At 54.8% G+C, this 257,500-nt stretch overlaps 5 protein-coding genes and 1 long non-coding RNA gene across 15 annotated transcripts in view; 4 read left to right on the top strand and 2 right to left on the bottom strand.

Annotated features, from left to right (window-relative positions):
• Sgsm1 (small G protein signaling modulator 1) overlaps nt 1-41,833 on the top strand; it is a 73,833-nt gene extending 32,000 nt beyond the window's left edge. Inside the window, exons 9-26 of one of the 2 annotated variants that reach the window (XM_042267636.2) lie at nt 598-722; nt 2,870-2,937; nt 3,665-3,828; nt 3,981-4,113; nt 5,578-5,742; nt 7,409-7,547; nt 9,219-9,283; nt 9,883-10,028; nt 15,701-15,829; nt 17,595-17,777; nt 18,524-18,592; nt 20,109-20,699; nt 24,611-24,735; nt 26,054-26,136; nt 29,009-29,118; nt 30,876-30,972; nt 33,377-33,544; nt 39,853-41,832. In XM_042267636.2, the coding sequence (XP_042123570.2) occupies nt 598-722; nt 2,870-2,937; nt 3,665-3,828; nt 3,981-4,113; nt 5,578-5,742; nt 7,409-7,547; nt 9,219-9,283; nt 9,883-10,028; nt 15,701-15,829; nt 17,595-17,777; nt 18,524-18,592; nt 20,109-20,699; nt 24,611-24,735; nt 26,054-26,136; nt 29,009-29,118; nt 30,876-30,972; nt 33,377-33,544; nt 39,853-39,941 (2,649 nt within the window). In that variant the 3' untranslated portion in view covers nt 39,942-41,832. Of the gene's footprint in view, nt 1-597; nt 723-2,869; nt 2,938-3,664; nt 3,829-3,980; nt 4,114-5,577; nt 5,743-7,408; nt 7,548-9,218; nt 9,284-9,882; nt 10,029-15,700; nt 15,830-17,594; nt 17,778-18,523; nt 18,593-20,108; nt 20,700-24,610; nt 24,736-26,053; nt 26,137-29,008; nt 29,119-30,875; nt 30,973-33,376; nt 33,545-39,852 lie in introns of both variants that reach the window. The other variant, XM_076561187.1, reaches the window with a different exon arrangement.
• Nucleotides 41,834-44,916: 3,083 nt separating this feature from the next.
• Nucleotides 44,917-54,601, bottom strand: Lhfpl7 (LHFPL tetraspan subfamily member 7). The gene is made up of 7 exons (XM_042268429.2): nt 54,435-54,601; nt 51,894-52,232; nt 51,548-51,627; nt 49,584-49,712; nt 49,225-49,441; nt 48,303-48,441; nt 44,917-46,472 (listed from the first exon to the last, which is right to left on the bottom strand). Exons 5-7 carry the CDS (start codon nt 49,423-49,425, stop codon nt 46,219-46,221), a joined length of 594 nt encoding a protein of 197 aa, XP_042124363.2. The 5' UTR covers nt 49,426-49,441; nt 49,584-49,712; nt 51,548-51,627; nt 51,894-52,232; nt 54,435-54,601; the 3' UTR covers nt 44,917-46,218.
• Nucleotides 54,602-62,486: 7,885 nt separating this feature from the next.
• On the top strand, nt 62,487-211,418 carry Kiaa1671 (KIAA1671 ortholog). Of its 8 annotated transcripts, none has more exons than XM_076560282.1 (13): nt 62,487-62,577; nt 94,839-94,985; nt 96,671-98,263; nt 101,149-101,236; nt 103,862-106,522; nt 113,986-114,120; nt 195,166-195,284; nt 198,360-198,606; nt 200,696-200,870; nt 202,391-202,512; nt 203,123-203,265; nt 204,764-204,867; nt 206,728-211,418. In XM_076560282.1, the coding sequence occupies exons 3-12, from the start codon at nt 96,723-96,725 to the stop codon at nt 204,861-204,863; spliced, it is 5,331 nt and encodes a 1,776-aa protein (XP_076416397.1). In that variant the 5' UTR covers nt 62,487-62,577; nt 94,839-94,985; nt 96,671-96,722; the 3' UTR covers nt 204,864-204,867; nt 206,728-211,418. The 8 variants fall into 8 exon arrangements, with proteins under 8 accessions (XP_076416397.1, XP_076416400.1, XP_076416401.1 ...); XM_076560285.1 differs by having other exon boundaries at nt 96,668-98,263; XM_076560283.1 differs by having other exon boundaries at nt 62,539-62,581.
• On the bottom strand, nt 153,813-157,208 carry LOC107402116 (uncharacterized). 2 transcript variants are annotated; one of them, XR_013047573.1, is made up of 3 exons: nt 156,360-157,208; nt 155,172-155,834; nt 153,813-154,084 (listed from the first exon to the last, which is right to left on the bottom strand). It is a non-coding gene; the product is annotated as an uncharacterized LOC107402116 (long non-coding RNA). The 2 variants fall into 2 exon arrangements; XR_013047574.1 differs by lacking the exon at nt 156,360-157,208 and adding an exon at nt 156,145-156,353.
• Nucleotides 211,419-216,983: 5,565 nt separating the features above from the next.
• Crybb3 (crystallin beta B3) lies at nt 216,984-222,163 on the top strand. The gene is made up of 5 exons (XM_042268067.2): nt 216,984-217,134; nt 217,637-217,755; nt 219,319-219,451; nt 220,340-220,482; nt 221,938-222,163. The coding sequence occupies exons 1-5, from the start codon at nt 217,060-217,062 to the stop codon at nt 222,101-222,103; spliced, it is 636 nt and encodes a 211-aa protein (XP_042124001.1). The 5' UTR covers nt 216,984-217,059; the 3' UTR covers nt 222,104-222,163.
• Nucleotides 222,164-233,418: 11,255 nt separating this feature from the next.
• Nucleotides 233,419-242,875, top strand: Crybb2 (crystallin beta B2). Its single transcript, XM_076561295.1, has 6 exons — nt 233,419-233,638; nt 234,237-234,325; nt 236,197-236,315; nt 238,977-239,109; nt 239,967-240,109; nt 242,620-242,875. The coding sequence occupies exons 1-6, from the start codon at nt 233,419-233,421 to the stop codon at nt 242,786-242,788; spliced, it is 873 nt and encodes a 290-aa protein (XP_076417410.1). The 3' UTR covers nt 242,789-242,875.
• Nucleotides 242,876-257,500: the final 14,625 nt, after the last annotated feature.

Raw genomic sequence — 257,500 nt, 5'->3', positions numbered from 1 at the left:
TGCTGCGGGCGGTCAGACGTGCCCCGATTCAGGGATGGATAAGACTGCAACTCGGGAGTGGGCAGGGTCTTCTTCCCAGAGGAGAGATGCGAGCATTTTCTTGCCCACCCACTAACTTAGAATGATGAGAAGTGGGTGAGAGGTCCCATAGCAGATTCTGGGCAGGATAGAAGCACAGTGGGGGTGCTTGGAGAGAGGTTTTCTGGGTAACATCTATGGGATGGGGTGCAGGGGCACCTGCCCTCTCTTTACCCCCTAAGATTGGCCTAGTTTTGAAAGGGGTGATGTTAGGGTGGCAGGCTTGGTCCAAAGGAAAGTTGAGGTAGAGACAGCCTCCAGAGGGAGAGATGGGGGTGCTGGTGCTGGGGTGAGCAGCGTTCACAGCTGGACTCTGCCAAGTTCACCCTGGACGGCGGGCTGCAGGTGGCTCTTCTCAACACGGCACCGGGAAGGATGCTGAGAGGCTCTCCCAGGTGGTTGCTGCAAACAGCCCAGCCCTTTGGTTCTGCTTCTGCGTCCCTGAGTCAGGCAGGCCTCAGGCCCCTGTCCACTGGAGTCCAGCAACGTGGCCAGGCCTGAGTTCTCCTCTCTCTGCAGAGGGATGATATGGAGGCTGTGCCCGGGTACCTGTCACTGCACCAGACAGCTGATGTCATGACTTTGAAGTGGACACCCAACCAGCTGATGAACGGGTCTGTTGGAGACCTGGACTACGAGAAGAGGTAAGAGAACTTCAACTGAGTCCCCCTTCTCTCCTAGACACGAGGATGCTCTTTTCTCAGGGGCGGATGGTCCCACATGCCATTCTACCCGGTTGTTATGGTTACCTAGCCCAGCCTCCCTGCTGCTGAGGCCTCAGAAGGAACAGCAGCCTTGGGAACACCTGGAGACAGTGGCAGAGCCCCAGGGGTAGGCCATGGCCAGCCACTCACATCCATAATCTGCTCTCCAGGGCCAGCGAGATGGCTCAGCAGCCAGCAAAGGCACCTTCCACCGAGCCTGACAACCTGAGTTCTATCCCTGAGACCCATCTGATGGGAGAAGAGAAGTGACCTCTGACCTTCACTCATTCATCATGGCGTGCACTCGCCCACATTAATTGATTGATTGATTCTCAAAGATGCAATTTATAAATGTGCTCCCCAGACCTATCCAAGTGTAAGGCGAGCAAATATAGAGACCACAGATGACAGACACCTCAGCCAAGCTGTGAGGGCACATCAGACTGAATCGGGAACGGCCCACCGCACCCCTCCCCGCCCCAAGCCAGGTGACCTTGAGCAGCCACCCTCCCCACCCCCCAGCCTCAGTCTCCTCATCTGTACTGAAGAGTGGGCACACATAGGCAGGGAGGACCGACACACAGAACGGGCACCGTGGTTGCCGACCACCGTCGAGGATGTCCACTGCCCTGGCCCACTGGTGGCCCAGGGCAGGAGGGCATGTAATGATACTCTGCCCTGACGCCAGCTGAGAGCAGAGAGAGTGGAGAGAGACGGTCCACGGGCGGCGTCAGCTGTCACCTGTGCTAGTCTGGGTCCTCCCGAGACCAGGGGCCGTGAGAGGATCTGTGAAAAAGAGATTTCTCTGGGGAAGGACCTGGGGTGGGGGTGGGGAGTTGAGAGAAGAAGCAGGAGTTGGAACAAAAGGACTCAGACGGCCGTGTGTGGCGACAAAGGAGAGGAAAATGTCACATGGGAGGCGTGTCCGCCAACCATCTGGGGATCCTGGCCTAGAGGGGGCCTTCGGGGGCCTCTTCCTTCCCAGGGATGGGCCTGGACTGTTTCCGGGAGCCCAGTTCTGGCCAGCATCATGGCAGCGTGGTAGAACCGTGATGGATCTGGCAGTGGCTTGCAGTACCACTGAACTCTGCCCCCTGGTACGGAGTTTCTGAGTGGTTGCATTCCTAGGCTACCGCAAACCCCACACTCCCAGGTGCCCCCCCCACCGGGTGTTCTGATGGGGAAAATAACTGGTTTTAGAACGGAGGTGGGTTCTGAGCCAGAAGTATATAAGTCATACTCAGAGTGACCATGCCCCAAGCACTGTGTTCTGAGCTGACTGTGAGGGCCTCTGGGTTGGGTCCTTCAAATGAAGATTCTCAGAGAAACACTACAATGGGGATCTTATTAGAGCTTCCATTTTATAGATGGGGAAACTGAGGCTCAGATAAACCCTCAAGTCACCCTACTGGCCCGTGTAAGGTCAGAGCTGGGAGTGGCCGTTCTAACTCCTGCCCCTGGTCACATGGTGGTCTGAAAGGAGGGTTCTGGGCCAGTATAGTTGCTTAACTTCCAGGAATGAAAACATCAACTCGAAGCTAACTGGAGCATTTGGTACAATGCTCCAGAGAACCCAGGGGCAGGAGACCTCAGGCTGGACCCAGGGACTTGAACAGCCATGCCCGAATTCATCCTGTCTCTGGCCTTTGCCTCATGTCTACAGACCCTATGCTCAGACAGACCTTCCTTGCAGGGTTCTGAGTGTCCCTGGGCATCAGGGAGTTCTTCCTGGACTGTCTAAGCATGAATGTGACCATCTCCTCACACTAATTATGCTTGAGTAATAGTGCCAATCATGCATTAATCACTGTGACCTCTCAGTGCTGATTGGCCGGCCTGGGTCAGGTGACCATCCCAGAGTCCTGGGGTGGAGATGTGGCAGAGTTGGGTTCAAATAACCACATAGATAGGGAGAAGCGGGGGGTGGGGAGGTGTCGTTCTTCAGAAAGTTGAGGTGCTGAGACCAAAAGGAGGGGAGGATGGATGGATGGTCTGGGCTGGGGACACATGGGTCTGGGTGAGAAGGCAGAGGTGCCCCTGGGCTGGTCTTCTGGCTTCCTGCAGTCTCCCCGCCTTCCCCTTTCCAGCGTCTACTGGGACTACGCTGTGACCATCCGCTTAGAGGAAATTGTTTACCTGCACTGTCACCAGCAAGGTAGGGACCACAGGGACATCAGGCGGCTGGGCGTCCATTGTGGATCCCCGTCCCTACTCACCACCTCACCGGTTCATTCATTTAGCATCCCAAGACACTCCTGTGTGCCTCCTCAAGCAAATGGCACTACCCCTCTGAGTGTGGTTGCTCTGAATCATTGTAACCATTTAGTGAAAGGGTGGCGTCCTGATACAAAGTAACACAGACTGTTGGCGCTAGAGACAGGGCTTAAACCCATATCTTTGTGAGTCCAAAATCAGTAGTGTGGAGACCTGAGATCAGTAACTACTATATTCCATTAAAGCCAGAAGAGGGTGCATTTAGAATAAGCAGGGTACACTGTGCCTCATCTAGGTATGGAACTCAATGGTTTAATCCCCTTTACTAAGGCAGACCTTGGTTCTGATCCAGGCTTTGCAACTTACCAGCTGTGTGACTTTGGGGATAATACAAAACCTCTCTTTGGTTTTGTCCCTTGTAAAATAGACAATAATAGCTAAGCCTCACAGGGATGTTCTGGGGGTTACAGTAAGACAACTTTTAACACACAGTGTTGGTATGCATCAGGCATCTAATACATGCTCTTAGGAGTCACCTACCACCCAGAGCCTCAGAGCGGCTCCCCTGCGTCTGCCTGGTCCTGGGGGTGGAGGCATGTGTCTTCAGAGTGGGGACTACGTCAGGCAAGTGACACCTGCCATTCTTTCTTGTCCTGTGGTGGTGGCAGTGGACAGTGGTGGGACTGTCGTGCTGGTGAGCCAGGACGGGATCCAGAGGCCGCCCTTCCGCTTCCCCAAGGGTGGGCACCTGTTACAATTCCTCTCCTGCCTGGAGAATGGGCTGCTTCCGCACGGGCAGCTGGACCCACCGCTTTGGTCACAGCGAGGAAAGGTGAGGGGTCAGCTGTGGGGGCCTCGAGGAGGCTGGGGCGCTGCCAGCTGTGGGGTATCACTGGGCCCTGCATTCCCCTCTGAGACCCTCGGTGTTGCCAGGCTTGGGGACAGATGGCTCTCTGAAGTCTGCCCTGGGATATGTTCCTGCAGGGGAAGGTATTTCCTAAGCTGCGCAAGCGGAGCCCACAAGGATCCTCGGAGTCCACCTCTTCAGATAAAGAGGACGACGAAGCCACCGATTACGTGTTCCGCATCATCTACCCCGGCATGCAGTCTGAATTCGGTGAGCAACCCCGGGCCCTGCACTCACCGGCTCCTCCCGAGAACTGTTCCAAAAGTTACAGTAGGTCTGTGGCCAGCAGAGGGGACTCAGAGCCATGAGTGTCCCCAGTGCCTTCCACCTCCTCCGCAATGAGAACCAACAGCCACCTCTTATTCAGATAGTAAAGGTGCCACGGGGCAGGAGGTGGCACTAACAGTGACAGTGGTGTGGTGTGGGCTCTGGAACCCTGGCTCGACCTGGGCAGACTTCTTCTCCCCCCCTCCCTGGCATTCCGTTCCCTCATCTGTGAAGTGGACTGTCCGCTGCAGACCTTCAGCACACACAGAACAGGCGCGCGCCAGCTACCGCGTGATCCCTCCTGTCAGTATAACCTGGAGTTATGAGGAGTCAGTGCAGGCACAGAGATCTGAACTCAAACATCTAATAAAAAGCCAAGCTTGACTGTACATGCCCATGACCCCAGCCCTGGGGGACGGAGATAGGCAAACCCCACACGTTCCCTGGCTAATCAGCACAGTCAGCATGGCGAGCCTTGGATCTGTAAGAGACCCTCAAGGGAATAAAGTGATTAGGGACAAAAGGAAACACCCCAGATCTTGCTCTGGCTTCTGCATGCAAGCATACTTGTGCATGCAATGCTTACGAGCACACAGCAGTGTACACGTGCGTGAATACACACACACACACACACACACACACACACACACACATACACACACATCACACACACAAAGCTGGGTGTGGTATAATGGCAGGCACGTGTTACCCTGGTGCTGGGGAATCAGAATCAGGCAATCCCCCCGGGTCTCACTAGCCAGCCAGCTTCTCCTACTTGCCAGGTTCCAGGACAGTGAGAGACTCTGTCTCAAAAGCCAAACTACACGGTATTGGAGGACAACACTTGAGACTGACCTTTGACCTCCACAAGCGTGTGCACAAACATGCAGACATCCACATAGACATGTACACCTGAACAAACACACATGTGCACGCGCGCGCGCGCACGCGCGCGCGCACACACACACACACACACACACACGACTGGGTTGAGCCAGGTGTGATGGAGCACGCTGTAATCCAACACTCAGGAGGCTGAAGCAGGAAGAATGTGAGTTCGAGGCTGGCCAGGGCAAGTCCGTGTCTTAAAGAGAAACGGGCCCTAGCTCTCCCTATTACTGCTACTATTGCCACTGTTATGAGTCCCTGTTATTTCTGCAAAATGAGGGGAAACTGCCTTTTTACAGGTCACCAAAGATAAATAGCAAACCTGGCCTGGTAGCTGGCAGAGTGGGCAATTTTTAAATGCCCGGGCTTTTTCCCCCTCTAATCAGCACAACGTATGTGGGAGCCATGTGGAGCGGGGCGGGGAGGGTTAGAACCCTGGGGAACCGGTCTCTCTGGTGGTCTCTGTCCCACCCCCTTAGCCCTCCCTCCTCACCGATTGTTTTTGTTTTCTGTCTTAAGCTGCCCTTGATCTCTTGGGCAGCCCTCGACCCGTGTCCGCTGGCCCTGCCTGGATGATGCTTGCTGCTGGCCAGTCCGTTCTGGTGGTGGCCAGGGGGATCCATTGGGCACAAACCAGAGGGTACCTCACCGTCCCCACTCGGAGTGTGAAGGAGCAGCCCCCCAGTAACGTCTGGTTCCCCTCCCCCGGGGGCTGGGTACCACTTCAACCATGCCATCATTTGAGAGTCTCGTTCCCAAGGAAAACGGACAAAGGAAGCGAATGAACAGTCTCGTGCCCCTCGGTCCCCACCCCGCAGAAGGCAGCCGTTAGGTTCTGTGACTCACTGGCGCTGTCTGTATGGTACAAGTGCTGGAGGTGTGATTGCCGCCCCATGTGCCTCCCTGAGCCAGGCTGAGGGCCGGGCTACTTTCTGGCCAGCTCAGTGGGGGGTCTGTGAGAGGAGGGTGAGCGGAGCCAGACCCTGTGGGTGGTGCAGGAGCCCCCTTCTGTAGCCAGCATGCTTCTCTGTGTCGTGGGTCAGGATGACCCAGTCGGCCACTGGCCTCTGACGACAAGGAGAGGGGACAAGAGTGTTAAGTCTCTCTCCCTCTCGGGGGTTCAGGAGAAGAGCCTAGGTGAGAGCAATTGTCCCTGGGTGGTGGTGGCGCACGCCTTCAATCCCAGCTAATGGGAGGCAGATACAGAGGGATCTCTGAGTCTCAGGCCAGCCTAGTCTACAGAGTGAGTTCCAGGACAGCCAGGGCTACACAGAGAATCTCTGCCTTGAAAAACCAAGAGAGAGTGTGTGGGGGGACAGAGAGACAGAGATAGAGACAGACACACACACAGAGAGAGAGAGAGAGAGAGAGACAGACAGACAGACAGACAGACAGCGATTGTCCTAAGAGGCCATAGCAGGTGAGAGGATGAGCACCCGTCGTGTGTTCTAGAACAGGGATCAGCAAATCCCTGCCCAGGGACCAAATCCAGCCCCATTCTGTACGGCCCAGGAGCTGGGCATGGTTTTATGTCCTTGACTATAAAACAGCAAAAGAAAGCCAGGCCTTGAGCCAGCAAGGCAGCCCAGTGAGTAAAGGCGCCCCAGCCGGTAAAGGCACTTGCCGCCATGCCTGACAGCCTGAGTCCAATCCCCGGAATCTACGTCATGGAAGGAGAGAGCCTAAAATCACAAATTGGGCGCATCTGAGGGCTTTGTCTCCAGGACACCAGGGACACTAGATGGGCATATGGCTTTCTAAGGAGCCCCCCACCTGAGTCACCTGTTGAAGATGATTTCTAGTTCAGGAGTGTGAACAGCGTTCATGCCCCCCAACACACTCAGGCCCCGGGGACTCCGCCTGGGTGTTGAGATGGGTTCCTTCCCTTCTTACCACACAAGCTCCTGTAGAGACGCAGGAGCTCAGGTCCTCCCACACACACACACACACACCCCAGCCTTTCCCCGGAAGTGCCCAGTAGGTTCCCCTTCCCCAGGGTCACCTTCCTGTGAGCAGAACCGAATGAGGGCATGGCGAGGTGAGGCTATCTATCTGCAGTCTTCCCAGCTCCGCGCTGCTTCCTCTCTTCTTCGCCCTTCGGCTGGGCTGCCGTCCACCCCGCCCCGCGGCCAGAGCCTCTGAATCTTGGTGGTGGTTTTCACTGGATCAGGCGGGCTGGGGACTCCGTCAGATTGTGGTTGGGCACATTTGGGACTGTCACCCTCAGATCCTCCCGGTCCCTGAGCCAGCTTTGAGGGAGCTGCTTGCTTTGGGGTCAGGCTTCTGTAATCCACATTGGTTTAACCAAGATTGTTGCTGGGGCCCCTTTCCCACCCACTGTCCACCGCAGTGCCCCAGGACCTGATGGATGTCTCCGTGAACAACCTTCCATCCCTATGGCAACCCAGTCCTCGGAAGTCCTCCTGCTCCTCCTGTTCACAGAGCGCCTCAGCCGAGGGCGGCTCGAGCAATGGCTGCAACCACGAGAGGTAGGTGGGGCGTGGGCTACACCTGGATGATCTTGCAGCACTGGCCAAAGACTGTGGCTGTCTATCGCTTGCCTTGCCCTAAATTTCGGGAGGTGTGAACATGGCCTACGGATCCCCAAGAGCTAGGTTTAAATCATAGCCTCGTGTGGTCTTAGCCCCTGGAATTCCCTCCCATGTGTCAGTCAGGGTAAGGTTCTGCTGCAGTAACAAACAGTCCCGAAACACTAACGGCTTTTTGCAGTGAATGCCAAAGTGTCCTGGATGCTGTGAGTCCACCATAGCTCTGCTTTCTAATGAACGTCGACTCAGATGTCACTAATCACGGTATCAGAGACCATGATATTCCTGCTTTCACCTCAGTGGCCCCACTCCCAGGGAGGCCAAGAAATACAGGCCCAGCCAGACATATTATTTGACCACCACCATTATGCTCTGTGTGCTCCTCCAGGAAGCGTTCACTTAGTAGGGCTCTGAGAAGGGACCATTGAGAAATGATACTTTGCCCAGCGTGTGCTCTCGGAGCCTAGACTTACATACCTGTATCAATGAGGAGCTCCCCTCCCTGCAGAGTGCCAAGCCCCACCCCCACCCCCGACCGAGCCTCCCATCCTGAGGGCACGAAGAGGGACTCCCTCCATGTGCATACCCGGGACTTCCACCATGCTCCCTTGCCAGCAGGCTTCCTGGGTTTGTCTGGTGTCCCTGGGATATCCTCAGGATTGATGCACAAAGGTTCCTCCATTCTGTCCTCTGTAAGAGCTCACAGCCCTCCTCCGTCCCCTTCTCCCCAGGCATGCTAGGCTTTCCTCTTCTCTTCACTCAAAGCAGCCCCAGGAGCACTGTGCAAGGAGCAACGGCTCCGAGCCCTGTCTACTGTGCAGTCCACTGGGCCAAACCCATGGGCCACTTTACAGCAGATCACTTCAAACTGGTTCAAGAAAAAGAAAAAAAAAAATGAGTGTGCGTGTTGGAATAAGCCTGCAATCCCAGCACCCAGGAGGCTGAGGCAGGAGGATTGTGGGTCCCAGGCCAGCCTGGGTTAGATCATGAAACCCTGTCTCAAAAAAAAAAAAATCAATAAAAGAAAATAGGAAAGGAAAAAAAAATGTGCTGGCCATGATTGAGAGGTTCAGGGGCACAGCGGCTTCAGGCTTGGCTGGATCCAGATGCTCAGGATGGGAACGACTCTCTGGGTCTTCAGATATGGGAAGGGTGTGCCTTTATGGTGGCCTGTTCTTGGGTTGGCCCTCCCTGGCGATGGCCAAGAAGGCTTCCAGCAGCCACTGCTGTGTATCCCACCGGCTCAGGACCTCAGGCAAAAGAAAGAGGTAGACGAAGCAAAAATCCCAGGGCTGATTCTCATTGGCCCAGGTTGGGTCACATGACCACTTCTCAGCCAGGTTCATGTACTGGGTGATCATCCACCTGCATCCAAGCCACAGAGGCACAATGGAGGGACAGTTCCCCCCCAGGGAAACCTGGGGTGTGACGGAGAAGGGGCATGTGGGTGGGAGCCACAGCGGCCTCCCTCCGCCCTCACGGCCGACTTTGATCTGCTGTGTGCAGCATGGTTGGTTCCTCTGCCGAACAGCTAAGCAGCGTGTGACCCTCTGCTCCCCCTCTCCCTCCTCCTCCTCCTCCTCCCTTCCCCTCCCCCTCCCCCTCCTGCAGGGCTCCACTGAAACTGCTCTGTGATAACATGAAGTACCAGATCCTCTCCAGAGCCTTCTATGGATGTGAGTACAGGTCTCTATCACTGCTGTGATCTTCAAGAGGCATTTACTGAGCACCTCATGTGCCAGGCATGAGTTCCTGGTGCCCAAGGCAGAGTGGATGAGGGTGCCCTGGCAGGTATTCATGGCAGGCAGGGTGGTCCTGAGGGGACATGACCATCTTGGAAAGCAGGCAGAGCACTTGGCATCTCCCAGTCCCTCCCTTCTCCATCCAGCAGTGATTCTGTTCCTATCTGGCCTTTGTTCTTTCTCTATGAATGGGAGGCAGGCCCAGAGTGAGACCAAAAGTCCTTGGTTTCCCTGCCTTCCTATCCCTTCCCTGCCCACTGCACATCTGTTCATTGCTTTGGCTTCCAGCAGAAGGGAATGGTGTCCAACTAAAAACAAAACATCATCCCCAGGGTTTAGTGGTCAAGCCACCCAGTGAGAGCATCCTCAACTTGCTTTTTTTTTTTTTTCTAGAAAGGCTACAGTGAGAATTTTCCAGGTTGAGGGCCCCTGAAGATGGGGATGGGTAACAGGACAGCCCCGTGGAGCACCCAGAAGAGACTGGGTGAAGTGTGTTGGGTAGAAGATGATGTCTGCCTTCCCTCCTGGTCCAGGGCTCGCATACTGTAGACACCTGTCCACCGTGAGGACCCACCTGTCAGCCCTGGTCAATCACATGATCGTGTCTCCAGACCTGCCCTGTGATGCTGGGCAAGGGTTGACGGCCAGCATCTGGGAGCAGTACATCCGGGACAGCACGGTGAGCTGGGCGGGGCTTGCACGCCAGAGGGCAGAGTGGAGGGAGGCCATCTTGTCAGGTCAGACTCACAGGGACCCAGGGCGACATGCCTGTCTGAACAGGGACCATCAAGTCTCAAGACCCACCGCTAACGTGAGCCCCAACCATATGTAACTGTGAGGGGGTCAGGAAACATTCATAGGTACAGCATCCCAACCCCAAGCCACAAATCCAAAATGTTGTGAAATGGAAACTCTGAGTACTGACAGGAAACCACATAGAAAATCCCACACCTGAGCTCACATGACAGGTTGCAGACATGCCACACACTAAAAATACTGTGAAAACAATATACAGGTCATGAGTATATAGGTATGTTAATCATAGGGGTTTTGTATTTAGACGTGCCCATCCCTATAAATATCTATATATCTATACGTATATAGATACATATTTCTCTGTATATGGCAAATATGCAAACATGCAGGAAGATCTGAAATGTGAAACCCTTCGGGGCCCAAACATTAGGGACAAGGGCTGTTCAACCTGGAAGGGAAGAGAAAGGAACCGCTGGGCTGGGCAGGGTGGTCCATGACTGTCACCACAGGACTCATAAAGCTGAGGCAGAGGGATTGTGAGTTTGAGACCGGCCTAAGACACTTTGTGAGTTCCGGGTTTGTCTGAGTTACATAGCATAACGTTCTGAGTAAGTTTGCGGTTACGTTTTGGGCTGAATTTGTAGCTACTTTGCGGCACATGTGGGCCTTGGGAAGTGACCTGGGCATCTGCTCCAACCCTGTCCATCTGTCTCAGGCTACAGCCTAGGCACCTGCTCCAACCCTGTCCACCTGTCCCAGGCTACAGCCTGGGCACCTGCTCCAACCTTGTCCACCTGTCCCAGGCTACAGCCTGGGTACCTGCTCCAACCCTGTCCATCTGTCTCAGGCTACAGCCTGGGCACCTGCTCCAACCCTGTCCATCTGTCCCAGGCTACAGCCTGGGCACCTGCTCCAACCCTGTCCACCTGCCTCAGGCTACAGCCTGGGCACCTGCTCCAACCCTGTCCACCTGCCTCAGGCTACAGCCTGGGCACCTGCTCCAACCCTGTCCACCTGTCTCAGGCTACAGCCTGGGCACCTGCTCCAACCCTGTCCACCTGCCTCAGGCTACAGCCTGGGCATCTGCTCAGTGCTGTCTGTCTGTACCCTTGTCTTTGTTTCTGTCCCTACAGTTACAAAGCTGTGTGGGTACGTAGCAGCTCTCTGGCTTTCTCTTCCCGTTGCTGTCATAAAATACCCTGGCACAAGCAACTTAAAGGTGCAAGGGTTTATTCTCAATCACAGTTCCACATATGTCCCACCGTAGTGGGGAAGTCGAGGCTACAGGTTCATGAGGCAGCTGGTCCCATCTCATCCACGGTCAAGAAACAGAGGAGGATGACTGCAAGCTGCTGCTCACCTCACCTGCTCCATTTGCACCATCCAGGATCCCCAGCCTAGGGAATGGCACTGCCCACCATTAAAATAGGTCTCCCCACACTAATTAACATGATTGAGCTAATCCCCCAGAGGCGTGACCAGAGCTGGGAGGGGCTTCTCTCCTAGACTCTCTCAATCAAAACCAGCCACAGCACCCACGGCGATCCTAGAGTTTACCCATAGAACCTGTAGATGTACACACAGATCTGACCCACAGAACACTTTAAGACATACAAGTCAAAGCCAGGCATGGTGGCACACACTTTTAATCCCAGAAGCAGGCAGATCTCTGTGAGTTCAAGTCCAGCCTGGTCTACAAAGCGAACTCTAGCACAGCCAGGGCTGCATAGTGAGACCCTGTCTCAAACAAACAAACAAACAAACAAACAAACAAACACATATAAATCATCAAGATTTTTTAATCTACACATCTACTGATATATAAAGATACATTTATGCCTAACTGCATATTATATAGGTCTTATTATCTTTGATCTCATCTGTAACTATAGTCATTGAAATATATATATATATGATATTGTAATATTCAGATAGCCATAGCTTAGTATTTGTATTTACCTTAGCTATATATTTTTTAATTTTTTAAATATTTATTTTTTATGTGTGTTGGGGGTCTGCAAAGGCTACAGTGTGCACATGGGGGTCAGAAGACAACGGCTTGCAGATGTCAGTTTTCCCCTTCTACCGTGTGGAAACCAGGTTGCCAGGCTTCGCAGCAAGCGCCTTTACCAGCTGAATCATCTCTTAGCCTCTAGGTTGATTTCTTTTATACTGTGCTAACATCCTGTTTGCATTTTCAATGAGCAGCTTTATTTCCTGACCCATCTTTCAGATCTCAAAGAAATAGTCAGAATTCAACACTTTGTGAGTGGCCCACAGTTGATTTAAATTCCCACTGACAGGAATTCTCTCTCTCTCTCTCTCTCTCTCTCTCTCTCTCTCTCTCTCTCTCTCTCTCTCTCTCTCTCTCCCTCTCCCCCTCCCCCTCCTCCTCTCCCTCTCTCTCTTCCTGCTAATTTGTTGTTGCCTGAGATGGGGGGGGAGGGGGGCACGAATCTCACTAGATAGCAAGTCTGGTCTTGAACTCACAACGCCCCTCTGTCAGCCTCCATAGTGTCGGGGTTGGGTTTGCAGACCTGCACCAGGCCTGGCTTCCTTCTCGATCTTTTTAGACTCATTTCCAGTAGTACATAGAGGAACAGCAGCACCCTGGCACATGCATGCCCTCCCATACTGCTGGCATTTTGATTTAGAGAATGGTTTCCTAGAAGCTGATTGCTGTGTATTAGAACTTGAAATTAGATAAGCCAGAGTACTCTCGAAACCTCCCACGGCCACAGTGTGAGCCTGCTGGTTCCTGGGGAGCTGCGGGACTGACTGGTTTCTCCACTCAGCTCCAGCTCTGCATCTCCCGGAGAGGAGCCCACGCCTACGTTCCTAAAGTCCCGGGAGTGCTTCCGTGATCCAATTTGGGAGACATCAGTTTAAGGTCAAATTGGGTGAAACAATTGATGAGCCAAAGAGACTTCAGTGAACAACCCTCCTACGGTCTGGCCCCTTTCTCAGGGCTTAGCCACCTTCCTGTGCTGGGTACACCGAGTCCCAGGAACAAACAGTCCCCGCAACCTTGTTGCCAGGCAACACGGGGCTCCTTTCTCACGGAACAGTCCTGGGAGCCCTGTCAGTGAGTGTGCATCGCCCTTCACCTGAGGACTTGTGAACCTGCCAATCCCTGGCATCCAGTCTCCAGAGAAGCCTGTGAGGACCCACCGACTTCCTCCCCTGTCCTGCCCTGCCCATAGTTCCTTTCACATCCATTGGCCCGAAACTGTCACATGACCACACCTAACTGCAAAGGGGGCTGGGAAATGGAGTCTAGTGGATCCAGGAGCCCAGGAACAGGATTTCCTGTTTGCTTTATCATCTCATCTCTTTCTATGGCAGCAAATAATTGCAGTTGTGGCGTTTGCAGGGGACAGGAGCCGAGACCGTAGATCAAACAATAAATGTTGACGTGTAGCATAGCATCGTACTGCAGCGGTCCAGGGGCTGGAGAGATGGCTCTGTGGTTAAGAGCGCGGAGAGGGACCAAGTTTGGTTCCCAGCACCCACAGCAGACAGCTCACAATGGCCTGTGGCTCCAGTCCCAGAGGACCTGCCACTCACTGTCTCTGAGGTACTCACACGTATACATAAGATACGTACATACAAAGGACCAGGTTGTTTTTTGTTTTTTGTTTTTTAACCTATAAAGTAAAATGAAAAAAGATGTCAAATCAATAACCTTCCATCTTAAGGTTGGGGGGGGGGCAGCAAACTGAACCTGAATGAACAGAGGACAGGAGGGGGATGGAGAGGGGTCAAACGCAGAATTAGGTCAGAGAAGCATAGAGATAAAAAAATGGAAATGAAGCTGGCTCCCAGGAAAGACCAGGGAAGCTGGGAAATGCCTTCCTAATCAGAACCACAAGTGTGTGAGGAGGGCACGTTAGATGACCGCAGTCGGAAGTCAAAGAGGAGACGTCACCACAGACCCCGCAGGCAGAGGCATGGAAGATAGCGTGCAATTACTACGAACGCGTGTCTACCAACCAACGAACAGCGGAACTCACAAACTCCTAGAGCGTCCCAGCTACTGCGATTTCCTCAACAAGAAACGAGAAGCCTGGGGATGAGTCGTTTTATAACTCCTATAAAGAAAAGCCATGGGGCCAGAGAGATGGCTGAACCATTGAAAGCACCGGGTGCTCTTCCAGAGGACCTGGGTTCGATTCCCAGCACCTGCATGGCAGCTCACAACTGTCTATAACTCCAGCTCCAGGGATCCCACGCCCTCTTCTGGACTCTGCAGGCATTGCATGCACACCGTGCACTTCTATTCAGGCAAAACACCCATGCACATAAAGTAAAAACAAAGGAAATAAAGAAGTCAAGGTACAGATGGCACTCCTGGGAGCCTCCCCCGACACACACACACCTTAAAGAAAGGAAGTCATTTCTGAAGACTTTGCATTCTTGCCGCAACCCATTTTCTGATTTCTAACCGCTCTGGCAGTATCTACCTGGGTGGTCAGAGTTCCCTGGGCAGCCCAAGGCTACACTGTATCTGCAAAGCTTGCGGTGATTTTTCTTGAAGTAACAGAGCCAAGCCGGCACTACAGGAAGCCTCACAAGCCCCTCCTGTGCAGAAAGCTGTTGGTGTGAGCAGAGGCGGCTGGAAATGTTCACTTTGCATTATTTCCCTTTAGAGTAATTTTCTTCAAGCTGACTCGAGATGAGATTGCGTCTGAGCATCAAATGGAAACACTAGTTCATTAGGTGCTGCCTTGGGCGCATGCCCCCTCCTCCTGCCCCCTTTCTTCCTTCTCTCCCTCCCTCTTCCTTCTCTTGTTGGTTTATGGGTTCTTTATTTATTTTAATTGATTTTAGATGAGGTCTCATGTTGGTTGGTCTAAACTCTCTATGTAGCTGGAGACGACCTTGACCACCTGACTTGACCTTCTGCTCTGAGTGCTGGGGTCCCAGTGCACAGCTTCACCTGTCATCCCATAAAAACAGGCTCGGCCTGGACACAGCCACGTCTTTGTTTTCCATTGCACCTCACACTCTGGCCTCCCCTCCCCCCAGTCCTCGTACCTGTACCGGCTGTCCTGACAACTCCCCGTGTGGGCCCCCACACCCATGCCCCCATGGGTGGGTAATTTAAGTGGTCCAGCTTAGCTCCCCCTGTGATAGTCAGAGCTAATTACACAGTCCTGTGCCATATCATCTGTGTTACTGTAGCAAGTTCCCAGACTGGGCAGCTCATAAAGAAAAACAGTTTATCTTGGCTCACAGTTGTAGAGATTTAAGTCTGATGGGCCCTGCTGCCATGGGCCCCAGTCAGCACAGGACACATGGCAGCACAGGACACATGGCAGGAGCAGAAGAGAAAGGCTTACTGTGGGGCTCAGTTACCATTCCTCCACTGTGACCTAAGACCTACACCGGGCTCCAGCTCTTCAAGGCCACACCAGCTCCCACCAGCTAGGGTCCAGGTCATTATCACAGGCATTCTGGGGGCTGCTCCAGACACAGAAGACATGGCTTTGCTCATTCACCCAGGATCTCACCCCAGAAACAAGACTAGAGGGCTGCGGGTCACCCTGGCTTCTCCATTGACCAGACTTTCTGCCCTCCAACCCTCCCCAACAGACTTACCCGGAGCAGGAGCTGCTGCGGCTCATCTACTTCGGGGGTGTCCAGCCCGAGATCCGCAGGGCGGTCTGGCCCTTCCTCCTCGGTCACTACCAGTTCGGGATGACGGAGATGGAGAGGAAGGAGGTCAGTCACCCAAGGGCGATGAAAGGATCGGGGTGCTGTGGAGTGGGGTACTGTGGAGTTGGGTGCTGTGCACCTGGGCACTGTGCAGCTGGGCACTGCACCTGGGAACTGTGCAGCTGGGAACTGTGCACCTGGGTACTGTGTACCTGGCCACTACAGAGTCCTGGTTTCCTGTTGCAGTGTTGGTGGGAGACACAGGGAAGAGACAGGACCACTGAGGAAAGAGCCGTGTGGTGGAAATATGACACGAGGGAATCTTCAAATAAGTCAGCCTCCTGTTTTGAGGCCATATAGACTCCTGTACATATTTGTAGGAAGCACTGCAGGGACCTATGTGACCTTGACTCAGTTTCTCCCTTGGTGACCCCAGCAGATCTGTGATGTCACAGAATGCTGATGCTGGTATAGTACCTACCTCACTCAGGCCTCGCCATCCTCCTGTAATTGCCTGTGTGTGTGTGTGTGTGTGTGTGTGTGTGTGTGTGTGTGTGTGTGCATATGTGCACTTATTTCCCCGTGTGTGCAGACTTGTACATTTCTGGTGCCCTAAGAATCCTCACCTTGTCCTTCTGTAGCCACACCCACCTCCATCCCACCTTAATCCCTGGCTCCTACTCACCGGTCTTCCATTTCCAGAATTTTCTCTCATCCAGGTGGTTGTATAAACAGAATCATGTAGTATGGAAATTTTGAGGGATTGACTTTTCATTCAGTATACATCTCTAGATCCACGTTCTATTATTACCCGTTTCCTTTTTGTGGCTGAATTTGCCTGTGTACATCTACCACAGCTTCACTCTGAGCTGGCTGATTGGTAGCTGGGCAATGCCACGAATCTTTATTTACATTTTTTGGCAGTAATAGCTAACTACAACTGACATCCAGTGTAGGCTTTGTGTGTTGGGGAAATGCCTGGTAGTGACATCACTGTGACGGAAGCATGTTCAGTCTTGAAGAAAATGAGAAACGCCAGCAGAGACTGTTCCATCTGATATTGCCACCAGCTGTCTATGAGTGGCCCTTACCTGATGGAGGGGTGGGTGGATAGACGGGAGGAGAGTGGATGAGACGGACCCATGGAAGGATGGGTGGATGGATGGGAGAGAGTGGATGAGATGGACCCATGGATGGGTGGATGCTTGGATGGGAGAGAGTGGATGAGATGGACCTATGGATGGATGGGTGGATGGACAGGTGAGTGGGTGAGATGGATCCGTGGAAGGATGGGTGGGTGGATGGATGGGAGAGAGTGGATGAGATGGACCCATGGATGGGTGGATGAATGGACAGGAGAGAGTGGATGAGATGGATCTGTGGAAGGATGGGTGGATGGATGGATGGGAGAGAATGGATGAGATGGACCCATGGATGGGTGGGTGGATGGGTACATGGGTTGGTGGGTGAATTTGTGGATGAGAGGATGGTGGGTGGACAGATAGCAAAATCTTGCTCATCTTGTAATCTATAGGCCTGACTTGGTGCCTGGCACACTGTGGGTACTTATCAAAGAAACTAATGAGCAAATGGATTAAGTAATTAATAAATGAGGGAAGAGAGACAGCACGCAAACATTTGAATGGTTGTGTGAGTGGATGCGTCAGTAAAGGGAGAGACGGAGAGCGGAGATGAGGTAGGCTGCTCTATAGTACTCCTCAGCACAGGACCTCACCCAGCTCATACCTGTTGGGTGCTGACTACGCAAATGTAGACAGGTCCCAGCCCGGGGAACTCAGCACCTCGTGGGGCCTTATGCATCTCCTGACAGGTGGATGAGCAGATCCACGCCTGCTACGCACAAACCATGTCGGAGTGGCTGGGCTGCGAGGCGATCGTGAGACAGAGAGAGCGGGAGTCCCATGCTGCTGCCCTGGCCAAGTGCTCCTCAGGGGCTAGCCTGGACAGTCACCTTCACCGGATGCTGCACCGGGACTCCACCATCAGCAACGAGGTAACGGACCGCTGGCCTGGGAGCCTGCCGGTGGGAGGGGGACCGAGCCTTGGGACATCCTTGCCCTTAGCTCTCTTTTGGGGGGGGGTCGAAGGGGGAACTTCAGAATCAGATCTAGGTTCCAAGCCCGCCCAGAGTTTCTTGCCAGCACATTTCCTTGGGGCTCGGTTCCTGCGTACGTACAGTGGGAATGGTGGAGGTGTGGGTACGCCCCTAAGAAGACAGTGCGTGTCAAGATTCCAGTGCAGCGTCTGCCCTCCGTATATTCAACTAATGTTTTCTGTATCCCTACTATGTGCAAGTACTTTCAAGAATGCTCAGAATGTTCTGGTAGCTAAGGCCGACCTCTGCTCTCGCACAGACTTTAGCTGAACAGCCTAACTGGCTGAAGCAGACTGCATGGCAGAGCTTAGCATCAGAGTAGGGAGGGCCAGGGAGGTTACAGGACAGAAAAACCGAGCCCCGAATCCCACCTGTTACTCTGGAAGGACGTAAATCCTAGCCAGAGCTCTCAAGTTCAACAGAGAAGTTAAAGGTGGGGTGCTCTGACGTGGAAGTTGGAGGGTGGGACCCAGAGGCCGAGGTCACCTCTGAGGAGGCTCCAGGGGACAGGTAGGGAGCTGAGGCTCTGGGAGGGGGCTTGTCCCAGTCTGGAGAAAGGATGGAAACAGGCTTCCTGGCTCCCAACCCAGCAGCACCCCCGTGTGACCTTCCATCTTGGTTTCTCTGGTTCTTGTCCCTCCCAGTCCTCCCAAAGCTGCAGCTCAGGCCGCCAGAACCTCCGACTGCAGAGCGACTCCAGCAGCAGCACCCAGGTGACTTTCAGAGGCCCCGCCCCCTCGTGCCCCGCCCCATCACCAAGCCCCGCCCTCCCACCTGGGGTTGAAGGGACTGGATGTCCGTCATTTTCCAGCCACTTTGACATTTTGGGCTTTTTATGGCTAGTCTTGGACGTGGACTCTCTTAAGTAGCACAAGCAATCGCAGCCTCCTTGAAATCCACAGTGATAGGATGCAGCCTCGGCAGACGTCAGCATGCCAGGATCCACGTTCTTTGTGTAAAGTGACAAATGTGTGCACATGACACTGCATTCTTCAGGTCGTTCACAAGAGCAGTGCAAAGTGCATGGAAATAGCCATCAGGCTGTGCCATTAGGAAGGACGGATGGACAAGTGCTTGAGCCCAGTCTGTGCAGGTGCAGTGGCTTGGGGGGGGAGGGTTCACTCAGCATTGGTTGAATCTTGGACCCAGCCTCTGTGAATTCAAAGGCTGAACACAAGGCTGCTCTCCTGTAAAACATCACACCCCACGCCTACACTTTGTTTCTGTCTCCTTCAACTCTGTCCTCCCTTGAAGCAGTGCTATAAATCCGTCCCCTGCATGGCCTTCCCGAACCTTCTGAATACCTTTACATACACAGAAATACCTAATGTACAGTAAGACTTGTAGTTCTTAAAACCCCACATAAATGCCAGCAGGTGTATTTTTCAACAGCTTTTGGTGTCACTCATAAAGGTTTGCTCCATCTGGAGCCTCATCAAACAAAAAGAAAAGCACAAAGCAGGCTGGAGAGACAGCTCAGTGGTGAAGAGCGTGAACTGTTCTTGCAGAGGACCCAGGTTCAGTTCCCAGCACCTATGTGAGATGTCTCACAACCAGGTGTAACCCCAGGAGATCTGGCGCCCTCTTCTGGACTCCAAGGGCACCTGCACTCATGTGGGCATATACACATAGACACATAAATAAAAAAAATAAAATGGCTATTTTCAAGTGAAAAGTATAAAAACATGCACAAAATGTCACCTTTTGGGTAGAAAAGTGTGTGTGTGTGTGTGTGTGTGTGTGTGTGTGTGTGTGTGTGTGTGTGTGTTTGTACCTAGCCTATGAGAGGTCGAGAGGTTCCAGCACTGCACACAAAAAAGCAGAACTGGACCCAGTGAACTGAAGCTGACGGTGGCGACACAGAGAAACAGTGTGAGGCTTTGGAACCTGATCTTTACTGTGACCTTGAGGGCTACAGCTGAAGGACACAGAGAGCCACAAATGAATCTCAGTGTTAGAAATCTGTATGGTGAAAAACCACTTTCTCCCCAAACTTCATGTCCCTCATTGCCCTCCTCAGAGGTAGCTGTGGCCAGCCGAATTGCCGATATAATCTCAGCACTTGGACTCTACTTGTCATCAAGAAGAACAAACTGCCTTTTTCCTGACTGCGTGCTATTCCACTACATGCAAACTCCATACTGAAATATGCCCTGTGGCTGGGTATTAAGTTGCTGCTGTAAACTGTGCTGCCGTGCACATCCTGACCTGTGTGTCCCTTTCCCTCAGGTATTTGAGTCTGTGGATGAGGTGGAGCAGACAGAGGTGGAAGGCAGGTCAGAGGAGAAACAACCCAAAGTCCCCAACGGGAACCCGGCAAATGGCACTTGCTCCCCAGACTCTGGACACCCTTCTTCCCACAACTTCTCCTCCGGCCTCTCCGAGCACTCGGAGCCCAGTCTCAGCACCGAAGACAGTGTTCTGGATGCCCAGCGCAGCCTCCCCGCTGCGTTCCGACCTGGGGACAGCAGTGTGGAAGACGGCCAGAGCAGCGAAGCCACCACGTCCCGGGACGAGGCCCCTCGGGAGGAGCTGGCCGTGCAAGACAGTCTCGAGAGCGACCTCCTCGCCAACGAGAGCATGGAGGAGTTCATGTCCATCCCGGGCAGCCTGGACGTGGCCCTGCCTGAGAAGGACGGGGCCATGACCGCGGAGGGCTGGCCCAGCGAGACGGACAAGCACGGCCGGGCTGACAGCGAGGACAACCTCTCGGAGGAGCCTGAGATGGAGAGCCTCTTCCCGGCCCTGGCTTCTCTGGCCGTGACCTCCTCTGCCAACAACGAGGCGTCACCCGTGTCTTCCAGCGGCGTCACCTACTCTGTAAGTCGCAGGGGGTCTTTCCCCGAGGAGGGTGAGACTGGCCCTGGCTTGTTTCCTTCTCCCCGTCATAGAGAGTCAGTGTGGAAACAGGCAGGGCCGCTGAGCTGGGGGCCGGGAAGTCTGGTTCCGTCCCTTCTCCTGGCTGTGGGACAAGTCCCCTCCCAGAGCCTCAGCTCCTTAGCTGCTCCCAGAGCCTCCTGAGATGACCTTGGCCCAGGCCGACCTCTGCCCTCACAGACCTTAGCTCAGAAGCAAACCCACACTTCCACCATGATGTATCAGTCATCAGCTTTCCTCATCCACGCTGTGTAACAACCAGTTACCCAAAGCCAACCAACTTTCGCCAACCAACGCTGGGCCCTACCTTGGCCTCCGAGTCTGTGGGTCAGCTGGGAAGCTCTGCCCCCAAGCTGGGCAGGGTGTGGCTCGTTAGGATGTTGGCTGTCAGGGGCTGGTCTGTGTTTCCTCCTCTGGCAGGCTAACCTGGGCTAACCTGGGCCAGCCTGGGCTAGCGCTCATGGCCAAGGCAGATGCTAAGCAGAGAGAGCCGACAGGCCGACGTCTATTTTTAAGCCTCTGCTCTGTCCGGCTCACTGACATCACTGGCTGAAGCCAGCTGTGTGGCAGAGTGGGCAAGGGCAGGGAGGTCACAGGACAGAGTGAGTGTGGAGAGAAGGAAAACCGAGCCACGAGTCACACCTGTTGCTCTGGATGGACACGCATCACTAGTGTGGAAGCTGGGAGAAGGGTGGGACACAAAGGGTCCCAGTACCTTCTCTCCTATGGGTCTTTTCTTCGTTCTTCGTTTACAACCTTGTTTTGTCGGAGTGCACGCTATGGTGACTTCCACGTGTTTTACTTTTCATCCCATCTGATGTCACTGGTTGCAGGGCTGGGACCTTGCCTATTCTGCGAAGTTCCTTCTTTGTTTGTGTTTTTTGGTATCGAGTGTGGGGACCTTGGGTGCAGTTCATCAGGAACCATCCTTTTATGTTGAGTGTGTCTCCCCCTGGGCTGTAGTTCACCCATTCGGCCAGGCTGGCCCTCCAGTGATCCTCCTGGCTCCTCTTCTTCAGCTTTGGGGTAGCAAGTGTAAGCCCCAGGCCTGGCTTTTTTTTTTTTTTCTTTGATACGAGGTTTCTCTGTGTAGTTTTGGTGCCTGTCCTGATTCTCGCTCTGTAGACGAGGCTGGCCTCGAACTCACAGAGATCTGCCTGCCTCTGCCTCCCAAGTGCTGGGATTAAAGGCGTGCGCCACCACCACCCAGCTCTGGCCTGGCTTTCTTCATGGGTGCTGGGGGTCTGAACTTGGGTTCTCACGCTTGCCAGACAAGCCCTTTACAGCCACCTCACCAGCAGCTGAGGAATCTTTTAGGAAGATCCCCCATGCATGTTCATCCTGAGTGACTTTCCTTCCCTCAGTCTGACACATATCCCTTTCCTGAGTCCAGGGCCACGCGGCCGCCATGGCTGCTCAGCACATATGGTCCCTGGTGTACAATGGTTCAACTCATGGTTTTCAACTTCACAATGGTGTGAATGGATTCTATAGAAATCCGACTTTAAACTTGACATTCAGATCTGTATGTATGCATGCTAGCGTATGCAGTATGATTGCTGCCTGCAGTGTGGGGCGGTGGCTGTAGCTCCCTTGTCGCCCATTTAAAGATGGTTTTTCTCTCTTTCAGCAGTTTCTAAGATTCTCTTTTAGGGGCTGAGGGCATAGCCCAGCCAGTAAATTCTGTAGGCAAGGGACCCAGATTCCATTCCAAGGACTCATCATCATCACCACCAAAACCATCATCATCATCATCATCACCACCACCATCACCACCACCACCATCATCATCATCACCATCATCATCATCACCATTGTCACCATCATTACCATCACCACCATCTGTAGCTAGTGTTTTTCTCTCTGGGTCCCGCAGTCACGTAGCCCACTTATAAAATAAATACACCAACTCTTATATTATTTAAACTGCTCAGCCATTAGCTCAGGCCTACCATTGTCTAGCTGTTATACTCAGTCCATTTCTGTTAATCTGTATGTCGCCACATGTTCCATGGCTTTACCTGCTGCCTTTACATGCTGCTACCTGGATGGCAGGCTGGCATCTCCTCCCCTCTGCCTTCCTGTTCTCTCACTTCTCCTCTCTGCTAGTCCCACCTATACTTCCTGCCTAGCTACTGCCAATCAGTGTTTATCAATCAATCATCCACAGCAACCATCATCATCACCATCATCATCACCATCACCACCACCATCATCACCATCACCACCATCATCATCACCATCATCATCATCATCACCACCATCATCATCACCATCATCACCATCATCATCATCATCATCATCACCACAGCCATCATCACCATCATCATCATCATCATCATCATCACCATCATTGTCACCATCATTATCAAAGCTAGATGGACCAGGCACAGTGGCACACATTTAATTCCAGCACTCAGGAGGCAGAGGCAGGAGAATCTGTGAGTTCAAGACTAGCCTGGTCTACAGAGTGATTCCAGGTCAGCCAGGGCTACACAGACCCCATCTTAGAACAAACAGTAACAAAATCAACAAACAAGTAAAAACCAGGATGGAGGATGTAGCTCAGTGGCAGAGCACTCGCCTACCATGCACAAGGCCCTGGGTTCGATTCCCAGTTAAACACACACTCATACTTACTGCATACACACAGACACACACAGATACACACAGACACACACTCATGCCACACACACACACAGACAAACACACTCATACACACACAGACATAGACATACACATTCACACTACAGACATACACACACATACAGACAGACACATGTACACACACATAGGCACACACAGACACAGAAACACAAACACACACAGACGGGCACAATCACACAAAGACATACACATATAGACACACACACAGGCACATAACACATACACACACAGAGAGAGACACAGAGACACACCCACACGTGCCTGTGTGTGTAAGGGTCTCACTTTGTCACTGTGAGCCCCTGTTTCTGGTGGAAGCCTCTCTTTATTTTGTTGGACCTTGTGACTGTAAAAGTTGTGTCCTCAGTCAGTTCTGGAAGATTCCACCTACTCCTCAAGCTGTGGTTGCTGCTTCTCCATATCTGCTCTCCACCTCTGGCTGGATCTTTGTCAGGGACACCTCACAAGCTCCTCACTTTCATCTTAGAGGCTCGCCTTCCTCAGGGTCTCCTATTGGAGCTGGAAATGGAGCTCATGACCTGCCTGGCATGTGCAGGGTTTGGGGTTTGATCTTCAGTGCAACCAAAAATGTCTAATTTTGATCTGTGTGCCTGATGTGAGTCGAATGCATTTTTAATGTCACTTACTTTTTTCCCAAACGTGCTGTGAGGTCACCGCTGGACTCTGAGAACTCTGGCTCCTGTCTCTAGTCTCTGTGTTTTCATTTTATTTCATTTCTTAGACAGAGGCTCATGATGCAGCCCAGGCTGGGCTTGAGTTCACTCTGTAACTCGGCTTCTAACTTACAGCCATCCTCCTGCCTCAGCCTCCTGAGCACCAAGGTGACAGCTTTGTGTCACTTTTAAATGTATGAAAAATATTTAATATTCTGTCTCTGCTGCAGCTGTGTGTGAACTCGCGTGCAAATGTACATGTGCTCACAAGAGCACATATGTCTGCCTGCAATCCCAGCACTCTAGGCACTGAGGCAGGAGGACTATGAGTTCAAGGCCAGCCTGGGCTACATCACGAGACCCCAGTCTCACAAGAGTACTTCTTCGTCATGCGAAGTGAAAATAGCTTTCCCAGAAAACAAAGAAAGAAATCAAACTCTGGAGTGAGCTGTGGGAGGTGGGGGCTGGGGGCAGTTCTTGGGGTCAGCGTCCCCTTCTTCCTCCTCCCGCCCACAGCCGGAGCTACTGGACCTGTACACGGTGAACCTGCACCGCATTGAGAAAGACGTGCAGAGGTGTGACCGCAGCTACTGGTACTTCACAGCCACCAACCTGGAGAAGCTGAGGAACATCATGTGCAGGTGGGGGGGGGGGAAGGGGAGAGAGAGGAAAGGGGGAGGAGGAGGGAGGTCAGCCCAGGAATGGAGATGAGATTGGGAGATAGGCGAGGCAAGATATAGGGAAAGGGAAGGAGGGCTGATGGAGGGAATGGGGATGAGAAGAAGGAGGGATGGGAGGATGAGAGGGATGTGTGAGAGATGGGGTGATGGGTGTGATGGAGGATGGGGGATGAGAAGACAGAAGAGAAGGGGGATAAGGGTGGATGATGTGGGGAAAGTGGGGGCTGTAGAAATCCAGCTGAAGCTTTGCCTCCTGTGGCTGATACTGATCTGGAGTTTTATTTTAGTCATAGTACCAGTAATAATATAGGACAAATCCAAAGTCAGGATCAGAGAGGGAACAGAAGCACTCATGCTTCTTGGTGCCCAGCTCCTTCTACACTAACAGGGTCCAGGATCCCCTGCCTGAGGAATGGCACCACCTACAGTGGGCTGGGTCTTCCTGTATCGATTAATGTATAACCAAGACAGTTGCCTGCCCTCCACTAGACAGGTCCACAGCCACCATGATGTAGACGACCCTCTACTAAGACTCCTTTCCCAACGTGACAGAACTATCGCACTGACTTTGGATGTGTCCTTTGACACTCTGTGCCTTGGTCTCCTCACCTGAGACTCACTTCACGTGGTCATTTTAAGATGTAAAGATTCAAGGTGCATACAAGGCTGAGGAGGTTTGTCCAGGCCCAACCGGTCAAAGCTATTATTCGCAGGGACTGATCCAAATTCCTGGCACCAGAGGGAACCGGTAGGGCAAATCCCTAGAGACTTTAATGAGTCAGTTATTTGTGCAAAGTGAATACCTCCACGTAGCCAGAGAAGAGGCGCTGGAAGGGGATGTGTGAGGCTGGAGGAGGAGTTGAAGATACTGAACTCATGCACCCATGCGGCACCCCGGGGTGGCGGGGCACTTGCAGAGCCCTGTGCTCTGCGAGGCCCTCGTGGACAGGGTTACCCTGTGGGCTGCACCTAGGGTGTGTGGTAACACTGAGGGTGGGCATCAGGCTGAGGGATGGAGGACCAGATGGGAGAAAGGACAGGGAGGGTTTGGAAAAGCAGGCTGTGAGGGGGCAGGCTGTGTGGGGATGCATGCTGCGTGAGGATGCATGCTGTGTGGGGATGCAGGCTATGTGGGGATGCATGCTGTGTGGGGATGCATGCTGCGTGGGGGTGCAGGCTGCGTGGGGATGCAGTCTGGGAGGGGGCAGGCTGCGTGGGGATGCAGGCTGCGTGGGGATGCAGGCTGTGGTGACCTCCTTGTGCCCTGTTTCTCCTGCAGCTACATCTGGCAGCACATTGAGATTGGCTATGTCCAGGGCATGTGTGACCTTCTGGCCCCGCTGCTGGTCATCCTGGATGATGGTGAGTGTATCCCTCCTGCCCTACAGGAGAGGAAGGTTCAGCCTCCCCTGTGTCTCCGTGGACTGGGTCAGGACAGGTGCACAGCCTGGTGAACGCATCCCAAACCCAGTAGTAGCACGAGACATCCTTGTGTCCCACAGTGCACCACACTGAGGCCCAGCTGGCTGTTCTCAGGCAATGCTTGACCGTGAATAAGCACAAAGAAAAGCCTGGCCCAGATGGCTAGGGTCCCTGGTATGAGCTCTACCAAACAGTGTAAGATCACAAGCTCTGAGGAGGAGGAGGAGGAGGGGGGGGGAGGAGGAGGAGGAGGAGGAGGAGGAAGATAATCAACAAACTCAGTTCAACAAGATACAAAGATTTATACAGCATGCCCAAGCAGGGTTTATCCCAGAACCGCAAGGGCAGTTCAGTGTCTAAGCATCCATCCGTATAAGCTAGCACCTGACCATAAAAGCCGGGCAGGGTGTGGTAGCCATGCCTGTGGTCCCAGCCCTCGGGAGGTAGAGGCAAGAGGATGAGAGACTCAAACTCATCCTTGACCGAGGTGAATTTAAGACAAGCATGGGCTACATGAGGCCTTGTCTCAAAATTTAAAAGGAAAAAAAAAAAAAGGGAAGAACTGGAACGTAATTAAAATTATCCACGATGGGTCCTGGTCCTGGATGATTTAGGATGAAAATCCAAAGAATAAGAAAACAGAACACGTGGGTCCGTTGGGGCTGTAGAATGTAAGCAGAAATACTGTTTCTACACAGCTGAGCTGAACAATCCCAAGGTGAAGTTAAGATGAGTCCATGTGTCACGCCTCCTGAAGAAGTGTCTCCAATGCCTCTGAAGGGCGTGGCTTATATATCTTACAATATCGAACACCACAAAACATTGTTGGTCAAAGGGGAGGAAACATAAAGGGTGGAGGACATCTCCCATCACAGCTGGAAGGCTTCGTGTTGGCGTTGGTGAGGAGCATTGTCCTCTGTACCGTGTACGGACTCAGGAAAGCCCTGTCAAAATGCCCGACTGCAGTGGCAGGATGGCTCAGTGGGTAAAGGCATTGACCTGAGTTTGATCCCTGGGGACTCACAGGGTGAAAGGAGAGAACACACACACTCACATACACACACACACACACACACACACACACACACACACACACAGAGACAGAGAGAGAGAGAGAGAGAGAGAGAGAGAGAGAGAGAGCGCTTTGGTGCCTCCACCAAGACCTGCAAGCCCGGAGTCCAGAAAGGAGCGTTCGCAGTCGACACTGCTGACTGAGTAGATTTCAGAGTCAGTTCAACTCCACGAGCTCAGTCCTTTCAAGGTACCAGCTGCTGCCGTGACAGGAAACACACGTGCAAAAGACGGAAGACCCCTGCCTCACGCGCCACACACGAGAAACTCACTTGAACTTGATCCCAGAAAGAACCAAAGTGGTAAAAAACTCCTAGAAGAAAACTTTCAGCTTGTGACTTTGCTGGGACAGTCGATGCCAAGAAATGAGACCAGCATCACTGATGTGAAATCTTCTGGAGACCGTTTACTTGTGGTCAGTAAGCAAAAACTGGTCCATGGGGGACCAAGGCTGGCAGCCAAACTTGTTAAGCTTACAAGTCTCCCAGGTCGTCCTGGTGTTGAAGGTGTAAAGGAGTCAGAGCAGTGGAGGCGTGGCACTGTGAGAGACGGAAGTCAGCAATACGTCAGGGTGACCGTAATCCTGACAGGTGGACCAGGCGATGTGCTGGCACCAGGGGTGATGGGCTGCCGGACTATAAAGACGTCCACAGTTTCTGTAATCTGTCCTGACCCTTTTTAAACCTGCGTGGGACCCATTGTCCATTGCCCTCAAGGAGCTTCCCAGTAACACCATTCTCCCCAGAGTTAGTAAGAGAAACTAGAAAAAACGAACCAAGTGTTTCAAGTGCAGCCTAGTATGACTGAAGTTTCTACACTGCAGGACTTCTCAGAGCCTTTGATGTCTGAGGTTCTGTTTATTTTTATTTTGCTGTATGAGTGGTTTGCCTGCATATGTGTCTGTGAGCCACGTGCCTACAGAGGAGGCCAGAAGAGGATGACTGAGCCCTCGGGACTGGAGTTACAGATGATTGTGAGCTGCCATGTGGGTGCTGGGAATCAAACCCGGGTCCTCTGGAGGAGCAGCCAGTGCTCTTAACCACCGAGCCATCTCTCTGGCCCCTACTGTCTTAATAAATGTAAATAGATATTCTAAGCAGCATCTGCCAGAGGCGTTTGTTCTTCTTTACCTAGCACCAACCAAAGCCTTTGCTGTGTCCATGGTTGTTGTTGTTGTTTTTAAGTATTTATTTTTATTGTATATACATGGGTGTTTTGCCTGCATGTATGTCTGTGTGACGGTGTTGGGTTCCCTGGAACTAGAGTGACAGACAGTTGTGAGCCACCGTGTGAGTGCTGGGAATTGAACCTGGGACCTCAGAATTGAACCTGGGTCCTCTGGGAGAGCAGTCAGTGCCCTTAACCACTGAGCCATCTCCTCAGCCGCTCCCCCCCCGTCCCCAACAGTTGCTTTTGAGCACAGTGACTTCCAGACTTGAGAATTCCATCAACTGGGTAGAATTTCTGAAGGAAAGGATTATGGAGACCAGCAAGGCAGTGTGGGCTTCGTGTCACAACCAGTGGGGACCCTATCAGAGGAGTGTCTGTGTCTGAATAGAGGCTGTGCCTCCCCAGCGCCTCGGAGGCGAGATCTGTGACGCCCTGAGGGCGGTTGAGCATCCGAGAGAGTGGCCTCCACTGCGTCCTCTCTGCTCACCTCTGCTCCACACGGTGGTCTCTTCAGGAGCTCCAGTGCCTGAGGCCGTGGCCCCACTAACCCTCTGTCTTACACTGTCCCCAGAGGCCCTGGCCTTCAGCTGCTTCACGGAGCTCATGAAGAGGATGAACCAAAACTTCCCCCATGGAGGCGCCATGGACACGCACTTTGCCAACATGAGGTCCCTGATCCAGGTAGGACCCGGAGGCTTCCTGCTCTGGCTTTAGGGGAGACAGCGCGTGCAGCCGAATAATTTAAGATTGAGCCGTGTGCAGGCTGAGGGTGCGGTGCAGCGGATAGAGTGCTTGCACGCTCAAACTCCTAGCTAATAGTGTGATTCCTCACGACTTCTTCAGGCATCCTTCCTTTGATTTTTATCCTCCTCCTTCTGTGTTTATCTCCCCCACCACCGTCCTTCCCGAATTGGAGGCCTCCATCTTCCCTACCCCCCTTCAGATCACGTGGACCCCTCTGTTCCCCTCTCTGTCGCTCCCTGACCCGCCCCCCCCCCCCAGCAGTGATCCCCTTTTTACCTTTCCTGTTCTGCAATGACTCGACACCGTGGACTCGCATCTGGAGATTCGGAGCTAAGAGAGTCCGATGAGAGAGAGCACACCTTGTTTGTCTTTTTGAGTCTGGGTTACCTCACTCAATACAATCTTTTTCTAGTTCCATCCACTTAACCTTTGAAACTCATGGTTCCCTTTTCCTTTAGAGCCGAATCCTATTCCCCTGTGTGGATTAGCACTTTCTCACCCTCCGTTTGTCCGTTGAAGGACGTTAGGTTGCTTCCATCTCCTGGCCATTGTGAATAGAGGAACAGTGAGCTCTGGAGGAGGATGCTGAGGGCTTCATGCGTGTGCCAAGGAGTGCTAGAGCTGGGTCATACAGTTAGATGTGGTTTTAGCTGGTTGAGAGCTCTCCACACTGATTCCCGCAGTGGCTGCACCCGTTTGCATCTCAAACCACCAACAGTGAGTGTGCCCCTCGCTACCCCGGCCAGCATTGGTTGTGGGTTATTCTGTCAATCTTGGCCACTTGGACTGGGGTCAGGTGAAATCTCAAAGTTGTTTTGATTTGCATGGCTTTAGCTGCCAATCAGAATCTACAAGAGGCAAGCCCAGCGGCCAGCTACGGGCTGAGCTCTGCAGGTAAATCCACGCAGGCTGGTACTCTTAAGTGCCGTAGGGAGAGCTCAAGCCCAAGGTGGCTCTTGCTGCTTTGGTGGGATTCAAAAAAAGGCACCAAATATTTTGGATACAAAAGGTTGGAGAAACAAGGTGACTTAGTGATTGCTGGACTATAGTTTGATCAGTTGAGCCCACAAGGTACAAGGAGATAGTTTGACACATTGTCCTCTGACCTACACACACACACACACACACACACACACACACACACACACACACACACACACACGAGAGAGAGAGAGAGAGAGAGAGAGAGAGAGAGAGAGAGAGACAGACAGACAGACAGACAGACAGACAGACAGACAGACTACTAGAGATGTGGCCCAGCACAAGGGAAAGGACCAGAGTTCAGATCCCAGCACCGTGTAAAAGCCGAGCATGGTGGTGTGCTTTGTCGGCCGTCACTGGGAAAGCAGAGGCAGCAATTCTGCGTTCCCAGCAGCCCTGCGTGAGGGTGCTGATTACTCCCAATCCTTGCCGACACTTGTTGCTGTCTGTCACTTTGATCTTAGCCGTCCCAGTGTGTGTGAGCCTGTCGACTTGTTCTAACTGGCTTTCCCCGATCGATCGTGAGCCAGCCCCATGCTGGCCGCTGTCAGTCCTCTTTGGAGAGAAGTCTATATGCACCGTTTTGTTCACTGTTGACCCGACCTGAGAGCTGACGGGTGTGCAGAGTGGGCGTGCAGCACATTGGATTCTGCAGTGTCCTCTGGCCCAGCCCTTTCCCAGGGGGGGCTGACGGTCTGCTCTCCCTCCATCAGATCCTGGACTCGGAGCTCTTCGAGCTGATGCATCAGAATGGGGACTACACCCACTTCTATTTCTGCTACCGTTGGTTCCTGCTGGATTTCAAACGAGGTACGGACCGCCACCCACGGGCTCGTCCCCGGAGTCCTTACAGTAGGATTTCTGGGGTGGCTATGATGGGAAGTGGAGGCTGAAGAGGACACGGGAATGAAGGGCACCGGGGTAAAGGCGGCAGAAGAGAGAACATCGTGGGGATGTATTGTGTACCCCAATAAAGTTTACCTGGGGATCAGAGGACAGAGCCAGCCACTAGCTTGCCTCTACGAAATCCTCAGCCTCAAGAAAGCGAGTCCCTGTTTCCTTGTGTCTTATATATATATTGGAGTACACAATATATCACCACAGAACATTTGCACAGTCCATTTTGGCACATGCCTTACCACAAAATGGCTATGCAGTAGGAGCCATAAAATCCCTGTTTCAGGGCCTTGGGAGATATCCCAGGCAATAAAGTACCTGAACAAGCATAAGGTCCTGAGTTCAGATCCCAGCATGCAAATAAAAAGCCAGGCATGCCGGCTGTTGGGACGGTAAAGGCACTTGCCACCGAGCCGGATGACCTGAGTTTGATCCTTGGAACCTATTTGGTTAAAAGAGAGAACCTACTCCTGCAAGTTGCCCTCTGACCCCCACACATGCGCTGTGCTGTGTGTCCCCCTAACTTAATAATTTAAAAAATTTGGAAAGCCAAGTGCAGCCATGCATGTGGCATGTCTGTGATTCAGTGCTGGGGAGGCAGATGCAAGGTGGCCACAAGAGCTTGCTGGCCAGCCAGCCCAGCCAGCCCAGCCAAACCGGTGAGCTCTGGGCTCCGTGAGGTGGAGGTCAATAGAGAAGGACATTGACATCAACATCTCACCTCCACAGACATGCACATGCAGTTGCACATGAACACACACACACACACACACACACACACACACACACACACTCATAGATGAGGAAATTTAAGAAGTCAAATATGGAGCTAGGAATAGGGGAGCCAGGGCCCAAGCTTGGTTCCGCCCCTCCCTGGGGCCGAGTCCCTCCCACCTGTCTTCCTGTTCAGCAGAGACCAAGAACAATTCAGTTGAGGGGACTTCAAGCATATTTCATGATGGACCTAGGAGGGATGTCCCCTCTGAATGCATGCCATCATGCAAACCTGGGATGGGGCTGGGAACACTTGATCTGTGTGGCGGTGTTAGCCACCTGCCCCGCGCTGTGCAGTACCACTGACCACGGCATCTCTGCTCCTTTGCTGTGACCAGCAGGTAGGTCCCATGCAAAGGTGAGGTGTGGAGAGGCTGGAAAGGGACAGCACCAGCCCGCAGCCCCTGGCTGGTTAGTGAAGGGTTGGGACCCAATGCCAGCCTACTGGACTTGGTAGTCTTGCTCTTAAGGCAGGGGCTCTCGACATGTGGGTTGTGACCCCTATGGGGTTGATCGACCCTTTTACAGGGGTTGCCTAAAACATCTGAAAACATATTTCCAATGGTTTTAGGAACTGGAGAAGCAATCTCAATCTTGGCACTGATGCTGATTTTTTTTTTTTTTTGTGCATACTGTTGCAAAATGTAGCCATGTAGGTTTACTGTTGTTACATTAACACTGCTACCCATGCTACACTGTGCTTCAAGATAAAATTTCATCTATTTGTAGTTAGAAACAAGTATTTCACAAAATATAATTACATACTGTTTTGTGATTAATCACTATGCTTTAATTATGTTCAATTTGCATGTTCAATACACATCCTGTATATCAGGTATTTACATCACAACTTTTTTTTTTTTAAGATTTATTTATTTATTATGTGTACAGCATGTATGACTGCAGGCCAGAAGAGGGCACCAGATCTCGTTACAGATGGTTGTGAGCCACCATGTGGTTGCTGGGAATTGAACTCAGGACCTCTGGAGGAGCAGTCAGTGCTCTTAACCTCTGAGCCATCTCTCCAGTCCTACATCACAACTTATAACAATAGCAAAATTACAGTTATGAAGTAGCAACAAAAATAATGGACAGGTGTCACCACACCACGAGGAACTGTATTAGAAGGTTGCAGCATTAGGAAGGTTGAGAACCACTGTCTTCACGGCTCTTCCATCGCCCTGAGGCAGCAGCCAGCCTGCCTGTGTACTCGGCCACTGAGAGCCACACATGAACACGGCTGAAGGAGAGGAAAGACAGCAGTGTGGGCAGGTCAGAGACAGGTCCCTGGCAGTCAAACCCACACCTCCTCAGATTCCTCACACAGGCACCTTAGACCAAGTCCATAAATGGGGAAACTCGGGCTTTGAGGGTCGGGTGGCAGGGTCTGAGTGTCTTGCCACCCAGCCTGAAGTCTACCTGCTGCATGAGCGCAGGGCTGGTCTGGGACTGTCACCTAGGGAAGTGGGACACTTGCAGGGAGGACAGGTCCTGCACCCTGTCCTGGACCAGATCCTAAGCTCATGTGTGTCGTGTCCCACAGAGCTGGTCTATGATGACGTTTTCTCCGTGTGGGAGACTATCTGGGCAGCTAAGCACGTGTCCTCTGCCCACTATGTGCTGTTCATCGCACTGGCCCTGGTGGAAGTCTACCGAGACATCATCCTGGAGAACAACATGGACTTCACAGACATCATCAAGTTCTTCAACGGTACCAAGGGGCGGGACTGGGCACGGGACTGGGAGGTGGGGCTCCCCAGGTACGGGGCTCCAGATGCCAGCAGCTTGACAGGCCCCAGTCATTCCCCTGCCTCCACCCTGCTGCCTCCACAGCTCACCAGGGCATGCACATAACACTTGAGTGCTGGGGCCTGAACCTATGTTCTCCGCTTGCACAGCAAGTGCCCTTACTCACTGAGCCTCTCCCCAGTCCTCTGTGCCCCCTTAGTGCCATATCAAGGGACCTGCTGGGATCTCAACATGCTCCAGTCCAGGTGCTTTTCTCCATGCTGAGGTTCGGGGGCAGCACCTGGCTCTGCCACTGGTTAGCTGTGCCCAGTGACAAGGTACTACCCTACCTCTGAATATCTACTTCATCTATGAAATATCAAGGTCTGCCCCATAGGAGATCGTGGGTAGGGAAAGTGGGCAGAGGGATGCTCTTGGAGTGGCAAGGAATAGGTGTTTAGAGTTTGGTCCCAGCGGGCCACCGGGTGTGGCCTTGTCTAAATGACGTCATGTTCTGGGCCTCAGTTCTTCAGGGGAAAAATGCTGCAAACACGTCTTCCCTCAAGGGAAGTCCCGAGAATTAATGATGAGATATGGAAAAGCCCTTCACGGGTACCTATCCCCGGGAGGGGCCCAATAAGCAAGGCAGTTGCTGGCGTTATTGCCACTTAAAGGGTAATTAAATGCTAAAAAACGAGGGCTGATTTGCAGCTCCATCACAGAGCACAGGCAAACACTAGGCTCTGGGCTTCACCCCTGGCATCTCACCCCAAAACTTAAAGACCAAAGGAGGTTCCAGAAGGAGAAGAAAACCACCCGCGACCTACCTCAGCCACATTGCTAGATCTCTTTCAAGTCAGCTTTTTCTCTTGGAGTAAGTTTGGATTTTAGTCATCTACTAAAATTTTAAATTTAGGACTTTTTTTTAATCTATTAGGAAAGTTATAGATATGGAACCAAGTGGTGTCATTTCTTAGTGTCCTTCATTTCTGTTGCTGATTTACGTGTTTCTGGAATGTTCGACACCAAAACTAAGAAATTAACATTGGCAGACTTTGTGAGTTTCACCAGCACCAGAAACCAACCAGGAAGCCACAGAGATTGAGTGCAGTTGTTAAACAAACAAACAAAAGCAGTCCCTGGGCTGGGGATGTGACTCAGTTGATTGTTTGCAGTGTGTGAGAAGCCCAGCACCACCACACCCAAACAAACCGGGTGTGGCAGTGCAGCCGGGAAACAAACACAAGAAGGTCTGAAGTATTGTATTTTCATTATCTGTGTAGCTTTGTTGCCTTTCCTGGAACTCTCTCTGTAGACCAGGCTGGCCTCGAACTCACAGAGATCCACCTGGCTCTGCCTCCCGAGTGCTGGGATTAAAGGTGTGCACCACCAATGCCTGGCAAGCCATTTTTATTTCTCCTCCAGAGAACTCTCTGTGCAGGTCTCAGCCCCCTTTTTTAATTAATCAGATGAATTAGTGGCGAAGACTCCCTCCTACTCTGCGGGCTGCTTCTTCACTCAGTGGTTGTTTTCTTGGCTGTACAGAAGCTTTTCAGTTTCAGGAGGTCCCACCTGTCAATTGTTGACCTTAATTCTTAAGCAAATGGAGTCCTGTTCAGGAAGTCCTTTCTTTCTTTCTTTTTTTTTTTTGGAGCTGAGGATTGAACCCAGGGCCTTGTGCTTGCTAGGCAAGGGCTCTGCCACTGAGCTAAATCCCCAACCCCAGGAAGTCCTTTCATATACCTATATTCTGTAGAGGACTGACTATGCTTTCTTCTAGCAGTTTTGGTATTTCAAGCTTTACACTGAAGTTTGTCTTAGTTAGGGTTTCTTTTGCTGTGATGAAACACCAAGACCAAAGCAACTTGGGGAGGAAAGGGCAGGGACCTGGAGGCAGGAGCTGATGCAGAGGACATGGAGGGGAGCTGCTTCTCATGGTTTGCTCCTCATGGCTTGCTCAGCCTGGTTTCTTATGGAACCCAGGACCAGCAGCCCAGGGATGGCACCACCCACAGTGGGCTGGGCCCTCCCCCATTGTGGTGATTTAAAAGAAAACGGTCCCCAAAGGGAGTGGCACTATTAGACGTGGCTTTGTTGGAGTAGGTGTGGCCTTGTTGGGGGAAGTGTGTCAGGGTGGGGGTGGGCTTTGAGGTCTCCTTTGCTCAAGCTGCTCCCAGTGTCACAGTCCACTTCCTGTTGCCTTCTGATGAAGAGGCAGCCAGCACCATGTCTGCCTGCACACTGCCACACTCCCCACCATGATGATAATGGACTGAACCTCTGAACTGTAAGCTACCACCCCAATTACATGTTTTCCTTCATGGCCACGGTGTCTCTTCACAGCAATAGAAACCCTAAGACACCCATCCATCACTAATTAAGAAAATGCCTTATAGGCTTGCCTACATACTGATCTTATGGAGGCACTTTCTCAGTCGAGGATGCCTGTAGCTTGGGTCAAGTTGACATAAAAGTATCCAGCACAAGGTCTTTGATCCATTTGAAGTTAGTTTTGTGCAGGGTGATTGATATGGTTCTAATTTCGTTCTTCTGCATGTGGACACCCAGTTCTCCCAGGGACATGGATTGAAGACACTCTTTTCCCCGATGTATGCTTTTGGGTCTTTGTCAGTTATTTTACATGGCTGGAGATATTTGCTGTCATGCCTGGGTCTTCTGTTTTGTTCCATTTTTTTCAAGACAGGACCAAGCTGTTTTTATTACTGTGGCTCTGTAATATATTCTGAAACCTGAATGTTAATCCACCCCCCCCCCAGCATTGTTCCTTCTGATCTGGGTCGCTTTGGCTATCCAGGGACTTTGTGGTTCCTTGTGGGTTTTAGAATGTTTCTTTCCACTTTTGTGAAGAATGGGATGGGGGTTTGGATTGGGATTTCACCGAATCTGTAAACTGCTCTTGTTAAAGGTGTCATTTTTCACAGTGTTGATTCTACTAATCCAAGAGCATGGGGGAGAGGTCTTTCTGTTTTCTGGGGTCTTTCTCAGCCTTTCTTCAGAAGTTTAAAGAGCTTTGTTGTAGAGGTCCTTCACCTGTTTGGTTAGGTTTATTCCCGGATATTTGACTTTCTTTGAAGCTGTTGTCAGGGGGAGTGTGTCCATGATCTCTTTCAGCTCTCAGCGTATTTGCTGTAGGAAGGCTGCTGATGCTGTAAGTTCATTAGGTGTCCTGCCACATTGCTGAAAGTGTTGATCATCTCTAGAAGTTTTGTGGTAGGATGTTTAGCATGTCTTATATACAGTGCGGCGTCATCTGCAAATAAGAATAGTTGGATTTCTTTTTTTGTTTGTTTTTTGAGACAGGGTTTCTCTGTGTAGCCCTGGCTGTCCTGGATGTCACTCTATAGATCAGGCTGGCCTCAAACTCACAGAGATCCACCTGCCTCTGCCTCCCGAGTTCTGGGATTCAAGACATGTGCCACCACTGCCTGGCTTAGTTTGGCTTCTTTAGTTTGTGTCCATTTACTTTCCTTCTCTGGACTCTTACCCCAGCTAGTGCTTAAAGTACACATCGAAAAAGAGTGGGGAAGCCAGGCGGTGGTGGTGGTGGTGGTGGTGGCGCACACCTTTAATCCCAGCACTCGGGAGGCAGAGGCAGGCAGATCTCTGTGAGTTTGAGGCCAGCCTGGGCTACAGAGTGAGTTCTAGGACAGCCAGGGCTACACAGAGAAACCCTGTCTCAAAAAATCAAGAAAAGAAAAAGGGAGAAGAAGGAGGAGGAGGAGGAGGAGGAGGAGGAGGAGGAGGAGGAGGAGGAGAAGAAGAAGAAGAAGAAGAAGAAGAAGAAGAAGAAGAAGAAGAAGAAGATGAAGAAGAAAAGAAGAAGAAGAAAAGAAGAAAAAGAAAAGGAGTAGGAACAGTGGACAGTGCTCTCCTTCCTGATTTCAGTGGGGTGGCTTTGAGTTCTTCTCCACTTAGGATGAGGTTGGCTGTGGGTATCTCCTGTAGAGCCTTTATCACGGAGAGACGTGTCCTCTGAGTCCTACTCTCTCTAGGACTTTTATCATGAAGACGTTTTGGGTTCTGTGAAAGGCTATTTCTGAGGACCAGAATGTCTGCTGTGAGATCGTGTCTTCTGTATATGATAGGGGAGCTGCACCCCTGAAATCTAAAAGGATTGGTCACCTACACAAGACCAGAGCAGTGACAGCTGGTTGACAAGCCAGCAAGGACCGGTGAAAACTCGCAAGGCGGCCACCTCTAGATGAAGAGCTACAGGCAATTAACGGAGACTGAGAGAGTATCCGTCTTCCCCAGGAATGAACCCCCCTATTAGGTTACCCAGTCTCAAATGATCAGCCCTAAACACATGCATATAAATGGACTCAGCAGGAAGTACTTATATGCACACCCATAGGCACACACATATGTAACAATAATAATTATTCTTGGCCAGGAATTTGAAAGGAATTGGGGGGTGAGAGCAAGAGGTAGAAATTATGTAAATATAGTACTCATGAATGAAATCCTCAAAAAACTCAATTAAATTTGAAAAAAGAACCTCAACTGATCGGAAGTTCAAGGTCCTCGCCAGCTACACAGTGGATTCAAGGCCGGCCTGGGTCACGAAGGACTGTCCTAACCCTCCACTTATCGATCCGTTCTTTCTCATGGCTGTTTATTTTCTGTAGTTACCATTCACAGAACCCAGTTGTATCTACTGTTTCAAAAATTACCGCATGTAATTCTTTTCCGGGGCTGCAGTATACACCCGCGTGAATATCCTGTAATTGACTAAGCATCCTTTGCTGTTGCACATCTTGCTTGTTTCAGTTTGAAAGTGTGATTAAGAACCTGACACATTCCACACCTCAGCCCAATCCTTCTGCCTCAACACCCCCAAGTTCCCAAACCTCCTCAGTCCGGGGCACCCCTAACTTTTCTACAATATGCACCCCATGCAAGCCAAAGTCCCCAGTGGTAAGGAGTGAGGTCCAAACCATGTGACACCTTTGTCCTGTGCTCAACACTCAGAAGCTGTTTGCTGAAGGAAACCCCATTTCCCTTCGTCCCTCACTTCATGAAATCACCGGTTTGTTGCTGGAGGGCTTCTCTCCAGGTTCCCCAAGCACCGCAGTCCCACAATCCACGTATAAAATAATCACTCAGACGCTTATATCACTTATAAACTGTATGGCCATGGCAGGCTTCTTGCTAACTGTTCTTTTATCTTAAATTAACCCATTTTTATAAATCTATACCTTGCCACGTGGCTGGTGGCTTACCAAAGTCTTTACATGCTGCTTGTCCTGGCGGTGGCTGCAGAGTCTCCCCCCTCAGCCTTCCGCTTCCCAGAATTCTCCTCTCTCCTTGTCCCACCTACTTCCTGCCTGGCAACCTACTTCTTGCCTGGTCACTGGCCATCAGTGTTTTATTTATATAGAGCAATATCCACAGCACTGGTTGTAGACTATACACACCTGTCAGGCCGTGCACGGCTTTGCACACCTCATGATGGGGTTACACAACAGCACCCCCTCATTTCCTGCTTCCTTGAGACTTTCACATAGCCCTTGCTTTTTCATCCCAGCCATGTGTGTGGAGCTGACAGCTGCTGAGTGTTGCCGAGGTCCCCTCCAAATGCTCCACAGCCCACAGTGTCCCCGAGTTGACTAGGAACCCTAGAGGTACCTCAGCAGCTGATTTAGGAACTGTGGTCTTAGCTTTCTTTCTCTTTTGGAAATAGTTTCTCTGTGATAAAGTCAAGCTTCCAATTATCCCGCTGTGTGCAAAGCCTTGAAGAGCTCAGCATTTTGTGTGGCCCTTGATGTTTCTTCCTCTCTCATCTCCACGGTCCATGGCTTTCCTCATCCCCACAGACTCTTGAAGAATCTGCCACAGGCTTTATACTACCTTTTATTTTTGAGACAAAGTCTTGCTCTGTATCCCAGGCTGACCTCCAACTCTCAATCCTCCTGTCTCAGCTGCCCCAGCTGGGATTACAGGTGGGCCCTGCTGTGCCTGGCCTGACACAGACCTTGTGAGGTATTCACAGACATTCTACCTTTGGGGAAGGGTGGAAGACACAGCCTTCTCCTAGCACACACTCTGGGCCAGCATCACTTCTTTATGTTTCCATGGTAACGTGCCGCGGCTTCCTGTAGCGACCCTCATTTTTTACAGCTGGGGAAGCTAAGGTCTGGAGGTGCATGCCTCCTCTCAGAGTCACTCTTTGGGGTGGGAACACCCTAGGGTCCACACCAGGAGCCGCAGGGATCTCCCTCCCCGGGGCTGACCCACAAGGCCGCTCACCAGTGCTGTCTTCTCTTGCAGAAATGGCTGAGCGGCACAATGCGAAGCAGATCCTGCAGCTGGCGCGGGACCTGGTGCACAAAGTGCAGATTCTGATCGAGAACAAGTGAGGGGCCGCAGCGGCCAGGCATCCCTGCTGTCCACCCCTTCCCCTCCTGCAGCCCGGCATGAGGTCCTGCGTCTCTTGGACCAGTGCGGACTTCTGTACAGAGAGCCAGACTCTTGACCTGGGCCGTTGGGCGGTGGGGTAGAGAAGAGCCCGGCTCAGCCTTACGTTTTCCTGTTTGACCAAAGATTGCCCAAGACTGGGATTTCCCCCCTCTTGGGAGTTGGGGTTGTGGGTATGTGGAGGTGGCCTCTGGGCCTGTTGTTCCTCTTCTGTCCCCTGTTCCTCCCTCATCTGTACAGGAGGCCTCTGGGGCTTCCTCTGCATCTGGCAAGGAAGGGCCTCTGAAGGTGTTCCAGAACATTCCTGCCAGGCTGGCTTGGAGCAGGGTCTCCCTTAGGTGTTACTCACATTTGAAGTCCCCGATGTCTTTGAGCATCATCCCTGACTTCGAACCACCGGATGTCACCCTTACCGTCTCCCAAGGTGACCCAAATGTCCCTGCACAGCAGATGTGCCCCACCAGAGAACCACTGGCTTGGGGGAGGGGCTACCAGCTATCCCGTCCATTCTCTTCATGCTGAGGTCTGTTCCATGACCCTGTCAGAAGCACACGGCTTCCTACAGCCCTGCTGGAGTCAGATCTCACACTCTGTGTTTTCTGACTTTTCTCTGCCCACTGCCAGGAGACTCTTTTTTTTTTTTTTTAGGAAGGCATCCTGTGAGTGCCCTGGGGATCCAAGCAGTGTTTGTAGGCGGGAGGTAGGAACTCCTGAGAGCCCGACCCTTCCTACCCTCCCCTAAGGGAGACCTCACAGCCATCACCTGTGGGCCTGGGCTCAGAAGCCTGCAGATGTGTGTGTCTGTGGAAGTCTGCATATGTGTGTGTTTGTGGAAGCCCTGCTCAGGTACACTAGTCTTCTCTAAGCACTTTGTTCTCTCGGGGCAGAGGAGGGATGAGCCAGGGGTTGGCCCGTGGCGGGATTGGTCTGTGTTCCATGATGGTGAGCTGGGACTGAGGCTCATGAAGTGGGGCTGAGAATGGTTCCTCTACACCTTCCTACCAAGACCCACTGATCCACACACCGACCCCGAATGAGCTTTTGGACCTGCCCACTGTCCCTCAGTAGAGCGGTCTGTGGGTACAGCAGAAATCAAGAGTCATAACGGAATCTCATCCCCAGGACCTACATACATCCTCTGGGGCAATCAAGGAATAGCAAGTAGGAATTCATAGAGAGGAGACATGAGTCGTTTGGAACATCCCCAGGGGGTGCCTTGAACCCCAACTCTGCAGGCTTGTGATGTCCTCTCTCGTCAGCCCTCCTGAGTCAAAACCTTTGCCCTCCACCCAGCGGGTAGGGTGGACAGAGAGAGAGCCCTGAATGGATCTCCATGGACAGCCCCACGTGTGCCCAGGGCAGCAGGAAGGGAGGCCACCTGGTGACCACGGTCGCCTCCCAGCCAGATCCCCCCCCCCCCCCCCCCCCCCGGCTTCCCATGATGGGAGGAGAAAGGGTCGTCCGATAAACGTTGATTTTGCCACGGGGCCGCTGGCACAAGGGGGTGGTATTTTAGCACAGCTGGGTCCGGACCTCCTGACCCTGATTTATTTTTGTAACCGGCCAGTGTGGAGTAGAGCACAAGGATCTCCCTCCGACCCGCGTCGTGCCTCCCGAGCGCGTGTGCTTGTGGTTCTGAGTGCCTCGTATTTATTCCACTTACCAGCTGATGTCTGTGTGTTGTGTTTTCTCCTGTCCTGGAGCTGGGCCTCGGGGGAGTGTCCCCCCACCCCTGCCCAGGGAGTTCTCTTCTTAGTGTTGCCCAAGTGTCTTGTAAGTGTTTTCTGAAGAGGTGGCTCTATTCAGAGCAAATATAGCCGAGTGGAAAAACCTAAGTGTGGGTCTAGTTATTTTGCTGTTTCTTTGAGTTTTTTTTTTTTGTTTTTGTTTTTGTTTTGACAAGGTCTCACTGTGCAGCCCTAGCTGGCCTGGAACTTGCTCTCTAGAGCAGACTGACCATGAACACAAGAGATTCCTTTGCCTTTGCTTCCCAAGTGCTGGGATTAACGGTGTGTGCCACCACGTCCAGCATTTGTGTAGGGGTGTGTGTGTGGGGGGGGGGTGGACAGGGTTTCATGTACCCCAGGCTAGCCTTGGCCTTCCTTTCCAGCAGAGGCTGGCTGAGGCTGGGTTTGAACTTCTGATCCCCCTAAGTGCTGTGATTATAGGCAGGCCCTATCTCATCTGGGAGGCCCTCACCTTCTCATGTCAGCGTGGTGGGACCAGTCACCTTCCCTCCCCCTCCCCCTCCTCTCCCAGGGGAGGCCCCAGTAGAAGGGGGGTTGGCCAAAGCGGGGCAGCGGGAGGGGGTGCTGTCCATTTCTGACCTTGGCAGACACTCTTTTCTCCAGTCCGATGACCAAGGAGGTTCTCCCTGACCCTGAACCTACATCGTCATCCCTCATGTCCAAGTCTCTCACTGGGTGTGATTCTGCACACTGCCCAAGGCATAGTGTCCTGCTTACCACCCAAGGCACAGTGTCCCGCTCACCTGCAGAGGCACAGTGTCCTACTCAACTCCAGAGGCACAGTGTCCCACTCACCTCCAGAGGCACAGTGTCCCGCTCACCTCCAGAGGCACAGTGTCACGCTCACCACCAGAGGCACAGTGTCCCGCTCACCTCCAGAGTTACAGTGTCCTTACACCAACTTACTTTTAAAAGCACAAAGAGGAAGCCAGAACTTTTGGCACAGGCAGCAGGAAACTGTGAGAATGATTGTTTGAAATGCTCTCTCTCCGCAGAGACTCTGAGCCCAGAGCCCTCTGCCCTTTCCTTCATAAAGCAAAGCCACTCAACTGCCAGCCACAGGACGGACTCCCACAGTTACCCTCAAGGACACGCCCCCAGTGTCCCCCCCCCCCCCCCAGTGATCCAAACACCTCCCTCTCAGCCCTGTCTTTTTAAGGGTCCATTGCCTCCTCCTCACACTAAGCTGGCAGCATTTAAGATTCAAACTAGGATGTTGAGGAAGAGAGTCCAGTGTGGGCAGCTTAGTGGGCAAAATACTTAATAACCCAAGGACCTGAGTTTGGTCTCCAGGACCCACATAAAAAAGCTAGGTGTGGCCCTACACATCTGGAATGCCAGTGCCAGAGAAATGGGAGATGGAGGAATCCAGTGGCTCCCTGGCCAACCAGCCCTGCCATTGAGATTCACTGTCTCAAAACAGGTGGATGGTGTGTGAACGGACTACGCGACCACTCCGTGGTATGGGAAGGGTGTATTGTTAGATGTGAGGGAGAGATCAGTCGGAGGCATCAGGAAGGGTCCAGAGCAGAGGAAGAAGTAGGCTGAACATAGCCAACCGACTGGACGTGGCTGGGGCTGTCTGCAAGAGACGGGGAAATAACAGGGGTAGAGGACAGAGAAAACACAGTGAGATTAGCAGGGGCATAGTGGGTAGTTAGAATAGCTACGCTATAAGAAGGGTGAGTAGCTAGGGGAGGGGAGGGCCAGGAGACTGTTGTCGGAGCTTTGAGGTATATAACAAGTGCTTGTGAGTGTGGACTGAGGGAGCCTGGAGGCCGGCACAGACCTTGATTATGCTGATAGGCACCACGGTTAATAATATACTAACTGGAGAGCCATATGTCCTTTTTGTCAGAGGTAAGGAAAATGACTAATTTTGGTAAAGGGGAACCAGCTTCCCAGGTCCCTGAGGAATTCTGGCTTTGATCTAACCACCAGGAAGCCGCCTGTAGCCCAGGTTGAGCTCATTTCTGGATATTTGGACTGCCCTTTGGAGTTCAGGGACTTGGAGTTTCCTTTGGACCTGACAGATGGTACCCAAGGAACAGCACTCCAGGCTGACCTCTGGCCTCACACGTTCGTGCTCCACACTAGAACACACACACACACACACACACACACACACACACACACACACAGAGAGAGAGAGAGAGAGAGAGAGAGAGAGAGAGAGAGAGAGTTAATGGAGAGAAAGGATGTGAGAAGCATTGAAGATACACCACAGCCCAGTGAGGATCGTGTCCCAAGCTGTAAAGGAGGAATGGAAATAGGGGTCACTTTCTCACAGTGCCAAATGAACTGGGGTCGTCTGTCCCTGTCTGCCCTCTGGGGACTTCGGACCCCAGCTCTACAGGACGACCCTCCAAGCCATCTGCCCCCATCTCTGTCAGGCCAGCTGTGTCCATCTGCAAAGATCGTCCCAGCGGGGCTTGTGGACGGCTGACCTGAAAGCTCAGGCTCACCCCGTATCCCCAGTAAAGAAAAGAGAGCAAAGAGTGCTGGTGCTCGGCCCCCCCTCCTTTTTACACACTCCAGGATCCCAGCCCAGGGAGTGGTACCAACCATTGTGGGCAGCTGGGCCCTCATTTCCTGCAGACAAGGCAGTCCCCCACAGGCCTGTCCAGAGGTCTGTCTTCCAGGTGATTCTAGAGCCTGTCAAATGGATGACAGATTAGTGGTCTCAGGGGGTTTGGTTGTTGGTTGGTTTTACTCTTTGGGGGGGCCGTCACCCAGCTCCCAAATAAACACACACGTGGAGGTTTATATATTTAACTATAAATGTCCGGTCTTAGCTTGGCTTATTTCTTGCCAGCTTTTCTTAACTTTAAATTAATCCCATCTAGCTTTTGATTTGGGCTTTTACCTTTCTTTATTTCTGTATACCTTTTGTTATTTCTTATTCCGTGGCTTGCTGTGTAGCTGGGTGGCTGTCCTCTGATGTCCTCCTCCTTCTCTGGCTACTTCTTTTTTTTTTCTACCAGATTTCTCCTTCTATGTATTCTGTCTACCTGCCAACCCCACCTATCCTTCCTTCTGCCTTGCTGTTGGCTGTTCAGCTCTTTATTAGACCAACCAGGTGTTTTAGACAGGCACAGTAACACAGCTTGACGGAGCTAAACAAATGCAACATAAACAAAATAACACACCTTAAAATGATATTCTACAGCAGGTTTATTCTGGTCCACGGTGCCCATCGTGGTGGGGAAGGTATGGCGGCCAGAGTGAGAAGCAGCTGGTCACTCTGCATGCACAGGCAGGAAGCAGAGGGAGATGAACGCTGGTGCTCAGCTCACCTTCTCATTTTTGTGCAGTTCGGGAGCCCAGCCCCCGGCATGGTGCTGCACGTTCAAGTGCATCTTCCCAGCCTGCTCAACCTCATTACGAAAGTCTCTCACTGGCATGCCCGAGGCTGCTTCCTGACGTGATTCCTGGTCCTGTCAACTGGACAATCAACATAAAACATCACAGACAAGAAGTCTAGAGACAGGGCTGGAGAGATGAGTCAGAGGTTAGGAGCATTGGCTGCTCTTCCAGAGGTCCTGAGTTCAATTCCCAGCAACCACATGGTGGCTCACAACCATCTGTAATGAGATCTGGTGCCCTCTTCTGGCCTGCAGGGATACATGCAGACAGAACACTGTATACATAATAAATAAATAAATTGTTTTTTAAAAAAGTCTAGAGACAGACAGGCAGGCAGACATCAGAAACAGATGGAAGGCCTCTGAGCCCCCAGAAATAGCAGGGTTTCCTCATCAGTGTTCTACTCATGTGGAGGGTGGGATGGGTTCTGAGCCCCTCCCAGCAGGGGACAGCATCCTGCACACAACAGATTCACTAAACAGCTCCTGGGAAATAAAGACACTCAAATTCCGAAGGAGAGGAGGAATTATAAGGGACGAGAGAAAAAAAGAATTTGCCCACACAAGAGGGTGTCAGATTAGATGGGTGTGGTGGTGCACACCTTTGATCCCAGCATGTGAAAAGCAGAGGTAGACAGATCTCTGTGAGTTTGAGGCCAGCCTGGTCTACATCAAGAGTTCCAGGACAATCAGGGCTACATCATGAGACCCTGTCTCAAAACAAATCAAAACAAAAACAAAAAGCGTTTTGGATTAGACAGCCATCTTTCCAGGGTTGCTCTCTGTGCTTTCTGCCCATATATTTAATTCTCACCTAGTCCCCTTAGTGCTGTGAGCCAGGGACACCGTGACAGACATGGCACAACATGTTCCATTTACATGTGGCAAATCAAAGTCCTTCATAACAACTCCACTAAGTAGGCATCAGGCCAACCTCCAATTTACCAAAGAATAAATGAGTCCAGAAAGGGAAAGTGATTTGCCTGAGGTCACACAGCAGGGAAGCAGAGGAGGTGGGATGTGAACATGTATGTAACAATTTCATATGACTGTAGAGTAGCTTGTTCTTGTTTGTCTTTTGCTTTTCCTGAGTGATGCTCCTTTGCTTATTCTGACACGAGAGTGATTCCCCGAGTGTCACTAGAGGAGGGGGTGGCTGTCCTCTGGATCGCGGTCACTCGAGGCCATCTGATGACAACAAGCAGGCTGGTGAGGACCGTGTTGAACATGGCCGTGGCGTAGCCCCAGCTCAGCTGGCATGTTCTGCCGTAGTATGTGCGGGAGCCTTCACAGACTTCTTTGGCTAATGGGGAAGCCAGAGTGGCTGGAAAAACCAGTAGACCTACAAGGGTGGAGGCCGCTGGGGGCAGCAGAAAAGGAAAGTCAGTGTTTGGGCAAAGGCTTCTGGGATGACCTACCGTTCCAGGACTCACCCAATACCCTGCCACGCCCTACCACCACTACATATCCATCCATCTATCCACCAATCATCCAACTATCAATTCATCCATCCTTCCATGCACCTACCTACCCACTCACCCACCCATCCATCTACCCACCCACCTACCCACCCACACATTCATCCACCCACCCATCCATGCACCTACCCATCTATCCACCCATCCATCCACCATCTACCCACTCACCCATCCATCCATCCATCCATCCACCCACCCATCCATCCACCCACCCATCCATCCACCCACCCATCCATCTACCCATCCACCCATCCACCCATCCATCCATCCATCCACCCACCCATCCATCTACCCACTCATCCATCATTCACCCACCCATACATACATACATACACCCATCCATCTACTCTCCCACCTACCCACGCATACATTCACCCACCTACTCATCCATCATCCATCCATCCATCCATCAAATACATCCAACTATCAATTCATCCATCCTTCCAACCACCTACCCACCCATCTACCCATCTTACTCATCTACCCACCTTCCTGCTCACCTACCCATCTACCCATCTCTCTGTGCATGCACCCACTCATCCATCCATCGACCCATCTCTCCATCCACCCACTAGAGACTGAGGCACACACACATCATGCCCAAGGTCCTAGGTTCCCTCTCTATACCATGCATACAGGAAATTATGTTTCAGAGTTTCTGCGATGTGCTTTGCGAATGTTTAAGTGAAAATCGACCCCCAGGAAAGAGCTCTGCCAGAGAGTGATACTTTGTTTCTGCCCAGCTTGTCACCCTCCTCACTCCCCCACCCCCACCCCCAGAGCATCAGGGTAGATCCTGGGGTGTCAAATTGCAGATTCCTGGGGAGCTTCCATACTATGTATCGAGATGTATTCTTCCCAAGAATCCATTGCAAAATAGAGGCAAAAGAAACTCCCGTGGGGACAGTAAGGCTAGAAATAAAATGAACAGACAGCTGGGCGGGGCTGGGGGTGGGGGGTTCCTCCCACTGAGAAGGAGAAAGCAGCTCCCTGCTCGGAAGGTCCAAGCAGATTCCTGCAGAGATGGGAGAGGACCGTGGCATGAGTGTGGGATTACAGCATCAGAGAGAAGCCGGCAGCTGGAAAGGTGAGGCCAGGACGGGGAGGGCTGAGGCAGGAGAGAGAGAGACACTTGGGTTTCCCTCTGCCTGCCATGGGAAGCCCTTGGAAGGTGGATAAGCCAGTCGGCTGCTTGGGTCTGGTTTCCCTCAGCTGGGCTTGTCTGTGGGGCAGGAGGGCAGGGGGAGGACACGTTGGCCAGTGCAGGAGAGGAAGCGGGAACCCCAGCCTGTGGGGCCTTGTTATTCTGGCCTGGGTGGGAGGGGTAGAGGGTGAGTTAGATGAGAGCCACCGTGGGGCTCAGGCCACCCCACCCAGAGGCTCCCAGCGACCTAGAGAAGAGCCACCCTTCTCCACTGAAGCCGAAGGGAAGCGAGGACTGGACCCCAGCACCTTCTCGGCTCTTGATTGGGCATCCTTGGGTGGCGCACCGCCTATCCAACCGTGCAGTGGTAGCTCTGGTAAACAAGGTACAGAACGGATGGACCACAGAGAAACACAGGAGTGGACAGGACGAGGTCAGCTAAGGCCAGGTGTGGGTGGCTTCAACACTGTGTGTCCTCCTGTCCCCAAGTCCTGAATTGCTGAAGGACGGGGGCAGTTCACTGATGGGGTTCACCTCCAAGATCTCAGCACTGTGTGCAGGAGTCTACCTGCTGCTGCCTGCACCATGGGTGTTGGACCAGGGCCCCTCCCAGGATACAACCTTCTCGGGGCCAGTGCCCAGGCCAGAAGGAGAAGAGCGCTAAAGGCCAGCAGGACCCAGCCTCCCAGGAGCATTGCAGCCGAGACCTTCGGGAGAGAGGAGAGGGAGGTGGGATGGGGCACGTGGCAATCACTCTGCCTATTGCCCAGTGAGTCCCTGAAATGATCCCAACAGCTATGTGTTATTATAACCCCATTTCCCCTATAAATAGAGATTGTAAGCCCTTTGCCTTAAGACACACAGCTAATCAAATAAACAGAAGCAGAATCCGGGTCAGTGAACCACTACATCCTGCCCTTATTAAGCACTTGCTAGCATCGCCAGGAGGAGCCCCTAATCTGCAATGTCAGCTTTGTGATCCATTTTGAAGGCTGTATAATATTCCTCCTAGGTGCTGGATTAAGTACCTGCTCATCACCCTCCCCACTGTTGATTGCCATGACATGCGTAACCATAACGACTTGAACACCTCATCTTTCATTTATTAACCCCCCGCAGTGCTTAGAGTGGAGTCATGTCGGGGGATGCAGGTTGTATATTGCAGAGCCGCCCCAGATTTGCTTGTGGATGGCAGCGATTTCCTAGCAGGTGGCAGTATGGTGTCTTGAAGAAGGTGATTTTTCCTGGCTTGCACAAAGGTTCTCAAGGGCTAAGAGCTGCCTCTAGACAGAGTCCACCCTACCCGATGCCTGCAGAGCCCAAAGCTCAGAGTTGTAGCCCAGAACCCTATGGAAGGTTCTTTGGGTGTTTCTGACAGTTTCTGGGCTTGAGAAACCATGTGCTCACACACTGGGACAGCTGGTGGTAAGCTACGGACGCTCGGAGCCCACTCCTCAGGAGCCAGCAGCCCTGGGAGAACTGTGTCTCACCTTCCAGGCCAAGCCAGGCATGTCCTTCGGGGACCCAAAGGTCACACAGCTCTGGTTCCAGCGGTCACCCTGTGGCCAGGAGCAGTACACAAAGACACCATAGGAGAAGGAAGAGCTCTGGAACCAGGCAGGGGAGACCAGGCTGAGGCCAGACATGCCTGTGAGGGAGAGTCCTAGGGCAGCCCACACGCCGACCTCCATCAGGAACGTGGCTGGTCTAGGGGTCAAGACAAGATGAGAGGTGAAGAGGGTACAATGAGGTGACCCAGCCCGGGGACACACCAGTCCCCGTTCATTTGCTCACTCACACACACACACACACACACACACACACACACACACACAACACACAGGCATACCTTTTTCCGTCTCCTGCGACTGGTTAATCTCGACTGTCGGTTTGACAAGTTCTACAACCAGCAAGCCTCCGTGAGAGGTCATCTAGAGGTCATCCTGAATGGTGGGTGATGTGAAGCTGGGGGCCTAGGCTGAATAAAAAGGAGAAAGTGAAGCCGGGCAGTGGTGGTGCACACACACCTTCAACCCCGGCACTTGGGAGGCAGAAGCAGGCAGATCTCTGAGTTCAAGGCCAGCGGGATCTATGGAGCAAGTTCGAGGACAACCAGGGCTACACAGAGAAACCCTGTCTCAAAAAACAAACAGAAAGGAAGAAAGGAAGGAAGGAAGGAAGGAAGGAAGGAAGGAAGGAAGGAAGAAAAAGAGAAAGAGAAAGAGAAAGAGAAAGAGAAAGAGAAAGAGAAAGAAAAAGAGAAAGAGAAAGTGATCTAAGCAGCATCCTTTGCCTCTGTCTGCTTCCTGCTGCAGATGTCATGGCTGCCCCTCCTGCCCCTCCTGCCCCTCCTGCCCCTCCTGTCCCTCCCTCCTGCCCCTCCTGCCCCCTCTTCCACCGTGGACACTGCATCCTCAGACTGTGAACCAGAATAAGCCTGTTCTTCAAGTTACCTCTAGTCAGGTAGTTGACCACAATAAGAAAATTCACGTCTTCCTTGTCCAAAAGGACAGCCCTGTCCAGCAGCGCGGCATCCCTGAAGCCCCATACCCCCAGGCTGGGTTTCTGTCCCGCCCACCAGCTAACTGCTCTCCATGGAGGGCCTGGGACTTGTCCATTGTTCAGGGTAGACTAGGCTCTGGCGGGGGTTTGGGCAGCTGGTGCAGCTGACGATTTTGGGAGTCTGTGAACTCCGTCTGCTCCTGTCCCGTGGGATGTCATTGTTCCCGGGTTCATTCTTATTGCCACCAAGATCCTGCCTCCTCACACCTGCCTAGTTCCATGCTGGGAACCATGGGGGAATAACAGAGATGTTCAGTCTCCTGCAGAATTGCTGTGAGCATTTGGGAATGTGGACCCATGATCCCTGGAGTCCTGATAGACTTTGGTATTATCTTAGTTCACTTTCTGTTGTTATAACACAATATTGCAGACTGCATCATTTATTTAAAAAAAAATCATTTGATTCATGATGTTGGGAAGACCAAAAGTACTGTGTGGCATCTACTCAGAGTCTGACAAAATGTCCAGAATCTCCCTTCCAGAATCTCCCCTTCCAGAATCTCCTCTTCCCCTCTCCTCCATCTCCTTCTTCTTGTTCATTGTTTTATGGTGTGCATGCCTGCCTGTATATGTATGTGTGGGCATGCATGAGCATGTAGTCACATGTATACAGAGGCCAGAGGTGTGATTCCTCAGGAGTATTCACTGTTTTTTTTTTTAGATTTATTTATTTATTATGTATACAGAAGAGAGTGCCAGATCTCATTACAGATGGTTGTGAGCCACCATGTGGTTGCTGAGAATTGAACTCAGGACCTCTGGAGGAGCAGTCGGTGCTCTTAACCTCCGAGCCATCTCTCCAGCCCCACTGTTTTCGTTTTTGAGGCAGGGTCTCTCCCTGGGACCTGGAGCTTGCTCATTAGCTTGCTGGCTGACCATGGAGCCCCAGGGTCCATCCACCGCCTTCTGCCTCCCTAGTGCTGGGTTTGCAAGCATGCACTCACTGCACCCGGCTTTTGTCTGTTTGTTTTTTTGAGAAAGGGTCTGGTTGTCCTGGACTCCATATGCAAATGGGGCTGGCCTCAACTCAGTGATGGGGCTGCCTCTGCCTCTCCTGGGCTCAAAAGCATGTGCCCACACTCAGCAACACCTGGGTGTTTTACATGGTTTTGGGGGGCGGGGCTTGCACAGGAGCACTGACTGCCTGATCAGCCCCCCTCTCTTCCTCCTCCTACAGAACCACTAACTAACCATCCTGGGGCCCCACCCTCCTGACCTCACTAGCCCATGTTGACCTCTCCATGGCCTCACCCCCAGACGCCATCGACACAGGAATTTGAAGTTTCCAGCAGGGGAGTTTTGAGGGGTACCTCCCAATCAAGACCCGTTTTCTTTTTTTTTTTTTTTTTCTTTTTTTTTTTTTTTTTTTCGAGACAGGGTTTCTCTGTGTAGCTTTGCGCCTTTCCTGGAGCTCACTTGGTAGCCCAGGCTGGCCTCGAACTCACAAAGATCCGCCTGCCTCTGCCTCCCAAGTGCTGGGATTAAAGGCGTGCGCCACCACGCCCGGCAAGACCCGTTTTCTAAAGAAAAGTAAAATTAAATTAAAAACAACAACAATAACAATAAAAAGCAAAGGGGGCTTAAAGTAGAGCCTTACCTAAGTAACACAGGCTGTCTTCTGGTCCAGGCTGGAAGGAGTCTTGCCCTGGTGCTGGTGGTGGTGGTGGCGCGCCCTGTTCAAGCTCCCTCAGGCCTAAGTCAGAAAGTGGGTCCCCACCAACGGCAAATGGCCTGGGATGCAGCTGTAGAACTTGGGGGTTCCCAGAGCCCAGTAGGGCTTAAACGTGACCGGGAATCCTAGCCTCTAACCTGAGATCCGGGCCAAGATGGCCACAGCTACAGGCCATAGTTTCTTCATGTGTCTAAGAAGCACACAGGTCCCAGCGTGTGTCGTACAGAGGAGCTGGACATCTGGGCTTGGGAGTGTGTCTCAATCCTGGTAAGTGGAAGGGGAGACTTCTGTGGGGATGGGGAGAGATCGGCCTGGGCGGAAGGGCACAGTCAGGTTGCGAGAGCTTTTCGCTCTGGGATTAGTTAGCAATCTCTCTGAGGCTGCTAGCCAGCACATGAGGACTCATCCCTTGGGTGACAAAGGACTTATTTTTCCCCTTTCCCCCACACCTCCCATGGGTCAGCTGATCTCAGGGGTGTAATTTCAGGCCAAAGAGACTGGGGAGCGGAGCCCGGCAGCCCGTCCTCCACCGTCCCAGGGTGCCCTGGTGTCTCTGGGTCCTTGAAAAGACTCGATAAGCCTCAGCATCACCTTGGAAAATCACAGCCACTGAACAGGTGCCCAGGAAGCTAAGCGAGGCTCTACAACCCCAAAGCACATTCCACCAGGCTCCAGTTACTGGTATCCACCTACAGGGAGCCTGAATGAGACAGAGTGGATGCTTTCTCCTTTGTCTAGATCTGACTTTTCAATTTCATTTAAAAAAAGATTATGCCTATGGGGAGTGGGTGTCGGTGTGCACGTGGAGGTCAGAGAACAACTTAAGGGAGGTCATTTCCTCCTGCAACCAAGCTCAGGTTAACAGCTTTGGCTGGTAAGCACCTTTACATGCTGAGTCATCCTGCTGGCCCCTAGGGCTGAAGGAATCCCGGGCTAGCAACCGGTGAGTGATGCGATTCTACCCACAGGTGTTGGTAAAGTTGAGGCTCAGACTCAAACTCATAGAGCAGGCCTTCTGCCTTTCATCTTAAAGTTCTTGGAGACACTAAGGATTTAAATCAGAGGCCGGCACTCCAGTATCCTCCAGATTTTGCCAAGGCTAGGGCATCGGCCACTGTCCCACCAGCTCCAGCCAGGACACAAAGATGGTCCAAGAGAAAGACCTGTCCCCAACAGTCTCAGGAGAGAAGAGGGACACAGAGGTGGCCGCTGGGAACTTCCTTTGTGAAGCTAAGTCCTATTCTTCTCTGGACTTGGATGTCCTTGTTTATAGAAGGAAGGCATTTGGAACCCGGTCCTTTAACTGTTAAGTCCTGAGCCCGCAGTGACCCCCACCCCCACCCCGCAACCAACCTCAATACGACATAGTGGGGAACATGACGTCATCTGTTTCTTCATGGAGCTTAGGGTCATGTAAGCAAGACAGGGCCATAGACATAATACTATGGCCTCTATATCCATCCATCCATCCATCCATCCATCCATCCATCCATCCATCCATCCAACTATCCATCCATCCAACTATCCATCCATCCATCCATCCAACTATCCATCCATCCAAATATCCATCCATCCAACTATCCATCCATCCAACTATCCATCCATCCAACTATCCATCCATCCATCCATTCATCCAACTATCCATCCATCCATTCATGCATCCATCCATCCATCCATCCATCCATCCATCCATCCATCTACCCATCCATCCATCCACCCACCCATCCATCCATCCATCCATCCATCCATCCATCCATCCATCCATCCATCCATCCATCCATCCATCCACTCATGTACCTATCCAATGCAGCAAACCACCCACTCATGCCTGCAGCTATCCTTCCATCCATCCCATTAATCATTAGGTGTCTAGTACATCCCAGAGTCCTAGGTGCTAGGAACTGAACATCGAACAAGTTAGCCACAGTCTCTCTCTCCAGTGGACCCTGCCCCTGACTGGGGAAGAGAGGAAATAAGTCCAAATATAAAGCAGATGCTTGGACTCGGCGTATGAGAGGAAGCGGTGGGGGTGGCGGTGGGGGGGGGGGGGGACCTGGGATGGTTGTGTGGCATTAGGGGAGTCTGAACCCGGCCCCAGATGAGGAATGGCTGCATCAGAGGAAGCAGTGGCTGAACAGGAGCCTGGGGCAGTTGAACCGTATGCATGGCAGAGCTGCATGGGACAAGGCACCAAGGAAGGGCACCAGGCTGCCAGGAGAGACCCGAGGACAGGGTCCTTCAAGACATGGACTCTTTCAGTTACCAGTCTTAGCGTTGGGAGGTATGGGTTCCTTTGAAAATATGATTTAAACCCGTGGCTGTGTTCCACATTCAGGCTCCATACCCCATAGAGAACCAAGCACACAAGAGTGTACTAGTTCAGGGTTCCTCTTACAGCCCCCTGAAAACCTGTTGGGGCCCCTAAGCGATGCCTGGGGTCAGCCCAGCTCCTCCCCCTCTCCTCACCTCAGATGGCCCTTCTGTCCAGGGTCCCCACACCTCGGGTCAGGCCTCTCCAAGGTTACCTTCTCCACGTGACCTCCCCTTGCTCCAGCTCTGTCCTTAAACATAAATCTGTGAGCTTTTAAAAGGTCCCTTTTCCTTTAAGGGTCACATTCAGGCTGGTAAGCAGAGCAGGGTCACGTGAGGAACTGGTCTGAGAAGGGTGTGTAAACACAGGCGTGTTTTCCTTCCTGGTTCCCAAAATCAATACTTTTCACTCTGTGCGGACTGAGGGGCGGCTGAGAGTGGAACTCCAGACCCAAATAGGATGGGGGGAGGGGCTTTCCTGGGTAGGAGGAGGCACAGATAAGGCTACCTGAGCAATTGTTAAATAAAGGGAGCTTACTCCTCTTTGTTCTAAATGATGAAAACGCAACCAAAAAAAAAAATATGGAATACACCTCCAAGAGGCTCAGGTAGAAAGGAGAAATGGATAGACGCACACAACTGAGAATTCTACGGTGCAGCTTCGGGCACAGTTCAATCCAGGTAAATAAACAATGTCAATCACTCAGTCTCTCACAAGGTGCCACACTCATGCCTAGGAAAAGCTCATAGAGTGGACGGGATGGGAGTGCACACCCGCTGACATCATCAAAAGCGGTGTTTCCTCCCCAAATTAAGGACAGAAGACCTCAGCTCGATCCAGTGTGCAGCCTTGACCAGGCTCCTCCAGCGGCGGGATGTGGGGCTACTGAGGTGAATCAATCCCTCGTCTCCTCATTCATACATCCACTTCCTTTCTTTAAATCGGTGTTTGCTAGAGAGCCCTGGAAACTTGTGGGTCCCAGATCTGCTGTTACCAGCTGTAACTGGCCTGACTGGGCTCTGTCCTGCCCAGCCTCTGCTGGCCTCTCCTTGCAGGGAGGGTAAATGCCCTGGCACCCCAACCTGTCTGGCTCAGTCAGCAGTGACATGGCCTGATGGTGACCCTGTCTCAAAAAACAAAACAAAACAAAACAAAACAAAAAAAAAACAATTGAATAATAACAATAACAGCAGCAGCAGCAACAACAATAATAAATAATAATAGAGAGATTCCAGCAGTTCTAACAACTTACAGGATGAGACTGAAGCCCACACATGGACGCGTCAATGGTGAGTGTGGGTGGGTATGGCTGGGACTGCTTAGATGTGCATATCTGTAGTCATTATATAAAGTTAATTTGCAGGGCTGGAGAGATGGCTCAGAGGTTAAGAGCACTGGCTGCTCTTCCAGAGGTCCTGAGTTCAATTCCCAGCAACCACATGGTGGCTCACAACCATCTGTAATGAGATCTGGCGCCCTCTTCTGGCCTGCAGTCATACATGCTGTATACATAATAAGTAAATAAATCTTAAACAAACAAAAACAAAGTTAATTTGCACTCCAGCACCCCCCCAATGGTGTTAATTCCTGGGAAATTTTCTTTCCGGGGGGGAGACATAAACAGCATCTACCCTCCTCCTGAGGTCCCAATGACAAACCAAAGGAGCAATTATTCTACCAAAGTTCACTCTGGGACACCAGCGAGTTGATTGGACTTCCTTACAGAACCTAGTTGATTAGGTACCTACAGGGGTGCGAGTGCTCCCCTAAAAGGTTGCATCCCCAGCATCCCCATCAGGGATGAGGGCTTCCCTGGAGCTGTGTAGATGGAGCGGTCTCCCTAGTCCTACCGGACCTATCTACCCTGGCCCCTCCCAGAATCCACGTGCAGTTAGGGCAGGGTTGGAGCCGCAGGATACTCAGACGAGGGTCCTATTACCCCCACCCCACCCCCTCCCCCGCAACCTCCATGAAAGGGTGTAACAGTCAACAAGCCCAGCTGGGTTAATCATTTTGCAAGGGGGATGGACTTGGGTAGGTCGCGCCTCTTTTTATTCCTTTTCCTAATGAGGCCACTGAATAAATCTCTCGGTTTTGGGTTTTGGTTTGGTTTTTTTTTTTCTATGAAGTTGGTTCTTCTAATTGGCTAACTGAAGATGGGTGGCCAGACCTAGCTTGGGGCCCAGGCTGTGACCCCCGAGTTCGCCGGGCTCCACCGGAAGCCAGCGACTGCGGGCGCCAGCAGAGGGCGCCCTCGCCCCACCTCCCTGCCATGGGCTGATTCCCGGGGCTTCTCTGGACTCCCGCCAGTGATCGGAGCTTCCTAGCTGAGGTTTGGCCAACCTCGCGAGGCATTTCCTGTGTTTGCTCCCATCCCTTCGGTCTCTCCAAGTCTCTCTTCCCTCTCTCTTGTCGGGCTGGCATCAAATCCCCAGTAAATCCCGCGCATGTCCACAAGTTTGCCTTGTGCTCTGCGTCGTCGGACTGATTCCTGCAGATTCCTGCTGTGTTGAGATGCTGTGTGACTTTGAGCCAGTTTCTTGATTTCTCTGTTCTTCAGCTCCCTCGCCTGCCTGCAGCTGCTGAAGATACATCACTTCTTCCAGGGTTGTGGCACTGACGCAGGCAGAATCGCCTGGCCTGGTACCCGGCTAATTTCAGCAGTATCATCCTTACCTCATCCTTACCGGAGAACTCGGGGTCCCCGTTGTCGGTTTTTAGTCCCACAGATTAAAAACAATCCAAAGTGGACTTAGAAGGAAACTTGAAGACAGTTTTATAGGAGTTTGGGAGAAAAGAACAGGGCAGGTGGGCTGCCTGTAGGTGGGAATGGAGAGGGAGAGAGTCAGGGTCTGTCAGTCAGAACTCAGGGAAGTAGGTACGGAGGGGGGGTCTTGAGAGAGATGGGGGATGCCTGGAGCATCGATCTGGGGAGACAGGCTTCCAGGTAGGAAGGCAGACAGTGGACAGGTTCATCGGTAAGGGTCTGTGAGCCTCCGCATGGTGGGTTAGATGAGCGTGTATCTCATTAAAGGCAGCTATTCTTCGAGGCTCGGTTTAGTTTTATTTTGAGCATAGTCTCACCTAGGCCAGGCTCGCCTTGAATTCTCTTTGAAGCTGAGGATAACTTTGAATTTCTGACCCCACTGCCTCCATCCAGAGTCCTACAATTACAGCCCTGAAGCATCCTCCCAGTTTTATGCTGGGGGTCAAACCCAGGGCTTGCAAACGCTGCCCACTGAGCCACATGCCCACCCCCTCCATCTTTTTAACACGTCTTGGGATTCCAGCTCTGGGGTGATTGAACAAGTGAGATTAATTGTTAAGATTGCAATGGTAGCCAGGTGGTGGAGGCACATGCCTTTAACCCCAGCACTCAGGAAGCAGAAGCAGGTGAATCTCTGTGAGTTCCAGGCCAGCCTGTTCTACAGAGTGAGTTCCAGGACAGCCAGGGCTCTGTTACACAGAGAAACCCTGTCTCAGAAAACCAAAGTAAACAAACAAACAAACAAATAGTAAACAAATGAAAAAGAGCAGTGTGTCCCTGCTGTCTCAGAATCCTGAGCAGTTCAGATTATGTCTCCACACAGGCCAGAGGTATGATTCAGGTCCCTTTTCTTTTGACCAAAAACTCTAAGAATAGATTTAAACAAAGAAGAAGAAAATCCGCAGAGTCACCTTATCAGTGAGAGGCTTTTCCTGGGCCTCAGCAGAGAACTTAGGGAAATTAAATCTTCAGGAGGGGCACCTGGGACACTCTTCCCTTTCTTAGGCACCAGTGTGTTACCAGGGAAACGGGAGGCCTCATCCAAAGATGGTTATGAGGGGGAGGGTCTGTGATAAACAGCCCAGGGAAAGAGACTTAAGGGGAAAGTTTTATTCTGGCTCCACCTCTCCTGAGGGACGCAGCCCATCATGGTGGCGGGGAAGCGGCTGGTCACACTGCCCTCAGGAAGCAGCAGTGAACAGGAAGAGGGGAAGGCTATAGAACCCCAGGGGCCACCTGCAGTGACCCCCCCACACACACACACACCTCCTAAAGGTTCCCCAGCCTCCCCAGACAACGTCACCAGCTAGGGGTCAGATATTCAAACATATGAACTCACGGCGGGGACATTTCACATTTAAGCCACAGTAGGACCCCATCCTTCGCGAACCCCAAGCCAGCTAATGTCTGGCTGTCGACTGGGCCCTGGATTGTGCCCTGTGAAAATGCTGGGTGGCTCCGCGTTGAGGGTCAGCTCTGCTTCAGATGCTGTGACAGACTGTGGGCTCCGACAGAATGACAGAGAGAAGAAACTGGCCATTATGTTGCTGTGGTTGGCATTCTAGTGGGTGGGCACATGGTTCAGACATTTCATGTCTGAGTGTGGAATCCATCTCTATCCCATGATCTGGAGGGCTTCTGGGTGAACTAGTTTGGAGGGATGATTGTAAAGCCGAGGGTGGACCAGCCAAGAGCAAGGTCCTCCTAGGAGGGCAAATGTTTGGCGTCAAGAGAAAACATTTCAGGGAGTGTATTGGCTCTTACCATCAAAAAACAAAACAAAACAAACAAAAACAAAAACCAGGGAGGACTGGGGTGTGGCTCCGTGGGTAGGGCACTTGCCTAGTGAGCAAGAAGTGCTGAGTCTGATCCTCAGCGTCGAAGAAACAGGGCATCACAACACAGGACGGTAATCCTAGCGCTTGGGGGGTTGAGGCAGGGGGATTGACACAAGTTCCAGGCCAGCCTGAGCTTTGTAGTAAAACCCTTGAAATAAAAATAAAGCAATAAATAAATAAATAAGTAAATAAATAAATAAATAAATATAAAAATAAAAAATGGATGAAGCCTGTCAGGCAGCTGTGGGTTCCAGGGCTACCCAGTCCGTGGGGCAGGAAGAACCACATCACCCCACAGGACAGTGTAGCACAGCATGTGTAGCCCCGCTGACCATCTGGGTGCCCCAGGTCTTCTGCACGGAGGTTGGACAGTGCCACTGGGGAATCTCCATTGTTAAAACATTGTTAATGTTGGCCAGAGCTATCCCCACAGGCTTCCTGGAGGAGGCAGATGATGTCAGATAAATGATTCTGGGACGAACCAGAATCGACAAGCCAGGGCCTGGGGTGCTGGCCCTGGGTAGAATGGGGAACCTGACACTCCCTGCTCAGGGTGCAATCTCTGGGCATGTGTGGCTGGCAGTCTCCCACCTGGCCTCAGTACAAGAGAATGTGGAGGAGTCTCCCAGGAAGTCTGGCCCCATGAGGACCCAGGTGCCTCTGGGAGTTGTAGTTTTTTTTTCCAGTCTTCCCTCTGCTTGGCTGGAGTTGACAGACTGCAGAATGGGGATGGGGTAGTCACGGGGGACATGTCTGGGTTTGGGGTCTGTGGAGGTGCCGGGAAAGACACCATTGGTTCCCTTCCCTGCTTATATTCTGAGCTAGGCTGGCAATGTCAGGTGGCAGGACTCCCTTGGCACGGGAGCCGAGAACCACAAACGTCCGGCTACTCAGAAGCACTCTGACACGTATCTTGTCACTAGTGATTTGCACAAGAGAGACAGGAACTTTCTCGAAGGTTCTGGAACAGACACAGCACATGGTGGCCCTGCATATCTGGTCATTGAGTTCCCACTGTGTACCCGTCCCGAGGTAGGCACTGTGAATCAGGTGGCCGCCCGAGGAGCTTTCTGAAGTATCTCTAGAGAGAAGACTTTTGTTTTAAATTTATTTTATATTTTTTATCTGTAACATAAATCTTAAAAGATCTTATTAATAAAAAGCAGGGGAGCCAGATATTGGGGTGAATGCTGAAAGATCAAAGAAACAGAACATGCCACAGCCAACCTCACCTCGCCAATTCCTCAGCTGATCCTGTCTCCTCAGACTGGAAGTTTCTGTGTCCTCATCCGAATGGATCCCAGCTGAACTGTGCTGCTAAAACCCTAAAAGCTTAACAAACTTAGTTCCTGGTCCTCATGCTTTATATATCTTTCTGCTTTCTGCCATCAGTTCCTGGGATTAAAGGCGTGAGTCACCATGCCTGGCGGTTTCCAGTGTGGTCTTGAACTCACAGAGATCTGGATAGAGCTCTGCCTCCAGAATGCTAGGATTAAAGGTGTGAGTGCCACCATTTTCTGGCCTCTATGTCTGTCTAGTGACTGTTCTGTTCTCTGACCCCAGATAAGTTTATTAGGGTGCACAGTATATTAGGGAACACATATCACCACATTTCCCCTTTTTTGTCTAAAATAATAAAAGAAGCTTATAACTATATCCAATAAGTGTATACAATATATACAGTCAAGAACTACATTAACAATGTCTAGTCCATTAAGACTTGACAGATTCAGACAAAAAAACTTCCATTATATATATTAACAATGTCCGGTCCATTAACATTTGACAAATTCAAACAAAAAATTTCATTATTTATCCTATTTTGGTGAGTCCAGTACAAAATTTGTACACAATATAGAAAAATCCAATCCAATGTAAAAAATTTAAAACAAGTAGTACCTTTATAAAAGTAGATTCAATAATCTACCTTTTTATCTTATCCTATCCATTTATCTTTTTTGGTTTTCCAAGACAGGGTTTCTTTGTGTAGTACTGGCTGTCCTGGAACTTGTTCTGTAGACCAGGCTAGCCTCGAACTCAGGCATCCACCTGCCTCTGAGTGCTGAGATTAAAGGTGTGCACCACCATACCCAGCACACAAACCATTTTTTTTATAATAACATATAAACTTTATAAAAGGCCTGCTTTTAGGTGGAATTTCATCTTGCAAACCAACCATTCAAACTGCCTCAAAGACCTCTCCCTGGGGGTGGCAGTCATATTTGACATTCACTGAGATGGGTCCAGTTGATAACTGTGCCCATGGCATCCAGATGATCCATACCACTGCTGGCCTCTGTTGCTATGGACAGACCCCTGGGGAGCCTCAGGTGGATCCTGAGTATCATAGGTGTCAGTCCTTACTTCAAAAGGGTGAAACTCATAGGATTGGGTGAGCTGTACACACAGACACACACAGAGACACACAGACACACATTCACACAACAGACACACACACAGACACACATTCACACAACACACACACACACACACACACACACACACACACATACACACACACACACACATACACACACACACACACATACACACCATCAACAGTTTGAGGCAAAGAGGAGGGGAGAGTAGCAGACCGCTCTCCTGAAGCCACACTGCTGCTTGGGTCCCTGTCTCTCTTTTCTTGAGGTTGGGCTGGCTTACAATAAAGGCATAAACCACGTCCCATTACTCAGGCTGGCAGTTTCCCCTGGGAGCACATGTCATACATAAGATTCAATTTTCTCATGCAATGTTTCTCCCTAATGCTGATGAAGCCCCATGAGAACCTGGATCCTGCCAGCCGCCTCAGAGTTGAGTCCCCAGAGCCCAGCATACAAAAGGTACTTAGTAAAAAGGCAGTGCTGGCTGGCTGGGGAAGGGGGGGGCGGTGTCCGGGGATGGAGTCCCTGCTCCTTGGGGGAAGGGAACTGAGGAGAGAGAATGGATGGAGCCCAGGAGCTCAGACCAGAGCAACATAGTGATACCCTGAAAAAGGAGAAGAAAGGGAGGGAGGAATGGAGGGAGGGAGGGAGGGAGGGAGGTAGGGAGGGAGAAACAGAGACAGAGACAGAGAAAGAGAGAGCTCTGGCTTGCGGTGGAGTACACCACTTTTGCAGAAAACTTGAGTGCGGTTCCCAACACTCTTCCAGGAGCGGCAGCCTACCTCCTGCAACTCCAGTTCCCGGGGATCTGTCGCCCTCTCTGGCCTCTGCCGGCACCTGCACTTACATGAGCGTACACACATAATGAATAATAAATCTGTTTTGTTTTGTTTTTTAAGAGAAAGTAAAAAGCAAACGGGTAGATACGATTAATGAAATGAACAAGGCAGCCAACCAAGGAAGCCTCACTAGCAAGACCTCTCTGGTGGGGCCGTGCTCTGCCACCCCAGGACAGCCAGTAGGGCTCCATCCAGGTGGTGTGGCGCACAGTAGGTGGCCGGGGTGGAACCCGGGAACCCTGGCGCAATGCCGCGTCGATCCAGCAGGGGGCGCGCCTCGTACAGGCTCGCGGCTCCGGGGCACGGGAGGAGGGGGAGCCCTCGCTCCGCCCCTCGCTGCTCCGCGCAGGCGCCGCCGGGCGCGGTTGCCACGGCGACGGGGCGCTTCCCGCCCGAGCCCCGCCCCCAGTGGCGAGGCTGCGCGCGCCGCGGCAGGTGCGGGCCCGGCAGGTGCGGCGCGGCGGGGCCCTGCGGTAGGTGCGCGGAGGGCGCGGGGGCGCGCGGGCGGGGACGCGCAGGGGGGCACGCGGGCGGGGACGCGCGGGCAGGGGGCGCGCGCAGGGGGGCGCCCACTCCTGCCCGCGCGCGCGGGGCCGCGTGGAAAGTTGGCAAAGTTGGCGGAGGGCGAAGCCGGGGAGCGGGGAGGCGCCGCGTGCGGAGTCCCGCTGCGGACTTTTTTGGGGGTGGGGGTGGAGGGGGGGATCCCGTTGCATCTGCGGCCGGGGAATGACGGCGGCGGAGGACGCCTTAGAGCTGGCCCCGCTCTCTCCCCTCCCACCACCACCACGCGCGTCCGCGGCGCGCGCGTGGCGCGGCATCGCTCCGTCCCGGGGCACCGTGCAGGCCAGGGCTGCCCTTCCTCTCGGGCCGGGAAGCCGTGGCCTTTTGCTTTCGGAGGGAGGGACGCGCGGCGCCTGTTGCAGAGAGCTGTCCCCTGGAGGCCCTGGCGACTGGCGCTGGGCCTGAGCCCTGGGTCCCCGGGGTCGCGCCCTCCCGGGCTGGCGCGCGCACCGCCCCGGTCCGCGGTGACAAAGATGTGTGTAACTTGGACTTTTTTCCTTCCACGGAGGCGAGTCGCGGCTGCAGGCCGCGCGCGCAGAGAAGCGCTGGGGCTGGTTAATCAGTAACCGGGACTTCGGTGGAGGCTGCGGGCGGCCAACTTTCTCCCTGCTACTCCGCGGGGCGTGCGTGCGGCCAGGCTGGCCTCTACGGACACCCGTGTCTGGGTGGGTTCCGGGGAGTCCCTTTAAAGGGATCGAGGCTCCGCAGACACCCCGTTTGGGTGGGTCCCGGGGGCGGGGAGGAGTCCCTTTAAAGGTTTTAGGACTTAGCAGGAGTGCACTTAGGCCCCGAGAAGTGCTGAGCCTGGACGCACGCATGCATGTTCGGCTTGGCTCCCCGGTGTGTGTGTGTGTGTGTGTGTGTGTGTGTGTGTGTGTGTGTGTGTGTGTGTGTGTGTGTGTGTGTGTGTGTGTGTGTGTGTGTGTGTGTGTGTGTGTGTGTGTGTGTGTGTGTGTGTGTGTGGCCACCGGGGCCCATGGGAGTCCTAGGGAGTCAGTGTGCACCTGCCCAGAGCAGTTGGGAATCTGCCCCTCAGGGATGACTCTCTGGCCACAGTCAGCCTGCCCTGCGTCTTTGTGGATTTGTGATGTTGGGGGTGCAGCCCTCACCCCAGACTCTGAGCTAGACAACCCTCCCTCCCCGCAGGGACTCCTGGTGGCTTTTAGTACTTATGCTCACCTGAGCAGGGGTGTGTGTGAGGGGGTTGGGGGTTGCAGGGGCCAGTGGTCCATCCCTGGTCACGTGACCCCTCTCAGCATCGCCACGTTTTACCCACACACAGAAAGAGCTCCGGATGTTGCCTACGTCCGTTCATCGGAACTAATGGTCGTTCATTCACTGAACGAATGGTTCCAGACTCCGTGTCACAAGGACTGGGCTGGAAGTCTCATCCTGAAGGGGTGAATCCTTGGTCTGTCTGGGAAGACAGAGTTGGGGGATGGTGGAGGAGGGGCCAATGGCCTGGGGCAAGAGGGGGATCAGGGTCTGGGGCAGAGAAGGGTGCCAAGGAATCGAACTCAACTCCTGGGGCTTGGTGGCAAGTCCCTTTACCCACTGAGTCATCTCACGGCCTGTGGTGCTTTGAGCTGGCAGTGGTTCTTCATGTGTATAATGGTCCCTTCGCTCCTTCACGGGGGAGGGGGGGTGCGGGCGGGGGGGGGGGGGAGATAAGGCAGGGTGTGGGGAGTGTCAGGGATGGTTCTGATTGTGTGAGCTCAGGGTGTGAGCCTAGGAGGGTTGTCATGATAGCCTGTCATCACACACGTTCCAGGTGGATGGTGCCTTGCCGAACCTGGCTCATGTATGTATGTGCCTGTGCCTGTGCCTGTGCCTGCCGGAGGGTGTGTGTGTGTGTGTGTGTGTGTGTGTGTGTGTGTGAGATGTGGTCAAAGGTGACATTTGGGCTGAGCCTTGAAGGCTGAGTAGGAGGTAGGACAGAGGCAAGGGTGGGTGAGGCCTCACTCCTGGTCCTGCCCAGAGTGTAGGGCGTGTGGAATGAATAAAAGACCTTTAGACCCCAGCTCTGCATTGGAAGGCTTGGCACCAAGGGGGCCAGATCCCTGCCTGGAGGTGCACGCTCCTGCCCCGACCCACTTCAGATTGCGGGAGGGTGGATTCAGAGCCGCCAACTTCTCTCAGAACCTTGGATGGATGTTCGGAGACAGTGAGGTAAAATTGCCGAGAGGGACCAGAGGTCATCCAAGGGGGAGGGACTCTTGGGACATGGTGGGAGAGAGACCAGCCGGGCAACGTGGGAGGGACGAGAATATAGGAAGAGCCAGAGGTACCGGTGTATGTGAGGACCTGGGCTGAGTCCTTATGTTCTCTCTCCGTTCTTCATGACGGTCGGTCCCAGGCGGTGCTGGCCTTGGAGACCCCCCCAACCCCCCACCCACCCACAAGCAGTTAGTGAAATGGACGCTTTGACTGATGTACAGCTTGGGGTGGAGGCGCTGAGTTCTGAACGTAGAACTGGCTGCCCGACGCCACGCTCCTCCCAATTCCTGTGTCCCCGTGTGGCTAGGTGTGGCTGCCCACTGTCCACACCCTGGCTGCTGGCCTGGCTAAGGGGTCACACTGTTGGGGTGGAGGGCTGGACACACGGATCCTTTTTCTCCCACGAGACGAGTATTTCGCGGAGATTCTTGTGGGGAAGAGGGTCCCTGGGCTTGAGAACTCTGAGGTTGCCTGCCTGTCCCCAGGAATCCTCTAGTCAGCTGTGTGGGAGAAAGGTCACATGAGCCAAATCAGGAAGCAGTTACAGGGACTTGACTTTGGGGCCTGAGTTATCGTTGCTCTTCTTGGTATTTGCGCAGTTAGGCGGCCTTTGAAATGTTTACAGCCGGGTCTCCACTGGGAATAGAAACGTTGTCAGACTGTGGTCGTGGACTGTTTCCACCCGAGTCAACCACAGCGCATGTGCATCCGAGCTTAGGATGCCGCGTGCATTGTGAAAATCCTGCATCAGGTGAAAGTGAGTCGGCCTCAGATGCCCCGGGGGACGACGTTTCAGAGAGCCCTCGTGGTCCTCCCAAGGCTTTATGTACACACAGACTCTAATTCCTCCTTGGCCTCTGTCACACCTTGCTGGTCATGAAACCTGCTTTCACATCTGCTCTGGAGCCAGAGGAGGAGGAGGATTAAGTCATGGCTTTGCTGCTCTCTCTGCTGTGTGACCACAGTCGGGTGTCTTAACCTCTCTGAGCCCATTTCCTCCTTTATATGAGGCAAATGATGGGACTTACCTGTGAGGGCAGCTGTGGGGACTGGGAAGGGTTTGGCAGGTGTTTGTTGGTCCTAATTGATGGAGAAGGTGCTCGGTAAATAGCTGGGGGGGAAACTGATAAAAACCAGCAACAACATAAAAGAACCTCACCTAGAAATTAAAAACACATCTGGCGATTTCCCGATTGGGGACCTGTGCTCGGGAGTGTGTTGGTTACCAGCTCCTGCTGTTGGACGCAGGAAGTATGGGCCGAAGAGAGCTTGGAGTGGTGGCCCCGCCTGCCCAGGTCCCCTGGACACGCCTGTGGGAGCGAGTGGTCTGTGGTCACAGAGGGGGAGCTGGTGGCTTTGCCTGGTCAGTGGCCCCAGGCTCCACAGCCCACCATAGGGAGCCCAGAGCCTCTGCAGGTTGTGTGGGTTTGAGTCCAGCCTGCCAGAGGCTGTGTCTTGGAAGACATCTGCCTGTGAACACGCTAGTCTTTCTGGAAGTGTGTGGCTCCTGTATCGGTTCACTTTTCCTGCGATCGCGCTGCGTAACAAACGTCTTCCAAATCACAGTGGCTTTTAAACACAGGCCTGTTTTGCACTCGGGTCAGTGAGTGGCCTGGCTGATCTGTCTTCAGACAGACAGATCCCCCGGTTGACAGCAGTAGCCAGTGGGGTGTGTTCTTCCAGGGGTGGGGGTGGACGGCAGGTGTGCAGGAGGGAGGGACTGCAGGTGTGCAGGGGGGAGGGACTGCAGGTGTGCAGGGGGAGGGACTGCAGGTGTGCAATGGTGGACTGCAGGTGTGCAGGGGGAGGGACTGCAGGTGTGCAGGGGGGAGGGACTGCAGGTGTGCAGGGGAGGGACTGCAGGTGTGCAGGGGGTGGGACTGCAGGTGTGTAGGGGTGGACTGCAGGTGTGCAGGGGGGGACTGCAGGTGTGCAGGGCATGGACAGCAGATGTGCAGGGGAGGGACTGCAGGTGTGCAGGGGGAGGGACTGCAGGTGTGCAGGGGGTGGATAGCAGGTGTGCAGGGGGTGGACTGCAGGTGTGCAGGGGTGGACAGCAGGTGTGCAGGGGTGGACTGCAGGTGTGCAGAGGGGAGGGACTGCAGGTGTGCAGGGGTGAGGCAGCAGGTGTGCAGGGGGGAGGGCAGCAGGTGTGCAGGGGGTGGACTGCAGGTGTGCAGGGGTGGACAGCAGGTGTGCAGGGGTGGACTGCAGGTGTGCAGAGGGGAGGGACTGCAGGTGTGCAGGGGTGAGGCAGCAGGTGTGCAGGGGGGAGGGCAGCAGGTGTGCAGGGGGTGGACTGCAGGTGTGCAGGGGTGGACTGCAGGTGTGCAGGGGTGGACAGCAGGTGTGCAGGGGTGGACTGCAGGTGTGCAGGGGTGGACTGCAGGTGTGCAGGGGTGGACTGCAGGTGTGCAGGGGGAGGGACTGCAGGTGTGCAGGGGGAGGGACTGCAGGTGTGCAGGGCCTCAGGCGGGAACCTCAGGAGGAGGTGAGATGGCCTTACCTCTGTCCTTGTTCCGTAAGTCACCACAAGTCACAGGAACCCCCCCTCCGAGTCAGTGGGGCCGTTGTGCTCCCTGGAGGAGGCTGAGCAGGTCTTAGCTGACAGACAGCAGTACATCCCGCTGCGGTCACGCTTCTGAGGGCGGCAGGGGGCCTTCCTGGAGCAGAGGCGCTGCAGAGAGGGTAGAAATCAGCCCATGATCTGTGTGGGACCAGTGGACTCAGAACAGGGATGTGGGGAAGGCAGGACCCGAATTATGGACCAGAAACAGCCTCAGTTTCCTTGTCTGGAAAGCGGGACTGTGGCTCTCTGGCTGTGGCTGTGCTGCTGTGAGCTGGTGGCCCCAGTTATGGCCCGTTTGGTTATTTACCTTCTGAGATGGTTTCTCTAAGTAGTCAAGGCTGGTCCTGAACCCCTAACCCTCTTGCCTCAGCCTCCCAAATGCTGGGGTCACAATCGTTGAGTAGCCTGCCTGTCTCGCCTCAGTTTGCTGAGGGACGCGGGGACCTGTGGTTCGTTACAGTAAAGACCCGTGGTGTGCTTGGCAGGAAGCAGGTGGCCGTGAGCGTCTCCGGGGTTAGCACAGGATGAGAGTACAGGAGGGGTTCTGGAGAGACTGCCCAGGTTCAAATCCCAGCTCCGCCACTCGATGTCTGTGTGGCTCTGGGCTGGCCACTGAACCTCTCTGGACGTCTGTTTCCCCACCTGTGGAACGGTAGTCACGGCAGAGCCTGGCTCAGGAGGTCTGTGAGCATCGTTGTGTTGACGGAGAGCATCTTCAAGGACTCTGCCTGACCGCTGACTTGGAGTAGTTTTGTGACGCTGCATCTCCAGTCTTTTACTTAAAAAGTTATTTTGAGACAGGGTCTCCCTAAATGACTCCCAGGCTGCCCTTGAACTCATCCTTCTGGTGTCTCCGCCCCCCACCCCACCCCAGGTATCTGGAATTACAGGCTGTGACAGCCGGCCAAGCAGGGTGGTTATTGTTGGCTGTGGTACTCTTAGTCTGGGGAGGCCCAGAGAGGTTGCTTGCCTTCCAGGAAGCCACCAGCACCTTGAGGACAGAAGTGAAGTGAGAGATGTGCTCCGGGCTCCTGGCCCTGCTGCGGCTGGCCGCCTGCCTGTTTGTGGGTGGCGAGATTTTTCTGTAGCCAATGTCGGACATCTTTGGAGGGACAAAGCCTCATCACCGACCACTCAGCCTCCTGGGGCAACAGTCCTGATCCGTCAGGGAATTGCAATGAGAAGTCGCCATGTTGTCCCATCCAGGGAGCAGGCAGGTTTCTGGGGACCCCATTGGGGGCTGTGCTGAGAGTCTGGGTGAGCTGGGAGGATGCTTCTATCTATCATGGGCTCGCTGTGTGACCCGAGGCAGCTGGCTTCGCTCTCTGTGGGTCCTTGCAGCCTGCCTCCGGCTCCTGCCTCCACCTCTGGTCTCCTCTGCTGCCTCCTGGCAGCCAGGCAGGCTGGGCTGAACTGGATGCCTGGCTCCGCACAGTGCTGTGTGACTTCAGACAAGTGCATCAGCCTCCCTGAGCCTCAGCTCATTTGCAGAAGGACAAAACACCACAGCGGTGGAGAACAGGATCTGGAGGTGGCCCAGAGGGTAAGGGCTCTTGCTGCCAGGCCCCCGAGTTTAGTCCCTGTAGCCCACACAGTGGAAGGAGACAACTGACTCCTACAAGTTGTCCTCTGACCTCCACCTGTGTGCTGTGGCCCCATCAATCAATCAATCCATCAATCAATCTAATAAAAAAAAAATGTTTAAAGACAAATAACCAAAGATTTCCCTCGTGATGGTCTTGTAGGACCGTGTGACTTACGTAATAATTACATAAGGCCTTTGTGTGTGTGTGTGTGTGTGTGTGTGTGTGTGTGTGTGTGTGTGTGTGTGTGCAGTGAGCACTAAGGTCGGCCTGGAGTTTATTCCTTTAATGTGTGTAACTGATAGCGAGCTATAACTTTAAATCTCCCTTGTCTGCGCGAGCAGCAGAAACAGGGACATCAGCAGCAATAAAATAATTAATAATTAACACAGATTGAGGAGCGGTGGCCCTATGCCCGTAATCCCAGCACACAAGGGCTGTCCATGAACCTGAGGCCAGCCTGGGATACACTGTGGTTGCTGCCGCCTCTGTGCCCTGTCTCGGGTGCGGTATTTGATGCGGTGCCCACGGAGTCTGTGTCGCTTTTGTTACAAAGGTGAGGGTGGCCAGACTCCCAGGGGCACCAGAGGCCCTGCCCAGAGCCTCCGGCCAGGGGTGGCAGGCCGGGAGACAGGCTCCTGTTGCCTGGCCCTGCCCACTGGAGAAGCCGAAATACTTGTAGAGGTCCCAAGTCAGGGCTACAGCCTCACCCTGCCCGGTCTGTTGGCTTTTGTTTGTTTACTTGGTTGTTTATTTTGTCCCTCCTGTGGCTAAAGGCCTTCCTGAGGACTGATCTGTCTGTCCCAAGAGTGGGTGTGAAGGACATCCCAGCAAGAGAGGCCAGTGGCGCTGGGTACCCCAGGGTCACCCTGTGAACTGCACAGCCTGGCTTGTTGGGACATGAAGCCCAGGCCTTGGCAGGCCCTGCCCGCTGAGACCGTTCAGGACATTGGGCGGGCTGGAAAGGGACCGGGGAGGGAACTCCCAGGGACCTTTGGCTTGGGACGACGCCCAGGCTGTTCATCTCCTTTCGCTTCAGGCCGGCGAGCACAGCTGATGGTTAGTGTGTCAGGGACCATGCGTGGCACCCCAGCTCGGGCTTCCCCGCACTTGCCTCGGCCAGCTCTTCCCCTGCCTGCCGGGTGCAAGCAGAAGTAGATTCAAGTGAAGCATCTAAGCCAGCCCTTTAAAAGGCCGGGCCTGGAGGAGCCACACCGTGCCCAGGATGTGCCAAGTCCCTTGCCTGGGAGGTGTTGTGTTCCGCATCTTCTTGTCATCCTCAGAGTGACTCAGGCAGTTGGCATTGTTAACCTCAGCTACGGGAGAGATGTCTGCTCACTGCAGCGTAGGCAGGCAGGCAGGCATCCGAACTCATCTCTCCAGGGAGGTCCCTCGTCCCCGCCCAGGGCTCTGCCTTCTCCAGGGAGAGTGGTTCCTTTTCATATTTGTCATTTATTGAGCACCTGCTGTGTACTCAGGCCCCGGACTAGGCCTCTGCCACCACCATGAAGGAGAGAGACATGGAGGCGGAGAGCTGCTTCTCAGGGCTGTGATGAGGCATCCAGAGGCCAGCCTGGGTCCTGTCTCCCAGTGAGCCTGGAGCCCAGACTGTGTACCATTAGGACTCGGACTGTGCGGGCAACGGGGACCCCTTCCCTCCTGGAGGGGTGAGACAGACGGCCTGGATATTCTCAGATTAAACCTCAGAGTGAGTGACGGTGCCTTGTGAGTCCCGCTCTCCTCCACGGCCCATCTGTCTTGCCTTCCCTTAGTTCACTCAGAAGTGGGTGGGTGAGTGGATGGGAGGGAGGCGGCCAAAAGCCGGAAGAATTTTCGGAATGCCCAGAATGCTGGCTGACCCAGCCGGCAGGTGTGAGCCATCTTCCCCCAGCTTGGGTGGGGGGTCAGCCGGGCCTCGGCAAGGCTTGCCGAGTGTGCTGCCCAGTTCCCAGCCCGAGGCCTGAGTCACCCCTGGGAGGTGGCTCTTCCGGGGATGACCCCACCCGATTTGGAGCCACACAGCCTGGGGTCATGAGTGTGCACGTTAGTTAGGGTTTGTGGAGAATGGATACCTGCTGTGGTTGTTACCCTGGGTGGTGATGGGTAAAGCTCCTACTGTATGCACGGGAGGCCTCCTTCATTGTATGGCTATGTGACCCCCGAGGGCCTTTCCACCTTGCTTTCTTACCGCCTCTCTCCCTCCATCTGAGGGTGCCACGAGGGTGCCTTCCAGTGCACCGATGTGCGATTGGTCGTCTCTAGGCTCTTCTGTTCTGAAGTGCAGCCAGCCATCCCTTACCTGGGTGAGCAGCGTCCAGAAACAGGTTGAGAGAGAGGAGCGAAGCCCCGTAACCACATGTTCCAAAGACGCTGTGCGATAGCATGCATATTCACTGAGAGGTGTCTGTACCACAGAACGTGGACATTCTCTGGAACCTCCTAGCTGTGTGACTTTGGGCAAGTCACGCCAGAGCCTCAGCCTCTCTTCTGCGAGATAAGGTCCCGAGAATCCAGTGTGTTAATGCCCTCTGTTCTTTTATTTATTTATTTTTTTAACGAGTTACTATTTTTATTTTCTGTGCTTTGCTTGCATGTATGTCTGTGTGAGGATGTCGGATCCCCTGGAACTGGAGTCACAGAAGTTGTGAGCTGCCATGTGGGTGTTAGGAGTCGAACCTGGGTCCTCTGGAAGAGCAGTCTGTGTATGCCCTTAACCGCTGAGCCATCTCTCCAGCATCCGGCACCCCCCATCCTTACGGGTTGTCATTTTGTATGGCTGCATACTTTCCCTTATTTTGAGCGGACCGGCTCCTTCTAGAATTCTGCAAACTATAGCTAGTAGATGGAGTGAGGGTAGGATGGGGACCACAGCACCTCTCCCGGGCACAGCTCCCTTGGTGCTGTTTGAGCTCACGGCGTGGGGGCTGTGTTGACTGGGACTGGTCCAAGTGTCTTCATCCCATCCTGGCCGGCACACTAGGCTCCTTCATAAGCCCGTCCTGATCTCCGTCGCTGGGGATGCTTCCTGTCCCTGCTGAGGCCTGGCCAGCATCCAAGTCCTAGCCGCTGGCCCGTTGGGAGGTGGCCGGTGTAAGACGAACCCTCTATCTCCTCCCCTGGCTGCAGAGTAGCTTCCGGAAGACCGGCTCGGCTGTTGGGAAGAGGGCCGCACATGCCATGGAGACCTGGCATGAGGGCAGAGAGAGGAGAGGGTGTGGGGAGCCACAGGGCAGGGCGGGTGATGGAGCCAGGTTCCCAGAGGTGAGTTGGGGGCCGGGGTATCTGCAGGGGAGTGATGCTGCTCTTTCGTGACCTTGGATGGGGGGGACATTGCATAGCCCGGTCCATCCATCGTTCCCTGTGAGGCATGGGGCCGAGGTAGGGTCTCAGCCTGGTTGGGTCACATAGTATGCAGATTCCTGCCCTGCCAGGCACGTTGGGCCCTGCCCCTTCCCTCCCTTCCCCTCCCCCAGCCTGCCCATCTGTACCAGCTCTGGTGCTGACTCAGCCGGCTCTGCCCGGCGCTTGCTCCTCTCACCGACTCCCTCCAATAAATCTGGGTCACCATCGTCAGTACCGGTGGCCAGCTCTGACTGCAAGTGGCTTAGCCTTATTTATTAGTTCATTCGTTTACTTATATATATTTGGTGTGTGTGTGTGTGTGTGTGTGTGTGTGTTGGGGTGGTGTGTGTGTACGTGTGCACATGACTGTGCTGGCCCGAGAGTGAGCATGTGGAGGCCAGAGGTCGACACTGAGTGTCCTCCTCTATCTCGGTCTCTCGCTGAACCTTGGGCTCACCATTTTTGACGAGGCCAGCCGGCCACTGAGCCATCCGACCTCCCGGCGCTGCCGTAGTAAAGGCCACACACTGCCGTGGTGGCTTTTATGTGGGCGCTGGGATCCCAACTCAGGGTCTCATGGCTGTGCAGCAACGTTTCTCCTCAAGCGTCTCCCCAGCCCTGCCGGTGGGTCTTGGTATGCTCAGCACATGGACGATGTCCGCTGGTAGCCACTGTGGTCGCCGCTGCCTTTGCTGGTGAGGTCTGGGGTTCATGCTGCGGACCCCTGCACCTCATCTGCCTCTCGGGGGCCTGTTGCCCGGCTGGCCCTCAACAAGGCCCTGGCTGGTCTCTAGGGACTCAAAGCTGGTTTGGGGGCCTCTCTGCAAGGAAGCAGGATTTCTGTGCCCTTGAGAGCTGAAGTTCAGACTCCAGCCTGTGACCTGTGGTAGCGTAAGGGGCCCCCCAAAGCGAAGCAGAGACCTGCTAGGCAGCAGAACATTGGTATGGCTCCGTGGATGCTCCAGGCCCGAAGCCACTGTCTTATGATCTCCTGTTTTTTGAACATCAAACACCCCGATTAACACAACTTGAGGGAGAAAGGCCGTAGTCAAAGGTGGTCGGTCCATCGAGGTCGGGACACTGAGGCATCAGGCGCTCAGACAGCCAGGCACATCGCATCTGCAGTCAGAAACCCGAGAGATGGGTGTAGAATGCTCAGGCTCAGCTCCCCATCTCCAGTGTATGCAGCCCGGGATTCCTGCCCAGGGACTGCTCACAGTTAAGATGGGTCTTCATCAGTTCCCATAGTCAAGGGAATCCCTTCCAGCATAGAAGACCATCTCCCAGGTAACAGTAAACACTGCCTCTCACATCTGAGATCTCACGGGGACACCCAAGTTGAGACCTGTTCTTGTTCCCATTTTTCAGATGAAGGGACTGAGCTCATTGTTAAGTTCATGTAGCCCAGGCTGGCTTTGAACTTGTGTAGCTGAGGATAACCTTGAACTCCCAAGTGCCAGCAGGAGAGGCCTGGGCTACCATGCTGGATATTGAACTCAGAGTTTCTCACATCTGAGTCCCGTCTCCAGCTCTTTTCAGGGCAGGGTCTCACAGTGTAAACCAGGCTGGCCTTGAACTTGACATCCTCCTGCTCCAGCGCTGAACCCATGCAAAGATAAAGCTCGAATTTAGTGTCTCCCAGACTCATCGGTCTGTCCCACTGGTTCAGGTTCATCTTGGACCGTGGTTTCTGAAGCTTGTGTCTTATGTGGCCGTGGCTCCTGTTATCTTCGTGGATCAACTTTAGGGCAGTTTGGTCATCCCAGAATAAAGGCCCACCCCTGTAGCAGTACCCTCCCCCCATACACACACACACACACACACACACACACACACACACTCACACACTTCCCCACCTCTGGCCTACTTTTGTCTGCATGGACTTGTCTGTTTTGGGGCATGTTCTCTAAGTCTGGTCATATACTGCGTGGTCTTTTGTGAACTTCCTCTAGTATCATGTTTTCAAGGTTCATCCACTTTGTGATATTTTTCGGTGTTTCATGCCTTTTTGATGCCTTAGTACTGTTCCTTTGGTAGATAGACCATTTTGTTGTAGTTCTTTGAGGCAGGGTCACATAGACTGAGCTGGCCTTGAACTTGCTAAGTCCCCGAGGATGACCTTGAACTGCTGATCTTCTTACCCGACTTCCCATGAGCAGGGATCACGGGTGGTGCTCCACACACACACCCGATTCTCGGCAAGCGCTGTGCCCTTGAACTATGGCCACAGCTCCACGATCTATTTTTCAAAATTTAAATAAAAACATTTTCACCGGCTGGTGGTGGCAGTGCACACTTTTAATCCCAGCACTCAGGAGGCAGAGGCAGGCGGATCTCTGTGAGTTCGAGGCCAGCCTGGGCTACAGAGTGAGTTCCAGGACAGTCAAGGCTACATAGAGAAACCCTGTCTCGAAAAAACAAAAACAAAACAAAACAAAACAAAACAAAACAAAAAAATTTTTCAAAAGATGTTCAGGGCTGGGAGACGGCTCAGTGGGAAAGAGCAGCTGCTATTGTCACTGTGGAGGTCTGAGTTCAAATCTCCACATAAGAAGCTGGGCACGGCTGTGTGCACACCTGTAATCTCAGTGCTGTGGGTGGGTGGAGGCAGGAGGATTGGTGGAGTTTGCAGGCCACCAGCCTAGCTCCAGGCTCAGTAGGAGACCCCGTCTTGAGGGACTAGGCAGAAAGCGGGGTTCCTGATGTCCGCCTCTGACTTTCAAGTGCATGTGTATGCACACACAGTCACACGTGTTCAGTGAGCTAGTTCAGTTTTATCTGGCACACTTGGAAATCTGTCACCTAACACACATTGCCATGACACTTCTCCCTACCCCCCCCCCCCGCCCCCGTGCCCTGCCACTTAGTCCCCATCTTGCAAGCTATAATGGGCTGCCCATAAGTGAGCTATTTTGTCATAGAGCTGAGCAGTTGTTAGACTTGGGGGTGTGCAAGCAGGGTATTCACGTCTTTTTCTCATGAATGAAAGAGGCACGTTGGGGAACAGAGTAGGCATCTAGATCCTCCCTGGTGTCTTTGCAGCTTCTGTGAAGCAATGAATTTGCCACTGTGTGCAGCTTTGGCTGCACTCGTGGCTCCCGGAGTGTGGGGATCCCGCCACAGTTGAGATGGAAGCTTGTGAAATTGCTGTTTACTGAGTCAATAACGGGAACAATGTGAACTTCCGCGTGACCTAACCAGCTGCGGCATCATTGGCCCCTTTTTCCAGACAAGCAACCTGGGAAATATCTATAGTGCTTTCTCCAATAGCTGTACCATACCCTGCCCATAGTACAGGGGATGGAATGCGTGTTTTCTGCCCTTGCCAGCCCTGGTATTTTGGGGGCCTTGATCGGAGCTAGATGTAAGGATGTGGCAGGCACCGATTTTTGAGGGAATGTTTTGGAATTACGTTGCCAGCTGCTGTATCTCTTTGATGGGAGTTGCTGGCTGTGGCTTCTTCACAGTGTGGTGTGTTTTCTGGAAGTATTTTGTCTTCCCCACTCTGGGCTGTGAACCATTTGAGGATCTTCCATGATGCAGGAAAGTACCCCAGTGGCTGGGTGTGCTGGTTCAAGGCCCATCATCTCAGCTACCCAGAAGGCTGAGGCAGGAAGATCCCAAGTCCTAGGCTGCCTGTGCCACAGAGCCAACTCAAGCCAGTTCAGCCGGGGCAACTTAGTGAGACTTTGGCCCAAAATGAAAAGGGCAAAGGGCTTGGTGTCATAGCTCAGGGTTGGGCACTTGTCTAGCACATGCAGGGTTTGGGGAGAAGCCACAGCATCCGCTTCTCACTGGCCCAGGGCTCCCATGGCTGTGCCCCATCTGCTTCTCACTGGCCCAGGGCACCCATGGCTGTGCCCCATCCGCTTCTCACTGGCCCGGGGCACCCATGGCTGTGCCCCATCCGCTTCTCACTGACCTAGGCCACCCATGGCTGTGCTCCATCCGCTTCTCACTGACCTAGGCCACCCATGGCTATGCCCCATTAGGGAAGAGCCCTATGATAGTTCTCTTCCGGGGCCTTCTGGAAGTGTGAAGACTCTCCCCAGTCACTTGGGAAGAGCTTCCTGAGAGTTGAGGGTGTGGTCCTTCACACTGTGAGCTCAGAAGACACCCTCCCCCTCCCACACACCACACACACACACACACACACACACACACACACACACACACACACACGTCCTGGGGAGAGCTTTGCACAAATAAGAGGACTCCAAGCCAGGCTTGGTGGCCGACTCCTATAATCCCAGCATTGGGAGCACTGAGGCTCCAGCATGTGTTTGAGGTCCGCCTGGACTACAGAGCGTTTGCATGCAGCACTGTTGGTCTCGGAACAAACCACGAGAGGTGCTGAGATGAGCGCCTGGGTCCGAATGTCCGTATGAAGGAAGGAAATTCCTCAAGTTCCTGTAGCACCAAGATCTGAGTGAGCCGAGGAGGTTCGTGAGTAGGTGTCTGTCCGAGCTGGGGCAAGTGAGTGGATGCATTCGTGCCGAGGCCCCTGGCTCTGCCACTCACCCAACCTTTGATTTACCTAAGACTCGGTCGCTCCATCGGGTTGTATCTGAACTCGTCCTTGTGATACGCGTGACCCGCAGTGAAAACAGCCAGCCGTGGCTTCCGAGCAGAAGGTGACTTTGAAAACACAAACACAGGAAAGCAAACAGCACCTGCCAGTCCCCGAGTGCTGCTGTCACCGTGAGCTCTATGCCCGAGGAGGCCTGGCACTCTCTGTTCTGATGGCCAGCTGGGGCGGGGTGCCTTCCGCCAACGTAGACATGGGGTTCTGAAGGCATGGGGTGAGAGAGAGGAGGCCCCGGCAGGGAGAGGGTTCAGAGTGGCCGTGCTGGTGGCTGGCACGTGTCCTGTGGGTGTTGGGGTGACCCACCTCCAGGGCATCCCCTGCCCTAAGAGCAGAACCTTAGAAGGGAGGAAGGAACTTTTATCTGTAGGATCCCTGAGCTGGGACATGCCCCTGCCAAGCTTGGGCACTGAGCCTCGGGACATAGGTCAGGCAGCTGGAAGAGAGATCACAGAAAAGGCTTCTGTGTCCTCACTGTGGGTCACTGGTCTAATTACTGATTCCGCTCACCGCTTCTTCCTGCTGCGTGACCTTGTGTGAGCTGCTTGACCTCTCTGAGCGTCTATCAAGTACTCACTGGGCACCTATGTGGCTGGCTGCTGCAGGGAGCTCACAACGGAGCTGCTGTTTAGGGGCGGGAGGGAGAGGGCAGGACTTGGAGGAGAAAGTGCGCCCTGCCGGAGGGCTGCTGGGCTGCTGGCTGGCTTTCTTGGTTCCTAGCTGTGTGTACAGCTTCTTTGCTGGTAAGGACCGCAGTCATGGGCAGTGGTCACCTGACCTCATTAAGAACAGTTCAGAAAGTGCTTACCAGGCAAGAAGGAGGAGACGACTGCAGGACACAGTGGTGTGTTCTTGTAATCCCAGCGATGGGGATGTGGAAAGTGGATCCCTGGAGCTTGCTGCCTGGCCAGCCTCACCTAATTGGTGAGTCCCAGGCCCCAAGGAGAGACCCTGCCTCGAAAATCAAAGTGAGAAATTGATGAGCCAACCCAGCAGGCAATATGGAGGTTGCCCTTTGCCCTCCACATACATAGACCCCCCACACCCTCACTCTCACCCCAATACACATGCTCACTGGCTTCATTGGGTGTTTGTTACTTAGGAGACAGGGCCTCATGTAGCCCAGGCTAGGCCTTCAACTTGTTTATAGCTGAGGATGCCCCTGACCTGATCCTCTTGCCCCACCTCCTGAGCGCTGAGACTGCAGCCCTAAGCCACTGTTCCCCGTTTACTCATGGCTGGGGTTGGAACTCGGGGCGTCATGTAGACGAGGCTAGCTCTCTACCCTGAGCTGCACCCCGGCCCTGTACTCATGGCTGGGGTTGGAATTCGGGGTGTCATGCAGGCCAGGCTAGCTCTCTACCCTGAGCTGCACCCCGGCCCTGTACTCATGGCTGGGGTTGGAACTCGGGGCGTCATGCAGGCCAGGCTAGCTCTCTACCCTGAGCTGCACCCCAGCCCTGTACTCATGGCTGGGGTTGGAACTCGGGGCGTCATGCAGGCCAGGCCAGCTCTCTACCCTGAGCTGCCCTCCGGCCCTGTACTCATGGCTGGGGTTGGAACTCGGGGCGTCATGCAGGCCAGGCTAGCTCTCTACTCTGAGCTGCACCCCGGCCCTGTACTCATGGCTGGGGTTGGAACTCGGGGCGTCATGCAGGCCAGGCTAGCTCTCTACCCTGAGCTGCACTCAGGCCCTGCCCCAGTGTTTTCATTCTCAACCAACCCCGTGGTGGGAGGCCCAGCATCCCCGCTATCACGGGAAGAGATGGCCGCCCAGAGAGAGTGAGAGTTTTCCCAGGCTCACACAGCAGGGAGCTGAAGGCTGTGGCCAGTCTGTCTGTCCTGTCCACAGGCCTGAAGGTGAAGGTCACCTCAGACACAGCTGGATTCTGGCGAAGGCCCCGGACCTTGAGTCCTGGTTTACACAGCCTTTCCTGCTGGGAGGCCAGGGATGCAGTTCTCACCATCAGTGTGGTTTGCGCCCTGGCGTGGAGCTGCTGCTGCTGCTGCTGCTGCTGCTGCTGCTGCTGCTGTTGTTTACCCCGGACTCAGAATGCATTTGCAGAGCAGCAGGGGGCCCAGCCACGTGTCACCTACCCTTGAGTGTCTGGAAGGACTGAGTAAAGTCTTGAGACTTACAGAACTAAAGACCAGGCCCGGAGGATCTGACTTCCTGGGACGTGGGAACTGCTTCCCGGACACTGAGTGTGTGCGTGCCCACCGCCGTTTGCACACCAGGGCCTAACTAACACAGCCCAGGCACTTCTCCCAGGTGCCTGTTTCTTCCTGACCCAAACCTGTTCACAGGGTCAGAAATTCCCAGGGTAGCAAGAGGCCCTGGCTTCCTGCACCGTCCGGTCTCTCAACTCCTTTGTTTCTGTCTAGTGAGGAGGGACAGAGGGACGGGGATTGGGACAGACAAACTGCCCCTGTGCCAGCTGCCTGTCCCACAGGAGTGCCCCTCCCCCTTTCCCTCAGGTTTCCTCTCTGCTTGCTGAGGGGAGAAAGCTGAGCCCTGAGCCGCGGCTTCCGGGAGGTGGGGGCTCCCTGCGCGCATGCCCTGCCCTCCTGTGTTCCTGGCTACAGAAATGCGCGGAGAAAAGTTAAATTTGGTTGCCCAATCTGATCTCAGTTTCCTTCCTCCTTGAGGAAGGCCTGTGTAGATGGATGAATCACGTCCTGCCTTTAATTCTTAGCCTACAAATGTCACGGCCTCGCTGGCACTTTCGGACGGAGGCCTGCTCGGCGGATGTCACACAGGAAAGGACTCTGGCTGCCCTGAGGGGTGGCACCTTATTCTGTGTATTCCTAGCATTCGCCCGCCGCCCACCGGCATGGCCATTGCGGACCTCGGGACTCACAGTCGGTCCTGGGGCAGCCCCCCCTCCCCCCTCAGGCAGCTGTCACCTGAGAACCTGCCCAGGGCCAGGTGCTCTCAGGAGCCAGGAACTACCCTGGAGGGGAAGTCTCGCAAGGCCTTGCTCTCTGGAATTCACAGGCTAGGGGGAGAGGCTTGGGGATGCACTGGCCCTTTGTTGATGTCCCAGAGGGAGGCACAGTGCAGAGCCACAGTCCTGCTGAAGACTGGGGGGTGGGGGTGCTTTCTGGGCCCCCGCTGGGGTCTCCCCACTCTTTCTGCATGGACTCTGACTGATGGGGTGCCCTTCCCATCCACCTTGTCCCACCTTTTATTTTCCCAGGGGCCCTGCTTCCGGGAGTCCAGTGTCTGGGAAGCCCCTCCCTCGGCAGGCTTCTCTTCCTCACGGAGTTCTGAGCCGGGGTCCAATGTCCTTTTCCCAGGAGGCCTCCTAGTGTAGAGTGCCTGCCTGGACCCCGACCCTTGATCTCTAACCCTTCCACATCGCGTACCCCCCCACCCCCCCCCATTAGCACCTTCGGTGGACCTCTTAGCTCCTCACCCACAGCACCTGTGGCATCAGCACACGTTGAAGGCACCCCTTTGTCCAGTGTTTGCAGAGCGACCCGCCCCTCGGGCTCACGGGTGCCCCCCCCACTCTCCCCCCCCCTCCCGTCCCCGTCCCCTCCGCTGCAGCCGCCGCTTCCACCACTGAGCTTGGGTGTCTGATGTGGAACCCTGTGGATTCTGGGCCCCAGGAATTCAGGGCTGGTCAGAGCTCTTGGGGAAGCAAGCACCAGGCCCGTGAGCATGAGCGTGAGTGAGAGGAAGGGCTGACCCCTGGCTGTAGGAAAGGGAGGGTCCCGGGTGGGGAAGCTTGTCCTTGGGTGAGTTCCCATGTCCAGCCCTGGTCCTTCACTGCCTCTCAGAAAACACAGCTATTGTCTGGGCTCCAGCGCTGGAGGGGAGGGAGGGGGGGCAGGGGGGGGCGGACCTCTGCCAAAGGGGCGCTTGTTTATTTGAGAGTCGCATGAGGGTGGCTGGCCTCCTAAAACCCTTGGCTCAGGGAGCCTCGGCGGCGCGGCGGCGGCGGCGGGGTTTTGTGGACGGGGCAGATGGCAGCAAGCTACGCTGTGCCTCTGCCTAGCACTAAACAAACAAAAACAGGATTCTTGCTAGAATCGGGGGGGGGGGGCAGCAAACGGCAGGACTACCCCCAGAGGCTTCCCCTCCATCAGACAAGCATGCCGCCGCTCTGCCAGGGAGGGGAGGCGCTTTGCTGACTCTTTTTTTTTCCCTGCGGCTGTTCTTTTCAAGTTTGCAGGTCCCCAGATGTGTCCGGCTCTGGTGGGGACGGACGCCCTTCCCGCTCCGCGTCAGGCCATTGGCTGCTCTGTGAACTTCCACTGGGAGAGCCTCATCCCAAGCCAGGGTGCCCGGGCCTGTTTAGCTACTCACTCTTCAGTCACTGGGCAGTCACATCCCTTTAGTCCTGTGCCCCAGTGCCCGTCCTCCGCTTTCTGCCCACCCCCCCACCCCCCCAAGTACTGAGCAAGGGTCCCTTCCACTGACGGGCTTTCTACCACAGGACCTTTGCACAATGATTCCCTCTGTTGTTTCTGTCTTTGCCTTAGTGTGTGTGTGTTGCATGCATGTGTTTGTGTGTGCGTGTTGGCACATGTGGTTAGGGTTAGGTCGATGCCCCGATGTCCCTCCTCCTCCTCTTCCTCCCTTTCTTCCTCCTCCTCCTCTTTGGTGGTTGACCTAGTCTCTCACTGATAAGCCGGGCTGGCGAGCTAGTGGTGACCGAGGCGGCCTGACTTCAGGAATGGGTGGGCTTGAAGGACTGTCTGTTGTTTGGCCTCCGGCCGTGGGCTGGATCCCGGTGTACTTCCTTAGCGACATGGGTCGTCAGACACTGAGTCGGCTCTCCCGGCCCAGCTGGGGAAACCGAGGCTCCAGTTACACAGCCGAGGCCATGAGCCAGAACTCGAGGCTCACTCACACACAGCCACACTGTGTCCAGGAAGCCCGTCTCGCAGGCTCCTGACTTTGAAGGACCGTCCCCGTTTGTTCTGGCTAGTTCGCTGCTGAGCAGTTAGGACTTTGGGACTCTGGAGTTTTGCGGCTCAGGCAGGTATCTCTCTAGACTTCGCTTCCTCCTCCCCAGTGGGTCCCTGGTGTCTCGGTCAGGGTTACTATTGCTGCAACAAAACACCATGACCAAAGCAACTTGGCGAGGAAAGGGTTTATTTGGCTTACACACTTCCACATCACTGTTCATCACTGAAGGAAGTCAGGGCAGGAACCTGGAGGCAGGAGCTGATGCAGAGGCCATGGAGGGGTGCTGCTTACTGGCTTGTTCCCCATGGCTTGCTTAGCTTAATTTCTTATAGAACCCAAGACCACCAGCCCAGGGATGGCTCCACCCACAATGGGCTGGACCCTCCAATATCCATCATTAATCAAGAAAATGCCCTACAGGCTTGCCTACAGCTCGAACTTACGGGTCATTTTCTCAGTTGAGGCTCCCTTTTCTCTGGTGACTCTAGCTTGTGTCAAGGTGACAGAAAACTATTCCACACAACTGGTCACCGAGAATCCAGGTGTCACCTTTGAGCAGCTCTCTTAGAGGGGGCAGGGCGTAGCTGGTGCCATTTCCTGGTGTCAGTCAGTGACAGGCAGCCCCTGGCCCTCCTGTCCCCTCCTGGGCATGGCTGCAGCAGCATTTGGGGGCCTAATTGTGAAGGACTGTCTTCTGCAGCAGCAGACCCAGACCCACCCACCATCTCTGCCGTGCCTGGAGCTGCACTTCTTGTTGGGAACTTGGGCCTTGCCTTGGGGAATGGAGTGGGGCCCCGCAGTAGCCCAGCGGCCCTGGGGAGCCAGATTATTTTGCTTGGAAGATGCATGTCTGCTGCAAGATGGCGTCTTCACTTGTGAAGCTGCTGTCTGTGGTCAGTGGGCTCTGGGCTTTTTACTGGGGGGCAAGGTCTTGGATTGAAGGAACACACTGCTGTGTGCCGACGTGGTCTCTTGTCTCTGTCCATCGTTACCGACCTTCCTGTGCTGGCCCACACGCCGGCCAGGTTTGTTCACACCCGTGTCCCTGGCTCCTGGCACACGGGAGGAGACCCACCCATAAACAGTGCCAAGCTTCTTCCCATCTATCGTGACTCATAAGCCATTTGACAGATGAGGAAACTGAGGCTGGGGAAGACCTTCATGGTGCGCCGCCACCCTTAGCCCTCCCAGCGCAGCCCCCCCCAACCCCACCCCCCACTTCTACCTGCCCAGAGACACACAGCCCTGGAGCAGGTTGGACCCGCCGCTCTGGCAAGTGGGTAACTCCATTCTCTCCTGCCCTGGAAGGCGTTCTGACAGAGCCCCACGTGTGGCCTCAGCCTGTGGGAGCTGCCTGATGTTCCCCTACAAACTCCCCTCCCCCCACCACAGCCCCAGCCTCTTCTCCTCCTGGGACCCTGCTCTTAGCCGACTCTCAACATCATGATCCTCCCTTGTCTCCAATCTCCCCGGCTGTGACCTCACCCCCTCCACGGAGCCTCCCTGGATCACTTTACCAGCCAGGGAGGGACCTTACTCTCTCCCCATTGTCACGCGAGGACACTTTCATCTCGGTGTGCCCCGAGTCCATCACTTATCTGTGCCACACCCCACTTCCTGAGCTCCACCTGAACCTTGACCTTTGGGTTCATTACCAAGGGTGGATTCAATAAATGTCGGTGAACTCGGGCAAAAATGCAGCCAGGGTACTGGCACGTGTCACCCACACCGTTTGGCCAGCCGGCATGTGATGCTCCGTTCAGCCGCAGCTGCCTCTTACTACTGTGTTGTGACCCCTTAGGGAGACAGGGGTTTTAAACTCATTTCCTGGTGAGTCTGTGGTTCTAGGAAATGGGGTGTCATAGGTCAGGCTGCCCCAGAGGCCTGACTGGGTACCAGCCAGGTTGAGTTGGTTTATCGGGGTGGTGCAGTGCCGCTAGGGTGCGCCATCGAGCAGCTTGCCCCTAGGGTTCCCTGCGGTTTCCCTGTGCTGGGGACATTGTGGAGGACCTTTGGACATGACCCTGCCTTGTGCTCCAACACCAGGGGATCTCGCGTTCTGATGCTCAGTAGCCGAGAGGACACTGTCCTCGGTGTCCGAGCGTGTGGGGTGGAGCTGGCAGCCTCTGCCAGGCCTGGGCTGGCACTTGTTGGCTGGTGCTGGCTGGTGGGGTCTGGTGAGCTGGCTCACCTCTCCTGGTGACACCGAGGCTCAGGTGTGGCTTTTCCTGGGCTGTGGGCACCGTGACGGGGGCAGGTCTTCCGGCAGCTTTCTGAGCCAGTACTGGGTTTGCCATCTGAGGATACATTTTATATACATTTTGTGAGTGCCTGATGTATGCACTCCAGGATGCCTGTCTTCCTTTGGGACTCGCTGAGGGTAGAGGAACGTTCTGAACCTCTCTAGGCTTTTCTGCACACGCGCAGAGGTGGAGGGCCTGTTTGCCCCAGCCTCTCTAAATGGTCAGTGCTGAGGACCGTGGCGGTGCCCTCCAGACGGCCTCAACTCTGTCCTTCACTTCTGATCTTGGTCAGCATCAGGACCTTCCCCACGGTCCCCATGCTGCCCAGCTTGATCACAGCTGTGTCCCTGCTCCTGACCCATAGTCCACCAGTGAAAATAGGGTCTGTATCTGGCCTCAGGCTCGGAGACCCGCCTGCCTCTGCCTCCCTAGTGCTGGGATTAACTGGCCAGCTAGTACCTGAATGTGTAAAGAATTGATTTGGGGCTAGAAGATGGCTGAGTGGATAAAATGCTTGCTCTGCAAGTATAAGGCTCCGAGTTAGGACCCCAGCACCCGTCCAAGAGCCGGGTGGGCGTGGCAGCTCCATCTGGAATCCTGGTACCTTGGGAACTGGAGACAGGGACCCTGGACCACCTATGCTAGCCACATGGGTGGGCTCTGGGTTCAGTGAGGCCCTGCCTTAATATATGAGTGGAGAGAGACTGAAGGAGACACTTGATATGAACCTCAGGCCTGCACACGTGTGCACCCCCCCACACGAGCATGCTAATCAGAACATATATGTGCAGAAGAAGAAAAAAATCGATTGTCACGTGTCTGGGTGGCACAGTCACAAGGTTCGAGATGGAACATGTCCACAGCACAGGCCAGGCCCCTCCCACCTCACCTGCCACACAGCCTACCCCAGCAGAAAAACTGGAAACTTAGTTTTAATTATATTTTATCACTTTTCTCTGAGGTGCTTTGTGGCTCCCTCCAGCTAAAGTGTAAAGGGCTCCATTACGCTCATTATGACTCATTATCTGTCGATTAGTGAGTCCCTGGGAGGGAATCCCTTGGAGGTGGATGAGGCAGTTCCTGCTGGTGAGTTGATGGGGTGATTCCAGCCCCTCTGTGAGCCAGTTGGTGAAGACGATGGGCCTGGGAGCTGAGGGGACAGTGCCTCGTGCCAGACTGAGCCACATACTGTCCCTGTGATGTCCCTCAGGCCTTGGAGCCTTGCTTGGGCCCCAGCTGCAGACTTTTCTTTTGCCCTTCACCTCATGTCCTGGATAGTTTTATGTCAACTTGACACAGGCTAGAGTCATCTGAGAGGAGGGAACCTCAATTAAGAAAATACCTCCATAAGATCTGACTGCAGGCAAGCCTGTAGGGCCTTTTCTTAATTAGTAATTGATGGGGGAGGGCCCAGCCCATGGTGGGTGGTGCCATCCCTGAGCTGGAGGTCCTGGGTTCTATAAGAAAGCAGGCTGAGCAAGCCATGGGGAACAAGCCAGTAAGCAGCACCCCTCCATGGCCTCTGCATCAGCTCCTGCCTCCAGGTTCCTGCCCTGCTTGAGTTCTTGTCCTGACTTCCTTCAGTGATTAACTGTGATGTGGAAGTGTGAGCCGAATAAACCCTTTGCTCCCCAGGTTGCTTTGGTCATGGTGTGTCATCACAGCAATAGTAATTGTTACTAAGACAGATTGGTACCAGGAGTACCAATTTTTACAGCCTGGGACTCTTAAAATGGATATTAATGCATGATCTTGGGGAAGAGCAAGAAAGGAAGGGCTGTGTCTTAACAGTGGTGTGTCTGTGTGTCAAGTTGACAAGGGCAGAGACGTCCCCAGAACTCAGGCTCCTCCTTGGGCTTCCTCTCTACCAGTCCCTCTGGCCACCCTAGGTTGTGTGCTGGCGGGGGAGACTGGATTGTTGCCCTGTCCCAGGCTGGTGTGCCTGGCCAGGGGGACTTGTGTCACTGTAGGCTAGCTGGTGTCACTGTGCAGCAGCTGGAGACCGACCAGATGTTCACAGGATGGGCAGCGGCAGGAGGTGGGTCTCAGCACCGAGTTGAGTCCTTGGGTTGGCAGTTTGCCCCTCACCCTTTTGGTTTATCGGCCCCTTTTAGTCCAGGCCTGTGCAGAGGGTGAGTCGGAGGTGGATACATTAGAAAGCCGTTCCTTCAGCTCTTGACACGTTAAATCTCCCCCCCACCTGCGCCCACCCACAGGTAGTCACTTCCTGAGTACCACTGCCAGGTCTGCTCCCAGGCCATCACCTCTAATCATGGAGTCCTTTCCTATTGAACTGAATGGCTCTCCAAGCCCCGCCCCGCGCCTCCTCCCCTCCGCCCCCTCCTCCCCCAGTGTCCACATTCACTTGGCAGAGACTCGGTCTACTTAGCTAATGTGTGCCAAACTTCCTGAGTCTGTTGGTGGTGTTTACCTGTGTAACAAGCCCTAAGCGACAATGGCCTAAACAGATACATTTCCCCATACAAAAGCCAAAGGATTCATGTTGTTATCTGTAACATGTATAGCCTTTGTGGCCTCTGGATTCCAAGAGGGTTGCCAGTGAGTCCAGGTGCCACAGCTTTGTTTTGGTAGACCACAGCGCTGGTTGCATTTTGTCTGTTTTACACACGAAGTGAAAGTCTCCCTCCCCTTGGTTGTGGAATGTTAGTTACTATGTGAAGATGTGTTGCGTTTGTTTTTGTTGCAGAGCATTACTTTTAACTGTGCGAAGGTGTGCTACATTTGTTTAGGCTGCATTTGTTTAATTATGCAAAGATGTGTTGCTTTGCCGGCCTGAGGCACCTGATTGGTCTAATAAAAAGCTGAACAGCCAATAGGCAGGAGAGGGATAGGCAGGGCTGGCGGGCAGAGAGGATGAGGAGGAGGAGGAGGAATCTAGGCTGGAGAAGAGAGAACCGGGGAGAAAGAGAGGGAGACACCAGGGGCCAGGCAGACACAGAGTAGAACATACAGAATGAAAGAAAGGTTAAAACAAACAAACAAAACAAAACAAAACAAAACCAAAAACAAAACCCTGAGGCAAAACATAATAGAGGAAGAAAAACAGGTTAAAATAAGTTACAAGAGCCAGTGGGACAAGCCTAAGATAAGGCCGAGCATTCATAATTGATAAGAAGTCTCCGTGTCTTGATTTGGGAGCTGGTTGGCAGCCCACGAAAGCCTGCTACACACACTTCTCTGTCCCTGGTCTTGAGTCAACACAGGGTCACATGCAGCTCCTGATGGAGAGAGCTCAGCCCCTGACCTGATAGCCTGTGTCTGCCCCGATGTCTCCTCTCTTTACACTCTCTTGGTAATTTCCCTTTGCACCTTAAAGAGTGAGCTTTGACCATTCCCACTTACCTCTTAAGTGATTATCTTTTTATTTTTTAACTTTTCATGTTTTCAAAAGTTCAGTGTGAGTATTTTATAAGAAACGCTTGGAAAAAAGCTTTATTGTAACTACAAAAGCTGCCCAACTTTTCTTGGTTCAAGAGGAAACGCAATAAAATTAGGTGCAGTGGAAACCCCGGAGTATTTTACAGCCTGCAGCCAAGGCAGCATGTGGAGGGGCGGGAAGCGAGAGGTCAGAGTGAGGGCTGATTTCTCTGTGCTCATTTGGTGATTGAGAGCCAGTGATGGAGAGGTGGGTGTCAGGGCCATCTGGGCAAAAGGTCCTCAGGCTTCCGGTGACCCTGGAAAGAGTCTGTGACTGGGGTGGGCTATGATAGGGATGCAGCCTGGGCCTTGTTCCTACGCCGGCTGTGATTGGAGACATTGAGAACTGGGAGTCACGTGGGCTCCCTGGAGGGAGGTGTGCTCTAATTAAATCTCTGTAAAGGCATTCTGGGGTTCAGGCATGTGGAAATTGTGTAGGGCAAAGGGCTCTCACTGGAAAGGACATTGCATTTAGGGGTACCCCATTTGTGGATCTGGCTGCTCAGTTCTCCACCTCTCCTCCCTCAGGGGACTTGAACACCTTCCAAGGGGATGGATGGACAGTGGAGCTGTTGGTGCTCTGTGAGATGAGGACTTGGTTGAACCGCGCTGTGTGTGGGCGGTTCTTGTGCCAATATCAGCGGAAGCCTTCAGACTGCATGCTTGCGAAGGAATCACCGAATTACGGTTTTCTCTGCCTTTGTGAAATGCGTCCCCGACTTCCTGCTGAGCGCACAGAATGCCGCCCACATTCTTCTCTGGAGTCAGTTGGGTTGTGTATTGTTGAGCTGGCCCAGGGGTGGAATCCTGCTCTCACGTCCTTCACGCCAGCCCTGCACAGCCTCTGGGCTGGTCTCAGCCACCTCCCTTCTCTGCATGCACAGCCCTGGCCCTTGGAAGCCCTCTAGTTCTGATAATAGCCTTTAAGTAGAGCAGGGGAAGATTCCTGGGAGTTGAGGCCGGCCAGGCTCCAATGCCCACCCGCTGTGTTGGCTGGGTCCACTTCAGGGGAGCGGCTGCAAACCCTGACCTCCAGCTGGGAACAGAGTCAGCGTGGAGAGTGGTTCCCTGGGAATCACTGCTCAAACGGGCAAGGCTGGGAGAGAGATGCACACCCTCTGGCCCAGCCCGCACTCTTCTGGGCACGATTCCCCGGGAAAATAGATACCTGCGGGTATTCACTGCACTGTTGGTGGTTGTTTGTGGATTGCTCGATGGCCACGAACTCCTCAAGTGGGCAGCGCTGCTGGCTGGTCCAGAGTATCAACTGTACTCCAGCAGTCCAGTGTTTTTTGTTTTTTTTTGTTGTTGTTGTTGTTCTAGGGTTCAAACTCAGGTCCTCATGCGGACAAGGGCTTTACTGACTGAGTCCCACCCGAATGGAGTGTCAGTTCTAATGTTTTGTTTCTTGAAGGGCCGAGGGCGGGCCAGGGCTCGGATTATCAACTGAGGGGCTGTCCCTAGACAGGCATTTGGAGCACCAGGGGATGCTGTGGAAGGTGTTGCCGCCGCTGAACACACGGGTGACACACTGTGACATTAACAAGAAAAACGAGACTCTGCCATGTGTGTGGCATAAACCTGTCCTCTCAGCCCTCGAGAGACGGAGGCAGGAGGATTGCCTTGAGTTGGAGCCTAACTTGGGCTATCTCATGCTGTGGGATGTTCTGTATGTCCTGTGGGAGCCCTTCTTGGGTTCTTTGTGGCGTTACCCAGCAGGTCCGCATAGAGGATGATTAGGACCATGGGCCTGAGTGCAGGTGTCTGAGATGGTCTGCACTTGGCTGTGCTGGGGGATGGTCTGTATATCAAGTTGTTCTGATTGATCAATAAATAAAACCTGATCGGCTGTGGCTAGGCAGGAAGGATAGGCGGGACTAACAGAGAGGAGAAATAAAAGGACAGGAAGGCAGAAGGACTGACTGCAGCCGCCGCCATGACCAGCAGCATGTGAAGACACCAGTAAGCCACTAGCCACGTGGCAAGGTATAGATTTGTGGAAATGGATTAATTTAAGCTATAAGAACAGTTAGCAAGAAGCCTGCCACGGCCATACAGTTTGTGAGCAATATAAGTCTCTGTGTTTACTTGGTTGGGTTTGAGCAGCTGTGGGACTGGCGGGTGACAGAGATTTGTCCTGACTGTGGGCAAGGCAGGAAAACTCTAGCAACAATCTCAGAAAATCAAAACCAGCCCAGCCACTGACCAATGGGTCCTGAGGCAGCAGTGTGAACTGGCACTCTCTAGCACGTACCAGGCTTCTGTTCACACCGGGAATGGCCACTGGTTCTGGCTGTGTGGCAGAATGCCATGTGGCCTTCAGGTCTCCGTGGTAGGGTTTGAGACGGTTAATTTTCCCCTGTGGGCCGGTGAGGACTTGCCACACAAGCCTGACAACCCGAGTCCGATCTATCCCATGGTCGGAGGAAAGAACTAAGCTCGGGAAGCTGCCCTCTGACCTCCGTGCAAATGCTGTGGCACACGAGTGTGCACACTCCCATCCACGAATAATTTAAAAACCAAACCAAACTTGCTGGGCTGGGGTATGGGGCTCAGCTGGTAGAGTGTGCCTGCCTAACATGCTCAAGGCCCCGGGTTTGATTTGTAGCACTGAGTGTGGTCACAGTGTAACGAGGGACATCAGGAGCCCACGGTCATCCTTGATTACATGGTGAATCTGAGGTCAGCCATGTGAGACCCTGTCTCAAAAAGCAAGCAGAAATCCCAAATGTTCGGCTGGTTGGAATAGCATGTTTCACAGTCCTCAGGTGGACCTGGAAGGAGCCAGCAATATTACCAGAGCCATCCGAGTAGGCTTGGCCCTGGGGACCCAGTGTCTGAGGGGACCCCAGCACACACCTCGGAGTCATTTGTTCTGTAGAAGATGACGGTAAATGTCTCATTTTCTTCCCTGGTGAGCTGTCACCCAGAGCCACAGACGGTGGCTCCCAAAAGAGGCTTCGGTGTCTGGCCTCAATAAAACTTTATTTGCAAAGCCAGGCAGAGGGCCGGCTTAGCTTCCACACTGTAGTTTGCCAGCCCCAATCTAGAGAAAAGCAAGAGGGGTCGAAGGCTGCTTGATGACTGGGTTCTCGGGTGGCTGTGGTGTCCCAAAATAGCACAAATTATAGGAAGGAACTGGCCGTGGAGCTTGAAAAGGCGGATGTTTACTGACAGGGGGTAGGGATGGATTGTAACACTTCAGATGCACAGCTGGCCGGGGGATCTCACGGTTTGCTTCGATCTTTGAGGGGCTGTGGAGAATAGTCCTGTCCTGTACGTCACTGAGGGCTACTTGTGAACTCTTCAGACCCTTTATATAGCTGTCCCTGTCATTCTTTTGTGGGTAGGACTGTAGGGCTGAGGGCCCGGGGGAGCCAGGGATGGGGCCCTTGGGATAGTGAAACCCTGTGGCTGTCTGCAGAGGGACACAGGACATGCTGCCTGGAAACTCCACTTCCCCAGCATCTAGGCAGCTGCTGAGCACGATTTTCGTCTGGCTCCCGTAAGTGAGCACCTATTCTGTCAGGGAGATTCAGAACCGCGCCTGGGATCCAGGAAGCTGGCCTGTGCTGGGTGGGACATGCCTGCCGCAGTGAGCCGAGTCTGAGTGGCAGAACTCATCAAGGGTCCCGGACCTTACCTCTCAGGTCAGAGACTAGAGGCAGGAGGGGCTGGCCTGGGCCACAGAGAAGAGCCTGGGGGCCAGGTCCTGTCTGGAGAGAAGCTGACAGAAAGATATGGGGCAGGGGGACCCAGGCCCCACTGATATCAAATGTCCAGTGAGGGACGACACAACGGGGGGGGGGGGTGCAGCGTAGGGGCACTGGGCAGCCATTGCTTGCAGGAGTGTGGCTCTAACAGACAGTCCCTACTCAGGACAGACGGACCTGCGATTCCTTGGCTGCCTCACGGTGCAGGAGCTGCACTCTGTCAGAAGCTATGCTTCACATTTTGAATTCTGCTCTACCCTGGGGCGGGTGGCATGTGGACCATACTCTTCCCAGCAGCTTCTGCAGACCACAGGACGAGAGGAGCCAGGCACAGTCCATAAAATAAGCCTGCATTCAATACGCGACCCGAACTGATTGCTACTTGAAACAAGCTCAGGAGGCAGGACCAGGGAAGCTCGGCTGTGGGGTGTGTGTGTGTGTGTGTGTGTGTGTGTGTGTGTGTGTGTGTGTGTGTAACCATCAGCCCGTGTCCTAGAGTAGGTGCTTACTACCTGCACAGGGGCGGGTGGCATGAGGCTGCCATTGTGGGGACCCGGGAAAGAATGGACGCACTCCAGTGACATCTGACCCAATGACTCTGCGCCGCTGCCGGCGACCTGGGGTCTGTGGTGGACAGATCTGTGTGCCCTGCAGCCCTGCTCCATGGAGAGGACACTAGCCAGTCCCTTCGTGGCTCTTCCCACAGTGATGGGGTTTGCTCAGGGTGGCTTTGCAGATTCCGGGGTTGGGGTCATGTGGTGGGAGATGCCGAAAAGGTGTCAGTCCTAGCCCACATCCCTTGCCAGATGGTGGCATTCCCAGGACTCGGGCACGGAGACGGCGCAGCAAATGCCTGGTGAGCATCCAGACCCATTTGAAGGCTGCGTGACGCAGAACGGCAGCAGCTGCGGCGATGAATCAAGGCCCCTAGTCTGGGAGCTGAGCCTCTCTGTGCTAAGCTCTGGTTCTGAACGGGGAGCTTGAGCAGCCCCAGCCCAGGCCACAGAGTGCTGGGCTCTGCAGGGAGGGTCCCAAGGATGTCCCCCCCGAGCACTTCCCAGTGACTTTTGTCTCATTTCCTGCACTGGGGGTGGCTGGACTGTTCCTCCCACCGGTGGTTCCCCCACGCGTAGCAGCAGGGAGTGGGATGTGAAGTTGGCCAGGGGCTTCAGAGAGACCAAAGCCTGTGTCTCCCAGGTTCAGCAACAGCTGAGGGACCGCCGCTAGTCTCTGCTACAGCTACGCTTTGGGGCTGCCTTGATCTCTGTCCTCCTCCTGCAGCCAGCCTCCCGACTCCCAGAGGAGCCCTGTCATCTGCCTGTGTCCCATGATTTCCATGATCATGTATGAACCAGCGACTGGGAGAGCCCTTACTTAGCATGCAGAAGACCCTGAATGCAATCCTCTGTCCTGTGAAATCAACCAGCCAGTCAATTAGTGCACGTGTGCGCGCGCGCACACACACACACACACACACACGACCAGACCAGACCTGTTTAGACTCAGCCTCCTCCCTTTTTCTAAGGACCTCTTAGCTACCTGGCTTTACTCATGGCGTGTGTCAATTCTGCGCTTCCACAGAGTGAGCGAGGCCACCCCAGGAATAGATAGCAGCTGGTTCTGTGCGAGTGGGCCCACTTCGGTTGCGTTCTGGGAGAGACTGCCATCTCAAATTGGGCGTAGCATATGCGCTGCGTTTGGAGCTGGGTTTAAAAGCATCTCAATGGGCTCCTTGCCATTGACAACAGGTCCAGTGAAAAACCAGAGAATCCCGGGCTTCTAGGGTTGGGCATGATGATTTAGGCACCCCCCTTCCATGGTTTCAAAGGTTCTTTGGCTCATGGATCTGTTCACCAAGTCATTGATTCCTTGGTGCAAGTGTGTGTGTGTGTGCGTGTGTGTGTGTGTGTGTGTGTGTGTGTGTGTGTGTGTGTGTGTGTGTGTGTGAACTGGAGACTGTGACGACATCGTGGCCTCCGGGGCTGGCTTAGGGCTCCCCCAGTGGCTGACATTTGTGTGCTGTTGGCTGCCCTGGTGACACTCTTCCTCTTAAAACCATGAAGAGGCACATTGTGTCCACGTGAGCCTTGTCATGCTGCCACGGCTATGAGAGGGCTGTGGTCACTGTAGGTGTATGCAGTGTCCACCCTAGGGAGAGCACCCACGGGCTCTTGATGAGTTGGTGAGTGTTCAGTGAGCACTGGGACTCCAAGGCCCCGACTGCTGCAAGCACCCGGATTGGGACTTAGCTGTCCGCTTAGAATAGTGGGGATCCGGGTCAGAAGACTATCTCCTTTCCTTTATTCACTCAGCAACTATTTATGCATCCAGTGGCTATCCACTACATGCTGTTTTGTGACCAATCATTGTGCAGGGGATGGGGTGCCCTGGGAGCTTGCTACTGAATGTAGAGCGAGGATCATGTCCTAGTCAATGTGGCTGTCCAGCAGCAAGTCCCGTGGACTTCCCGGTGTCTGTAGTGCTTTGCAAGCACACACGTGGGGCCAGGCATGTCTGAAATACAGCCCAAGGGGTGGCCTCAAGGTTTGCATCTGTGTGAGAGCGAGAGGCATATCCCAGAGATACGGCCCAGCATGTGCAAAGGCCCTGAGGCGGTTTCTGAGAGCCTCCAGGGGCTTCAGTGTGTAGATGCTAAGAAAGGGTCTCTGCTGTAGCCTGGCTGGCTGTACATTCCTGATCCTTTTGTCTCCACCTCCCCAAATACTGGGATGGCAGGCGGGTGCGGCCATGCATGGCTGTAGACACCTTGAGTGTTTAGCAGCTACCTCCTGCAGGTTGAGAACATTGGCACCAGTCTTTGGGTTAGTGGGACCCCATCCCCCCCCTCCCCCGTCATCGGCTCCCCATCCCAATATAGACCTCTGCTCTTCCTATGCAGCATTACAGCTGCTTGTGTGTGCATGAGTGTGTGAGTGTTCATGCATGAGTGTGTGCATGAATGTGTGTGTATGAGTGTGTCAGTGTGGGAGGGTATGAGTACGTGAATGAATGTATGTGTTCATTAATGAGTGTGTGCATGAGGGTGCCAGTGTGTGTGCATGACTGTATGAGTATGCGTTCATGCATGAGTGTGTATTCATGAATGTGTGTGCATGAGTGTCTCAGTGTGTGTGTGGGTGTATGAGTATATGTGTTCATTAATGAGTGTGTATATGAGTGTGTCGGTGTGTGGGTGCGTGTATGAGTAGGTGAATGAATATATGAGTATGTGTTCATGCATGAATGTGTGTTCATGAATGTGTGTGCGTGAGTGTGTCACACACAAAACTATGAGTTCCATGGTTGTAGGGGGTCTCTAGTTCATATTAGTGCACACAGTAGGTGCTTAAGTAAACATGTGTCTGAGGAGCAGGGGAGGTATTTACTGAGCTCCTGCGTGGACCCAGCACTCTGTGCACACTGTGCGTGAATATATAAAGCGGGAAGCAGTGTGAGTCTCAGAGCTGGAGGAGACGCCAGCGGATGCAGTTGGAACCCGAACGCTTTTGCACCGTCTGTGCGGAAGGAACTCCGGAACCAAGCTGTCTTTCTGTCTCCCCAGCCCTGCAGAGACAGCCTGTGGGCACAGCCTTCTTCTCCCTGCCGCTTCCGCCATGGGCGCGAGTGGACAGCCACTTCACCATGAACTGTGACCCTGCTGGCACTCCCCGGTGGACCTGTGTCCCTCGCCCGGGACCTGACAGCCTGGGTGAGTGGGTGCTGAGCTGGGGGCTGGGTGTTGGGAAGGTGAGGTTGCCGGGGCGTTTTCTGTCTGTCCTTTGTACGCTGTCAGTGACCCAGGTCCTGGCTGGGTGTGAGCTGTGGATTGAGAGACCACCGTGACTCTGAAGTGAGCATCCCTGGGTTGGGGTGGGAATGGGGACTGTAGAGCTCTGTCTGGGGACTGTTCAGATGGAAAACGTCAGGCTCCTGGGTCTCCCAAATCTCCACACGGCCCCCAGCTGAGTGGAGACAAGGTTCACCGTTTGGGAGCTAGACTATGTTAGCCCATGGGGTGTGTGACAAAGAGAAAAATACCAAAATCCGTCCGTCTGCCTTCACCTCTTGCCATGAGGAGCTACACAAGGCCTGGGAGGTCCCTGGTTCATTGGGACACTGTCTCCCTTGCCAGCACCTGGAGGGCTGGGCCATCTCTGGGGCACTTGGGAAGGGACGGCTGTCATAGCCGAAGCAGGGTGAGCCAAGAGCAGAGAGACTCACAGGATGCTTTTTAGGATTGGGAAGAAATAAAAAGCTGGGTTTTTAAAGAGGCAGGGCTGAAGCCCAATGGGGCGTCACACACCTGTAATCACAGCACCTGGTGGGTGGAGGCGGGAGGCGCAGGAGCCCAAGGTTGTTCTGGGCTAGGTAGGGAATTCCAGGTCAGCCTTGGCTACCTGAGACCCTGTCTCAACAAACAAACAAACAAACAAAAGGCTGGGCATAATGGGTCAGGATGGGAGGTCTGGTTTTAGCTGAGTGGAACCACCTGGGGACTTCTCTGGGCCCATTTTCTTCCACTCCAGGAAGCCCAAGGTCCATCATTCCCACCTCTGAGCTGCTGGAGGATTCGGTGGCTCCTGCTTTTGAGAGCAGATCTCAGAGCTGAGCAAGTCAGGCCGGGGCATCCTGGCCAGTGGGAAGTGAGACCGGCCTGCAGGGTGGACGGGAACATGGGGAGTCCCGGATGCACTGGGCGTAGCTAGGCCTCTCACAATGAGCCCTCATCCCAGCCATCCCAGAACCCCTCTTGCTAAGACTGTAAGGGGCTGGGCCTGGCTCAGCGTGGAGCTTGGGCAGCATGTAGGAAGCCCGGGGTTCCCTTCTCACCTCTGCAGAACCAAAACAAACAAGGAAGCCGGCACAAACAGCTGTCCAACAGCCAAACCAACAGCCAACAGACACCAGTGGGTCTAGGGAACATAAAACGAGACAAAATAAAACCCGAGGCTTGCCTTTTGTTGGCATGCAGCCAGGGAGATGGGGGAAGGGCAGCTGGCAGGGTTCCATGGCCACTTCCCAAGGTGTGATTACAGGGCCTCCTGCTTTGGGTGGCTGTGTGAGCTGAGGGTGGTTACTTACCCTCTCTGTGCCGGGTGGGTGCTCAGCCCAGGATCGTGCTGGGTCCACACTGGAGCTGGCCCCGAGACCGGCTAAGCCAGGCAATGCCTCAGACTGCAGGGCTCTGCCTGACCCCTCTGAACAGGAGGTTGCAGTCCGCGCCTTTCCAGGACCCAGCAAGATGGCAGTGCATCTGGAGCTTGCCCAGTGAGCTCAGGATCTGGGGCTCTGGGACCAAGGTCTCTCAGTCTCCTCCCCCCAGACCCTCCCCCTGAGTCCCACAAATACTCTTTACTAAATTTACTGTTTTAAAATTTTTTTTTTTTTAAGCAGTCGCTTCTTCATTTCTGATGTGCTTAATCCTCATGGAGCTACATCCGTAACCATGGTGACGCGGGTCGAAGTTGGCTCCATCGCATCCCTGAGGGCGGGGCCGGGCCTCGGTGACATCAGCAGGGAGGAAGCCCTGAAGAGGACCTACTTTTGCCAGACTGGGGACGCCTCCGGGGCTCCCTCCACTAGGATCCTAAGAGCGAAAAGCCCCCTAGGGACCCACCTGTTCTCTCTGCCCCTTGCTCCCAAGCCTTTCCTTAAGGAGCAGGTCCCAGAGAAGAAGGCTCCTGCCACATCTTCGTGGCCTGGTGCCACCCAGTCCTGTCCTTCAACTGAGGCTGACAAGAAGGACGCTAAAGAGGACGTGGTTAAAAGGATGCCGAGCTTAGCCGGCCAGGAGGCAGACAGAGGGGAGACCCTGCCGAATGGCCCTTCTGTACCTAACAAGGCCACGTTCCTGAGGGCTGGCCCCAGCACCATGGGCATCTTTGAAACAACCAAAGCCGGACCCAGCCTGGGCAAAGGAACCAGTGAGGGGAGCCGGGAGGCCAGCTCCCGGGCAGCCCAGGCATCTCCCTTAAGTGCCAGGCCTGAGGTGGCCACCAAGCCTGCCCTTCCCGCCCGAAAGCCTCCAGTGACTCTACCCCGACCAACCTCCCTGTCACAGGACGCTGGGCCTACTGTGTCCCAGGAGGAGGCAGGCCGAGCCCAACCTTTGCCAAAGGCCCACAGTGTGGAGGACCCCGCTGGCCAGGCCCCAGAGGCCAAGCCTCACCTGAAGAGACGGCCCATGTCAGCAGTATTCAGCGAGTACCTGCAGCCCCCGAAGCCAGGCCCAGGTGGAGTGGCAGTCACGGGCAAAGTCCCCCCTGCACCTCCGGAGAAGACGTGGGTGAGGAAACCCAGGCCTCTGTCTGTGGACCTGACTGCTGTGTTCGAGAACAGAGAGATGTTGCTGAGGAAGGTGGGCAGTGAGCAGAATGCAGCAGAGAACCAGGGCCCGGAGAGGACCAGGACCAGCATGGAACCCAAGGGTGATGCAGAGGGCCCTGCCCGCATGGATGCCACCCCTCAGGACCCTGACTCAGACTTCCAGGAGGTGGCCAAGAAGCTCCATGCACGGAGGGAGAAGACCGTCCTTAAGCAGGCAGATGCAGACAGTCCCAGGACTCCCAGGGCCAGGGCCAACCCTGGAGATGATCCGAGTCCCCAGGAAGAGGAAAGGCCAGACCAGCAGTCAGAGAAGGTGCCAGAGTCCCCTTTGCCCAGGCCAGGAAGAGGCCTGGGGCTGGCCGAGGTCAAGGCTGGAGGATCTGACCAGGAGGCTCCTGCAGGGACAGAGAGGAAGTCTGTAGGGAGCATCAGGAAGCGCCTCAGTCTGTTTGAGGAAGAGAGCGCGGTGGCCTTGGCAGTGGTGTCTGAGCCCTCCCCTATGACCCCTGAGTCCCCATCCACAGTGCCAGAGCCGGAGAGAGCTGGCGTGAATGTTCAGGCTCGGATCAAAGGCTGGACTGTGGAAAGCGCAGGGGCGAAGCCAGAGGTCAGGAGAAGGGCGTCCCAGGCGCGGCCATTGTCCATGGATCTGACCAAACCGTAAGTGGACACATCCCAGAACCTCGTCAACCTCAGGCTTCCTCAACACCCACTGGAGAGCTCAAGGCTAGCCCAACACCTACACACAAGCCCAAGGCTAGCCCAACACCTACACACAAGCCCAAGGCTAGCCCAACACCTACACACACAAGCCCAAGGCTAGCCCAACACCTACACACAAGCCCAAGACTAGCCCAACACCTATATACAAGTCCAAGGCTAGCCCAACACCTACATACAAGCCCAAGGCTAGCCCAACACCTACACACACAAGCCCAAGGCTAGCCCAACACCTACACACACAAACCCAAGGCTAGCCCAACATCTACACACACAAACCCAATGCTAGCCCAACATCTACACACACAAATCCAAGGCTAGCCCAACACCTACACACAAGCCCAAAGCTAGCCCAACACCTACACACACAAGCCCAAGGCTAGCCCAACACCTACACACAAGCCCAAGGCTAGCCCAACACCTACACACACACAAACCCAAGGCTAGCCCAACACCTACACACACAAGCCCAAGGCTAGCCCAACACCTACACACACAAACCCAAGGCTAGCCCAACACCTACACACACAAACAAACCCAAGGCTAGCCCGACACCTACACACACAAACCCAAGGCTAGCCCAACACCTACACACACAAACAAACCCAAGGCTAGCCCAACACCTACACACACAAACCCAAGGCTAGCCCAACACCTATACACACAAACCCAAGGCTAGCCCAACACCTACACACACACACACACACACACACACACACACACACACACACACACGCACACACACCACCCATTGCCCTGAGGGGAGGTGACGGTAAGGATGCCTCTCAGACAAGGCACATAGATGAGAAGGGGGTGGGACATCCCTAGCTGGGCTCAGTTGGTACTCACCCTGGGAGCGCGTGGGAAATGAGGTTCCTGTTTCACAGGTCAGGTGTGTGAGAAGGCGAGACGCTGTGGTGAAGCCAGAGCTGGGGAGTCCCGGTCAGTTCCAGCGCAGCCTGGTTCTGAGGCTCAGCTGCCCCCAGGGTCAGACTGCCCTCGTAGACTAGAGCAGGGATGGCTTGTGCCTCAGTGGCAGAGTTCACACTCAGCACATGCAAGGGCCGGGGTTCTGTCCCCAGCATCTCAGCCTGTCTGTCTGTCTGTCTGTCTCTCTGTGTCTCTTTCTCTCTTTCTCTCTTTGTCTCTCTCTCTGTCTCTCTCTCTCTCTCACACACACACACACACACACAGAGAGAGAGAGAGAGAGAGAGAGAGAGAGAGAGAGAGAGAGAGAGAGAGAGAGAGAGAGAGATATTAGGCCTCTGCCTCCATGGATGTATTGAAAAATAAAACCAACAGCGCCCAGATGACCAGAGCCACTGTCTAATGTAGCCCAGGCTACCTCAGATTCTCTAAGTAGCTTAGGATGGCCCTGAACTCCCTGTCCTCTCGATTCTACCTCCATAGAGCTGAAATTAGAACCAGAGTCCCACCAGGACCATCCTCAAAGAACGTGGGCAGCGTCCTCCATGGAGGAGCCCTCGGCATGGGAGCCCTCGGAGCACCGAGTCCGCAGCTCAGTGAGGCCGACACTTGGTGCGCCACACCTCCCAGGCCTCCAGCCTTGCTGTTTTCCGCTGTGGCCGGGGCAGGGAGATGCCACCAGGCACGGTCCACCCCCGCTCCGCAGTGCCCTGCTCACTGCCCACGTGCTTCCACCAGGGTGGACTCCAGGCCCCGGGAGCTGGTGCGGCCAGGGGCCGGCGTTAATTCTAAGGGCCCAGAGAACCAAACCCAGGTGGTCAGACTCACTCTGAGCCGTCTCACACCCGGCCCCGGGGATGCCGGTTCACTGAGAGGGATTGAGGGATCAAGGGATTGTATGTTTGGAGATTGTGGGAAAGATATTCCCAAGTTAAAACAGCAGAGACGCCCAGGGTCTCACTGTGCTGTCCGGGTGCCTGGGAGGAGCCATGTGATTATGTGACAGATGGGGAAACTGAGTCTCTGAGATTAGGAACACTCATGGCCTCCCAGCAGTATGGATTGTCCGGTGGGGATCAAGTTTCAAACGTTTTGGAAAACCGCCCCCCCCCATTCTCTCTTTTTTTCCTTTCTTCTTTCTCTTTATTCCCAAACCCCCAGCCCTGAACCCTAAACGCTGTATAGACACTTTGTGCCTCATGTGCAGGCGTGTGCTATAAAAGCATGACAGGGATGGAGAGATTCGAATCCCCTCCTCCTTCCCCTTTGTAAGTAGGGAAACTGAGGCCCAGAGAGGGAGATTGACTAGGCATACCGAGAGGCAGAAGCAAGCCTGTGTCTCTACTTAACATGACGACCCACCGCCCCCGGGTCTTGGGTCTCAGGTCTCGTGGCTGCTCCTGAGCGGTGGGTGAGTGTTGTGCCCACGGTCGCTAAGGAGAACCAGTAATTATCCCGCCCGGGGCTCCTTCAGTCTTCCCTACACGCCTTCACAGAGTTATTAGGGTCATGGCTTGCCTCTTATGTCTGCCCTGTAAAAGAGGGTGGGAGGCGTTAATTATCCCCGCTTTATAGACGAGGAAATGGAGGCCCAGGTGAGGCCACAGGCCACCCGGGCTCCCACAAGGAGTGGAGCTGAGAGCAGCACCCAGGCACCTGCTTCTTCTCCCGGGTGGCGGGTTCTTTCTGCGCAGACATGCTCTGCTTAAGGTACGGCACCCCTCCCTCCCGCCAGGTCACTGTGCCTTCTGTGACTAAATGACATGTCCTCTCTCAGAGGACGTTGGGCAGGTGGCCAGGCTTCTGCCTTCCGGGCTCCAAGCCGAGGATGGTGTGGGCTTCGGGGAGTCAAGACATGTCACCCTGGTCTGTGTGAGTGACTTTCATCCTTGTCCCAGGTTCTCACGGTCGCCCTCGAGCAGTGAGGTCGGGTACGAGAAGTGTGCTCTGCTGGGTGCTGAGCTCCCCGGAGAAAGGAGAGAAAAGGTAAGCATGCCATTCACCATCTCGGCTAGGAGAAGCTTGTGACGCGCCGGGTCCAGGGAAAGAACGTCAGAATCCTGTCAGCCCCGCCCCTGGCACGTTCAAGTCCAAGTCCCTGACCTGACGGCTTGTGACTCCCTGGGGGTCAAAGGTTATGCATGGAAGTGACTGTCAGGCATTTTTTAATTTTTTTTTTATTTTTTCTGGGCAAAAAGTTAGAGGGAGCATCGTCTTAAATAGCTTTCTCGGAGCCCTCGGGAGGCAGAGGGCGGTGGATCTCTGCGTGTTTGAGGCCAGCCAGGGTGACACAGTGAGATCTTGTCTCAAAAAACACAAAAACTTGGGAGAAACTTCTCGAGTTCCCTCCTCACAGTCTTTCCCTTCCCCTTGGCTCGGTACCCAGTCACAGAAGCGGTCCGGGTGCCAAAAACCAGTTCTCTTCGCTCTGGCTCGGAGGAAAGCGCTCCCAGTCACATGCTCATGTAACTGGTTTGTGGTTGACGCTCTCTCTGGCCTTACATATATTTTTTTTTTTTTTTTGACACATCTTTACGGAAGTACGGTTGACAGACAGACATAAAGAATGTGGATTTAAGGTGCCCGAGTGGACAAGCTTCCAGCTGTGCCCTCCCAGGCAGCCGTTGCCATACAGGGTTGGCCAACATCTGCACCACACCCAGACCCCACCCCTGCCTCTCCGACGCCTCCGGCCTGCGCTTCTCCAAGCAGCTTCCTTCCATCAGCTTTCTCTCCATAGAGACTGGTTTCTGTGTCTCAGACTTTCAGACCCATTGGGCAGGTTATAGTCACGTGCTTGCGTACTCGGGACTGACCTCTTCACTCAGGGTCATCGCTCCGGGAGTGGCCAGGTCCTTGTTAGCCCAGTGCCCAGGAGGCTGAGGCAGGAGGGTTGTGAGTTCCAGGCCAGCTTGAAAACACACACACACACACACACACACACACACACACACACACACACACACCCCAAAACAAACAAAAAGAAATGAAGTGGCTGTGAACATTAATGAACATGTCTGTAAGTTTCTCCCTCTCCTTCCCCGCCCCCTCTGAGATGTGGTCTCATGTAGCTCAGGCTGACCTCAAACTGGCTGTAGCTGAGACCTTGTATTTCTTGAGAACTCCCAGCTCTCAAGGGCTAGGATCACAGGTGTGTGTCACCACACCCAGATGTGTGCCTTCCTGGACACGGAGCCCAGGGCTTTGTGGATCTTGGCAAGGACTCTCCTAACTGATCCGCATCCCTAGCCCAATTTGGTTTTTTTTTTTCTCGGGTCAATGGCCAGGAGTGGCCTGGCTGGGCCATGCAGCTGGGTCAAAGGGACCTCTGCTGTCTCTGAATAATAGACCGAGAGCTTCTCCGAGGCTCTCTGTGTCCCTTTCAGTGAGTCCCCAAGGAAAGAAGCTGGCTTGGAAGGGCAGTGATGACCGCCTTGATGGGACCACAGAGGCCACAACAGTACAGTAAGGATCTCAGTGGCTGGGACTCATACGGACTGTCCTTAAATCCCAGGACTTGGCTTGAGGGATGCTCAGTTTCTCTGTGAATGTTGACTATTCAAAAACACTCAAGAGCTGGGCGGTGGTGGCGCACACCTTTGATCCCAGCACTCGGGAGGCAGAGTCAGAGGGATCTCTGTGAGTTCGAGGTCAGCCTGGTCTACAGAGCGAGATCCAGGACAGCCAGGACTACACAGAGAAACCTTGTCTCGGAAAAAAAACCCCAAAAAACCAATCAACCAACCAACCAAACAAACAAACAAACAAAACCTCAAGAAAGAAAAAGCTAATAAGCCTACATACAACCAGGGATCATACTGTTTGATGATTTATTTTTTAAAAAAAATTGCATTAGAATAACAAAATGGGAAGCATGATGGTGCAGCCTGGGATACTTAGCAAAACCCAAATCAGTCAGTGACAGTAATCCGGCAGCATCATCTCAGTCACCCCCTCCATTGTCCCCGCAGTGTCTGAGACACCCGTTTGTCTACCCCACCCACACTCTTCGGCCTTTAGTATCTTAAGGTTGGGAGATGGCTCAGCGGATGCAGTGTTTGCTGTGCGTGCCTGGGGACCCGAGTTCGAATCCCACACCCGTGAAAAAGCCGAGTGCAGCAGTACACCCCGCAATTCTAGAGCTGAGGCTGTGGAGACAGAGAGATCCCTGGGGCTTGTCGGCCAGCCAGCCTGGCTGAGTCGGTGAGCCCCGGGTTCAGTGAGGGAGCCTGTTAAACGAGGTGGCCAGCTGGGGAAGACACTGCCCTTGACCTTTGGTCTCCGTGCGTGTGTGCACCTGTGAATGTGTCCCCACAACATACACATTTTATAGTGTCTTGCTGTCTCTTAATGAAACCAAATTTGACTTGTTTTTATTACGGTGTGGAGGGGGTACTCAAACCACTGCACATGGTCAGATGCTCCTTTGCGGAGTCCACCTTCCCAGCTTTGGCTCTAGGGACAGAACTCAGGTCCCCAGGCCTGGTGGCGGGTCTCTCCGGGTTGAGCCGTCTGAAAGGCACCTTGCTCCTTTAACAGGGCAGTCACTTCCTTCGCCTCTCCACTTCCTGTCCGTTTCAAATCCTCATGCTGTCTTCGGTTATTTTTCAGCCTAAGGAAGGGCGCGGTTTGGATGGAGCCCCCGCCACAAAAAGTCCCTGGAAGCCTGGGGTGCCCCAGAAGTCTAGGCAGACAGAACCCAAAGATGCTTCTGACCAGGACCCTGACAGGTGTCGGCGTGCACACTCAACAGGAGATCCGGGTCCTTCTGAAGTCAGTCCAGAGGATGATGGAAGCTTCCAGAAGGTGTGGGCCACAGTGTTTGAGCATCACGTGGAGAGACACACAGTGGTTGACCAGGCAGGCCATTGTCTCTCGCCTGCGCCCTCTCATGATGTGGCTGACATCCCAGATCCCAAACCCAGGCCTGAGAAAGCCTATTGGCTGGGGAAGGACCCTCCAGGGGTTATAAACAAAAGAGACAGCTCCCGGTGGTCCGACCATGCTGACCCGGGGATGCTGGGACGAGCTGTCCTTGTGGATGTGGAGCCGAGACAGCATCCCACCTCTGTCCCTGAGACACCACACCCCGTGGGAGAAGGGCACAGCAGTCACTCTGTCCTGAGGCATCTAGAAAGCCCCCCTCTGTCCCAGAGGATCCAGCCCAAGTATGACATTGTGCATACCTCCGGGGAGCGGGCACACAGCGAAGCTGTTTCCAGGGTGCCCGAGGAGAAGGCAGTCACGCTGCGCAGTGGCAGACCCCGGCTCTCACTACAGGGCCGGCAGCTGTCCCAGGAGGTCGACCCTACTCACGTGGAGTGTGCTCTGCAGGCTCATGGGGGTGCCGTGCAGAGGGCAAGTTCAATCTGGGAAGCTCGGGGTCAGGAGGCCAGTGGGCCAAAGCTTGACGGTCAACAGCCAAGGGATGGGTTTGGGAGCAGCTGCCCATCATCCAAGTGGACCGGAGGAGTGGTGGCCAGCTGGCAGAGCACCTCTGTGGCCGGCAAAGATCTCAGTGCTCCCCAAAGGGGTCCATCCTGGGATGGCTCTTCACATCCTCCATCCAGGGCCACCGTGGAGCCCGGTGACTCCCAAGTACAGGCAAGGCCCAACTCATTGCCTCTGCAGAAAGGCCCCCTCCCAGTGGGCGGTGAGGATAGCCCAAGGCTGGCCCAGGCATTCCAGCCTGAAGTCAGAATGCGGAGGTCCAACCCTTCGGAGCCGAGGATGGACAGGTGGAGACGGCGGACTCTGCCCCACGATGTGAAGTTTGATGCCTTCAGCCTGCTCACGCCAGAGAGCACTTCCAGAAGGCAGCAGAGACCTGCGGATGATGTGACCTCCCCAACCTGTGCCTTAGCGAGACCTCCATCGTCCCACCTCCAGGCACAAACGCGGGAGGTGACTCCAGGTGCCTCGCACAGCAGGGCTTCTCCGGTGGAGCGGCCGGGGCCGTTGGCTGAACCCAGTGCAACTTTCTTTGCGGTGACCTATCAGATTCCTGACATTCAGAAGGCCAAGAGTGTTGTTAAGCCAGGGCCTGAAAACGTGTCGGAACCTTCTAGAAGAGCGGCCCCCCCTCTGTCACCTCGCTCTTTTGTGTCTACTCTGGCTTCTCCTAGCCACGAAGAGCCACGGGCTCCGGCCAGCAGCAAGGGCTGGACTAAGGGGAGAGAATGCGAGGAAGTCAAGAGCCTTTCAAAGCACCCGAAGGCCACGGATCAGCCGTCGTCTGCCCAGGACAGGATGCTGGATCCCCCCAGGGACAGAGTCGTTGATGTGGACGCTCTGCGGATTCATCGAGGGTCAGCAGAAGGCACTTGGAAGGACAGCAGGATCAGGGCATCCTCAGGCATGGACGCCCCACAGACTTCCCCGGTCCTGAGGCGCCCCAAAAGTCTCCTGGTCAGAAGGAGGACAGAAGTGATCAGCGAGACGTTCCCAGGGAAGATGAGAGATGGCTACAGGTCTGGCGTCCTTGACATTGATGCCCTGATGGCCGAGTACAAAGAACAGTCAAACAGAGTCCCCAGCAAGGCCCAGGAGCAGAGGGACCGTCCTGCCGAGCCCAGTGGCTCCCCTCAGGAGAGATCAGGTTGGCCCAAGGAGGCGGAGTGGGGGCGGAGGAGCCTGAAGGAAGCTTCCCGGTTAGACAGTGCTGGGAAACAATCAGGGGCCCCTGTGAAAACTCCCCAGTCCCCTGGCCCCAGCAAACAGCCAGCAGAGCCCCTAGGGGCAGCGATGACCACCCCCAAGTCGGGCCTGCCCCTGTGGGCACCACCACACTCGGCTCCTGTGGAAAACTCCCCCTCCCCTGCCCCTGCTGGCTCCAGGAGAAAGTCCTCGGGCATCATCGCTGAGTTTGAGAGCAAGCCCTCCTCCAGTGAGCACCAGGAGGCCAAGTCTAGACAAGGCCCAGCCAAGTCCCAGGAACCGGGCATCGCCACCGGGGACAGACTCTCCCCCAGGTCACCTCCCTCTGACCGGAAGAAAGGGACGCCGAAGAGGTCCACTGGTCAGGGAGTGGAGGGCAGTGGGGTGCAGTGGGGGACCCCCCCACGTGACTGTACTTGGTCACCCCTGGACATCAAGAGGGCCTGCTCCGAGAAGGGCCCACCAGCCAGGGTCCGGGAGGGCCTGTCTGCCATGCAGGACGCCAGGCAGCGGAGACAAGAACAGCTCAGGGAGAAGCCGGGTCTCCCCACTCAGACTCCCAAGGCCACGGCAGGACCCTGCCAGAAGGAGGCAAGGAAGCCGGATGGTCCTAAGGTGAGTCCGCGGGCGCTTTTTAAATTTTGGCTTTTTTTTTTTTTTAAAGATTTATTTATTATGTATACAGTGTTCTGCCTGCATGTGCGCCAGATCTCATTACAGATGGTTGTGAGCCACCATGTGGTTGCTGGGAATTGAACTCAGGACCCCTGGAAGAGCAGTCAGCGCTCTTAACCTCTGAGCCATCTCTCCAGCCCCCCGTCATTTTAATTTTTAATGTTGTTTAAGCATCTGTATCTAGGGTCTCAAGCTCAGATTCTATGTGTAGTTGTGTGACGGGGTGGAGGCAGCCTGGGGCACCACTCTAGGGAGTGGTGGAGACTGTGGGAACAGAACACTCAGGCAAAACCACGAGGACAGGAAGGTGTGCTTGCCTCCAGACTCCTCAGATTTTCTGTTTTCTCTTTCTTTATCCTCTCTCCACTTCCCTTCTTTTGCTGGGCGGGGCTAGTACTTAGCCCACCCCGGCCCCAGCCCCTGGCCATCTTGTCCTGTGACCGTGTTGAGAAAGTGACATCATTTACTCAGAGAAATCCACGTTTCCAGGTGGATTTCCCTCAGAAACAAGATGGTTTGTTAGAAAACGTCATTCCCTCCCCGCCAAGCTAGTCCCCTGCTCCGTCTGCTTGGCCGCGGGTTGTGGGTTCAAAACTCTGCCTGGGAGGGGGATGAGAGTGAATGTTTTGTGTGAGCATCGTGGACCACCTGCTGGGTGCCAGCTTTCCCCATCATCTTCACCAGAGGCAGCAGCAACCGTGTGAGCTTCCGGGGAGACCTGTGGCGTGTGAGCGAACGGTTGTAAGAAGCCCACTGGGTCTTAGGAGACGGCTCACCCCAGCTTTGGTTCCCCCAGAGGCAGAGCCTGTCTTAGGTGGCGACCTGAGAGACTGGCTGGCTGGGGACTGGGAAGGTGGCGAGGAATTTGATGCCAGTGTGAACAACTGAGACTTGGTACCCTGGGAACCTCTGGGAAGCCCGTAACACAAGTGAGTTGACCTGGTCCAGGGTCAGAGGGCCAGAAGTGTGGACTTTCTGCTTCCTCCCATTGTCCTCTAAGCCTGTGTCTGGGGCTTTGAATGTGAGGCATCACCGTTCCGATTGGACGACAAGGCTTTCTCTGTGCACAGTAGGACAGCTTTGCACCAGTTCACATCCTGAGTCTCAGGGAGCTGTCCAGGTCTGCTACAGGTGTAAAGTAGGTAACATAATGCAAAACACGAAAACAGAAAGACTGAGTCACCTATTACAGGCCACACAGCAAAAGGCAAAGATGCTTGAGCCCAGATCTGGCTGGATGCCTGTGAGATGATGGCCACTGTGGTCAAAGCTGGGAGGATGTCTGGAGCCCAGCACAGCCCTTAGCTGGGTCATGGGGATCTGGAACCCAGGGCCAGGAAGTTACATGATGCTCAATGAGGTGCTGGAGGAGTGAGCCAGGAAGGCATCCTGGAGGAGGCAGGCATTGAATTCAGCCAGTCCCTGAGGAGACACTGATGGGTGAGCAGGGAAAGGGGGTGTGCTGAGATGGTCACAGCAGGGACAGAGGTCTGGAGGCTGGAGTGAGCCCCACACAGCATCGTTTCGTGATTCAGCAGGAGGCAGCAGCCTAGCCCATAACAGAACGTCCCAGGCTGGCACTCTCTGAAGAAGAGAGGCTCATTTCCTGTGACTGGCTCCCTCCTAGCATTTCCTTCCACATTATCCTGGAGTTTCAGGTCACGTTATTTTCAAAGTAGAGCACCGTTGAGGATCGCAGCAGACAGTTTCTCATCCCCACACCTGTGGGGGAGGAACCAGGGGTCTAGCCTGGCAGGGGTGCTGTGCAAAGGGGGGTGTAAGGCATGTCGGTGGGGGGGACCAGGACGTGAGGATCTTCCTGAGTTACGGTGAGGAGCGAGGTGGATATGGCTTCAAACCTGTGTCTCTCCCGAGAGCTCAGGCTTACTGAGTGCCACGTGTGGAACTTCCCATACTTGCCTCTGGGGCCCCCTGTGCCCACACCACTCAGGACTGATGAATGGCAGCTCCCTGCCTTGAAGCCCTGCTGTGGGGAGCTGAAGGCTGCGGCCGCATGCTCCTGTGAGGGGCTCACCCGGCTCACTCATCCTCTGTTACTGTGGGAGCAGCCTGAGGGTACCAGCTGTGGAATGTGACACATGCTCAGCTCTTCAGGTCCCACTGGCAACAGGAGAGCCAGGGCTGTGGAGGGGCCCTGGAAGCCGGCCCTGAGTGCCCAGGCCCCAGGAGAGCTGGTTGTCAGGGATCGGCTTTCTCAAGGCTGAGGGATGGAGAGGCCAGCTTCCTGCTTCTCCCTTCCTGATTTTCTCCTGCCGGAAGGCCTTTGTTTTGTTTTGTTTTTTGTTTCAGGGGTCAGGGTCTGTCCTTCAAGGCCTGCCCCTTACCTGTCACTCTGGTTCTTGATCATAAACAGCAGAATCAAGCAAATGAGTGAAGACAAAAAGCCACAGAGGTGCTCAAAACGTTAAAATTAACAAGCCTTACAGGGGCAGAGGGAGAGCGGGCGTTTCCTTCAGTGCAGCTGGTAAGGATGTTTGTGGCCTCGGGACTTCACTGTGTGTCTCAGGAGGAAGGAATATTCCATGGGTGTGTACACACACACACACACACACACACACCAAACACACACACACACACACACACACACACACACACACACACGCCCCACCCCACATACACACGTAACACAGACATACACGAAGGGGGCATAATTCTCTTGGGAGCTTAGGCAAAATTTCAGCCATTGGGGGAACGTGGGGTGTAGGAAGTGAGTCCCCCCACAGAACTTTCGCCTTCCAGGCTTTGAGGTATAGACCTATAACCCCAGTTACCCAGGAGGCTGAGGCAGGGGAATCAGAAGTTCAGGTCCAACTGGGCTACAGAAGGAGTTCAAAGTCAGCCTTGGCTACTTAACAAGACCTTGTTTCAAAAGGAAGAGTAGAAAAAGGCCTGGGGGTGGGCAGCGCTTGCCTGGCACATTCTTCACATTCGTGAGGCCCTGGGTTCTAGCCATGTATGCAGCAGGGTGGCCTCTCCCGGCCTGTGAGTCATGCCCCCAGGACACCTTTGGCCGTGGCTGCTAGGCAAGGGAGCCTACATCCCTAGTCCTTTGGGGACATTTTGTTGTCACTCTGGGGACGGGTTGTCACTGTCACTTAGGCAGAAGTCAGAGCTTCCATTTAGAGCCCTCCAGGGAGCAGGGTGGCCCCCTGCAGAGTGAGCCAGGTCCCATTTCACCCTGCTGTAGGTGAACTTCATCTACAGGGAACCAGGGAACGTGGCGCATACGCATACAGTTAGTCTGAACCATCCAGCGTTCCGGGGGACTCTCACACTTTGGGGGTGTTGGTAAAGATGTTTGACTGTGGGCCCAAGGACAGGGTTAAGAAAGGGTGCTCAGAGCAGAGCCACGGTCACTCCTCACAACGGCTGAAGTGGGTCAGCATGCCACTGCACAGGACTTCCGGTGTCCGTGCTCCGTGGGCCACTCAGACGCTGTTAGACGCTGTCACAGCGTGTCTGCTCTCGCACGGTGGGAGGGTCTTCCTGTGCAGCCCTGATGGACACCAAAGGATGGTGTAGAAGGACAGTGGTCCCCCTCCCTCCCTCTCCCTCCCTGTTTCTTCCTCTCCCTCCCTGTTTCTTCCTCTCCCTCCCTGGTGGTACTGGGGATTGAACCCAGGGCCTGCGGCCCTCTGTGCGCTGGGTGAGCATCGACCAGTGAGTTATTCTTTTTTATTTTGACACAGGATGAGTCTATTCCTTAGGCTGGCCTTTACTCATTCCTTTGCCAGCAAGTCTTGATATGCAATGCTCCTGCCTCAGGGCCCTCCCTCCCCCCTCCCCTCCCCTCCCCTCCCCTATTCCCCCTCCCCTCCCCTCCCCTCTCCCCTCTCCTCCCCCCTCCCCTCTCCCCTCTCCCCGCTCCCCTCCAGGAGCTGAGGTTGCTGGCCTGCACCATCAAGCCCAACTCTTTCTTTTTTACTTAACAGACATTTATGAAAATTCTGTCCTGGGCCAGGTGATAGTATTTCATTTACTTTAGTGGTTTGATTTGGCCCAGGAGATACCTGCTGAACCCCAGCTCCCCCCTCCCCAGCTCCCTCCCCCCCAGCTCCTCCCCCAGCTCCCTCCCCCCCAGCTCCCCCCTCCCCAGCTCCCCCCTCCCCAGCTCCCCCCTCCCCAGCTCCCCTCCTCCCCAGCTCCCCCCGCCCCAGCTCCCCCCTCCCCAGCAGCATCATTTCCCTCCACTCCCAGGAATGTCTTGGCTTCTTTTACAGGCCCACCCAGTTCGTGATTGCTTTCAGAAACCATAGCGATGATGATGATGCTTAGTCTGTGTGTCCCGTCCTCTCCACCCTGTCCCCATTCCCCCCTCACCCCCTCAGGTCCCTGCCCATGGGAGAGAGGGTTTTGACACTGGTGACAGCTGGCTACAAAGCAGAGAATCCAGAATGGGCACCCAGGCCCGGCCCCATCCCAGACCAGTTAGGCTGAGATCTCTAGGGTGGGGTTTGATTCCTCAGGTAACTTCGGAAGGTCCCTTGGGTGTGGGGTGGAGAACGCTGCTGGCCCCACAGCCACAGGGCGTGGGCAAGCCGGAGGACCCAAGTTCAATTCCCCTCGATAGAAGGTGAGGACGGACGGTCCAAAGCTCCGCTCTGACTTCCCCGTGCACCAGCCCAACCTGAAAATAAACATAAAAATAAAAAGGGGCTGGTGAGGTGACTCAGAGGGTAAAGGTGCTTCCTTACAAGCCTGGTGACCTGGGTTTGATCCTTGAGACCCTTGTAAAGATAGAAGGAGAGAAGGGACTCGTGACCTCCACCCGGGCCTGTGGTACACATGTTCCTACCCTCTCGTGTCACGCCCGCACAGTCATAATACATGCACATTAAAAAGTCATGTGATGCCTTTTAGAGCCTGGGCTTCTGTGCACGGTGTTCATGTCCTGCGCTCTGTTCATAGAGCACATGTGATAGACGTGCTGGCCAGGCATGATGACATGTGCCCGGTCATCATGTGCCAGAGTTCCAGCCTGGGCTGGGTGTGACCCCCGTCTCGGGAAAGGTCCTTGGGAAGATAAAATGTGGCATAGCCCTAGGGTGGAATATTATTCAGTTGTAAAAAAAAGGAATGTTCTAGCCAGGTGTGGTGAGGCATGCCTGTTGCACCAGTATTCTGGTGGCTGAGGCAGGGGGATGGCAGCAGAGGGAGAGAAGAACCCATATTTGAGGCTCCTCACCTCCCAGGTGGTGTGGGAGGTGCTGTTTGTGTGTTGTTTGGTTTAAATGAGATCAGATCTAATTCCTCTGTCGCCCTGGCCATGTTCAAGCTCGCGTGGCTGTGTTGGGCCCACAGAACATTCTGGTAGCTGAACAGGTACAAGCAGCCTGAAGCCAGTGAGCAAGAGAGCTAGCGAGGTCACCCAGAGCCTGGCAGGTCCTGGCAGATGGAAGGGGGCACCGGGAGGTTGGGGAACAGACTGGAAGGGAGCGACCTGAGAGCGCTAGGCCAGCCAGGAACTGGGAAGACCGTGGGAGCTACGGTGGAGACACCCGGCACAGGTGGGCTTGTCCTGGGGACTCAGGGCACCTCGGCGGCGGCCGAGGGTGTTTCATCAGGGTTCTTTCCACCTCAAGATGCAGCTGCATCACAATTTTGCCGTTCCAGGGCATAGTGCAGCAGCCTGCAGCACATGCAGACACAGTCCATGCCATCACCTGCAGGAAGTCCTGCTCCATGTAAGCCACCTTCATGGGCTCATCCTCTGGGCAAGCCGAGGACTTGGTGGCTGAGGACTTGGTGGCCACAGACTTGGTTGTTCGCAGCTCTCTGCTCCTGCAGCTCTGTGGCTCGCTCGGCTGTTGACATCATTCTGTGGAGTAATGACTGTTTGGCTCCTGCTCCATTTTCCATGGAGTCGCTTCCTTGTTGTTGAGTTGCTGTTGCTCTTTATATGTTGTGAGTACAAGACCGAGGATTTGCAGAATCTCTCTTCTTTCCCAGGAGTGGATGCTTCCCTCTCTTCATGCCGCCCTTTAAGCACGTATGTTTTTCAAAGTATGTTTTTCAGTGTGACTGGGTCCTTTTCTCTTTTGTTACTGTGTTTTCTGTGTGGTAGCCTGGAAACCAGGAGCTAATACAAGGCTGTGGAGATTGGTGTTTTTGTTTCCACCTACGTTTTCTACCTTCAGCTTCTCCTTTAAGATCTCTGTTCTCTTTTGGGTTAGTTTTGGACCAGGGTGTGAAGTTTGCTTTGTTGGTTTTTGTTTTCTTTTGTCTTTGTTTTTGTTTTTTTTGGTTTTTTTTTTTTTTTTTTTTTTTTTTTTTGGTGTACAGGAATTTAGTTGATTTTTATGTTAAATTAAGAGTCGGATGTGTGATCTCCCTCAGGGCTTCCTTCAGTAAGTCGCCTTCATGTCCACTGCTGCCCCGGGAGCCGGTCAGCTTCAGGACCAAGGCTCTGTTGGAAGATACAAATGTATCAGCCTGGAAATTCTTGGCCAGCTCCCCATCTCTGTTCAGTGCAGTTTACACTTCTCATCTGGTGCTGGACACCGTAGTCAAGATTGGCCGTCCAGACTGGGTCCCAGCACCGGCAGGCTGAACTGAAATGTGGGTGGGATTTTCCTAATACCACTGAGGCATGGAAAGGAACCCAGCAGAAAGGACGCCGAGGAGAAGGCTCAGGGCAGGACTAGGGTGTTCAGGGGATGCGAGAAGGTAGCCAGGAAGAGACAGCAAGCTAGAGGGGTGGCTGAAGAGTCAGGACCAGGGATGGGAGGAAAGGGGCTAGGAGCCAGCCTTGCCCTTCCTGATGCCGTGGGTCGTTAACCGGGTACCTGCCCTCTCTGGGCCGCCTGGCTTATCTGTGTAGAGTGTGCGGCGTGTAGCATCTTCTGGACTCCTGGGTTCGCCGGGCTGGGCTGGGTTCCCAGTGTGCAGCCGAGAAGAAAACATGGCAGGATCCAGACTCCGTGCCCTGGGGTTTTCCCTCTCTCTGCCGTTTCACAGGGCACGCGTTTGGATGTTCAAACTAGGACCACAGGATCACCCTGGGCCATGACGGGGTTGGCAAGCCGGAGGCCCAGGGGGCCAGGCACACGAGCCAGGCACACCTGCCCCCTGGTGGCTGGACCATGTTGCGCAGGTTCTGAGCAAGCGCTTCATTTCTGTCTCCCCCCCCCTCCCCCCAAGATGTTGATACTGTTTCTTCCCATATGGTTGAGGTCAGAGAGGTTAAGGAATTGCCGGAGGTCACACAGCTTCACGCGGGGCCACTTGGGCCCAAGACCTGCTGCCCGGATATTACCTATGACCATGATGGTGGGGGGGGGGTTCTGGTGATTTGGTGTTCATCCCCGGAAAGGGCTATGGCACACCTGTCCCGTCGATGAGAGGCTCCCACTAAGACTCCCTTCTTGTGCTCTCTATCTCAGGTGCCTCTGCAGAACCCGGAGCAGGGGGAAGGTCTGCAGGACAGCCAGCAGCCTCTCCGGAAGGTGGCCCCTGTGGCCCCTGTCCCCAGGCGAAGTCACAGCTTTTGCAAGGACAAGAGGAGCGGCCCCTTTGTGGTGAGTGGCTGGCGGGGAGCTCGCAGGCGTCGTCTGTGTTGGAAGATTCTGTGGATGCGTGCGGAGGGTTCAGGTGGATGGGCGCCTGGCGAATGGGTGACCGGCTGAGAGTTGGGTTCCCAGACCCTGTGTGCTGGGGAGACCCTCGCTGCGTTCGGGGTTTTGGCGCTAGGTGGGGCTGTAACTCAGCAGCTGGCCAGTGGAGGCTGATGAAAGCCTTGGGTTCGAGTCAACAGCCTTGAGATTTTTGAGTTTGGTGTCTTCGACCTTTGATTTCCGCCGTGGGGGAAAGCCGCGTCAGCGATCTCTGTGTCAGCGCTGGTTTGAGAATGGAGTTGAATCCTGAGGGAGCCAGGCAGAGAAAATGCACCCCATGAGGGACCTCAGGAGGCCATAGGAAGCCAGTTCCAGACTTGGGGGGCCACGATCACCTTACACATGTGTGCTCTGTCCATACAGCGGGGAGATGAGAACCCCCGCTTCACGTGGCCGGTGTGGGCTCTGGGAGGTGACCCAGGAGGGGCTTTGCCCTGTTCCGGGCACCCAGCAGACATGCCACCACGCTGCCCGACGGCAGCCTGTGTCCCTGTGACCGTCCCTTCCTCTCTCGGCCTTCACGCTGGCTTAGGAAGGACTTGAGGAAAGGACCATGTTTCTTGGGGAACTTCTGACCCTGGGAGTCACAGAGTACCCATGAGAGGCCGGACTCAGGCTCTTGTGGTGATTTTGTTGATTTCTGCGCTGTCTGTAAATGGACTGAGTTCTTTCTCTGCTTGGAAGGTCCCTTGTAGGTGCGGCCCAGGGTGGCTGTATGACGGGGTGATGTGAGTTCTGCCTCACATACCCTCCCACGCCTATGGTCTAGGGAGAGACTTCCCTTCTCAGAGCGCGGGTTTCCTCAGCTGTAAAATGGGGGTATTTGCTGTTATCGTAGAGGTGGAGTATCAGGGTCTGGGGGATGCCGGCCTCAGGCCTGCTGGGACGTCTGCAGAGTGGCCCTAGGAGTTTCCCTGGTGCACAGATGCCCGTGGCAGCTTACAGGCATGTGACACTTGACCTTCTCTGAAGGCTCCCTTCCTCGGGTACCCTTGTCTCTAGTCCCTCTCAGGCAGCGCCGCCTCCCTTATCTGATCCAGTGTGAACCTCTGTGTGTGCCCGTGAAGGCAAAGGTTACAGGGAGAAAAGGCCTGGAAGCTGGCTATAGTCCCTGGCCTGCAGGAGGCCTCCCTGGCTGCAGGCTCCTCCTCTTTCCTCTGTGTCTTTGGGGAGCCTTTGTCCCAGGAGGCCTGGGTGGCTTGCCTTGGCTCCTCTGTCTGGCTCTGAGGCACCTGTGCCCGGCGTGAGGCCTGTGGGACTTCCTCTCCTGCAGAGGAAGGAAGGGTGGGAAATCAGCCCTGGAGGACTGCCCCTGGGCTCTCTCGGGTCTCATGCCTGCAGTGTTAGGAAGCAGCCACAAGGGGGCAGCAGTGCCAAACCGGCTTCAGCCGCTGTGGACTCTGGGGACTCAGTTTCTCCTTCTGTGGGATGGGAGCTGTGACCTCTGGGGACTCAGTTTCTCCTTCTGTGGGATGGGAGCTGTGACCTCTGGAGACTCAGTTTCTCCTTCTGTGGGATGGAGTTGTGGCCTCTGGGGGCTCAGTTTCTCCTTCTGTGGGATGGAGCTGTGACCTCTGGGGACTCAGTTTCTCCTTCTGTGGGATGGGAACTGTGACCTCTGGGGACTCAGTTTGTCCTTTGGTGGGATGGACCTGTGACCTCTGGGGACTCAGTTTCTCCTTCTGTGGGACAGGAGCTGGTCCAGTCTCAGAGCAGACGATGACGTCTCTTCATGAATGCTTGGGCTGAGGAGGCCCCTTCCCCCCTCCCTCCCTCTCCTGGGTCTCCCCTCCTTTGTGTCTGTTCACTTCTGTAAAAATAGGGAAACTGAGGCCCACAGAGAGGATCCAGCTTGCTCAGGATGGCCTTCCACATGAGGCCTGGGGATTCAGTGACACCTGTGAGTTCGCTTGAGATGGTCAGGGAAGTCTGATGTACGTTGTCTGTCAGTCTGTCCTCGTTTGTTGCTTGCTCATCTGGGTTCACATATCTCCATTCTTTTAGGGTCTTTGTTTTTTATTTCATGTAGCCCAGGCTGGCCTCAAACTCTCTATGTAGCCAAGGATGACCTCAATCGCTGCCTCACCTGTCTCTGGCTCCCGAATTCTGGGTTGCAGGCGTGTGCCACCATGTACTGGGTATGGGTGGTAGGGCCTGGTAGATGCCAAGGCGAGCGCTGTGCCCACTGAGCTACACCCTAGCCCCCTGGTGTCTGTGTTCTGAGCCTGTCCCAGGCTTTGTCCACCCTTACTTGAGGGCTACCCACTTCCCCTGCCATTTGGGCAAACAAACCCCATCCTGCTGAAAAGACAGGCAAGGATCAGAGGGGCTCAGACACCTGCCTTAGGCCACACAGCATTAAGGATAGCTACAACAAGGACCCACGAGTGCTGCCTGGGACTCGGGCCCTTCCTTCCCCGGGACTGCGCTGGGCAGGCTGTCAGTCCTCACCCTGATCCCTCCCCAGCCCCTGCCAGCTCCCCAAGGAGACACCCGAGTCCTGGGACTCAGCTGGGGCTCAGCCAAGGCTGGCTGTGGGATGTTCTGTCCATCACACTCCACGCCAGCCTGGGACCCCCAGGGCTGATTGACTCCGTGAATCTGCATGGCCACACCCACTGCAGGTCACCCTGCTCCACCCACGCTGGGTGCTGACCCAGCCAGCTGCAGAACAGCTGCTGACTGCTGTCATCTGCCCCTGGGAGCTGTCCTACCGCGAAAGGAAAATGTCCCCCGTCTTAGGAGTTCCACTGAGGCCTGGGAGGGGAAAGGTCTTCTCCTGGTCCTGTGGTGCATCCTCCAATAGGTGTGGCCACCCTTCTGCCCATGGCTTATGGTCTCCTAGAGATTGTAGAACATGATGACTCAGTGTGGACCCTGACCTCAGGCACAGTTTACCCAGCAGCCCCTCCTGGGACCCTGAGGTCACAGGTCAGCAGTTATGGGGTTCTCACAGTGGCATGGACCTTGGGAAAGTCCAAGAGTGGCTTCCTCATGACCAAATGCAAGCCAACACTTCCTGGTTTATTTAGCCATGTGTTCATCTCTTCATGGCTCCACTGTGTGCCAAGCCTGTGTGATTTCAAAGTCCAGAAACTCCCGCTTGGGGTCTGTCGTGGGGGGGTGGGGGGTGCTGGGTGATGTCTGGGGATGAGTCAGCCTTTGAGGTCCAGTCTGCTGGGGGAGCAGGGCTCAGAGAGGTGTGGCCGGGCTGGAGTGGGAGGACTGGCAGTCAGGAGCCTGCAGTAACCTGCTGTGCCTGGGTGAGCCTGGGTGATGGACTGGACGCAGGGACGTGAGGGTGGACGCCGGTGGTAGCAGGGCTGAGCAGCCCTGGCTCGTGAGGTCAGCAGCCACCAGCATCGGCTGCCTCCTGTCCTTCTCGCTGCTGGGTGTGGAGGACTAGGGCCAGGGACGTGAACTGCAGCTGCTCACAGTTCATTTCTGGATTGAACCAGCCACGCCAAGATTTGTCTGCTAGAGGTGAACGTAGCTGCCAGCCGGGCCAGAGGTTATGTTCTGGGGCATTTGGTGTTCATCCGTGTTCCTAACGATCACCCACCCAGCCATGCATGCATCCACCCACCTGCCAGTTTATCTGTCCATCCATTTACCCACCCGTCCACCCATCCATCCATCCATCCGTCCATCCATCCATCGGTCCATCCATCCATCAGTCCATCACTGCCCACCCATATACCTTGCCTGATTTATTAATTGATGTGGAACTCCAAGGATGTGAAAGAGAATGTGTTAGTGTCTATCTTCAAGTTGCTTTCCTTTCTAGACTAGGAACAAATAGTTTCTCACTCGGGGTGATGGCGTGTCGTTTATGTTTGAATCCACTCATCTACCCATCGGAACTTGTTTGGGAGCCTTCATCCTCCAGATGTTTAGGGACAGTTGTGGACCAGGCAGATGTGCCACTTGTAGGGCTGATGCCCAGTGTGGGAACCAAATGTTTAACCGCTAGCCAGGCTCAGAAAAGGGACTTCTGGATCTTACCGAGGGCTGCAAAGAAAATAAATCGGTGTAGGGAACTGGGGGAGGGGGTGGAGTTGGGGAGAGGACTACGTTGGGGGTGCTGTTTCTTGCTGGGTGATCAGCAAGGGCTTCTTTGAGGAAGTGACTACGGGTGGAGCCTGTAGAAGACTCGGGAGGGTGTCAGGCAGGGGGCGAAGGTCTTGAGATTGACTTAGTGTGATGTTTATGATGGTGATGATGACTGATGAGTGAGGTGATATCATTGGGGCCGAAGTGGAGAGCCTGACACTTGATAGCAGGAGAGGGGCTGTATTGGTCAGGGTTCCCTAGAGGAACAGAATTTAAGGAATGGATATCTCATACGTACGTACGTACGTACGTATGTGTATGGGATTTATGTGAATGGCTCACAGGCTGTGGTCCAGCTTGTCCAACAGTGGCCGTCTCCTAGCGGAAAGTCTCAGAATCCAATAGCTGTTCAGTCCACGAGGCTGGATGTCCCTGCTGGTCTTTTACATGCTGGAATCCCAAAGAAGTGGACTCTAGCGCCAGCGAAGGAATGGACTTGTCAGCAAAAAGGAGAGCAGTCAGGCAAAGAGAGCAAGCGTCCTTCTCCCATGCCCTTCATATAGACAGGCCCAGCAGAAGGCGTGGCCCAGATTAAAGGCGGATCTCCCACCCCAAAAGACCAGATCGAACGAAAGTGGGTCTTCCCACTTCAAATTTTAATTAAGAGAAACCCCTCACAGATGTGCCCAGCGGCTTGGGTTTCAGTTAGTTCCAGATGTAGTCAAGGTGACAGCCAAGACAAGCCACCACAAGGTAGCTAAACAGAGTAGTTCACGGCGTGCGCTCACGCGCGTGTGCGCACGCGAGACACACACACACACACACACACACACACACACACACACACACACGAATGCAATGCACATATGGAAGCTAGAGGTCCTTGCCCCATGACACCTGCTCAGCGTGTGACCTTGCCCTTTTCCGAGGGATTTCCTCTATTGTAAGGTGCCAGGGAGGCCCCAGCTTAGAGATTCTAATCCTGAGGCTCAAGGGAGGGAGGTGGCTGGCATAAGGACACAGAATGTGGAAGCAGTGAAGCCTGGGTGCGCTCCCCCACCCCCCACCCCACTCCCCCTCCCCTTCACCCCAGCAGCAGGAAGGGGGACAGGGCTCCTCAGGTTTCAGAGGCACCAGCAATGCCCCCAGGGGTTCATGGGCTCCCAGGGGCCCCGAGCCCAGCCAGTGGCCACCTGCCCTCAGGAGTCTAGGTGCACCTGCTCTGCTTGGCAAGCTGCCCTGGTGGGGCCTTGAACACCTGGGGCACGCCTCCCTGGAGGCGGGGTTGCAGGCATGCCGGCCTCTGCTGGGAGGAGGTCCAGGCTTGTGGGTGCCGGTCACAGGTGATGTCACATGACCAGCGTGGGCTGTCCACCCAATCAGACCGTGTGGAGCTCATGGCAAGTGGGAGTTAGGGAGGGGTTGTGGTGAGACACACGCTTATGGAAAGCCTCCTCACTAGCCCGCCTAGAAACTTCCATGCCAGATTACACGTGAGAGATGACAGAAGGGCCCCAGAGTGTGTGCTCTTCACCAGATGACCCAGGATGCCAGGCCTACTGCGTCCCATTCTTTTAAAAAAGGTTTATGTTTTTTAAAATTATGTGTGTGTGGGGGGGCAGGGTATTTGCACATGAGTGCAGTGCCCGAAGAGGCCAGAAGAGGGCCCCAAAACCTTTTGAACTGGACTGGGGTGCTGGGGTCCAAACTCTAGTCCTTTGCAAGAACAATAAACACCCTTAACCACTCACTGAGCCCTCTCTCCAGCACTTCCGCCTCATCCCTGAGCCTTGGGGCCCAGGATTCCTCACTGATTGTGAGTTAGCCCAGCATGTCAACCTGGAGCTGCATCGCTTGCTTTCTTCCCATTGGCCAAACACTTTTATGTAGCATCTAGTCCCAGCCGACTGCTCTGCAGGTGTAGAGTGTGGCTGTGGTCCCCCTCATTGCTGACAAGTCCAAGAGCCTTCCATGTAGTGAACCCCATTTCCGTCTTGCCCCAAAAGTAGTGCATTGTTTGTGAGGTCTTCATACGTGCTGTGGTGGCCACAGTGAGGACTTGTCCCCTGCCTTCTGTTATGTGTTGTTCTGCTCCATTGGGAACCTGCATTTGGGTCTGTTCCAGTTTGGGGTAGTTCCTGATCTTGGTGCATTCGACTTCCTGCCTCTTGGTGGGTGGTGGTCATTGTACACTCAAGCTGTAGCATTGCTGGGGAGTCAGGCCACATAGGTGCACGACGTGGTTTCAGTGGCTGTACCTGGGCACATCCCCACCTGCAGTGTGTGGATTTCCAGGTGCCTCCCCACCTGCATGCAGTGTGTGGATTTCCAGGTGCCTCCCCACCTGCGGTGTGTGGATTTCCAGGTGCCTCTCCACCTGCGGTGTGTGGATTTCCAGCTGTCCCATCCTTTGATAATACTCAGTAGGATTGGGATTTTGGTGGGGTATAGTGGTCTCTCATGCCTCTATTAATGTTCCAATAGCTCCAAACACTGTCGGTATTTTGTGAAGAGCTTGAATTAAAGACATCAAAATGTCCTGGAAGATTCCAATTCCAGCTCCTGCTTCCTGCTTAGCCTGGGTAGAAAACAGCTTTATCCAAAGAGTCAATTCCAGTTAATGGACTATGCCTAAAGACTTTGGGACCATACATACTGGGCCATGGGAGATGATGCTGTAATCCATTAGTGATGTCTGCATGGGTCAGGGAAGGCCTAGCAGAGAATTTGGGGCCTGGCTTCCTCCACTTGGAATGCTTTCGAGTTTCATGCATGTAATATCATGAACAAGTGCTTTGTTCCTTTTTTATGGCTGAATAATATTCTGTTATGTAAACATCCTATTCAGCCATCTGTAGACTGATGGACCCATGGGTGGTTTCCACATTAGAGTCCTCATCAGCATCTCTACCATTTTTTTTTATCAGTCCATTTGTATTATTAATAGTGACTTTTTGTTGTTGTTACAATGAGCAAAATACCTGGTAGCAGCAGCTGTAGTCTGGAAGGTTTATTTTGGCTCGTGTCTTCTGGGAGAAAAGGCTTAGTAGTCAGAGTGGCTCCAAACATGGCAGTGGGAGCCGCTGGCCAGGGCTCGCTCTTCACAGCTGTAGACAGGAAATGGAACTAGAATGGAGCTAGAGACCGCTGTGAACTTCAAGGCCCGCTGGCCAGCTCAACCCACATCTCAAAGGTTCCACAACCTCGTAAAATAGCGCCATCATTTGGGGACCAGGTGTTCAAGCTCACAAGCACCTGGAGGCACCAGATGTTCAAGTGCACAAGCATCTGGAGAGACCAGATGTTCAAGCTCATAAGCACCTGGGGGCACCAGATGTTCAAGTGCACAAGCACACAGGAGACATTTTTCAGAGCAAATGGCAGTTCGTGGTTCTACCCCCTCTACAGCCTTCGATCTACCGACACTCACTGTTCGTGTGGCTGCAGACTCCCCATCAGTTGGTTGCCTCTTCCTACCCCCCTCAAGCCGGAATGGCCGGCCTCTGCAGCCCAGGCCCCACACATGTTTGTTTAGTGAACAGATGAGGGAGAGCCTGGGTCAAGAGCCAAAGAGGGGACACACACAGGTTTGCCCACCCCACGGATGGAGACCGGTTGGGTCCTTCCGTGGCTTGGTGGTCAGGGAGCCGACGGCACTATGGCTTCTGCTGGGCCCTGACAGGCAGTCCTAAGGAACCAGGTGGGGCGGGAAGGAAGGTCAAGAGAGGAAGGGCATCCAGACTAGGGTCAGGAGAATGGCCAGCGTGAATTGTCACGGCGGAGGCCCTTGGTGGAACAAAGTGTGTGGGGTGTTGAATGTGGTGGGTGGGTAGACTTCTGAAGACAGATCCCATCTCCCTTGAGTCATCCTGGCTACCTCAGGGTTCCCAAATCTAGCTTTGCAAGCCCTGGCCCTCTGGACTGTGCATTAAGAGTTAGCAGGAGGCCAGACCCAGCCAGGGCAGGAATTTTTAGTGACAGAAGGCTTGAACCCGTGCACTGTGGTGGTGCTGAGACCTCACAAATTTCCAGCAGGCCTGAGGCTTGGGGAAACTGAGGCAAGGGGTGAGTGAGGTGATTTGGACAGAGCCAAGACTGTGGGCATGTATGCTCTCCAGCTGGGACTCAGACCCATTGGAAGGGCTCTGTGCCCTGCAGGATCAGGTCTTACTCGGGTGCTGGGGGCTGTTTCTGACTGAGTGTTCTGTTCCTCCCTCAGCCTTTTCGTCAGATTAAAGTTAACCAGAAATGTCCACCAGAGGGCAGAGCGGAGGTGCTCTAACCAACTTTGTGGTTTTTGTTTTTACATTCATTTTTGTGTGTGTGTGTGTGTGTGTGTGTGTGTGTGTGTGTGTGTGTGTGTGTGTGTGTTGTGAGGACCATTCCTGGTCTCAATTCTCTCCTTCCTCCATTCCTCCATGTGGGTTCCTGGGGTCGAGCCCAGGCCCTCAAGCTTTGCATCAAGTGTCTACCTAGTAAGTAGATAATCCTCCCAGACCCAAGTTACTAGCTTTTTTTATTTTTTTGTCTATCTATTTTGTTCTCAGCCTCTGAGCTCTGAGACCAGGCTTTTCCGTGACCTGCTGACTCTCTGTCCACGAAGCTCACTAACCATGGCACGCGTGCCGTTCTGCCATGTTTCCCCTCGACCCTGGGGCAGTCTCTGGTGCTTGAGCCTGGGATCAGGGCTGCACTGGGGTCAAGATGCTGCTCCGCGGCCTCCCCGCGCTGATATTGGCCACGTTTATTTGCACAGTGATGCCTTTCTACCGAAAAGGGGGGAGGGGGGATCTGTTTTTATTTCTGAAAGGAATGTGTGCTGGTCAGAGGGGGTTCTGGCCAGCCCACAGTGAGAGCCTTGTGGCTTTGGAAATAGTGTTGCTGACTCGAGACACGGTTTGGAGATGCCACACCCTTGACTTGAAGTGGCTTACATCCCAGGCCTGTTTCTAACGCAGAGCCCTGCACCTAGTAGGGGACAGCGTCCAGTAGGACCCCAGGGGGAGTGATGAGTGGGTGATGCCCGGGTTCACATCCAGATGTAGGGAGTTCACATCCAGATGCAGGCTGCAGGGAGTGGGAAGTCAGCTGCCGAGTCAGTCCCCAGGCAGCACCTGCCCTGTCCCTGCACAGGAACGTGACTTGTGGGGCCGGCCGGCTGGCCACGTTTTAAGGAAGCTGCAAGCCTGCCATGTGGTTTGCATGTCTGCTCATACTTAAATATGTAGGTCACAGATGCAGGCCTTGGCCTGACCTAAAGCAGCACCCAGAGAAAAGGGGGTACAGAGGTGACCCATGCTTGCCTTTGGGAACCCTGGTGTCCATCGCTTAGAGTGGCAGTTCTCAACCTGTGGGTCTCGACCCCTTTGAGGGTCGTTGTAGTCAGGGTCACTATTGCTGCAACAAAACACCATGACCACAAAGCAAGTTGGGGAGGAAAGGGTTTATTCGACTTACACTTCCACATTGCTGTTCATCACCAAAGAAGTCAGGACAGGAACTCAAGCAAGGCAGGATCCTGGAGGCAGGAGCTGATGCAGAGGCCATGGAGGGGTGCTGCTTACTGGCTTGTTCCTCATGGCCTGCTCAGCCTGCTTTTTTTTTTTTTTTTTTTTCTGGAGCTGGGGACTGAACCCAGGGCCTTGTGCTTGCTAGGCAAGTGCTCTACCACTGAGCTAAATCCCCAACCCCATAGTAGGTCTTTTTTTTTTTTTTTTTTTTTGGTTTTTCAAGACAGGGTTTCTCTGTGTAGCTTTGCACTTTTCCTGGAACTCACTTGGTAGCACAGACTGGCCTCAAACTCACAGAGAGCTGCCTGGCTCTGCCTCCCAAGTGCTGGGATTAAAGGCGTGCGCCACCACCGCCCCAAAGCCTGCTTTCTTATAGAACCCAGAACCTAGGGATGGGACCACCCACCATGGGCTGGGCCCTCCCCCATTGATCACTAAATGAGAAAATGCCTTACAGCTGGATCTCACTGAGGCATTTCCTCAGCTGAGGCTCCTTCCTCTGATGACTCCAGCTTGTGTCAAGTTGACACACAAAACCACCCAGTGCAGGGGTTGCATATCAGATACTTACATTAAGATTCATAACAGGGGGGCTGGAGAGATGGCTCAGTGGTTAAGAGCACCGACTGCTCCTCCAGAGGACTCAGGTTCAATTCCCAGCACCCACATGGCAGCTCACAACTGTCTATAACTCCAGAATCTTCACACAGACGTACATGCAGGCAAAATGCCAATGCACATAAAATAAAAATATATAAAATTATTTTTTAAAAAAAGATTCATAACAGTAGCAAAATTACAGTCCTGAAGTGGCACCGGGATAATTTTATGGTTTGGGGGTCACCACAACACGAGGAACTGAATTAAAGGGGGGCAGTGTCAGGAAGGTTGAGAACCACTGCTCTGAAGGCATCGGGTTAGGTTTGCAGTTAAGAATCATGTCTGAGGACGGCTCCCGACCTACTGTGGCCAGGAATGGGCCTAAGGAGGAGCCAGAGGGAGCTGGCCTGCTGGGAGGGATGCGTGACTGTCCCTGTCAGGAGCCCAGGACACTGTGACTGGGCTTGCCTTGAGTCTGGGCTGCAGGCTGCAGGCCAAAGTGGCTGGGCTGTAGCTAGACCTTAGGCAGGACGGGAGCCGGCCAGGCGAAGGGAAGAGGTTAGCTGAGGCCCGGAGGGTCAGCACACATGTGTGGCTCCATAGGTCTCTTTGTACAACTTGAGAGGCCAGAGTCGGACGTCTCGGGGTCACCAGGATGACCTCCCTCCAAAACGTGTTGGGGAGAGCCCCCCGCTGATGCCTGCCAGCTCCTAGAGGCTGCTGACTTTCCCCCGCTCGTAGCCCCACTCCCTCCAAAGTCTGCCTGGCGGCTTTCCCCTCTGGGTTCAAGTCTTGGCAGTGCATGTTCAGCCTCCCTGGTGACTGCACCTTGGGGCTGATAGATGGTATCATTTATTCCTGGCGGCTGGAAACACAAGGTCAAGGAGTTAGAGGCTCCTATGTCCAGAGAGGACCTGCGGCTCCTGGTGACGGGGTGTCCTCGTATGACAGAAGGGATGGGAGGGACAGAAGCGTTGAACGTTCCCGGCAGCCCTTTCATAGTCCAGGAAGTGGGTCCCTTATGGCTGTCCCCCTGTGAGGATGCCATTAGGGGTACGTGCTAGTGTAAGGCAGCGCCCCCCCCCCCCATGATCCAGAATGATCTTGTGTCGACTCCCTATTCCCTCTGCTTGGCGGACCGGCTTCAAACATCGCCCCAGTTTCAGACTGCGGGTGAAAGCATAGTTTTGGGGGTCACCATTCAGCTCACCCAACAGAGGGTGTAGCGGTGAGAGGCGGATAGATAGGGCTCTGGGGTGGGGAGTGTGTGAGGGGCATGCGTGGAGGAGTGGCCTAGCCCGTCTACGCTGGCGGGTTCCCTGGCGGGTGGAGGAGTCCCGTGGGTCACATCGCTTCAACCTCCCACCTCAGTGTAGCCTGGCCACCCCGGGGTGGTGGGGCGAGGCGGGGGCTGGGCAGCTGCTCCTGAGAACTCTGAGCTGGGTGTCCCGGGCATCCCAGGCGTCCGCCATCCTCCCTCGGTGGGTTCTGCCTGGCCACAGACTTGCCAAGTCTGACCTTGGTTGTTTCTTTTTTATTATCCACCCCCGGGCCGCCTGCTCTCCCGAGAGCTCTCCAGCTGGGCCCCGTTCACGGTGTCCCTGGCTGCCTTGTGGGGCCATCTGTCTTTGGGGTTCATCTCTTTCCTGTCCATGTGGCTCTGCACCACGGCTCCCTGTCGCTCCCCATCCCGCGGCACCCCCCACCCCCAATCCTGTCACAGCCTCACCTCCTCACCTCCTGCCTCTCTCAACCTTTCTTTCCTCCCAGCAGCCTCCAGGCCACTCTGCCCCTTCAGCCAAGAGCCCTGAGGCAGGGGGATGTCTGCCGCCTCCGGGCTGTCCTCCAGTCTGCAGTCAGCCCGGAGGTCCTGTTCCTCTGCACTCTGTGAGCTGGGGGCCTTTTCTGTCAGTCAGTCAGCAATGAGCAGGGCCCATTGTTCATTCGTTCGTTCATTCATTCATTCATTCATTCATTCATTCGAGAGCAGGGCATGGTCTTGAACATCCGCCAGCTGGTCAGTTGGTCAGCCAGTTGATGAGCCGGGGGTGGGGGGGGGCAGCTTCCCAACTGTGGTCAGTCCAGTTAGTCAGGGAGTGAGTGAGCAGGGATGCCGCTTCCCCTGCCTCAGGCCCAGCCTCCTATTATTTCGTCAATCAGTTCATCAGCCCGAGAGCCTGGGCCTGGCTTTTGTCCTGCAAGTCAGTCAGGCAGCAAGTCCCAGTCTTCACAGTTCTCCAAGTCCGTCAGTCAGGGCGTGGGCCTGGCCTTCAGCGGTACCGCCTGTCCCGAGGCTGCCGGGCTGGGCCTAGCCCTGGACTAACTGATGAGCGGCGGCTAAGGCCTGGACTGCTGGGTGAGGGGCCCTGAGAGCCGATGAACCTCAGGCCTCTGTGGTTCTCCAGCAGCGACACCCAGCCGCCATGTGAGGGGTTTCCTCTTTGCTGCTGTGCCTCTCTGGGGGGGCTGTGTTGGGGGGGCACCACCCGCCGGTGACCCAGCTCCTGCCCTGTCTCCCCTCACTGTCCTCTCTCAGAACCAGGACCTGGGCCTGCCTGAAAGCCGGGCTGCCCTGTATTGGCATCCGGCTGGGTGCCAGTCTCTGGAAGGTGGCACTGAATAGGGGTCCTTGCTTTGGATCCCAGCTCCCACGGAAGGAGCGGTCACCCGGGGCCGCTGTCTCCCCGGGCTCCGGCTTCTCACTTGGACAGTGATCACAGCCTTGTGTTGCCGCTGTGAGAACGGTCTGAGTCCTGTTCTCTGCTCACCCCAGTAGGTCCTTAAACCCTGAAATGTGGACACGACTCTCCCCATTTTCCAGAAGGTAAAACTGAGGCTCAGAGATGCACGCGCAAGGCGAGGTCATCTGGGGGTTCTTTGCATGCTCAGTCTGCAGACCGGAAATGTTGTCCCCTGCCGCCACTCCCCCTACAGCTACAGGTGGTGTGGCTCTAGAGGCGGGAAGACCGTCCCTTCCACAGCCTCTTCCTTGCTCCGCCCAGGCTACCCACGGGGTGGGCAGAGCCCAGGACATGTGCCCGGGAGGCCCAGGTGCCGGCTGTACCTCAGCTACACACTGTGACGTTGGCCAAGCCCTAGCTTGCTGTGGGCCTCGACGTCCCTTTCTGTAAAATGGGGTCCCTGAGGGTGCACAGGTGTCAGGAGGGTGCACAGGTGTGAGCCTGTGCCCAGCTCTGTTTCTTCCCTCCCTGTAAGGTCCTGGGGGAAAAAGAACTGTGCAGGCTGGTGTGCCAGAAAACACACACACACACATGCACACACGCATGCACATACACACGCCCTTATCCCTCTTCCACAGACATACACACACAGACACACACACACACACACACACACACACACACACACACACACACACGCACGCACACACCCTTATCCCTCTTCCACAGACACACACAGGCTGGTAGGTACAGGCCCATTCTTATCCACTCTTACCCATTCGCACACAGGCACACACGCACACACACTCCTACCCTCCTATCCACACACACTCTCACTCCCACACTTGCCTAGCACGCCCACCCACACTACCACACAGACACACACTCACCCTTTCAACTACACACACTGTCCCCTGGATACCCCCAACCCCTGCTCACGGGTCTCCCTGGAGCACAAGGGCCGCGGTGAGGGGGCGTGGCCTGGCGCCGCCCCGCCTCCTGAGCCAGCCCCCCCTCCGCCCCCTATACGCCCCCTCCGCCGTGGCACCCAGCTCCCGGGACCCGGGTTGCAGCTTCACCCCAGAGGTGGTGGTGGTGGAGGTGGTGGCTGCTCACAGGGCCGTCCAGCCGCCTGGCTGTGAGCCCTGGCTTCTGAAAGATTCATGCCACCCCGAACTTGACTCTGGGGGCGGTGGAAGTGGTGGGGAGGGAGGAGCCACTCCCTCCCCTCCGGGGGAAAAGGTGGAAGCGCACGGCCGGCGGCGGCCCCACAGCCTGCTCCGGGATGGATTATTACTACTGCCCCAGCCTGCTGAAGCTGCTGCAGTACCTGTGGGTGAGTGTGGGCGCCCGCGTCTGCGGCTCTTCCGCCCCGACGCCCGCCGGCCGTCTGTGCCTTTCGCCTGGCTAACAGCGGCTGTGGGCGGAGGAGCATGGACGAGGTGGCCGGCCGGCTTGGGCGGGAGAGCAGGCTAGGAGGGACAGCCTGTGGTCCTGAGCTGGGACTGGAGCCTGCACAGTGGATTCTCCTCTCCTGGGCGAGCGACAAAACCAGGGGCAGAGCTCGTGGGTCCTTCCGAAAGCAGGCTTCCCTGGGCTCCTGGCGGCTGCCTTCCACAGCTCTGTTTTCCTCTCCCCCAAACTTGACAGAAGTGAAGCGGGAACCCCCTGTCCCCTCCCCCAACGTGGGGTACACTCAGAGTGGCGTGGGAACCTCAGTTGGGGTGCCCGCCTGGAAGGGCTCTGTGGAGTGTTTCCAAACCTTGTTTTGACTGAGACAGATGTGTGACCTGGACAGCTTGCTTGCCCTCTCTCTCTGGCTCGCTGTCTCTTCCTCGGTGGGACTAAGGACACACTGTGACCGGGCTTATGTGACACTTTCAGGGCTCTGTGAACAAGAAAAACTTACCAGAGAATCGTCCCAGTGTTTGAGGGTTTTCTAGATCTTTTGCTACTGAGGTCAGGATGCCCAGAAAAGAAAGTTTGGGGAAATGTTATTTTTTCCCTTCTGAATGTTTGCAAATACTTTAGATGCTTGCCAATGCAGAATTTTCCGGAGCTTCTAAAATACAGCTTTAGGAAACTTCATCCTCCTCGGCCTCTCCCAGCATCACGCTCTCCCAACCTCATCGCCCTCCAAAGACCCATGGAGCATCCAGAGAACATGAGACCTTCCCGGTCCCTGACCCCTCAGATCACTAGGAAACAAGCTCTCTCGTAATAAACCAAAGCATCATTTATTGGTTGATTTTCCACATTTTTAATTACAAAAGCAAGATATAGGTATGTTAGAATGTTCAGAGTGCCCCCAAATAACCTAAAGAGAAAGAGGGGGAGGCACTGTTGGCATCTGTGTTTTTTGGTTGGTTGTTTTTTAGACAGAGTCTCATTCTGTAGCCCAGGTTGGCCTGGAATTCTCAACTGTCTTCCTTCCTCAGCCTCCCAAACAATAGGGTTACAGGCATGTGCCACCAGGTCCTGCTTATTTATATTTTGAAGTCTTCAGCCCATAGGGTCCTGACAGCTTCCTGGTGCTCGGCTGTATGTGAGTGCCAGGATATTAATGTGGCTAAGATACGGTGCTCACTCCCCAGGGATGTGGGAGCGGATGCCAGGCACCTCGGCAGATAGCTGTGGACATGTGTTCATTCAATGCACCAGGCGGGAGTTTTGAGCCCAAGTTGGATACTGGGAACGCAGATTCACAGGGCCCTGGTCTGGAGAGCATTGGACTTAGGTCTATGTTGACGTGGGGTGGACCATGGTACTATGGCACACAATGGTCTTTTGGGATGTGGGGTCCAACAGAGTCTGCCAAGAAAGCTAAGCCCTGGAGGATCTAAGAACGGGCTAGGGGAGGGTGTTCTGAGCAGAAGGAACAGTGTGTGTCAAGACCCGAGTCTGTAGGCAAGGAGGTTTGAGAGTGCATGTCAGGTCCCACAGCAGGGGCGGGCATTGCCTCAGTCTGGCCTGTGTGAGACCGGTGGACAGAGCCTCAGCCCCTCACTGGGCTGCGCTCATTGTGACTGTGACCCCTGCTCCTCTCCTGGACCAGAACGAGGTGGGACAAGGCAGTCTAGGTCTTTCCTAGGTGTGGCATGGTGGAGCTCTACTCACTTGCTTCCTGTGGGCGACAGGGACCTCACAGCTGGCTCCTGGCCGTGAGAATCACCCCACAGTGTCTTTGTTCTACCAAGTTACTAGACATGGGCCAGTGCAGATGTCTGGGACCACGGCTTAGGATCAGCCCTCTGCCTGCAGAGTGAAGCTGGATGCTCTTAGCGTGGGCTCCGTGGGAAGCCTGGGAATGTAGAGACCCACAGGCTGCTGCAGCTGTGGCTGTGGCTTCCTCATCTGCAGAGCGGGGGGACACACCACCTTCCACACCTCCTCGTCACGATTCCTCCAGGCCCTCGCTTATTTCTGCAACTCAGGACCACTCAACAACTAAGGACTTCCTGTTCTTAGGAAGCCACTGTCAGGTTCAAAGTGACTGTCTACCTAGATTTCAGCGGGGAGCTAAGCGGTGTGGGGTCTCCTCCTGCCTTCCGTTGGGACCCTAGGCTGTTGTCTGCCTGTGGGCTCTTTGACTGAGGTCTCCCCATTTCTACACCCTGACTCATTCTCCTGGTCACCGCTGTCCCTTCTCCATGCTTCTGCATTTGACTTTTTTCTTTTTTTAGATTGCACCTATTAGTGAGATCATGCCATGTGTGCCTGCCTTTTATCTGGTTCAGCATCTTCCAGGTTCAACCATGATGTCCCTAAGTGGCAAAGGATGTGTGGTATTCTTTCACGCGTGTGTGCGTGAGTGTATAATGCAACTTGGTGGCCTTTCTGTCCTTCTGCTTGGATTTCTTCCCTGTCTCGGCTGTGGTGACTCCTGCTGTCATCAGCGAGGGGGTGGTTGTGGGTCCCTCGGTGGAGCATGGATGTCATTTTCTTCACGGACATGCCCGGCATGGGGATGACCGCTCTGTTTTCAGTTCTCAGTGTCGTGCTGGCCCTCGTCTGTGCTCACAGAAGAGACAGCTGAGGAAACACCTAGGTGCCCTTCTGGGTTCCCAGAAGCCCGCAGAGTACCGGAAGTTGGGGGCTGCTCTCACAGAAGCCCCACATGGCCGCTCACTACCATCTGTGACTCCAGTTCTAGGGGATCCAATGCCCTCTTCTGGCCTCCGTGGGAATGGCACACATGTGGTGCACAGACACATGCCGGTGAAACACTCATACACATAAAATAAATCAGTAGGCAGTAAGGAACAAGGCCTGGGAAGGTGGATCAGCTGGCTTGTCTAGCGTGTAGGTACCCTGGGTTCCATCACCAGCTCTGCACAAACTGGGCACGACACACTCCTGTGATCTCAGCACTCAGGAGGTGAGACAGGAGGATTAGGACTTCAAGGTCATCCTCAGGTACATGGCAGAGTTAGAGGCCAGCCTGGGCTACATGGCACAACGTCTTCTATCAAAAAAAGGACAGACAGAAAGCAGGGAATCTGTGTGAGCTCATTGCTGGGAACCCCAGACAGAATTCTGAGTTCTGAGGGGCCCGTCTTGCCCTCCTGGGGATGCTTGACAGCCTGTCTGGAGATATTTTTGGTTGTCTTAACCGGGGGTGGGGTGGGGACTGGTATGTTGTGGATAGAGGCCAAGAGTGCTGTTTGATGCCATAGAAGGCGGGCCGGCCTCCTGGAGCTCCCTTAGCACCGTCAAGAGCAGCCATGGCCAACAAATCCAGGGGGATAGGGGAGGACCATGGGGAGGGTGATTGGGCAGCCGAGGAGAGGACCATGGGGAGGACTGATGGGCAGCCGAGGGGAGGACTGCTCCATTCAAAGGCTCTGTCTCCCACGACGTCTTACTCTAGTAGGATCCGATCTCAGAGCCCAGTCTATACTTTACTGTCTACGTGGGATCTGAAACAGGGCCTCACAATTGACCACTAACCAAGTCAGTCCTGGTTGCTCACACTTGTGTGTGCTCACTGACGTGGGGGTGAGGGTGGGGGGCAGCTGCTCACATCTTTAAAATGCTTGTCAGATGGATCTGGAGGCGTGGGCCTGAACTCCCTGCCGCTCAGGAGCCTGAGGCAGGAGGCTCAAAAGTTCAAGGCCAGCCTTGGTAACTTGGTTTCTATCTCAAAAATAAAAAAAAGAGAGTTGGGGACTGAGCTCAGCACCCACGGGTCCCGGTTCCGTCCCCAGTCGGTCAGTGTGGCTTCTCATGCCTGTGTTCCCTTTTGTCATCGGCCTTGATTAATTAACCAGTCCCTCCTGCCTGAGCAGTAGTTTGTTCTCAGATGTTTGCAGTGCCCTTTGGCCTCAGCACGGGTCTCGGTCCTGAGCTATTCTCCATGTCGTTCGGTCTTCCTTAGGCCTGGGTCAAGGGTGGCTGCCACAGATCTCTGCAAAAGGGCCATCCGTGGGCCTGACGGGCTTCCGGGAGCTTCCGGTCTACAGCCTGGTCTTGCCTGCCGCTCTGGGGGTGAGCCCTCCACCCGCACCTCCCGGGCCTGCCCTGCATCAGCTGGGAAGTGGGAGGAGATTGAGTTTCTGTTAGGTGTCATTAGTAACCCGAGCTGGCGGCTTCCTCTGCTGGGGCTGTTCGGAGTCACTTAATCTTGCTGATGAGATAAGCTAAGCAGACAGACCCTCCCTCCCGGGGTCCAGGGGCCTGCCACCGGGCATCCAACTGGAAGCTGTCCCCAATGCCATTCTACGGAGCCCTTCCAAAGCCCCCTAGCGTGAACCGTGCGGGTCTTGGGGGCAGATCACCCCATCCTCACGCTACCCCCTGTGAGTAGATCTCAGCACCGCCTTCATTTTGTGGTGGAGAGACTGAAACTTGTGAGGTTTGGTATCTTCTTCAAGCCCCTCCCCCTGCCCCTAGCTGGGACATGTCAGAGTCAGTGAAGCCGGGTTACCCCTTGTCCCATTTTAACTACCGGGTCTGAATGGGAACACTGAGGCCACCAAGGTCGAGGTGACTTGGCCTCCCATGGCAAAGTCTACACACAAGGCTTAAGCTTTCAGGACGGTGTGGCACCAGGGATCCCTGGGGCTTTGGAAGGAGGGAGCCCTTGTCTGCAATGTGGCTCTAGCCCCTGCTGGCAGGGTGACATCGGGCAAGTCACGGGGCTGCTCTGAGCCTGTTTCCCCGTCTGTGGCTGGGGTTAGCCGTCCGTAGGACTGGTTGGGATAGGGGGCTGGGCTCTGGGGAGCGGCCATGTCCAGACGCTCTTTGGAAGGGATGAGATCGCTCTCCTCTCCTGTCCCTCACTGTCCCTGACCTCTCCAGCCCGTGCTGAGACCTGGGGATGGCTCCGTGGGTCTCTCCGCTTGCTCAGAGTGTGGTTAGGAAGCTTCAGGCCCACAGAGCCCTTACATGGTTGTTGCAGAGTGGGAGCCCCCCAGTAGGAACACAGCGCCTGGGAGGGAAACTGAGGCAGCCAGTGCCACTGGGCTGTGCCTGGCCCGGGGTCTCTGCCGCACAGGCTGCTCCTAGCAGGGTTGTGTCTGGGGGCCTTGCTGTCTGTGGAGGGCTGGGGCCGAGCTGCCCAGTTCGCACCGTGGTGGCCGAGCTTCGTCTGTCCACATTCCACTCCACCGGCAGAGGTTTGTGGGGGTTTTTTTGATGGAAAAAATGTCTAAATATGGCTGGCTTGGCTGCCTGCCTCTCAGGCATTCTTGCAGAGTGTTTGCTTAGCTGTACCCCTCGGCGGCCTATGGTCTCTCCCTGGTGACATCGGCAATAACAATCAGGAAAGGACACCCAAGCCTGTCCTGCCCCCCAGGGCCTCCCCATGTGGCTCCCATCAATGCTCATAGCAACCCTAAACATGGATAGATTTATTATTATTATTATTATTATTATTATTATTATTATTATTATTATTATTGGACAAGTGGGGAAACTGAGGCTCTGGAGACCCAGGAACTCCCTAATATTCACAGCCAGTCAGAGGCTGAGCTGGGATCGGAATGGGGGAGACGTAAAAGTGAGTCCTGTTGGGTGACTGTGTGCACTTCTACCGTTCAGGAAGGTCACGTGTGGAAGGTCACGTGCCCAGCGGGTGCTCAGTAGGTGTGGGCAGTGTCCAAAGCTGCTGGGTTTCTTTCCATGGCCAGGAGCTTGTGCTACAGATGGCCAAGGGCTGCCTGGCACCGGCGCTGGCTGCCCACCCCGGAAGCCGTTGCTGCTTCGGCTGTGGCTCTGGTCGAGGTCTGGGTCTCACATTCCGCCTCTCAGCTCCCACTGAGGTCCCGGGTTGGCTTCGCTCACTGAAGTCTGCGGCTGAAGTGGAAGCGCTGTCTGTTTCCAGCTGTGAACCTGGGCTGAGGTTTAGGCCACAGGACATGAGTCACTGGGGTTTCAGCCTGGCTAGAGCTGTGGGGGACTGTCAGGGGTTTTTGAGTCTGGGTCTCGGGCTTCTGCTCCTGGAGGGTTCACTTCCTAGTGGTGCACAGGGCCTTGGCTGACGTCTTCAGCTCTGGAAACCCAGTCTCGCCATCTGTAGAATGGGAGGGGCGCAGCAGCTTCCTCTTGGGGCATCCTGAGGAGCCGGTGAGGTGGGACAAACCCAGTCGGTAGTGGGTAAGTGTTAGCCGTCCATGCTGGTACAAGACAGTGAAGGGGCTGTCCATCCCACTCATTCCCGGAGGCCACCCTAGCGTGTGTGTGTGTGTGTGTGTGTGTGTGTGTGTATGTGTGTGTGTGTGTGGGGGGGGGCTCCATCAGTGAGCGAGACGGCCCACCTCAGCCAGTGGGGAGTTGAGCCAACACACAGTGACCAAGACCCAGAAGTTGAGGTAGTGTGTCAGGAGACGGGGTGTGTGCTGTGGAAAGGAAGGCAGGATGCACAGCAGGGGCTGACTGAGCGGGGCCAGGGAGCCCTGAGAAGGTACGAGGGGAAGACGAAGACGGAGCAAGGCTGGGAGGAAGCGAAGCCATACAAAGGGTCTGAGATCAGAGCCCGTTTAAAAAGAGAGAGTAGGGGCTGGAGAGACGGCTCAATGGTTAAGAGCACTGGCTGCTCTTCCAGAGGTCCTGAGTTCAGTTCCCAGCACCCACGCGGTGGCTCACAGCCATCTGTAATGAGATCTTCTGTAATGAGATCTGGCGCCCTCTTCTGGCATGTAGGCATACATGCAGACAGAACACTGTATGTGTAATAAATAAAATAAAAAAATAGAGTAATGCAGGGTGGGTAATGTAGAGGGGAGGGGTCAGCAGAGGCTAGTGAGGAGATGCTGGGCCTGAGGTCAGTCTGAGGACGTTGCCTTGTTGAACTGGATGGTCAGTCCAGTTTGGCCTTTGAGGGATCTCTGGCTGCCATGCGAGATTCATGCCATGTGATTCAGCAGCCTTGAAGTAAAAGCACTGGGCCCTGCCCTGGGGCTCTCCACCCCTCACCTCCGTCCCACTGGGCCCAGTCCTAGGACGAGGCACCCCGAGTCCTGTATCGGGGCAGGTCTGCCGGCTGCTGTAGCCCAGGTTCAGCCGTCCGTATCCCCCATTCCCTCTCCTCCACAGTCTCACATCCATTTTGCCTGCGTGATGGACATGCTGGGGTTCAGCTCTTCCGGTGTTCCGGCCCCCGCTGTACCCCGAGCCCACGTTCCAGACTCCGCCCCGACCATGGCGTGACCCCTCTCCTGCCTGTTGTCCCATCCTCACACTTGTCACACAGAGTCCTTACCTCATAGAAAGGTGGAAATAGACCCTGGGATGCCGATGGCCCCTCGAGCCTAGAAGGCCACCTCCTGGCCCTCAGAGGGACTCGGTGGTTCCCCATGACACTGAAGGCTTTGTGCTAATGCACCGTGGGAGCTCTGCTCTTGGATGAACTCTCCGGACTGAAGCCCCTGCTGTCTCATTGCTGGGCTCCAGACATTCCAGGCTTACAGAAGTTCAAAAGGACATGTCAGTCTTGGGGCCATCCAAGGTGGTCAGGGGGCCAGGATACTCCTGGGATGCTGGAGAAGGATACAGTTGCTGTGTGACCCAGAGCAATTGCTTGCCCTCTCTGGGCCTGAAAGGATTGGACTAAATTCCCCTCAGAGCCTCTTCCTGTGCACACCCTCCACGTTCCAGGGCTCCTGTAAAAGGGAGGGGAATTGTGGGCGCAGTGACCTGGGTTCAAGTCCATGTCTCCCTCCTCCTCGAAATCCCAAGCAAGTGGCTCTGTGTCTTTCAGCCTGGTTTCTCACCTGCAGATGAGAAATCTCCTCTCAGTATGGAGAGCAGCAGGGGGAAAGAGCTGGCAGCAGACAGTAGGTGCTCAATAAAATCTTTACATCCCCTAAACTTCACATTCCACAGTCCACGTGGCTGGAGTGGCTGCCGCTGCTCCTCTGGCTGAGTGATTCCCAGGTTGGTCAGTAGAGGGCGCCCCGGTCCCAACAAGCTGCCTCCCTGAAAGCAGGCGCTGGCTGCAGAGCCTTTCACAGCTGGCTAGTGTTGGCTCTCCATGGTTGCCTCTGCCTGTTCTACAGAGGAGGACGCAGAGCAATGCCTGACCGGTCCTCAGGCAACACGAGAGGCTGGCGTTTGAACTGGGTCTCTCTGTCTCTGTCTGTCTCTGTCTCTCCAGCAGTGTCATGACGGGAGGTGTCTGTATGCAGTTCACACCCATGTATGTGTTCAGCAAAGGCCAGTGAGAATACATGGGTGAAAAGCCGCCTTTGGGGTTGGGGATGTGGCTCAGCTGGAGGAGCACTTGCTTAGCATGCCCGAGGCCTGGGGTTCCGGTCCCACACTGTGTAAACCAGGTGTGGTGGAGGCAGGAGGGTCAGAAGTTCAGGGTCACCTGTGGCTACATAGTAAGTTCCGGGCCGGCCCCGGCCACCTTAGTCCCTGCCTCACACAAAAAGCCGCGCCTGTTCTGAGCATGTGGGGACCCCTCTGCTTGCTGTTAAGTCCAGCAATACCGAGTGATAGTTGCTCGTAGGGGCTGGCCGTCGTAGGGAGGGTGTGGGTGTGCGGGGCAAGCAGAACCGTTTTGTATCAGGGACTTGGAGACTCTCGGGGGAGACACACCACTGTCTGTGGGGTCCCAGGACACGCCCCTGGCTGACTTCGAGGTGTGGGGTGTAAGAGCCGGAGGCATTTTCAAATGTTGGGGTGCTGCCGAGAGAAACCGTACCACCGGCGCTGGGCCGGCCGAGCCGGCTTCTGACTGCCGCCAGGGAGGCTCGCTGCAGCCAGCGGCCATTCCGCCCCGTGCTGGCCTCTGGGAGCAAAGGGGCCTCCTAGAGCTGCAAAGGGAATTGTCACAGGGGTCCCAAGCTGAGAGGGTCAATGATGGTCACGTCCAGGAGCAAAGGAGACCTCGGCGAGTGGATGCTCGGGTCCTGCCCTGTCCCTGTGACCTTGTTCCACCTCTGCCTTCCCTGGCCCAGCGTCTCCTTTTCTGGGAGGCTATCTGCCCGCCATTCACTGGCCCAGCAGCTGGCTGACTGTGTGCGAGTATTGAGTGCCCTCTCAGGGCTGGGCCTCTGCTAGGTTTCCAAGCCTGGACAGGAAGGGAGAGAGAGAGAGAGAGAGAGAGAGAGAGAGAGAGAGAGAGAGAGAGAGAGAGAGAGAAATGGGAGAGAGGGACCATCGTGCATGGGGGCAAAACAGTTCCTGGGGGGCGTATGGGGAGGGTGTCTCTGTCATCGTCGTCGTGGTTGGCGCCCAGAGACTACAGTTTAAATGCGTCAGAGTAAATACTTGGCTATCTCAGGAGAGATGTGAAGGTGTCGAAAGTTTGATTTGAGTTACTTCTGTGAAGACTCTCGCAGAGGTAGGTGGAGGCTTCCTTCCAGAGCTGGGGGGCGATAGGGAAGGCTCCGGGTCCTGGGGTGCAGCTGCAGGGTGGAATTGCTTCCCGACAGGCAGTGTAGCAGGATCATGGTGACCGCCGTGGCCTGTGCGTTTCCAAATAGCTGGTAGAGGAGTTTGAACTCTCTGCACGAAGAGACGATGAATCTCAGGTGGTAGAGCATCCATTACCTGGGTGGGTCACTGTGCATTGTGTATTCATGCCGATAGGTCGTGCTGGACTCCGTCAATACCCACGACACGTGGCGGTCATGATAACGATAAGGACGGGCTAGATGGCTCAGCGGGGTGAAGGTGCTTGCTGCCAAACTAGGGTTCGGTCCCCGGAACGCACGCACGTGGTGGGAGGAGAGGCCGGGTCCTGCAGTCTGGCCTCCAGCGTCCACATGCTCACAGACAGATAAAGGCAGAAAAGAGATTTTAAGCAGAAACCTAGGAAGTGTTCTACAGGTGGACGAACTCGGTGTTTTCCACGGGTGTTTTCTCCGGAGCGGGGAGGCAGCCGCTGTGTGCTGCTGCTGATGGTTGCTGTTCCACAGCCGATGACTCTGTTAACACCGCACTGTCCGCCCCCCCCCCCCCCCCCCCCCCCCGTCCTGTGTACGCCGATGGAGCCGTCACCTCCGGGAAGTATCTTCATTCTCTCCATCCTGGAAGAGTTGCTGGGGTGTCACCCTGTCAGACTCCCTAGCCCGGAGAAGCTTCGGCCCAGGAGAGCCTCACCCACCCTGCGGCGGTTCTGGGGCTCAAGGGAAGATCCGAGGTGTTGGGAGGCTTTTGTCCTGGACTCACAGAGGCCTCCTCTCTCTGTGACCTCACAGAAACTTCTGTGTGTGGGCATCTGTGCCCGCCGGCCCGCCCGAGTCCTCCTTCCCTCAGCTCACGCAGGCCCTCCCCCACTCACGGGGGCCGTGGCCTGAGCGTGTGACCCAGGACTTGGGAGGTGGAGGCAGGGGGGTCAGTGAGACTGGAGGCCACGGAACTACCTGAGCCCCCACCCCCAGCCTAAGATACCACTTGGACTGGATTAGCTACCCTTGCTGGCCTCCCGTTAGCGTTACCACTCATTTTAAGGCTTTTCCAAAATTGAGTCAGTGTTCTGTGCTCTGCCACCAGGACGTCGGCCTGGGGCTTCATTGCGTCCTCTGAGCAGTCCTGGAGGGAGGTACCGCTGCCCTCTGCCCAGAGAGGTTAAGTCACCTCCAGAAGACCACCCAGCCCTCAGCAGAGGAGGGAGGTCTGACCCAGGCTGCCCAGCCTGGGAGCCTGCACTGTGCCCTGCCTGACTTGATCTTAAATAAAGCTCAAGGTGTCTCCTTAAGCTTTCCAGTTCTGGTGAATTCATCAGCATTTCCTCCAGGCCTCTCCGCCTTCTCACCCTGTGGAAGGTAGAGACTGGGAGGGACCCGGATGAGGGGGAGAGGGCCAGCCCTCCTCGATGCCCTGGCTTGTGGGGCCCCAGGCACTGCTAGGCTGTCTGGCCATCTTCCCAGAGGGGCCTGCCGGGGCTGCCCTCCCGGGCCCTGCCGCCTGCCCAGGCTTGCGTGAGTCGCCGGGCCCGGTGAAAGCGATCTTTGTCCTCCAGGCCAGGTGACCCAAGGCTCCTAGAGCAGAGCAGGAGCGGTGCATGTGAACCTAGGTCATCCTGTGACCCGCACAGCAGACTGGGCGGCCTCACGGGAGAGCATCTGGAGAGCCTGGGAGGCCAATGATGCCAGGGTTCCTGGGTGCATGGAGCTTTCTAGTTCCATGGGAGCCCTGTTTTCTGCCTTCTGTTTCTTAGACCCTCCCGAGGTCTGTAGGACCCAGGGACTTGTAGGGGTCCTGTCTGTAGCCCTAACTAGCCATGGTCACACTTATGGCTTCTGGGGGCAGGAAGTGTAGCAGGACACAGTGGGTACAGGTGCCCCTGGCTGGAGCTGGGTCAGCTGGGTGTCCTGGTGACTGAGAGCTAAATTTCTTCTGAAAACTTTGTCACTCATGAGCTGGGTGTTTGTGCCCATGGGCCTGGGCTATGAGAGCCAGTGCACCAACCACGCTGTTTATTTTGAGGGCACAGCCGCCACAGAAGGCCCAGGGCTTCCCTTCTGCTGGTCTTTGTGGATTCCAGTGGCCATGAGGGAGGAGCACACAGACCCACTTACTCAGCCCCTTGGGCAATGGGTACAAATCCTGCTTTTCTGTTTCCCTCCCCTTGGCCCAGGAGGGTGGAGACTCTGAGGGACCAGCCTGGCTGCTGTCTGCTGCTGGGCGCCTCCACGCTGTTGGAGATGTGGGTGGTTCTCCCAGTCCGTCCCTGAGCTTGGCTGTCCCTGAATTCTCATCTCCATCCCCAGATAGGATCCTGGGTACCGAGTGGCTCCTTCGTGGGCCCTTCGTCCCTGCCACGGTCAGGGCAGGGTGTGTGTGGCCTGCTTCGAGTCTCATGGCTTTGAAGAACTGAGAGGTCCTTGCTGTTCTGACAGAGGGACCAGGTGAGCATCCAGCCTCACTTCGTGGGTGAGCATGCGTCTCATGAGTGAGCAGGTCCTATGGGATCCAGCCCCGTGGGTGTGGAACTCATCCACTGACTCCTCAGGGCCCGGCACACAGTAGGGCCCGGCACACAGTAGGGCCCAGCACACAGTAGGGCCCAGTGTGTACTTCCGTGGAATGAGCCTGTCAGAGAGGGAGGAAGCTGGTCACATCTCCTGTGCACACAGTAGGCTGTGTTAAATGCCGACGGCATCTGAGCCCTGTGTGCTCACGCAGCCGGGATCCGGGTGTCCACGAACGATCAGATCTCTCCATCAGTAATGGCTGCACCACGACTCCGTCCACAGGGCTCGGCAGAGGGCGGGGTATACAGGAAGTGCTCAGTCACGGCTGATAGGGCTGGACAGAAGAATGGACGGCTGGCAAGAATAAGTGATGAGGGCCCCTGGCTCATTTCCCTCTGTTTCCCAGCACGAGGGCCTGCACACAGTAGGTGCTTGTTTGTATTGAACCAACGTCAAAGCGAGTGTTTTGAGGGTGGGGGTGTGTCTCGTTGATTCGTTTACTGTGGGTGAGCTGGGCTTGGTACACAGAGGTGCTCAATAAATAAATGCACACTGAGCCGAGCGAGTCACTGAGGGAGCTGAATGTATCCCTGGAGCTGGCCCGAATCCTGCTCTTTGTTTTGTTCCTTAGGCTCGGACACACACACACACACACACACACACACACACACACACACACACACACACACACACACACACGGCATACAGCCCTGTGTAGCTCACACGTCCTGGGCCCGCCCGGCCCCTCCGAGAGTCTGTCCGTGTAGAATGGATGGAGAAGAAAGCCGGGTGGGGCAGGCCTCTGTTCTTTCCTGTTGTTCAGGTCCACACAGGTGGACAGGAAACCGCACAGGCTGCTGGGAGCTGCTGCCCAGGCCGGGCCTGGAAGGACTGTGGCACCCTGCCAAGCCCCAGCACCGCCCTGCTGTGGAGCGGCACCCCCAGGACCCCTCTCCCCAGCCACGTTAGTCGTTCTAAATTTAGAGCAGGCTGTGCCAGCCCACACCAGCCATCCAGCCACGGAGTCTCAGGGCCGCCGACCCTGAGGCCCGACCCAGGCCCTGAGGCCCGACCCAGGCTTCCTCAGAGCCCGGCTCCACATCTGCCGTCAGGACAAACCCTCTGACCCCTGTCCACTTTCCCACCATAAAAGGGCATAAAGAGGTTCTTTCTCTTCAGGGTGGGGATCCTGTTCCCCAACACTGGCTGCATGTCTGGCCTCGTCAGACCCCTCCTTCTGAGGGACCGCACCCGAGAGGCAGCTTCAGCAAACCTCGGCTGCCATCTTGCTGTTCATGGGGAGAGGCCGTTTCCCCCAGGGCAGTGTGAGGGGCAGGGTGCAGGCTGCGACTCCAGGTGCAGAGTGTGAGATGGGGTTCACGTGGGGTGCTGGCCCCACATGCCGAGGCCACCTTTAGAGAGTGAGGGGGGGTGCTGTAGTGGGTAGCCATTCCAGCTTTGGTCTGGAAGTTCCGATCCCCATTGAGGACTGGGAAAGGACGCCCTGTGAGCCAGGAAGCCGAGCTCCGCACCCAGCGGCCTGGCTACCCAGCCAATGTCATGCTGCGGTGCTGACCGCTGTCAGCCAGGCTTCAGTTACTGACTCCGCTGATGAGGTCCTGAGCGTGATGGCTGGTGACAGTCACTGCTCTCAGGGTCTTGTCACCCGGTGAGAAGCTCCAATATGAGGATGGAGGCCAGGCCCGTGGTTACATCTGCCATCGCACCGAGAAGTCGGCCGCAAGAGGATCATGAGCTTGAAGTCCGTCTGGGCCACATAGCGAGAGACCCTGTCTGAGAGAAAAGATGGGTGCTGTGGAGATGGAATCCATGTAGAATTGAGGGGCAGCTGTGCACATCTGTAGCCCAGCACAGGCCAGGGGTGGGGGACCCTGAGGCTTGCTGGCTATCGGTCCAGCCAATCAGTGAGAGACCCCGTCTCAGAAGAGAAGGCAGGGATCGATAGAGGACACCTGGTTGTCATCTCCAGCCTCCACATGCTTGTGTACACACACACACACACACACACACACACACACACACACACACACACGATGGACATCTTGCTGTTCATGATTCCCCGAAGCATTTTCTGAAGGGCTTGTGGGTACCAAGCTTTACGGTGGGGTTCCTGCGTACCTCCTCACTCCCACCACCAGAAAGGGTGACAGGCACATGTTCGCATATTTGTAGAACAAGCACCTGCTGGTCTCTCTCCCTAGAGGGCACTTGGTCACCTTTTATGGGTGTCCTGTTTTGTTTTTTCCTACGGCTAGGATAAAATGCCTTGGCCAGAAGCAGCTTGGGGGAGAAAGGATTTGTTTTAGCTTACACTCTCACGTCAGCCCATTGTCGAGGGACACAGACAGACTTTCCTCTTGCCTCCAGTCTCTGAACAGCACAGCATTGACACCTCCTTCCACAGTGTCCCCACTGCCTTGGGCTGGGAGGAGAGGAGTTGGGGGCATGGGAGCTGTGTAATTCTGTGGTCTCCAGGTCATTTCCTATCGGGAACCTGGTTCTCTGTGGTCTCCAGGTCATTTCCTATCGGGAACCTGGTTCTCTGTGGTCTCCAGGTCATTTCCTATCGGGAACCTGGTTCTCTGTGGTCTCCAGGTCATTTCCTATCGGGAACCTGGTTCTCTGTGCTCTCCAGGTCATTTCCTACCGGGAACCTGGTTCTCTGTGGTCTCCAGGTCATTTCCTATCGGGAACCTGGTTCTCTGTGGTCTCCAGGTCATTTCCTATCGGGAACCTGGTTCTCTGTGGTCTCCAGGTCATTTCCTATCGGGAACCTGGTTCTCTGTGGTCTCCAGGTCATTTCCTATCAGGAACCTGGTTCTCTGTGGTCTCCAGGTCATTTCCTCTCGGGAACCTGGTTCTCTGTGGTCTCCAGGTCATTTCCTACCGGGAACCTGGTTCTCTGTGGTCTCCAGGTCATTTCCTATCGGGAACCTGGTTCTCTGTGGTCTCCAGGTCATTTCCTATCAGAAACCTGGTTCTCTGTGGTCTCCAGGTCATTTCCTATCAGAAACCTGGTTCTCTGTGGTCTCCAGGTCATTTCCTATCGGGAACCTGGTTCTCTGTGGTCTCCAGGTCATTTCCTACCGGGAACCTGGTTCTCTGTGGTCTCCAGGTCATTTCCTACCGGGAACCTGGTTCTCTGTGGTCTCCAGGTCATTTCCTACCGGGAACCTGGTTCTCTGTGGTCTCCAGGTCATTTCCTACCGGGAACCTGGTTCTCTGTGGTCTCCAGGTCATTTCCTACCGGGAACCTGGTTCTCTGTGGTCTCCAGGTCATTTCCTATCAGGAACCTGGTTCTCTGTGGTCTCCAGGTCATTTCCTCTCGGGAACCTGGTTCTCTGTGGTCTCCAGGTCATTTCCTATCGGGAACCTGGTTCTCTGTGGTCTCCAGGTCATTTCCTATCGGGAACCTGGTTCTCTGTGGTCTCCATGTCATTTCCTATCAGGAACCTGGGTTCCCTGTGGTCTCCAGGTCATTTCCTATCGGGAACCTGGTTCTCTGTGGTCTCCAGGTCATTTCCTATCAGGAACCTGGGCTCTTGGGGGCTGCAGGGGTCCTGGAAGGGAATGATATTTTAGTACATGGTGAACACTGTCTTGGCTTTTCCTGTGTGCCCTCGATGATGGTCCTGAGTCTTTACTGTTATTGTTTATTTTTGCTCTTTTGTGGGGCCCACCACCCAGCTCCCAAATAAATCACACACAGAGGCTTATTCTTGATTATAAATACTCGGCCTTAGCTTGGCTTGTTTCTGGCCAGCTTTCCTTAACTTTAAGTTATCCCATCTACCTTTTGCCTCTGGGCTTTTACTCTTACTCTGTGGCTTGCCATGTAGCTGGGTGGCTGGCCCCTGGCATCCTCTTCCTTCTCTGGCTCCTTCTCCCTCCTCCCAGATTTCTCCTATTTATTCTCTCTGCCTGCCAGCCCCGCCCCCTCTCTCCTGCCTTGCTATTGGCTGTTCAGCTCTTTATTAGACCAATCAGTGTTTTAGACAGGCAAAGTAACACAGCTTCACAGAGTTAAACAAATGCAGCATCAACAAAAGTAACACACCTTCAAATACTATTTTACAATGCTTCACCACCTTCAGACAGGTGCTTTCTTCGTGGTGAGGACACCCTGTGCGGTCCTATGACCGAGTGAGGTCTCTTCTGCATGCCTGTTGCCAGGAAACGGCATGAACATGCCCTTCCAGAGTTTCTGTGCTCAAAGTCGGAGGGAGACAAGTTGCACTTGGAGATTTCAGTTGTCATGGCTACCGGGACACAGCGAGCCGTGTTCTCAGCCTTAGACCCTCAGCCGACGTGTCTTGGTGCCACGATGTGGCATTTAGATACCTTTTTGAACAGGGTTTTGAGAAGAGATGCTGGCCACCAGTCCCGGGGGCTGCAGCTGACTGACGGGGGTGTCCCTGGCTGTCCCTGTCACCGTCCAGGGGATGCTGTGCTACCCCCCCCCCTCATTTGTCCGTCTGTTCGAGTAAAATTTAAATTAAATTTTACTCATTTATTTACTCTGTGTGTATGTGTCTGCGCCATGGTGTGCATGTGGAGGTCAAGCGAGAAGTTGTAGGAATCCAAGTCAGTGCTCTCGCTCGACCCTGTGGGTCCCAGGGGTTGAACTCAGGTCATGGGGCGTGGCAGCAGACACCTTTACCCTCTGAGCCATCTTGCCGGCCCTCCGCTAACTTTGGTGGCAAGGGGGACCCGGGCCCTCCCTTCCCCAGTGTGGGTTCTGGGGGAATAGACAGATCCCACGAATGTGGAGGAAACAGCCGTTCCCTGGGCTGGTCCGTGAGTGGAGAAGGCAGAACGTAGTGGAGGGAGGCTGCGTGGCTGGAAAGGCTTCTCAGAGGCGGGGAGCCGGACCTGCACCTGTGGGGGTCCAGGAGGAAGGGTTCGGGCATGTACGATCCTGGGTTGGGAACAGCTCAGGAGGCTGAGGCCTGGTGGTCCATACGGCCAGCCTAGAGGTGAGTGCGGGAGGAAGCAGTGGGGGGCTTGGGGGACAGGGCAGAGTGTCTGATTGTATTCTGGGTGTGGCCCGTCTGGGGTCTCGGTGGAGAGTGTGTGGTGGGATACACTAGTATAAAGCTCACGGGGGAGGGGTGGACCAGGAAGACCGGAAACCTGAGAATTGGTGTCCATTGCTTGCATGGGTGGGTAGCCAGGTTCAGATCGAGACGGGAGGTTTTGGGGAAGAGGAACCGGGGAGGATGCTACACTTCTGCCCAGACAGAGCTGGTGTCAGCCCCTGCAAAACACACACACGCACACGCACACTCACACACCCTGCAACCGCAGAGCTGGGGAGAGTGGAAGGGGGGCCAGGCCGGAACTTGCCTTGGGGTAGGTGGGACTGGGGTCCCTCTAATCTCTCACTGGTGGGTGAGCTTGGCTGATAGGGCGGGGTGACCGAGGAAGGTGGGTCCTGCGGGGGGCATAGGGGCCGCTGGGAGGTGATCTAGTGGTGTCTGAGAGGGAGGGAGGGGCAGACACCCCCCCCACCCCGTTTCCCCCCTTGGGAGGAGCAGGTAGGCTCCAGAGCCGGGGTCAAGGGTCATCGGCAGAGTGTGCTGCAGATTAACGGAAGGCAAATTTTCTAGCTTCAGGAGTAGCTTGGGCCTGGGTAGGTCCAGCTGTGGCGTCGTCGTCGTCGGTGGCCAGTTGTAAGTGGTGACATTCACCGCATGCTGGCTGCAAGCCAAGCCTTCCCCAGGCCTCGCCAGAACTCTCAGAGTCGATGGCTGGCTGGTTTTTCTCCCCCCATTCTCAGATTCATCTGGCCAAAGTCCCTCCCGGCCCTGACTCCCATTTTGCCAGAGGTTAAACATTAAATGACCTCATAGCTCTCAGCCAAACAATGAGGGTGCTGCCGGTAAATTACCTGGTGGGAACGTGGATAGGGGCGGTGTTGGCCGGAGAGGGCCCCGTGAAGTAAGAATGAGCTTTACATCTTTAAAAGGTTGTGAAAACACTACACGTGACTTGCAAAGCCAAAAATAGTCGCCATCTGGCATTTTCCAGAGATAATCTTAAGTCCCCGCGTGCGCTGCATCAGTGGATCAACCTGTGCTCTTCCTAGCTTCCTATTTCCCCGCGACAGAACGGACCCAACATGGCGGCCGAGGTTCCTGCCATCATAGGAAGACCTGGTGTACCTTGGGGGAGGCTTTTCCCCATTACCTGCCCATCAGGCTGCTCGGGTGCCAGGATCTGGGGAGCCAGGGGGTTATGGCAGGTTAACCCTCACAAGATGATTGCGAGAAAGCTGTGCTTTGGGAGTCCCAGGACTAAGTGCAGCTGTGGCAGGGTGGCCTTCTGGGTGGCAGGGGTGGGGTGTGGCGTTTTGCTACAAACAGATCCAGTCCCTCTCTCCCTTCCTCACTCCAGGCTTCATGCCTGTGTTTAGTCCACAAAACACCCCACACATCCCACCTGCCAGGGCCTCCCTTAGCGAGGCAGGGTGGGCCAGGGGAAACTACATCCTGGGTTGGCCAAGCCTGAGCGTAGGTGCCCTGAGCAGGTGGGTCTGGGCTCCTGTGTCATGCATGGGTTAGGGAATCTCAGACTCAGGAGCAAGATGCTTGCCGGCCTGTGGGGTGCTGCAGCAGATTGGGGGGACTACGGGGGGGGGGGTCCCACCATGGGGGAAATGACAGGTCACTTTGTCCTGAGGTATGGGGGCCTGTGGAAGGGCTTGCAGTTTGGGCTGCTAGGATTCTACTGGAATGTGATGGGATGTGGCCCAGCGTGGCGTTCTGGAACTCTGTGTGTGTGTGTGTGTGTGTGTGTGTGTGTGTTAGGACCCAGCGTGGTGTTCTGGAACTCTCGTGTGTGTGTGTGTGTGTGTGTGTGTGTGTGTGTGTGTGTGTGTGTGTGTTAGGGCCCAGCGTGGTGTTCTGGAACTCTCGTGTGTGTGTGTGTGTGTGTGTGTGTGTGTGTGTGTGTGTGTGTGTGTTAGGACCCAGCGTGGTGTTCTGGAACTCTCGTGTGTGTGTGTGTGTGTGTGTGTGTGTGTGTGTGTGTGTGTGTGTGTTAGGGCCCAGCGTGGTGTTCTGGAATTCGTGTGTGTGTGTGTGTGTGTGTGTGTGTGTGTGTGTGTAGGGGGGTGACTCAGAAGTGGAGCTCTGGAGAAACCTGACACAAGAGACCATCCTCCAGCAGCTGTGAGGAGGCATGGGCTTTCCTGCCGCCTCTGAGGAGATGAGGAGAGGGGCAGGGCCAGGGGAGCCGTGATAAAGTGATGGGGGTTGGGTGCGGGGCGTCAGAGTGGCCAGTCACCTCCTAATCATTTGAGCCGTGGCTACTAAGAGGGTGGGCAGAGCATGAGTCTCACGCTCAGACTGGCCACCAAGTGGGCATCCTCCAGCCTCCACCCCCTGCCTGTTTCTTCATCTGTGTGGCACACACGTGTGTTTGCCTCACATAAGGTGAGAGGGTCATTTTCATTCTGTTTACCAAACACAAGCAAGCAGAAGGCCACACAGCAAAGACCCAGAGAGGCCAGTGGTAGCTCTGGGAGCCAGGCCGGCCACTCGGGTTTGAGGATCTCTTGAGGCAGAGCCGAGTCTGTCCAGAACCAGTAACCAGGTGATGGGGTGGAGGTGGAGGTGCCCTGGGGTCCAGCCATTTCTCTTTACATTACAGGATGAGGGTCCTGTGGCTGCAGGCACCCACCATTGTGGGAGCCCATTTTCAGGTTCCTCGGGGCTTTACCCAGCAGGTCCGCATAGAGGATGATTAGGACCACCGGCCTGAGTGCAGGTGTCTGAGATGGTCTGCACTTGGCTGTGCTGGGGGAGGTCTTTTGCTTCAACCCTTGGCATTTCTATAAGTACTCTGGGGTGGAGCCAGTCAGGGCCTGTTGGAATAGGTTCCAGGCCCTCTCGAGGCTATCCTTTATTTTCTATCTGTTTATCTCTACAATCTCAGTCCTTTTATCTAATATTTCCTGCTGCTCGCACTCAAGAAAACTCTGTGGGGTTGGTGGGTAAACGTCCCACACACCATAAGCTGGTGTGGCTCCCTCACTATTTCATGCTTCCACTGGGCACCTCTGTTCACTCCCTGGCACTGTGCCGTGATTTCCCATAACTTGGGCAGAAAACAGTATGGGGCAGGGAAGAGGTGCCCCGCGCCCAATGGGAGCACAGTGTCCTTTCTTGAACCTCAGTCATCAGCGTCAGCCACCAGCAAAGACTCACCGGCTGCCAGTGCCTTGCTCTAGAGTGGTGAGCTGTGACCTCTCCTTCCCTATAATTCTCCCAGCCTCAGGTGTTGTGTTACAGCAAAGCAGACAGGCAGACCTGCCTGGAAGGCCGGTGAGAACCGAGGCTGGCCACACCCACCTCGGCGAGCTGCTGCCACAGCTCCGACGGTCCCTGCTCCTAGCCGGTGGGTTCTGCACCCAGCACCACCCCAGCTGCGTCCACCAGTCAAGCTCCTTCTAACCCCTCATCACCTTCACCGTGGCCCTCAGATCTTGGGGAGCTACTCTGGGGCAGCTAAGTGCAGCGGTCTCACATCTCGGAGATCAACACCCCTCCCAGGGGCCAGGCATCTCCCCCAGTCCTGCCTCTGGTTCCTTCTTCATTGATCCCAAATCCTGAAATGCAGTTGTGGGCGGAAAGAAGGCTGGTGGGCAGCTCCTTCGCTTGAGGGCAGGTGCAGTTCGCGGGGCAGGTGGGGTGCGTTTGAAGCCCTCCTCTGTGCTGGGCCCAGTCTCCCGGCTCCCCGGTGAGGGGCCACGGAGGACCCCAGACCAGCCTCCTCACAGCAGGGCCACATCCCAGTACTCCACAGTGGGGGAAATGTGGCTTCCCACCCGAGCCGGATGGCGCACGACGCCTCCGCCTGTTTCTCGAAAGCCCTCCTTTCTGGGTGATCCCCCTCCCTCGGCCAAGTTAACTAACAGCGTGCCCTGAAATGACGGCTGGAGAACGTGGATGAACGAACACAAGGAAATGGCGGCGTGCTCGGCGTGGTTATAAATAACCTGGGTGGACTGGAAGGTGGAGGCCAAGATGCTGTAGTTTCCTCCTTATCAGACTCCTTTCCTTGTTGCTATGGGAACTGGCCTAGGGATGCCGGGAGTTCTGTGAGTCGGTCCAGGCCTCAGTCGTTCATGTTTACATGGTGGGTGGGCGTGGGGAGTGTCTGTGAGGGTTCTGGGTGAGCCAGATGCAGCCCAACTGTGCCCGGGGGTCTCAGCAGATGGCCGGTAAACTGAGTCATGGGCCAGCATGCTCAGTGGTTTGAGGGAGGCTTCTCAGAGGAGGGGATGTCTGGACTGCACATCCTGATCTTGGACCAGGAGTGAAAGGCGTGGAAGGGCGTTCCAGCCAGAGGGGACAGCGTGGTGGACGTGTGGAGGAGAAAGGGCGTGGACGGTGTGGCGTGTTCCAGGATGTCCAGTGTGTCCAGAGCAAGTAGATGAGTGGGGGAGAGGAAGTCCTAGGTTATCAGAGTCTGGGCCACAGGCATCTGCCATGTGGAACCAGTCACCCGATGGATTTCCCATGGGGCCCAGGACAGCATATGTGGCCTGGAAGAGCTGTGCCCATGGGCCGGCCTCTGAGATGGTGTCTCGGGTCTCGGGAGGTGTTTGAACAAGATGACGAGCTAAGACAATTTCTTGGGGACGCACACCTCCAGGAGGGCTTGCCCTGAGCTGGACCAAACCTCCTGGGTTTGCTTAGCCCCACCACCTTAGGTCTCATGTAGCCCAGGTTGGCCTCAACCTCTCTGTACAGCCAAGGATGACTCTGAAGTCCTGATCCTCGTGCTTCTACGTCCTGGGTGCTGGGGGCCCCAGACCCTCCCCTTCATTGCTGGTTTATGTGGTGCTGCCTTGATTGATAAGCCCTTTCCCGACCTCTCTTGAGGGAACAGAGCCTCGGAGGAGACCCCCAGCTACGGGTCAGGCCTAGGGCCACAAAGCTCCGTCCAGGGAAGAAGACTGGATTTGCTCAGGCTTCATGACCCTTCCACTTTGTGTGGACCCGGGGATTCATCTCCAGGCTGTTAGGTGGAAGGGGGGTGCGGTGGGCATTGTGACCATTGGCAGCGTTGGCAGCGCCCAGCTTCCCAGGGAGCCCTAGGAACTCGGAGTCTCACAGAGAGTGGTGACCATAGTCATGAAAAGGCCTTGGGGGCAGATGGGGCCCTTGGGGGGGGGGGTCTGACGCGGTGTGTGACTTCTGACTCCCACCCTGAAAGGGAAAGAGGCAGTGAAGGTGTTAGAGCCAGCCAGAGGGGCCTGGAATCAAGTCACAAGTCCTGGCCCTGGAGCTGGCTCTCCTCACGGTACCGCCCTGCTGTGAAGCGAGGGAGGGTGGCCGTGATGGACTCACCCGCTCGCCCAATGGTGAAATGGGGTGAGAGGTGTGGGCAGCTCCCAGCTTGGGAACACCTTTGGGTAATGGTTTTATTACTGCTTTCTTATCAGCTCCCAGATACCCCACCTCCTCATCGCAACCTTTCCCCTTTGCTTAGCAGTGTTTCTCGGTTAGGTTCATCATCTCTGTCCGTCCCCTGGTTGTGCATCGGCCCCTGGCTCGTGGGTCACACACACACACACACACACACACACACACACACACACACACACACACACACACACACACAAGCCGGCTGTTCCTTTTGGTGGTTTCTCCCACTAAACCAGGAAATCTCGAGGGCATGTGCTTGAGACAGATTTGGGGAGGAGTGGTGGTGCCAGGCTTGAGGTGCCTGTGGGGTCCCCCTCCTCCTTGGCTACTTTAGATCCAGAGAGGCAGCTGAACTATGCAGGGACCGACCACAGCTCTATTCCATGTCAGACTGATGTATGTGGAGGAACTAGCTGTTCAGGGAGTGTTGGTTGGATGGATGGATGGATGGATGGATGGATGGATGGATGGATGGATGGATGAATGACAGAGTCTTCCCTTCTGAGACCCGAGGGCTGTCTGTCCCACCTCACACTGTGGTTGACATCCTCAGTTCCTCCTGGATCCCCACAGCTCCCCCAGTTTTGCAGATTCCTTGTGCAAGGGAGGTTTGCTTTCAGGATGCCTGCGGCGGTGTCCCCAGAGTTTCCTGGAGAGAATAGCGTTTGCAGAAACAGCCCTCTGGGGGCACTGCCGGTGCTGCCCCAGATTCAGGAGTGGCGCTTTTTATAGCCCCACTCCCAGAGCACGTGGTGCCCCTGGAAGCCAGCGCGAGCAGCCCGCATCTGGCTCCCCGCTTTCTCCTGCTCCTGTCTCTCTGAAGGAGGCTGAATGCCGGGATCCACTGCGATCCCTGCGCCGCAGCGCTGTCGACTCCACCACTTAACAGCGGTGTGGTGCTGGGCTGGTCATGTCCCTGCCCTGCACCGTCCATCTCTAAAATGGTAGCCTGTTGTGTGGTTGGCAGGAGCAGATGAGGCGTGACAGGGAGGCAGTCCAGTGACCGTGAGGCAACATGGTGGTGTGTGTGATGATGTAATGACAGCACTGTGAGGTCACACGGTATTGCATCACAGTGACACCATTACCCTGCTGGTGACATGATATGTATGATACACGGTACGGGACAGGGTGCCCTGGTGTTTGGCCATAGCTGGTGCTCAGGGGACAGTGAGGATGTTGGCAGAGAGCTCTTGGCCTGGTCTCCATATGCAGAAACAGGTGGGGATGTCTATGCTGGTGACTAACTGTCAGGTGAAGCGTAGAAGAGGCCTGGCCATAGGCTGGAGCAGGGACAGAGCTGAGGACACAGAGGTGTCCGCTGAGATCTGCCCCCAGCGTGGCTCATGGCTGGCTTAGACCATTTGCAAATAGGGAACCCGGGTTTTGAGTTCTTTGCTAGCTGGTCATTGGGGTGAGCCCCTGTGCATAGCTCTGATCCAGACAGTGTTCTAGGGTTGGTACAACCAGAATGGGCATGGGCAGAAGGTCAAATGTGCCCTCTAGAAGTAGGGACAGGAAGGAGTCGACCAGCCACGTCCATGACAAAGCATGTGCTTGGTGGCTTCCTCTGTGAAAGCAATCAGAGTTTTAGTTATTGCTCAGTAATAACTAACTGACTAAAACCAGTAGCCAATCACAGATGACTGGATGTAGCTAATCGGTGCGGAGGGGACAGGGTAAGACCAGTGAGGTCAGGAAACAACAAAACAATCAATAACCAAGATGAATAATATTTTAAATGAGTACATTAAAGAAAAATGAAAGCAAAATCCTATGAAGAACAGAGAATCTTTATAATAAATTTCGGTTTTACTCAATTATTGAAAAATAAATAAAGTTAATGTGAATACTTAAAAAAAAAAAAAAGAACAGAGAATCAATACTGGAAAAGTCAAGGTCAGTGTCATGGAGCCTTCCTCCACCCCTGGATCCGGACACTCGGGTAGCCCTAGCCTGTCCACCTCTCTTGGCTGAGCACTGGCTGCTTCTTTTCTTTCTTCCTTCCTTCCTTCCTTCCTTCCTTCCTTCCTTCCTTCCTTCCTTCCTTCCTTCCTTCCTTTCTTTCTTTTTCTTCTTCCTCCTCCTCCTCCTCTTCCTCCTCTTCTTCCTCTTCTTATTCCTCTTCTTCTTCTCTCTCTGCTGTGAGCCAACCTCTCTTCACCCACCCCACCCATCCCACCCTACCCCTTGCAGTTCCCTGTGTACCAGATCCCGGCTTGCCTCAGGACCTTTGTGATCAGGGCCGGGAGTCTGAGGGTAGCTTGGCCGAGTGGCCGAGCTTAGTGTCTCCATGAGATTCTAGTCAGGATATTTGCCACGGTTCTTGTTCTTAGGGTCTGACTGGGGACGGGCACCTGTCTCCATCCAGTGGTCAGCCATGGTGCTAACATGGAACCCTGGTCTCTTTCTTCCCTGTGGGCCTTTCTGTGACTCCACCTGAGCATCCAACATGGCTGCCACCTCATGCCCCAGCGCCACCCAGGAGAGCCGGCCTCACTGAGCTGGGCTTGGGGACCAACCCTGATACACTGTGGGAGGGGCACTCCCAGTGTAAGACTAAGCGGGCATCCTCAGGGGGCCTCGGGGAGGCAGCCCACCACACACAACCCTGTATGTGACTCGGCTCCCTGGGCCTTAGTCTTCCCTTTTAGCAAATGGGATCCTTGAAAGGTCCATCAGGCTTAGGAGATAGGATGTCAATCAGTAGCCATGATACGGCCCTATGACCCTCCATAATAACACGTGACCATGTACCTGGGCCCGAGGAGGTGCACTCAGTCTCACTATTAAATGAATAAGAGGTGCTGGACCCTAGAGGCTTGGCATTAGGAGCGGGAATCGGGGAGAAAGAGGACGTGGGGATCTCGACCTTCACCCTGCCCGCCGTCGGAGGGGCCTTCAAGATAAACTTACTTTGGCAAGGATGATGTCCAGAGAGCAAATATTTATTCGGGACAGAGTGAGGGGGTGGTGCAGAGATCGTACCAGGCGGTTGAGCCGATGTGGATTTCAACCTTGGGTTTGGCCTGGCATTGGAAGGAAAGTCAATATTTTTGAGCCCTCACAGTGGGCCAGGTCCAGGGTCCGACCTGCACACACAGTGGAGAGGGAGCTCTTCCAAGCAAACCTGGAGAACCTTCTTGCTGTGTGACCTTAGAGAAGTGAAGCTGCCTCTCAGAGCTGCCATTTCCCCGACCTGTAGAAGGGACAGAGAGGGGTGTAGATCCTCACCTGTAGAAGGGACAGAGAGGGGTGTAGATCGCAACAGGAGGGTCCGGAATCCCGCTGCACCGATGCCCCTCCCCGTCCAGTCCTCACCCTCTCCTGTCTTATCACTGCCTGCCCCCCCTCCATGCTCCAGCCGGTAAGGGTTAAACCCAGTGAGCTCATGTGATCCCCTGAACACATGAATCATCCCCGTGGCTCCTGTGCCCAGCGTGGGGAAGGGGCAGATGCTGTGCCCCCAGGTTGCCATGGCAACCCTGCCTGTACCAAAACTGCAGGCACCTCTCGGCCCCAGATCCACCCTCTTGGGGAACTCGGGACCAGTCCCTTGCATCCCCTCCGGGAGAGGCAGCAGGGGCGGCTGAGAGGGTAAGAGAGGGGAGGAGCTGGTGGAGGCAGCTTAGCCCGGAGCTGGGCAAGTGTAGTCAGAGGCAGGGAGAGGAAGCAGAAGACGCCGCCAGGAGAGGGAGACAGACCGACCGCCAGCCACAGGTCCTCAGACTCCACCTGAAGCCTCAGAGGCACAAGCCCGATCCGGCATCCCTCCACTTCCCCGGGGCAGCCGCGCCTCCCACGCACATGCCCCCACACGCGCGCACACTCGTTGGCACACACTCCGCACACCCAGCAGCAGCAGCAGCAGCATTTCTGCACAGTGCCGACTAGGGTGGGTAGGCAGTCTGGCACGTGAAGTCCCCGAGGGACAGTGAGCGAGCGAGTTGAGACTTGGGGGGGGGGGGAGAAAAAAAAAAAACTGGGGCTGACGCCAGCTCCCAGGCGGCCACCTCCCGAGGCCCCTCCTGCATTCCTGGGCCGTGCACCCCTCGCCAAGACAGGGGGCTGATGTCATTCCCGGCTGCCGCCCGCCGGGCCAGGGGACCCAGGCCGGGTGGCTGCCTCCCTCCGGAAGTGAGTGCGCTGCCTGCTGGCCGGCAGATTCAGCTTCGGGTCTAGAGTCTCCAGCTCCCGGTACTGGTTCAGGTGAGAAGAGCCTGCTGGGGACTGGCCGCCCTCTGTGGTGAGTGGCGGTCCCCCCCAGGTGTGCATGGGAGGTCTACCTGCATGGAGGGAAGTGAGTTTGGGGTGCCAGCCCCCACAGCCTGCTCCTCATAGCCACCTGCTCCTCCTCGAATACAGCAGCGCTGGCCCCGGGGACTAGAACTGGACGTCCTGGTTGGCTGACTTGATGCTCTTGCTGGTGACTAGCTACTGACCCGTCACTGTCCCCGTTTTGTGTGTGCGTGTGTGTGACCCGTGGACGCCTATTGGGCCATGTTTACTTTACTGGGACTGATGCGCCCTGCTGGGTTTCCCGTCGGAGCCCAGAACTTCTTCCCAAGGACAGCCACCGCGGACGGAGGGACCAGGACGCTGGCAGCGCTGGCCCCCTAACTGCCTCGCCCGCCCCCCCCTCCACTCCTCCAGGCTGGCCTCATGGATTACCTGGGCGACAAACTCTCGGTGGCCCAGACGCACATGACCCAGTGGGTAGGCACCGTGAGGCGGTCCTTCCAAGAGGCCCTGCACGTTGTGACAGCCACGGTGAGCACCGATCGGAGCGGGGAGACGGCCAGCCGCACCCCGTTCAAACGCACCTCCTCCTTCAGACACCTGGCCTCCCGGAGCCGGGAGTCCTTTCGACGCTTCTCCGCCCGCAGCCAGCAGAGGTTCTCATCCCTCAGGAAGAGGCAGCCGGACTCCGAGGCCCCCGATCTTGTAAGCTGGGGATGGATGCGTGTGGTTTAAAATAGCAAGGCCACCCTGGGGAGGTCCCCTCCCTCGGGCACCTGGGAGGGGGCCGATTTGCAGTGGCAGCCGGAGAAGGACTTTTCCCCTGCCCGTGAAAGAGTGTGGTCCTGGGACCCTGGTGGGAAGTGGAAGGCTGGGGCTGGCCGCCCTGGGGGTGCAGCACCCTCCTCCTGGACGCCAAGGGGGAACCAACTCAAGGCTCCTTGTCTGTGAGCAGGGCTGCTTCGGGACACTGCGGCCCCCACAACACATGCTCACACCTCTATTTTTAGGGACGCTTACTTGACACCTGCTCTGTCTCCCCTTGCCCGCCCAGGGTGACCAAGTGGTCTTGTCATACGCATGCTGAGTTAACGTTGTGGTCTGTTTGCCATTGAGCAACAGTGAGATCTCTGAGTGATTTCTGAGGGGAAGAGCCTTGGGGGGCCAGGGAGCAGGTGGTTTATCTCACTGGCCTGGGAGCTGAGACTTGGTGAGGGTGGAAGGCTCAGGCCCACCTATTGGGTTCCATGCCTGTCTCTCTTAAGGGCTGGGAGACCAAGGCGATAATAACCAGCCAGGAGAAAGCCGAGCAAGTGGCATCAGGCAGGCAGGTTTGGAGGAGGAAGGGTGTCTGCATGGGCACCCACAGCAAGGTGCGGGAAGTCTGGCTGGGAGACAGGCTTCTCTGATCTTTGATAACTCCGGGGACACTCATCACGTCACTAGCCAGGATTGAGCTTAGCGAGAGCGCCCTGTGTCTTCAGAGAGCTGGCCTCTGCCCTGGGCTGAGCTGGCCCAGTTCTCAGGAGCATTGGAGGCCAGGCACCGAGCTGAGCCAGCTCTTGTATCATCCAGAACCAGTGGCCATGATGGGACCAGTGTGGGGCGAGGGAACCCCGGGCAGGCCCTCTGCGCAGTGAGGTCTCCCGGGAGCTCACAACTGCCCCCAGAGCTGCAGGGACTTAGCTCTCCTCCGCCGGCCTGAGTCACAGAGCAGCCAGGCAGGGGCTCACCCAGGCCAGAAGCCATGCTTGGAGGCTCACATGGGTGAGGGTGTCTTCCTTGTGTTGGGGTCTTCGCTCCTTTGGGGCCCCATCCCTTCTCTGAAAGGTGCAGTTTGGCTGAAGGAAGATAATCTCTCTGTGTATGTCTCAGTTTCCCTGTCTGTGTCTCCTGGCCCTGTCCATTCTTCTTGTGCCCTGATCGCCAGGATTCTCTCCGGGGACACTGGCTCTGTTCCCTGCCCTCTGCCCCAATCCTTCAGGAGCTGTGTGACTTTGGACACTGTCCTACATCTCTAGGCCTCTGGAATGTGCTCATACGGCCACAGGCCAGCCTCCCTGGTGGCCACGCAAGTGCATGAGTGACTGACACAGAGTTCAGCCCCTCACTGTCACAGGGGACACCGGGCGGTGTGAATACTTAGTGTGGGCATCAGGTCCCTCCCACTTAGGCTTGGCCTCTGCTGTGTGACAGGCATGACTGGCTTGGGCTCAACCCATTCTCAAGTCTTCGGTTTCCCTCTGTCCAGTGAGGGGACCCTGCTCTTGTTCTGAGATGGAGTGTGCCGTCAGCGCCCTGCTGGCACGTAGTGGGTGAGCACTTGTCAATCTCTTGGGTACCGAGCTGTCCTACTGTGTGGGGTGGGGCTCTGTGTCCCCCTGCATGAGGTTGGATCCCAGTCCACCTCCTCCCAGATGGTGACTTCGGGCGAGCCAAGGTCCTCTGCCCTCCCTGGACCTTCTTTCTGCCCTTCGAGAAATGGGGTTCTGGGCGGATAAGGCAGTGGGTGTGACCCCTGTCTCGTGTGCGAGACAGCCAAGTCCTTTCTCTCTACATGCCTTCAGAGGTTTCCAACAAAGCGGAGAATCTGCACACACACACACACACACACCCCTTTCGCTCTGAACTTGACTTAAATATTTGTCTCATGGGTGGGAGCTTCCTGAAGCCTCAGAACGTGTGGGCAGGCGGGGGCGGGGCTTCGGGCATTGGTCCTCCTACAGGATTAATCTCCGTCATCTCCCTCAGCTCTGTTCATCCAGAAAAGGCCCTCGGGCTGTGTTTGCAGGAGGCTCTGTGGCTGCCTGGCTGGAAATCTCTCCCCAAGCCGGCCTTGAGTCCTTGGCTGGTGGCTGGCCTCTAGCTGTCCCAGATAAGAAAGGCAGAAGATAAAACAATGCTTTGCCCAGCCCCGGGAGGGAGGCAGGAAGGGTCACTGGGCAGGGAAGGAGGCTGGATGTCTTAGAGGCCCAGAGAACCCGAGGAGGGAGGGACAGAATGGGGGCCCGGGGGACACAGACGGACACAGTGGTGTCAGTCTCAGGAGGCCTGGACATGAGGAAGAACCAGAAGTGTGTGTGTGTGTGTGTGTGTGTGTGTGTGTGTGTGTGTGTGTGTGTGTATGTGTGTGGTGTGTGTGGTGTGTCTGTGATGGATGTGTGTGGTATTGTGGTGTGTGTGTGTTTTGTGTATGGTGTATGTGTATGTGTGTGGTATTGTGTGTGTGTATGTATATGTGTGTGTGTGTGTATGTGTGCGTGTGTGTATATGTGTGTGTGTGTGGTGTTGTGTGTGTGTGGTGTTGTGTGTGTGTGTGTGTGTGTATGTGTGTATATGCAGTGGAGGGGGCTGACTAGGAGAGCTCTGCATGCTGCACAAAGCTGGAGTGGACCCAGGCTGATGACCTTATCCAGGTCAAACCAACCCTTACTGCCTCACTCTTCCCATCTGTGAACTGGACTCCCCTGTTGACTTGTCTGGCCAGTGATTTGAGCCCGCCTCCTACCTTAAGAATCCCTGCTGTAGCGGCCACCCCTTCCCAGCTATGAGGACAGGTTCTGGAACCCTCATGGTACCCGAGTCTGAGATGCTCAAGTCCCCCATGTAAGCTGGTGCAGCGTTTGTGTGGTCTGTGCACAGCCTGGGGTACGCTCTGTCAGCTCCAGGTGCTCTCGGCACCCAGCACGCCACGGATGGCGTGGAGATGGCCCTGTCTGCATCCCCACATCTCAGTGCAGAGCCAGCCCCTACCTGAGTACTTTTCCAGGCAAGCCCCCGCACACACTTCTGGAGCCTGCCACCTTTGCCCAGGCTACCCTTAGCTGTGGTGGTAGCCCGTCAGTTAAGACACTCCCAGGCCACCTGGATAACCCGGGGTGACCCTGCCTCCAAGTCCCTAGCTTAACTGATCCGTGGAGACCTTTATTTCTGAGTGGAGCACACTTGCCTCCCTGGGGCCACTGTCCTAGCCACCACACCAGGCCCTTCCTGTCCGATACAGTCCGTCCAGCAGCCTGAGGGCCAGGTCATCCCCCTGCCTCACCTGGCCCGGGAAGCCATGACTTCTTGCCTTGTGGTCTGGCCCTACCTCCCTTCCACCCTGAGTCCTTGCCTCTGCCCTGGAGTAAACCAAGGATCTAGGAGAGTGGGCTTTGGAACATGGATAGTCTGGGGTCTGTCCCAGGAGAGGCAGGTGAGCATGCACTGGAGAAGAACTTACCCAGTCACCAGCCATCTCCTCCCAGTCAGGTGCCACCTGAGTGGCCTTTGCTTCTCCGGGCTACTAGAAACAGGAATAGGAAAGAAACCAGCTAGGGAGTGGGTGGCCTCCCTCATTGCTCTGGCCTCAGAAGAAGCGCAGAGGGGCTCCACGGGGCGGCGGGGGTGGGTAGGGAGTCATGAGGTGATGCTCAGTGTGCCAAGGAGGCCTGAGGCAGGAGCGTTGGACGGCAGGGCTGAGCCTGGCGTGCAGGGAGAGCTGCAGAAGGCCGGTGGTTGTGACACAGTGCGACAGGGTTGTGAGCGGGACAGGGAGGTGGACAGGGCCTGGCCACGCGGGGCTGGGACCGCTGGTGAGGCGTTGAGTCGCACTCTCCGGGGGTTTGCGACCAGAACGTGCCGTCATCAGTGTGGACCTGTGTGGAATGTTGGATGAGAACAGACTTAGTTATTTACTTATTAGGCACCTCCTGTGTTCCCAGCATGGGAGTCTCGTCTTCTATTGGGTGCCTTCTGTGTACCAGGGACAGACACGTTGCATTTCTTAAGCACCTACTACACGCCAGGCACGGTTTTTGCATCTCTCCTGGATCCTGGTCCCCGCAGAGGTATCAGTTCAGCCACGTAGCCCCTCCTCTCTCTCTCTCCTGCCACTGCCCACACAGAGCCCCCCCTGCCATGCATCCAGGCTTCCAGCTGCACCCCAGGACTGGCATGATGTCACTTGTCCATGGGACAGACAGTTTTCTTCTGGCTAGGCCCCTCCCAACCTCAGGTCTCTTTTCACCCGTCCTGGCGGCGGCGGAATGATGTCACTCGGTAGAGAACAATGGTCCCTTTGTGGACCCAGAGGGCCCCAAGGCTGGGCCCCAGAGCAGGTGCCTCTGGAGTTACATCGGGGTAGGACAAAGGACTTGGCTGCTCCCCTGGGAGCTGCTGGGCCCCTGCTGATCTCCCTGCCCCCAAAGTGGGGTGTGTTCACTTTCCATGTGGCAAATACAGGAACACATGAAAAAACAAAGTCCGCTCCCTCTCCCTCGGATGAAATCCACTTGGCATCCCAGCCTCTTCCTTCCTGTCTTTTTTTTTCCTTTCCTCTCCCAAGCTAACCCCTGGCCTCTGTCTCTTTGCCTTAAAGAAATGGACCGGTCCTCATGGCTCTAAGGAGCTGAGCTAGCTCCCCGGCGCCCTCCGGCCCTGGTGTCTGTGGGCTCCATTACCCACCGTCTGTCTGGACGCTTGGGTGTCTTCCCATTTGGGGCTGTGGGAAGGCCGCAGTGGGGTGGCCTGTGGCTGCTCTGGCCTCTCCGGCCTGTATCCGAGGCCCCCAGGGGCTCTCACTTCCTCCCTCCTTCAGCACCTCCACAGATGAGATGTTTTATTCAGACAAAGGCCTGTTGCTTCCTCTGCAGGAAGCTAGGCATATCAGGAAGGAAGTCTGGAATGTTCCGTGTCTCGGGGAGCGTGGTGTTTGGGCAGGGCGGAGAAACCAGGAGAGCGGCTCATACTGGGTTCATGTCAGCGCCTCCCTGTGCGCCTTGGTCTGCAGCCCTGCCCATTCCTACGCTGTAATCACTCCTGGAGTTCTAAGTCCTCCAGGCACAGCCGCTGAACCCCGGCTGGAAATGTTCTCTTCTGGAATGTCTTCACAGTACACTTGTGGATGTAAAGGATGACGAGGCGATCATAGATATCCAGTCATGGTGGCTCACACTTTTAATCCCGCTACTCAGGAGGTGGAGGCAGGAGGATCAGCCGTTTAGGTTTACCCTTGGCTATGTAAGGAATTCAAGGCGAACCTGGGATACATGAGACCCTGCTTCCAAAAGGTTAGGATTTTAGCAGTTGGTAGAATGCTGGCCGACTATGCCCAAAGCCCCGAGTTCAATCCCCAGCGCTCCACAATGAGGGTGTGGCGGTGCAGACCTGCCATCGGGGCTCTCGGGGGACAAAGCCTGAGCAGCAGAGTGAGCCCCTCAGGAGGAACAGCAAAAGCAAGTGATTATCTTCTCGAATAATTTAATTAAGTTTCTAATCTAATTTTTAGCAATGGTGCTGGTAGGGGTTGAGTCTGGACTCATATGTCTGAGTCCTTCCGTGGTCCCCAGCTGGTGACACAGTTTTGGGAGGTTGTGGTACCTTTAGGGGACATGAGCCGGCTGGCAGAGCCGTGTCCCGGGGAGCAGGTGATTGAAGGTGATATGACCCGGGCTCTCTGCCTCCTGGGTGTGAGGTGAGCTACTTTGTGCACAGAACCTCCCACCACGACAGTCTGAAACCATGAGCTGAGACAGACCCTCTCCGAGGTCCTTCTCTTAGGGGACAAACACACTGTCCAGTCGCCGGCTCCTAGGACCGTCCCATCTGCCTCAGGTGGAGCAGCCAGCTCTGAGGTGTCGGGGAACTGGGGGCCGGGCGTTGAATTCTGGTTCTGCCTCTTCGCCGAAGAGGTAGGTAGATAGCGTGGTTTCTTTCTGCCTCAGTTTCCACTCCTGCCAAGTAGGGTCCCTACCTCCCTCTGAAGCTGTGTCTGAGATGATTTACATCGAGGTTGTGCATGCTTGGCACTGTGTCCTACACGCATTAGGGCTTCCATAAAGGGTTGCTGCTGTTGTGGCTGTCACCTCACACTGGCCGGCAGCCACAGGGCAGCCCAGGGGTTCCAGCCATGCGGTACCTGGTACCCGTGTCCATGCTTATCGGCTAGGTCTGTAACACCCGCACCAAGTCTGAAATGTGCTTCTGCGCAGGCTCCAGCTCCCCCTCCCCATCCTCTGTCTTGGAGCAGTTAGTCTCAGAAGTATCTGGCATGCCCGGAGGATCCTGGCGCAACCTTACAGAGAGGCCCACAGGGCAGGGATTGGAAATGCGTCACCAGGGGACTGGCTCTTCCAAGGCTGGGAGAGGGCACCTGAGAGCCGGGTCCCAGGCTGCAGGTTGAGGCTTTACCTTGGCCAAAGCTGGGCTCCAGCCTCGAGAGGTAAACCCTGAAGTAGTCATTAAATGTCCTCCTTGATCCGTAGTTCTGGAAACAGCGTGAAGACGTGAACGGTTGATGAGGCGATTTGTCGGGTACTAGGTAACAGATACAGACTTCTCACTTAGACCCTCAGGAACGGTCAAGGGACCTACCCAGGGTCCATGTTAGTGGCTGCCTTCCTTAGCTCCAGGGTTCTCGCTCGTGAAGGGGGCTGTGCCTGCAGCCTGCATTCAGGGTCCCAGAGGCCTTAAAGCAAGCCATCCTTTTAGCAGTGAGCAGCGACCTGCTGCTCGGGCCGACCGAGTGCCTTGCTTGGCAAAGTGCTCATCCCCCTGTTTAGCTCATCCGTTCATCAGGTATGTGAGAGGCACCATGTACAGCTGTGGACTCACCACACGGGAGAGCCTTAGGGGAGTGGCTTGTCCCCAGCAGCAGTCTCCAGGCAAGGACTCCTGTCCCTGGAAAGGGAGATCCTGCAGCAGATGTTATAAGGAATTGGAAGTTGTGAAGTCTGGGCTGGGATATGGCTCAGTGGCTTGAGGGCTTGTCTAGACATGCCCCAGGCCCCGAGTTCAATTCCCAGCACTGCACAGACTGGGTGTGATGTCACACATCTGTTGTCCTGGCGTGGACACGGGAGAGAGACTTTGTCTGCCTCAGTGTCCCGGAGATGCACCTAGCACAGTGTGGAGGATGGCGGTGCCACCGGTGTCCCCACCATCCTCTTGTACCATGTGGAGCCGCAGGGACAGGCAGACTGAACACAGGGCGTGGCTTTCTTGGTCACACAGTTTTTCAGGAGGCCCAGTGGCTCTCCACAGTTAGCCCTACAGTTAGCCCTGAGGCTGGGCCGCCATGTGCTGTGTCTGAGGTGGAGCCGAGGCCGAGGCGATTTAACGGGTGGGGATATGTCCTAGCTCATGGTGTCTCGGGTGACTGTGACCTAAGGGGACAACTGTTGTACTCTTGAGATGGCCCCATGGGGCCGTGTCTTAGTCGCTGTTCTTAGAGCTGTGGCAAAACCCCTGACTTAAAAGGCAGGACGTGTTCCTTTTGGCTCACCGTTCCAGGGTGCAGCCTGTCGTGGCGGGAAGACACCATGGCGGGAACACGGGGCAGCCGCTCACTCTGGGGCTAGATGATCCCGACCTTAGGGTGTCCTGCACGTTGCATGCTCACTATGACTCTGGGTCTCTGTCCACCAGATGCCGGTGGCATATCTACCTAACCTTGGGGTATCTTATGCTCTCTGTAGCCCAAGCTGGCCTTGACCTCACGGTAATCCTTCTGCCTCAGCTTCCTGAGTCTTGGGATGACGGGTGTGTACCACTATGCCCAGCTCTCACCCCCAGTTTTGACAGCCACAGGTGTCCCCAAATCTGGAAGAGAAAAATGACCTTTCCTGAGAACCATCATTGTGGATCTACAGAGTCCCATGTAGGAGCTGGCAGATGAGGAGGGTTCCAGTCCCTGCTGGGCTCTGGCTGGTCACATAGCCTCAGTTTACTGACCCGGAGCCAAGCCACAGATTTTTTGCTCTGGGAGCATCCTGACTTTTAGCTTAGGAACCTGGCTCCTGCTATCATTTGGAGTGAGTCTCTTTGGAAAAGCAACTTCCTCCAGCAATAAGTGGAGCCATGATGAACCTGGTTCCAGAGCCTAGGAGACTTAGCCGAACGTCATACAGCAAAAGTGTGGCTTTCATCACGATTCCCTTGACCACGTGTTACCCCCATATCGCACAGGAGGCTGACGAGCCCAGCCCCCAGCCTTGCTAATGCCTTGAACAGTCTGTGAGACCCCACTCTGGGCTGTGAGGCTTCACATGCAAATATTTGCTTTATGCCAAAGCAAGTAACTCCCCGTCCCTCACCAGCTCTTCTGCAGGGCCTGGGCCACACCTGCAGTTCCACATCTGCGGCTGCTCGGTAGCAGGGAACCTCCTCTTTTCTTCGAGATATTTGCCTTTTACTGTGGAGGGAGAACTGGGAGGATTCGGGGGCCGTGTTGAGGCCGCTGCCATCTCCACCCTCAGCAGACATCTTGGCAGGAAGAGCCAGGAAAGTTCTGGAACCTCTGGTGCTGGGTTTGAAGAGCCGCCCACAGGGTAGTGAGTAAATGGTTTTATTATCCATAAAGGTTTTAAGCAAGCCCCAGGAGCCAGAGCAAATACTGCTCAAGGCAGGGGCTTGGGCAGGAGTTCTTCCTTGATGGACTCGGGGGCCTCCTCCACTGCCACGTGTGTATTTCAGCACAGAGGGCCTCTGGAGCTCCGGCTTGGACAGCCCTGTAGTCAGCTGTGTGGGGAGCTGAAGATGAAACACCCTTGCTGCCCTGGAGAAGCAGTGAGAAGCATTGCTCAGTGGGAACCATCTTGAATCCACCCCTCTCCCTGCCAGAGTGCTGGCTCTGGGCCTCTTTTTCTCGTCTGTTTGCGGGGCACTCTGGGGGGACCATTAGGGTGTCTTCAGTGAGCCAACTCAGGGTCCAGGTTCCTATTCTCCTGGTCTGCGATCTTGAACCAGATCCTGAGCCTCAGTTTCCCCATCTGTAAAGGGAACCTCTGTTCCGAGTGGAGAGTTTGAGCTGCCAGCACAGACCGGGTGTCGTTCCCACATGGCTTCACCTACCCCGTGCCCCTCTCCCAGACTCTGGCTTGGTAAATGTCTCCTCTCTAGGCATTTACAAGATTCCCCACCACAACACACCCCTTGACAACAGCACACAGGCCCCAGGCCCCACTGGCGTTTCAAGGCTCAACCTACTTAAAAAGTATTGTTTGGCCAGCAGAATGACACCACTCTGAGCGTTAGGGCCAGGAGAACCGTGAAGAGGGACCCGGGCAGCGGTGTCACGGGGCTCGTGCCACCTCCACCCCCGGCCAGGATCATCTGTTGACTCTGCCCCTCCCCGCCCTTCCTTGGTTGCCTGATCATCAGAGTGTGTTTATGGGGCTCTTCCAGCTGTGGGCTCTTCCAGCTGTGGTTAGTGAGGAAGGGCAGCAGGACACTTAAACCAGAGAATTTCTGTACCCAGCTGGGGCAGAGTGGTGGTAGCTGTGTCCCAGCCTGTGCTGGGGGTCTTTTCTGTGCTCAGGAGTAGCTATGAGCCCTTTGGGGAAGAGATGGGAACAGGCAGGGCCTCTTCGAGAGAGCCCCAGGGAACACAGAGTGAAGTGCCGGGTGGGTCTCAGAATACACCTGTGTAGCAAGACCTGCGGGTGAGGGTGGACACGTGCCCTTTAGTTGTTGGTGTCTGTTGAGCACTTGCTGTGTGCCACGAGGTTTGAGGCCATGCGGTTTGATGATGAGGCCACGCAGTTTGAGGCCCCGGAGCTCCATCAGGGAGGGGACTGGTCACAGCCCTCACAGAGGACGATGCTGCAGAAGGTGCTGCTGTCTCCACCACAAACAGCTCCTCACGAAGAGGTTGGAGCTGAATGAATGAATGAATGAATGAATGAATGAATGAATGAATGAATGCACAAATGGGGTGTGCCTTACTCCTGCTCTGCTCACGGAGGCTTCGGCACCTTCTCCCTGTTCTGCCTAGCGATTCTCTTGCTTATTTCTTTGAGATGATCTGCAACTCACTATGTAGACCAGGCTAGTCCCAGACTTGCGGCGATCCTCCTGCCTCTGCCTCCCGAGTGCTGAGATGAAGGGTGATCATCACCGTAACCGTGCCTGGCTTCCAGCTCTTCTCGTTGGGCCACAGAGCAGTTTTGAGATGTGTTGACCACTCCTGTGATTGTCACTTAGAAAACATTAGTGAATGAGTGAGTGAGTGAGTGAGTGAGTGAGTGAGTGAGTGAGTGAATGAATGAATGAAATCTCAGATTGTCCGGCGCAGGGCCCGGGCTCAGAGGAATTGTGCTTTCTTCCTAGGAATGTGGTTGGTGAGGCAGAGTCCAGGAAGATGCTGTGGCCAGCGTGACTGGATTAAGAACAGTTGGGGACTTTTGTGAGGCACACCCCAGGGGGTATCGGGGAGATGCTTCCACAGAGGGCTAACGGAGAAGAGAGTTCTGTCCTGACTGTGTGTGTGTGGGGGGACCCTCCCGGGGCCTGGGGCCATAGACTGGATAAAAGGAAGGAAGGAGAATGTGAACTGAGCTGTGGCGGTCCCAGCTGAGGTGTGAGCTGTCAGCAGCTCCCACCATGGGGCGGCCTTACCCTCCTCCGATGCACCGCGTCCCCTGAGCTGTGAGCCAAGATGGCCATGTCCTCCATTGGGCTTTTTCTCCTCCAATATTTGGGCACAGGAGAGAGTTAACCCATCCACTCACCCTGTTGCGGCCCAGCTGGCAGTTGCCCCCACCACTACCACGTGGGTTTTCCGTGGGTTCCTCTTCCCAAACCGATGAGTGTTGGTGTCCAGGGAAGGCTCTAGCCTTCTCGGAACTGATTTACATCCCAGCCTCTGTGGCTCGGGCAAGAAGCCCGTGCAGAGCCTCCGTGTGTGTGTGTGTGTGGGGGGGGTGCTGCTACTGTGTTACTAGAGCATGACCTTACCTTCCCGACCTCTGAGAGAACCAAAAGGGAGTGGGTGGGTCACCCTTAGTGGCCAGTGTCCTTGGGTTGGTGACTTTTTATTTTTACAGGACTGGGATGGAGCCCCTGGCCTCCAGTAGGCTAGGCAAGTGCTCTAAGCTGAGCCGCAGACTCGGGCCCTCTGATTTTTTTTTGTAGCTGGATTTCTGAGGACTATGTTCTGTACCCCCTAGACATGCATGGAAGACCTTTCCTTTACTGACAGTTGGTAAAAGCTGTCGAGTGACCCAGGCTCACTCTGGAGGCAGCACCCAGCTAAGCAGCCTCCAGTGTGACTTGGGCAGGACACGTCACAGTCCTGGGTCCCAGCCTGTTCCTTCTCTTATCCCTTTTCTTTTCACTACTTTTTTTCTCTTTGAAGTTCAAGGATAGTTTTACTAGCGTTTAAGAGAAAAACCATAGTGTGGATTAAGTGAAAATCCCAGCAGCCACCAGGAGGTAGAAAGTCACGCCCCTAAGCTAGGCACGGAATAGAAATGACTTTTTAAGAAAGGGGAAAGATGGAGAGACGGCTCAGCAGTCACCGGCCTTTGCTGGACTCAGATCTCAGCACCCACATGGCTCACAACCATCTGTAACTCCAGTTCCCGGGGATCGGATCCTCTTCTGTCTACACAGGTGCTGTACAGAGGAGGAACACACACACACACACACACACACACACACACACACACACACACACACACACTCACATCTTTAAAAAAAAATGAGTGACAGGAATTAAAGTGAACTCTGAAGAGTGGAAGAGGCCCATGAATGTAGCTAGAGTTTTCCTGCCTTGCCCACAGTCAGGACAAATCTCTCTCACCCGCCAGTCCCACAGCCGCTCAGACCCAACCAAGTAAACACAGAGACTTATATTGCTTACAAACTGTATGGCCGTGGCAGGCTTCTTGTTATCTAGTTCTTTTATCTTAAATTAGCCCATTTCTATTTATCTAGATGTTGCCACATGGCTTGTGGCTTACTGGTATCTTTTACATGTTGCTTGTCATGGCGGCGGCTGGCAGGGTCTCTCTGCCTCAGCCTTCCACTTCCCAGAATTCTCTTCTCTGCTTGTCCCGCCTGTACTTCCTGCCTGGCTACTGGCCATCAGTGTTTTATTTATTAACAAATCAGAGCAACACATTTAACATACAGAGCATCTCACAGCACCCAGGGGCTGAGGAGAGAGCCTGCCCCCTTTTTTCTTGGGGACAGTATGCCTTCCTTCATGGGCAGGCTACAGCTAAGCTTATAATTCATTGCCATGTATAATTGCCATGTGTAAGAATGTTATCAAGAGATGCATAGTATGTAAGTCAGTATTTTGAAGATACCGTTTACATGAGATAAAATGCGTAGATTTTTGAGGGGTGGGGAGAGTATCTCTATGTCCCTGTACATTTATCCTATGCAGCCCTGGCTTCTCTATGTAGACCAGGCTGGCCTCAAACTCACAGAGAGCCTCCTGCTTCTGCCTCCCGAGTGCTGGGATTAAAGGCCTGTGCCACCATGCCCAGATAGCTTAATGGATTTTGACAGATGTGTATACCTACGTGACCCACCTTCTAAAGATCCGGAGCATTCTTTTTTATTATTATTATTTTAAGTTGCAAAATATTTTTATTGTAAAAATAATCAATAGAGGTTGACAATGCAAATGTCATCTCAGGATGTTTCCCCTTGGTCCCTGAATTTGCTCAACTCCTGTGTACAGCAAGTTTCCATCCAAATTTCTCTGACTTAATGGTCCTTTTCAAATACGCTTATTGACTACATGTTTATGTTGCTTTGAAACAAATAAAAATCCATCTGATAGGAAAATCAACCAAGACGAAAACAGGAACAAACCCCCAAGCCCTAGTTCTATTGTGCTTTTCTTTCCCATTTCCTACAGGGAGACAGACCTATATAGCTCAGATGCTTCCAAAACTGAACAGCGATGTAAAATTAGTACTGCAACCACATAGTGAGCTACCAGTGAATCTTCCATCCACAAGTTACTGAATCAAACTCCAGGACATCTGCAGAATTATGCAGGCTTTTAAGTTTGGAAGAGAGAGAGAGGGAGAGAGAGAGAGAGAGAGAGAGAGAGAGAGAGAGAGAGAGAGAGAGAGAGAGAGAGAGCTTTTAGCCCTCTGGTTCCCCAGATCTGGAGCATTCTTCTCCCTCTGGAGGTTTGTCTCCAGTTTATCCCCCTGACCTGGCATGCTGTAAACATTGCTCTTGAGCGAATGAGCAAATTAATGAGTAAATGAATGAATGGGTGTGCACTCAGATGCCACCACATGTGACTTCAGAACTCCAAGTGTCATCCCAATGAGCTCTTGTCACCAACTCTGTCCCCTGATGTTTAAATGAACGAGCTGTGCTTCCATGCTGTGGTCATTCAGTTGATTACTTCAGGAGAACACCTTACAGGCAAATTGCTGAGGAAGAAGAATGGTCCTGTTGGGTAGACACAAGGCCATTGGCGAGGGGGGTGAGAAGTCACAGCTTCGTAGATATCTGTCCTCCTCCTGGGGAAACAGGTTCTGAGGCCCACAGTGCCTACCATGAAGGATGTGAGGAGTGTGGGGCTGAAGGGTTGGAAGAGAGAGGGAGCCTCCAGCCCCCAGCCCCACACCTTAAAGCATTCTTCTTGAGTGGAAAGAGGAAATGGGAAGTGGAAACTCCACAGCACACTGCCAGCCATCCCTCCATCAGACAGGGGATTGGAAGGCATGAGGGGTTTAAGCAGAGGGTCCTTGGCAGCTTTTTCCAGCCCTAGAGACCCAAGGCTTGGGACGGGCCCAGACATCTTTATTCTTCACTGCCCACTGGATGTCCTATAGAATCTTCTAGAAAACTCCCTACCAAACAAATACTAGTAGTAGGTTACAAAATCAATTAAAATAGTCAGTAGGCTTCAAACCCACCAACAATGTACTCTCAGAGAAAGAAATTTGGAAAAATACACTATTGAAAATAACTCCAGAAATACATTCTTTAGGAATATACCTAATCAAAGAAGAGAAAGGGCCCCCCTATGATGAAAAATTCACGACACCGAAAAGAGAAATCAAATATAATACTAAATGATAGAAAGACCTGGCATGCCTCTGGACCAGCAGAAGTGATACTGTAAAAATGGCCGCACTACTGAAAAGGGCCCACAGGTTTAGTGGAATGCCTGGCTGAATTCCACGTTCACAGATTTAGGAAAACCAACCCAAACCAACACAGGAACTCATGTGGAACCAGGGAAGCAGAGCGGCATCAATCCTCAGGAGGAAGGACATCGATGGAGGTGTGACAGTGTCCGACCTCAAGTTATGCCACAGAGCTGAAGTGACAAAGGCGGCTGGTACTGGCATCAGAATAGACAGGTAGACCAGTAGGACGGAGCACAGGACCCAGAAATGCACCGACAAAGCTCTACCCACATGATTTCATAAAAGAGGCAAGAACAAATGTTGGGGAACAAAGGGGGACTCGTTCAATCAGCGTGCTGGTAGAACTGGATATCCACCTGCAGGAGAGTGAAGTTAGATCTGTGATGTTGTACAGAAATGAACTCAAAGCGGATCAAAGACATTAATTGAAAACCTGACACGCGGAAACCTCTAGAAGGAAACACAGGGACACTCCTGAAGACACTGGGGTTGGTGGGGACTTTCTGAACAGAACATCAACAAAGCAGGAACCAAGTGTCAACAGATGGGACCTCATGAGAGGAAGGCTTCTACATGGCAAAGGGAACTGCCAACAGAGCGGACAGTCCATGGGACGAGAGGAAATTTCCACCAGTCATACTGCAGACAAGGGGTTATATCCAGATTACACAGAATCACAGAACGTCACTGCCAAGGAGATAAAACTGCCTCTCAGCAAATGGGCTACTGAATTGAAGAGGTGATTTTCAAAAGGAGGGGAAGGAGGAGGACCTATGGACAGGCAGACAGACAAATGGCCAGTAACGATTTTTAAGTGTTCAGTATCCCTAGTCATCAAGGAAATGCAAAGTGAAACTACTTTGAGGTACCACCTCACCCAGTCAGGCATAAAGAAACCCCAGGTTTGGGATTTAAGTTCACAGGGTGCCAGCACGCATGCCTGAGTTAGTTAGTGCCCACTCTCCTGGGCCCAGCGGGTCCCCACTGCTTCCAACTTGGTGTCAGATTTTCTTTCTCTGGGGCTGGGCAGCTGTCTCCAGGCTATTCATGCCCAAGGGACAGTTGATGAAGTCACCCTCCAGGCCCCTGGCTGGCTGGTTCTGTGGCCAGGCAGGTGAAGAATCCTTCACACCAGCCAGAGCTGATGTCACCCCAGGAAAACAGTCGGCACAGGGATGGGGTGAAGGAGGGTGGGGTGGGGTGGGGTGGGGTGGGGTGGGGTGGGGTGGGGTGGGCCCTTCCTCTCCATGGTCCCAGGGCCTGCCTTGCTTGTCCTTGCGAAGGGCTAGGGACGGGGAGGAGAAGTGGAACAGGACCTTCTCCCTGATGGCTGAGGATCTACTTGACGCCCTCACCTCACATCTCAGACGGTGAACACGCGTCCATGTTCAAGCTGTGTCTCTGTGACCTTCAGCAGGTCACGTTGGCCCTCTGTGCCGCCTCTTCCTCGCTGAAGAGAGTGGTAGCAGAACCCCACAGGGCTGTCCTGAAGATGATGATACCAGGTGTCTGGAAAGCTATTTAGTGCCCCAGGGAACTCCCCACCACCCCGTTACTATGGCGATGTATGATGGCGGGGAGGAAGGCGGTTGTGATTTTCCTTTGTGAAGGAAATGGACACACCAGCTCCCTCCTGCATCCCATCACTGACATCAGTGTAACCCAGTAAGACACAGGGCCTCGGAAACTGTGCTCAGGGGAAGCTCTGCTCTCTCCATTTGCGAGTCATTGAGAGTGGCCCTGGGATCCCGGGCAGTGTAGGTGAGGGTCAGGGTCACTGTTCAAACTGCCCAGGCTAGCCTGGGACCAGGGCAGGTGGCTGCTGCTTTAAAAGGTCCTGGTTCTCAGGTGCGGGCTGCGGCCTGAACCCCCTGGGGTGGCAAAGCAGGTTGAACACACTCCCCAGAGTAAACACTGATCCAGGATCAAATCCCACATAGGCAGCTTGACACCCTGGTGCCCGTGGGCAGGTCCTGTCCTTCATCTCCTCATCCGCAAGATGCCTCTGGAGACACAGGAGTCTCCAGACACAGGGTGTGACGGGACCTCCTAGCGGGAGTGAGGATCCAAGGTAGATTTTTTCTAGTTTTCCCTCAGGGTATCAGGGCTAGGAAGGGACGCTGCCTCCCCTGAGTCTCAATTGAGCATTGCCATTACAGTTTCCCCCCTTCATTTTTCTGATCTGGAACTTTCCCGTAAGTCTTTGCTGGAACCCTTGGTCTTATTGAGAGCTGTTCCTCAAAAAAGAATAGCAGAGAGGGTCCCTTTAAGAACCACTTGGTCAAGCCTTAATCTTAACGCAGGAAGGACATCTCAGAGCCTCTGAGGGTGCAGCTATCTCCAGAGATTGCCCGAGGCTCTCTGTGCTCCTGAGACCTTAGTGGAGGAAGCCGCTGTGGGTGGCTTCACTGACCTGAGTGGGCATGTCCCACGGCAGTGAGCACATACATCAGCTGTGAGGTGTCCTTTCTCAAGGTTGCTGATGTGAGTAGGCAGTCGCTTGCAGGATGCAGGATTCAGTAGTCTGCATGGACTGTAGGACTCGGTGCCCCAAGCGTGGTGACACTCACCTGCGCTCCCAGCACCTGGGACGCTGATGCGGGAGGATCCTGAGTGTGGGTCCAGCCTGGGTCGGATAGCAAGACATGTCTCAAAAGCAAACTCAAGTGAAACAAAACCAGAGGGTGTGAATGTGTCCGGCTGGGCGGGCTGTCTTGTGTAACACTGTAGGAAATGCCCCTGGCTGCCTTTCCCATTCAGAGCCTGCTCACTGGATGCATCAAAAGCCTGTTCTGCGAGCTGTATAAAGTCAACCATATACATGCCCTCCCCGGGTTTCACTGGGCAGAGGGAGATGTCCATGCAGTCATGGGTTTCACGATTCCCTGAACAGGCAAGGTGGGCAGGCCCGAAAGGACCCCGAGACTCCAGAGGAGAAAACTTCCGCCATCTCCCTTTGTCCCTAGGGGCAAGTTGAGGCCCGGAGAACGGGGTGACTCAGCCAGAGTCACATGACCCCTTTGTAGTAGACCCCAAACCCCCTATTTGGGATTGAACTGTGGCGGCGGCTGAGCTGTTAGGCCCGCGCCCGGGCCCAAGTGAACTCGGTCATAAGTGAGTGGAGGGTTCCTGGATCAAGCAAACCTATAGTTTAATTAGTGAGATGACCACAGGACCTGGCAGTCGGGTGTGATCACCACGCTGTGAGGGTGGGACCTACCTCCCCACGCTGAGAGAGAGGCCAGGGAAAGCAGATGCCCCTGCTCTTCTAGCCCCGCGGATGCGCGGGGTCTGTCCCTTCATTGCTTTTCAAGGCTGGTCATTTTGTCCTTGGCATTATCAGTTTGTTGAAGCCGAGTCACGCCCCAGGGACCCTAGAACCAGCAGGTTCACTGTCTGTGCTGTGGCAGACCAAAATGCTGGAAGGTCCGTTCTGTCCCCAGCACAGAGGCCCTAGGAGTGAGGGGCCGTGGGGGTCCTGGGCTCAGAGAGGGGAGGCAGCCAGGTGGTGTGGTGAGTGAGGTTGTACATCCCTGCTCACACTTCTGCCAGCTTGCTAGATCCTTCCTGTCCTCTCTCCCTCCCTCCCTCAGTCTCTCCTTCCTAGGGAGAGATCTTAGACAACTCACTCGGGCACTGAACTCACTACTCTTGAGGAGGATGACCCTGGACTCCACACCCTGCTTCCCTCTGCGGTGCTGGGATGTTGGGCATGCTCCATCCGCCACATTTGGTGTATGCAGTGATAGCATTTGAACCCAGGCTCTCCGTGTATGTATTAAGCAGAGCAATCTTACCAACTCAGCTACATCCCCAGCACCCCGCCTCAGTCTCTCCCTGGGTCAGAAGAGCGAGCGCCGTCCTGGATACACAGACTCACACACAGGTTGGTGGAGAGATCCAAAGCTCCTCCATGCTGGGGCATCATTCACCAAACACCTTTCTAATCCTGGCTAGCCTGTCCCACCTGACAGATGCCACGCCAGCCCCGGGGAGGAGCTCCTGCCGCACCCGGCCTTGTCCACACAGATGACATTTGTGATGACTCCAGTCCCCGCTCCCCATCCTTTATACAGCCCAGTGTCGGCCACCGGCAGGGACACACCTTGTAGGCTCAGGAGGTGAAGGCGAAGGCGTAGCAGCCGTGGATGGGTCTTGGGCTGCTCCGTGTGTGTTCCGTCTGTGGGGACTGGGCCTGCCTGCCGTGGCTCGGAAGGAGGCAGCCTCCGGGTCCGGTGCCTTCCGCCGTGGGGACGGCTGTGGGCGACTCCAGTAGCGGCTGCTGCTGTTTTTCCTGCTGTCTTCACACTGTTCAGATTTCCTTCCCACTGCTCAGGCTCAAGTATCGATGCCAGACGTGTGACTAATTAGCGCCTCTTAATTGGGGAAATAAGGCCTTTTAGGTGCTGTGGGAGAGGCTGTCTGACAGGTGTCAGTGCCGGAAGAGGACAGGAAGAGCATTTCCTCCCGGGGCAGCCTCCTCTTCACGTTGCCCACCCGGTTTCCCAGGGAGATTCAGACAGCAGCCACAGTGCACGCAGCCAGGATGGTGGCGGCTAGTGCGGACTGAGCATCTATCTGCTGCGTGCCCAGCACCACTCGGTGCTCTGGTGGTCTTTTTCTACCTCTTATCACGCCCCTAGGCAGGTGTGGGAGCTGAGGCTCAGAGGGGCCAAGCGACCTGCCCGCGGGCCGGCTGCAGAATCTTGGTGGAATCATAGCAAATCATAGCAAAACCACAGAACCATCCCGGAGCTACGGGCTCTAGGGTCGTCTGGGGTGCAGAGTACAGACGCCACGAGATGGGGAGGGAACACGAGCCCCTGGTGTGTGTCTGCCCTGTGTTGTGAGTCAGATGGTATGAAGCATCCGTCTCACTCACTGGCTTTTTATAATGCCTTTCACATGCTCACGCACTCTCTCCTGGGTAAAGACGCAGAGGCCTAGCGACATGGAATGGGTCACCCAGGTCACATGGCATCCAGCTGAGGTCTGGCTGGCTCCGAGTCCCCACACTCGCCCTTCCAAGCCGAGCTTGGTATTTCTGGTCCCGTCCCGACAGAGATAGGAGAATCTGGGGTGAGGCTGGCATATCTCTGTGGGTCCAGCAGAAGCCCTCTGTGAGGCCAGAGAAAACCTAGCCTCAGCTTCTGCCTCCACTGTCCCATTTGTACCGAGGGCCCCTCATCCCTGGTCCCCGCCAGCATTTGGGAAGGACTGGAGCCCTGATGACAGGCTGTGGGATCGTGCTCCACCGTTCCCTTTCCGGGCCTGTGTTTCTGAGGATGCGACCGTACCCAGTAACTGAGTCACAGAAGCAGGGAGGCCAGACGGACGGATGGACGGGGGACATGTGAAGTACAGAGCCCTCCACCGAGGCACCTGTCAGATAATCATGAGCCAGGGCGAGGAGCCCAGGCCCAGTTGGTCAGTTTTTCTGTTTCTAATTTCTTCCTGCTGCTCAATGACAGGTACTAATTCTCTTTTCTGTCTTCAGTGAGGTCTGTTCAAAGCAAGACAGATCTTGCCCTGTACTTCCTGGGAGAGCGATCCTCCTATAGTTCCTGACAGCGAAGACCGTAGATGGGAGAGGTTGAGTGACTTCTGTCCAAGGCTGCCGAGCCAAACTCCCCTCAGCTGCCACAGCCGGCTCTATCGTTTGTTTCCCCCAAAAGCATCCTGCGCCCAGCGGGTGGCTCTTAGTCCACACTCAGTACATACTAGTCTGTTTTCTAAGTACTTGCCTCAAACATTGCCCTTTGTATCTGTCAGGTTAAGACTCGTCTTTGCGGCAGTGACAGGCATCCCCCAAGCTTCAGCCGTTGAAAACAGAAACAAGCTTCCTGGGTACTCTGTGCCATGGACAGTGGCTGTGGCTGTGTCCTGTGTCACGGCTTAGAGAACAGCTTGTCTGGAGAAATTCACAGCCACGTGACTGGCAATACTATGCAGGAATCGGGACTGTTTCTGCCTAGAAATGAGTGACATCATTGAGTTTCATTGGCCAGCGCACGTCATGTGACCTCACCTGGCAGTGGTCCCAGTGAGATCTTTAGACCAGTTTGTCAGGATCAGTCAGAAGAGGTCCCAGCCTTGCTTCCCCATGGTGGCAGGCTGGAGCCTGCGGGTGAACTCTCCCTGCCTTATCAGGGACCAGGTCAGGCGTGCACAGACAGCCTCCTCTGAGCCCTGCATCTCCATTTATATATTTTGTTCCTGTCACTTTATTCTCGGAGGTGTGACAGAGAAATCCAGACATCGGTGAGGGTGCTCAGGCCTGGGTCCACCCTACCCCAGGTCATCCCTGTGTTCTACTCCCCATGTCCACCCCCGTCCGCACTCTGCATTCACCCTATGTCAGCTCCTGTAACCACCCCTAGAGCTCTCTTGGCCTGTGCCTACCCAGCATTCTGTGAGGCATGTCACTTGCCTCCGAGATAGAATCCACACATTTCCGCTTCCTGGTGGCTCTAGGAGGGTTCAGAGATCTCAGGCAGGGTGGAGTGTCAAGACCCCTCCCTGTGGCTGGCTGGGGGGCGGGGGGGGGGGGTGGCTCGGCAGGTTGCTGGCTTCTGGAGGAGCCCTGATTGCTGGGGAGACCCTAGGAAGTGGAAGAGCGTGTGTGATAGGAGTGGAGGACAAACCTCCAACCCGAGACGGGCTTAGCCTTGGACGCTGACTCTGCCACCTGCTTGCTGTGAGGCCTTGAGTTTACTGCACAGCCTCTCTGAGCCTTGTCCTCTGGAAGAGCAGTTTTTACCGCTGTCTGTATCCAGGATGTACAGGGGACAGCAGCATCCCTGTCACCTCTGCTTACCAAATGCCTGTGACAAGGCCGTGTACCTTCTTCTGAGAGAGAGGGACGGAGGGAGGGACGGAGTGAGGGAGGGAGGGAGGGAGGGAGGGAGGGAGGGAGGGAGGGAGGGAGGGAGGGAGCAAAAATCCGGACAACAGAGGCCCCGGAAAAGCTCAGGGTGAAGGATGGCACTGTGGAGGCATCTGGGGGAAGGAAGGACACCCCAGTGTGGGGACTCTTAGTGAGACCTCCTTAGTGAGACCATGCTGTGGGCAGCTGTGCTTGTGGCCAGGGGCTGGTGAATGAGATGAAGAGGTGGGGACCAAAAGAAGCCACCATGTGTGACAATTTCCTGTGACTCCTGTGGTTGTCTCAAAGCGTCTGTGGTTAAGAATTCAGGCAGAGGGGGCTGGAGAGATGGCTCAGAGGTTAAGAGCACTGGCTGCTCTTCCAGAGGTCCTGAGTTCAATTCCCAGCAACCACATGGTGGCTCACAACCATCTGTAATGAGACCTGGCGCCCTCTTCTGGCCTGCAGGCACACATGCTGTATACATAATAAATAAATCTTTAAAAAATTAAAAATAAGATAAAAAAAAAGAATTCAGGCAGAGGTCTTCCTTCCCCACCGGTGGAGTTCAGCTGCCTTGGGGGGGGGGGGACATCGAGGGCTAGCCCAGGACCTCCGTGATGTTCCTCCCCACGTGGCTGCCCCAGAAGGTCATGTGCTTTATTGGCCCAGCAAGGACACTCTAGTGCGGGACAGCAAGGTTGAGTCACACCCTTCCCCATGCAGTGTGATCGTGGGGTCATGTTGGCATTCACCACATGCAATCCACAGCAGCAGATTGGTGTGTGAGGCAGGGGGTTTTGGGGGAAGTGAAGGAGTCTTGGTAGGACCGGGTGATGGCTTGGGGCTTAATCTGTGTGTCATGGCAGGCTCTTGGGCGGATAGCACCATGGGAGTCCACGCCTGTATTCCGAGCTGCTTCCACAAACTGCACGGCAGTTCTTACGGCGTTACCGTCTCCTGGTGAGGATGCGGCTGTGTGGGAAGTTAGAAGGGTGGTGTTCTCCTTCAAGCCTTTCCTAGAGTTTCCGTGGGCTCCGGGAGGAAACTGTCCCTGAATCTTGATGATTTCTGAGACAGTGGTTGGAATGTAAACTCAGAGTTCTTCTGGGTTGGGTGGGACCCAGGCCTGGCTGTGTACACCTGCGATCCCAGCACTTACCGGTAGGTCAGGTGGTGGGAATCAGTAGTTCTGGGCCAGCCTGGGCTACATAGATGGTTCCAGACCAGCCTGGGCTATATGAGGTCTTTTCTCTCCTTTTCTTTTCTTTCTTTCTTTCTTTTTTCTTTTTTTTTAAACTGTGCCTTGTGGCTGGATCTAGATTTATATTTTACAGTAACTCTTAAACTGGGTATGGCTCAGTGGGGAGCACACCCCCCCCCAGTATATTCTAGGCCTTGGGTTCTCTCCTCAGTATTGTAAGAAAAAAAAAACCTTAAAATTAAATTTGACTCTTCAGATTTTTGGGGTGACTCCTTTATAGCTGTCCCAGCCTCTCTGGAGCCATCTGGAGATAGTGGTTATTTAGAGAGCTCGCGGGTGGAACTGGGTTTTCACTTTCCTGTGCGTGTGGCCCGGGGTTCTCATCTAGATGCGGGGTTCTGGGGCAGCCCTGCTGCCCCTGTGCCTATGGCTGCCCGGGCGTCAACCAGACCCCAGCTCTGCTCTGCAGAGCCCTGTGGCCCTGGGTGAGACTCATGTTCTCTTCTTCAGCCCCAGATCTCCCCATCTAAGCGTAGTCGGGTGGGGAAGGTATGGTGGGTACACAGGAGGCAGCTTTTTGAGACCAAGCAAGCACCGGGCTAGACCCTTCTCAGCCCTACTACTGCGGCACACCACCCACAGGAAAACCCCGGGGAGGGGCCTCTGCACTGCAGCAGCTCCTGGTTGCCTAGCAACGGGAAGTCCTCCGTGGCGGGTGTTCTGATTTATGAGAATATTTTACCCCCGGGTGCACCGCTAGCCAGGCACTCAGGAGGGCAAGCCTTGGCAGGATGCATCACGGGTGCTCAGCACCTTCCCTTAGCCTGGGCCAGCTTCCTGGAGGTCTGGCTTTGAAGTATGTCTTCTGGGTCCATGAGGTTTTAGGCGAGCAGAGTGTCACCCTCCACGGGGACAGTCCATAGGAAGTTTAGGACGCCCTCCAAACACAGGCAGGGAGGTCAGTCACAGTTTGTTTCCCAGATGTCTTTTGTTTATTCTTTGACAGTTGTATACACGTTATCTTGAACACGTCCCAAATCTTCCCCCCCTACCCCATCCCACCCCAACTTGTCTTCCTCCTGACTTCATGTTCTCTCTCTCTCTCTCTCTCTCTCTCTCTCTCTCTCTCTCTCTCTCTCTCTCTAATAACAAACTGAGGACTGTGAATGCCGCCCTGTCTTTGCTGGCTTGGTCTTGTGCAGGTAACCACAGCTGCTGCGAATTCACATCCACAGGACAGTTTCCCATCATTCCTTCCCGTCCTCCGTCCCGGGAGGGTGTCCCTCGGCTGAGCTTCTCAGTCCCCTCAGAGCTTGACGACTTAGGAGTCTCTGCCTCATGTGCTGCTAATGAGACTCCCTGCCCAAGCGCCATCAGTGGGCGGGGAAGAGGGTTGGGTCCCAGTTATCTCCTGGCCCCTCACCCACATCCCCGAACAAGGAAAGGGGCCCCTCCTACGTTGGAAATAGCCTCACACACTGGCCTGTCTCAGATGGCTCAGAGCACTCACTCAGCCTGGGGGTGGGCAGATGCTTCCCATACAGTGTAACGGGGTGGGGTACCGTGCAGTCTGTGGAATACCACAGTGAAGGTGAGAAGCAGGCTGTCTGTCCTGTGCTGAGGTCCGCCTGTATCCTCTCAGGCTTTCGTGGTCCAGACCCAGGTTAAGATGTGGGGGCAACAGTGGTTACGACAGAAATGCCCCTGCCTCCGGCACTTTCTACTGAACCAGTGAACCAGGAGTCTGGTAGATACACAGACGGTGTAAAGGGTTAGGATGGGTAGATGAGAGCCCCCCGGGTCACCAGTTCAGGTGGCAGGGGGTTGAGCTGCCTTTGGTGTGGAAGGGAGGCCTGCCCATCATGGGAAGGCTCTAGGGAATGGCGGTGTCCACTTTGAAGCTTCCCCCTGCCCAGCCTGCTCCACCCTCTATGAAATGACGTCAGGTGGATGGTACCCTGGGAGATGCTGGGTTCTGTTTATCTGCTTCCAGCCCTCCTCTGCTAGGTGCTGCCTGGGCCCAGACACCATCATCTGCCTTGACTGCCCTGTGCCCCAGCACAGACACACCCTGTCCCCCACAATGTCCACTCCGAGTCCTGACAGCAGGACATTTTGGAGTTGGTTTTACAGCAGTTCTGCCACTTGAGAGCTCTGTGGCCTCGGGCACGTGAGTTAACCTGTCTCACTCTTGGTTTCCTGTCTGCTTCAGGAGGAAAGGGTTTATTTGGCTTACACTTCCACATCACAGTCCATTAGGAAGGGAAGTCAGGGCAGGAGCCTGGAGACGGGAGCTGATGCAGAGGCCATGGAAGGGTGCTGCTTACTGGCTTATTTCTCCTGGTTTGCTCGGCCTGCTTTCTTACAGAACCCAGGACCACCAGCCCAGGGATGGATCCACCCACAGTGGGCTGGGCCCTCCCGCATCAATCACTGATTAAGAAAATGCCCTACAGGTTTGTCTATAGACCGTGAGATGGAGGCGTTTGCTCAATCGAGGTTCCCTCTTTCTTGACTCTAGTTTGTGTCGAGTTGATAAAGACAAGTGTGGTGTTCCATTCCCACCCCCAAGGCGGTTCAGAACCTCTCTCCTCTGGCTCTGCCCACCACAGGCTCCATTAATTAGCCAGGCCTGCCAGAGCCCGGTGAGGCTATGACCTGTGACCGGACTGACAGTATCAGTAAGACCCAAGCAGAGTCGGGGTGGGTCCCCCACAGGAGGCCAGACCCTCAAATTCAGGGAGGGAGCCCCCTTTTCTGGCGTCTGCCTCACCCCCTCCCCAGCTTTGACATTTCTTGTACGGGAGCGGCTGGGTTGAGTCCTTCCCTTTAGGGATCCTGGGTCCCCGGAGCCACCGGACAGCCACAGGCCCCCTGAGGCTGGGGCCCCACGTGGATTCTCTAATTATCAATGGAAGCAGTGCCCTACTGCCTGCTACATTCTATAAATAGGGAGCCGGAGGAAGACTTGAAAATGCCACCAGCTCGTCTCTGGGCGGGGGAGTTAAAAACAGCTCTGCAGAACCAGCCCTGCGCTGGAGGCCCAGGGTGGGGACAAGCAGGGGCATAGATTAGACCACATCTATTCCTGTGGGCCAGGCCTTCCCCGGGTGGGACAGCGGCCATGACTCACCCAGGACCCATGATGGCCTCAGCACCCAGGGACGTTTGTGGTGGGGAAAGGGGGACCCCAGTGACCCCAGCGTGTGCCTCCCCAGGAAAGAGGGAGGCAGAAGGCAGCTCCCAGTGCTCCCTGGAAACATCGGGAGCCCCATAACCTGCTAGCCACATCCCCACGCCTAAAACAAGGTCCTGGGTACCCAGGCTGGAGAGCAGTACTGCCCCCCCCCCCCCAGTGGAGGCTTGTGTTCTGCTCCTGGATGCAGAACCTAGTGGCACATTTGAGACCTGGCTCAGGTGGCCATGTCCCACTGACTGGAATGTCTTATGTGGGCAATTTGGGATGATGATCATGATGATGATGATGATGATGATGATACATAACAATTTTAGTAACTGCCACTATGTTTAGGTTCAGAGAGGTGAAGCCAAGGGCTTCATGGCCAGTGGGGAGCAGGGCCTGGAGCTGGGGTCCCTGAACTGCTACTGCAAGGCCACAAGCTGCTCAAATCATCCCCACCCCCTGCCCCTGTGCGTGCGTGCGTGCGTGCGTGCGTGCGTGCATGCATGCGTACGTGTGTGTGTGTATGCATGCTTGCATGTGTGTGTGCGTGCGTGCCTGTGTGTGTGTGTATGCATGCTTGCATGATTGTGTGTGTGTGTGTGTGTATGCATGCTTGCATGATTGTGTGCATGTGTGTGTGTATGCATGATTGCGTGCGTGCGTGTGTGTGTGTGTGTGTGTGTGTGTGTATGCATGCTTGCATGATTGTGTGTGTGTGTGTATGTATGCATGCTCACATGATTGCATGCGTGCGTGTGAGTTGGAACCCAGGGCCTCCTGCCTGCTAGGCAAGCTCTGAGCACCACTCCCAACCATGATTTTTTGGCAAAGCCTCACCACAGACAGAGCCCTGGCTTCTTTATAAGGATGATTTGAGCCTCAGCCTTCCCAAGGCTGAGATGGCTACCTGTGCCGCCCGGGAGCCCTCGGGGTGGTGTGGAGGCCGCCATGGTTGGATTCTCACGCTCCTGACCCGGTGTCTCAGTGCTCACCACCCCTGGGATTTGAGTTCTAGGAATGAGGTGTGGGCAATGTGTCCCCACCCCTGTCTGGAGCAGGCATTTTGAAGCTTCAAATTTGATTTTTTAAAAAACGAATTCATTTATTTTTAATGTATTTGCATTGGTGTTTGCCTACATGTATGTCTGTGTGAGGGTGTCAGATCTCGGAGTTACAGACAGTTGTGAGCTGCCATGTGGGTGCTGGGAATTGAACCCGGGTCCTCTGTAAGAGCTGTCAGTACTCTTAACCATCTCTGCAGCCCGCTCAAATTTGATTTATTTATTTATTTATTTATTTTTATTTTTTTACCCTCAAGCATCACATTGATGAGACGGGCCAGCAAGAAAGGGTCTTCTGTGGGACAGTGGGCGACCAGTCGGTGTTTAAAAATGAGAACCGAGTACTGTGGGGACTGTTTGAGATCCCAGGAGCTGAGTGACCCTGGCCTTCCGCCCACTGAGAGTCCCCTGGATCATTTTTTTTGTCTTGCATGCATCGCTTAGCTTCCGCGTTTATCTGCATAGAGTAGGCACCATGCTCCGGCTTGGAAGTGGTTAGTGTGCGAGCATGTGAAGGGACCATGGTTTGGAGCGGCTGGGAGGGAGGATAGAGTGCGGGGTCACAGCTCCTGCTCCTGGGCCCTTCGTGTAGAGGTGGGGAGGGCATCCGGGAACCCGTGTGGCGTGGCTTCTCACCTGGATGGCTCCAGGGAGGAGCCGCCTGCGTGAGTCCTGGGGCCAGCTGGCACGGAGTGGCTGTCAGCCCGGGACCTCCAGCTGCCTGTGAGTGGGAGCGCGGTGTCTTGAAGCGCTTTGTCGTGGGAGTCTGGGCGGGCCCTGTCACCTGGGGTGCAGCCTGCTCTGCCCTCCCTCGTGAGATCGCACAAGCTGGCTGCTGGTCGGGGGAGGGTTGTTTTCTGGAAGCTGCTGCTGTCTCTGCTGCCTTATGGTTCCTATAAGCCCCGCCCACTTCACAGCGGCCCCGCCTCCTGCCATCCCTACCAGGAATCCCCTAGCAGCCCAGTTCCTGTAAGCTCTTAGCCAATCCATCCGTCATCCAGCCTGTTAGGCTTGAGAGGCGATTCCTCTGACCCACTGAACTGAAGATCGCCGTCACCTCTGAGCATTCCCCGTGTGCCTGTCATATTGCTCCACGCTCCCCATGACCCAGCAGCCTCCACACTGCCAGCCTGGACCCTGGACAGTTGAGGTTCTGAGAAGTGACCGGCCCAAGGTCACGCAGCTTCTAGATCCAGGGAGCTCGAACCAAGGTCTGGGTCTGCCAGACCCCAAGGAAACCCCGCCTCTCGGGCCCCAGAGCCTGTGCGTCCATGCTAGCCTTCGAGGCTCTCACAGGCCGCATCCTTTACCTCCTGACTCCTGGAGTTCCCGGAGAGCAGAGAGGCGCTGCCCGTTCTTCTTGTCCCTGAATTCCCAGCTTCTCTCTCTCTTTCCCCTCTGCACTTCATCCTGTTGCCCCCAAAGTCAGACCCTGGAAACCCCCTTCCTCCCCTCTGTGGAGCTTGAGGGGTAGTTGCCAGTTGTGTGCAGAATCCCGAGGTTGGGCTCTGCCGAGCGCCCCTCACCCCGGGGCCGTCCACCCACCCACACTCTCGCCCCGGGGCCGTCCACCCACCCACACTCTCGCCCCCGGGCCCTCCACCCACCCACACTCTCGCCCCGGGGCCGTCCACCCACCCACACTCCTCACTTGCTCTGCCGTCTCCAGCTCTGGATTCTGCCCTGGCCAGGCCTGGGTTTCACACTTGGAAGGGATGATGTGCCGTCCTTACAGACAGCCAGGTCAGCGGCTACTCGGCACGGGTGCTCTGGGGCTGGATCCCGACCCTCCGCTGTGGCTGGTCCTGTCCTCAGGCCTGTGAGCACAGGCCTTGTTTGTCGGCTGCATGGGACCCACTTGTGGGTGTTACGGCTCTTTGTTCAGCCAGACCTGCGGACTTTTGGACACTTAGGCTCTTCTCAGCTTTTCTGTCTAACAAATGACACTGCAGTGAACACCACAGGTCATCTATAACACTGCAGTGGACACCAGTGGTCATCTGTAACACTGCAGTGGACACCAGTGGTCATCTGTAACACTGCAGTGAACACCAGTGGTCATCTGTAACACTGCAGTGAACACCACAGGTCATCTATAACACTGCAGTGAACACCACAGGTCATCTGTCACACTGCAGTGAACACCAGTGGTCATTATTAACACTGCAGTGAACACTAGTGGTCATCTATAACACTGCAGTGGACACCACAGGTCATCTGTCACACTGCAGTGAACACCAGTGGTCATCTGAAATACTGCAGTGAACACCACAGGTCATCTGTCACACTGCAGTGAACACCAGTGGTCATCTGTAACACTGCAGTGAACACCAGTGGTCACCTGTAACACTGCAGTGAACACCAGTGGTCACCTGTAACACTGCAGTGAACACCACAGGTCATCTATTACACTTCAGTGAACACCACAGGTCACCTGTCACACGGCAGTGAACACCAATGGTCATCTACAACACTGCAGTGGACACCACAGGTCATCTATAACACTGCAGTGGACACCACAGGTCATCTGTAACACTGCAGTGAACACCAGTGGTCATCTATAACACTGCAGTGAACACCACAGGTCATCTATAACACTGCAGTGGACACCACTGGTCATCTATAACACTGCAGTGGACACCACTGGTCATCTGTAACACTGCAGTGAACACCAGTAGTCATCTATAACACTGCAGTGAACACCACTGGTCATCTGTCTTCACAGCTGCACAGGCAGTGACTTATGTGACTCAAGACAGTGCAGTGACAGACATGTGCAAAGAGCATGTATAGTTTTGAGGGGACTTGAGGCCACGGCCAGGGCTGGTGAGGTAACTAAAAGCCTGCAGCGTCAGCTGAACCTCAGTGAGGGCACACATGAGCACACACAGATACCCATATGCACACACATGCAGACATGCACAGAGAGACACAGTGCACACATATACATGCATGCATACATACATTTGCACACTCAGTCGTGCACACATGGAGACACGTACACATGCGCACAGGCTCCTGTATGTACAGATGCCTGTGTACATGTGCACATTTAAACATACACGTGTACACATGGACTTACATGTGCACACGTTGCATACATGTGCAGACACACACATGTGCACATGCTGACAGGTAGTAGGGAGACTCATCCCTGTGTCCTGTGGCCAAGGCCTGCTGAGGGCCGCTGAACTGTCCTGACCCAGCAGCCCTGACAAGCTCGCTGAGCTCCATGGAAAACAGGCCTGAGGGTGTCCGCTGGGTGTTTCCCGTAGCCGCTGGCCGGGTGGAGCTGGGAGGATCCAGCTGTGGGGTTCTAGAAGGTCTGTGAACACAGCCCGAGTGGAAGCAGGAGGAAGCTGGCCCAGCGGCTGGTTTCCCGTGGCTCAAGGCTCCTGTCCATCAGCAGGAAGTTTGTTGCCCTCCCCCCCACCCCCCGGGACAGGGAGCCCCCGGAGAGGGGTCTTGTGCTAAGCTCAGCCCGCCTCCTGGACGCTCTGCACAGGCCTGCGACCAGCAGCCCACTTCCCCTCAGCCCTACAGCGGTCTCAGAGGCAGAGCGTCCAGTGTCCGGGCCATCCTTGCTCTGCCCCCCCCAGACCCCCACCCTAGCCCTCCCACCCCCGTCACACACTTGCCCAGAGCTGACCCTCTTCAAGGCCGCGTCACACACCCTGCTCCAAGCCCCTTGTCCTGTTGCTGTGAATGTCTGTGCGTGGCCTCCCTTTCGTGAGGCCCAGGAAAGCCAACCAGTGTGGCTCTGGGGGCCAGGGGCTCCCGGACCCCCGTTCTGCCCTTGCGCTGTGGACTCTCCTCTACTGACTCTGCCCGGCACTGTCCTCTTCCCAGACCGGTTTCTCTTTTCAGTTTTGTATCTGTGTTTGTGCTGTGGTGCGAATGGGAAGGCCAGAGCATGGGGTTTTTTTTCTGCCGTGTGGGTACCGGAAGTTGAACTCAGATCATCAGGCTTGGTGGCGAATACCCCGACCTGCTGATCCGCTTCGCTGGCCCTTCCTCCATTTCCGATGGCCACATGGTTTCGGTCCCACGCCATGGTGGGCTGCTGTCTGTGAACCAGGCCCACTTATGGGATAGCCACTGGGCAGTGTTTTCTGCCGTTGAAGATGGTTGTGCTGTGATTGTCTCTGGGGCATGTTTACTGTGTGACTGTTCACGTGGATGCACTCCTGCATGCTGTGTGCCCGCCTCTGTCAGTGCGTGTGAGTTGGATGTTTGAGGGTACTTGAGAGTTCTTGTGTGTGCGTACACACGTGTGCACACAGTTTGTAGTCTGTGCTTGTGCATGCGTCTTCATTTGGATATATGTTTGTATGGGTGTGTACTGTGTGGGCTGTGTGCGTAAGGATTCTGTATATTCACAGCTGGGGGTCTCGTCTGGCGCCTTTATTACGTCATCAGCAGGCGACTGGGTCCCAGCCTAAAAGCCGGTTGTGCACCCCCACACGCTCTGTGTGTGTGTGTGTGTGTGTGTGCATGTGCGTGTGCGCGTGTGTGTGTGGGGGTGCACACATCTGTGCCTGCGTGTGTGCCAGGCATCTATGTTTGTGTGGATCACTTTGGTGAATTAGGAACACTGGAGACGGAGCGCATGGTGACCTTACAATGTGAGCATCCCGCGAGTATGGCTGAGCGGCCGGCCGCGTCACACCCAGGAGAGGTGCCCCTCTCACTTTGGAGGGCTGGGGGCTGGTCCTGAGGCTGTGGCGACACACCCAGCCTGCCGCTTTCTTTCGGGTGGGCTCACACTTGCGCGCCGGCTGCCACTCTGTCGCCTGACTCGTAGTCCCTTGCCCGAAATAAATCGGGAGAGAGTTGACATGTGATGCTTGAAAAAGGAAGTCAAGTTTGGCCCACTTGGGCTGTTTTAAGAATCCCTGGGGTGGGGATGAGGAGGCACTGGGGAGGGGGGAGAGGAGGCACTGGGGGGGAGGAGACAGTGTAGTCTCAGGCCTTTGTGTAATTATTTCCCCCCTAAGCTTAGCTCCCTAATCACCTGCACGTGTCATAGAATGCACAAGGAGGCAGAACAGGAGGCCATGGCTCCCTCTCCGTCCCGCTGCCCGTGGGCTCCCCTGGGCTTTCCCTCGCCAGCCGGGGCCAGGCTAGGCTGGGACCTGCAGTGACCGAGGTGTGTCCATGGTATTTTCCACTTCAGATATTTTCTTAAGCCGCGCTGCGCAGGATGCAGCCCCAGCGTAAGCCGGGAGGGCTCTTGTCCTCTTATCTGATGCAGCGCGGAGGCCCCGTGGGTTCTCAGGGTCCCGCGGGACCCCCGCCTGCCGCCACAGCTGTCACCCCCCTTTACAGCCTTCCCGAAAGCCAGGTTTGCACATTCGTCTCCGAAACCAAGCCCCCCCCCCCCCCCCCCCCCCCCCCCCCCCCGCAGACCCGCTGCCTGGCATGCACGACCCTGTCACTTTGGGAAAAGCTTGTCCCAGGGACACAGAGACAAGGTGTCTCTGCCGGAGCCATCTTGCCATAGCCCATGGGCTGTGGCGATGGTTCTCCTGCTGTGCAGAGCCGAAGCCCAGATCGTTTTAGGACAAGGTTCCTTCCCCTGCTGCCCTCACAGCGGGGTAGCCTGGCAGTGTTGGGGACACTAAGGGACCTGTGGGTCTTGACTGAATGGTGAGTCTGTTGGCATGCTGTCACAGTGTTCGGTAAGATGCCTGGGCAGCTGGTCCGCAGACGTGGGCACTACGTCCTGTACTGGCCTCTGCTCAGCACTGTCCCCATGCCGAGTATGTGCAGACTCTGGTCAGATGTTTAATAGACTCCCCCAGCACCCTAAGCACCCCACATCCCATTTTCCAGATGCGGAAACTGAGGTTGCAGAGGGTCGTTGCAGCTGGCAGCCGGCAGAGCTGGCTTTGCCCAGGGCTGCTGGGTCACAGGGTCTTGCTTAAAATGGTTAGCTTGCTCCACCCCTGCACGTGGGGCTGCCGGGACAAGTCCATTTCATGTCTGCAGTGCCAAAGGTCGAGGTTTGGGCTGCTCATGGCCAGGCCCTATTAGCTGATCTATCGAGTGTTTGTGAAACTGGATTTGGTTCAAGCCCCCAGAGATGGGCGTCATCTCCTCCTCTGAAGCCTCGGAGGGTCGCTGAGACCATCAGCCTCACACCCCTGACTCACCAGGAGATGAAACGGGGCACAGAGAAGGGCAGTGTCTGGCTGGGGGTCATTCAGGATGGGAGCCGAGTGCACACAGGTGTGAGGGCAGAACCACCGAGCTGTGGCCGGGATGGGCCCATCCGGCCCCCCTGGTTCTGAGGCGCAGACACACGTGGCTCTGTCCTGGGTGTGTCTCGGTGTCCGTCTGCCTGGTTGGGGCTTGTCCTCTGTGTGTCTGTCTCCTCCCATCCTCTCTTCCGCCTGCATGTTTCCTGAGTGCTCGTCGCTAAGTACTCTCGCCCGGCTTGGCTCTCAGTCTAGCTGAAAAGTAGTTAATGGGGTCCAGCTGCGCCTCAGAAGCCAGAGAACTCAGGAATGTGAGCACTCCTGGGCATCCACCAAGTCCAGGGTCACGACCCAGCCCTATGGCTTTCTAGTCATTCAGGTGATTCTATGATTTCTAGTCATTCATGGAAACCCTGCTCTGGACCTCAGTCTCCTCCCCTGTGAAATGGTCCACACAGGGTCTTGCACCACTGTGGTGATATCTTGTGTACCCTAACAAAATTTACCTGAAGGTCAGAGAACAGAACAAGCCACTAGATTAAACATAGAGGCCAGGCATTGGTGGCACACACACCTTTAATCCTAGCACTCAGGAGGCAGAGATCTGTCTGGATCTCTGTGAGTTCAAAGCCACCCTGGACTGTGGGAGATTGATGGAGTCTAGGAGAGAAACAGAGCCAGGCAGTGGTGGCACACGCCTTTAATCCCAGCACTTGAGATCTCATGCCTTTGCTTGGGAAGCACACACACCTTTAATCCCAGAAATTATGGTGGAGAAAGATTTATAAGGTGTGAAGAGACAGGAACGCGAGGCTTTTCAGGCTGAGGAGTCCTAGAGGTAAGAGGTGGCAGTGGCTTGTTCCTTTGTCTCTCTGATATCCTGGCAAATTTTATTGGGGTTCACAATACATCACCACACACCACAGGCTCATTGGGATGAGTAATGAGTACAGCCTTGGTGCCCCAGGTCCGGCCTGAGCATGGGAGCGGCAGTGGGCTTCGGAGTACTGAGACAGAGCAGGTGTCCCCATGCCAGGGGGGTCCATGACTGCACGGCTCCCCACCCAGCTGGGGTGTAGAGTGGCTGGGGGTGAGGGGCAGGCTTCTCGGATTCTTTGGAACTGCACTGTCAGCTGTGGCCGCTTGACTCAGGGCTCTTTCTGAGGAGATGTGTCAGACACTCCAAAATACACGCAGGCATGGTGTTCTCCCCGTTCCTCCCCCACAGTATCAACTTCCCTGGGTTGGGAACTCATTCCTACTCACTTTACTACATGTATATATATATGCATTTGCAGAGACATGTATCCCCAGTGTATGTAACCAACAACTACTAGAGGCCTGGCATTTTCCCAAGGCCTTGGGCTGCAGATCCGGAGTCAACAAAACCCCGCCTGAGGGCACGCGGTCTTGCCAGCCTCCTGCTCATAATCAAGTTTTATGGCACACATTAGGGGTGTTTGTTTACTCTCCAGGTGCATTAGGTAGTACTCTGTTGCTGGCACAAGACGCCCAACAAAAGCATCCTGAGGCTCACAGCTGGAGTCCATCATGGTAGGAAGGCGTGGATGGCAGCTGGGGGGTGAGGTCAATGGCACCCACAGTCTGGAAGTAGGGAGAGGTGGATGGATGCTGGCACTCAGCTCACCTCCTTTTTATTCAGTCTGAGACCCCGGCCTGTGGGATGGTGCTGCCCTCACGTAGGGTGGCTTCCCTCACGTAGGGTGGGTCTCCCACCCAAGTTAACGCCCCCACGGACATGCTCAGATTCTAGACCATGTCTCGTTGACAGTCGACATTGAATGCCACCCAAGCCTTCACTGCCCTCTCAATGATGGCCGAGGAGCCGTTAGCCCAGAGACCCCAAACGGTGCCATCTGTTTCTTTATAGAAGCTTGATAACCCTGGGGTGGGTCACCAAGTGAAAAGGCCCTTCTGGCTTATCCTTAGTTCACGATTCACATATCAGGGCAGCATGAAGGAGTAGAACCTGATTTATTCGGTTTCGTCTCGGGATTCATCCAGAAGGTGGAAGGCCAAGCGTGCGTGCTGAGCAAAGTCACAGTCAGTGAGGAGTGTCTCACTCTTAGCGCACCGGGGGCCGACCTGCCATGGAACCTTCTAGATGTTTTCTTCGCTTACACTCATGCGTACTTTTTCGTTTAGACAAAACCACTTTCCTGGCACACTGTTGTTGGGACCCTTTTTAATTGTTTTTATGTTAGCTGATGTTCAAGACACATCTTTCTGTGATGGCAGATGTTCAGTATGAGCGTCGTCTTCATCTCAGGGCCTGGCCTCCGTATTTCATGGTCCCCCCGCCCCCCCTTCACAGCTCAGGCTGTTGTTCCTGTTTGGCGGTGATGGCCAATCCTGCTGGGAGCGGCTGTGTTCTGGAACCTGGGGAGTATGTTTGCTCATCTCCCTGAGATGAACTTCGGGGACTAACCCTGCTGATTCAGCTAAAACCTGCAGGTTTTAAACCGGGAGACGTATGTTCTGACTTGTTTGGGCACAAACCTTAGAGGTATGTGCTAGCATGGTCTCTCCAGCACAAGCCTTGGGAGGAGCTCCTGCCCACTCTGGGCCTGGGGCCTGGGGAGTAGCTGGGCCGAGCCAATGGGCTTTCAAACCCCAGATTCCTGAGTGTTTTGAGGCGTGTGGTGTCCTTATCAGAAACTCCTGGAGCATTGTGGGAAAAGTGGAGCAAGTGGGTGTTGGTTGGGGGTCTGGAGAGAGCTTTGGATCCCACGGACGTAGCCCCTGCCTTCCAGGCCCTGCCTCTCACCCGTCTTGGAAACCAAGAGCTACATTCTTCTCAGTTCCTGTGCCTCAGTCTCCTCTGCAGGTGAAGTGCAGGTGAACAGCTTCCGAGGAGCCTCCTGGGTCTGGTGTCTGGGATTTGGTTCCCCTTATTTGGAACCGGCAGAACTGTGGCAGGGATTGGGGTGTTGATGGCTCCGTCTGCCCTAGGCCCAGCTCTCCTGCCCTCCTTACCTCTGCTCGGGTGTGCTTTTAGTGCCTACTATTGTTTTGAAGTTTTCGAGACAGGCTCTTGCAATGAAGCTAATTCTAGGCTAGCCTAGGACTCGCTTTGTAACCCAGACTAGCCCTGAACTCATGGCAATCCTCCTGCTTTAGTCCCCTAAGTGTGGGGAGGACAGGCGTGAATCAACCCCACCAAGTTTGCTATGTGTTTTCAGACATGTCACCAGGGGACACAGGGACAGACATGTCACCGGGGAACACAGGGACAGACAGACATGTCATCAGGGAACACAGGGACAGACAGACATGTCACCAGGGAACACAGGGACAGACAGACATGTCACCAGGGCACACAGGGACAGACATGTCACCAGGGAACACAGGGACAGACATGTCACCAGGGAACATGCAGGCTCTTTGTCTCTAGCATAAAAGCATTTAAGAAAGGATTCATTCTACGGGGTTTAAAAGAGGAAATAATAGTGCAGGAGAGGTGGAGGACTCACGGGGAGGTGGAGGACTCACAGGGGAGGTGGAGGACTCACAGGGAGGTGGAGGACTCACAGGGGAGGTGGAGGACTCACGGGGAGGTGGAGGACTCACGGGGAGGTGGAGGACTCACGGGGAGGTGGAGGACTCACGGGGAGGTGGAGGACTCACGGGGAGGTGGAGGACTCACGGGGAGGTGGAGGACTCACAGGGGAGGTGGAGGACTCACAGGGGAGGTGGAGGACTCACAGGGGAGATGGAGGACTCACAGGGGAGGTGGAGGACTCACAGGGGAGGTGGAGGCCTCACAGGGGAGGTGGAGGCCTCACAGGGGAGGTGGAGGCCTCACAGGGGAGGTGGAGGACTCACAGGAGAGGTGGAGGACTCACAGGGGAGGTGGAGGACTCACAGGGGAGGTGGAGGACTCACAGGGGAGATGGAGGACTCACAGGGGAGGTGGAGGACTCACAGGGGAGGTGGAGGCCTCACAGGGGAGGTGGAGGCCTCACAGGGGAGGTGGAGGACTCACAGGGGAGGTGGAGGACTCACAGGGAGGTGGAGGACTCACAGGGGAGGTGGAGGACTCACAGCTCTCTGAGGGGGAGGGAGATGGGAGAGGAGAGAGTGAAGGACCCCTTTTCTCATCCAGAGGCCAGGGAAGCAGGGCTCAGCATTCAGTCACTGTAAACCCGGAGGCTTCAAAAGGAAGGCGCCAGAGACTCTGGACAAGCGGGCTTAAGATCTGCGCTGCTGTAGGGAGGGGAGGGGTGGCTGGGTTAGCCTCTGTGACCCCTGCAGGGAGGGAGGGGCTTCAGGTGCCAGGAGAGGTGGCCTGCAGGACACAGCTGTCCCTCTGCCTCCTGCCCTGCCCTCAGGCCCCTTCTGTCTCTTTGACCTTCTGCTGGAAGGACATTTTCTCTCGTCACCAGAGGCCTCGGCAGCTAAGTCAGACCTGTGCAAAGGGCCACAGCGACTGTCCACCCATGCCGTCACAGGAAGTTGCCACGCAGGTGTTCGTGTCTCGAAAGAGGGCTCTTGGCAGGGAAGGTCCCCACTGTCTACGTCAGAAAGGATGCTGTTGGCCACAAACTGTGCACCCGAAGAACATGACAGAGACGTGCTCTGGCCCCAGCGACGCCCGGGAGGCGGCTGCTGCAGAGGCTTTTGCTTGCTTGTCTGTCTGCTTGCCCAGTTTAGTGAACTGGGGCAGAGCTGAGGCAAAGCTCAGTCAGCGGAAGGTCTTGCCTTCAAGCAAACTTTGAGTTGTAAGATTTTTCTAGAAATTTAAGCATCGCAAGTCCTCTGGGAAAGTGGCTGACTAGGGCCTTGCAGCCATGAGAACTGCCAGAAGGCCTTGGCATTGAGGTGGGATGGAGTTAGGGAAGGCCCCAATCTGTGGCATCTGCTCAGGGTGGTGCCATGGCCACTCCTGAGTCCCAGAGAGAATTCAAGCGTGCCAGGCCCTGGAACGTGTCCCAAGAGCTTGGGTGTAAAAACACAAACATGCCCCCCCGCTGGGGCTGCCTACCACCCAGACCCAACAGTGGCCCCTCATCCGCCATCAGCTGCCATCAGCCTGTTTCAGGCCACACTGTGCTCCGCAGTGCCCGGGGAAGTGCTCACTGAGGTGATCTGACCGGCAGAGGATGCACACACCCCCTGTGGCTGGCTGTGAGCGTGAGAGCCACCGGCTGCTTAGAAGTCGCCCGTCCTTGGGACTGATTATGTCTCCAGCACCGCGTTCCACACGGTGGGGTGCTCTCTGGCCACAAGGAGCATGTGGAGAAACTGAGGCACAGAAAGTCCCAGACTGGAGTCAGCCAGGGTGTTTCGTCTGGGGGATGGATTATGTAAAAATGTTCACGGTGGTGTGTGTGTGTGTGTGTGTGTGTGTGTGTGTGTGTGTGTGTGTGTGAGTTCTTGACAGATGCTCGACCACTGAGCCCCCTTACCCCAAGCTCCCATTATAACTCCTTTGCAGCAGAGGTGGCCCAGGCCTGTGGGTTCTGTTGCTCGGCTGAGATAAAGCCCTGCCAGGGCGATCTTCTCTGTCCCTCTCTCCCCTCCTCCCTCCCCCGCCTCCCTAGTCCTCCTCGAATGATGATATCTGGGGAGCATCATGAAAGGCCAGGTTGAGAGGCTGCCTGAATCACTGTGAGGGAGTAGCTCCCCCAAGGCCACTCTCGGTTACTCTTGAGAGAGCTCCAGGGCCTCCGTGGCCGGTTTCCATGGCGATGGTACCAGACAAGGCCTTTCATGTACCACCCCGCTGAGTGGGGGAGTCGGGATCACAGGTGTCATGGTGACTCATGAGCCACCCCTGATGTCAGGCACCAGCCTAGGCTGGTCGCCAGCCCTGTGGTGACTTGTCCCCTCGCACCCAGCCTGCACGTCACCCCACCGGGCCAGGGTGCTACTTTCTCAGCTGTAAAGTAGGATCGGACGGGGCCTCATGTCAGCGGTGACTTGCTGTGGGCTCAGGGTCACCGCGGCGACGGCTCGGGTGGGTGCTGGGCTGGACCGTGCTGGCATGCGGTCTGGTACGCCTGGAAAGTGGGACCAGGCCTGCCTGGCTTTTCTAGAGCTTTGAGGAGGGAAGAGGTGGTCTGCGCTGTGTTGTTGGACGGGGACACTGGACAGGCCCGGTGACGCCCGGCGGGACCCTGCGCCTGGCTGTGCATTTGTTACTGGGGGCTCACGGAGAGAGGTTTTCTCTGATCACCATTGCAGAGCACAGAGCCCACTGGGGAGGGAAGGCCACGGGGCTGCGTGGTCTGCGGGGGTGGAGGTTTGTTCATCTCACGGAGGATCTGGAAGCAGAGAGCCCGGGCGGGAAGCAGGACAAATCCACTTCAGGCCTGTCTCCAGCGCCCACACTGCTGCTGGTGAGGCCTTATGTCCCAGCGATGTCACAGCCTCCCGAATCGGGACGGAGCATTCACACAGAGGCACCGTGGGGGACATTCCACACTGGAACCAAGACCCAGTCCACGCCAGGACGCCCATCTGAACCCGGAAAGGGCCGCTTCCTGTCCTGTCTCGGCAGACCAGGGCGCTGGCCTCCTTTGCCCTGACGTGGGGAGCCCTGACGTGGCAGTGGGCAGCTGGGTGCTGTGGCGCCCTGTGATCGTGCCTGAATCCCTCCTCCTCTCCTTCCAGAACCAGCTGAAGCAATGCTTCTCCAGGCGAGCCCCCGAGGCCAAGGACACCGACACCCTCGTGCACGAAGCCGACAGCCAGTATGGGACCTGGGCAGACCAGGGCCAGAATGGAGGCAGGTAGGACCACACCTGGGGGGAGCTGCCAGGCACCAGGCGGCGTGGTTGGGGCCGAGTCTGCTTTGGTTGGGGGTTTCTGTGGCTGTGGTGAACCACCGTGACCTGAAGCAGCTTGGGGGGGAAAGGGTTAATTCAGCTTCCACTTCCACATCACCAAAGGAAGTCAGGACAGGAACTCAAGCAGGGCAGGAACCTGAAGGCTGGAGCTGATGCAGAGGCCATGGAGAGGTGCTGCTTAATGATTTGTTCCCATGGCTTGCTCAGCCTGCTTTCTTATAGAACCCAGGGCTACCAGCCCAGGGATGGCACCACTCACCATGGGCTGGGCCCTCCCCCATCAATCACTGATTAAGAAAACGTCTTACAGCCCGATCTTATGGAGGCATTTCCTCAATTGAGACCCCTTCCTTTTAGATGACTCTAGCTTGTGTCAAGTTGACATAAAACTCTTCAGTACAGAATCTATGTGGCTGACTCAGAAATTTCTGCATTTAAAAAAAAATTTAGCAGGAGGAAGCCATTGTTCTAATAAAGGGCATTAGAAAGCCACAAGAAGATGGAAATAAAGTACAAACTGTTGATGGCAGGCAAGTAGCCTGGACACAGCCAGGAGCATGCAGGGACAGGCAGACACACAGGGACAGAGACCCACAAGGACAGACATACAGACACCCACACTGTGACAGGCTGACACACAGGGACAGACCCTCGTGAGCAGGAGGCAGATGGCGGACCAGCAGTGCAGGTGATGGTCTGGGTCCCTTGTGGTGACAGTTTTCTCAGGCGTGTCAAAACCCGAGGTTCTCTATGTGCGTCCAAGGTCAACTCCACTTGGGTCTTAAAACATTTGCAGGCTGCCGGGTGGCGGTGGCACACGGCTTTAATTCTAGCACTCGGGAGGCAGAGCCAGGCAGATCTCTGAGTTCGAGGCCAGCCTGATCTACAGAGCGAGTTCAAGGACAGGCTCCAAAGCTACACAGAGAAACCCTGTCTCGAAAAACCAAAAAACAAAACAAAAACAAAAAACAAAAAACAAAAAACAACCAAACCAAAACCAACAACAAGATAAAACAAACAATAACAACAACAAAAACCCCCACACACAAACAAAAAACCAAACAAACAAAAAAACGTTTGTAGACGACTGTACCACACTGTCAAAGTCTCTCCAACGTGAGACACAGGCCGGCTGCACAGCATTGAGTGTAGTGTATGTCACTCGGGGATTAGCCCTGTGCCCTGTGGGGGGTTTTCCACTGTGAAAACATGCTGAAGACCCACACACAGCAGGCCTCCCAAGCCCAGGAAACCAACATACACAACAGCAACAAACAGTAACAATACTACCCAAGTGCCAAACCAAAGGACCTTTCGGCCCTCCCTCGGGGTCACACCGGCATCTGTCCGTCTGCGACTCTCGATGCTTTCTGGTATCTGTGTGTGTTTGTCCCTGCTAGTACACACTCCACGAACTGGTCCCTAAGTTGTGTGTGCATGTATATGGCTTGCAGGACCTTCTTCTGCCTGGCTGGGAGGGAACGCAAACTGCGGAAGGGAAGCAGCTGGGAACCCACCCCTCCCGAATGGGGGTGCAGGTGGGATGAGATGAATCTCCCCCATAGGCCCCTTCCTCCTCCGTAGAAAGGGTAGGTGCTCTGGCATCTGCCACAGGCTCAGTGCATGCCTGACTGACTAGCCCTGTGGTCTGTGGACATCATGCAAAGCTGGGAAACTGAGGCTCAGAGAGAGGCAGGGACCTGAGTCCTGTATATCAGTAGTAGCTGAGCTGGGCTTGAACCTGGGACCCCATCTCTCCTGCCGCTGGGGGCTCCGACTGCTCCTCCGCTGGGTCACTGCTGGGGTGGCGGGGGGGGGGGTGACGGCTGACCGCTACCCCACTGTCAGAGCTGCATTAAAATTGGACGAGAGGAGAAATGGAACCAACCAGCTGGACTTCTCCCATCTCTAACCCCCACTCTGCTAAACCTATGACTTAACGTGTGTAGCGAGCTTCCTTGAGTGATTCTGGAAGTGCTCCCGCGGGAGCCCCCAACTGCCTGGTGATCTGTGCTGGAGCTTGTTCCTGTCTCCTAAGGGACCCCAAGCCCCGCGGTCCCCCCAGCCCCCCAGCTTCTGTCTCAAGACCCCTGAGACCTTGGCGCTTCCGAGGCTGTTCGCCCCCTGCTGTCCTCCAGAGGAACTGCAGCCTCCGGGACCAGGCTCTCTTGCCTTGGACAGTGGCGTCCTCTGCTGCCCGAGGGTGGCTTTTCCCTCGGCCTCTGGGTTTGCGTCTTTCCTGTCTTCATGCTCCCAACTGTGAAGGCCATGGAGCTGGGAGCATGGGGTTCTCAGTGAGCGAGCGAGCCAGCGAGTGGGTGACTGAGGCAGCCATGGGCTGGAGCAGAAGGCTCGAGGCCCCGTCTTCTGGTGATTAGGGACCCTCTGACCCCCTTGCCACTGCCCAGTGGGAACTCAGCCTGAGCTGCCCACACGAGACCCCACACGAGGAGGCGGGTGAAGTGCGTTTTGTCTTGAGAAACGTCTCCGTGGTCAGTGTTAGAAGTGGACTGACGCGTCCCAGCAAGCCTGCCTGCCTGTCTGCTCCAGGCGGAAGGACCCGGGTTCTGTGGCATCTGACCTGACCCTCTTTTCTCATCAGAGCCTTGGAGGCTCACACATCCCTCCTCCGCACAGCCTGTGTTGCCTCTCATTTTTATTTTATTATTTCTCTTTATTTATTTTTATTTTATTTGTTTGTTTTTGGTTTCTGGGCACAGGTGATTGCTATGTAGCCCAGGATGGCCCCCAACCCCTGACCCTCCTGCTTCTGCCTCCTCCTGCGGAGATTCTAGGTGTGCCGCCGCCGTCGCTCCTGGTTCCGGCCTGGGCTCTCCTTGGCCACCTGTTGCAGGGGTCCCGTGGATAACGGACCCCCTGGCCGCTGTTGCCAGGAGGAAGACCCCCTGCGGTCCCCTGGGTCGGGACACGTGTCCACGTGTCCACGACCCCTTGTGCTTGGGATGGAGTGTCCCAGGCCCCCCGGTGACCACTGCCACCCCCCGCCTCTCCTTGCAGTTTCGGCCCCGAGTCCCCGTCGTCTCCCGACAGCAGTGCCACGTCTGCCGGGAAGCAGCCGCCGAGTAGCCACTTGTCCTCGTACACGGAGTCCACGTCGGTGGATCAGCATGACAGCTCCCGGGACCGGCGCAGCTCCAGCGCTGACCGCTCCAGTTCCGAGCTGGAGTCCACGGATGGCCCAGAAGGGCCACCTCCATCAGACGCTTGCCCAGCGGAGAGGGAGGATGACTTCTCCTTCATCCATGTAAGCTTGAAGCAGGGGGGGGGGGGTGGAAATAGCCATTTCTTGTTTTCAAAGGAAGCCACAGCCTATGCACAATCGCCACCCCACCGGGATGGGGGCCGCATGCCACGAACCCGTGTGGTGGGCACAGGACACAGCCTTAGGTAGGGACCCTCCTTTAGCATAGGGCAGCCACATGCTAGCTGTGTGGCTGGGCACAGCCCGGGGCAAACACAGAGAGCAGCCTCTTCAGGTCCTCACTCAGAAGAACGTGGGCACCAGACATGAAGGGCTCTCCGTGACAGCTGTTCCAGGCGCAGGACCCCTTCTGGGGGTCCCCCAGAACTGAGCTTGCTTAGGCTCCACACACAGCCACCCCTCAGGTGCCCACTGTCCTGAGCCACAGTGTCCTGCTGGTCCTGCTGCAGCCTCTTCAGGACCAGAACTGGACCCCACCCTGCTGCGGAAGCCCTAGCCTCCAAGGAGGATAGGAACCATCGCTGTAGCCACCAAGGGCCCTCACTCCTCATGGCCAAGTCCCTGCCCTCACTCTCGGGCAGCTGATGCCCCTGAGGGGCTTCTAATGGGCCTCCCAGGGGACTCACAGCCTACACACAGCCAAGGTCTTTCCTCTGGCATCTCTAGATCAGAGGTGAGACAAAAAGACCCCAGATGAGTCTTCCATGACACTGCCCTGTGAACAGGCATGGCGCCCATCTCTCTGGGTGATGTAAGGATGTCAGAAGGTGACGCGATATGTCACTCACTCAGCAATCAGGCTCCGTGGTCTCACTGTTGCCGAGCCCTGCTGCAGCTCACGTGTGTATTTGGTATGTGTCACGTGACACAGATGTCTCGCTGGACGTTCCTCTTTGAACTCCGAGCATTTCCTCTTAGAACCCGTCCTAAGCAACAGTGTTGACATCAACAGCCCCCGATCCCTGGTGGCCAGCTCCATCCCATGCCCATACTGATAACCAAGGGGTAACGTCCCCTGCCTGCCTTTTAGATTAGCAGGTTGACATGGCTGCTGAGTCTGCCCGTACATAGGCTGGTGGCCCTACGTATGAGGTAAACTGAGGTCTTTGTGGGATGCCACCGTGACTTGAGTATCCTGTGGGGACCATTTGGAAGCTGATCAGAGAGAAGCCCCAGGGTGGCCCTGTGAGCGTGGACGTACCGCCCTCTTATTGGTGCTCTGGAGGTGGTCCCCCTCCCCTCCCACCTGCACTCTGCATTATCATGGGGGCCCCAGTGAGTACTCGGCTCAGGGGCTCTGTGAATGTGGTTGTCATAAAGACAGATGCACTCAGCAATGCATTCAACAGACAGAAACCAGGCACGGATTATGCTCCTGGTGTATACTTACTCCCATGCCTGTGTGATGTCACAGGCTGTGTGGCATTTGTCCCATGTGTCCAGTGCCGTTCTGGGGCACTTCCGACATGATTTCCATGGGGAAGTTGAGGCTTAAGGCGTTGAGGGTGCCATTGGATCATGACACACCAGCCCATGCATGTGGTGGTATTGTGTTCCCTGAAATATTGTGCACCCTAATAAACTTATCTGGGGTCAGAGAACAGAACAGCCACTAGATAAAGAGGCCAGAAAATGGTGGCACTCACACCTTTAATCCTAGCATTCCAGAGGCAGAAATTCCTCTGGATCTCTGTGAGTTCAAAGCCACACTGGAAACAGCCAGGCATGGTGACTGGTGCCTTTAATCCCAGAAAGTGATGGCAGAAAGCAGAAAGGTATTTAAGGTGTGGAAACCAGGAACTAGAGCTGGTTAAGCTTTTAGGCTTTTGAACAACAGTTCAGCTGAGATTTATTCTGGATGAGGACTCAGAGACTTCCAGTCTGAGGAGGAAACAGGATCAGCTGAGGAATTGGCAAGGTGAGGTGGCTGTGGCTTGTTCTGCTTCTCTGATCTTCCAGCATTCACCCCAATACCTGGCACTGGGTTTGACTTTATTAATAAGACCTGTTAAGATTCCTGCTGCAATGCACCCCTGAGAATCCCCTGTGTATGAACAAGACTGCACACAGCCCGTGGGTGGTGCCTTGCACTGACCTTTTCCTCCCCACCTCCTTCTCGCCACCCCCAAAGCAAACCTCAGTCCTCGACTCCAGTGCCCTGAAGACCCGGGTGCAGCTGAGTAAGCGAAGCCGTCGCCGGGCTCCCATCTCCCACTCGCTCCGGCGCAGCCAGTTCAGTGAGTCTGAGAGCCGGTCCCCTCTGGAAGAGGAGTCACACAGCACGTGGATGTTCAAGGACTCAACGGGTACGACCACGCCTTCCCCTTGGCCTGCACACCGCTCTGGGCGGGAAGGCTTCAGGCTAGACCCCGGGAAGAATGACCCATGCGGAACACTGGGGCACAGTGACCCAGCAGGCTGTGGTTCCTTGTTCTGTAGAATGTGCCATAAGTGGGGTTTAAAATGTGTTCTGAATCCGTGTGGGGCGGTGCCTGTCTGGAAACCTAGCAGTTCGGGAACAGAAGCAGCGAGATCTTCATGGTGCAAAGGCAGCCTGGTCTACAGAGTGAGTTCCAGGCCAGCTCTGATAATGTGACTCTCTTTAAAAAACCAAAGGGCAGCCGGGCGGTGGTGGCGGCGTTAATCCCAGCACTCGGGAGGCAGAGGCAGGTGGATCTCTGTGAGTTCGAGGCCAGCCTGGTCTACAGATCGAGATCTAGGACAGGCACCAAAACTACACAGAGAAACCCTGTCTTACCCCCCATCCCCCACCCCCCCCAAAAAAAATCAAAGGCCAGACAGTAGCATGACCAAGTGTGGCCTCTGACCAGATGCCTGAATGAATGCTTGGACCGGGGTCATTGCTTCTCGTGGTCCCGCCCTGTTAGCGAATGAAGGTTAAGTGTCTGTTAAGGCCTGGGGAGACGTGTAAAGAGCTTGTTTGACAAGCACCAGGACCCAAGTTCCAATCCCCAGCACCCCTGTAATCGGGTAACCCCAGCCTTGAGTGAGCAGAGGCAAAAGCATTCTTGCGGGTTGCTGGCCAGCTCTTCAACTGACTCGGTGAACTCCAGGTCCAGTGAGAGAGACTGTCTCCAAGAATAGCGTGAGGAGAGATTGATGCAGGTGTCCACCCTCAGTCTCTGACCTCCATGTGCATGCACACACGCACATACCACCCCCACCCCCCCCACACACACTGGTACCTACACGTGAACACATGCACACGTACACAGACTCAGTCAGTAATAGGTAGGTGAGTGTCTGCAGGGCCAGACTATGCCGAGCCACCTGGAGCAAATGCAGCCCGCCATAGGAACACGCAGATCCCCGCCCAGGGACCTACCTGTCAGCGGAACCTGTGGCTTCCAGAGCCCCGAGCACATGGCCAGGGGATACAAACGCTTGGGGCTGACCTTTCTGAGCATGCCCAGTGTCCAGCTGAGCCTGGGACTCCAAAGGACATGCTGTGCTCTACTCCTTACCGACCACCTAGGAAGCCTCTAGCCCAGCCCCTGACTTGGGCAGTGCCCCGAAGAGACCCTGGAGCACTCCACATGGCTCCTGTTGGTGGGACATTGTCTCTGCCACCCGCTCTGCCTCTGTCAAGGATGTTCTGTTGTTCCTCCAAAGTGGCAGGAGCCAGAGGAGCCTATGCCCTCCCCGAGAGGAGGCGACCTGCCCGTGGCCGTGTTTCCAGGCAGGTGGCAGCGTCTGGAGAGGAGAGGGGGAGGCCCCTGCCCAAGCACAGAGGGACCAGGGGTGCCCTGGTCCTGGTGCAGGGCTGTGGGGAACCACCAATGACCCAGAGCCCTTCTCTTAATAGAAGAGAAGTCGCCCAGGAGGGACGAGTCGGATGAAGAGCAGCCGCCCAAGGTGGAGCGGACCCCTGTCGGCCATCCGCAGAGGATGCCTGTGTTCCCAGGCATGGACCCAGCCGTGCTGAAGGTACTGGGGCTTCCGGGGAGCAGCCTGCTGAGCCAACGCCCGCACGCCTCTCCCCCTTCCTGTCCACCCTCGCTTCTGTCTGTCCCTCATGATCAATCAACGCCTTTCCTCCTCACTCCCTCCATCTGTCCATTATCCGGCCTTTCCGCCTCCTTCCTGTCTATTGATCATTATTGAACCGGCCCCCCTCCTTCCCTTCTGCCCACTCCCCCTTCCACGACACATCCGTTTAACACCCTCCATCCGCCATCGGAACGCCGGGCTGACAGGATGTGACACTGCCCAGCTTCCCCCCAGAGGAATCCTGTCCACACAGTCTTGAGTCGCCCCTTGCCAGCCCGTGCCCCAAACTCGGGGGACAGTCGTCCCCCGCCGCGTGCTTGGGGCGCTCGAGCGTCCCAGGCTTCGTGTCACTATATAGATGCGGGAGTGATTTTGTTGGAGCCTCCCCTGGGATGACGAGGCTGTCAACCTCTCGGTCCCCATGCTTCCCGCCCGCCCGGGTCACTCTGCCGCTCCCCACTGCTCTGTGAGGTGTCGCGGTGGGACCGCTCGCTGCTAGATGGGGCTTGTCTCCAGACAGCGACACCAGGCCCTCCTCTCTCCTCAGGCTCAGCTGCACAAGCGGCCGGAAGTGGACAGTCCTGGCGAGTCTCTCAGCTGGGCACCCCAGCCCAAGACCCCAAAGTCGCCCTTCCAGCCTGGGGTGCTGGGCAGTCGGGTGCTGCCTTCCAGCACGGACAGAGACGAGAGGTGAGGACGGGGGATGCTTCCGAGTGCCGTGTGCTGTGTGTGGGTTTTCAGATGGGGGTGCGCTCTGTAGTCAGCTACACCTGCAGCCCAGGGCGGGAGACAGCAGGAATCACAAGGCCTCTCTTCTCCCTCCTCCCACACCTGACCCACAGCTCCAGGCCACATTTCCAGGAACCCCTGCTGGGTACAGCCCTCTGCAGATAGTTGGACACGGAGGCGCCTCGCCTCCTCTTACGTTTGGGGAGCGCCTGTGTCTTGGGGGAGTCGGGAGGCCTAACCAGTGGGCTGCCCTTCATGGAGGAGGCGGCTGCCCCACCCCCGTCAGGCTGATTCCGTGCACGGATGAGACCCGTGTGGCCCAGCTTCAGCTCTCATGCCAGAGCTGGCGGTGGCCCTGCTGTGACGTGCCCTCTGAGCTGAAAAAGCCACGTGACCACCGCATGCCTCACTTGCTTCATCTGTGATAATGGCTTGGTGACCCCGTGACTTCCTGGGGTGGCCGTGAAGATGAAGCGGTAACTGTGTATGAAGCCCTTTCCTTGGCCCGGCGCATAAAAGTCTCATCATGGAGGATGGGTTATGCTGAGAAGTCAGGGCATGAAAACCAGGCCTCCTTATGTAGGGGTGTGGGGCAGTCATGCCACAGGAAAGCGGAAGTCAGCAGACTGCAACCCACAGGCTCTTTCCGGCCCTCTGTCTGCTCTAGTCAATAAAGCTTTATCGACACCTAGCCATGGCCATTCTTTTATGCACTGTGTATGGCTGTTGCCATGTTAAAACCTAAGACAGCCTGTAGCTCACGGCTGGCCACATTTATTCCCTGGCTCTGTGACCCCTGCAGGCAGGGGGCGCTCTCAGCACATACCTGAGGAGGAGGGCGCCCAGAAAGGCCTCCCTCCGGGAGATATACTTTTCCTGAGTCTTGATGATTAGGCGAGCCTCACGGTATGATGAGAGACTTCCAGGTACAGCTCTGCTGTGTGCTCAGGGCCTGCTAGCAGGGCACGTGACCAAGGCACCGAGACAGTCTTGTGGGGGAGAAAGACAAAGTCGGAGCGAGGCAGGCTCTCGCGGAGGTGTGTTCCTGTCCTGGGAATGGAGGGGGGTCCTAGAGGCATCTGTGGACCTGGGCTTGGGCCTCCTTCTCTGCCATCAGGCAGGGCTGGGCGTGACGTCGGGGGACCCTGAGCGGTCTGGCTCTGTTTCAAGGCGAGGGGACAGCTCGTGCTGAGGGAGGTCTGCCTCCACCCCTCCAAGTCACCTCACCCCTTACCCCTGCACTGCCCAGCCAGGTCAGCAACTTCCCTCAGCCCTGCCTGGGCCAGGGGCTCTCTCTGCGGGACTGTAAAATAAGTCAGCTACACACATAGACAGACAGACAGACACACACACACAGGTGGGACGGCCTGGTAAACGGAGGGCTGGAGGCCGTGTTGTCCTGGCCTGGAGGAACCAGGGTGTGGCTCTCCCTGGACTTAGACAGGCGTTGTGGTTTCAGGTCAGAGGAGACCTCACCCCAGTGGCTGAAGGAGCTGAAATCCAAGAAGAGGCAGAGCCTGTATGACAGACAGAGCCTGTGTGACGACAATCAAGCTTGACCAGGTCGGACCCCGGGGATGGAGCGTAGGGGGGGTGGGGTGCTGGGGCCACTGGGGTCTGGGGGCCTCAGGAGGGAGGCGGTCACACAAAGGTGGGTGTTCTAGATTCCTGTAAAGAGCCTGGCGAAGGGCATCAGGTCACCGGGGCTCTGATCTCACGACCTTGACATCCCTGCTGCCCGCCAAGCCCCTGGGAAAGGCAGGGACATGAAAGGCTGGCTTAGCCGGAGAAGTTTCAGGGGTTTGCAGAGGGAAGTCTGCAGTGTGCAAGCTGTGGGATTAAACTTTGATTGGAGACTGTTATATAATCAGTCCCTTGGTATCCACCTGAGATCCTCCATTCGAAGGCTCCACCGCACCAAGAGCTGAGGACCCTGAAGTGCTGGGTGTGAAACGTCTGTGGTCTGCATAGAATCTCCCACATCCGCCTGAGCACTTACGTCGCATTTATTGTTGAATAAGCACGTGGTGTGTGAGGACACACATGTCCTGGTGCAGAGAATGGTTCTGTGGGGCCAGTTCTCTCCTTCCACGTGTATGTGGGACCCAGGGATTTGAACTCAGGTCTTCAGGCCCCAGCAAGCCTCTTTACCCCCTGAGCCATCTCGCCGGCCCTTGAAGTCACGTGGATGACTTCTGACACCTCACACAGTGTGTGCCGGCTGTCTGTCTCGTCCACCTTGCTGTTGTCTAGGCGATGCTGACGCATCTGCACATGCTCAGTAGAGGTGCCTTATCGCTGTGGAGTTGGCTGACCGGTGTGGATCAGGGGTGTGTGTGTGTGTGTGTGTGTGTGTCCGGCCCAGACAGGTAGGGCTGAGTTTACTCAGAAGTCATGCACTCAGATTGCTGCGCGCGCTGCTGTCTTCACCTGCAGAGGTGGGGTCCCCCGGCCTACCTGAGAACGTAAGAGATGGGGGGAGTACTACTGTACCCCAGCACAGAGAGTGGGGTGTGTGCTATAGAAGCTGGCCTGGGTGTGGTCAGGAGAGGCCAACCCCCTGAATCACAAAAGGCAAACAAAGCCCGGCCTGAGTGGACGTGGTGCTGTTTGGAATCTGCAGGCCCCACCCTGTTGGTCTGTTTTGGGGTGCTTCTCGGGCAGGGTGGGGGTAGGGGCGCTCCCTGGAGCTCAGAGTCTCATGCTAGGCCATTGCCCTGCAGATGCTTCTCAGGGCTCCCCTGCTCTAGCACTGTCTGTCGAACTCGAGATGAGGCTAGACCGTTCCCAGCAGACTGTGCGTTTGACTGGGGGGGGGGGCGGGGAGGGAGTTGCAGATCTGTATACATCATGTGCCACATATTTACATATACAGATGGACAGTGTGTGTGTGTGTGTGTGTGTGTGTGTGTGTGTGTATCATAAATCCAAAGGACGAATAAATCCCCAAGCAAGGCCACTCCAGGGTGGTGGTGGAGGGTCTGGGCGGGGTCTTGTGTGGACTCTGTGCCGCTCAGTGCTGGCATGGAGTTTAGCACACATGTAGGCACAGGGTACTGTTCTGGTCCCCACGTGCCCTGCGCTTATGACCCATCCCCCCGAACAGTCCTTGCTTCGTGGTGAGTGTCCAGAGCCATCTGTCGTGATTTTGAAATCGGTGATACAATCTCCAGCAACCCCGCTGGAGGAAGTTAAGGCTCAGGGGTGATATTGCAATTGGCTCATTGCAGCTGGCCAGACGGCCTGCCCCGTGCCTCACTAACCCCTCCAAATCCTTCCCCTGGGGGTGGTGACACTCGGGAGGTGTCACCCAGGGCCTCCTGCACCATCGGGGTGTACCTGAGCCCCAGCATAGGCTGGAAGGCCTGGTGGTGGGAACCATGCCAAATGCCCTGCCAACCAAGGACTGTCCTCTCTCTGCAGACGGGACATCACTACACCCATAAACTCAAGCCTTAACCGCCGGACGTCAGGACCCGAGGCCAAGCCACCCGCTCCTCCCGGGCCAAGCTCACGTGCCTAGGCCTTTCCGCCCTGAAGACGCTGTGCTGAGCCCCATCTGGGTTCCCCACAGGAAGACCCTGTCCCAGGACCCGCTCCAGTCCCCAGAAGGATCTTCCAGCTCTCCTGGCAGAAGTGGATTGGCCTTTGGTGTGACAGTGTGGCCTCTGCGTACACCTCACAGGACCCTCTCAGCTGGAGAAGAGAGCCTCCCCGGGCAGCCCTTCTGGAAGGACTTGGACAAGCAAGCTTGAATAGCTCTCGGATGGCCAGGGTCACTGTCCAGGCATTACACTGGTGTCTCCCGGGTCTTGGATTTTTTTTTTTTCTTTTTGACGGGCTCTTCTTTCCCCACTTAGAGCCTGTGTTCGTATTTATAAGCACACACCCAACACCCCCGCCCCGTTCTGTCCGTACCCTTACCCTCCCTGTGGGGCCGTGTGCAGAGTTGGCCTGTGTCTCACAGCTTCCGTGGTTGCTTTAGAGGGGGATAAAGCAATAATGCAGCCAATCTTCTTTGACACTTGACGTGCGCATGTATCTCGGCACGGACAGACAGCGGGAAGGGACGGACGGTGTCCAGTTGCCTCAGGTCGTCTGACCCCTGTCCACGCCTGTGAACGCGTGTGAGTCTCACCCTTGTCCAGGTCTGGGTGGCTCTTCTGATTTCTGTGGGGTGACCTGCTCCTCAGCCCCCAGTGTTACGAACCTCAGTCTGAATGGACCGTGCCTTGGCCGCTCGCATACCATACCCGATCCAGGTGTCTTTCCTTCTCATCTTTTCTGAACACCTGTGTCCTGCTAGAGTGGAGCCCCCCACTAAGTCAGCTCAGACCGGATGCAGTCCCACCCCCGCCATCCGTGACCTGCCTGGCCGAGCAATGGGTGGTCCAGGCCCATCTGGATGTTGATCTAACTGAAAGGCTCCTGCCGTGGGAGCCTCAGGCCGGATCCTGGGCCACAAGGTCCACGATGTTCTCCTTCATGTTCTGCTGGCTGAATGCTCACTCCCGGGAGTGTCAGTCAGTCCTTCTGTACTCCGGACACCCACTCGGTCTCCTTTCCCTTTGGAAGTCCTCAAGGCCACCTCAGAAGCTCCAGCCCCAGCAGTCACCCCAGACATGCCAGGCCGGCCGCCCACTGAGCCAACAGCTTCCAGAGACCTCTCTCCAGCCTCGCCTTGGTGACATGCTTGTGCAGTTCCAAGGTGGTCTGTGGCTGTGGAGGGCCCTGGGTCGGGTGTTCTGATAGATGCCTGCCTGGCACGTGTGCCCACCACTGCCCTGACGTCCTCAGCGCAAAAGTCGTTCTCTGTAAACCCGTTACTTGCAAATGGTGTCAAGACCTGCCTCTCTGTCTTCCCACCTCAGCTCCTCTCTTATCCACCGGCTTTCCTGCTGGAAGGGTGTGGTGGGAAAGGGTGGCAGTATTTGGTATCATTGGGTTAGGACAGTCACCTGTGCCCAGGGGCTGAGGTGTTCAACACCAAGGAGACTGCAGGCCCCACCTGCACCTCCACCTGCACCCACCTGCACCTCTACCTGCACCTCCACCTGCACCCACCTGCACCTCTACCTGCACCTCCACCTGTACCCACCTGCACCCACCTGCACCCACCTGCACCTCCACCTGCACCCCACCTGCACCTCCACCTGCACCCCACCTGCACCCCACCTGCACCTCCACCTGCACCCCACCTGTACCTCCACCTGCACCCCACCTGTACCTCCACCTGCACCTCCACCTGCACCTCCACCTGTACCTCCACCTGCACCCCATCTGCACCTCCACCTGCACCTCCACCTACACCCCATCTGCACCTCCACCTGTACCTCCACCTGCACCTCCACCTGCACCTCCATCTGTACCCACCTGCACCCACCTGCACCCCACCTGCACCCATCTGCACCTCCACCTGCACCCACCTGCACCTCCACCTGCACCTCCACCTGCACCCATCTGCACCTCCATCTGCACCTCCACCTGCACCCATCTGCACCTCCATCTGCACCTCCACCTGCACCCTACCCTGTGCTCAGGCTACTGACAAGAGCATAATGTTCACACTTTCTGCATTCTCTACCTTCCCTGAGCTAGTGATAAATTTGCATCCCTGAAATCACTCGGGGCTCGGCCTCCCTGCAGATGCTTCCATAGTTCCGTTTTCTGTGTTATGTTTTTGGATTTGTTTTGTACGCTGCCGCACTTTTGATCTGGTAGTGGCTTGCCCGGGAGTCCCTTTAAAGCACACTCGCAGGGCTGAGGGGGTGGCTCAGTTTGCGGAGCGTGTGCCCAGCACACAGGAGGTCCTGGGTTCTGTCCCAGGTGGTAAATACCTGTGATTCTAGCACGAGGGTTGGAAGTTCAAGGCCACATAAGAAAGTTGGAGGCCAGCCTGGGCTGTAAATCTGCTCACACAACAAGAGCAACAAACCAACCCTGCAGCGTTCTCCTCATGCTTTGACCCTAACTTCTCCTGACGCCTTCCTTCGTCCTGGGCGTAAAGAAGCTGACGGAGACAGGAAGTGTTCTGTCTTGAGTATGGAAAGGCATAGTGGAATCAAAGTGACCTTCCCTGTGTGTCATTACCTAACTTCCTGCGCTTGATGGACGAGAAATCAGTGTGATTCCACAGGAAGACCCACACACTGACTCCCCAGAACCCAAGATCTGACAATCTCACTGGGTCCCGTGACCCGTCTGGTGGTGCCGCTTGGCCACGCCCCCTATTTAGAGTCCACACAGTGCAGGGAGTCACACCCTTGAGTGAGTGACTCATTTAGTTTCCTTTTCTAAACCAGGTAAGACTCTGGGGGTCAGTGTGCTGGATGCTACTCCTTGGGTTTCTCCAGGACCCTCCTCCTAAAAGAACCTAAGATGCCTTAAGCGTGTGCAGTTTAGACATCTGCATCTCCCAACCCCCCCTTCCTGGTAACTCTGGCTGTGTGCACAGTCCCACGCATGCTCCCTATGACCTCCTCTTTGCCCATCATGTTGACATCCGGCCTTTGAAAACCACCCCACTCCCATAGATAGGCGGGTCTCCCCCATTGTCTCTGGTCTCCCACGCAGAGGCCTTTGTCCTGTGAAGTCATATGGCACTGTGGGAGTCCTCAGCTCCCGCAGAGAACCAGGTGGTCCTGGGGACTTGGGAGCCTAGTGTAAAATTTATCTGATGGCCTCATGTTGGGTAGAATGCAGGGACAGACAGGACCAGAGGGGTCTGTCTCGGAGAGGAGCAGGCCAGGTTTCTGTCTAGATGCACGTTTCCCTCCTGCAGTGAGACCATCTCTAGGAATAGGCCCAGGTCCTCACCTCAACCTTAGCTGCTGAGCAGAGATTGGAAAAATCCTAGTGTGGTTTCCCCCAGGGAAACCCAGCCAGTCTGGGGGGATGGGGGTTGGGGGTAAGACCTGCTCTGTCAATCCTGGCTTTAACAGGCACCTCCTGGATCTAGGCTTGATTGAAAATTGAAAAGCCGCGCCTACCCATGTTAATATTCAGGCCCCGGAAAGTTATTTTCGCAACAGAGATGTTGTGCCCTCCAAATGTGCCTTTGCCCCACCACGGGCTGATAGGGAGCTGCTCTCCAAATATCTGGGTTTCCGACCTTGCCGGGGACAGTCTTGAGGTGGAGGGAGCCCCAGGAGACTCCCCACCTCTGAGTTTGTTTGCCTTGGCCTCAAGCTCCTCAGCGATAGAGGACACCCTTGACATTTCAGGGAGGTCACGTTCTGGAAGGCGGAAGCCATGTCAGAAAGGCAGCAGGCAGGATGAGGCTTCACGTCCCGTGGCCCCCATCACACCTCAGAGCATCCTTTTGTCTCTGTAGCTCCCACAGGAAAAGACACTTCACAGCCTGCACCGTTCACCCTCCGAGAGTCTCCTTAAACTGTTCATGTCACCTGTGCCCTGACAATCGCTGGCAGTCCCGAGCCAGCTTGAATCTCTGCTGTCTTCTAAAGGACAGCCCACTCTTTTTAATGTTCTGGTCCCGAGTCGCCTTACAGATCTTGTTATATGGGGCTCACAGAGGTGATATGTTGATATACGGAAGGCGTTTGTACCAAGCTGTTTCTTATTCTGTTCAAGAGCGATCGATCGTGGTCCTCAAACATGCTTTGTATCCTGGGGCGGGAGAGTGGAATGATATATGTGACTATAGGGTATATTTTCCTAACTGTTCTTCTGGGTCCCGCCTGGGATGTTTGCGACAATGGTCGGGAAGGACTCGCAAGATGCACGTCCTGTCTGTGGCATTCTGACAGCTGCCTTACTGAGCCACAAGCTGCAAGACTTCTGGAATGACGGCGGCGGCGGCGGCGGTGGGCAGGGCGCTGCGGCCAGTCCCAGGAAGGACCTAACTGCGTGACTGAGAATTCATCTATAAAAACCTATATTTTTACTGTCAAAACAAATGGGGCTTCCCGGACTCCGCAGTGGCCGGATGTCCCCTCCCCCCCCAAGCTTTTATATTTTGTCACCGTAGGAGGTTTTCTGGCACAGACAAGCAGTCAGGAATCCAGCTGACCGCACCAAATGGGGTGAACTCTGCATGTGCAAACGGGGCACACCCAGACTCCAAAAATAGTAAATAAAGCCCTCACAGCGGTTGTGCTGTCCTCGAGTGAACGATGGGGGGGTGGGGGGTGGGGGTGGTCCTGGGCTGATGGGGTCTCTCACACACAGTCAGGCTGACTTGTACCGAGCTGTGTCCAGGCAGCAGGAGGGAGCCCCAGACAGGTGGCCACCCATCTTGGGAGAAATGGAAGTGAGACGGTGACCACTGAGGCCCCAGAGAGTGGAATCCTCACCCTGCCCCCTCCCAGCTGCAGGCGCGATCTCTCTGTTGGTTCTTCTTGGGGTGGTGATGGCAGCGTCTGTGGCAAGAATTACGGTGGGGTGATAGCCAAGAGCGTTGCCCACAGGGGCCTTCGGCAATGGTGGAAACACTCTTGGTTATTACAGGAGGTAGGAGATTCTGGGGCCATTGGTGCGTAGAGACCAGGAGTGCTAATCAACAGCCTACCCCATGATAGTAACCTACCCAAGATGGCAAGTGCTAGACAACCCAGGGAAGTTAATCAGCAACCTACTCAATGATGCCTAGTTGATAACTTACCCAGGGATGGCAAGGGCTAACCTATTCAGGGAAATTAATCAACAGCCTACTGCATGATGCTAGTCAATAACCTACCGAGGGATGGAGTTGATAGCCAACCTAGGTATGTAGTAACAACCTACCTGAGGATGTTAATGAACAGCCTACCCAAGGATGGCAATATCAACAACCTAGCCAGGGATGGTAATCAACAACCTAGCCAGGGATGGTAATTACTCAGCTGTTTCAGTTTCCTCTCTGTTGCTGTGACGAGCCCCACCCCCAAAAGCGATGTAAGGGAAGAAATGTCTATTTGGCTAACACTTCTACATCACCATCCTTCAGTTGAGGGACACCAAGGCAGGAACTCAGGCAGGAATTTGAAGTAGAACCCATGGAGGATGCTGCTTGCTCATTTGTTTTTGGGCTCGGGACTACCTGACCAGGAATTGGTGCCACCCACAGTGAGCCAGGGCCTCCTGTGTCAATTAATACTCAATTAACAATTAATACACTTCCCTACAGAGATGGCCATAGGCCATCCTGGCCTGGACCATGCCTCAAATGAGACTCCCTTCTCAGAAGGCTCGATGTTGTCTCAAGCTGACTAATTAGGACACTATCCAAGGATGCTAATCACCAGCCTGCCCAGAGATGTTAATAGATAACACATCTTGGAGGCTGATCGACAGTCTACTCAGGAATACTGCATTAGTCAGTGTTTCCTAGAGGATGGAACTGATAGAATGAAAATATATTCAAAAGTCATGTATTAGGTTGCCTTTCACAAAATGACCTGGGCAACCCAACATTAGGTGTCTTCACGCTGGAGAAGCTGAAGATGGGTACTGCTCAGTCTGCAAAGCTGGACACCGCAGTGATCCCTGTCTGGAGCTGAAGGCCTGGAGGATTACTGGAAATTTCCCAGTCTTCGGTAAGGAACGGTGATGGCTGTGCCCCAGAGCAGCAGGCAGGCGGATGCACAAGCTCGTCCCTTAGACACCCTTCTGTGCAGGCAGCTCATTTTGAAGGTGGGTGTCCTAATCTCATCTCTGTTACTGTGATAAAACACCCTGATGAGAAGAGGCTTGGAGAGAAAAGGTTTGACTTATAATCCCTGGGTCAGTCCATCAATGGGAATGTCCTTACAATCCCGGGGTCAGTCCATCAATGGGAATGTCCTTACAATCCCAGGGTCAATCCATCAATGACCTAGAGTCAGCCCACCAATGGGAATGTCCTTACAATTCAAGGGTCAGTGCATCAATGGGACATCCTTACAATCCTAGAGTCAGTCCATCAATGGGAATGTCCTTACAATCCTAAGGTCAGTCCATCAATGGGACAGCCTTACAATCCCGGGGTCAGTCCATCAATGGGAATGTCCTTACAATCCCAGGGTCAATCCATCAATGACCTAGAGTCAGTCCACCAATGGGAATGTCCTTACAATTCAAGGGTCAGTCTGTCAATGGGGACATCCTTACAACCCAAGGGTAAGTCCATCAATGACCTGGGGTCAGGCCATCAATGGCAAGGTCCTTACAATCCCAGGATTTACAATCCTGAAGTTAGAACATTATCAGGGATGCCCTTACAATCCTGGGGTCACACTGTCAATAGGGACATCCTTACAATCCCAGGGTCAGTCCATCTACTGAGATGTCAGAACTTTGGCTGCTCACAGTCACAGTCAAGATCAGAGAGAGATGGATGTACGAGTGTGTGCGTCTTTCTTGCTCCTGCTCAACTCAGATTCACCTTTTATGTAGTTCAAGAAACCTTGCCTGGGGTATGGTACCATCTTAGGGTAGGTTTCCCACATCAATGGACTTAATTAAGACAATTCCCATATATGTGCCCATGTCAACCCAGAGTAGACAATCCCTCATTGAGACTCTAGGCTTTGTCAATTTTAAAATTAAAGCTAATCATTACAATGGATTTTCCCACTTCTATTAACCTTATCTGGGAAATCCCTCACAGGCGAGCCCAGGGCTGACCTAATCTATATAACCCCTTATAGGTGCGCCTAGAGACTGACCTAGTCTATATAACCCTTCACAGGTGTGCCCAGAGGCATGTCTTGTGGCTGATTCTAGAGCCTGTCAAGTTGACAATATTAACTAACCCTCATAGACACTAATCAATAGCCTACCCAGGCATAGTGGTTATCTTAGGGTTACTATCACTGTGAAAAATCACCATGATCAAAAGTAAATGGGGGGGGGGGGTTCATTTCACTCACAGTTCCACAGAACAGTTCATCATCAAAAAGCAGCCAGGGCAGGAACTCAAGCAGGGCAGGAACCTGGAGGCAGGAGCTGATGCAGAGGCCATGGAGGGGTGCTGCTTACTGGCTTGCTCCCCGTGACTTCTCAGGCTGCTTTCTTATAGAACCCAGGACCACCAGCCCAGGGATGGTCCCACCCACCATGGGCCGGGCCCTCCCCCATCAATCACTAATTAAGAAAATGCCCACAGCCTGATCTTAGGGAGGCGTCTTCTCAACTGATGCTCCCTCCTCTCTGATGACTCTGCTTGTGTCGCGTCGACATAGAACCAGCCGGCACCGGGCACCGTGGTGACCAGCTTTGGTAGAGATCCTGATCAGCAGGTTCCCACCCACCCGCAGGGCCCCCATGCTACCCTGGCTAAGAGCAGCGTGGCTCTGATGGCCGCAGTTCAGAACTGTGGGTTAGGGAATGGCGGGTGGAAGTGTGGAGACAGCCGAGAGCTGGGGACGCTGGAGGAGGCAGGGGAGGGTGCCATGCTGTCCCCAGCACTGTCCTTTTCTTTGAATCCCAGCCAGTATCCTGCCTTCATCACCTGTGGCTGAAAGTGGCCGCTGGTGTGAACCATCATTGGTAGGCAGGGAGGGTCCTGGGGGGAGGGAGTAAAGCGACAGCCACGTGGTGGTTGCTGGTCTCCGCCCGCTTGTAGAGAGCATCGTGGTGCCGGAGTGTGTGGTGGTCTCAAACCGTCAGCCAGAATAAACCGCCCACCCTTGTTTCCGTCGGGAACTTTGATCACAGAGTCAGGAGTGACTAACACATTCGTGTCCGGGGCCTAGGGAGTTGGCTAGGTACTCCGTGGGAAGCCAGTGGTGGCCTCGCGAGCCCCTGTAACCTCAGTGGTGTTGGGGTGTGGAGACAGGAGGATTGCTGGGACTGGCTGACTGTGGGTCTAGCTCCAGGTTCAGTGAGGGACCCCATCTCGAAGGAAAGGCAGAGAGTGCCACCGCAGGACACTGGGCCCGCCCAGCCACACGCGTACCGACTTGTACAGTACATACTCACACAGCAAAAACCCCAATCCATTTGTGGCTCAGACTGAGAACTCAGCGACCCACCCCTGGTCATGGGATCTGAAAAGTTCAGGGTTCAGGGGTCACCGACAACATCCCCAGGACCCAGTGATCAGGTCTTAGGCCGACTCGAGGACTTGAGACTGTAGCAGACAGCTCTGTGACCCTACGTAACTGGCGTGGCCCCTCTGAGCTCAGCTTCTTCAATGTCTTTAATATGGAGATCAGAATTCGTAACAGTCACAAAACCAAAAGTACGTAATAGGTCTACAATTGGCAGCTGTCACTCATACATGCCGCCCTCGTGAGGAACATGTCTTCACTGACGTCATAGCCTTTGGAAGTGGCTGCATGGGTCTACAGGGGATTTAGAAAATACATTTGTGGTAATCTGACTTCAGTTCATTGGCCCATCGCATGGATTCAGGGGTGCCCCGATTCAAGGTCTGGAGCCTGTCTGGGAATTTTGAGAACTCTAATGGGAAAATGGTGTTGAGAAGCCAAAGGGGAATCAAGGGTCACTAGAGGGATTTGTACTCCGGGCCTCCCGTCTAGCCTGTCAGGCCTCCCACAAAGTCAGCAAAGACCACGGGTCCCCAGGGAGTCATCAGGGTTTCGTCAGAGGTGACTGGTGTTGGGGGCCTCCCCAGGCTTACCATTAGGGTGAAATGACCCGGACGGGATCGGGTGGACAGGGTGCTTTCTCAGCAGGCCATGATGTGCTGGGCCAACAGAATACACCCATAAATAGGCCAGCCTTGGAGGCAGGCCAGTCTGGGGACAGCAGGTCCTGGAGGCAGGTTTGTTCCGGACTGGGTGAGGCAGGGGGATGTGCAACCCGGTGCAGGGCGGGCGTGACCTCGGGTCTCTCTGGGTGTGTGTGACTGGTGCGTGGCTCATTCGAGGATAGGGGCTGACCTCCAGGACCCACGGCTGCCACTAAGCCTGGCCACAGATGGAGCTGATGACCTGTAGTGTCTGTGGGTCCTGGCTCTGTGTTTGGGGGCCAGGGACCGGGCTGCCCAGGACTGGGTGCCTCTGAGAAAGGGAAGGGACCCTCTAGGTATACTGGGGCATCCCTATGAGGTGGGCCAAGCCCGTGCCCTGCTGATGTGTAGCAGAAGCCACTAGGCATAATGAGCCTCAGGCAGGTCATAAGGGAGGTGGAGGTCGGGGGCGGGTGTGTGTGTGTGTGTGTAGGACAGTGTATGTGCACATGTCCGTACATCCATGCTGGTGAGGAGAAGTCTGCAGAGCCTAGGTCCTGTGTCTCTGCACCCTGAGGCTAAGAGAGACCATCCAGGTCCACTATTCAAATGCCTGGAACACAGCGAGCACGCAATGAGTTTGTGGACCGAGCAGCCAGCTTCATGGCCTGGGGTGGTTTCACGGACCTGGCCCATTTCACAGTGCTTGGTCTGTCTGTCTGTCTGTCCTGTCTGCTGTTCACCCTGGCTGTGGTGTCCAGTCCTGGGCACCGAGGCTGCAGAGAGCCCCACAGAGATGCCCAGCCCTGGGAAGGGAGCATTTTGGTGTGTGCCGAAAGGCGCCGATCCAATCCGAGTCCTTTCTTCCCTGTGGCCTCCGTCGAGTGGTCTTGCTTTCCTGGGCCCCCGAGACTCCCCAGTTCCACTAACTGGCCCAGATGCATGGCCCAACGCAGGGCCTCAGGGGGCCTTTGCTGAATGACTGAGTGACGGACTTGTGATCTTGACTTGTGGCCACGAGATGTGGGCAGAAAGGGCCTCACTGCTGTTTGGTTCCAGCCACATCAGCACCTGTTATTGCTGCGTGGAGCTGGTGACACCGTTCCCCTCCAGTCTGAGGCAGAAGTGTCCCTGGAAAGATGGCGGAGCAGCATAGTACACCTGAGCAGGCTGCAGCTGGCAAGAGCCACGGAGGCCTTGGGGGCAGCTACAAGGTACCAGGGTCTTGACGGGACCTAGAGCCCAGGGCTGAGGGCAGCGACGGACTCACTGGACTACAGGGGCACCAGGCTTCAAGGGATGTAGCTTCAAGCTCCGTCTTTCCTGTGTGACTTGGCTTGAGTGTCCTGATGTCTCTGGGCGTTGACATCTTTAAAATGGAAGGGATGCCTGCTGCTGTCCTCGGCCCCAGAATTGTCGCGAGATAAAACGGGTTGCAGAAGCATGACTGGAAGATGGGGGGGAAGTGTGACAGAGCTGGCTCCCGTCCCTTCCAAAACGTGCTGGGGCTTTGGAGGGGACATCCCACGTGGATGGGGTGGGCATTTCTGAGGCTGCCCTGGGGATTACAACGGCGACCTGCGACGTTACTGTAATTGCTCATGGTGGCCACCGGGGGGCGGTGTGGACCTGTGTGTGGACTCCCTTCCGTTCTGAGGAAGCGCCCGGCTTTTGGAGCTCCCCAGGGGGGTGAGGCTTTCACCTCTGTCCTTCCAGGTGATTGTGTATGAGTTAGAAAACTTCCAGGGCAAGCGATGTGAGCTCTCGGCCGAGTGCCCCAACCTCACCGACAGCCTGCTGGAGAAGGTGGGCTCCATCCAGGTGGAGTCCGGACCGTGAGTACCCGGGCAGTGCCCACTGCCCCAACCTCCTGCACTCTGAGGCCCCAGATCCGCCCTGGGCCAACTCCCCGCCCTGCTTGGCCACGGTTTCCCCATCCATAAAATGACAGAATCCTGGCTTTCGATTCCTGTAACGTATGGCAGGAACAGGAAGGAGGCGCCAGCCGGTGAAACACCAAGTTAACACCAGCTGTATACAGTCATATTGATAGGGGCTAGAAAGACAGCTCAGCAGTAAGAGCACTGACTGTTCTTGCAGAGGACCCGGGTTCGATTCCCAGCACCCACGTGGCTACTCACAATTGTCTGTCCGTCCAGTTCGAGGGGACCCGACACCCTCTTCTGGTCTCTGCAGGCACCTGGCACACTGGAGGGGCACAGGATATGCATGCAGGCAAAACACCCACACAGATAAAAGTTTTGTTTTTTGTTTTTCGAGACAGGGTTTCTCTGTGTAGCCCTGGTCATTCTGGAACTCACTCTGTAGACCAGGCTGGCCTCGAACTCAGGGATCCATCTGCCTCTGCCTCCTGAGTGCTGGGATTAAAGGCATGTGCCACCACTACCACCCCACGAAAGTTTTAAAAAACTAAAGCCATATAAATAAAATGGTACCGACCATTAAATAGCTTTAGGAATTATTTCCCTGTCAAGCTTCATATGAGTTTTATCACAAGGCCTCATCCTGTGGGAGCTGCACGCTTTTCTATAACTGGATAGCATCCCAGAGGAAACAGGCCAGGAAAACTAGGTGCCTGGAACCGGTGCTCAAGGCACGCAGGCCCCTCGCTGCCCACACTGAGCTCTGGTCTGCAGACTGAGTCCGGTGCTGGGACTTCCCGTTTGTGATCTCAGGCGGCATGTCTGCCAGCTCTCTCTCCTCGTCTGAGGACAGAGATGTGGATTTCAGAGAGTGTAGGGGATGAGGTAGATGATATTTACAAGGACAGAGAGAAGGGGGGGCAGGGAGGAGGGAGGAAGGGGCAGGGTGAAGAGGAAGAGGAGGAGAACAGCAGGACTCACCCACGGATCTTTTAAAAGTTTTATTTAATTTTTATCATATATCTATATGATATATATCAATGTTTTGCCTGCCTGCATGTCTGTGTGCCAAGTGTATGCAGTACCCTTGGTGGCCACAAGAGGTCACTGGATCCCCTAGAACTGGAGTTCAGATGCTCATGAGCTGTCATGTGGGTGCTGGGAGTTGAACCCAGGTCCTCTGCTATGGCAGCCAGTGCTCTTAACAGCTGAGCTATTGCTCCAGCCCCTCACCCATGCCCTCACCCATGGATCTTTTGCTCAGCCTGTGGCAGGCACTGCGGGGGACTTTACCTCCCCCCCCCCCAAACTTGGCCGCAGTGGATTCTCCCTGTGTCCTAGGATGGGTTTCTGGGCATCAGTCCCAAGCAAGTCCCCGCAGGTCCCCTCACAGCAGCACAGGGGTCTGGACTGGGTTAGGGGTGAGGAAGGTCTTCTATTCCCGTTCTTCCCCCTGCCTGCGTGTGGGTCCCTGCTCAGCCACACCAGAGGTGACCCTGTTCCTTCCCCCGTCAGGTGGCTGGCGTTCGAGTGCAGGGCCTTCCGTGGGGAGCAGTTCGTCCTGGAGAAAGGGGACTACCCTCGCTGGGATGCCTGGTCCAGCAGCCGACGCAGTGACATTCTCCTGTCCCTGCGGCCTTTGCACATTGTGAGTCGGGACCCGTTGCTACCCAAGTGTAGGTGTGTGTGTGTGTGTGTGTGTGTGTGTGTGTGTGTGTGTGTGCGCGTGTGCGCGCGTTCGAGTGTGTGTGTGTGTGTGCGCGCGTGCGAGTGCGTGTGTGTGTGTTCGAGTGTGTGCATGCACGTGCGTGTGTATGTGCACGTGTGTGTTCGAGTGTGTGCGTGTGCACCTTGCTTCGGCCAGTTTGGCCACTGTGATCCCTCCTGGACAGGCCTCGGATTTTTTTTTTTTTTTACTTCAACAATGGTGTGGGGTGAGAAGAAGCCGGCTCCCGAGTGGGCACGGGGGCAGAACACTAGGGTCCCTGTCCTGAACTGGCAGACATGACCCTGAACTCCTTCGTAGTAACCCAGTTAACCTGAGAAACCTCATAGTCCAAGCTCGGATCAACGCTGTTCAAAGAAACACAGAACTCAGACACCCAGAGAGTCACTCCAAGGCTGTTTTCACTCTTCCCTGGTGCTTCTGGACATGGCCCACGGGGACACTAAATCACGGGTGTCCCCAGCTGCTCCGTCAACACAGAGGCCACCCGAGCCCTTCCTCCCGATGTCTGAACAGAGTTCTTCTCAGACAACAGAGGAGGGGAAACCCGGGAGATGAGGCCAGAGTCAGCCTAGGAGAGGGGAGGCTGGGGCATGAGTCACTGGGGCCCCTCTGAGCCTCAGTTTCCCTTTCTGGTGGTGATGACTGGTGGGAGGACATCTGTTCAGCCCCACTTCCTCCGCCTTGCTCAGCTCTGGGGTGTCTCTTGAGTTCCTCTCTCTCACAGGGGGTTGGGGTGACTTGATTCTTCCTATTCTTGGTGTGTGTGTGTGTGTGGGGGCTCCACTCACCCTTGACCTTTGCCCCCAGGATGGCCCAGACCACAAGCTGCACCTGTTTGAGAACCCAGCCTTCAGTGGGCGAAAGATGGAGATCGTGGATGACGACGTGCCCAGCCTGTGGGCCCATGGCTTCCAGGACCGTGTGGCCAGCATCCGGGTCATCAACGGGACGTAAGGGAACCCCCAGTCCCCTCTGCTCCAGCTCTACCCGCTGGCGGCCGCTCCTTTAGTACCAGCTCCACCGCGGCTGCCAGCTCCACACACATGAGGGACTCAGCCCGCACTCTGAATCCATCCTCACTCAAAGCCCATGGGGTGGGGCATGATGGCCCAGTCCAGGATCCTACCATTCTGGAGGCAAGGCAGGAGGAGAGTTTGAAGGTGACCTGGAGGTGAGGCAGTCAGGTCCTGCTTCAAAAATCCAAGAACTGCATCACCAGCAAGGTGGTGCACACCTTTAATCCCAGCCCTCGGGGGGCAGAGGCAGGCAGATCTCTGTGAGTTCAAGGCCAGCCTGGTTCTAGGACAGTCCTGGCTACACAGAGAAACCCTGTCTTAAAAAACAAAACAAACAAACTCCAAAGTCCAGGACAGCACTGTGCAATGTTCACAGTCTCCCTCCCTCTCTGTCTCTCTGTCTCTCTGTGTCTCTCTCTGTCTCTCCCTTCTCCTCCCTCTTCCTTTTGCCCCCCTCTCTCCCGCTCTTCCCTAATCTCTCTTTACTCTTTACTCCCTCCCTGCTCTTTGCCCCTCTCCCCCCTCCCCCTCCCCCTCTCCTTACTCTCTCTCCCCCCCCCCCCCCCCCCCGCTCCCCTCCGTGGGAATGCTCCCGCACCCCTCTGCTCCATTGAAGTTTCTAGACAGCCTAGGCTCCCAGACAGTCTGGCTCTACGTCAGTCCAGTGACTCGACCCCACCGCATGGTCCCCACCCAGGTCTCCATGGCTGTCCTAACTCCCCAGGCCTGGAACTGATTCTCAGAGTGACCTTGATCTCAGTTCTCTGTTATTATCAGGGGCACCTGAGTGAGTGTAGCTATGAGCAGCCTTGCTATCTCAGCTGCTAACGTGACCTCGGGGCCACCGCCACCTCGGGGTCACCTTGCCTTTCTTCTCCACCTGGGTTTGAACCTGGGACTGAGCCTGGAGAGATGACAGTGAGAACGTAGTCTGTGGCTTTCCCCTGAGCGTCAGGGATGGGGGTCCTGTGGTCTGTTAGAGTTGGGTAGCCCTTCTTCTCAGGTCTGAGGGTGAGTGTGATGGGCACACTGGGGGGAGGTGTCTCTGTGAGTCCCAGGGGTATGTGTGACATCCCTGGCCCCCCTCCCCACTCCAGGAGACAGGAGATCGGGTAAGGAAGGACACTCCAGTCGGAAGGAGCAGCAGGTGCCCAGGTTCAAACTCAGCCTGGCGTGGGAGGATGGAACGGTGCCGAGAGGTGGTGCCCGGGACGCTTTGACAAAAGTAGATGGTTAGCCGCTCAGGAGCGCGGGGGAGCCGAGGAGGACTTGAGGCGGGTGGAGAGCATGGCAAAGGCAGGCTTTAATAGGGCTGTGCCTGGCCAGAGCCGGGGGAGACAGGAGGAACATGCCTCCCCTACGATCCTCCCCTACGATCCTCCTCCGCAGGTGGGTGGGCTACGAGTTCCCCGGCTACCGCGGGCGCCAGTACGTGTTCGAGCGCGGCGAGTTCCGCCACTGGAACGAGTGGGACGCCAACCAGCCGCAGCTGCAGTCCGTGCGCCGCATCCGCGACCAGAAGTGGCACAAGCGTGGCTGCTTCCTGAGCAGCTGAGGACACGGACCCCAGGGCCCAGCGCCTGTGTCCCCTCCCACGCCTACTCAATAAAGCCCTCCAGCCACGCCGCTCTGTCTGCGTCACTTCCTGTGGTGGGGCTGTGGAGGCCCAGACCCGCGAGGAGGGGAGGGTGTGTGCCTGTGCCCGGCCAGTCCTGTCAGCTGAGTCCACGCCCCCTCTGCCACAGGTTGACTTCCACTACTAGTGCCTACGTCTGAATAGCCGTCCATCTGTCCATTCATCCACTCACCCATCCATCCTTTCATATGATCATCTACCCATCCACCCACCCACCCATTCATCCACTCAGTCACTCATCCACCCACCCATCCATCCATCCACCCACCCACCCATCCATCCATCCACCCATCTATCCACCCACCCATCCATCCATCCACCCATCCATCCACCCACCCACTCATCCACCCACCCATCCATCCATCCATCCATCCACCCACCCATCCATCCATCCATCCATCCATCCATCCACCCACCCATCCACCCACCCACCCATCTACCCACCTGTCCACCCACCCATCCACCCACCCATTCATCCATCCACTTATCCACCCACCCACTCATCCATCTACCCATCCACCATCTACTCATCTACCCATCCACTCAGCTAGCCAGCCACCCATTCATTCATCCACCCATCTACTGACCCATTTATTTATTCATCAATCTACCCACCTACTCATGCATCCATTTATCTTCTCTTCCATCCATCTTCCTGTCTGTCTGGCCACCCATTCATCTGTCTATCATCCATCCATCTTTCCTCCCTTCTTCCCTTCTATATGTTCTTCTTTCCATCAATTCATGCATCCTTGCTACCACCCACCCACCCACACATCCATCCATCCATCTATCCACCCATTCATCTGTCTATCATCCATCCATCTTTCCTCCCTTCTTCCCTTCTATATGTTCTTCTTTCCATCAATTCATGCATCCTTGCTACCACCCACCCACCCACACATCCATCCATCCATCTATCCACCCACCCACCCATCCATCCATCCATCCATCCATTAGCTATCCATCCTCCCTCCGTCAGTCAGTTCGTCTGTCCTTCCATCCTTCCTTCCTTCCTCCCACCCTTCGAAACCTGCGTCATTTCCCCTCTATCCCCCACCATGCAGTTAGCCCCAATGCCGCTCATTCTGAGGGAAGCAAGCCGCCTGGGTGCAGGGCTGCCCTAGCTGAGGCCATTCTCATTTGCAGAGAACACAGAGGTGCAGAGATGCACGCCCCTGAGCAGACAGCTTCCAAGGGGGAAGACCGGGGCCCCTTGGCTGCTCTAACATCCACCATCCCGACACAGGGGGCCGCCGATGCTGTCCCCCTGAGGCAGCCACGTCTGCACTCCCTGGGCTCCAGGATTCACTGGGCTCCAGGAGTGGAGCCCCAAAGCTCTCTGCAACATGGCAGTTGGCTCTGGCGTCTCCTGTTGAGGAGCTCATCAATAAACCTCACCCCAGCTGGTGCTTGAACAGCTGGGGGTCCCCACCCCTTGGGTAGAACCTCCTTACCACTTTGGCAAATCCTGGCACTCACCAGGGAATTTCTCTCGAGGTGTTTGAACAAGTGCTTCTGGGTAGGGTAAGAAGAGGCCAACGTACATTCACTCAGTAGTAACGGCGGAGCCAATGCTGAGCCAGTTGAAAATAGAAACTTAGGTCGGCCTCTGCACCCTGCCCCAGGTCTGCCACGCCCTTGTATTGCATCCTTCTTTACACTATCGTCAAGGGAAGGCCTTTTGTATGTCTCACGCCCCTTCCCCAGCCCTGTGGAAGCCCTTAGCTACAGCAACATTGTATCACACCTTTCTTTATGCTATACTTAAGGGAAGGCCTTCTTACTGATTTAATTTGAAAATTTGTATGCAAGCGGGTTATAGTGGATTTCATTTCAAGAGACAAATGACAGGCACAGACAACGGTCCCTTTGGATAGATTTGAAAATTCCTCCCAACTGGATGATCTCAGAGGCACTTTGACTCCTGACTACTTTGCATCCAAGGACTACATTGTGTTTGTCCCAAAGGGACACCAAGGCCTGCTGTCTTCACGGCCATGGGCATTGGTCAAGCTCTCTGCAATGATGGGCATCCTTGCCTCTCCCTCATACCACTGTCCTGGTCAGCAGGAGCTTGGCTACACATGGTGTTCAGGGTGGATAAAGACTGTCACCCCACCCTGCCACCATCTCAGGAACACGCAGGAGAAGAGAGCTTTTAAAGGGTCTGTGGTTATTATTTGGCTAGAAGGAGTCACGTGGCCTAACGTGCCCGTGAACAATGTCAGGAAGCCCCAATGACAATCTACTCTCAAGTGTGGCACCTGTGTTCCACTGGTGGCATCCCCAAGTCCCCAATAAAGGGTCCAGCCTGGAGCTCTGGTCTCAAAACCTCCTTCTGGTAGAGACTTCTCTCTCTCTAAGTCAGTCAACACACATTTTCTGAGGACCTACTGTGGGCTGAGCATGCCCAAAGGATGCAGAAGTGGCTCAGCTGTGGCTTCTGGCACTGAGCCCATTGTCCACAGAAGGGTCACGCCACAGTAGAGGGCTTTGTGAGCTTGTGAACCTGTCAACTGTCAGCTGCACCCAGATGGTGTGTGTGTGTGTGTGTGTGTGTGTGTGTGTGTGTGTGAGTGTGTGTGTGTGTGTGTGTGTGTGTGTGTGTGTGTGTGTGAGTTCACTCCCACCGAGTCCTCCGTAGACTCTGGGAAATGAATGGATGATGATGGAGTAAGTGGCCGACGGAATACAGAGAAAGGTTCAGGCTGCTGGGCAACCCTGTCCCAGCATGTCCTCCTTTGATGGGCTGAAAAAAATGGAAACATATAAGGCTCTGAAATGTATGTACTGTCAGACATTCTCCATGGGTACTTCTGACCATTGTTCTGTGTAGTGCGAGTCTTAAAAGGTCTTATTTATAAAAACAAACCCAAAACCCAATATTGGGGTGAATGCTGGAAGATCAGAGAAGCAGAACAAGCCACAGCCAACCTTACCTTACCAACCCCTCAACTGATCCCATTTCCTCAGATTGAAAACCTCTGAGTCCTCATCCAAGTGGATCTCAACTGAACTGCTGCTAAAAGCCTAAAAGCTTAAAATTCTTTAGTTCCTGGTCCTCATGCCTTATAGACTTTTCTGCTTCCTGCTATCACTTCCTGGGATTAAAGGCATGTGTGTCTTTCCCAAGAAAGACATGAGATCTCAAGTGCTGGAATTAAAGGTGTGTGTCACCGTGCCTGGCTATTTCCAGTGTGGTTTTGAACTCAGAGATCCAGATGGATCTCTACCTCCCAAATGCTAGGATTAAAGGTGTGTGCTACCACTGCCTAACCTCTATGTTTAATATAGTGGCTGTTCTGTTCTCTGGCCCCCAGATAAGTTTATTGGGGTACACAATATATCAACCACAGTTCTGTATGTAAGCCTTGCTATGTGTACCCTGACACAGGTTATTACTGTCTTCTCATAGCTAAATGGTTTAATATTGCCTTGGTTACCAACTTGAATTATTAGGTCAGCTTCAACTGCAGCCTTGGTCCCACAGATGCTCATGACTAATTCAGGTAACTCTTTATCTAACAATGCTTCTTTAAAATAACCAAATTTAATACCACTAATCAGAGATGAATAGAGTTAACCATTTCTTTTTGATAAGTCCCAATCATAATATTTAGATACACTTGACCATATTATGCCATACTAGCTAATGATAGAATTTATATTACTCCTCTGCTCCCTTTTTTGGGCAGAGATACTCTAATTATATACAACTATACCTATTAAATGGTTAGACTAATTCTCAGCTTGCCAGCTATGTAGATTATTGATTATAAATGTATATTATTGATATAGATATTGATTAAATATCAGTATTAATTAACTATCACTTATCATTTTTCCAGTCATCTCCAAATTAATATTTATCCATAGTATTCACTGCCCTAGAGAGAATTGAACATTCTCCTTTTTTTACTAAACAGAAACACTGGAACTGCTTAGGGCCGCAGAAATATGAAGTAGGAATTCAGCTGGCTATGACAATCTGTACCTGGAAGAAGCCAAGGGCCTTCCAGAGGACAAAGTCAAGACTTAAGGAGTCTTGGTGATGTTGGCTTTTGAATATCAGCCGTTTCCTGCAATGAATTTCTGGTGTGCTATTGTAGCTTTTCCATTCCTAGAAGAGTGTGTTTGGTCATTCATTGGACACAATTTCCCCTGTACAATTAAAGTATTTGTATAGCTTTCTCCAACTGTACTAACAACAAACACAGTCAAGATCCCTAATTTCAGGCCTTTCTGTAGTTATCGTCACTAGCAACATCCCGCCAGGGATGTTGGACGAAAGTCTCTTATCTGAGATTCTTCCCAGACTTTCTAAGAACAGACTTATGCATCCAGACTATCTGTTTGAAGGCCTGGCAGATGTGCTAATTAAGCTTAGCCTTCTTTCTTCCAAATGCTATCTCTGCTCCAGATGAGTTAACTCAGAACTAAAAGGTGTTTCCTTACCAGGTACCTCAAGCTGTGACTCGGGTTGCCTAGCTACCAAGTGCACTTCGCTGCCCTGCCAGAAAATGGCGGCAGCCAAGAAAGCTTGGATGGATAAGGGGCCAAAGGAAAATAAGGCGGTTTTATTTTCACTCATCACTGATAGAATCCTAACACCTTACCTAACCACTTCTAAGAGTGTCGAGACTCCTAACACCTTACCTAACTATAGTGATATTTTATTTGTGCTGAAATGTGATTTGTATGTTAATAAATAAAGTTGCCCAGGGGTCAGAGCTATTAGCAAGCCATAGCGAAAGCTGGGTGGTGGTGGTGCATGCCTTTAATCCCAGCACTTGGTAGGCAGAGCTAGGTAGATCTCTGTGTGGTCAAGGATACAGCCAGCATTGGAGACACATGCCTTGAATCTCAATACCAACCATAGAAGACCTGCAGGTCTGTACAGACAGACAGTGACGAGGTGGTCATGTGGTTGGGTTTACAACCAATGAGAAGGCAGAACAGAAACTCTATAAAAAGAGAGACACACAGGAAGTAGCTTTCTTTCGGAGAGGTAGGACCACTGTGAGAGCAAGGGTAAGGTTTTTAGCTCTTAGCTCTGACCTCTTGGCTTTCTTCTTTGCATTGGTTCTGTGTTTCTTATTGAATAAGATGGTTACTTCTACACCTAACCACTTCTAAGAATGTCGTTTGAGCACATAAAATCCCCTTTGCTTAGATATTAACCAAATTTGATCTTTTTTTAAATTTTTTTATTTTTTTTATTTTTATTATTTTTTTTTACTAAACAATAAAACAAACAAAAGCCAGAACTGCTGCAGGCCACAGAAATTCATAGCAGGAAATGGCTAATATTCAAAAGCCAATATCACCAAGATTCCTTAAGCCTTGGCTCTACCTCTGGAAGGCCCTTGGCTTCTTCCAGGGAATAGCTTGTCATAGTCAGCTGAATTCCTACTTCATGTTTCTGTGGCCCGAAGCAACAGGCCCACGTGTGGCAGTAATGGATGTCTTCCTGAAGGAATAGGGCCACTGAGTGCTTTCTTTGGCGGCTTCCAGACTGGTTCCTCTGAGAAGGGACTGATAGAACTCTAACTCTAGTCCTGCCCCACCTCACCCCCACCCCACCCTGGTTTGAAGGAAGCCTGCTGGAATGGGGGGTGGGGGGGAGGAGGGAGAGGAGGCCCGTAGAGCCGGCCAAGGCTTCTGAGATATTTGAGAATTCTTTTGTGTGGTGGATGAGGGCGGATTTAGAGGTACATGAAATAGTCAAATGTTTCCTGATAATGAACCATAAAGAAGTTTAACACAATACTTTCTATGCACATGACTTTGAGATTTATTACAAATAAAAGCAAATTTACATACTAATGGGGTGATGTGTTTGCCTATTTTTGTTGTTGTTTATTTATTTTTGTTTGTTTTGACACCCCAAAGTTTTCCATCCCTCCCCTCTTCCCAGTCCCTCTCCCGCCTCCTCCCTCCCCCTTCCCCCTCTGCCCCTCCTCCACTGTTTCTCTTCAGATACGGGCAGGCCTCCCACCCATATCAGCCAGCCATGGTACATCAAGTTGTGTTTGTCTTTTGTTTTGTTTTTGAGACAGGGTTTCTCTGTATAACAGTCTTAGCTGTCCTGGAACCGGCTCTGTAGACCAGGGCTGGCTTTGAACTCACAGAGATCCTCCTGCCTCTGCCTTCCGGGTGCTGGGATTAAAGGTGAGCGCCACCACGCCTGGCCATGTTCACATGGATGTCCTAGTGCGCTTTCCTGTTGCTGGGGTGAGACACTCCGACTCAGGGAAGGAGAGCGTTTATTTCATCTCGTACTTCGAGGCCACAGCTCATCATGGAGTCCATGAGGGCAGGAACTCAGCGCAGAGTCCACCGTGGAGGAGCCCTGCTTGCTGGCTGCTCTCTGGTGTTCTCAGCTGCCTTTCCTAGACAGCTCAGGCCACTTGCCTGGGGACGACGCCACCACAGAGGGCTGCGACCTCCTACATCAAACAGTTCCTCCTGTGGTGATGACCCCCAACCATAAAGTTATTTTCGTTGCTACTTCATAACTGTAATATTTTTTTACTGCTAATAGGAATCATAATATAAATATTTTGGGGGATAGGGGCTTGTCAGAGGGGTCGTGGCCCACAGGTTGAGAACCACTGTTCTAGATTGTGTTGAGTTGACAATAAAAAGTCGCCAGGACACTGGGCAACCCACCGGTAGCCACACAATAAAAGCAAAATGACTCCCCTCCTCCACCATCCATCAAAATGCCTCTCTCTCCTTGGCTAAGGGTGGTGCTTCTTCCATCCCTTCCCGAACCGCACTGAGATGTGGGGTGGCTTGATCTTACGTGCTGTGGGCTCATGTGTGCAGTAGCCCTGTCTTATCCACAAGACAGCATTCTGCGGCTCTTCCCCATCCTCAGACTCACGTTCTCTCCATCCCCCTTCCCTGATGTTCCCTGAGCCTTGAGTGGGGGGGGGCAGATAGCGATGCTCCATTCGGGGCTGAGCACTCAGCCGCTTCCTTAGCACGTTGACCCGTGACAGGTCTCTGCATCGACCGCTGCTCGCTCCCAGGAGAAGCTTCTTTGAGGTTGAGAGCTCAGGTCTGTGGCTGTAAATAGAAACATTTAGGCAGTTGGACTATGTCCATTTAGCAAAACAATAAGTTCCCCCCTCGGACCCATGACCCTCCCAGCCACGGGCTTTTGACCAGGTTTACGGTACTGGGCATGAACTTCCTTCTGTGGAGCAAACCTTGAACTCGGTTGGAGAGCAGTTGGTTATCCCACAGTGGCCAGGCCACCACCGCACCTGTGGACAGATCGTATTGTACGAAGGGTCTACCGACAGGTGAGTTCATCGGCCACCTTTCCCTGCCGTGGCCGGCCCTGCATGGCGTCTTCAACACACCAGCTGGGATGGAGTTTCCCAGTGAGGTCCAACCAAAATAAAGAGCTTTTAAAGACAGAGTCTTAGGTAGCCCAGGCTGGCCTCAAACTCGCTATGTGGCTGAGGATGACCTTGAACTTCTGATCCTCCTGCCTCTACCCTCTCCATTTTGGGGATTACACGTGTGTATTCCTGTGGTGCCACAGAGTCAACTCAGTGCCTGTAGGTAAGCGTGGGTCCCCAAATTCTGCTCGGCCTTTGTCGAGGAATGAAGAGGAGGAGCTGGAGGGCAGGGTCTCAGGCAGCAGGGAGTTCGTCAGGTATGAACAACCTATGGGAGACCCTTGCGGAGGACAACTCATTTATTGAAATGGGGGGACGAGCCTAAGTGGGGGGAGGGGAGGAAAGAGGTCAAGGGGGGGAAGTGATGTAGTGGGGGAGGGGATGACTCTTCCAGCCTATCAGTCAGATTAGCAGATGTCACATGATTTCCGGGAAGCCATTTCCCTGGGGTGGGACAGAATCGTGACTGACTTCATCGTGGCGTGACGTGGCGTGACGTGACGTGGCGTGATGTGGCCTTTGTCTCTGTGGCGTTAGCAGGCCCGAGCCTGATTTGGGTCGGGAGCGGGCCCACTCCTGCCATGCTCTCCTCTCCGAGAGATGTCGGGGGCATGGGCAACGCTCCACCGTCCTCCTCTGGCTGGGGAGCCCACAGCAAGCGCTCTACCGGCCGAGTCTGTCCCGCCACCACCCACATGCAGTCTTTGAGGGGCTGCCATGTTGATTCCCTTTCACATGCCAAGTGCCTGCCGCTTTCAAGCTGCCCAGCTTTGTCTCGCTTGGTCTGTGTCGGGCCCCAGGCTTTGAAGATGCCACGGAAGGCAAGCCGGGCAGATGGCACCTCTGCCCTCGTGATGATTGACAGGCGGGAAAGGCATGCGCAGCAGTGTTGGGACAAGTGAGAAAAAGGACTGAGGCATACATGTGTGTGTGCGTGTGTGTGTGTGTGTGTGTGTGTGTGTGTGTGTGTGTGTGTGTACACTGTGTGGTGTGTGATGTGCGTGTATGTATGTTTGTATACTATGTGGTGTGTGTGCAAGTGTGTATGTATACTGTGTGGTGCATGTGTGTGTGTTTGTGTACTATGGGCCAAGGACTGAGGCGTGTGTGTGTGATGTGCATGTGTATGTTTGTGTACTGTGTGGTTTGTGTGTGTGTAAATGTGTGTGTTTGTATACTATGTGCTGTATGTGTTCATGTATGTGGTGTGTTACATGCATGTGTATTGTGTACTACGTGGTGTGTATGTGTGTGCATCTGTGGCTGCTGAGAGGGTGGAAAATGGGTGAGAGAGGGGTCTGCTATCTCGGCCTCAGCACTTCCACTCTCTCTTGCTTGACCTTGGATTGAAGGTCAAGACAGAGGCTGGGCTGCACAAAGACATGCACTCTGGAGGACACGCACCCAGGGCAGTGATAGGCCAGGGGTGGAGCTCTGAGAGACTTCTCTCACGTGGGGGCACCGGTTCCTAGGCACACGGTAGGTGTGGGCAGCCAGGGCCCCTAGGGAGTTCAATCTCCTCAGCTAGCCTCCTCTGCCTTGTCCCTTCAGGGTGGAACTAACTCAAGCAGGGCAGGAACCCGGAGACAGGAGCTGATGCAGAGGCCATGGAGGGGTGCTCCTTATGGCTTGCTCAGCTTGCTTTCTTATGGAACCCTGACCACCAGCCTGGGATGGTTCCACCCACCATGGGCTGGGCCCTCCCCCATCCATCACTGATTGAGAAAATGCCTTACAGTTGGATATTATGGAGGCATGTGTGGTGATATTGTGTTCCCCAATATATCATGCACCCTAATAAACTTATTTGGGGTCAGAGAACAGAACAGCCACTAGACAGACATAGAGGCCAGAAAATGGTGGCACACACGCCTTTAATCCTAGCATTCTGGAGGCAGAGATCTGTCTGGATCTCTGTGAGTTCAAAGCCACACTGGAAACAGCCAGGCATGGTGACTCACACCTTTAATCCCAGGAAGTGATGACAGGAAGCAGAAAGGTCTATAAGGTATAAGGACCAGGAACTAGAACCCTTGTTAAGCTTTTAGGCTTATAGCAGCAGTTCAGCTGAGATCCATTCAGATGAGGACTCATAGGCTTCCAGTTTGAGGAAACAAGATCAGCTGAGAAGTTGGCAAGGTGAGGTTGGCTGTGGCTTGTTCTGTTTCTCTCATCATTCAGTGTTCACCCCAGTATCTGGCTCCTTTGTTTTTTTTTTTTTATTAATAAGACCTTTTGGAATTCATGCTACAGGCATTTTCTCAATGGAGTTCCCTCCTTTCAGAGGACTCTAGCTTATGTCAAGTTGACATAAAACTAGTCAGGACAGTGCATGATGGGTGGATGGTGGATGGGTGGATGGATGGACTGACACAGGAGTATATGGATAGGTGGGTGGGTAGATGGGTGGATGGATGGACTGGCACAGGAGTATATGGATGGGTGGGTGAGTCGATGAACACTGGCCTCTTCCTGAAGTCCCTCTTTGCTTCCCCCAGGAACACTGAGAAGGCCTCTGTCTGCTGTGCCCTCAGGCCTGGTGACTGCACCCGTGAACCTGGCACGGCCCCGTCCTGGCAGCGGGATGGCTGATGCATGCAAAGTGGGCATCTTCTTGCCCAGCCGCCTGACACACTGGCGCAGCCGAATCTGAAAGCTAATGACATTATTGTGTGGAGACACAATGTCTGTGGGCATTTGCTGACCCGGGCTTTGGTGTAGGCTTAGGCCTGCATTCTCACCCCGCTTTCCGCAGGGCCACAGCAGTCACCCATCTTGGCACCAGCTCCCCTGGGGAAGGTATAAATACCACCTCCCACCAGCCGGGCTTCACGGCACTCGCGGGGGCTGGCGATCTGGTAAGAAGGCTTTTGCTGCTTGCTCTGCCCTTTGCTCTTCTTTCCCCCTTGTGGCAAAGCGTGGTGCAGAGACCAGCACCTGGCCTCAGTTTTCCCTTCTGTTAAGTGGGGAGAGGGGTAATCTAAGCCCCTCTGCCATGGGTTAGGAAACAGCACAGTAGACTGACCCGGTGCATGGTCAGCGCCTGGACAAGGCTCCTCCTTTCTTCTGCTGGAGACGGGAAGGAAGATGTGTCTGTGAACCAGAGGTGGCCTTGCCTTGACCGTGTCTAGGTGGCTGAGCAAGCTTTCTCGTGTCATTGTGGCTCCTTGGGGGGAAACTTGTGTGCTGAACTCAGCTGCACCCGCTCTTGGGCACGGTGATTTCAGTGGCACTAAATGCCCCTGGGAATGTCCCTAATCATGCCACCCTGGCTGTCCCCTCCTGGGTGCAGAGTGTGTTCCAGGGCCCTGTCAGAGGCACACAGTTGTACGGAGTCCTAATTCACAGAGAGGGTGAGGTACCACTGCTGCTTTCCTGGTGTACAGAGTGGGAAACTGAGGCACAGGGAGAGAGCGGGGCTTAGGGGTGGCTGTTCAGCTGCTAGGTGGCAGAGCAAACATTTAGACCAGCTCAACCGAGTCCAACATCTCAAGGTAGAAAATTCGGTGAGCTGGTAGTGGACGCGGGCGAGTCTTCCAACATAACTCCATAGCTCAGGAGCCCGGCAACGGGGAGGAACCGTGGGGGAGGGGGTTCTCCCACTCAGAGTGGGGCTGGATCATAGTGAAGGGGGGAACAGAGGCCAGGTGGCTGCTTCTGGAACAATCTGAAACCAGGCAAAAGCAAAGCCTGAGTGCCGAGGGCCGGGCCGGGATTGGCCCAGAGCTCCCACGGCAGCTTGAAGCCGAGGACCAGCAAGGTCCTCATGTGGCTTCCTCATTTTTTTCAGGTCACCTCGACGCCAGAGAGTCCACCATGGCCTCAGACCACCAGACGCAGGCGGGCAAGCCCCAGCCCCTCAACCCCAAGGTGGGTACCCTGCTGGAGGGAGAGGCAGGTGGCCTCCGCACACCTAGTTCTCTCTACAGAGTCAACTTCTCCCTTCCTGGTGCCCTTTCTGCACCCCGCCCTCCGGGGACTCAGTCTCCCCCAGCTGCCCGCCTGGGGCCGATTCCCTGCGCCCCACCCGACCCTCGTGCCCAGCATCCGCTTCCGATTTTAGAGTTAAACTCCTCTGCTTCTCTGCTGTCCCACGTGCTATTGCCCACGGGACCCCCTCAAGCCTGGGGCAGAGAGACTCAGTGCCAACTGAAGAGGACTCCCCACTCCTGCTGTGTGGCCTAGGCCAGCGGCTCGACTTCTCTGAACGTCAGCCTATAGAAGGGGGAGCATCAGTTACACACGGAACAACTGTGAGGCCCAGACACCAGGCCCAGCTTCCACCTGGAGGGCTGTGTGTCCTTCCCCCCCTCCCCACCCCCCTACCCCCGCTGCCCACACCAGCTCTGACTGTCTGCTTCACCCCCGACTCCCACACTCCTCAGGGGGCGGAGCTTATTCCCACCTCTCAGAGGCTGGCCACGCCCCATCCGGCCCAGCCCCATCTCCTTATTCCGGCTCCTTGAGCTCCATGTTCCCCAAGTGATAGTCCGCAGGCTGTCTTAAGGGGGACCGTAGCCTCCGGGAGTGAAGTAGGTTAAAGGGGTCCTTTGGGGTGGAGAACACAGCACACAGTGTGTCAGCTTGATGCTTAAGGTGGGGCCTCCCGGAGGAGGTGACCGGGGTCCAGTGAGGGAGCCACCACGTGGAGACAGGGAACCGTGAGGACCCCGGGGCAGTGGGAACAGCGTGTGCAAAGGCCCTGAGGTTGTCGACGAGTTGGGTGAGTTGGAAGCGAAATGAGGTGGCTGGGTGCAGGGTCCAGCTCGTCAGTACCGTGAGGTCATGCACAGATGCTGTGATGTCACACAGGCGCTGTGATGTCATACATATACTGTGCCCTCACATACACATACAGTGATGTCACACACGTTTTGGGACGTCACAGATGTACAGAGATGTTGCATATGTTCTAGGAACCACACATGTTATGTAAGATCTTCCGATAGTCACAGCGGGAACTGTGAAAAGCAGCCGGTGATTAATGTTCATATTCCTCTTTGTTATACAGTTCATTCCCACTCTGCCTCGCTTCAAATCTGTGTTTCCGATGAACAGCGCACATGAGCACTGAGTGTGTGTCCGGGGCCATTCAGTTAGGGGCTTCTGTACTGGGTAGTGTGCGGTTAAAGGGTTGGTCAGTAGGAAAGAATCTAGACTCTATAACAGCTATTATTATTATGTTGTTGTTGTTATTATTGTTGTTATCCTCTTCACACCAGCAGCAGGGTAGAGCACCCCTGGGACCCAGGGCTTCTCAAGTGTACAGGAAGCCGGACCCTTCCCCACTGGCCCTTACATCCCAGGCCAGGTAATGGCCACTGAGCCCCCGACTTCCATATCCCAGAGCCTTCTCAACGGCCCTGCGGACAGAGAGCTTGAAAGCCCAGCTCCTTCTCAGGCCACACAGAGCCGGGGACCAGAGCCTGTCTCCCCCCCCCACCCCACCCCGCTGCTGTCCCTGGAGGGGTCAGTGACCATGACGGCTGAATTGAGCCCGTGGAATCTGCCCCGGAGCCCTCCTGGCCACTCCCTTTGCTCTCTTTATATCACTAATCCCCAGCCTGGGAAACAGAGGTGCTTGCTCCAGGCAGGGCTGACCTCACAGACCCTGCACCCACCCCTCACCCCTCTCCTGTCCACTTCTTCATCCCGAGGTGGCTGCAGGCTCCCATCTCTAGGGGACGGAGAGGAGTGTCTAGAAAGGCTCCATGTTCTCAGTTGTGAATGTGGGCTCTGTCCATGTTTAGCTCACGGCTGCGGGGCCTTGAGTGGGTCCCTTCACTCTGCAGAGTCTCGGGATCCAGAAATCTCGGGATTTCTGCGGTACTCCTGCCTAGGGTGATGAGGAGACAGGGCGAGACAAGGGGGAGGATTTCTAGTAAGATCCATCTTATGTGGGTGGCCGCTGGGAGACCTGGAGACCTCTGGGGGTAGAGGCTTGGGGAAAAGGCCCAGGAAAGTGTGGGTTCACAGGAGACACATGCATGTGTCCGTAGAGGGGCATCTTGTTCCCCCTGATGTGACACCTCTTGGGAGCTGAGTGGCATCTGGAATATGTACCCCAGAATCAGTACCATGAGACTACCTTTTTTCAGGATCCCAGGTTTGGTGTGTGTGTGTGTGTGTGTTCAGTTTGCATACTCCCCACTGATTTCTGCTACATCACACAAGTCCGGGCCACGTACCAGCCCTGCTCTGTAGCGGGTGCCCTAGCTGGTGCATTTATGGGAGGCTGGGTTATTGCTTAGGGGGAGAGTGGCTGCTGGGCATGTGCAGTGGCCCTGGTTTCAACTCTAGCTCTCCATGGACATAAATGAGAGGACACCATAATGTCCTCTCTCGCGACTGAGCTGACCTTTGCACCCATCATCCTGACAGCTTCCCTGCTCCTGGTTGGCTCTGCCACTCATCTTACTGGCAGAGGATTGGAGGCTCAGAGAACAGCACCCCAGGCTCCAAGTCTCCGGCCCTCACTCACGCTTTACGCCGGTTCCGAATCGGAGGGGTGGAGGCCCGCAGCCCCGAGGCTCTCTGAGCTGGCTGCTCACCTCCCGTTCCTCCCACGGTCTGACTCTTTCCCATTCCCTCCAGATCATCATCTTCGAGCAGGAGAACTTCCAGGGCCACTCCCATGAGCTCAGCGGGCCCTGCCCTAACCTGAAGGAGACTGGCATGGAGAAGGCAGGCTCCGTCCTGGTGCAGGCTGGACCGTGAGTACCTGGGTGGTCTGACCCAGCCCGAGACTGTCAGCCTGGCGATCGGATGTTGAATTGGGGGTGTCTAGCCTTTCTGGGCTCCTAGGTTGTGCGTGATGGCACAAGATTTGGGGTCTGGCAGCCCAGAGGGAGTTTGTGCTGAGGAGGCTGGGTTCGCATCCCGCTTAGGGGACTTCTAGGCTGTGCGGTGTGTGACCACGGACTGCCCTCTCTGATATTCCATCTCCTTTCTGTAGCTGACACCTCCGCTGTCACACTTCAGGCCCTGTCTCTACTCAGGAGAAAAGGGACGCAATCATGGGGCCGCCTCTCCCCTCACCATGCAGTGAGGTGCATGAGGGCCGTGTGTGTGTCTCTCATCTCCCTCTGTTGTAAACGTCTTGTGAGTTTGGGGGCACAGTGACCCCTGAAAGTCAGTAGGCCAGTATGCCTGGGGGTTCAGGAGTCCTGCACGAGCAGGTGCCGAGGGTGACGGCCCACTCATGCCCGAGTCTGATGGAGCTGCGCATGTGCAGATGTTAGCATGCACAGGGGACCCGGCTCTGCCTCTGTGGAGCACAAGACTTCACCCTTTGAGCACGTCTGACCGCCTCTGCTTTGGCCATTTTGGTGGGAGAATTTCCCAAACATGCTTTTAACACTGAAAATAAGTTTTAGTGTGTTTGGTGAGCTGTGAGTGTTGGGAGGGGGTGGTTACTGAGGGTGGAACCCATGGCTTCGCCTCTGCAAGGCAATCTCCCACCCCTGGGCTTCTCCTCACCCTTCAAAACTGTTTTATAGACATCAACACTCTTTCTCAGAATATGTCTTGATTTTTAAAGCTAACTTTTAAAACTGTTTCCTTTTTTTTTTTTTTTGTTGTTGTTGTTTTTGAGGGTCTCACTACTTAGTGTAGGCAGGTTTTGAACCCCCTGGTGCTGGAATTCTAGAAAAAAATTAATTCTTGCTTATTGCTTAAAATATGTGCTCAATATTAAGAAGGAAAAACCTTAGCAAAGAATTTTGGCTTTAGCTTACCCTTCAGAAACATTCATCATTAAGATTTCAGTATAAATGTAGGTTTTTTTCTTGTAGGCATGTATTTGTGAATTTTTTTAAAGATTATATTTGGATGGAATTATGCAGTGTTTTGTGAAATGTTAGAAGGCACCACAATATTCTTTGTGCTGTAAGTCACACTTCACATTGGCATCTTTCAGAGCAATTTGAGGTCCCTACGCATCAAAACCACAGAAGGGAGACTCTTTAGGTGCAGATCCGGGACCCCCACCTCAGACTCCTGGGCTTAGAGCTCAGGAAGCCACCTCAAGCCAGATCTCCGGGTCGCATATTTATGTCCAGCTGAGTCTGTGAACGTGTATCATCTGTCTTTATATATGGTGGCGCTGTATGTGTTCCCCAGTCTGTCCACTCTCTCGGCTATTGGTGGGCATTGTAAACACCACCGTGATGAACAGCTTTGTTCAGCCACGCCTGAGCTCTGACTGTTGTCTTCAAGAACATAGTGCCTGAAGCAGGCTCGCAGGACCTAGTTACTGTACATTGTCCTTTAAATGCATGTGACAGACGCAGTTGCCTCTCTCACGGACAACCTAGATCTGAACAGACACTGTTATCACGCAGGGGGAGAGTGTCTGTCTTTGCCCTGGGAAGCCCCAGAAACTTGGCCTTTGAAGTTCCTCTTCCCTACTTCTCCTTCCTCTATGGGCCACACCCTCCCAAGAGAGTGCTGTGGATTATAGTCAACCCTGTCACATCCATGGGTGTCGCATTCCTGGGTTCAGACAATGAGCAGCAGAAAGTATCTGGGGTGTGTGTGTGTGTGTGTGTGTGTGTGTATGTGTGTGTGTATGTGTGTGTGTGTATGTGTGTGTGTATGTGTGTGTGTGTGTGTGTGTGTGTGAATCGCCTCTAAGCAAATGCACACTCACTTCTTCTGTCCCTAAAGTGGGATACAATAGTCACTTGCACAGTGACCCCCGAGGCATCTGGTGTCCCGAGTCACCTGCCGGTGATTTAGGGTGCACAGGAGGCTGTTGCCTTTGTAGATTCAGGACCCGAACCTCTTCAGATTCCAGCCCTGTTTCTCACCGGCACAGAGCAGCCACTGGACATCTCTCTACCATGAATCTAGGAGCTAGGGTCTTGTGTCAAGGCGAGTAGAGAGACAGTGGGAGAATTGAGTCTGCAGCCTGCTGTGGACGAAGCTGTGACCTGCATGACCTTGAGTCCAGAGCTGTGCTCAGCGGCCAGCTGATAGTGCTCTGAGGTCACCCTGTCCTCTCGTGGTCTCCAGGCCGAGGCACGAACACTGTGGACACCGGCCAGCAGCCCTAGATAGATAGGGTCATGGGGCTCTTGTTCTGCATTTGGAACGGGTTGTTGCTTTCCCAGCATCCTCTTGGCCTTTGGACACTGGGGGTAGGCACTGTCATCTGTGGTCAAGCTGTCCATCAGCCTCATTTTAGTTCTCCGGTGTGCTGCAGGAGGTGGAGGGCAGCGGGGCCCGGGTTCTGGATAACCGAGGTCACCTTGTACTTAGCTCCTCTGTATTTGGGTTGAACTGGGGCCAGTGCAGCTGGGTGGCGTGCCGGGGCCCTGCCGGCCGCAGGATGCCCGGCAAGAGACGCACTGGCCCTTTCTTTTGTCTTGCAGCTGGGTGGGCTACGAGCAGGCCAATTGCAAGGGCGAGCAGTTTGTGTTCGAAAAGGGTGAATACCCACGCTGGGACTCCTGGACCAGCAGCCGGAGGACAGACTCCCTGAGCTCCCTGAGGCCCATCAAAGTGGTAAGCCAGAGGGGCGGGGCCCGGGAGACTCCCCACCCACACTGTGCTCTGGCCCAGGACCTCCATTGTGGGGGGTGGCCAAAGGCATGTGGCCTCCTAAGCCTCTGTTTGATGATCTGTAAACGGGACTTTTTAGTTCTGCTGCTGGCGGACACTGCCTCGTTCCTAGCCCAACTCCAGGGGATACCATTCCTGGGACAGCTGTGTTGTCCTGTGGGCCGTGTCCTTTGGGGTCAGGCTCAGTTAGCCATCATGAGTATTAAAGACACCCGGGGGTTGTGCGGGGGAGGGGCTTTAGTCCAGACTCAGGCAATGAGCTTCTCCTGGTCTATTTCTGACTATTACTAGCACGTGGACGGTTGGGTAGGAAAGGACTCAGCAATGCTCACTTATGTGCCCACACCTTCCAAAGTCAGACTTGCACCTCCCAGACCTCTGTCTAAGACTGGATCTCCCCAAGATCTGAGCTCTTGTGTGGACTCTGCTCCTCTCAGCTGGGTGACTTTGGGCAAGTCACTTGACCTCTCTGAGTCTCAGTTGTCTCGTGTGTCATATGTTGTAAGAACTGCTGAGAGGGTGGATAATAATTGAGGAAAACCTCTTCAGTGGGACGGTAGATCTGGAGATGGTGGGAGACCCCGCACCTGCTGAGGCCACCGGGAGCCTGCATGTTTATGACACAGGAAGTGGAGGTGGAGGGAGGGAACCTGGATTCTCAGGACCAAAGGCTCCCTGAGCGCAGGATCTGAGGTAGTCTGTTCCATGCCAGTCGCTCCGTGGGCATCCGGTCGCCATCCAGGGTGCTTGTCCCACCGCCCACCATGAGGGTTGGCTTCACCCACCCGCTCTGTCCGCAGGACAGCCAAGAGCACAAGATCATCCTGTATGAGAACCCCAATTTCACCGGTAAGAAGATGGAGATTGTAGATGACGATGTGCCCAGCTTCCACGCCCACGGGTACCAGGAGAAGGTGTCTTCTGTGCGGGTGCAGAGTGGCACGTGAGTGTGACCCCCGACCTCAGCCTCTGGGGACCTGCATCCTGATCTGCCCTGAGCTCACTGGATGGGTGGGTGGGGTCACTGCTCTGTCTTGCACCCACCCTCACATCACCGGGTGGGAATCACCAGCCTGTAGGCTGTGGGAAGTTGCGTCCTGGGCTGTGTTCCCCTCCCCCGGCGTCTACCTGGGCAGGTGGAGGCAGCAGGTGCCTCGAATGGAATGATCTTAGCTCAGAGGGAGGACGTGGAGCTTCCGCCCACCCCCGCAAGACCCCTGAGCCTGTGAACAGATGCAAGGAGAAATTCCACTTTGACCCGTGATCTTGGCCTCCGGCCTGTGGAATTCTCACTGTGAGCTGTGGCACCCATGAGGTCCTCAGGCAATGTGTGCTGGGGTGGTGCATACAGTTGGCATTCTACACCCACAGCTCAGTTGCTGAGCTTTTTAGCCAACCATGAGTGGGACTTTCTGGAAACACACACACACATGCATGCACACACACCCAACACATGCACATGCACACACTTTTGCACACATACACATGCACACCCCCCCACCCCCACACATGCACATACACACGCACTCTGGAACACACACGTACATGCACACACACCCATGCATGCACACACACTTTTGCACACATACCCACACACATGCACACACACACCCATGCACCCACGTGCACCCACACTAAACACAGATGTGTTTTTCTGTCACTGCCCCGAACAGTAATGACTGTTCTCATGACAATTGTGATGGTGGTAGGGTAGACACCTGGAGGGCTTTGCGGTTCAGACCACTCGCTGCATGAGCACAAGGACCTGAGTTCGAATCCCCCACATCCATGTAAAGGGCCACGTGTGGCCCATGTCACACCTGTCACCCTAGAGCTGTGGGAGGTGGAGACAGGAGGATGACTGGGGCTTGCTGGATGCCAGTGAGAGACCCTGTATCGAGGGAATAAGGAAGACGGTGACAGAGCGGGCCACCTAATGTCCTTCTGTGGCTTCATACAGAGAGCATACAGGCATACCCAGCCCTCCCCATCTGCACATGTGTGAATGCTCACATACACCCAACACATGCACACACTTTTGCACACATACACATGCACACCCCCACCCTCCACATGCACATACACATGCACACGCACTCTGGAACACACACACACACACACACACACACACACACACACACACACACACACTCGAGAATCTGTCACTGTTGTATATGTAGGTCATGCTCACACACACCAGGGAACAATATACACACCTGTGAAGCTGATTTACTCATGGTGAAAACAGGCAGTTTATCAAGAAAGAACAGGACACTCTGAAAATGGGAGCGGGCTGGGTGGGATGGGGGAGGCCTGGTTGTTCATCCCGCATCCCGAGGCGTTCAGTGAGTGCCAGGCTCTCTCCATGGGCTCTGCTCCACGCAGGCTGAGCTCTCAGGGAGTCACCAGGCTGCCGCCAGCCTTTCTTCATGTTACCCTCAGTGCTTCTCTCCTCATGCCCTGCCCCGTGGCCGCCACAGCTGCTGACTGAGTGCTGTGGTCCCAGAAGCCTTTGGGGGAACAGCAGGGCAGTGATCAGTCTTTGTGGACTCAGGTTCCCTCACCAGTGGCATCTTGCAGTCAGACCCACTGGGTGTTCACACCCCAGAGATAGGTGGACCCTTTAAATCCCGGTGTTGGTGCCCCGACAGAGCAAGCCTGACCCTGTGCCCTGGTTTCCTGGGGTTCGTCAAGCCCCACCAGCGTAAACCTCTGGGTACAGCCAGGCATCTGTCCCCGGCTGATTTAATTTGCCCAAGTGCCATGAATTGTGCCGGGGACTCCAGATTTGAAGGCAGATGAGGACCTAGCCCCTGCTTGGTGTGGCCGGCCCTCCAGAGGGACAGCTGCCAATCATTAAGGGTCCACACAGATCTAAGGGGCTTCCCCGAGGCCCTTGAGCCGAGATCTGAAGGCAACAGTAGGAACTGAAGGCCAGAAAGGCATCTACAGGAAGCTGCTGCACCGCGGCCCTACGGTGAGAGGCCGTCAGGGGGCGCTCTTGCTCTTCGTGGTTGATGGGGATGATGGCGGGCAGGGCTGCTGAGCAGGGATGGAGGTGTCTAGAGTCCACTGGGCAGGTGCCTCAGCTTGGGCCGGGGAAGATTTGACATTTCATCAAATGGTACCCTGCCTGGCGAAGGCTCTGAAGGTGGGTGGGTGATAGACAGTTCCCAATTGTCTCTCCCCCTCCCCGGGCCTCGCTGGTGGGCACCGGGCCAAGATGGGACCTGTCCCGAGCAGGTGCAGGAGCCCATGTGAAATACAAGGTTTGTGTTGGGAGGTAGTGAACTCCCCATCAGGAGAGGGAAGTAAGCAGCGGTTCAGAGTCAGAGGGGTGAGCGGAAAGTGGCGTCCTGGTCTTTCCCCCTCCTCCTCCTCCTCCTGGTGTCAGGACGCCCCCACCTCCATCGCCCTCCAGCTCACCCGCCCCTCCCCCGCCTCTGCCCGCAGGTGGGTCGGGTACCAGTACCCCGGCTACCGTGGCCTGCAGTACCTGCTGGAGAAGGGCGACTACAAGGACAGCAGTGACTTCGGGGCCCCTCACCCCCAGGTGCAGTCTGTGCGCCGCATCCGTGACATGCAGTGGCACCAGCGAGGCACCTTCCACCCCTCCAGCTAGAGCCCCAACCCTCCCCTCCCCAGGGGCCAGGCCCACCACCCCGGGGCCTCCTGACACCAGAGTGAATAAAGTGTGGCTTGCAACGTGCCTGCCGTGGGTCTTCTATCTGTGGTGTGCCCGGGGGCACATGTGTGTGCACGTGTGCGTGTGTGTATGCGTGTGCGTGTGTGCGTGTGTGTGTGTGTGTGTGTGTGTGTGTGTGTGTGTGTGAGAGAGAGAGAGAGAGAGAGAGAGAGAGAGAGAGAGAGAGAGAGAGAGGTGGGGGGAGAGGAGGATGGGAGGGAGGAAGGAAAAAGGGCCCTTAGCGAGCATCTGGGCTAACTGCAGCAAGGCTCCATTGAATCTTCCATCTCTGCCACTGCATAGCTGTGTGACCTAGAACACACAGGCAACCTCTCTGATCCTTTGTCTGTCTAATTTACCACCCCCCTGCCTTGCACATGGCCAGCGTGGCTGACCTTCTGGGCCTTGCCCAACATAATGCTAACAGTCATTCTTGGGGTGGGTGACAGGTCAGTTATCTGTTGCCCTCACTGCTCCGTCATCACTAAGAGCGGGGCATCGGCTTTTGGTTTGCTTTGCATCCGCCAGAGGATCCAAGGCCCTGCAGCCTTCCCTGCATCCCGGGAGGAGCCTTAGCCACGTGTCTGCGTATGTCCCCTGCTCCCACCTCTGTCCCTGGGTCGGTTTGGTCTCTTGTGTGGCCATCCTAGAGCACAGCAAGGAGGTCACATCACAGGAGAGGGAGGCCTCACAGGCCTCGTTCCAGGCCTCACGCCAGGTGACCTCTCAGAACTGTGCTGTTCCCGTGAGGGGCAAGCAGGGATGGAAAAAACAGGCGCCACAGGCAGGCGGTGCCGCCCTCTTCTCAAGGTGGATGCTGGGGTCGCCCTTCGCCTCTCTCCTGGTAGCTCTGAATATCGTTTTAAAATGTAACGTACTCAGATCTCAAGCCCCCACCCCCACCACGGTTTTCACAGCCCTTAGAAGTTTCGTTCAAACCCCAGGACACAAATCCAGTCTCCAACACCCCCGGAAGTTTGAGAGTTTTGTTCTCAGCGCTCACTCACGTTCTTAGTTTTTCTGGAGGCGATTTCTGTGCCTTGAATGCAGTGAGACCCGGTTTCTCCTTTGGTTTTTTTTTTTTTTTTTTTTTTTTTTTTCACTCTGGGCAGCCGCTGGCCTGAGGGCCACTGAAGAACCCCACGTGGAGTCTGTTCGTGGACTGTTGGCTCTGTCTCTGTTATCTCCTGTGTATTCTGACCCTGCAAACCTCTGCAGGTAGGGGTGGGTGGGGGTGACAGGTGCCCAGGCTTTAGTCTGCAGGAACACTTGGGCATGCTTGCCCATCTAAACACTCTTTAGAGGGACCCCCTCCAACATGTGGGAAACCACGGAGGCTTATCAGTCTGTGATCTGTTGCTGTAACAAAATACCAGAGGCTAGTTACTCCTGAAGCCAGAGGTTGGTTCCACAGGCTGGAAGTTCAAGACCAGGCAGCCACCTCTGGACACAGGGGTCCTTTTGGAAGGGTGACAGGATCAAGCAATGGAAGAGAACCAACTGTGTACAGAAGGGGCCGAGCTCACTCTGGCAAGGATGGCCCTCACCCCACCAGACGAGGTTCATGACTTCCAAGGATAGAGTTCCAAAGACTTTAGCACCCTGCCCTAGACCCTGCCTCTTTTCTTTCTTTTTTTTTTTTAATTAAAAATGTTTTTAGATTTATTTCACCTTATGTGTATGAGTGTTTTGTCTGCATGTACATATGTGGACCTCGTGTGTGCTTGGTACCCGAAGAGGGCCCTGAGTCCCCCAAAACTGGAATTACAGATGGTTGGGAACCATCATGTAGGTGTTGGGAATCGAACCCAGGTCCTTTGCAAAACCAGACTGTGCTTTTAGCCACTGAGCCTCTCGAGTCCCTCGGCCCTGATTCCCCCGAATGGTCTCAGCACCACCATGCCGGAGGGTTTGTTTGCAGAGCCTGAGCTGTGGGAGACCCACTCAGCCCACCCCAGGAGGGAATCAATACATGGCAATAACTTCTGTTTCCCTGTTCATTCTTCAACCTCTTCTACAGAGGGGCTGCTTCTTTCCTGGGGCTAAACAAGAGGGGAGTTGAGCCACGGTGATTATTATGGAAGGAGTTGCATCATTCATGAATTGCAAACCCGGCCCCAGGAGCTCAGAATCTGGGGCATTCTTTGGATGTCAGTTGCTGCAGATCTAATAAAATGGTACCTGTGGAGGGGGCCCCTAACCCAACGTGAGGATGTCCTTAGGCAAAGGGGAAACACAGAGACAAACACGCGAAGTCACGGAGGGTTATGTGTGATCACTGGTCTCCACGGTCAGCCTGATGGGACTGGAATCACCCATGGGACACACTCTGAGTGAATCTGTGAGGGATGTCCAGGAAGGAGCAATGGAGGGTGATGATCACCCTCCAAAGGGAGGCAGCTCCTTCCAATCGGAGGTCCACTGAGGGAAGCGGGGTGGACCCACCTGCTTTCGCTCCTGTCTGAGTGTCTGTGGCTGCCACTGTTGCCCTGCGTGGACACCAGACTCCAGCGGCCTCAGCCTTCCTGTGTGGACTCCACACCAGCCTCTCTACAGGAACCTCCCGGATTGTAGCACTGTACTTAGGCTTCCCCGGCATCTAGCCGTGTGGACTTAGTGGCTCCTGGGTTCTCTGTATGTCTGGGGTGTGTGGAGTCATTGTTGGACTCCCTAACCTGGCTGTATAAGCCAACAGGAATACATCTCTTTTATTGTGTCTTTTGCTATGTCATTATGTTTTTGGTTCTGTTTCTTTTCTTTTTCTTTTGGCTTTTCGAGACAGGGTTTCTCTGTGTAGTTTTGGTGCCTGTCCTGGATCTTGCTCTGTAGACCAGACTGGCCTCGAACTCACAGAGATCCCCCTGGCTCTGCCTCCCGAGTGCTGGGATTAAAGGTGTGCGCCACCACCACCTGGCTGGTTCTGTTTCTTTAGGGATACCTGACTAACACACACACCCACACCACTAAGAAGGGTGTGTTGCTTCTATCTCCCAAGGAAGTCCTAAGAATGTTCATGGCAGGCTCCCTGCAGCCGGCAGGAGGAGCGGGTCTGCCCTGGCTGGCACCCAGTCATAGATGCTCAGCCTCTAAACCAAGAACAACACCCACCCGCCCGCCTAGTTCTCTGTCCCAGAAAACTCACATGGCGGTGGCAAGAGAAAGGAGACATCTCTGGGCCAGGTGAGGGCTTCCCCAGAGGCGAAGTGTTTGAAGAGACGTGGAATTTTCCAGGTGAAGTTGAGGTGAGAAACGGTCTCGGCAAAGGAAACAGATGTGCAAAGTGGGGAAAGCCAGACGCGTGGTGATTCTCCCCGCCCCTACACGTGGGAAGCTTGAGAGCCTGGTTGAGCAGGGTTCTGAGAGATTAGGGGTGTGTGTGTGTGTGTGTGTGTGTGTGTGTGTGTGTTGACTGTGATACGTGGGTGTGCAGGAGGGGGTGGGGTTCTAGGGGAAGCCCAGCCAGCTCCTCATTGTTGAATGATCAGCCTCTCACAAGGTAAGTGGTAAAACTTGAACAGTCATATCTTTTGCTCAAAGATCCGCAATTTTTGGAGCGCCCAGTGGGTCAGCTCATCTCAGAGTCCGGGGTGGCTCTCGGCAGGGAAGGGCTCACCTGGCTGAATGCCGCTGCGCTGTCGGGTGGGCATCTGTTCTCTTGGACATCCCCAAGTGGGTGCTGGCACCCCCACCCCATGGTGATGGGTTTCCAGGAGCTGGTACCCCGGGAGGAAGATGCAGCTTTGGGATTGGCTCCTCACTCTCTAAGAGGCGTCCGGGTCATGTGGGGTTGCCCCGGGTTGGGAGGAAGGGACGAAATTCCCACCAGCCGATAAGACATCTGGTGGTGGCCATCTTCAGAAAACACAATCTTCCCCCGAGGCACTGGGGATGCGGGGAGTGGGACTTCCACGGGGCAGGGCGGGAACCTGGTGTGTGAATTCCAGCAGGACACGGACTCCCTTGAGCCTGGACTCGGGACTTAATGAATGATCCCTGCCAGCCCCCCTTTGTCTGTCATGGTAGGGTGTGATCACACCCTTGCCCTCCTCACTTCCACCCCCTGCTTGTCCTGGAAGCCCACTTGCATCCTGTTCTGGTCCCCAAGGACCCACCCGCCCCCTTCCCCAGCCCCTCTGGGAGTCACTTCCCCTGCTGGCCACCAGGTGTCAGCAAAGCGCCATCCTCAGCGCGCTGTCAGTCACCGAAGTGGGCGGGGCCTGGTGCCCCCCAGGTTGCAGATCCAGTGCACGGCTGAGTTCCCGGGGTCCCCCACGCGGGATGCGAGACACGCACGGACTCTGGAAACACAGGGTGCCTGCATGGAAAGATCAGTGTTTCGCCTCATGCTTCCAACCCCTGGAACGAAAACTGGAACACAAACCACCGCGGAGACAAAAATGGAAAAGGTTTTATTCTTGGTTTCCACGCGCCCGAGCGCTCGGGGTCGCTCTGGGTGTCTGCGCTGCCCTCCTCGCGTGGGCGCCCACGAGCCTTTCTAGCAAAGAGCTGGGTGCGCGGGCGGTGTCTTCCGCAGGGAGGGCCCTGCGCATGTGTAAACCACAGCGCCCGACCCGCTTCCACGAAACTTCAGGAATCCAAAATTTTAATTTCATTCTCGTTTATACAAAATAAATAAATAAAATAAATAAAAATAAAAAAAGGTGATTCTTTCTCTGGTTCCTTCTCCTCCCCCAAACATTTAAAATATAAAAGCATTGTTCAAAAGAAGCCGATGCGTGGCCTGGGAACGCACTCCCGTCACCCCAAACACCGCGTTCCCGCACGGCCAGTGTTTCATAAAAGTTCTGTAGCCACAGAACAAAAGAGAGCCACAAGTCAAGGCACTTTTTAAACACTGGTGGTGACGTCCGGGAAGAGGGTCACCGCAAAGCCACATCGCAGCTACATCTCGGATGCTGTCTCTCGGCTTTCTCCGCCTGGTGGTCCGTGGACAGTCGGGGTGTGTTCCTACAGCACAGAGGAATCACCTAACGGTCACAAAAGCTGCCGGGGCAGGCACGGAGCAAGGCAATAGCACATGGCTATGGAGAGGCTAAACAGGCCCCAAGATGACTTGGCTCGGGACTTGCAACGTTCCAACCTGTCCACGTCGCTGCATTTCTGGTCAGCTGACTCCCCCACCCCCCAGCCCTTGTGCGGTTTCTGTTGCTGAGGTGAACACCGTGACCAGAGCAACTTGGAAACCAGAGGGTTTATTTGGCTTGTGTCTCCACATCATAGTTCATCATTAGATGAAGTCAGAGCAAGAACTTGGAGGCAGGAGCTGATGCAGAGGCCATGGAGGGTGCTGCTTACTGGCTTGCTCCTCATGGCTTGCTCAGCCTGCTTTCTTATAGAACCCAGGACCACCAGCCTGTGCATGGCCCCACCCACCGTGGGCTGGACCCTCCCCCATCAATCACTGATTGAGAAAATGTCTTACAGCTTTTCTCAATTGAGGCTCCCTGCTCTCACGTCAACTCGAGTTGACGTAAAACCAGCCAGTGCACAGACGCGGCTTCTTTCCAGAAATTCTTCTTCACAACGTGGACCGGGGACAGTTCTGCTACAGGCCTCAGGTGATACCTGGTGACATTCTTAGCTCTCAGGCTGGCTAGAGGTTTGTTACCGTCTTCCAAAATGTTTCCCTTGGAAGTCAGAAGTTCGGGAGCATTGAACTCGGGTCCGTCACAGCCATCTTCAGCGGGGGGGGGGGGGGGGGGGCGGGGGGGGGGCTCAATCTTTCTCTCCTCCAGGCTCTGGGTAGCTGCTTTCTATTCATCCTTATTAATCCCAGCTCATCCACCCTCACTAGGCCCCCCAGCAGTTCATCAACCCCTCATCTCCCTCCCCCTGCCCCTGTGTTGGTGCAGAGTGGTCCTCCCCACTGGACTGTGAACTAACGTCACCTGGACAGGGCCCAGGTCAGCTCATCCCGGGGTCCCCAGCATGTCACACAGTCCCCCGATACAGAGCAGCTGTGTGGCAGCTGCTGGCTGGGCAAAGGTGTGAAGCTGGACCTCCCTTTCTCCTGGGCAGAGCCCTCTAGGCTTCAGACGCTGCTGACACTCTCGGTGGGAAGGTGCCACTGGGGGTGCAGGGTGGGTGGTGTGCCTTCACTCACACCCCAGGGACCTCTCCCTGCCCTGGCTCGTCAGTCTCCCCTCTTCTCTCCTCCTCACTTGTACCTGTCCCTGCAGTGCAGAGGCCGATCGCCAGGAGGAGCTGGTGGCTTTGATGGGAAGTCGTTTCCGCTCAGCAGCTGCCTTTACACCCTCTGCCACACCCGAGGCTCCCAGCAAGGCACCAAAGAAGCCACCAGAGCCTTCTCACAGATGTGGATGCCTCACACAGCACACAGGAGCCACAGAGTTAGAGCTGGGAGAGGGTGTGTTTTCCCAGCTGCCTGTGGGGGGCGCTCTGCAGCCTCCACCCTGTGTGCATCTCCGGTGTGGGGCAAGGATACTGGGTGAATGAGATGGATCGTGGGGATCAAAGCCTCTAGAGATTCCTTGTCATAGAGATGTTGGTGGCCTGACACAATGACCCCCCCCCCAAAAAAAAAAACCTCAACACTTTGAAATTATTTCGTTATTTCAAGTATTCCAGTGTTTTGCCTACTTGCATGCTTGTGCATCACACATATGCCTGGTGCCTTCAGAGGCCAGAAGAGGGCATCAGTGCCCCTGGAACTGGAGTTACATACGGTTGTGAGCTGCCATGTGGGCGCTGGGAACCAAACCCAGGTCCTCTACAAGAGCAGCTGATGCTCTTAACCCCCGGCCGAGTCATCTTCCCAAACCTACACAGGTAGTTTTATAGCATCTTTTCTGATTCCTTGGCCATGTCCTTCTCCTTCCCGGGTGGAAGCCTCTATGCAGGCAGAGACCTGGGTTCTTCATTTTACGTCCTCAGAGCCTGGTTCACAGGTTGAGTTTGCTGGTCGGTGAACAGGCAAATGCATGAGAGACCTTAGCATCAGTCACGTGAGGCAGGAGGCTATGGAGGAACCAGACAGCTGGGATACTGAAGTCAGATGATGCACCAGTGTTCTCCACTGACCAGTTGCTGGAGAGTTGCTGGTCTCTTCCAGAGCACGGACTCTGGCATGTGTCATGGAACTCAGCAGGACTCTTGTGTGTGTGTGTGTGTGTGTGTGTGTGTGTGTGTGTGTGTGTGTGTGTGTTTGGTTCTTGTCTCTGGAAACAGGATTCGTGTGTGGTCTGCTCAGCTCGGTGGAGGGAGGGGTGTGAAGCAGGGTCCAGCAGCAGGGGTGAGGTAATGAGGTCCTGGCTGTCTCTGATGCTGCACCTTTCATACCGGCTGTGGATACTGTGGCAAACCAGGCATGTAGAGAGAGGCATCCTCCACTCCAGTACCTCTCTGTGTGACATGGACCTGTCCCCTGCATTGCAACATGAGGAATGTCTCCACACCTGACCCTAGACAAGTGGCCCTGGTGAGAACCATCTGCATTAGAAGTAGTTAGGCCAGATGGGTAAATACTTAAGCATAATACTGGGAGAGGGGGCACGGGATACTTCAGGACCTGTCCAAGGAGGCACACACTTGTCTCCACCTCCTACATATATCCACTATTTGGAATAGCAGGGTCAGGGGTCAAGCCTATCAATGCTAAGATGAAGAAACTGAGGCCCAGAGCTTTGCTACTTTGTGAGCTGTGAGAACTGAGTACCTGAAAACAGTCTGGACAGGGAGGGCTGCAGGGCAGCTTCCTGGAAGAGTGCCTGCCTGTCATCAGCCAGTCCCCTGGTCTGACGTTCTTCTCTCCCACAGTCCAAAACACGCAGTTAGCGTGTAAGCGTGTGTTTGGTGGGCACCCTACACAGCCACTCTTACAAGTGGGTGAGGGTGGGGCTTCCAGGCAGAGAGGGAGTTTGGGGGACAAGTGGATCCCTCGCATGAGGGAAGCCACGGGTTCCATCCACGTTAACCCGTTAACTCACCAACCTAGTATGGTGACGCGTGTCTGGAATCCCGGGACTTCTCCAAAGGCAGAAGGGTCAGAAGCTCAAGGCCATCGTTGGCTGCGGAGGTAGCTCAAGCCCAGCCCAAACTGCTTGAGATCCTGTCTCAATAAAAAGTAAATAGAGAAAAGGAAGGGGGCTCCACAGTGTTCTCTTACCCACCGACCCACACGAGGCTACTCGCGGGCACACGCGCTGCCCGGCCCCCACCCGGCCCCTCGTCCCTCCTCTTTGTTCATGGGTTCATTTGGGCACCGCCCACACCTTACAGCCTTAGATTTGGGGCTGTGGGAGCGGGGTGAGTTGCTGTGGAGCAGGCACCATTGTCAGCCAGGGAACACTTGTGAGGTACCGACGACAGCCCCATTTGGCCTCTGAATTGTTTCCTCGGCATCAGTGTTTTTATTTTGTTTTGTGGAAAGAACTGGATTTGAGGCTTGATTTATGCAAGAAGTTGTTAAAAAGCAACAAACAAGCAAACCAGCACACACACACACACACACACATATACACACACATACACACATATACACACATACACACACACATGCACACATATGCACACATATACACACACATACACATATACACACATACACATATACACACACATACACACACATACATACATATACACACATACACATACATATACACACACATACACATGCACACACACATATACACACATACACATACATATACACACACATACACATGCACACACACACATATACACACATACACATACATATACACACACATACACATGCACACACACACATATACACACATATACACACACACACATACACACACATACACACACACACACACACACACACACACACACACACACACGTCTTCGAAACCACCTTCCCCAGGCTGTTGTGCCCTGGGGAGGACAAATTTAGTGATGGTGTCCCCTGGTGCCACGGCCCCGAGGACAGTGCATCCGGCTGGTGTGGTGGGGTTGAGGCCGGACGGCCTCCACCATGTGGAAAATACCAACAGACTTCACTATGGTGTCCGGGGATGCTAGGGTGCAAATGAGACCTCTGAGGGCTCGTGTGGGAGATCCGACAGCTTCCCGTGTGAGCGTGCCGTGCCCTGTGGTCCTGTCCTGCACATGTGCCGATGAGTTAAGAATGCATTCTTCCGTTTTCTGCTTCAGACACTTTAGTGACAGAGTCTCTACAGATACTCGGTTCTGTTGTAACCGGTTTTGTTTATTCAGAGGAACGTGGAGTGAAGTGTGTGTGTGTGTGTGTGTGTGTGTGTGTGTGTGTGTGTGTGTGTTAACTGGCACATAAAAACAGGCTCAAATGTGATGTATGGGAAACTATATGATGCTTTAATCCACACAGCTTTCTTCTATCTATTTATCTATCATCTATCTATCTATTATCTATCTATCATCTATCTATCTATCTATCTATCTATCTATCTATCTATCTATCTATCTATCTATCTATCTATCTATCTATCTATCATCTATCTATCATCTATTTATCTATCATCTATCTATCTATCATCTATCCATCTATCATCCATCTATCTATCTATCTATCTATCTATCTATCTATCTATCTATCTATCTATCTATCTATCATCCATCTATCTATCTATCTATCTGGGCTAGGGATTGAATCCAGAGCCTTGCACATGCCAGGCAAGCCCTCGACCACTGACTTATATACCCAGTCAGCTTTCTAACCCCCCTTTCTACTCTTTCAAAAACTCACTTGCCAACAGGGCTTCAGAAAGCTGCGCAGGCCGTCCTTGAACTTGGACTCCTCCGGCGAGTGCTATGGGCGTCTTGGAGGAAGAAGACAGGCTCAGAGGGGCCGAGAGAACTCTCACTGTGTGTTGACTGGGTGAGCCCTGCTGGTGGGCTAAACCCTTGGGGGACCTGCCTGCCTCATCCCGTAGTCTTCACCATACACACCCTGTCCCCCTCTCCTCGGCCCTGGCCCGGACCCCAATCTTGCCCTCCCCCCTCCCCCCGCTGTGTTTTCGCAGGGAGGGGGTGGACCTCATACAAACTGGACCACATGGCTTCTCAGAAAGCTGCCACCAAGTGCTGGTATCCTGGCAACCACAGGATCAAAACAAGCTTGGAATAAAAGATGGAAAAGGAATGGCGGGGAGGGACAAACTCACGGGACCCCGTCGCCCTCACAGTGACCCTCTGTGGGGGCCCGAACACCCGAGTCTGTGGTCTGCATCCTGTCTGAGGAATTCCCACCCTCAACTTGTGTACTGTCTCAGACTCGGGAGACAGACGTGTCCCTGTGGGAATGAGTTCTGGGGATAGCAAGGCAGGCAGGCAGCTGGACACCCCAGGGGCCAGGAGCACCTCAGGTGGGGGAACATCCGGGTGGTGACATCTCAGTGGGGAGCACTCCGAGGGAGGACCTTAACAGTGGGGAGCACCTGGAGGGGGTAGGGAGCACCTGTGGTGGGGAGCACCTGGAGGTGGTAGGGAGCACCTGTGGTGGGGAGCACCTGGAGGTGGTAGGGAGCACCTGTGGTGGGGAGCTCCTCGGTGGAGGCGTCTAGGAAAGGCTGGACAGTCTCTGAACTATCAACCCTAGCCTCAGGAGCCTCTGAGCCTCAGCCTGGTGGTTCTGTAGGCCCCCACTGATGGAACCCCAGAAGGCAGAGCTGTGGAGGATGGTCCTACCCGATGTTCTCAGGACCTCATTTGAGTGAGAGGTTGCCCACCTGAAGTAATGTGTGAAGCAGCCAAGCATGCAGGAGGGAAGCTGGAGTCTGGAGCACTGCCCGTGGGGCAGGAACACAGCCCTCTAGCTGTGGGGGGATCTCAGCATCCACGACCCATGGTTGGCGTGGAGGGTGGCTGAGGGGGAAATGGGGCCCTACCGCTCCAGGGGAGCGCAGCCATCCACAGCGCATGGGAGGCCCCCTGTGTCTGAGACCCCAGCACCCTCTGAACCAACTGCAGCTGACTCAAAGCCACCCAGAAAGCGTCACGTCTGTATTGAACATTGTGGTGGCTTGAAGGAAACGTCCCCTGCAGTCCTGAGCATTTGAAGACCTGGTTCCCAGTCGGCGCTGTTTTGAGAGCTTTGGGTGGTACGGCCTTGCTGGGGGGAGGTCCATCACTGGGGGCGGTCTTTGAGAGCTTAAGACCTTGCTCGACTTCTCGGTGGCTCTCTCGGCTTCCTGCTCGGCTGCCATGCTTTTCCCGACAGGAGGGCCTCGTTTCTGTGGAACCGTCAGCCCAAATAAACCCACCCTCCTCTAAACTGCCATGGTCATGGTGCTTTACCATGGCAACAGAAAAACAATGGAAACAAACATTTTGGACTTCTTTTCCCTGAAGTTGGTCCCTGAACCGGGCAGGTGACAAGGACCACGGCACTCCAGCCTAGGGTCCCAGTCTCAGTCCTCTGAGATGACTGTGCAGAGAGCATGCTGGGAGATGGCAGGGACTTGTAGGACATTTTGCCAGGCAGCTCTCTACCACGGTGACAAAATACCCCTGAGACAGAGAGATTGTAAGGGGGGAAAGGTCTGTTTAGGCTCAAGGTTTTGTATCTTGTTTCTATGTATGTAGGTTTCTATCCATGCTTTTTTTTTCCCCTCGAGACAGGGTTTTTCTGTGTAGCTTTGCGCCTTTCCTGGATCTCACTCTGTAGCCCAGGCTGGCCTCGAACTCACAAAGATCCACCTGGCTCTCTCTGCCTCCCAAGTGCTGGGATTAAAGGCGTGCACCACCACCGCTTCTATCCATGCTTCTTAAGCTTTTCACTTTAGGCCTGTGGTGCAAAGTACATGGATGAAGGAGCCAGGAAGTAAGTGTGTGTGTGTGTGTGTGTGTGTGTGTGTGTGTGTGTGTGTGTGTGTATGACTGTGTGTTCATGTTCACACCCTCCCGTGTGTCCCAATATCCCCACTTCAATGACCTCAATGGCCCAAGTTCTTCGCTCTAGGCCCCCGCCTCCTAAGGCTCCACAGGCTGCAGCCCACAGGAGATGCCCTGTGGCTTCCACGTCCTCATCTCCCTGCTGAGGGCTGGCTACCACCCTGTGAGAACACTCAAGCACCCAGGGAGAGGCTACTAAGTGAGGACCCGGAGCCTCCAGCCACAGACAGCTGTGTGTGAACCCCTGTGAAGGTGCGAGCCCTTGACAATACCCTCAGGGGAGCCCCCAGATCAGAACCCCAGGCCGGAGAGCCACGTCTCAGTCTCTAGGGACTGTTCTCAGCTGCGATATGCAGGCGTCTCACGGGCAGCGGCAGACAAGGAGTCCGGTTCCTTCATCGCCATTCGGGGTGCGTGCTGGCAGGGGACGGAGGGGGAGGAGGGGGCTGTTCTGTCTCCTTGTCAGGCTGCCAGCGTTGTCCCTGCAATTTCCTAAGATTGGGGGAGGGAACCAAAAATACCCTTGGTAAACTGCAGTTGTGAGGGGACACCTGCTCCTCAGAGGCCCGGAGTGGAGAGATCTCAAAGGGAGAGAGAAGGATCAGCAGATAGGGACAGCTGTGTGGGGAACAAGCCAGCACCAAGGCAGACTCAGCTCGTCCCTGGGGTCCCTCCACGGAGCTGAAGGGCGCGAAGAATCTGGGCACAGATGGAGGATGGAGCGAACTAGAAGGAGCTGCTGCTGCTGCTGTAAGTGATGAGGATCTGCTGGGGATCCTGGGGTGCTTGCGCTCAGTGCACCCCGATGGACATCCACCTCATCGACTGGACTGGGATAGAGTCCCCCGGAAGACACGGCTCCGAGCGTGTCTATGAAGATGTCCCCAGAGAGGTTCAGACTTAACCTGAATGTGGGTGGCGCCATCCCATGGCATGGGGACCTGGGTGGAAGAGAACCAGCCTGGATCTCTGTCTCCCAACTGCAGACGCAATGTGGCAGCCGCCTGGCACCCTGGCACCATGTCTTCCCACCGTGACAGGCTGCACCTCACCTGTGAGCCGCAGTGAGCCCGCCCTTCCTGAAGCCGCTTCTGTCCTGTTCTGTGTAGCAACAAGGAGCAGCAGGTTCTGGAGACCTGGGGCTCGGGCTTCTGAGACTTGGGCTTGCGGCCAGGTCTACAGGGTTAGAGACAGCGTGGCGTTCACAGGCCACAGCAGACCTCACATGATGCTTGTTTCCTGCCCTCCTTTGGATCTGGTGTGTTCTCCTCCCCAGAGTCCCTCATATTGAAGTCAGGGTATGGGCTTACCATACCTCCACCCCGCTCACACCTTGTCTCTCAGCCGGGGACCTCACCGTCCCTCTAGGATGAGGCAAATGGTTCCAAGCCGTCTGCTGCCGTGTGTGATGAGGTGAAAAGGCAGGGACCATCCTCAGCGTGGCTCAGCTGCCCCGTCTCATTGTCTCGTTAAAAGCCAAACACGGTCTCTTTCTCATTGTGTGTTTTGTTCTGAAATAAATCCTGATGTCCCAAGTCTAAGTGGATATCCTGGGCTACACAGGTCAAGGGAAGCAAAGCATGCTGGGAGCCTTCACACTCTATCCTTGATCTATGCTGTCCTGGGCCTGGTGGGAGCACTGGCTCTGACAGCAACATCTCTTCCTTGGTGTCCCCGTCACCAGTGACACATTGCCAATCCAAACCTCTCTTTGTATTCCTATGTAGATGCTGAGAGGGGAAGAGAGAAATACATAGGGAGAAGAATATGGAGGTGGGGAGGGGAGAGAGGGGAGAGGGAGGGAAGGGGAGGGGAGGGGAGGGGGGGGAGCTCCTGAGCACACCATTTTGGATCCAGTCTCCCGTCACTGTTCCTGCTGCCTTGAAGATGGGGTCTCACAGAGGCTGAAGAGGAAGAGAGAGCTGAAAGGATATTGTATCAGCCGGGCGGCAGCGCACGCCTTTAATCCCAGCACTCGGGAGGCAGAGGCAGGTGGATCTCTGTGAGTTTGAGGCCAGCCTGGGCTACAGAGCAAGATCCAGGACAGGCACCAAAACTACACAGGGAAACCCTGTCTCAAAGAACAACAACAACAACAACAACAACAACAACAACAAAAGGCTATTGTACAATGCCTGGATCCAGCCATACCTGAAGCAAATAACATTTTTTTTTATCTTCCTTGAAACCATTTGCATTGAAACCACGATCTCCGGCTGTTCTCATTCCTTAATCTCACTTAAAAACTGGCAAGTGGGGCTGGAGAGAAGGCTCAGCAGTTAAGAGCACTGACCGCTCTTCCAGAGGACCTGGGTTCGGTTCCCAGCACCCACATGGCAGCTCACAACTGTCTGTAACTCCAGATCTGTAACTCACACCAATGCACATAAAACAAAACATTAATTTTTTTTAAGTGGCAAAGGAAGTCGCAGACACATTTGTGTTCAGGCCCTCAGGCTTATGTTGGCCTGGGCTGGGCAGCAAGATGCCAGATGGCCAAGTTATCTGCTGCCGCGGTGTAGCCTGAAAGTCTGCTCTGCCGGCTCCACGTTCAGGACTTGGGTCCGGAGGAAGCCCCTGAATCCTGACTCAAGCCTCAGTTTCCCCCTGTGTAATTTGTAGATCCCAGTGCGTTCATTCTCGGACAGCGTGGGGACTCAGGGAGGTCACAAACACTGACTGTGCAGCCCAGTGCCCAGCACAGAGGAAGCGGGGTCAGCTGGAGCTGTCTGTCTGCCCATTCCTGCAGCGCCCTGCCTGCCTTCTCTC

Source organism: Peromyscus maniculatus, chromosome 23 (genome assembly GCF_049852395.1).
Source record: "Peromyscus maniculatus bairdii isolate BWxNUB_F1_BW_parent chromosome 23, HU_Pman_BW_mat_3.1, whole genome shotgun sequence".
Taxonomy (NCBI): Eukaryota; Metazoa; Chordata; class Mammalia; order Rodentia; family Cricetidae; genus Peromyscus; species Peromyscus maniculatus.
The sequence above is the reverse complement of the archived record's forward strand: the minus strand, read 5'-3'. Positions and strand labels throughout refer to the sequence as shown.

Bases quoted from the DNA above. Each gene is read 5' to 3' on its own strand.
- Lhfpl7 (XM_042268429.2), bottom strand. From the start codon at position 49,425: ATGGAGGTCGGCGTGTGGGCTGCCCTAGGACTCTCCCTCACAGGCATG. The intron at 48,442-49,224 runs GTGAGACACAGT...TCTCTCCCGAAG, and splicing joins TGCCTGGCTTGGCCTGGAAG to GTCTCGGCTGCAATGCTCCT. The intron at 46,473-48,302 runs GTAGACTCCTGC...TGCTGCCCCCAG, and splicing joins CATGGTGCAGGCAGCAGCAG to CGGCCTCCACCCTTGTAGGT.
- Kiaa1671 (XM_076560282.1), top strand. From the start codon at position 96,723: ATGGTGACGCGGGTCGAAGTTGGCTCCATCGCATCCCTGAGGGCGGGG. The intron at 195,285-198,359 runs GTAGGACCACAC...CTCTCCTTGCAG, and splicing joins CAGGGCCAGAATGGAGGCAG to TTTCGGCCCCGAGTCCCCGT. The intron at 203,266-204,763 runs GTGAGGACGGGG...TTGTGGTTTCAG, and splicing joins AGCACGGACAGAGACGAGAG to GTCAGAGGAGACCTCACCCC.
- Crybb3 (XM_042268067.2), top strand. From the start codon at position 217,060: ATGGCGGAGCAGCATAGTACACCTGAGCAGGCTGCAGCTGGCAAGAGC. The intron at 217,135-217,636 runs GTACCAGGGTCT...CTGTCCTTCCAG, and splicing joins GCCTTGGGGGCAGCTACAAG to GTGATTGTGTATGAGTTAGA. The intron at 220,483-221,937 runs GTAAGGGAACCC...CCTCCTCCGCAG, and splicing joins ATCCGGGTCATCAACGGGAC to GTGGGTGGGCTACGAGTTCC.
- Crybb2 (XM_076561295.1), top strand. From the start codon at position 233,419: ATGGCCTCAGACCACCAGACGCAGGCGGGCAAGCCCCAGCCCCTCAAC. The intron at 233,639-234,236 runs GTGCCCAGCATC...GGGTCCAGTGAG, and splicing joins CTGCGCCCCACCCGACCCTC to GGAGCCACCACGTGGAGACA. The intron at 236,316-238,976 runs GTGAGTACCTGG...TTTGTCTTGCAG, and splicing joins GTCCTGGTGCAGGCTGGACC to CTGGGTGGGCTACGAGCAGG.